The sequence below is a fragment of the Anolis sagrei genome, chromosome 3, assembly GCF_037176765.1.
Source record: "Anolis sagrei isolate rAnoSag1 chromosome 3, rAnoSag1.mat, whole genome shotgun sequence".
Classification (NCBI taxonomy): Eukaryota; Metazoa; Chordata; class Lepidosauria; order Squamata; family Dactyloidae; genus Anolis; species Anolis sagrei.
The window spans coordinates 99,368,069-99,652,859 of NC_090023.1; the positions used below are offsets into that span (position 1 = coordinate 99,368,069).

Below are 284,791 nucleotides of genomic sequence, written 5' to 3' on the forward strand. Positions count from 1 at the left end.
TAATGCATGGTTGTTCAGCGAGCTAGTTGAATAACCTCAATCTGGAATGTTAGTTTACAGCTGCAGAAAGAGTTGAAGCTTAGAAAACATTGCAGGATGTTCAGGAAAAGCCTCCTTGTCTTCTTAGTGTCTCAGCAAACCTTCCATCTAGCACCACGTACCTTGCCTCTTACTGATGTTGACATCTCACAATCCAAATGTGGTGGGCTATTAAGTCATGCTAAGCAGCTAACTTAGTTGTCTGCCTAGCAGGACAAGAGGCTGCACACTATAACAAGGAGTTTTCCACCCCCTTCATATTGCTGTTCATGATAGGCAACTGTGTTGCCTGGCTATTGCAAGAAGGCCTGGAAATGTGACCTGGCTATCACAAGAAGGCCTGGAGACTGTGAAAGCTGCACTCCCACAACAATTTCTTTAAAAATTCCTCCCAAAAACTTACAGACATATGCAAACATTTTCACCATGTTTTAGCCCCTTTAGCCCCTATCTTGGATCATTTTTTAAATAATACAGATAATAATGTCATCTGGCAAGAAAAGCCTTTAAAATTAAAGGATCATCCAAATTCACATCCAGTTTACCTCTTGGTTGTTTGTTTGTTTGTTTGTTTGTTTGTTTGTTTAAAAAGGCTTCTGCTGGAGTTAAAATGGTCCAGGATTTTTTTAAAAAGTGGTGGAAAGGCTTCCCATGTGGCTATAGGCATTTGGGGGCAAAAAAAATGGCCATCAGGTGACCTTTGCTAGGTTTAAATTTCTTGCCAGAAACATTGAATCTCTCTAAAGCTTTCTACAGTGACACAGGCACAGCTACTTCCTGTAATAGCCAGGCAACATCTCCCATTTCTCTTTAACACAATGGTTCCCAACCTGTGGTCCGTGGACCAGCAGTGTTCTGCAAGAACTACAATATGGTCACCATTACTACACTATTGCAACAAGAGTGACTGGTCTTGCAAAACCCTCTTATAGTGCCAAGGCTTATTAAATATGGTGTTCTGCCCAGAGAAAATATGGCTTTCTGTGGGCAAGCACATGGCAACTCCTGGATGGCATATGTTCTGTATCAGAAACTAAAGCTGATGTGGTCTATCCAATTCAATTTTCTGAATCAGCACCCCGAATAACCAAACTGAATCTAAAGTTGACCAAAAACCAATTCATAACCCTTTTGGTACTAATGTTGGAGAGTGGTACCTATTCCAGATGGTCCCTGGTCAAGTCGTCCCTGGTCAAAAAAAGGTTGGGAACCACTGCTTTAACAGATGACTCAGAGGTTCTAGTGTTATGAGAGAACAAGGTTTATCCACACCCACTTTCTCCATCTCATGTATAGTTTTATACCCTTCTTTCATAGCTCTCCCTGTTCTAAGCTAAACAGCTCTAGATCTTTTAACCTTCTTTCACTTCAGCTTTTTGATCAGTCTAGTTATTCTTTTCAACAACCAAATTGTTATTATAGCTTGTGTAGTGGAATCTGGAAGATTTTTATAGTTATTGCCGATCTCACTTTTCCACTTTACTGGAAGATTATCCAAAATGTTGAAGTAGGCAGAACATTGTGGATATATAGTTAGTTATACATTGACAAAGAAATGCACACCAAATATATATTCAGACACAAAATAATTGAGGATCAGATAAATAGGAATACAGTATGCTCCTGCTGCTTTTGCGTATTTCCCCCCATTCTCAAAGAGGGTGCTTTATATTACTTAATAGAATTTAGCAAACAGGTCTTTTTCCTCCCTTGGAGTTCTATTTCTGACCTGTGGCATAGTTGCAGGCACAGACCTACAGTGTAATGTTTGTCATTAAAACAAATCTTTTCTTGTATATAATACTTTCATCAGATGGGGATTGTGGGCCTGTCAACAGCAGCATCACTGTGAATGAGTGTGTGCATACATGCACTCACCTCTGAGGGCTGGAAGTTTCATTCTTGACACATCGAGAAAATGGGACATGACACACAGCACTATGGGACGTTCAATCATTTCTGACCCACTTGCACGCTTGGCTTGTCAAGGCAAGGTGGATGTGGGATCACTCAGCTTTTAACATTATTGCACACAGCATGGGAGCCAGAGATTGTATGTCTTCACTTTAAGGTATGGAATTGCAGCTGTGAAAAAAGAGAAGTAAAGATGGAAGTAGCCCAAACAGATTAAATAGTTTAATGAATTTATAAGTACATAAGAAGAGCCTTGTCAGAGTGGGTTAAATGTCCATTTAGATTGGCATCCTCTTTCCAATAGTCGCTAACCAAATGCTTCAGGGAACCAACGCACATGCATACACACAAATAAAAAGGTGTGAATAATGTTCAAATTCCACTCCATGATTTGTCCATTAGTTCATCTTCTCAGAATACAGAGGGGTGCGTTTAGTATCCATGGGCTACAATAAAAATAGCCATTAGGAAGGTTACTTTTTAAACTACAACTCCTAGAATCTCCCGCACCAATAGCCATTGGAAGATTTTGAGAGCTGTAGTTTAAGAGGAATGTTTTTCCAAGATCTGCCATCGATCAAACTTCTTCCATGAACTCGCCATCCGTGAATGAATCCCCTTTTAAAGTCTGTTAAGACTATGAATGGATGGTGGCAATTTATTGCTCGAATTAGTTATGTAATAAGTGACATTTTTTTTCTTTGTCATCATGAATAACCATGAATTAAATTATTATGAGAAGGGCAAGACAAAAATCTGTATCTTGTTCCTCCTTAGGTACAATTTTATAATCATGTTATTAATCTTTTCAAACTAAAAAGGTGGAATATGTTACCTTTTCCATGCATTGATGATGCCTCACCTATAAAATTAATTTTGTTGACATTTTCTTTGGTGATGCTATTCCTGCTTTGACAATGATATCATAAGAATTTCTTGACAATATTTATTCAGAGGAGTTTTCCCATGGCCTTCCTCTAAGGCTGACAGAATGTGTCCATACCTAAATTGAAATTTGAACCCTCGTATCCTGGAGTTCTAGATTGACACTCAAACCCCTACACCAAATGGTCTTTTTCTTTATCCAATCACATTCCAATATTACCAAAATACCCTCGCCATAGATTTCTAGAAAGATGTTACAAAATTATTCATCTTAATTACTTCTTTCCCTATAGTATGATATGTGCCCCTTTTTAAAAGAGCCATTTTAGCATCATACCTACAAGAACCCCAAGTGAAAAAATTTCCAAACAGTCATTATTTTTACAAAGATTGGTCAGAGAATTGTCCAAACAGGAGACAGATTTCCACCATAGTTTTTTTATTAGACCAGACTAGTAAAAAGAAAATATAGAAACACCACCCTTGAATTATTTCCTCCCTGTTTAACCCACCTGAAGTTAGTCCAAATAATGTTCTATCTGTAATTCTTGCATGTTTGGCCAACTGCTCCTTCCCTCTTTTTTCTCAACACAGAAGAAGGCAAAGTTGGAATTGCTACACAGTTGCCTGCTAGCATTAGGAAACATTAATTTGGAACCACTACAGTTGACGTTGACAACTATATAGATAGAAAAACACCACAAGTGGCAACTTCAGGTCTTTGATGTTTTTAAAGTTCTGGAGTGCAATCCCTGGTCTCATATTGTTTTATACCCTCCCTCCAAAACTCCCTGTGTACTTAGATAGGAAACCACCAATGATGCTATAAGGTGCTATAAGCTATATTTCAGGGCCCTTCCACATTGCCCTTTATCCCAGGATCTGATCTCAGATTATCTGCTTTAAACTGGAATATATGAGTCCCACTGCCAGATAACCTGGGATAAACAGATAATCTGGGATCAGATCCTGGGATATGGAGGCAGTGTGGAAAAGGGAACTGAAAAAGGAACTGGAAAAACCACTTATGTGTAGTCCTTTCCTAAGACAACCCTATACAATTCATAGATTCAACATAAGCTGACAGACAACTTGAAGTTCCCTACATACATACATACATACATACATACATACATACATACACATTACCTATATAATTGCAGGTGAGGAGATGAAAGTATTTTCAAAGGTAAGCACTTGGTGGCCACATAACATTTTCTATGTTTTTGTTTGTTTGTTTTTTGAACTAAGCCTGTAATTCTTGACTTCAGGAGGAGGATAACTGCAGTAGGTCCAGAATCCAGTTTTCTTCAAGGTCTTCACAGCAATCAAATATCAAAAGAGTAAGAAACCAGAGAACGCAGTCTGTTGTCATTGCCTATATTCAAGTTTTACCATCCATGTGTTGAATTACCAGGAACAAGATTGGACTAGCATTGTAAAAAGGGGGAAATCACTACCATCAATCCAAAACTAGTTTCAATTTATTTATTTATTTATTTGCAGTATTCTGTCCGAACGCATCTCCTTCTACGTCCCACCTCGGAGTTTAAGATCTTCTGGGGGGGGGCTGCTCTTGGCCCCACCTTTATCACAAGTGAGGTTGGTGGGGACAAGGAGCAGGGCCTTCTCGGTGGTGGCCCCTCACCTGTGGAATTCACTCCCCGGGGAAATTAGGTCATCGACATCCCTCCTCTCTTTTAGAAGGAAATTAAAAACATGGATTTGTGACCAGGCTTTTGGGTAATCTAGCAGATAGACAAAGGACAAGCGACGACTAGAATTGATGGATTTGACAATGTGGAATTGAATTTATGGACTCTGAGCTGGCAAACGTTGAGCACTAGATTGGTTTTATGGATTATGATGTATAATGGATTGTTTTAATTGTTTTAATTACTGTTTATATATTTATTTTTATCTTACTGTTGTGCTGGCATCTAATTGTGCCTTTTGTAAGCCGCCCTGAGTCCCCCCTCGGGGGTTGAGAAGGGTGGGGTAGAAGTGTGAGAAATAAATAAATAAATAAATAAATAAATAAATAAATAAATATATCACCTTTATCACCCCTGGGGGCTTGCTTTGTATGCCAGTTATGGTTTCTTCCACTCAAATTATGTCTAATCCTGATAAGATCAGATCAGCAACACGTCATGTTCGAATATACCAACAGAAGTCACCTACAGTCTTACTGTAAGATAATATCGTAAAACGCATTTCAGTAGGAATTTCCTCCTTGCTTTTTGAATTTTTCATGCAATAATCAGATTGTGATGGTCATCACAACAATCTTGGAAATTGTTTTTTCAGAGGAAATATGACATAGCAATACAAAATGGTACTGACTCGTATGTGACATCACTGCAAGAGGGTATATTTAATCAGAGAATTAATCAGAGATGGGAGCAAAATAGATATATTAGTCAAGAATCATGCCGTGCTTCAGGCTAGTATAATTTCCTCAAAGGGAAAAAGTTAATATGGAAGAGAAGGATATGTCTGTTTAACTTCTGCAAAAGGCTTGGGAATACCTCTTGGCTTATTAAATTCCATTTTGCAGGTTGTTGACGTTCTTCTGACCTTTCACCTGACATGCAAGTCTCTTTGTGTATGTCACACATGCAGTACAGTAGAATTGCTATCCAGGCATCTGCCTTTGCAGACTTTATTACTACAATCCTGCATGTAATATATTGTTGGTATTTCAGCCCACTTGTGAAGTTCCTATAGCAGAAATCCTAAGAGTTCAGTTGTAAAAGTAAACCAAAAATCTATGATGAATACATAAGCAGGCACTGGATTATAGAGTGCTTGGGGCAGAAAAGCAACATACTGCACTAAAGAAAATACTTACAGTAGAGTCTTGCTTATCCAACATAAACGGGCAGACTGAACATTGGATAAGCAAGAATGTTGGACAATAAGGAGCGATTAAGGGAAAGCCTATTAAACATCAAATTACATTATGATTTTAGAAATTAAGCACCAAAACATCATGGTTTACAACAAATTGACAGAAAAAATAGGCTCAATAAATGGTAACGTTATGTAGTGATTCCTATATTTACGAATTTAGCACCAAAACATTGCAATGTATTGAAACAGCTGTGGATCTGGGTGAGAGGCAGACTGTGTTGGATAATTCAGAATGTTAGATAAATGATGGTTGGATAAGCGAGACTCTACTATACTTGACAATACAGTTCAAAAGGTCAAGGCATATAAATTTAAAATATCACTGCTGAAATCCATCAATGAGATTAATAAAAATACAACATTTACTTAATAAATTATTCTTTGAAATAAACAGAAGCATATTTTTGTCATCTTTCCTTCTGTTCAGTCTTTTGATGGCTATACGTATTTCATTTAGCTTCAAGATACCAGATCAAATTCTGCATACCAGTAACTCCAAAGACTTTTGAACCATTTTGTTATGGGAATGCATGCCATCCTTTTATTTTGCTTTGTAATCTGTACAAAATATGGATATATACTTAGATCAGAAAGAAGGATTTAGCATTATGATATCACAATTATCTTTGAAGTTTTATTCAGCAGACTAACTGAATATAGAACCAATAGACAACACTTCCACTGTCACCTTTTCTTTAGCAATTACACTATGTAACACAACTTTTGTTTCTGGGTTAATAAATGTCATTTCCAAATTGGTTCTATCATAAAAACATGAAAAGAGTTTATTAAACTGCAAAAAAAAAACTTTTTGTGGGGATACCCTGCAGCACATTTTGCTATAGTTTTTCAATATTCCTGCTTCTTGGCAGGGGGTTGGACTGGATGGCCCATGAGGTCTCTTCCAACTCTTTGATTCTATGATTCTATGATTCTAATGAATGCCTCAGCCAATTCAACATAGTTTCTGGCAGCCACAAAAATGAAGTTGTTGGAGTATTATAACTACTTTCAAAGTAAGTACCACACAATTAAACAGGAAATAACATTTTCAAACCAGGAGCAAAAAAATGTTTCCAATTCTGTTACACAGTGTCATTGGTTTAGATTATTTTAAGGGCTAGCATTCAGTGCTGGAGTTACAGATTTGCAACCTAGATTTAAGAATCCATAACTAGTCTGTGTTCTGTAAGAATACATAATCTTACTGTAAGACGATACAAAACACAGCACATCTCATCTTAGGAGCCAGGAACTGGATCATGAGAAATAGAAAGAGGTCTGTTCAGCTTCAAACTGGGCTGCAAGGAGGAGGATGTTTCCAGCTTCTCCAGCAAACGAAGCTGGAACAATCAGAAGCAAGACTCCCATGGCAAGTCCTTGTCACAGCCTCACATACTGGTGGGATATAGGGGATATCTTCCTCCTTGAGCATTGACAGATCAGAAGCGAAATAGACTTCCTTTGCCCAGTGTGGTTGCTGGCTCTTAAGATGGGTCTCAGGGGAGGTCAGGCCATGAAATGCTACTTAGCTAGGCATACATAATTACGTTTCTGTTCATTTTTGCACTTATAATACAGAAATATGTTTTAAAACACTTACTACCTGGTCTAGACAAACAGAGGTAACATAAGCCATTATTATTGTCATGGGTGTTTGAGTCATTTCCAATTTATGGCAATGCTCTAAAATGCATTTAAAGTTATTGTCATCAGTTATCTGTATGCTGCTCACATTCCTGCAAGACATTCATGGTTAGCACAGTGGGTTAAACTCCCAGCTACAGAAAATCTTGCTGACCGGAAGGTTGGCAGTTCAAGCCGTGGGCGGGTTGAGCTCCCACCGTCAGCCCTCGGTTCCTGCTTACCTAGCAGTTCAAAAACAGCAATGTGTGTAAATAAATAGGTACCGCTTTGGCAGGGTGCTAAAAGGCACCCCTGAAGATATGCCAGCAATTTCATCAGGAAGGTGTCCTTGGACAGCAGGCTCCTTGGCAGGGAAAATGGAACAACAGCACCTCCCCATGGCTGAGTTGAGCACAGCCTCCAGATGTCGGACTTGAAAAAGAGGGAAGCCTTGCCTCTGTCTATGTATTGTCTGTCTTTGTTACTTGTATATTGTATTGTTACTGTCTTTGTTACCTGCATTGAATGATTGCCATATATGTATTCTGTAATTTGCTCTGAGTCCCCTCAGGGAGATAGAGCAGAATATAAATAAAATACATTATTGTTATTATTATTTTCCATTTAAAAATTACATTCATAGCCTCTTGGTTGTAAAAACATGAAATAATTGAATACAAAGAAAACTTCCAGAGTGTACCATATCTGTTAAAAATGTAATTTTTACATCATTTTAAGCAATTTCATTACTTTGAGATGATGATGTGATCATCCAGATGCTGGGTTTCCTTGTTTGCTTGTTTTGATGCAGCCATTATGCCTCATTTTCTGGGAGAATGTATTGGGCCTTAAACTGTTGCCTTTCATTTCTATTTCTCCCATATTTTCCCATAGATTCCTTCATCTTTTAAAAAAAATACCACTGAAAACATATTGAGGAAAGAAAGTATTGATCAACCTGGGGGTCGGGACCCCTGAAGGGGTCATGAGGGGAATCAGAGGCGTCACCAAAGACCACCAGAAAACAAATATTTCTGATCATCTTAGGATCCCCTTTGACAGAGAAGGTTGAAGATCTCTCTGTCTGTCTTTCTCTTCCTTTTTGGAATTGGACGGGAATCCTCCCACCAAAAGCCTACCTCCTGCTGGCCTCTCAGCAAAGGGGAGGGCTGTATCTGAGACTCTAAGCGGAGAGAAAAGAGCAAACTCTACCAGTGTTCACATTTGGTCATATTGAGTATTCGTGCAAAGTTTGGTCCAGATCTATCATTGTTCGAGTCCACTGTGCTCTCTGGATGTAGGTGAACTACACCTCCAAAACTCAAGGTCAATGGCCACCAAACCCTTGCAGTATTTTCTCTTGGCTGTGGGAGTTCTGTGTTCCAAGTTTGGTTCAATTCCATCATTGATGGAGTTCAGAATACTCTTTGATTGTAGGTGAACTATAAATTCCAGCAACTACAACTCCCAAATGACAAAATCAACCCACCCACCCACCCACCCCCCAACCCTACCAGTATTCAAAATTGGGCATATCTGGGTTTTTTGTCAAATTTGGTCTAGTGAATTACAATACATCCTGCACATCAGATATTTACATGACGATTCATAACAGTAGTAAAATTACAGTTATGAAGTAGTAACAAAAATAATGTTATGGTTGGGGGTCACCACAACATGAGGAAATGTATGAAGGGGGTCACTGCATTAGGAAGGTCAAGAAACACTAGTATTTATGAATATATGTATCCCATGTCTGCAGTTCACAAACACTAGGAAAGGTGCTAGATCATGCCTTTACCCTGCCTTCATTTTATGTTTTTCTGTTCTTACTTTGGGAAATCCATACTACAGAACAACACTGCAAAATTTGCTAATTGTGAGGAAATTTCCAACTAGACTATCCTAAGGCTCTTTTGTGCTCTTTCTCACTCTCTCTCTCTCTCACACACACACACACACACACTGACTCAAAATCTATGCACATCATGTTTTTTTCTTCCTAACGCAAGGTTATTTTCCTCCCAGTTATGCTGAAAAATTGCCCAATTGGACTTCAGTCTTGTGACAGGTTCAGTTTATTTTTAATCTTTGGTCCTACAGGCAGAACAATGTGAGATGATACAAGCTGTAACAAAGTGAAAATTGCAATCTTCAGAATATTGGTTCCACATAGATCTCTCAAACAGGTGACTAATCAAAGGAAAATTTCTACAACCTGCAGCATTTGAAAAATTGTTTTGTGGCGTGATGCCCTACATAGTGCATGTATATACATAAATCTAGGTATTTTCAGCCAACATTAGGGGCTTCGACTGGATGGTCCTTGTGGTCTCTTCCATTTCTATGTTTCTATGACTTTATTATTCCATCCCTTTACCTTAATAAGTGTGTAAACTGAAATTACAGTTTTCAAGAATTCAATCTCTCAGTACATCCGAAGGATTTCTTTACTTCACTGTCTACTATACAGATGGCATTGCAAGAGTGTAGTATGTCCACCATATTCATGCAACTTTTATGCAATTTTTGTTAATTATGAATAAAGGGATACATGCAAATGAGCTTCAACTCTCCAGCCCCTGGTAAGTTACCATGAAGCAGAATTTGGCACTAGATACAGAATCCTCCAGAAATATGTGATATTATCATTATTATTATCACTATTTAGTGATATTATTATCATTAGCATGTTACAATTTGCTCTGATTAATTAACGATCATGATATCAATTTATCAACAACATAATTAGCAATGTAAAATAAATATGACAGATTCACCATTATGAAAATATTTGCAAACTCTTATGAAATACTCTTGTGAAAATATTTGAAAATATTTATTTAGGATAATATTTTATGAAATCAAGACAGATAATTTTAAAGGTTAATCATTTGTTTTGGATGCCTTGTCTGTATTTTTCCCCATGCATATAGGTCATTTAAAGCTATACCACTAGCAGAATATATAATTTAACAAGGGAAATGTCCAATTAAAATCTAGTTTAAAGGTACTTTTCTTGAATCTGAAGGTAATAAAATAATTAAACCATGTAATCCCACTAATTCTTTAGATTCTAAAACTGGCTTCATGTGTATTGGTAGATTATACCTGCCATCTAGTGGCTACTGCTTGGTGTTGTTTGGGTTTTCTTTCCAAACTAAAATGCTTTGGGCCATATAAAACAAGGGTCGGCTAAATTGTTCTTGTGTGCCTTCAAGTCATTTCAAATTTTCTTGGCAAGATTTGTTCAGAAGTGGTTTGCTTCTGCCCAAACTACCCACACAAAAATTGTCATATAGCCAAGAGCACAAAGCATTCATCCATCTGTGATCTTCCGACTAAATTTCCATTTGCTACTTCCTCAGTTCAGATTACACCTTTTTGTTTCTTCCATGCTCACCTACATTCCTGCAAATCATGGTGAGAAAAATGCATTGCATCTTGCGTGTTTTCCCCATATAGAAAGGAAAGATTGAGCAAATGGCACTTTGGGTGAACATGTAACACCTTCTTTTCCAGCACTTCCTTAATTCTTAGGTAGTGGCTCTTAACACTGTGAATTACTAATGAATTCCTTTTAGGAATCCAATAGTGTAGCAACAAGTGAAATAAAGGAATGAAAGCAAGAAAGATGAGAAGAACGTGGTTGTTCCAGTGTGCCTTCCCAGAATAAGGAAAACTCTTAGCAATATGTCCTCAAATGCACTTTAATACTGACTTAGGATTGTCTGCGCACCCTTATCTTTCTCTGAAACCCCTATTCTAATTTGCCTTACCTTGTTCATGCCCAGCACTTTTTTGATTTTAAATTTGAATTATTACATTTGGCCCGGCCATAGGTTTTTAAATGCTTTATGTTTTGATATTGTTATTGTCTATTGCTTATTTTGTATTTTCTGTTTTTGAGTAATTTTAACTGTTTTGTATTGATTATTGTTATTGCTTTTGTTTATTGATGTACTGTGGGCTTGGCCTCATGTAAGCTGCAACAAGTCCCTTGGGGAGATGGTAGCAGGGTACAAACAAAGATTATTATTATTATTATTATTATTATTATTATTATTATATTCATAACATAAAATATCCTATTTCAGTTAGGACATCTTTTATAAATAAGATGTACTCAGTAGTAAATACTACTCAGTGGACCTTACTTATAAATAGCTCTGTCTGTGAACTTAGCTGAGACTTAGCTGAACTTATTAATGGATGCTCTCAGTGGTTAACCAGTGCTAGCTTTTTTTCATATAAATGAGAAAAAGTAGAACCAAAACTACTATGAATTATAACCCCCAAAAAATGAACTTTCCTACCCTCTAGTTATAGTGTGTGTGTGTGTGTGTGTTGGATGGCTGGTGGTTTCCATGTCTGTGGGGTGGTGAAAACTTTCTGGGTTTCTATACAAACTTTAAAGGAGCTATCCATAGTGCTGAACCAATACTGGAGAAATGTTTACAGCACCTTGGATACCTCCTTTAAATTTTGGATTGAAACTTGGAAAATAATAATCAGCCCACAAGCATGGAAGTCACCACCTGCCACTGTTCCTGTTCATCCTGAAGACATAATCATGGATTTCCTTTGTGAAGCATGGCCATAAGAACTATTATGATTAACTTCTGTGCTTCAGCATTAGCAGTGATTATTTTATTTAAGTCTGAGCAGATAAAACAGATCTACACATTCAGGAAGCACACATTTGACAGTCTCGCAGAATGGAACCAGTGTCTCATATTATAAATGTCATGTGTTCACATATGAATCAAAACTTTGGAAAAATAACATGTTAGAGGGAAGGACTTTAGCTATGTGTGTGATGTACACAAATATATTTTATGTGCAGGAATATCAAGGTTCAATGCTTCCTTCTACATTTGAACAACATAGCACACATTTCTTTTTTTCCAGTTTCTTTTTCTTCTTTTTTTTAAATATATATTTTTTTTATTTTAGGACATACACATACACAAACACAACAGTTACAATTCCTCCACCACCATGAGGATTATTTTCTTTCACATATTAATCCTTTTGGAGACAATCCTTCCAGATTTACATACTGTATAATGTTTCTTATAAACATGCACATGGACGTGGTGCTTCAAGCCTATTTTTTTCTTGTTTTTTCCTTATATTTATATCCTGCCTTTCCAAACTAGTCTACCACTCTCACTACTACATTGACTTTGTCCTATGTTGCTCTGTTTTGCCATAGGTGAATGGTCATTCTATGTGAATTCTGAGTTAGCACAATCTCAGAAAGTTTACACTGTGTGATTTTTCTGGACATACAACTTTTCTGATCTAGAAAACAGAAAATATACTTTTTGTTTTAGAGCTCCCAGAATGTCTATACAGGCTGAGGAATTATGGGAGTAATGGTCCCGAAGGTAATTCTTCCCAAGCTCTGTTCCTCGCTATCAACATCCTGACTAACAAGGGTTTAAACTTAGCTCCCAGTGTATTGACATCCAGCATTCCACACTGCACTTTTGTACTATAGAAGTCTATTCCACGGCCCCTTTGAATTATTATTATTTTGATGTAGCAAGTTATCTCATTCATTCCCCCGCTCATGAGGAGGGAAATTGACCCTAATTTATTTATATTCCTATTTTGGTAATATGAGCAATGAAATGATCTCCCAGAAGGATTTCTCAGTAGTATAGACATATCTTATTACAAAGATTGCATTTGTAGCAACATTAAAGAAACTTCAAAACTAAAAAGGATTTGCATACTCTTTGCTAAAATTAAGTTACATTACTTTAGTCTCAGAAGAAATAGGAGGAACAATGTTGGGAGTGAATGAACAATGAGAACTATGAAAGGCAGATCTGAAACCAACCAAAATGAGCAACACATTTACCAATCTGGAATCTGTTTAAAAGTTGCTGTTCGACCATGTACACCTCTAACAATGAAATTCTAAAACAGAATAATGATGACTGAAGATTAATATACCAGAGCAATATGGTGGTTCTTCCAGATGTTTTGAATTTCAGCCACCAGATGTGCCAACCATATAACAAAAGGTTGAGAACCATGGGCATTTCCATAAGAGCTCCAAAATTTAAAGCAGTAAAACCAGTAAGAGCAAAGAAACAGAGTTATCCAGGGAGAAAATATGGGTTGTTGGGTATTCTACACATTTTCTTTTTTTCCAAGAGAAGGTTGGACATGCCAGTGACATAGGTCTTTCTTATGCAATATATTCATTCAGAAACAGTAGCATACTTGTATGAATTTTTTCATGTGTCAGGAGCAACTTGAGAAACTGCAAGTTATTTCTGGTGTGAGAGAATTGGCTGTCTGCAAGGATGTTGCCCAGGGGGCACCCAGATGTTTTACCACCTTGTGGGAGGCTTCTCTCATGTCCCCACATGAGAAGCAGGAGCTGAGAGATGGGAGCTCACCCCGCTCCCCAGATTTGCACCACTGACCTTTTGGTCAGCCGTCCTGCCGTCACAAGGGTTTAACCCATTGCGGCATTGGGGGCTCCACTTTTATAAATAAAACAATATTTTTAAAGCATCTCATTACAACCAATTAAAGTAACCGGAGAACCCCTAAACCAAACTACAAATCCCAAGATTCCAAATAATTGAGCCATGGCCATTAAAGATTTGTCAATCTGCACTAATTCTACAGTGCAGATGCACCCTGTATGACATTAGGACTCTCACTCAGCCTGATCTATTTCCAAGGTTGCTGTGGGCATAAAGTGCAGGAAATATATGTCTACTATCTTGATCTTACTAGTGCTTGATATAAACAAAATTAATAAAACACACACACAAAGCAGTTGCCAACCAAACAACAACACTATGAAGAACAAATAGCAGCAAACTACTTATATAAACATACATAGCCCCCAAAAAAGTCTTCAGTTATTTGGTACACACTGGGAATTTTGCTCCTGTGCCATGCTGCCTTATTTTACTCTAATTATTCTGATACTACTATCTTTTGTGTCTATTAGAATAAAGAAATGTCAATTTCAATTACATGTGTACAATCAAGGAATAATTTGCATGTGAAAGTTAAGCTGCTTTTAAACCATGAAGTCTCTTTTCTCACTTCTAAAGTTCATGAAACTCAAATGAGAGTTTTAAATGATGGGGATCGAACCAATCTTCAGCCTGGAATCCTACAAATGTTTTGCATTTTAATTCTCATCACCTTCTGTCATCATGGTCGGTTGTCAGGGATGATGAGAGCTGTACATCAAAACATCTGAAAAAAGACACAAGATTTTTTAAAAAGATGGATTAGTAGGAAAAGGTATCTTGGTACATTGTAGAATTTTCACCACTTCAATTGCTATGAGTCAATGTACGGAAATAAAAACATAAGTTTAACATTTAATAATAAAATAAAGTCACAACACTCTACCCAAACCAAACATTCATGCATAATCCCACCTGAGGGCCCATTCAGACAGGGCCCATAACACGGGTGTTCCCATGGTTTTATCGGAGGTGTCCAAAACCAAATTAATTCGAGACAAAGCAGGAAAACCCTGCTTTGTCCTGAATTAATTTAATAGCCCATTAGACATGTGCCTTTGTGAAAGGTGCTGGTCTAATGGACTATGGGTCCTGTGTAGATTAGGCCTGGGGACTGTGCCATGCAATCCCGGTCTAAATCCACACAACCCTCTTGGGGTTTTTGGGCTCTATGAGCCTGGAAAACCCAGAGGAAACCCACTCCCTCCCCATCCCCGGTCTCATTTCTATTTTTTTGGGAGGGGGGATCTAGGTGCCCTCCCGGAAGGTATCAGGAGGGCATCTAGACACCCCTGGGGAAAGCAGGCATTTTAGAGGGTGGTGTAGGGATTTAAACACATGCCTAAGCAGGTTCCTCAAACCCACTTCCCATTATCTGTTGCTGATTTCCCATCTGTCTATAGGTCACAACGGCAGAAATTATAGCAATCCTGTCATACTCTATGGTCAGAGGGCAGAAGGAAAATATACAATTCTACTGTCCTTTTGAGACTATTCTATAAAATAACTGTTTTAAAGGAAGACATCAACTTTTGTTTAAAAAAAGGGCAATAGAATAGGACCTGGCTAAGAATTTCACCACATTTGCACAAATATGTCCATGGTATAGTAGCTTTTTACATTTTTGCTTCAATAGAGCAGAAGGTAAAGCATTAAATCAAACTAAAGTAAATGCTTCATTGGAAATTCTTAAGTTTGTTAAGAGAGGCTAAGATGGACTAATAAGATGGATGAATGGATAGATAGCATTCCAGAAGATGGAGGAGACATTCCTTGGTATTTGCTGTTTGGTTCCTTCCATGGATGTCAAAACCCATGGGTGCTCATGTCCCGTCATATAAAATGGCATAATAAAATGGTGTCACTTCTTTTTAAAAAGCAAAATCAAGATTAACTTTTTTGATTTCTAATATTTTCAAACTGCGGATAGTGGGAAGTATGGATGCAAAATACCTGGATACAGAGGGCAAACACTGTAAAGTCTAGGTAAGCTGTATTGTCAAAGGCTTTAATCTCCGGAATCACTGGGTTGTTGTAGGTTTTTCGGGCTGTATGGCCATGTCCTAGAAGCATTCTCTCCTGACATTTTGCCTGCATCTGTGGCAGGCATCCTCAGAGGTTGTGAGGTCTGTTGGAAACTAGGAAAATTGAGTTTATATATCTGTGGAAGGTTCAGGGTGGGAGAAAGAACTCTTGTCTGTTGGAGCTAGGTGGGAATGTTTCTAGGTAAGCTATTTTCTCCTGTTATGACAGAATTCATTATCACCCTTGTGCATATGGAGCCTACTCTCCTAATTATTTACTCACATAACAGTTTCACGGAGCTCAATGTGATTGATCCCAATGAAATGAACATAGGACCACTGCCTCGGTATAATGATGCCATGCTAATACTGTAGAAACTTTAGCAAAATACATTGTCTCCTCCATCTTCTGGGATGCCCTCCTTGCAAAAACCTGAATCAATACAAAACAGCACTGCAAAATGCCACCATGGTTAACTGGAGAGATCCTGGAGAACCACCAGGGACACCCTTTGTCCATTTTCTGGTGCAGGTCATCTTCTCTACAAAGCATGCAACCTTCCATTGGAAAGCCCTACCAAATATTGCCTGCTTAATCCCGCAAATGCACTAGGTGGCACTCATTGCTACAGGCAATATTGATCTCCAGTCTCCTTTTCTTTCGTTCAAGTGCATTGTTGTTAGAAATATGGTACAAAGGCATTCAGACTTATCTGTGCAGATAAGAGGAGAGCACTGCTAATGAAACATTCTTCCTATTAATCTAAACCTTGCTAAAGCTAGGGCATCTACTGTGAGCTTTACGTGGAGAAATGTTCCCTGGCTTTGGCCTTGAAAAAAGACCATTACGGCTTTTGATTGCAACTCCTCTGAATCAAATTTTGACTTTCACAGTTTAGTTTCTCCGTCAAGGCCAAAAGCTAAGAGAAGTGCACAAGGAGGGATGAAGTCTGACTAAAGGGAGGAACAATCAGACTATTCATTGGAGTTTATTAATAGACATAAAAAAATTCCCCTTATTTTTATATGGAAGGCCAGGCATGTAGCCAGGGGGGGGGGGGCTTGAGGGGCATTATTTAAACTGTTTTGTTTATTCATATCATGATCTGATCACCATGCTCAATATATCCCATATGCATGGGGGTATTGGGGTAATGATACAAAAGGTTTGCTAGGCTAGACCCTCTTTCACTCAGACTCAGCCCCCCCCCCCTGAAACTCACCCCCCCCCCCCCCGAAACGAAATCCTGGCTACGGGCCTGTGGAAGGCTTCAGACAACTAAAAAGAGAAACCATTTTGCAAACCGTCAGTATTCTACAGCACAATAAACAAAGGATACATCTGCACTGTAGAATCAATAGATTTTGACACCTTTTAACTGCCATGGCTCCATGCTATGGAATCCTGGGTTGTACTGTATTTTGGTGAAATATTGCATTCCATAGCATTGAACCATGGCAATTAAAGTGGTGCCAAACTGCATTAATTCTACAGTATAGATCATTCCCTATTATTCATAACATGGCAGGATCCCAGAACAAACCAAAACAATATATTATTTGCATCTTACACAATATCCTTCATATACATTAGACTGGATAACACCCACCACATGCTTCTGATCATTGTGAATTCTTTTACAAAGGGTTCATTTACCCTCATACACTGTAGAATTAATGTAGTTTGACATCTCTTTAACTGCCATGGCACAATGCTATGGAATCGTGGGAATTGTAGTGCTATAAGGTCTTTAGCCTTCTCTGCCAAAGATTGCTTGTACCTCGCCAAGCTACTACTCCCAGATTAAATGGCATTGAGTTATTGCAGTTAAAAGTGGTGTCAAACTGCTTCAATTCTACCATTTAAACCCTACCTATGTTTCATATACACACTGCATGTGTGTATATGAAACATCAATGGATTCATGTTTAGACTAGGGTCCCATCTCGACATCTCATGATGTACATATATGCAAATGTTAGGCTACTTTAAGGAAAATGCTTGAATTTACTTTTCAGTTGTTTTTATCATATATTGTTTTCATTGCTTTTCATTTGTTCATTGCCTCAGTAGCCTTTATGGGCAGAAAGGTGATATAAAAATAAATCAAATAAATATGTGTTATAGTATCTCCAACTTGAGTGAAATAATTTTTCAAAACCATTGAAAATATCCCATTTCCACAGTAAGGAAACCTGGGCTACTTTAAGGTCAGAGGAGTCCTGTTTTAAAGCAATACATAAATTCAAACTAAATTGCATTGTGCTTCTTAAAAGTCAGAAACAGTCTACAGGAGGCAAAGAAGGTAATAACAGCAGGATGGCTTTCCATATCCCTTCTTAGAATATACTAGGGCATATAATTGAAAGATTTTTTTTTTAGATACAGAGCAAAAATTTGGAACCAAAGAAAGGATCACATCTCATAGGCCCTTTTAATAACTTTTCTCCCAATAAGGGAAACAAACTTTATCTCAAATTATTACCAACGTACACTTTGTCTCAGCAAAAGGCAATTATATAATCTTGTCTATGAACACAAGCAAAGTAATAGAAAGTAATAAAAGGGAAACACACAATGAAGTACAATCCAGACACATTAAATTCCTTAATGAATATATAAAGGAGGGGAAAAAAGGAAAGAACTTGGTTTGTTTTATTGAGAACATCTCTTTTCACGTTTTTAATCGATAATAAAGTTCAGACTTCTTGACTTGTCACTTGATTAAAACATCCCTTCCTCCCTCAAACCACCACACTGACATTTTGAAAAGTAGCTATAATAAATGGAGAACGTTCTTGTTCTATTGTGTAGACTAATAGCATCCTGAGCGGGCTATTCTTCTGTGCGCAGACAGATGTCCCATTACTGACGGTTCAGACAGAGAAGCTTCGTAATTCGGTGGGAAAAGAATTGTCTTTTCCACTTGAGTATATAAATGTGAAACAAAGGTTTCCAGATACATGTGGGATAAAGAATTCCTGTAGGTAATTTGGAAATACGCTTCAATTTGCATTGAATTCACAATGCTATTGTTCAACGATTTTTAAAAATTGTACATGTTTAATGAAGTGTGTTCCAAATGAATATTCAAATAATGGAGCTAATAACAGCAAAATTTAATCAGTGCCTATTGAGCTTTTAAGAACTCAATTTCAATGTGTTGCTTTACCTGTCTATTCTGTACTTTTGAACAATAAGCAAAATATTTCTAGCATTAAACTGACTGTAAATGGAGGGGGGATACGTTCTTAAAAATGTATATGACCTCCCAAATCATGAGATGACGAGGCAGACATCTGTAAATTCTGATCAGTTACAGGTTAAGAACCCCTTATCCATAATTCCAAAATTCAAAATACTCTAAAATCCCAAATTGTCCATGTAGGTGGCCAAGATAGTGCAAACCTTCTGTGCACAAAATTATTTGAAATGATCGTATAAATTTAACTGCATGTGTGTATAGGAGACATCAATGAATTCATGTTTAGACTAGGGTCCTATCTTGAAGAAATCTCATTATGTACATGTATGCAAACCCAGGGAGTGGAGGTGAGCTCCTGCTGTTAGCCCCAGCTTCTCACAACCTAGCAGTTTGGAAACATGCAAACGTGAGTAGATCAATAGGTACCACTACAGCAGGAAGGTAATGACGCTCCATGCAGTCATGCTGGCCACATGACCTTGGAGGTGTCTATGGACAACGCCGGCTCTTCAGCTTAGCAGTGGAGATGAGCACCACCTCCAGAGTCGGACATGGCTAGTTTTAATGTCAAGGCGAAACCTTTATGCAAATACAGGTATTCCAAAATCTGAACAAATCTGAAACCTGAAACAATTCTGGCCCCAAGCATTTTTGAACAAGGGATATTCAACCTGTATTTGATGCTCATGTTTCCACAACTATATTGATCCCTTCTCATTCAAAGGTCTATCAGTTTGCACCATTTAAGAAGGAAAGCTACACATTTTTCTATCATATCATTAACTGTCCTCCAAATTTAACTAAAATCATATTCATTCACAAAGTAAGATAGATTTGTTAAATGTGTTCATTTAAAACTTCCAAAACATATCAAGTTTTCTAAAAAGCCATAATGTAATTGCATCATTGCTAGAATTCTCTATACTGCCCCAAGATGTGTTTAAACATTCTCTCTGTATCTGATAGTTTTGAGGCTTTTTTAGGATAGGGGGATTGTGACACATCAATTTTAGGTGCTGAATAGTTTCTAAGTTTGGATTTGGTGAGCAAAAGGGCAGTATACTCTGTCAGTAACTGCGACTGAACCATGTAGATATTCACTCAAAAGATTTGCTGTTTCTTTCATTTTTAAGGCAGTGGAAATTTAAATTGTATGTGCACACACAAAGAGATATTGTAGCACCTTGGGGTCTAATGGAGAAAAATAAGGCTGTGCTATAAACTTTTGTGGACTGAGTCTACTTCATCAAATACCTAGAGTGAAGTACTAACTACAACCTTCTTTCTCTTAGTCTATAAAGTAGATTGAGAAATCCCTTTGCATATGGATCCAGACTAACATGGCTATGTTTTTGAACATCACCACCATGCATGTATGGGTGTATGTATGTGAGGGGGGGGGGGTTAAGCAAGAAAGAAGGAGAAAAATTGTTTGTAGAACCACTCCAATGGCTACTACTCATGACAATTAAAAGTGTTAATTATGATCTATAAATCCTTGTATGTCTCAATTAACAATTGCCATATTTCCTCACATAACATTAGGGAGAGGCTTTCTCAGGCTGGATCTACACTGCCATATAATTGTGGAAACTATGCTCCTACACCATCAACTCTGCTGGACTGGCCATGTTGTCGGAATGCCCAATCACTGTCCCCCAAGCAATGACTCTATTCCTAACTCAAGAATGGAAAACGTAATGTTGGTGGGCAGGTAAAGAGATTCAAAGATGGGCTTAAAGACAACCTTAAAAACTGTGGCATAGACACTGAGAACTGGGAAGTCCTGGCCCTTGACTGCTCTAACTGGAGGTCAGCTGTGACCAGCAGTGTTGCAGAATTCAAAGAGGCACAAATGGAGGGTGAAACATGCCAAGAGGAAAGCACGTCAAGCCAGCCCTGACTAGGACCACCTTCCACCCGGAATCTAATGTCCTCACTGTGGGAGAACATGTGGATCAAGAATAGAGCACCACAGCCACCTACAGACCCACTGCCAAGGCACTATGCTTGAAGGACCATCATTCTGGGACTATAAGAAATCACCCAAGTGAAAGTAAAAGTGAAATTGTCAAATAATGCCATTTCAAAATGCAGATTAGCTACATTGAACTGGATTATATGAGTCTATATTGCCATATAATCCAGTTCAATGTAGTTAATCTGCATTTGAAACAGCAATATATGGCAGTATAGATCCAGCCTCAGTCCCGTCACCTGGAAAGTAGTCTTCCTCTTGTACTATTGCCTTCTACCAAGCATTCTTGTTTTTTGTAGAGAGTCATGTCTTCTCATGGTATGGCCAAAGTATGCCAGACTCAGTTTAGTTATCTTGGCTTCTAGGGAGAGATGTGAACTGCACCATAAGAACAGGCATCCCATTCCAGCTCTTAACATGTTATCTCACATCTGTCAATCATTCTTCTGATCCAAAGTTTGGAGATGTGATCTGACCCAAACAGTACTATTCAGTAAATTCATTTTGAAAGATTGAATTTTAGGAGCAGTGATATGCAGTTTCTCTAGCCATTTTGCCTTGTTCTTTTCTGCTAAAGCTCAGTGATAAAACCAAGAAGTTTCAAATTCTCTAACCTGCATCTGATCTGTGAAAATTTACATTCCACGCAGCTCTGCTTTTTGTCCATACATTTCACTTATAATCTATCTGTATTTTTTAATATTTTCCCCCAGGACTGCTGCCTTTTTGACAGCTAGTTTTGAAGAAAGAAAGCAGAGTTCAAGCCTCCAAAGTGATAGAGATATCAGTCCAAGTAGCCTGTGAGATTTTGCTGACTCAGATCTTTTTCCTACAAAATGTACAAATGGATCCAATCTAATTTGAATGCAAACTTAAATGTTCTTCTTTCGGGCCAGATAATAACAAGAGGCTCAGTATCTGAACCTTATAACCTTCAAGGAACCAATTACTGGCATTCATGTTTTGTTTTAACTTTTTTGTTCCGAGATTTCCAGTGGCTTCTACCCCAGAAACTCATTATCATCTTATATTTCTGACTCTGCACACTATCCATAAACAAAACTCATTGTGAAGAGAACAACACACTGTTAACAACAAACAAAATTATAATATACTTACTAAATAAAAAGTCTAAAAACAGAAGTATATCCAACTGGAGAGACAATGGACAAGTATAATTTAAGACCCCTATCTAAACCTTAGAAACATTTTCTCGCATTCTGTTGTACGTTATGATGTCTTCCATTAGACCAGTGTTTCTCAAACTTTGGTTTTCCATATGGTTTGGATTTCAGATCCCAGAATTTCTGACTTGGCCAAGATGTCGAGGGCTTTTGGGAGTTGAAACAATTGCAGGACCAAAGTTAGGGAACCACTGACTGGATCTACACTGCCATATAATTCAGATTATTCAAGCAAATAATCCAGATTATCTGTTTTGAACTGGATTATCTAAATTTACACGGCCATGTAATTCAGTTCAAAGCAATCTGGATTTTTTATGGTAACATAGATGGGGCCACTGATTAGACACAGGATGTCCTATCTGTTTTGTATTCTCAATCCAGGCACTATTACCACAGCTGCAAAGGTCACCAAAGTCCACCTTTAAATCCAGTCAGCTGTGATGCTGCTGAGTGGAGCACTGCAGGATGATGTAAACAGCTGTCTCCTCAATGAAGAACTGAGTTCCCACAGGGCTTCCTGCTTCTTGCAGCATCTCTCACTGGCGAGACAAGGCTGATCACGACATCCTGAAGCACGCCACCTGAAGGCACCATAGATTTCCATCACTTCATACAGTTGATTGTTTTCACTGAGTGTTGGGTCAGATGGAAAGTTAAAGCAAAGGTATACTAGGATTCCATGTTTGGTGCAGAATGTCAGCCCTTAGGTTTTTGGACCATAGCTCTTCAAATCCTCATGCCAACATTATTGATATTATTACTGGCACCTTGTGGGGCAGCACATCCACTCTAAGCTTTAGTCTGGACATTAAAGGAGGTATTGAGGGAACTGAAATTATTTAATTGATAATAGTCCCAGTATTTTTCAAAGCCCAGAACAAAGCCAGGCACAGATTCATCCCACTAGCATGGTTACCACCAGCCACCACTATTATATGCATATTTAATTGAGTCTGGTGTGTCATCAAATCTAATGAGCACCTCCATTTTCAAAACCCTGAAACCCAAAAAAGTATTTGCTGGTGAATGTAATGCAGAGTGGCAAAAAGTGAATTCTTTATTGGGTTGTTGTAGTTTTTTCGGGCAGTATGGCCATGTTCTAGAAACATTCTCTCCTGACGTATTGCCTGCATCCTTGGCAAGCATCCTCTGATATGTTTGCTCCTGATATGATAAATAATAAATCTATGTTGCAGAATGAATCCACTTTAATTGCCGTGGTTCAATCCTCTGGAATCCTTGGGGCTGTAATTTGACAGTCATCAGCCTTCTCTATCAAAGAATGCTGGTACTTCACTAAACTAGAAATTGCAGGATTGCATAGCATTTAGCCCTGGCTATTAAATTAGAGATGAGATCCCTCCAAGAGGAGCTTGTGAACCAGTTTCCCTTTTTGCTTTGGCTCAGCATTAAGAGTGCTGTATGATGCGAATCTAATGTGCACCCCGATTTTGGCAAGAACATTTAGCTTAAAAAGGTGAGCATTAGATTCAAGTAAATACGATGTATCATAGGGACATATGACTCTTTCTTCTACAGTGGTGGACTAGAAGACCATCCAGCCTAGTAGTATCTAGGCTACATCCAGAGTTTCAGACCCAAGGCTTTCTCAATCACATAATGCAAGCCTTTATAGTATTCGTACTGGCCATCAATATATGTCAAAACAAAACACCATCTCAAGTGAATAATAACAGCAGGCCATTATAACTAATATTGAATGCAGGGGGTGCATGTGATTTAATTTGTTATCTCATAGCGGTTATAGAATTTGCATTAATTGTAATGTAGTTCATGTTGATAGATAAGCTACCTCAAAGTCTGTAGTCTCTTTATAAAAGCTCAAAAGTGTTTTTCCGATTCACATTTCATAAAAGTTTAAACTGCTTGACAAATAGTTCATTGTACTCTTGTGGTTTACTACTTCCACTTGTTTGGAGAAATGAAAGGCAAGTTGAAAAAAATGCACCTTTTCCATTTTCATCTCTAATTGAATCCTCTCTTGACCTCTTTATTCTCCATGGCTGTATTTCAGGTTTTGATTATAAGAAAAAGAATTTTGTATTTGGATAATACAATTTTCTCACTTGCCTTTAGCGACCTTCAGCTCAATTTCCTCTCCCCAGAGACACTGTATATTACAGAACTGAACCGAATTCCTTATTCATAGAAAAAAAAGTTCCAATTTAATCTGAATATTCAGCATTTTACCCTGGTCAGGGTGATGGATGGCATATTGAAATGCTTTTGGTTTAGGTAATCAAATGGTGGAATTCAGAATCGTATTGAAAAAAAATAATGAACTCTATTCAATATTCTCATAAGGTGCAAAAATGCACATTACCCAGAGAAGCTTTCTCTTATTACCTTTCTGATAACATCTCCATTGCAGAGAGTACAAGCAGGAATTAAGAATGTATGTGGGTTAGAGCATTTGTAAAGCAGCTGCTGCTAAGAAGATCAGGAGGACAGCACTGTTCAAATGAATATGTACTAAAAGAAAATCTGAACTTCTATAGATCAGCAAATGATAAATATAGGTCTAGCCTGATGATTCACTTTTCACTTAAAATGCCCTTTTAAAAATTCTTTTTTCAAGAGAGCAGCAATATATTAGTGGTGTAAATTAATCTAATGCCCAAATCATTTTTAAAAAATTTAAAAAATGTGCATGGGCCAGCTTCGGAGAAATATTTTTTTCATGCAAAACAGTTCAGTATAATCTCAGTTTAGCCTGGGAAACCTGCTAATGGGCACAAACCCTACTGAAATGAATGGGGAATACAGAAAATAATTTTGGTAACTATGCGCATTTTAGTCCATGACACTGATCCTTGGGAATATGCAGTAAGGTAATTTTGTATTTCTTGTGGGTATTATCTTGTGTTTTGTAATTTATTGTTTTTATTGCCTTTGGTTGCTGAGTGGAGTATATAAACTAGAAGTATCGAATATTGTTTTGTACAAACAGAAAACAAATCTGCCTTATCTGCGGGGTATACATTCCATGATATTGTTGGGATACACAGAACCATGGGTAATAGGAAATGCTCTATGTTTGCGTTTGGAATGAAAGTAGGGCATTTGCTGTTCTCCATGGAGAGAAGAGTAACTGAAGGGAAGGGCTCGCATTTGGGAGCACAAGTTGCCTGTCTCAAGCTCCCAAAGGCAGCCCCGTTTCTGGGTTCCGAACCCTTTCTTCCCACCAACAGAGAAGTACCTCTGCTCCTTCAGGCAGGCAAAAGCATGGTGCTTTCCTTCTTTCTCCCTTCATTTGGGTGTATTTTAGCAAAATACAGCCAGGCCACTCACCAGATTTGGCAGGCTTGGGGCTGCTTTCGGGAGCTCAGTGCAAGCACCTTTGACCACTATGTCACACTGAGGAGAGAGCAGGGTTGTTTTCTGCCGCTCTAGAGATTGAGGACATATAGCAATGTATTTAAATTGCAAGAAAAATGGTTGATTCCATATTTAGGAAATGTTTAGGAAGACCTTCCTGATGTTAAGAGATGTTCAACAGTGGATTCCACTGCCTTGGATGGGAATCTCAGTCTCTGAAAGTATTTAAACTGTGATTGTGTATTCCTCCATGGCAGAAAGTTGGACTAGATGGCCCTTGTGGTCTCTTCCGACTCTTTAATTCTAAGAAGAACCTAGCCATAATCTTGGTCTTAATTACTACGCCACATTGACTATCTTCGGGTGCATCTACACTGTAGAATGAATGCAGTTTGACACTGCTTTAACTATCATTGCTCAATGCCATGGGGCACTGTTCCATTATCTGGGCAGAGGCCACCAGTGGGTGCTACAGAGAGAAGGATAGTCCATTTTACAGGGGGGAAGTTGAAGGAGGAAAACAATTTCCCCCATTTGTGATGGTTATTTCCCTTCCCACTTTCCCATATCATAAATTAGGGTTGTTTCCACGACAGGGACATGACTTTGGGGGGGGGGGGGACAAGGGGAAATGGCTTAACTCCTCAACCCCCATGAAATGGACTATCCTTCTCTCTCTAGCATCCCCTGGTGGCCTCCACCCGCATAATGGAAGAATCCTGGGAGTTGAATTCTGGTGAGGCATCAGCACTTTTTGGCAGGAAAGGCTAAAGACCTTGTGAAACTACGACTCTCAGGATTCCATAGCATTGAACCATGGAGTCAAACCGTATGCATTCTACAGTGTCGATGTGTAGCATCATGTCTGTCAAAGAAAATCAGGAAACAAAGCTCAATGCACTGATAAGTGGTCACTTGCTTTATTGGTTTCTGGAAACCACTGTATTTTGGCCACTAACAAAGGTGACTTTCATCAGAGGCTACAGTAAAAATACAAAATAATTTAATTAACAAGGACAGCACACAATTAGTAATATTCTTGAAAAACATATTGTGTTATTCAAGCATATATACATATCTTTACACAGAAGTTTCTGGAGTCATATAATACAATGGTATAGGGTATGAAAGTTCAGTTGTAGGTCAAGTTCCAAGTGTATCACCTTTGTTTTAAACTAACCTCAGTTCCCTTGAGTTAGTGTGGAATGGTGAATTTAAATGTATAAGTAATTTAAAAATTACCTCCTTGTGGATGGAAGATTGTGTTGCTGTGAGTTCAATGCTCCTAACATGTGGTGTTAACAATTATTTAGCATTACACTTCCAAAGGGTGAATCCTGCAATTTCTTTCTTCTAACGTACTACAGAAAATTCATATGGGCTTCATAATATGAAAAAGGAGTGCCTAACCCATAAGTTATTTCAAATCAAATGCCTTGCAGGTTAAACAACAACATAAAAGCATTTAGAAAAACAAAACATTAACAGTTGTTGGGTTGTATTGCAAAAAAATATATTACAGGATAAATGAATATCTGGCTACCCTGGTAGCTAAGGTTATGCTTTTTTTTTTTCTCATGCTTTAATTTAAAAAAACACTTAAGGAAGCAATATTGAAGCCTCCAGTAACAAAATAACTTCTGTATTTTCCTCTGAGGAGGAAAAAGGCTTATGAGAGAAACTTGGAGTGCATAAATCATGGGAAAGGTGAAGCAGCATCTCCCATTCTCCTTCCTCTGAGGCATAGAGAGTCTGGCTTGCCCGAGATCACCCAGTGGGTTTCATGGCTAAGTGGGAATTTGAACCATGGTCCCTAGAGTCATAGTCCTAATAATCATACCATTATACCATCCTGGCTCTTGGCCATTCTAATACTCTATAAATATTCTAAGGTAGGTCTTTTCTTGAATATAATTCTAGAGATGACATCTACCTCCATCCTATTTTACTTCATATTTTGCTAAGATTTTTTTTTCTTGTTTCCAATGGAATGCATAAAATTTCTGCCAATTGGGAAGTCGGCTTTTAAGACCAGCAGCACTTGAAGGTATGTTCCCAATTGATTCCTTTCCCTACACCATGGGAAAATGTTATACATACTTAATTCAGTGAACCCCTCTATGATTACTCTTTTTTTCCTATGGCTGTGATGTATGTTAAAGATCTGATCTCACATAGCTCAGTTAGTGTACATCGCTTACATTGCTTACTACACTATTTTGATAGGGCTCTCCTTTAGAAATCAAGGTGTCGTCTTAGAAGGTAAACGGGTTTATTGGGGAATCAGGTAGCCCTCCAGATGTAGATGCTGGACTGCAGCTCCCAACATTTCTTAGCGTTGGCTACGGCTGCTGGGTCTTATAGTCTGACACCATCTGCAGTACCATGTGATTCCCATCTGGGATACAAACAGGTCTGAGTCCATAAACAACTGTTTTCTTTTAAAAAGTAGCAAAAGTACAAATGAATTTAGTGTGAACTAAGGGCCCTTCCACACAGCCATATAATCCAGATTATCAAGGCAGAAAATCCCACAATATCTGCTTTGAACTGGGTTATCCGAGTCCACACTGACATATATCCCAATTCAAAACAGATAATGTGGGATGTTATTCAACTGTGTGGAAGAGGCTTGAAAAACAAATAACAATAAATTGTATTTCATGAATACCTGGGGTTGTCAGAGCTTCTAAATGTTCAAAGTAGATTGGATCTACACTGTAGAATTAATGCACATCAACATCACTTTAGCTGCCATGACAGTGCTATGGAATCATGGAAGTTGCAGTTGTACAGTTTGTCCTGTTTTCTCTGCCAAAGAGTGCTATTGCTCATCAAACTACAGCTTCCATGATTCCACAGCATTGACCCATCGCATGTAAAGTGGTGAAAACTGCATCCGTTCTAAGTGTCACCCTTCCAACTTCCTTGGAATATCCAGCAATAAAAGAAGGAATTGAATGAAAGAGGAAATGGAATAAGTTTCGCCTTGCTTTTATTTGACTAATTTTAATTGTTGTTGTCTTATCTATGATTTGGGCTTGTCCCCATATAAGCCACCCTGAGGCCCCTTGGGGAGATGTGGCAGGATATAAAAATAAAGTTGTTGTTGTTGTTGTTGTTGTTGTTGTTGTTGTTATTTTACTGACACAAAAACACAGTATGTCACAGCAAATGAGATCTATATGCTGGATTTTGTATAACAAAATCACAAGTCAAACATTTCCCAAGCGTCTAGGACTGTGTAATGTATTTTCAAATGATGCATGCAGATCCAAGTAAGGTGGCCTTTTGCAGTTGACAAATTGTGATTTTGTCAATGTTTATTGATTATTATTATTATTATTATTATTAAGCCCATTCAAGTTGATCTGAATTCCACATCCCTCCCCCAACTTCTCCCCAAGGTGGGTAGCATGTATACCAAGTCAACATTGTTCACATTTTTTGTCTGCATATGATTCTACTTCTGGATGGCATATGATCCGTATCTAACCATTCTGGTTCTATTTTTGGTAGACAGCTGCAAGAGAGACTAAAGTGGCATAGTTGGACGATATGGGCGTATTGCCAAACTATTTGATTAGCCTCCCACCCCTTATGTTATTAAATGCTGGCATAGATCTTACCACGCTTACGAGCATCCAAAACTCAACAATAGCCGAGAAAAGATTAAAGTTTCTGGAAATAAAGGTTTACTAAGTGCTAACCAATGCAGTTTTTCTAATCTGAAAGAAGGATATCTCTTGATATCGTGTGGCGCTGCAGTGCTTTAGAATAAAAAGGAAACAGGGATCACATAGGGATCAGAAATGTATGGATGGATCAGACCAAAGGATTATCTCTCCCCCATGTTTTCCTCTAACATAAGGCATCCAACCTCCTAAAAGAAGTCCACAAACAAGACACAACACAACTGAAACACCACTCTCTTGGTAATCTTCCCTAGCAACTGGTTTTAAGAAGATGCTGGAGATAGATCAAGATATAGATATAAAGCTATATATAGCTATATAGATATGTGTATACACCCACAATTTGCCAACATTTGTAGCATTTTCCAGCATGATCTTCTACAATATTTTCTAAAGCCACCCAAGCTGGGGGTTATCACTGCATCTGTTTAGCTATGTGCTGTGCAAGGAAGTACTACTTTGTTCTGAACTGCCCAATACTCAGCTTCATAGGAAACTCCAGGCTGCTGAGAAGCAGATGGATTTTTCCATTGCGAATTTATCTAGACCTTCCTAATGCCGTGACCACTTAATACAGTTCCTCATGTTGTGGTGACCCCCAACCATAAAATTATTTTAGTTGCTATTTCATAACTGTAATTTTACTACTATTATGAATCGTAATGTAAATATCTGACATGCAGGATGTATTTACATTCACTGAACCAAATACTTTACCCAATACACCCAATTTTAAATACTGGTGGGGTTGGGGGTTGATTTTGTCATTTGGGAGTTGTAGTTGCTGGGATTTATAGTTCACCTACAATCTGAAGGCATTCTGAACTCCACCAACGATGGAATTGAACCAAACCTGGCACACTGAACTCCCATGACCAACAGAAAATACTAGAAGGGTTTGGTGGGCATTGATCTTGAGTTTTAGAGTTGTAGTTCGCCTACATCCAGAGAGCACTGTGGATTCAAATAATGATGGATCTGTACCAAACTTGGGACAAATACTCAGTATGGCCAAATGTGAACACTGGTGGAGTTTGGGGAAAATAGACCTTGACATTTGAGAGTTGTAGTTGCTGGAATTTATAGTTCATCTACAATCAAAGAGCATTCTGAACCACACCAATGAAAGAATTGGGCCAAACTTTCCACAAAGAACCCCCATGACCAACAGAAAATACTCTGTTTTCTGATAATCTTTGGAGACCCCTCTGACACCCCCTTGCAACCTCCTCAGGGGTCCCGACCCCCAGGTTGAGAAGCGCTGATCTAGCTGATGCCTCTCTTGTGTACACTACTTTACACACATTTTTTTCAGACCTAGAAAATTCTCAACAATGTAAGTTTGCTCCGTGTGGGAATTGTTCATCCAGCTGATCAGATAAATTATACATACATTGCTAGCTGTCAGGGTTAAAAACAGCTTTGTAGTTCTGTGTCTTTGGTAGGAAAGTGTGTATATGTGTATGGGTGGGCAGTTTTAAGGGGGAAAGGGCAAGTACCTTTGTTTTTGGTTATTATTTGTTATAAGGCATGACATAACAAACATAGAAAAAAATCCATTTGGTGGATGAATCTAACCAAATAAGCTCCCCCTTTGGTCCACAAAGGTCTCATGCAAAAGATGGCTAGTAGTGGCCAAAGGCACATCCTTGAAGTAGGGGTTGAGGGGGTTTTGTTTGCTACTTGGTCTTTAGGATTGAGGAAGATTAAATAGGAAATACTTTACAGAATTGCAAAATGGGACCTGGACAGAGAGGGAATGCTGAGCCTTGTGCCTTGGGAGGATGAATCATGCTGCATGTCATGTAACTGGCCTCTTTCAATTCCAGTGCCACCTCTTCTCTTGTTTGCCCTCCCAAGTACCACGTACCACCCAATTTACAATCTCTCAATATCCCTATGGCAACTGTGGCAGCTGTTTACATGGCAACGCAATAGAAAAACATTTCATGTATTTTTAACTCCACTTTAATGGAATTTAGCAGCTGGATACACAACTAAGAGGCAGCAACATATGAGAGGGATGGCCAGATTCTTCCTCAACCCTCAATATACTCTTTAGAAAGTCCTGGCAACAAACTGAGAGCAACTGTTGAGTGTAGATCCCTGGAATATGGTACCATTCATATACAGTAATATTTTAGGATTTCCATATATTCTGGCATACAAATTGTGGACAGATTTCTACCTTATAAGGCCAAACTTCAACAATGTATCAGTTAGTTACTCCATACAGAAAGAAATCACTAGACAATAATATCAACAACTCTATTAGTTACAGCTGTAAATGGAGTTGGCTCAAAAACATGGATCCCAGATACATGCATTGACCAAACTGTCTGTTGATCTATGAGCCCAAATACTCTGGCCTGAAACCAGAACCCATGGGATGACAAAGGAAGTGACCATGCGATATCTTGACCCCTATTGAGCATCTCCCCCTGCCACCAGGTGGTGCTGTAAAGGCATCCTTCCAGGACTGACCAAACCTGCCTCATTCTCTTACACTACAAGTTCCAAACCGGTACTTTAATTCCAGGATCAAAGGACCCATGCCAGTCACTCACAAAGTTGTGACAAAATGATAATGTACATAGCAACTACCCAATATAGAAAAATTAGGAACAGAGGATAGTTGGGCTGGATGCCCTGAAGGCAACCAAAAGAAAGAGTTCCCAAGAAGTGCCTTTATATCTTCCAGCCTGACCAGTCTTCACTCATGTCATCCCCAATCAACCAATGAGATTAAACCACACAGCACAATCTCATTGACTGCCATTTCATGCCCCCTCCCCAGCCAAGAGGGTTAGCTGGGAAAGGAGAAAGTCTGGACCTTAAAAGACATGGCAGCCCCTAAAACTCTTCATTTCCACTTTCTCCTTAACTCTGTGTAGTAGATCAGGCTAAGTGTGATGGGCCAGCCCCAAGTCATCCAATCTGTTTCATGGCTTAATAAGAATTTGAACCTGTTTCTGCCAAATTATAGTTCAACACGGTCACCACTACAATACATGACTTCTCGTTATCATAGTTTTAGTCCATCATCAGTGTTCATTTCCCATTACACAGTTGGCTGTATCCAGGGATATGCATAACTTGAAAATATTGCTTCCCCTCCCTCTCAAAAAAAAAAACAACCTTGATATTAGCATTTAATATAAGGGATGCAATTTTACTACTGTATGTAATGAGACTATGGCATCCATGGGTTTTGATATCCACAAGAGACCCTAGAACCAACCCCGGTGGATACCAAGGGCCCACTGTACTTACAAACTGTGTCCTCATCTAACTCTCTGAAAATTGTAGAACAGTATTACATTCACATTTCTTATACAAAAGTTAATAATTAACCAATGATATTAACACTGAATAGTTCAAACATTTTGACACATATCTAAGATATAATTGGGAAGATAAAAGCACAGTACACTGCATTGAAAATTCCCTTCTCCCACATGATTAAGAACCAAAGGCTTGCCTAAATAAAAAGGTCTTTTCCTGCCATCAGGAGAACACATGGGACCAACCAAATCGCCCATAAGAGAGAGAGAGAAAGAGAGAGAGAGAGAGACGTTTATAGCCACTGAGAAAATTCTCTCCCATGTCCTCTCTAAACATGCTTGTGGTGGTGGTGGAACTGTGAGAAAGTCCTTGCTTGAAAATCTTAAAATTCAGACAAGTTCGTATAGGCAGAAATGATCTTCAGATAGTCTAGATGAGATATCAGCAATCTGAATATTTATCCAAAATGTGTAACATGAAATCCTGATCATTTATTGCAGGTTCATGCTAATTGCAAATGTGAACTGCATGGTAATCGTAGAATATGTTTTACTTTTCTAAAAAAAACAAAAAACATGTACAATAATTGATATGACTTGTATGTGGAAAATGTTTGCAGCAGAGGTAATAATAATAATAATGACAAAGTATGGATTGTTGATGTTGTAATCCCAGATGACAACAGGATTAAAGAGAAACAACTGGAAAAGCTGACACAATATGAGGATTTAAAGATCGAACTGCACAAGCCAGTCAAGGTGGTCCCAGTGGTGATTGGCACACTGGGTGCAGTGCCTAAAGACCTTGGCCTACACTTAAACACAATCGGCACTGACAAAATTACCATCTGCCAGCTGCAGAAGGTCACCTTACTGGGATCTGCACGCATTATTCGCCAATACATCATATGGTCCTAGACACTTGGGAAGTGTCCAACGTGTGATCCAATACAACAGCCAGCAGAGTGTCTGCTGTGGACTCATCTTATTGTGTTTCAAATAATAATAATAATAATAATAATAATAATAATAATAATATATTAATAATAATATATCACACAGTCCTAGATGCTTGGGAAGTGTTCGACTTGTGATTTTGTGATATGAAATCCTGCATATATATCTCGTTTGCTGTGACATACTGTGTTTTTGTGTCAGTAAAATAATAATAATAACAATATTTTTTATTTGTTATCTGCCTCTCCTCATGGCTCGAGGCATGAGGAGAGGCAGATAATTTTTTATATTTTATATTTCTCTTATCCATCTATCTATATTAAAATACATAGATGAAAGATTAAAATATGATATTAATAGAAAGGAAATTTTAAAATCATAGTTTAAAACTGACTGGGTAGGCACAACAAAAGTGATAGGTCTTCAGTTATGTCTTCATTTAGCTGTTGGAGCTCTTTCAGCAAGTCATTCCACAGTCTTGGGGAGGCCGGTTAAATGGTCCTCTAGGTGACAACGGCCAATCATGTTCTGGCTGGTTGAAGTAAGCGTCTCCCAGAAGACCTAGGTATGGAAGAAAGCAATCCTGTAGAAAACCTGGACCAAAACCATGTAGGGCTTTAAAATTTGTAGTCAACAATTTGTATTTTGATTCAAAATTAATTTGTAGCCAGTGTGGGAATTGTTCAGCCAGTTGATCAGTATAGGTGTAATATGCCTACTCCCATGACCAAACTGGCTGCCATGTTTTGAACTGGCTGGAGTTTCTGAACTTGGAACAGAGGTAACCCAATGTTCAGTGCATTGCAGAAGTCCAAACTTTAGATTACAAGCACATGCACAACCATCTTTAGGTCCTTGGATTCTAGGAAGGAATGCAGCTGACCAGGCCCGTAGCCAGGATTTTGATTGGGGGGGGGGGGGGGTGAGTCTGAGTAAGAGAGTCTACCCTAGCAAACTTTTTCTATCGTTACCCCAATACCCCCATGCATATGGGATATATTGAGTATGGTGATCAGATCATGATATGAATAAACATAACAGTTTAAATAATGCACCAGTAAGGCCTTCTCTCGGACCACCATGAGAATTTCGGGGTGGGGGGCTGAAGCCCCTCAACCCCCACCCCCACCCCCACCCCCCACCCCGGCTACATGCCTGCAGCTGACATATCAGCTCAAGCCGGTAGGAAGCACTCCTGGCTGTCGTATCTCCCCAGGCTGACATTTGGAGACAAAAATCCAGGAGTACTACCAAGCTGCAAACACAATCTTTCAAGGGGAGTGTAACCCCATCCAAACTCGCTGAGATACCTCCATTCCCAAGTTAGGACCCTTAATGTCAAGCACCTGTGTCTTCTTCAGATTCAGTTTTAATTTGCTTTTCCTCATCCAACCCATTACTTCCTCCAGGCATCCATTCAGAGGAGACACTATCTTTCACTAAAGCTGTTTTTGAAGGCATGGAGAAATACATTTGGATATTATCATCCACCCTGCCCCATGTCTCCAGATAATCTCTCCCAATTTCCAACACTGCCCTACCCCCCCCCCCCACCCCTCTTGTCCAGAAGGATACCATGTTCAATGGTATTGAACATCACTGAGAGATCCAAAAGCATGACCATGGATACACTCACCTTTGTCAGTGTTAAGATGATCATCCACGAAGGCAATCATAGCAGTCTCAATTCCACATCCTTCTCTGAAGCTTCTTTTCACTTCTCTCTCTCCTTATTAGCAATTCCATTTTTGTCCTTTGCCTCTGTTTCAGGCTTCCCCTGCTGGGTGAACTTTTTTTTCTTTTGTGTTTTCTTTACCAACCTTCTTCTTCTGGCTGTCGGTCTTGTCCCTTCCCTTGTCCAGCTCGGTAGCCATGCTTTGGCTCATGTCTTCTTCTTCACCCTTCATGTCCGCACTGCCTTACTTCTTTGGATCTTTGTCATCTGCAGTTGATGTTTTCTCAGCCTTTGGGTGTCCTGACCAAAGCCAGTAAGACTGCTGCTGAGGGAAATATCAAAGCAATGGGATCCCACACTCTCCTGGGAACATGCTGTCTATGTACCAAGCAAGCAATCCAAATATAAAAGCACCCAAAAGCATTATTGACATACAGAACAAGAAACTGTACTGATCTCCTTCCAGTGGGCTGTCTCAGATGTTATCCCACTGGAGCCCAAGTTCTTGCTCTTAATATCTTTACAAGTATTCTGTACCAAACCCAAAAGCCACAGGTGACAGAAAGCTTGCCATAATCTTTATATTAACAGTTAGACAATGTGAGGCAAACAGAGGGTGAAATACACTGCAAGTAGTTGCCATTATCGAGAAAAAATTCAGAGTAGGAAGCCCTCCATGGTACTAGTAGTGGTGAATTTGTATTGACTTTACACCAGATACTGAATGCTATTTTGCAAAATGGGGAGACACCAGATTGTTGGATTGAGGCCAATATAGCTGGAATACCAACGAAAAAAAGTTCAAGACTCGGGGGGAGGGGGGGGAGGTAATTAAAGGCCAATTTCATTATTTAATCTTAATGAAACTGTTATTTTGACTGAAAGACTGAAAACAGTACTACAAGATTTTGCACACAGAGACAAGTGCATATTTTTTCCTAAGAGATCATTATTAAAATCACTTGCTCTTGTTCCATTGCTTTATCTCTGTTGTTGCTGATGTCCTTCACCGCTTTTCTCTGAATATACAGAAGAATTTCTTGTTTTCCTTTACTTTACACACTGACTGTTAGATAATTTTCCCCCCATTGCCCTGGCAACCCGTTTCCTTCTTCCATCTCCTGTTGCATTTGCCTTGACATTTAAAGTCTGCTACATTGGAATGGACATTAGAAAGCAGACTGCTTTTAGAAGCTTCTTTGTAATACAGTTGTTTGCCTTCAAGTTAACCCAGTCACAGTTTTCTTAGCAAGATCTATGCAGAGGGGGCAACCTCAATGGCCTCCCATTGAGGTTGAGAGAATGTGACTTGCCCAAAGCCACCCAGTGTATTTCCACGGATATGTGGGGACTTGAAACCGGGATTCCTGATGAAAGCATAATGCCAAACTGACTTTGTAATATCTGCAAGTAATTACTACCTTAGGGTGCATCTACTCTGTAGTTCTAATGCACTTTGACACCGCTTTAACTACCATATGCTATGGAATTGTGAGAGTGGTAGTTTTACAAGTCTTTCGATTTCTCTGTCAAAGACTGCTGGTACCTCATCAAACTACAAATTCTAGGTTTTCATAACATTGAGCCATGACAGTTCAAAGTGATGTCAAACTGCATTCATTCTACAATGCAGATGTGCTCTTAGTTAAGGACTGTACTAAAAAGGGAGGCTTTCATAGTTTGGATGGAACCAGTACGTAGGTTAATTGTGAGTGAGACCTTTTTCCAGGTAGCACCGCAACAGGCACACTGATCTAAGCTGGAAGAAGAGGTTCCTGGTGATTGAAATTAGGCAACTGAACTGGTTTTTCAGGAAGAAGTACAATCCTGCCTAAAACCAAATATAAATCTCCATCCAGATTAGGGGTCTTCTTGATCCCAGTTTCTCCTTACTTGCCTCAAACTATTGCTTCGTTGCACACCTAAATTAAGGTCACCCATCAAAACTCAGGGATGACTAGATGAGAAACAAATGTACTATTTCAACCCCACTGACACCTAGCCTGAATGCAAATTGTCCTCTTCCAGAAGTTAGTAAAGGTGCAGAGCTCATACAATACTACAGACCAACATAGGCTGTCTTTTCCTCTTGTCAGAGACAGAAAATGTGTGGTCCTTACGATATTGGTATCAAACTCACAAGAAATGGTTGGGAAACTGCATTAAGGAATGACGGTGTGGAAGGAGGCAATAAAGGGTATGCCAAAGCACCCCTAAAAATGGTCACACAAAGCCGGTGTCTCAAAACTACAACATACATTTAGTCATTTTAGACAGAAAATACACAAGAAAATACACACTATTGGGAGAGAATCTGAAATGTAGGCAAAGAAAGTTGGGAGAAGAGCTCTCCAATAATAATGGTGGTGGTAGTGATGGTGATTGTCCACTAATGGGAAAAAATTAATACATTGATTAGAGGGGATTTGAAACACTAGCAAAGGAAATGGGAAGAAGTTCTCTATTATTATAAATCATCATCATCATCATCATGAATGTCTTACCCACTTCTCTTGTAGACCAATGCTGGGAACTGCAACATATTAAAATACAACAGACACCCATTGAAAACACATAAACCAGTGAAAACATTAGTTTAAAAGAGCATATAACATCAAAAGAGTACAGAATTTAAAATTTATGGGTGATTAAGAATTCTTAAATACAAAACACAAAACACATTTTATATTTCCAGGCTCTTATACAAAAACGAAGAAAGATTCACAATCAACAGATGCAGGGTTGGAATATGATCACGTTCACAGAAAAGAAGTCCAGCCTGAAGTCCTCTTCTTCCTCATTCCTGACCTAAGGGGCATCTACACTGTAGAATCTAATCGCTATGGCTCAATGCTATAGAATCCTGGGAGTCGCATTTTAGTGAGACGCCAGTACTCTTCGGCAAAGAAGGGGAAAGACCTTGTTAAACCACAACCCCTACCATCCCATAACATAAAGCCATGGCAAGGGCAAACATTTGTCCTTCAGGTGTTTTGGACTTCAACTCCCACAATTCCTAACAGCCTACCGGCTCTTGTCAAAGGCTTTCATGGCTGGAATCAATGGGCTGCTGTTAATTTTCGGGGCTGTATTGCCATGTTCCAGAAACATTATCTCCTGGTATTTCACCCACATCTATGGCAGGCATCCTCAGAGGTTGTGAGATCTGTCTTTTTTTTTTTTTTGTCTTGTCAGGAGTGACTTGAGAAACTGCAAGTCGCTTCTGGTGTGAGAGAACTGGTCATCTGCAAGGACATTGCCCAGGGGATGCCCGGATGATTTTGATGTTTTATCATCCTTGTGGGAGGCTTCTCTCATGTCCTCGCATGAGGAGCTGGAACTGACAGAGGGAGCTCATCTGCCTCTCCCCAGATTCGAACCTGTGACCTGTCAGTCTTCAGTCCTGCCGGCACAGGGGTTTAACCCACTGTGCCACCGGGGACTCCTGAGAGGTAGCCGGAAACTAGGCAAGTGGGGTTTATATATCTGTGGAATGTCCAGGATGGGAGAAGTACTCGTCTGTTGGAGGCAGATGAGAATATTGCAATTGGCCACCTTGATTAGCATTGAATAACCTTGCAGCTTCAAAGCCTGGCTACTTTCTGCTTGGGGGAATCCTTTGTTGGGAGGTAACTGGCCCTGATTGTTTCTTGTCTGGAATTCCTGTTTTTTAGTGTTGCGTTTTATTTACTGTCCTGATTTTAGAGTTTTTAATACTGGTAGCCAGATTTTGTTCATTTTCATGGTTTCCTCCTTTCTTTTGAAATTGTCCACATGCTTTGTGGATTTCAATGGCTTCTCTGTGTAGCCTGACATGGTGATTGTTGGAGTGGTCCAGCATTTCTGTGTTCTCAAATAATATGCTGTGTCCAGTTCCTGTTGTCTCACCTCTGTTCTTAACTATGAGTTATGTAATGTTTGTAACTCGGAGACTGCCTTTATATGAATGCTATTCATAATAAGTCATTTGGTCTCCAATATTCTAGCTAACAGATAATACCATTTAATGATATGATCTCCATTTAAGAGACTATATCATTCTTCAGGGGAGCCCCCGGTGGCGCAGTGGGTTAAAGCACTGAGCTGCTGTGCTTGTTGATCGAAAGGTCGCAGGTTCGATTCCGGGGAGTGGCGTGAGCTTCCGCTGTCAGCCCTAGCTTCTGCAACCTAGCAGTTCGAAAACATGCAAATGTGAGTAGATCAATAGGTACCGCTCCAGCGGGAAGGTAACGGCGCTCCATGCAGTCATGCCGGCCACATGACCTTGGAGGTGTCTACAGACAACGCTAGCTCTTCAGCTTAGAAATGGAGATGAGCACCACACCCCAGAGTCAGACATGACTGGACTTAATGTCAGGGGACTACCTTTACCTATCATTCTTCAGACTTTCTCTTTTGTCCACACATCCCCAGGGATTTTCCATGTTCAGAATGTAGATTATTCTTAGTTTCACAACCCTGTGTGTTTTTATGAGCTCCCTGCACATAACCTACTCCTATTTTTATCTCATTAGAGTCTTTTAATCATTTCATCCTGTACATGTGGCCCGCCCACTGTTATCGTGATTGTGTTTATTTTGTTACTATGTTTATACTTTTTCTTCTTCTATGTAATTTTGATTATGTTGCTTGTTGTTTATGTTTTGATTTTATTTTGCTGTAACATGTTGTCCTGGGCTTGGCCCCATGTAAGCCACTCTGAGTCCCCATTGGGGAAATGGTGGTGGGGTATAAATAAAGATGATGATGATGATGGGTTCATCAGGTGCCCTGCTATGGCTGACTTCTCTGACTGAATTGGTCTGCAGTACCTTTCATGTTCCTTGATTCGTGTGTGGGCAATGCTGCGTTTGGTGGTCCTTATGTAGACTTATACACAGTTGCATGGTATGCGGTAGACTCCTGCAGAGGTGAGAGGATCCCTCTTGCCTTTTGCTGAACCTACCGGCTGTTAGGAATTGTGAAAGTTGAAGTCCGAAACACCTGGAGGGCCGAGGTTTGCCCATGCTTGGTGTAGATGCATCAGAGATTCTACATCAGAGATTTTCGAACAGTTGGGCTTCTAGGTTTCGAGGACCCCAACTCCCAGAAGCCCTTGCAAGCTTGGCAAGTGCTGAGGGCCTCTGGGAATTGAAGTCCGAAAGACCCGGAGGACCAAGCGCGAGGACACGCCGCTCGGCACAATGCACGGCGCGCGCGCTTCCATCCAAACATTCTCCGCCCCCGTTCATTGTCCCCTTGCCCGTAGTGCGCAGGCGCCATCGGAGCGCGCATGCGCGGAAGGAACCAAAACAGAAAACTTTGGAACTCCACTCAGAAGAAACCAACGGCTCGCAGTCAGACTGGGAGGGAAGACGGGGCTTGGGTTCCCTCGCGTGTTTTGTTGTTGTCTAAATTGGGGCGGACAGGCCCTTTGCCCGCTGCCAGAGGGCTTGTGGGTTGCTGGCAGCTTCGAAAGGTGAGTTTATCCCTGTGCGAGAAATCAGGAGGCCACGATGGCATCAGTTGTGCGGAGGAAAGCTTCTGTGTGAGTCTGCTTCTGTATGCCTTCAAGTGGTTTTCGACCCAGTCACAGGGCTTTCCTGGCAATGGGTCTTGGCCATGGCTTTTCTCTGAGGCTGAGAGAGTGTAACTCACCTAAGGTCAGCCTCTGGGCTTCCACTGTAGAATTAGTGCGGTTCAACACTTTCATTGTAATTGCTCCATGCTATAGAGCAGGCATGGGCGAATTTGGGCCCTCCAGGTGTTTTGGACTGCAACTCCCACCATTCCTAACAGCCTCAGGCTCTTTTCTTTTCTCCCTCAGCCGCTTGGGAGTTGCAGTCCAAAACACCTGGAGGGCCCAAATTCGCCCATGCCTGCTATAGAGTCATGGGTGTTGTATTTTGAGATTCCTCTTCTTTCACAACGAAAGAAAGGCGAAAGGCCTTATAAAACTACAACTCCCAGGACCCTATAGCATTGAGTCATGGCATAGTATCAATATGCATTGAATTTGCAGTGTAGCAGCACCCCATGTCTCCTCAGTCATAGTCCAACGCGCAGACTATTTCACTCTATGTTTGGAAATGCAAGGAGTGCTAGTTGCTTGTTTCTTCAAACTGTTTTTCTTGGGGTTTCACAAATATACTCAAACTAAAAGTGTGCAAACACATACAAAGATTTAAAAAAAGAACACAGAGCAGGTGGAAACAAGAAGGAAACAGACTTCTTTCCTTCTGGTGATTATAAGACCAAACCTATACATTTTTACTACTCCAACTAAGAATTGACTCAGCACATAGAAGATGGCTTTGAATGGCAGCAGATCACAGGAGCTGTCTTCATAGACCTGTCAGCAGCCTATGATACTGTGAACCACTGCCTCCTTCTGAGAAAAATGTGTAATATCACAAAGGACTACCACCTCACCCGCCTCATAAGAAACCTGCTACAAAACAAGAGCTTTTTTGTTGAGTTCCAGGGCCAGAGAAGTAGATGGCGGAAACAGAAGAACGGCCTGCCTCAGGGGAGCGTGCTTGCTCCATCCATGTACAACATCTACACAAATGACCAGCTACTGCCAGAAGGGACAGAGAGTTTCATCTATGCTGATGATCATGCCATTACTGCTCAAGCAGGGAGCTTTGAGATGGTAGAACGGAAGCTCTCCGAAGCTCTAGGTGCTCTTACTGCCTATTACAGGGAAAAGCAGCTGATCCCTAACCCACCTAAAACACAGACATGTGCCTTTCATCTCAACAACAGAGAAGCATCCAGAGCTCTGAAGATCACCTGGGAAGGAATCCCACTGGAGCATTGCAGCGCACCCAAATACCTGGGAGTCACTCTGGACCGTGCTCTTACCTACAAGAAGCACTGCCTGAACATCAAGCAAAAAGTGGGTGCTAGAAACAATATCATACGAAAGCTGACTGGCACAACCTGGGGATCACAACCAGACACAGTGAAGACATCTGCCCTTGCGCTATGCTACTCTGCTGCTGAGTATGCATGCCCAGTGTGGAACACATCTCACCACGTTAAAACAGTGGATGTGGCTCTTAATAAGACATGCCGCAGTATCACGGGGTGTCTGCACCCTACACCACTGGAGAAATTACACTGCTTAGCCAGTATTGCACCACCTGACATCCGCCGGGAAGTAGCAGCCAATAGTGAAAGGACCAAGGCAGAGACATCTCCAGCTTATCCCCTGTTTGGGTATCAGCCAGTGCATCAACGACTCAGACCCAGAACCTCAACCAATGGCTGATACCAAATGAGAGACTCCCCCCTGGACACACAGAAGACTGGGTGACTTGGAAGGCGCTGAACAGACTGCGCTCTGGCACCACGAGATGCAGAGCCATTCGAATATATTTTGAGCATGAGTTGACCCAGTACACCATTGTGTGACAATATATAAAATAGCATAATCAAAAATAACAATTTTTGGAATGGGGGGTGGGTATTTTCAAGCAGTGAATACAGAATCTGTGGCTATGGAGGATCTATTCTATTTTCTTTAAGAAGGCAGCTAGTGTTCCCAATCTTTCAAAAATATCTTTGTTTTTCTCTAATCAAAATGGATAATTTGTCAATTTCTGCTACATTGTTCAGCCCTAACAGCCATTCTACCAATAAAACAGTCTTCCATCTTTCCACATATAAAAATCTTGCTGCAATAATATTGTAGTAATATTCCGTGCTGTGTTAGTTGTTTTTCTAAACAAAGCTGAATCCACATTATGAACTTTGGAAAGTGTCTGCGGTAAAAACCTGAATATCCTAAACTTAAGGCACAAAATCCTAGTTGATCTTAGAAGCTAAGCAGGGTCAGCCCAGGTTAGCACTTGGATGGCAAACCAAAAAAGAGTATCAGGTGATGTGAGTTGTATTTCAGAGGAAGAAACTGGCAAAACTACTCTTAAGAATTTATTTATTTATTTATTTATTTAAGGCATTTGTGGGGCCCCTTTCTCAGCCTTACAGCGACTCAATTTCTTGCCTTAAAAACCCTGTGAAATTCTTGTGGTTACCATAAATCCACTGGTCAGTGTTTTTATGGATGTATAGTATTCTTTGCGCAGTTCCTCCCTCCTGATACTGACTTATCAAACAAGAACTACAATCCTATTTGTTAGGCCTTAGAGTAGCCTCACTAATTGTTGAAAGATGAGTCAATACCCAGGATAAATCCAATTGGGACTATAATGGAATCTAGTGGAAACTAACCATTGGCTTCAGGACATCGTGTCAGGAAAGATCTAGGTCAGAGGTTCTCAACCTGGGGGTTGCTGCGCCATTTTCTGGGCTTTGCGAAGGTGCCCCAATTGGCCCTGCCCTTCTGCTTCCTCAAAATGCCTGCCGGAAGAGGCAGGGGTGGAGCGGAATCCTCCCTCGGCTGCCTCATGCTCTCGCCGGCCGGCCGGCCTGGGCACAAGGCAGGCGAGGGCTCCTTTGCGCCAGGCTTGGCTTGGCGCGAAGCCACCCTCGGCTGCTTCGCATTCTCGCCAGCCAGCCTGGGCGCGAGACAGGCAGGGGCTCCTTCGCGCCTGGCCTAGCGCAAAGCCTCCCTAACCTGGCTCTCACCATGTGCCAGCCAGCAGGGATGTGAGCCAGGCAAGAGGCTCCATGTAAGGCCAGGCCGCGTGGTGGTTCCTCCCGCGTCCGGCTCTCACCGCCTACCGGGCTTGCCAGAGGCATGATCCTCCCTGTCGGATCTTGGCCCAGACTCCTCCAGAATGCATCGAGCAACAGCAACTCAAGGTATATTTCCTCAAACTTGGGTCTTTGCCATGCAGGTACAGTGAATCGTTGAACCTGTGATTCATATTGATTCAGGCCTAACTTTTGTGTTTGTTTGTTCGTATTCAGTAATATGAGGGCTCATGCAAGTTAAAGGTATACCTCAGTTGACAAAGCCTCTGACAAAGATGTTCCTTTCCACAAACTTGCTATATGTGAAAAGTTTTTTTTTTTTTTTTTGGTTTTTGTTTTTTTGCAGTATCGGCATTGAGAAGATGGTTAAGATGGGCTGGAGAATGGGATTTAATCTAGGTCAGTGATTCTCAACCTGTGGATCCCCAGGTGTTTGTGCCTACAACTCTCAGAAATCCCAGTCAGTTTACCAGCTCTTAGGATTTCTGGGAGTTGTAGACCAAAACACCCAGGGACTCATAGGTTGATAATCACTGCTCTAGGTGATCCTACTAAGTATAGCCATGTAACTTGCTGTAACATACCCTTATTCTTTCCATTTTATATTTACCTCTGGTACCAAATTTCCTGTAAAGATTTAATTCCCAGAAGCATTACTTTGCTATTTGGTTAACTGAGGTATACCTATACAAGCTACTGTAGTTTTGTTCAGCTATTTATTAATATTGGTGTAGAGACTTACATTCGCTTAGCTGTATATTCTAGAATGGAGCTTAAATTCTTCCAGGGACTTTTGCCACCACTAGGAGAGAATGGCTTCAGTAAGGAAGCTATTAAGGTGATTTCCTTTTATTGACCATAGAATACACCATTCGTGGTCGGCTTCACTTCCTGAAACGAGTTAATTGAAAAAGGTGTAAATGGAAAAACAAATGTGTAACTTTGATATGGTCTGTTTTGGAATTTGTGCTGTTTTGCATTTTTAAATGTCAGCTCTTTAGAGCCAACGCTTAAACCCCAGGAACCATGATAAATTATACATTTTTAAAATCTATTACAGGTACTTCAAATGTGATGTGTGGAGGGGAACAGAGGCCTTGGAGGTCTGTCACTCTGTAGTAATGTGCGGATGAATGTTACCACATGGACAAATGTTTTGGGAGAACTACATGTAGCCTATTTAGAACTAAACATACAGAGCATCTTTCTCACAGAAAGCTGATCACAAGTACAAGTAGCTTGTACATGTTTTAAATCATTGACAAATAGCTTACGCTCAGTGTGTTATATGATTTCCTCATTGTGAAGATACATATCTCTTTTGCCAATTGTTTGAACAAGTTCTGCTAGGATATGACATGGGTTTTTTCACCAGATTTATTTTTAATTTATTTTGCATCTCACCTTTTTGTGCGGGAACCAAGATGGATTCCATCCCATTAAAAGAAAGGCACATCTTTAAAAACTGCAGAGGTTTTTTTTAAAAAAAAAAACAAGAAGAAGAATTCTGTTAAATACACAAGCTTACAATACTTTTAAACACAGTTAAAACATAATAGAAAAGGTAAAAGTACAGCTTCATTAAAAGCTCCTTCTGCCATTTGAATTGTAGAAGTGAGTTACATTCTGATGAAGGGGTGAATTAGGCCTTATTCTACAGATTATTATGCTAGGATATATCCTAGAGAGAAGTTATCTCTGAATTGACATGCTTTATCTTTCATTGGGGAAGCAAGAATGTTTTTTTTTATTCTATAAATGTATTCGTGGCATTGAATTGTGCCTTTGTTGTGAGCCACCCTGAGTCCCCTTCGGGGGGTGAAGAGCGGGATATAAATGCAGAAGTAAATAAATAAGGGGAGAATGATGACTTCAGGTCAGGCAGGCAGGTGGCTGGCAAGTGGAGAAGATGGGGACTGGGGCTGCTGGCTGTGGCTGGATGCAGCCAAATTATTGTTATTAATTGAAATTAAGAAGGCAGTGAGATTGCAAAGGATAGGATTGATAGATGAAGGCTGGTAGAACTTTGGTTGGTAGTGTTTTGCTGGTACATTTTTTAGGAATACAAATAATAATAACTATCTTTTATGTCCTGATGGAGGTTGGAGTTGGAGAAAGACGATGGATGGTATTGGTTTGGCAAAGCTTCCATGGAGCCCAAAAGTTTTAATATTATAGGCAACAGCCAAACTATTATTATTACTGTTATATGAAATTAAGAAGGCATAGAGCACAGAGAGAAATATAATAAAACAAATGATGGTAGGTTTAGGTAGGTAGTAGTTTTTCTGAGAATAAGGTTTTGCTGTTTGCTGCAATTATTATAATTATTAATAACAACAATGTTTTAAAAGTACTTTCTGAAAGAGAGGAGGCAGGAGAAAAATATAAAGAGAGAAGAGAAGAAGTTAAAGACTTTAGTAAAGGCTAACGGGTGACTCAAAACTCAGAGCCACCCTAAAAGGAAAGCACATCCACTCACAAGTCCCCAAATTCTGCACACCCTGTACTTGGGTACCTGTACTTTCCAACTCCCAGTCTCTAAATAAAAAATCAAAAAAATCTAGGAAAATGAAAAATAAAATAAAATTAGATTTAATAAACCAATTCAAAAGCTAAATGAGTGAGCAGCAAAGCAATCTGACTGCAGCGATCGAGACACCTCTCTCTAGGATCAGGTCACAACTGAGCAATTGAGGCGCTCGCCCCACTAAATAGACACAGCTTGCATAAGATACGTTGTGTTCTGATTGGCCCAACAGACAGAGCTCACAGAGAAACCCCGTGTGGGCATGCGTCCTCTGCGCACCACATGATCCCGAATAGAACCAAAGGTAATCATGACCAGCAGCCATGTGGTCCGTTTCTGTCAAAATAACAAACTTGCCATAACAGGTGTGCAAACAAGCCAAAGGCAAACATCCATAATGAATTCTTGCACAAGCCTAATATCTAGCTAGCTAGCTTTGGATGGCAGAGGGAAGGGTTAATTTGTGGTGGTTGTTTTGCTGTTTCTGGTCAGTTCAGAAGATTTTGTATCAATTTCTGTCCCTGTGACAATTGGATTTTGAAAAATGTGGCTTGTTGTAGAACCAAGGATTGGTGAGAGAGCTTCAGTGGAGACAATTTTTATCCACGATAACTGTTTGAGGAGTGAATTTCCCTTCCAAGGAGTAGATTTCTCTAGCTCTCTGTTGCCTCAGCCCCATTTTTGTAACTATTTGTCAGTTGTAAGTCAGATGTTTGTAACTCGGGGCTGTCAGCATAAACCCTTACTGTGATTATGCATTTCCTGGTTCATTTTTTAAAATCTCAGGCCAACTCCATTGTTAAATGAAATGTGTTTACCTTTGTTTCAGGAAACAAAGTGGAAAACCATTTAATCTGAACTGAATCTGAACTTTTGTCCAAGTGAAAAGCATATTGTGAAAAAGAGAAAAGATGCCGACTGTAAAAGCGTTGAAACCTGTACAAAAAATGAAAGTAGATGAACTCTTCTTGCGTTGGTTAAGTGAACCTGCAACTCAGGTGATGCTCAATGACTATTTAAGAAGCATAGCCAATGAGGAGAAGATTGAAGTTGGTGGTGGGGATGCTGGAACCAATGGACCTGTTTTTACTCAGATAAACTGTGCTTCCAAGCATAGCATTCCAGACAGCCTGATGTCTCCTCCAACTCCCACAAGCCTTTCTCATCTCTCTGCTGTTCTACCAGTTGGAGCACCAACAAACCCAAGGAACTTCTCTCATGCTCAAGGAGTACGCAGATTTTCAAGCAGCAGAAAGGTGAGTGCTTTTTCCTGTTTAATCCTTAATAATAGTTAAACCTTAAAGTCTATCTTGGTAGTTACTTTGGTGGTTGAGTGAAACTGCACAGCTTCCTCAATGTTTGAAAGTTTTGTGTTATGTGCTACAAACGCAGCATGGCTTCTAGTCCTTGATCAACATTGCACATGAAATAAATTTGTAAAAAAGCATTTGGGTTGCTACAGTCTGCTTTGCTATGGTCAGTGAACTATCATTAAAAATCTAGATGTGACTTAAGTAGTATTTGTATTAAAAATGGAAAAATCTTTGCTCTTGATAGCACAAGAAGTAGAACTGAAAGTCAGTAAGAAAAAGTACCTCATAACTATCACAAGAGTCCATTGCTTCTCTAATTGTTTTGTGCTGTAACTTCAAATTCCACCAGTTGTGTACAGGAAGGGGATTCTTATGTGGAGAACACAGTTATTCATATTGAAAACCAAAACAGAAATATGTGTTCTCGAACATAAATAATCTTTCTGGAATTCCCAGCCAACATAGCTAATGGGAGGGGACTGGGCAGTCGTAGTCCATAAGGGAGGTCAAAAGATAAGTTCTTTATCAGTTGACTAAATGATAGACTTGCCATATGAGAATGTACATGGCTAGGTTGTAAGATGCCAATCTAACTTTTTTTTCTCGTGTCAAGAGCAACTTGAGAAACTGCAAGTCACTTCTTTTTTTTCTTTTCTTTCTTTTTTTTTAAAGAATTGGCTGTCTGCAAGGACATTGCCCAAGGGACACCCAGATGTTTTGATGTTTTAACATCCTTGTGGAAGGCTTCTCTCATGTCCCCGCATGGGGAGCTAGAGCTGACAAAGGGAGCTCAACCCTCTCCCCGGATTCGAACCGCTGACCTGTTGGTCATTAGTCCTGTCGGCACAAGAGTTTAACCCATTGCGCCACCGGGGGCTCCCATCTAACAATAGGAAGCTATAAACACTGAGGGTGCTTTGATTAGGGTATTATTAATATTTTCCAGTTCTAAAATACTATATAGTTGGCCCTCTATATCCATAGATTTTGCATTTATGGATTCAACAATTCACAGCTCGAAAATATTTTTGAAATCCCCAGAACAAACCTTGATTTTGTCATTTTACTCCAGTATTGTGTATAATGGGTCTCAAGCATCTACGGATTCATGGGGCTTGGTATGTGTTGCAGTTTGGTTTCAGAAGCCCCATGACTACCAATATCCGTAGATGCTTGAGAAGATAAATATACAGAAGAGTTTTTTTGGCATTCATGTTGGACACCTCTGCCAATGGATTTCATTGCTGACGTACTAGCTCTGTCTGAAGCCAAGCCCTTTTTAGTTGAACAACGACTACTATACTATCACTACTTATTTTCTTATTATGGTTCATAATTTAAAGAACAATATAATTTAAAACATGCAAAAAGTGAACAATTAAAATAGAATTAAACTCTTTACAGCATTTAAACAATTTTGGGGTGTTTTATTGACCTGTTTGTGGTACGTAATTATTGCAACCAATGCAAACAGTACATTGTAGAATGATGTGAGAAGGGTCCTTTCCTGATGTGTCATTTCGGTGTGGCATGCCATTCACTTTAAAGGCCTGGTTATTACAGACCTTGGTTTTGTTTCAGACCAGATTTAGTGAGCTTCCAAGGAGAAAGTAACCATTGTAGCCAGTGGGCAGTGCCAGTCCTTGGTAGTTTATAAAGAGAAACCTGCCAATCCACTGCATCAGAAAGCTTGAGAAGTCCTGTTACAAAATATTTTAAGACGGGATATTATTTTCTACTATGTTAATATTATAAAACATTTAAATTGTTTTCATTGTATGTTGATCTTGGGCTATATAACAGAATATACATGTTTTAATAAATAATGTATCAATATAAAATAACACTCTTAAGAATGACATACACCAAGGAATGCTCTTGAAATGTCAATTGCTCTGTTTTTATGGGTTTTAATTTTTGAGGATTTGCTTGTGAAAAAGTTTCAGGCTGCCAATTTCATTTCCAGGAAATCAGTTCTTTTTATTGAAATTTGTAATGTACTGACTGGCATCTTGTTGGTGAATTGATGGCATTAGTGAGACATACTCTCCATCACAACTATTTTTTTGGATACTTATGGATGTCTGAACCCCATGCAACCCCCTAAACTCACCTTTAATGCAACTCAGATCTCCCAACATCAATTTCTGTGTTGGAGAATGAGAAGACCAGCAGGAATGTCTCCAGCTATTTTTCTATATTTGGACATACTGCAAGGATTTCATTTACAGGAATGTTCTGAGGTCTCTCAATGGTCTCTGTAGATGCCTATTACAACCTATCACCCTGGATGTATCCTTTTGTATCCCCACTCTCTGACAATATGGAAATGACCATATTTTATAAGCTTATGAAGTGAATTTTGAGTGGTGATAGCATCAGGAGACATAGCTATGAAGCCAACATACACAATTCCTGATTATCCTTTTGGATTCCTACTGAAGAATAATACCATGGAAACATAGGCAGAACTCAGCTTTTAGAAACTTACTTCAAAATGTCTTGAATCACATCTGAAAAATTGTTAGTTTAGGTGTAAGTAAAGCTCTCACAATGAGAGTGCCCTAGAGCCACTGAAAATTTATGCTGGGAGGGGGAAAAAACCTGCAATGGGTTATCTAAAATATGCACATAAATACTGCTAAGAATTAATTATTTATTTATCGTGTCATCAGCAACCATTGTATTACAATTCTAACAGAGCAAAACAAACACACAGATTAAAAAAGAAAAAGGGGGGGGGGGAAACACACAGATTTTGCAAATTTGGTATTTGGTTAAATGTCCTTTGACCAGTATCTGGCCACTTGGAGTGCCTCTGGGGTTGCCGCAAGAAGGTCCTCCATTGTGCATGTGGCAGGGCTCAGGGTGCATTGCAGCAGGTGGTCAGTAGTTTGCTCTTCTCCACACTCGCATGCCGAGGATTCCACCCTGTAGCCCCATTTCTTAAGATTGGCTCTGCATCTCGTGGTGCCAGAGCACAGTCTGTTCAGCGCCTTCCAAGTCGCCCAGTCTTCTGTGTGCCCAGGGGGGAGTCTCTCATCTGGTATCACCCATGAATTGAGGTGCTGGGTTTGGGCCTGCCACTTTTGAACTCTCTGTAGATCTAAGAAAACTATGTCTTGATTTAAGTCGTTGACGTGCTGGCTGATACCCAAACAGGGGATGAGCTGGAGATGTCTCTGCCTTGGTCCTTTCACTATTGGCTGCTACTTCCCGGCGGATGTCAGGTGGTGCAATACCGGCTAAGCAGTGTAATTTCTCCAGTGGTGTGGGGCGCAGACACCCTGTGATAATGCGGCATGTCTCATTAAGAGCCACATCTACTGTTTTAGTGTGGTGAGATGTGTTCCACACTGGGCATGCCTCATAGGAAACCTGCTACAAAACAGGAGCTTTTTTGTTGAGTTCCAGGGCCAGAGAAGCAGATGGCGGAAACAGAAGAATGGCCTGCCTCAGGGGAGCGTGCTTGCTCCATCCATGTTCAACATCTACACAAATGACCAGCCACTGCCAGAAGGGACAGAGAGTTTCATCTATGCTGATGATCATGCCATTACTGCTCAAGCAGGGAGCTTTGAGATGGTTGAACAGAAGCTCTCTGAAGCTCTAGGTGCTCTTACTGCCTATTACAGGGAAAACCAACTGATCCCTAATCCATCTAAAACACAGACATGCGCCTTTCATCTTAAGAACAGACAAGCATCCCGAGCTCTGAGGATCACCTGGGAAGGAATCCCACTGGAGCATTGCAACACACCCAAATACCTGGGAGTCACTTTGGACCGTGCTCTGACCTACAAGAAACACTGCCTGAACATCAAACAAAAAGTGGGCGCTAGAAACAACATCATATGAAAGCTGACCGGCACAACCTGGGGATCACAACCAGACACAGTGAAGACTGCTAAGAATGTCTTCATGTTAGAAGATCAAGATATAGTTGCAAAAAAGTCTTTTCTAGAGTTAAGATGAAGGAAAAAATCATAGGCAGGAAAGAACAAGGGGAACATAGTTGATTTGGCATAAGATATGTTTTAGTAGTCTATTCAAAACTGTGTTGGCTATTTATGCTTAAAATTTAAGCCTTACTGAAATATTTTTTTAAATCCCTCTTTTCTGTCTTTTACATTGGCAAATACCTTATCTAGTTCTGGTATGCAAATTTCTTCTGCGTGGTACTGTGAAATCCACACCTGTGGTATTTCCTTCGTCCACGCAGCTGACTCAGATCTTTCTTGAAAACTTTTCCTAATTAGGGACTCCAGCCCCCGCCCATCTACTCCTATTAAAGCCAGGCAGCGGGGCTTGGAGCCTTAGTTCCTTTCGTCTGCGAAAGCAGTTAGACATCGGTTTGTTTTTCTCCTCTACATTGCTACGCTGACTTGGAACTCCATAGGATTCTTTTTCTTGGGACTTTTCAGGCCAGTATGTCTGCCCCTTTGGCACTTAAGTGCCTTAAATGTGGGGGTAAGTTACCTCAAGGGGACTCCCATCCCCGTTGTGTTCTCTGCCGGTGAGCAGAGTCAGCTGTTTCTTCTTGGGCCGGCGCCGCGTCTTTTGACACGCAGGCAGCCGTGCGCCCTGAAGCGGCTGCTGTTCCAGCCGGGGACTCTCTTTCCCTTCCTGCCCCGCCTCTCTCTCAGGCAGCAGGGGGGAAAACTGCAAAAAGGCCGTCCGCTGCTCAGTGAGTGCTAGGGAAGAGGTGGAGCCGGCGCCTTCCAAATGCCGCCGGAAGTCCAAGCGGCTTCCGGCGAGCGACGTGGACGAGGGGCAGGGCTTGCCAATCCGCCAGGGCTCAGAGCCTTCTGTTGTTTTGCCCTCGCTGCCACCTCAGCCGGCAAGAGAGGCTCTCCCTGCCTGTGTTTGGCCTTCGGCAGCCACGCCACCTGGCCGAGCGATGGTTTGCCGCACCGTTGGGGCTCAGCCCCTGGAAGATGATCCCATGGAGGGACCCTCAGGTTGCCCTCCGTATGCAGTCTCCCGCCAGCTGTTGCCTCCTGCTCCATCAGGTTTTTCTTATTATTATTTTCCTCCCCCTTTGGCAACTTGGCCTGATTCTCAGCAGGGGGGGTTGGTATTTTTTGCCTCATCCCCCAATCCCTTCCAATGTGCCTCAGGGGTTTTCAGCTCCTGCATTTCAGCCTGTTAATAAGAGCTTCTTTAATGCTTCTAGAGCACCTACTGTGCCTGACAATTTGATATTGACTGATTCTTCTGAGGATCAGAGTATGCCTTTTGTTCAGGAGGGTTTATCCTTTTCAACTCCTACATCAGAGGAGCCTTCTTCATTTGCTTCATTGATTTTGCGTTTAGACCACTCTTTGCAATTGCCTGCTGTTTCTTCATCTGATGAACCAGTTGATTATTTGCTTTTCTCTGCTGACCAACAGAATGAGCAATCACCTCCTACTGTCTTACCAGCACTTAATCATTTGTTGAAGCTTGCTAAGACTCAAAAGGGGCCACCTGCTTCTGTGCCCCCAGTTTCAAAGAAAATAACTAGTCTTTATCATGTGGATACGTCCTCGGCAGAATGGTTGACTAGACCTACACGGCCTAACTCTATTGTTGTGAAGGTGGTACAGCCTAAAAAATCCAAAAGACCCCAGTCTGCTCCCCCTGACAAGGAAGGCAAAAAGATGGATGCTTGTGGCAAGAAGATCCATACTGCAGCCAGCTTGATTACTCGCATGGCTCATTATCAAGCATATATGGGGGCATATCAGTCTTTTTTAACACCTTAAAACCATTGGTGATGGTTCTTCTTTTCCTTCACTTGGTATGGTTACTACACCCTCTTCTCCTGTTTTTGGAACTCGCCTAGCACCATATCTGGAGGCTTGGCGTGCTATCACTTCTGACTCCTGGGTATTGGAGATCATTGAGCAGGAACACCAACAGCTTCCTAGGACTTTATGTCAGGAAGGCTTGACTTTGGCTCTCCATCAGAAAGATATGGGCAAACACAGTGCTGATACAGCAAGCAGGATGTTTGCAGCTGCGACAGCTATTCTAAGGCACGCATGGCTGAGGTCCTCTACATTGTTTGAAGAGGGAAGGTCTATGGCAGAGGAGCTACCTATGTCGGAGGATAGCCTCTTCCATCCTGAGATGGATCCTCAATTGAAGAGTACGCAAAAGATTCGTGTTGCAGCACAAGATTTTGGTATTTCAACAAAGCCCCCTAATCAGTTTAGATATAGGTGGCCAGCTCCTCAACCTTTTTATCACCAGCCTTTATGGCCTATTCCCTTTAGGCCTTTGCAGGGCCAAAACCCTAGATTTCCTGCTCCTGCAAGCAGGCGTAATTCCCAGCCAAACAAGGACTAAGCAGGCTAAAGGGAAGCAACAGAATCAGGGTCGGCGTCGTTTTTGACGGCCATGGCCCTTCCTCCATTGGTGATGGTTCTTCTTTTCCTTCACTTGGTATGGTTACTACACCCTCTTCTCCTGTTTTTGGAACTCGCCTAGCACCATATCTGGAGGCTTGGCGTGCTATCACTTCTGACTCCTGGGTATTGGAGATCATTGAGCATGGATATGCTATTGAGTTTTTTGAAGAACCCCCAGTGGGGTTGATTAAGGTTACCCCTTTTCCTTACTTTATTAGAGAAAGGAGCAGTAGTACCCTTATCTCCTATGTTTTCTTTTTCCTTTTTTTCCAAGTATTTTCTGGTATTCAAACAGGATGGAGGACTCCGTCCTATTCTAGACCTGAGAGGTCTTAATGCCTATATTATATATCGTAGATTTCGGATGGTGACATTGCCAACCATCCTGCCCCTCCTGCCTAAGGATGCCTGGTTTGCTAGCATCGATTTAAAAGATGCATATTTTCATGTTGCCATTAGGGCGCGCCATCATCGGTTTTTGTCATTTTCCACCAATGGCCAAGCTTTTTTGTTTCGAGTTTTGCCTTTTGGCATTTCCACAGTCCCCAGGGTGTTTACAAAGGTAATGTCGGTGGTGGCAGCGGTATAGTTGTTTATCCTTATATAGACGACTGGTTGCTGGTCGCAAAGACCGCCTTTCAGTTACAAGCAAGCATCCAGTTTATTTGATCATTGTTGCAGAATCTGGGTTTAATTATCAACGAGAAGAAATCTCACCTTCAACCAACTCAAGTCACCCAGTTTATTGGAGCTGTTCTGAACTCTCAGCATTGCAGAGCTTACCTACCAGATGACAGGTTTCGGAACCTTCGCACGTTGACCCTGCAGATCATGTGCAAGCCTTGGGTCCGGGCAAGAGACATTAAGTGTCTTCTAGGTCACATGTCATCCACAACAGCTGTGACTCCTTTTGCCTGTCTGCGCCTTCGGCCACTGCAGAGTTGGTTTCTCAGGATATTTTGTCCCTTGGTCGACAGTTCCAGCAGACGTCTGGTCATGCCTTTCTCCGTCTGCCAGTCTCTGGATTGGTGGACTCATCGGTCCAACCTTTGTGTGGAAGTGCCTTTCCATCCTCCGAAGCCTTTGATCATCTTAACTACGGATGCTTCTCTTCTGGGATGGGGAGCTCATCTCGACCATTTCACCAGCCACGGCCCTTGAACTGCAGTAGAAGAGACCAGGCATATCAACTATCTGGAACTACTGGCAGTAGAGAAGGCGCTTCATTCCTTCAGCCACCTGCATTGTTAAGTGACCACCGACAATACTACAGTGGTCTTTTATATCAACAAGCAGGGTGGAACCCGTTCTCGATCCCTTCTTTCTCTTACCCAAAGAATCTGGACTTGGTGCATAGCCAACGACATCACCATCTCAGCTGTACATGTTCCTGGTGTCGAGAACTCTCTTGCCGACTCTCTCAGCCGGACAGTTTAAACCGACCACGAATGGTCCCTACATCCTTCTCAGGTCCAGGAACTCTTTCCCAGATGGCACACTCCCCTTGTGGACTTGTTTGCTTCTCCCAACAACACGAAGTGCCAATTCTTCGGAGCATGTCTTCCTTCCAACTGCCGGACAGGATGCTTAGGAGATGCTTTCCTCCTGGATTGGACATCTGCCCTCCTGTACATTTTTCCACCACTGCCACGGCTGTCCAGAGTGGTGTCCCGTCTTCAAGCAGAACAAGTCAACTGCATCCTCATCATGCCATGGTGGCCTCGCCAGCCTTGGTTTGCCACTCTTCTTCAGGCAGCGATTACATTCAGTTGCCACTCAGACTGGACTTACTGACTGTGAACAACAGCCCAATTCCCAGATCACGCGGTTATGGCTGACGGCCTGGCGGATTCGGCCTCAACCCTCTCTCAGCCAGTGAAGGACATTTTAGATCTTGCCTTGCGACTTACCACCAAACATTCTTACATCTGTAAGTGGCATCGATTTTGTGTTTTTTCTCAGAAGCATGGGATTCTGCCTCTGTCTGCTCCCACTTCTCTTCTCCTAGTTTTTTTGGTTTCTCTGTCGGATTCAGGACTCTCCTTGTCATCATTGAAGGTCTATCTAGCAGCTATAGCTTCATTTAGACGAGAGCATTCTCTTCCCTCCCCTTTTGCTGATCCTCTTGTGAAGAGGTTTCTGCAGGGCTTTAGTAATTTTCGGCCGCAGGTGAGGCCTGTGCCCCCCTCTTGGAGGTTGGATGTCGTTCTTTCCGCCCTTGCACGGCCACCATTTTAGCCAATGACATGGCCCATCTGTCATGGAAGACAGCATTTTTAATGCCTACTACTTCTGCTCGTCGTGCTAGTGAGTCAATAGCCTTATCTCAGATTTCACAAGGATAAGGTTGTGCTTCGCACAGACATTTCCTTTCTCCCTAAGGAAGCATCATAGTTTCATATGTCTCAGGACATTGTTCTTCCAACTTTATTTCCAAATCCCTCTACTCCCCTGGAGCGGTCTTTGCACCTGCTTGATGTACGGAGAGCTGTTGCTTTTTATGTCAACTTCACAGCTCCGTTACGGAAGTCACTACGACTTTTTGTTAAGTATCGTAAGGATACTATTGGCCTTCCGGTTTCTACCCAAAGGTTGGCAGCCTGGATAGTTGCAACTATCCAGCTAGCATATGAGATGGCAGGACTGGACTTACCTGTTCAGATCCATGCTCATTCCACTAGAGCAGTAGCGGCCTCTACAGCATTTTTGCACGGTCTGCCACTGGATGATATCTGTCGGGCAGCCATCTGGTCGACACCGCATACTTTTGTCTCCCATTATAAATTGGACTTGGCTGCCAAGAAGGAGGCGGCTTTTGGGAAAGCAGTTTTTTCTGCACTAGCATGACACCCACCATCCGTGGGACTGCTCGCTAGTTTACCACAGGTGTGTATTTCACAGTACCACACAGAAGAAAGTAAGGTTGCTTACCTGTAACCATGTTTCTTGTAGTGGTTAACTGTGAAATTCACACAACCCGCCCATCCTCCCCACTTTTTGTCATGCCTTCTATCTCTGACTGTCTTTCGCGGTACGGAACTAAGGCTCCAAGCCCCGCTGCCTGGCTTTATTAGGAGTAGATGGGCGGGGGCTGGAGTCCCTAATTAGGAAAAGTTTTCAAGAAAGATCTGAGTCAGCTGCGTGGACGCAGGGAAATACCACAGGTGTGAATTTCACAGTTAACCACTAGAAGAAAAATGGTTACAGGTAAGCAACCTTACTTTCTCTTTTGACAAGGAGCTCAAGTGCTGCAAGGTGAATAAAGACTGCAGTGAATGATACAAGGGAGCATAGAACTTGTGAATATTTCAGTCGTACCCTTGGGAGTAGAGCAATGGTTCTCAACCTGGGGTCCCCAGATGTTTTTGGCCTTCAACTCCCAGAAATCCTAACAGCTGGTAAACTGGCTGGGATTTCTGGGAGTTGTAGGCCAAAAACATCTGGGGACCCAAGGTTGAGAACCACTGGAGTAGAGTGTTTTGATAAAATAATTTTTGTAAACCCTGTTTATATATTAAGATATTTACATCTTGTACTCTGTCCAAGGATCTTCGTGGTGCACAGTAAAATCAGTTTAAATATTTTAAGATAATATAGTTCAAGCAGACCAAAAGCTTATAAAATAATCATACTTAAATCAAGATAATTTAAATCTAAGTGAAACAGTTCCCAGTATAAAATCATACAGATATTCAGATTTGGACAAGATTAAATTAAGACTATAATAGAACACCACATTCTTCCTTGGTGATAGAAAGACACTGGTGTTGGCACCAAGAAAAGGTATGCATGAATCATGTTCCATAACTGTGGGACCACGGTGTAGTGATTTGGATGTTGGACTAGAACACTGGAAGATCCTCAGTCAGCCATGGAAACTCACCAGATAACCTTGGCAAAATCATACTCAGCCTCAAAGAAACGAGTTTACAAACCCTGTATAAATAGATCCTGCCAAGAAAACCCTATGAGAAGTTCATTTTAGGATCACCATAAATCAGAAATGATTTGAAGGCACACAACAACAACCATTCAGTAATCAAGATGCCAAAGCAAAAAGGGCCCTGTCCCATGTCTTCTTGCAGTGTATTGTCCCCACTGATGGAACACAGAAGGTGTCAGTAAAAGTAACCAAGAAGATTCCACCATAAATCAGAAATGATTTGAAGGTTAGTGTGAGATCCCAAGCAAGGAAGAAAAGTGATCACATGTCCACTAACAAGGGTATTTCCTTGCATGGAGAATCCATAGGCATGGACAAACAGTTGGCTCAGTTTTAAATATTGACTGTACATAAGAAGTTATAAACTTTTCTCTATCGTTGTGGTGCATTTTCTGTCATTGTGGTGCATTCAGTTTATCATACTAATTTTGAAGTATATATGGGTTTTTTAGGAAGTTGGCTTGGCATTCCAGATTCTCTGTGTTTATAGATAAATCAGAAGAGAACCCACAAGAAACTCTTCTGAACCTATAATTAAAGTAAGATTACTGACTTGAAATGTTGAAGGTCAAAACTAAACAAGCATTTTACAGTGCAATCATAGGCTTGCATATTCATAAGATGTCATTAAGTTTACTTGAACTTCTAAGGAAACTTCTAAGATGATTGTGGCAGGGAAAGGCAAACTTGCTTTTTGAAATTTGAGTCACTGTGTAGTGTAGTGGTTTGTGCAATGGAGTACAACTCTGGTGACCAGGGTTGGAATCCACACTCTGTCATTGAAGTCCACTGGGTGAACTTGAGCAAATCATATTCTCTCAGCTTCAAAAGAAGGGAAAGGCAAAACCCCTTTGAACAAATTCTGCAAAGAAAACCTGTTATAGGTTTACTTTAGCATTGCTACACCATAAGTCAGAAACAAGTTGAAGGCATACAGTGACAACTTTGAGACTAACATCTTTGCCAAATTTTTGCTATCAGGATTAAATACAGAAGGAGAAGCATTTTCTCGCCCTCCTACTCCTTTTAGGGCATACTGTTTCCATAACTTTTCTAGCAAGAGAGTGGATTTTTTACAATATGCCCAAGAGTGATGGGGATATTCCAGAAATTACTATTAGTTCACCCACATAATGCACCCAGTTTGGCCACTGTTACATCTCCTGAACTAAGAGTTCCTACATCTACAAGAACTTTCTCCAGGACCGGGAGTACAGAATCTAAGGCTTGATCTCTCCTAGTAGGCCTCATACGTCAGAGGTTTTATCTATCCTTTGACCCCTGAGTTGCCCTATGTAGCCTTTATATCTATATCGATAGACAGATAGAGGTGTGACCATTATGATTTCTCAAAATATCTTGGAATATTTTGGAAGGTTGGGTTAATTTAAGTATGTAAAATACATATTTGAAATGATTCAAGTATTGGTTTAAATACATCAGATCCCATTTCATCTTGGAAGCTAAACAGGGTAAGCCCTGGTTTGGATGGGGGACTGCAAATGAGTACCAAGTGCTATAAACTGTATTTCAGAGGGAAGAACTGCCAAAACCACTTCTGAGTATTTCTTCCTTAGAACCTAGTGAAATCCATGGAGACTCCTAAGTCAGCAGGTGATTTGAAGAAAATTAACTTATGAAACTTATGTAACTTATGAAAAGGTACATTTTCTTTGTTGTTAAATTTGAATTTTGTCTCTTTGACGTCTTATCTAATGTTACATTTTGCTACAATCATCTCAATTGGGAGTTAGGATGAAGTAGTATTTTGTTATGGGATAGGTTCTATCACTCAGAACATGGATTTGAAACTTAACAAAACTTAGCATTTATGTTGTCCATTAAATACATCTGGATGGGATGTTTAAGGATGTATCCTTTAACTGCACAATTACAGACCTTTGATATCATTTTAGCTCCATATGATTTGTAATTTGGTGATATACTTCATATTTTCTAGTGCACTTCCTGCAAGTACAGCAACAGATCTCTGTGGTATCGAATTCTAAGTACTCCATGGTACTTCATTTCCCAGGATTCTGTAGTATGAAGCTCTGTCAGTAATAAATGGTATCAAAGTCCTATAAGGATGTAGTTTTGATATGCTCCAGGTAAAATCCCTTCGATTGGGTGCTTTTTATGCAGCACGCCAAACAACTCCCAGCAATCTTTATTTATTTGCATACTTGCCAAGTGGCTGCATTCTTGGAACGTTAATGCTATTTTCCTTGCAAAACCACTCCAACTGGGCAGTTTCCTAAGTACCCGAATCTCAAAGATGTCTTCCGCATCTATTCTGTCAAGGAGGTAGGATAGTCTCACTAACTTGCAACCATATAGACACATGGCTCCTTGCCTGACAGATATTCTTTACATTCCAGAGCACATGATAGTAATCCTTCTGATCTCCCAACAGCTGCCCAGGTCATAGACACAGTTATGAAGGAGAGGAAGCAAAGAAGTGACAGATACTATTTTCTCATGTTCCTTTTTAGTATCTCTGTCAGCTCTGGATCATTTCTGCTATTTATTGAATGTTACTCTCTCAGCACATGATGGGGTGGGGTGTGTGTGTAGGGGTGGGGCAAAAAAATCATATGCTAGTTCTGTTCCAGGATTTACGTTTGCCCTCTAATATAAGGCTCTCACTTGGAAGCAGACATTTAAGAATGCAAACAAACCTCCCATTTTGGTTTTAAAGACTCTTCTGTATTTGAAGTCCTTCCTCAAAGTAAAAGAAGAGTGTAACATAAAATAGTGAAGCTAACTTATGCCAGGGTTGAAGGCTACATAGGTCAAACCATATAATTTTAGTATAGCCTTTGACAGTGCTGGTATATCTGCACTACTCACACATTCACATGTGTTTGCACACAGATTCATCATGACCTATGTGCAAAACCTGTTATCCAGATTTTTTCCCTTTTAATTATTCATTACCACTATGCTTAAAGTCATACTCAGCACAACGACATATCTTACATTTCCATTATTTTTCACACAATCCCAATTCAATTTGTGTATTGGATTGTCCAAAGAGGATTCACTCCATGCACATTATGAGAATGCCTGTGAGAAGTTATGTTAGAAATTCATCTTCCAGTGTAAAAGGTGATAATAGATTCCTTTAAGTCTATTTGTACTGTAATTCGTAATATTGTGTATGTGTGTGTAAAGTTAAGCCTAGTGGCTTGAGTGGGATACCCAAATCTTCACTCATTCATGGAAAGTCATCAATGGAAGAAAGTTCATCTTCCAGTGTCAAAGGTGATAATAGATTCTTTTAAGTCTATTTGTACTGTAATTCGTAATTGTGTGTGTGTGTGTGTGTGTGTGTAAAGTTAAGCCTAGTGGCTTGAGTGGGACATCCAAATCTTCACTAATTCATGGAAAGTCATCAGTGGAAGGCAGCCACCACTGAACTAATTGACCAGTTGGCATTCAGATCGCCATGAACCTGAGATAATTCTCATAAAAACAGTGACAGACACTTCAGTTCAGGGATAGTAGTTTTCCAGTACTGTTTTCTGAGTTCTTTGGTGATAGCCTCCAATATTATTGAGGCATATGAGATTGTGACCCATTTTATGACCTTAATGTAATTGTAAGTCTGAGATGGCTGTGTTAAAATACATTGATCCCTTCTGTCATTTTGGCTTTTGTGACAGTTTGAGAAAGTAGGTAGAGAAATTAAATGCAGACTGTATGACTGTCTCCTTACAATAGTGTCTGTTCATGCCTCATTGGTGCCTTCTCATTCATTGACTTTACAGCTTTATTCCCCCTATGTTTATTATTTATTTATTTTATTTACAATATTTATATACTGCTTTTCTCACCCCTAGAGGGACTCAAAGTGGTTTACACATAGATAATGGCAAAAATCCGATGCCTTACAACTACAGTTGTAAAACCACACTTAAATCATATTAAAAACAGTACATTACCAAATATCAAAACAGTTATTAAAACTATAAAACAATCTCATCAGTTGAGTCACCGTTCCGGTCCTTGTCTCACTAAAAGCTGCATACATCTATTGTCCGAAGGCCTGGTCCCAGAACCATGGTTTTATTTTATTTTTTCTAAAGGTCAGGAGCGAGGGAGCAGATCTTACCTCCTTTGGGAGTGCGTTCCATTGGCAGGAGGCCGCAGCCAAGAACTTGAATAATACTGTGCCCACCCCCTGCCCCACTGTACACATTTCGTTTTGATTTCATTTTCATTACTCTGTCTCTATCCAAACATGGAGCTGGAATTGCAGACACTTGCTCTTTAAAATTCTACATTATTTTGCTCTTCCTTAGATATACAGCAATAAATTCTTGATATGCTGCTTATTGCTGGATGAACAACAAAGTAATGTGGCAAACTGATCTCTGGTTGATGTCTTAGGCTAACAGTTCTAACCATAGCTTTATAACGAAACTTCCTGTAGAGCATTCTACACATCTATTTATACATATTAGATTTATGCCCTGCCATTCTGAGAGAGAGAGAAATAGACTCGAGGTAGATAACAGTCAAGTCAACCTTCCACATTTGTTGTTGTTGGGGATACAGGGCCTTCATGGAAGTAAAAAAAAAAACTGCAGATAAAGTCATTGTTATTTTTTAGTTTGAGCGAACACTTCACTTAAGAATTTCTAGGTTCTCCAGCACAACTCTGTGGTCAACTTCTGCTGGAAGCTGACCATAGAAACACACTGAAGGACCTAGAAATTCCTACAGATAACATTTTAATCAACCCATTGATAATCAATTCCCCAGAAGTCAAAACTACAAATGTGGAGGGCCAACTATATTAAAATTCAAACCAAGCAAAGACAGTTAAAATATACAACAAATAAAATGCAAAAGCAGATTAAAACACATCTATCTAAATAAAAATTAACTTAAAGTTGGTTTGTTTTTGAAGCAGGAAACTCTGAAAGGATTTGTAAGTTCAAAAGAAAATTCCTAAATAAGATGCTTTGAGCAGTAAGTGGCTTGTGACAAAAGGAAAGGAAGAGAGTAAACTACAAAACCACTATATTGTGCATTTTTATGTTCCTCCCTGCTTGGTTTTACTAAATTGAATGTTTCTTTTGCTGGTGGTTTAAATGCCCCTTTCATACCGGGCTCATGTCTTTTCCAAATTATACCATACCACTCACTAGGACACTGGAATGCATGGAGTAAGGGGCAGGCTCCCAAAGTGATTTCTCAGTCTGTTTTTGCCATTGCAGCCAAGTTCCCTTTTAATGTATGGAGCAGGCGAAGTTGAACTGGCTCTCAGAATAACACTGAAGGAAAACGCAGCTGCTGCTTTAAGTGACAGTGTGTGATAATAGGACTCGGCTGTTTACTGGGACTCAAGTGCCTAGACTGGTGCGCACACAAGCGTTATATGAAATCTGAAAGCATGAGGATAAAGGAGATTTCTTTACGGCAAGACCCTGACCTAAGAAAGGAATTGGCCTTGCTAGCTCGAGGATGTGATTTTGTACTTCCTTCCAGATTCAAAAAGAGACTGAAAGCTTTCCAGCAAGTCCAGGTTTGTTTACTGTTACATATTTGGCTGCAATGTTTGTGTGTGGAATTTTTTCATAACTGAAAATGTTCATGATGATTGAGTGAAAACTAGCCAGATGTAATGGTCTGCTATTTGAACTCTGAATTTTTTGAAAAGTCAGCATGATTTTATTAGGATAGCATGAAAGTAAAAGCACATGTGGCTGAACAAGCTTACTTGAAGGACTAGTTTGTTCTTACTCTTATTGTTAGTGTTATCTTTGGAGTACACACTTTGTTTACATTAGTTATATGAAAAGGAGATGAAAAACAATATAACTTGGCCCAAATATAGGTGTTCCTTTTTTAGCCTTTGGATTGTGCAACTGCCGTTGATAATATTGTAAGCAGTTAAGGGTTTGTATTGCATCTTTCATCTATCCTGAACATCTTGCATGATGTGTAACTATTTCTTTAACTGTTATTATGGTTCATTTCAAAGAACTAAATACCAGTTTTCAACTTCAGAAACCTATGTTCCCATATAATTATTTTCTGCTGCGTATTAAGGGGGAAAACTAGCAACCTAACGTGTTTACTTTGAGGTCTAACATATATGGACAAAACATTATGAAAAGGTAGGTGAAACACATTCAAGCAAAATTAAAGAAATGCTTTAAAGCTTCTTCTCTTGATTTTGCCTTGACTTCAACAAGACTGCAGTCTGTGACTGAATACTGAATTCATAATGTCTGTATTCATCAATAATGCTACCATTTCCCATGTTTTCATCACTTGTTTATGTGGTCTCTCTTTCTTTCTCACACACATCCCAACCCTCTCCTCCTCGTGGATATCCATGAAACCCTCTCCTCTCCTCCTCATGGATATCCATGAAAGTATTAGCCTGCTTAAAGTTATCTCGGTGTTAATGTTAGTCTGTTTAATGTGACAATTTAACTCGTAGATTAGCTTTCCTGTTACAGCGCTATGTATATCGATAAGGTACAGATGATGCAACAAGTAATCTTAACATAAGGATAGGAACTGTAAAACAACATTATACAGTTGTTTTTCAAGGTGCAGCAGTGGCGATTCTCCTATTTTATTTCCAAGAAATGCAGTTTCCTCTGCAGCTGTAATGAGTAAAATGAGCTTTGCCACAATCCTTTATCTCTTCCTCTGGCACCAGAAGACTAGTGAAGAGAAGGTATGCAGTGAATTCTAGCTGGAAGCAGAATCCATCATAGTGTTCTCTGAGTGAGAATATGATACTTCTGGCATAATCCATAACTTATCCTCACCACCGTTTCCAGCAAATTGCTTGCAGGGGTGCACTGAGACACTTTTCATTGGATATAGTAGCGGGAGGCAGAAGAGTTAAGTCATCTATAAAAGAGATTTAAGAGCAAGGATAAAATAATCTCAGGAGGCAGAACTGTCATTCATGGAGCAGCGCCCTAATTCCTCCTCCTAGTAGTACATTTGTGATGGAGTATATGAGAAGTGTCTGTGGGATGTTTAAAAAATAACATGGTGTTCCACTCTGTCCAGTTGGATTTGTGGGTTTAATTTCTGCGTAATTGAGTATTTGATTAATCTGGTGTCTCTAGGAATCTTTAGATCCCCAAGTGTCACAATTTGGTCAGTTTCAAGCTGTGGTTGACCATTAGAGTCATACTGGAGGATCTAGAAGTTCCTAAAGAGCTGTTCTCTCAGATTTTTAAAAAGTGGGTTTCTATTGGTGGGTTTTTCACTTTCATAGTGGTCCTGTGCCCCTAACATCCACAAAAGGGGGGAGGTACTGTATATTATTCCAAGCCATCATATTCTTGCATACACTTAAATTAAGAGGCAGGAGGAATGGCAGGCTGATTGACTTCTAGTTGCTCCTGGAAATCATGGTCTAAAATGTGTGAACAGGAAAGGAACCCTTCTTGCAGTTGAACATTTCTTCCCATTTGTGACATGGGTTCCTCTGTGCTGAAATACTAGTCAGTGTTTTGAGGTAATATTCATGTCTCGGGCAAATCTTACATGTAAAAGGTATCCTATTTTTCCATATTGCTAAGATAGAGAGATGGTGTTGGCTTGTTGTATACTGGTAAAGACATCTTCTGCTTTAGTAAATCTCTTTTAAAGGAGAAGTTTGCCAAGGGGTACTTATACTGGATTTCCATGTTACTTCATTGCAGATGTTTTAAAGTTTCAATTTTTGTGATCTCTTAATATGCAGTAGAATTTTTGCACATTTAGATCCTAAAAATACCCACAGACTTCATGGCAGTTAATGTTTCCCTGCCATGTACTAAAGAAAGGCTGTGTTTGGTTCAGAATATACTGGTGATTAAAATGGTCTCTGTGTCTTTCTTTGAACACTTTTTATTTAAAAAAATTGTGCTACTTTAATTTGTTCTGTAATCTGGGAGTCAGTTGAGTCCAGGGATCTAATTTAATTTTCATTCAGTAGCTTCTGGAGACTTTCCAAGAGACTCAAGTGTTAAAAATTTACTCAGCATGCAGGTAATAAGGAACAGGGGTTGTCTGTAGTACCAGGAGTGAGATTACAACTCTTATACAAATCCATCTCTATTATTCCTGCCCCAGGTTCTTGTGTTTTAGCAGTTAACAGATCAATTGGATTTAGGTTTTTCTATTAAATAGTTGTCAACCTACTCTGATTTACAAGGATACCTGATCTATCTGCCTGCCTCACTTTTTAGCCATTTTTTTAAAAAAAAAATCCTTCTATATTTACTTCAGGCTTTATTCTCCAGTAGTTGGAGCCAGCTTAGTCGATGACTTCCAAGTAAAGTGGTGTAACAGGTGTATGTAACAGGGTTTTGCTTTTGTGTGTCAGCATTAGGATTCAAACAAATGGTTGAATACTGATGTAAACTGTGCCTAGTTGAATTGTATAGGATGTTTTTAATCTGAAAGGTGTGAAATCTGTTGTCATATTGAGAAGTCTCTCACCTTACTACATCCTCAGATTGTACAAGGCTCAAACATTTTGATCATGTAGTTAAATTCCATTTAAAAACAATTTTCTGAAGGAATTTTGTCTGAAGTCAAGCACATTTTAATATGTCCATAGAAACTCGAGAAATTAGGAAAATGTTTTCAGTGTAATTATTAGTTCTAAAAGATGTTCTTTATGCACTCTGTAAGACACAAAGATTTGCTTATGAAGTTATTCAAATGTATTTTACCATGCACTCCCATTGAAATCACTATGACAAGTAGTACTTCAGTGACATAAATATGTGGAAAAGGAGAGAGTGCTTTTGCAAGCATGTTGTGAGGTTGAATGCCTATTCTGATCCCTTCAAACCATGATAGTTTTCTCCAGACATGGATTCAAAGGCCACATACTGTATAATGTTCCACATTCACACCAGGACTTTCTGATTCCCGTCTTCCCTTTGTAATCACTCGCATGCCCTTCTCCGCCTTCCCAAGAGTTGCTCCTGATGGTCAGGAGATATTTTGATAGAGTCCAAGTGGCTGTAACCATAAAGGAGAATCAGCAAGTTCACATTCCACAGCTGCCTCTCATGCTTGTGGAAGTACTCCTTTTATACTTGAGGCTCTGTAAATTCAGACTAATGCCTAGAAAGAATCAGATTTAACATTACACTTGCCCCTCAATACATTCTTACTGATACATAACCTTATACGCAGCACTTGACTGTGAGCCGGTCCCTCTCCTAAGCACAGTGTACGATGGGGCATATTCTCCTCTGTTCATTCTTCATCCATTTTTTATTTTATTTTTTGCAGCATGGGAATAAGGGTATCATTGTTTCAAAAGATGTCATGGCAAACAAACCTCTTTGTACCCTTACGAGAGCGAGAAAATTCTTTTTTTTTTCATGGCACTTTACAAGATCATGTTCAGCATTACGTATGCCAACAAACATAAACAAACTCTTTGAAATAATAAATGAAAAACAAACTTTTATCTTAGTTGCTGCACTTCTGGAGCAGCGTATATGTGATTTGAGATTGGAATACTACATTCTGCAGCTACAAAGCCCTTCACTGTTTCTTTTCTGGGATCAACATTGAAACAGAACTATTAAACAGTTAAGTTTTTTTTCCTAGTTAAAAGAATTGAGGCAAAACTTGATTGATTTGTGAAGTAGCCGCATAACAAACTCACTGCACTCCTCCAATGAAACATTAAAGGCAAACTGTGGCTCCCATTGCTCATAGCTTTTCTGAATCTTTGTTGTACGAATTTGTCAGCATATAGCTATTTTAAAAACCTGAAAGTATTTACTGAAAGGCTTATTATGTGCTGATAGCAGTGTTTGTGTTTTCCAAACAGCTGGTGGTGTCGTTTAGCTGTCACATGCGTAATGTGTAAAGAGCAAACTACTGATGTAAAGAGGGGAATGCTAAATAGAATCAACATTTTTTCCAAATCCAAACATTTAATAAATTATCTTAGTTGTTTTCAGCTTGGCCGTGGTAGAAAATAATTACTGCTTGCAAGTTTAAATTAGATGCTTTGTTGTTGCAGTCTTGATTTCATTTCATGTTGTCATTAATTTGCATATAGTTTTGCAAAATTTACTTTGCTTTTTACTGTAGAAGGTTATTTGCAAAGCTGTGTTTATTATATAAAACAATATGCAAATCAAAATTCTACAGTAGGATAAGCAAAACTCAGCAAGCTTCATAAATTATGTTCTTAGGCAGCAAACCATGAAGACTAATGATGTTCTAATATCTGACCACTAGAAACACATCCTCTCAATGTCCCCTTTTCCTCCTTAGCCTCAGGGACCTTGAGCCCATATAGCTATTTTGTATCAAGTCTTCAAATGTTTAAAAAACTAATTGTAAAATGTTTTCAAATTAATTCTGAGTCTTTTAGGATATAATTTTTTCACCAGTCACTCTTCTGCAGTACAGCCCACTTTTTTGCACATATGGTAGACTGTAGAACCTCATACTAAAGGTTAGTTTAATCCAGTGTCAGTCCTTGTCAGTGAAATATATGTTGTAACTTGCCAACATATTGATTTCTCCACAAGACAATCCTATGTGTATGTAGAAAAAAACTGTAGAAAAAACAAAATGGCAGCCAGACATGGAAAGCCTGCACACGCTGTCACTTGGGATATTTGCATTTGTTCAAAGATACCTTGTGTTGGTGCTGCGCCAAGTTTATTTGTATTTGCACCTGTGTGCCGGTATTGTTCTATACAACCAAGAACACTGAGAAAGCATCAAGTGCTGCCTATACATAAATATGACATTTCAGACTTTTGATTGCATGTAGAGACTCAGGTACGACATTGCAGAAAAGTTACAATGATGGTGCCTTTCCACAAAAATGTTGTGTTGACTGCTAAGATATGTCCCACAATTATAAAGTAAATATAAGTTCAGTTTCACAGAGCAGTACTCCTGTGGTTATCACCCTGTGGTTATCACGGAGCCTTCTCCTCTGTGGCCCCCTGACTCTGGAACTCATTGCCCGGAGAGATTAGGAAAGCCCCTACCTTAGAAATCTCAAGATCTGGCTCTGCTGTTGCGCTTTTGGAGAATAGCCACACTATCTTATGGTATTGCTCCTCTCAATGTTTTTGTCCTAGGAGTACACTTACCCCTTATATGAAGGCCTGTTCACTACCTCACTTCACTATGAGTTCTCCCTTGCAAATAATCTGCTCCTTTTATCTCACCCTGAGTTTTTAATCATTTTATTGTCATTATGATTGTTCATTGCGTTCTTATGTTTTGTGTATATTGCTTATTGTTTTGTATTTTACTATGTTGCTGTTTGCGTTTTGATTTTGATTTTATTGTATTTTATTTCATTGTAATTTTTTGTTTGGGCTTGGCCTCATGTAAGACTCCCCAAGTCCCCGTTGGGGGAGATGGTGGTGGGGTATAAATAAAGTTTATTATTATTATTATTATTATTATTATTATTATTATTATTATTTTGAGATCAACCACTGGTGCCAAGCTTTCCGTTTGAGCTGCCCCTACAGAAGCTGCCTTGCAGTGACAGCAAGTAGTGTGTCCTTGTTTGGACAAGAGCACTGGGCGTATGTAAAAAGATTTGCTTGAACAGATATTTTGATTAGCCTCAAAAACCCAAGGCATTGCTGTGTGTACAAGTAAGTGTTTGTGTTTGTCTGAAATGTTCACACACGCTAGAGGAGCAAGTCCAGCAATGTAGAACCATTGGTTCTATCAGAACTGCTTCCAAAGCTGCAGTCGAATAGATGGTCCTTTTGAGTGAGCTTCCTTGGACCTTCCAGATGAGCTAGCCCTGGACACATTGCAGTTAATGGAGAACGTCCTGTTTATATGTAAACTTACTTTAGCATGTCTAGAGAAATTAATCTTGTTCAGTCACCATAAATATCTGGAGGCATGCCAGAAAAACCAACTAAAAGATAAAAGTTGTGAATCTTAACTCTGTAGTGTAAATCACATTTTTCCAAAAGATGTGATGAGATGTTGAACTTAAGGCCCCATGGTCACTCTTAGATCACTGTCTTCTGGAAGATTATGTATGCTTGTGCTTTGTATTTATTTTTTTAAAAAATTCTTTCTCTGGCCATATTAAAACAGTAAGACTAGAAAGAACAATATAAAAAATGACCAAATTTGATGGTTCTTGGCAGATGTATTCCATGTGTACTAATAGCATGCCACTGCAATACAGCTGTGCTATCTTAAAGTAAGTCGCAAAAATGTTTTGGCAATGATGCCTGCTAAATGCAGTTATATTTATTTAAATCCACAGGGCATCAAAACGCTATTACTTATCATATATTCCACCCTGCAATGGCTTTAATCTTATAAATCAATATTAAGGCAATATTAGATAGACTAACTTCATAGCAAGAAGTAGTAATTGACACTATGAATCTTCAGTCAGTTTCCTGTACTCCACCTGCAAATGGTGGAGATTATGTAATTTCTCAAAATAGCAATCTGATAATATTTACTCAAAATAAAACATCTTTGGGTACTATTGGACTTTCTCCCTTATAAATTATTATAGCTTTGGCCTGACAATTAATAGAAAAACTTATCAAAAGTACTTTATATAAAGTGGCAAGCTGTTTATGGTTGAATCCATGGGCCCAGAATCTGTGGATACAAAGGACCAACTGTATTCCTTGCCTAAGAAAACACCATGAAATTCATAGGGATGCCATAAGCAGACAGGCAACTTGAAGGCACACACACACAAACTTTGGGTGAGGGGTAAAATATTTTCTTCAATTTTCTGTAGTTCAGTGAAACTGTTTATACACTTCCAGCAGAACATTATGAAAAACTGATTGTTCATTGTTGTGTGACTTCAAGTCACTTCCAGTCTCTGGTAACCATAAGGTGAACCTATCACAGCTTTTTCCAGTAAGATTTATTTGGAGGGGGATTGCCATTGCCTTCCCCTGAGGCTGAGGGAGTGTGACTTGTAGGTTTCCATGGTCCGATAAGGATTTGAACTCTTGCATCTCAGATTCCTAGTTCAACACTCAACAGTTTTGGACAGCAGTAGCTCTCAAAGTGACCCATTTAAAGTGGAATCGGGTGTCAAACAGGGATATGTTATTGCCCCAACTTTATTTTCCATTTTCATAGCTATCATACTGCACCTTGTGGATGGAAAGCTTCCCTTTGGTGTGGAAATCACCTTTCAGACAGATGGCAAGCTATTTAACCTCAGTAGGTTGAAAGCCAAAACCAAGGTCACAACAATATATTATACAACTCCAAAATGATGATGATAATGTAGTCTGTTCTCATTCAGAAAAAGAACTACATTTAGACACATACAAAAAGCTTGACCTCTCATTGTACTTCGAGAAAGTGCTCTATAAGCAGGCACCAACCAATCCCTCTGCAAGGCCAGAAATACAGCTTAATTGTGTAATGTTAGAAAATGTTGACCATTTCCACTATCTTGGCAACAACTCTCTACAAAAGTCCATATGTTTGAACTCTGCAAGTGTAACATTTTTTAATGATGCAGGGAGTGTTTCAGGATCAGAACATTCATAGGGATACCAAGATGCTTGATTATAAAGCTGTTGTCCCTCCAGCCCCGTTATATGCCTGCAAATAGTGAACCATCTACAGACATCACTCTCAACTTCTGGAATGGTTCCCTCAGCAATGCCTCCAAAAAAATCCTTCAAATCTCCGAGGAAGACAGGCAGACAAATGTCAGTGTTCTTGAAGAAGCAAAAACCACTAGCATTGAAGTGATGATCCTCCACCATCAGCTTTGCTGGACTGCCCACGTTGTTTGAATGCCCGATCACCATCACCAAAAGCATTAATATACTCTCAGCTTAAAAATGGAAAACAGAATGTTAGTGGACAGGAAAAGAGATTTAAAGATAGGCTTAAAGCTAACCTTAAAACTGTGGCATATAACTCCGAGGACTGGGAAGCCCTAGCCCTCCAGCATTCTAACAGGAGATCAGCTGTTACCAAAAACTGATGTGGAATTCAAAGAGGTACAAATGGAGGAAGAAATGTATCAAGAGGAAGGCGCATCAAGCCAACCCTTGTTGGGACAGCCTTCCATCTGACTCTATGCTTGGAAGGCAATCATGTTCGGCCTATGATAGGGTAAACAAATTTACTCAAAAACTGTTTTTAACCCCCCACCAAAAAATAAGTTTATAGGAATTAGTCCCAGTTCCGCTTCATACAAAATTGTATGAATTCTGGGTGTCAGGTCCTGCCGGATCTTAGAACAAAGCCACGCTCACAAAGCAGATTTCTTGAATACGGGTTTATTCAGTCCATACAGGGTTTGTAGAAAGAGAGATCTGAGGGTTTCCCGCCAAAGCCCAGTGATACACTTCCCTGGGTTCCTCCCCCCTTCTTCCCCCCTTATCTCAAGTTGTGGCTACATTCCATTCCCACATCTACAAAGCATTCTCTTCTGCCAGATGGCCCCTATCAAACCATAAACCACCACTCTGTCAGGAGGGAGGCTTCGAGGCCCTGAAGAGGCTCTGGCTGTGTTTTCATAATTCGAAGACCACATCCTGACATAACTCCCCCCCCCCCCTTGCAGACAGCTCCTGCGGTCTCCTGCAAGAAAGAAGAGAAAGAAACGTGAGAAACAACATCATGGGGCCGGCCTATCCGGGAAAGACGCATGGAATTTTTTGACCAGCCGGGGCGCCTTGACATGTTCCCCCAACACCCACTCAGGATGTATGGCCCGAGAGGACCATTGAACTAAATAATAAAGTTTGCCCCGGGTCCGTTTAGAGTCCAAAATGTCCTTAATCTCAAAATGGGCATGGGCCCCTACCATGATGGGGACAGGCTGCGAGTCGGGTTCTGACCACTTGTGGGAGGAACATGCGGGCTTCAGCAGGCTGACGTGAAACACTGGGTGCACCTTCCTCCAGGTGTGTGGCAAGTCGAGACGGACCGCCACTGGGTTTATCACTTCCCGGACCGGAAACGGACCCACGAACCGAGCCGCCAATTTCCGGGATGCCTGAGTGGACTTTAGGTATTTGGTAGACAAATAAACCATGTCCCCCGCTTTCAGGATAGGCTGCGCAGACCGTTTTTTGTCAGCAAACTTTTTGTATTCCCTTTTAGCCAAGTCAAGAGTCTCTTTTATCTGAGGCCAGGATGCCGCAATCTTCTCTCCCCACTCGTTTGGAGGACCACCACCCGGCCCGGGTGGGGTCAGTCCTGGGAAGGGAGGAAAATCTCTACCCCCCACTATTTTAAAAGGGGAGGCCCCGGTGGATGCGTGGTCACTTATTGTAGCAATATTCGGCTAGGTCTAGGCCCATTGATCTTGCTGATACGTAGAATAACATCTCAGGAATTGCTGTAGGGTCTTTTGAACCCTCTCTGTGGCCCCATCTGTCTCAGGATGGAAGGCTGTGCTCAGTGCTCGTTCTGCCCCCAATGCAGCCAGAAAAGATTTCCAAAATTTTGAGGTGAATTGAGTGCCTCTATCTGTTATTATTCTTTGAGGACACCCGTGTAGCCTGAACACATGGTGCAGGAACAGTTTTGCTAGTTCCGGAGCGGAGGGAAGCCTCTTAAGGGCCACAAAATGGGCCTGTTTGGAAAACAGGTCAATAACAGTCCAAATGGTATTGTATCCCTGGCTGTCCGGCAACTCGACCACAAAATCCATTGCTATGTCAGTCCATGGCTGTGTAGGATTTGCTACAGATTGTAACAGTCCTGTGGGCTTTCCCACTTTTTGTTTGTGTTTAGCACAGGTGGAGCACTCCTGTATATAATCTTTCACATCCTTGCGTATAGAGGGCCACCAAAATTGGCGGGCCAGCAGCTTGAGGGTTTTTGTGAAGCCAAAGTGTCCAGCCAACATAGAGTCATGCCCAACCCTCATAATCTCTTCGCACGGGAGCAGGCGCATAATACTTAGACCCATATGTCCAAAGTCCATCAGTCTGTGTTAGGTCCCCCTCATGTTCCTTTAACCATCCATCTTCCCTTGAAGCCTCCTTCAATTTTCTTAATAACTCAGGAGGCTGACTGGCGGGTCCCGGCTCTTAAGTTTGGCCCTCGTCTGTACAGCCAACCCCAATTGTTGTTGGGAGAACACGGTTCCCATCTCCGGGGGCGCCGAATAATCAGCTGCGGGCATACATGAGAGGGTGTCTGCCAACTGGTTTGTCTTTCCCGGGATGAACTTGAGGCGGAAATTAAACCTCTGGAAAAACTGAGCCCATCTGAGTTGTTTGGCATTTAACTTCTGTGGCGTTTGCAGGGCTTACAAGTTTTTGTGGTCTGTCCGCACCTCGAAGGGAATTGTAGTCCCCTCCAGGAAGTGCCGCCAGTGAGCTAGCGCCGCCCGCACTGCAAAGGATTCCTTCTCCCATACGTGCCAACGCCGCTCAGTCTCAGAAAACTTTTTGGACAAATAAGCGCAAGGCTTAAGCTGACCTTTATCGTCCGCCTGCAGCAGCACTGCCCCATAAGCGGCCTCAAAGGCATCACATTGTACTACAAACGGCTTGTCCAATTGTGCATGAATCAGGATGGGTTGGCTAGTGAATCTTATTTTTAACTCTTCGAAGGCCTTCTGGCATTCAGGTGACCACTGTAACCTAGCCTTCTAGGGGTTTTTTGCCTTCTTTGTCTCCCCTTTCCCTTTGGTTTTTAGCAGTTCAGTCAGTGGTAGGGCTATTTTGGCAAAGTCTTTTATGAACTGCCTGTAAAAGTTAGCAAACCCCAGGAAACCCTGAAACTGTTTCCTGGTACGGGGCAGCTCCCATGCCAACACATCCTGCACTTTAGCTGGATCCATAGCGAGCCCCCTAGTGGATATACGGAATCCCAGGTAATTGAGCTCAGTCCGGTGGAATTCACATTTAGTGAGTTTGACATATAGCTGATTCTCTCTCAATATCTGGAGCACCTTTTGGGTTGTTTTTATGTGTTGGTCTAGGGAGTTTGAGTATATTAATAGAGCATCTAAATAAATCAGCACCCCCTTATATAACAGCTTGTGGAAGATGTCATTGATGAATTGCATGAACATGCGGGGGGGGGGAGCCTTTTTAAACCCATAGGAACCACCCGAAATTGGTACTGGCCGAGATGACAATTGAACGCCGTTTTCCAGCAGTCTTCATCTCTAACCCGCAGTCTATAGAAGGCTTCCCTGATATCAAGTTTGGTGAAGATGCGTGCCTTGCCCAGCTGAGCCAGGATATCTGTCATGAGGGGGAGGGGTACTGGTTTGAAGTGCAAATGGTGTTCAGGCCCCTGTAATCTACACACAGCCTCAACGATCCATCAGCCTTGGGCCTAAACAGCACCGGCGCTGCCATGGGGGAGCTCGATGCCTCTATGAATCCCCTCTCCAGGTTCTTGTCAATGAATTCCCGGAGGGCTTTTTTTTCGGGCTCTGACATAGCATATAGCTTTGGGCTTGGCAACTTGGCATTCGGTTCAAACTCGATGGCACAGTCTGTTTTCCGGTGGGGCGACAGTTGGTTGCATTCAGTCTCACTAAAGACCTCAGCCCACTCCCGGTATACGCTTGGGATGCTGTCCCCCGGGTCCTCAGGGGAGACCTCTGCCAGGGCCCCTCGGGTATTGGGTTCATGGGATGTGTGCACGGGGCCTCTGTGTTTGTAATTCCCATCTGTGAAGATGAACGTCCCTTCTGCCCAGTTGATTTGGGGATTTTGCCATTTTAGCCAAGGGATTCCCAATATGACAGGCTGGTGAGCCATGGGAGATATCACAAATTGTAAAGTCTCTCTATGAGTCCCCATCTCCATGTGTAAGTAGCCCGTCTTTTCTCTCACAGGGGCCCCGTGGGCAGAGGACCCATCCAGCTGAGAGAAGACAACGGGGGTTTTTAGGGGCTGGGGCTTTACTCCTAATTGGGCTGCTAGCGTTGGGGTGATCAAGCACCTGGTGCACCCACAGTCTAACATGGCCTCAGTCTCCATTTTCAGTCCCGACTCGGGGTTGGTTAGAGTCACTGTCATTTTAACTACATCACAGTTGAGCTTTTTTAACTCACTGCCCTGGGAGTCTTCGATCTACCTGCCAGCGGCGTCTACAGCAGATCTCGACCGTTTCCCGCCGGGTAGGTTTCGTCGTCTGCTTCCTCCAGCTCGATCTCCTCCGCAGGGAGCTGGTGCGGGGCCAGCGCCGACTCCACAGCCATGGAGGCTTTTCCTTTTGTGGCTTTAGGCCCCGGTGTCGACATTTGGGGAAGGGCCTTGTCGGTCTTGGGGGCGCTGGGCCCTCGGGGACATTCCGCGGCTCGGTGCCCTTCTCGGCCACAGGTGAAGCAGGCCCCCCTCTTTCCTCTCCTCTCGCAGCTGGACGATCTCCCCCTGGGAGAGGGGCGCCTCATTCCCCCGGGTTGGCCTGCCACGGGGTGCCGGGTTCGTCCTCTCTCTCGAGCCTGATGTGGCATCTGTTCCTGGTCGCATTCGACTCTCCCGGCCAAGACGATCCAGTCTTCCAAATTGTCAGGGTTGTCTCTATGCATCGCCCATTCTAGCACGTCTGTGCATAGCCCGGCTCGGAAATATTCCAGCTTGGTTGTTTCGGACCAGTCTAAGATTCTGCCAGCTATAGCCTTAAATTCCAGGGCATATTCGGACACAGTCTTATTTCCCTGGTAAATCCTTTTTAGCTGCCCCTTTGCCTTCTCCTCGGCCAAAGGGTCCTGGAATCTCTCTGAGCGCCTGGAGGAAGTCGTTCAGCCTCCTCAGTTCAGGCGCCCGAGTGTCATACATCTGCATCAACCAGTCAGCTGCTGCGTCTTTTAGGTTGGTCCCCGCAGCATGGATCATGGCCCCCCTTAGAGGGGAAGGTATCCCCGTAATCCTCCATAAAGTGTCTCACATTGGTGATGAAGTAAGTCAGTTGTTTCGGGTCGCCATTAAACTTGACACGCAGCTCTCCTCTCCCGGAGCCACCTGCCAGCTGGCTTCTCCCCAGTAGCCCCGTGGTAAATGTTGACGTACCGGGAGGGTGGTAGGGCTGTTCCCCCTCCGCTGCAAACCCCACTCTTCCCGAGGGTCGATAGGCCGCTCCTTGCGTCTGCGAGCGCCTCTGCTCTCTCTCCGTCAGGGCTGCTCTCCACGACTCCACCACCTCCTTCCGCATCTCTCCCAGCTGGAAGGAGAAGGTCTGCAACATGCGCTCCATGGCATCGACCTTTTCCTCTAGTCGCCTCGTATCTGACGAGGACTCCCCGAAGGGTTCCTGGAGCCCCGGCATGGGCAGCTTGCGCCTCACTGTCACGTCTTTCCGGACCGGCATCTGCGTGGAGGTCATCGGTGGCCAAGCAGCAGGAGCCCCTTCTTCCAGTTCCTCCTCTCAAGGGTATGGCTCTTCCTCGAGCCCCGCCGTCGGGGTGGCGTCCGCACTGGCCTCGGCTCCCATGAATTGCTCGTCATCAAACATAGCTTGCTCCCCGGATAGATGCTTCCTCACGGATCAAGCAAGAAGTATGTGAGATCTCTCTTTATGTCAGGTCCTGCCGGATCTTAGAACAAAGCCACGCTCACAAAGCAGATTTCTTGAATACGGGTTTATTCAGTCCATACAGGGTTTGTAGAAAGAGAGATCTGAGGGTTTCCCGCCAAAGCCCAGTGATACACTTCCCTGGGTTCCTCCCCCCTTCTTCCCCCCTTATCTCAAGTTGTGGCTACATTCCATTCCCACATCTACAAAGCATTCTCTTCTGCCAGATGGCCCCTATCAAACCATAAACCACCACTCTGTCAGGAGGGAGGCTTCGAGGCCCTGAAGAGGCTCTGGCTGTGTTTTCATAACTCGAAGGCCACATTCTGACACTGGGGCTGGTAGATCAACTTATTCATCAAAGATAATTTTCTAATTTTAAATTATTTCACAATTGCCAATTAGATTGCCTGATTTTGGGGGGGGGGGGAGAAAAACCCTGAGATACATTTTGTAAGAACCTTTTAAATGGTCACTAAAAGATTCAGAATATTTTTGTTTATCTGTGCAAGGCTTACATAACCCAGTTGTTTCATTTTACATGTGCCTACTGTTAGTTTTGAATAAAAAGTTTGCTAAACTATGTCAAACTATCATTTTTGTGTATATTATAAGAACTTCTCCCTATTCTTTTCGTGTCATTTCTAACTCTGGTACCAAATCTTATGTTAAACAAGCTGCCCAGGAATTCAAATTGAGGTATACCTGTATTGGTTTGTATTATGCAATTTACATGTAGTGAAAGTATAATTTTTAAAAGATCCTAAATTATTTCCCACTGCCACTCACTCTCCTGTCCTCTTTAGCCTAGTACTCACATCCTTCTAGGATTCAGGGAAAATATGTTTATTCTTCTGATGATTTGATAAGTCAAGAAGTAAAACATGGTGCACATGGGACAGTAAATATCATTATAACTGATAATTATTTTTGGTTGCTTAATCAGATCTGAAAATCTAGGAATTTCATAGTGATCAGTATTTTACAAACCACATTGAGTATCCTGTCTCTTTTAAATAATTTGGGAAGATAAAGCCAGCTCAGCCACTCTCACGTCCCAGTTGTGTCAAAGGGAAATCTTGTTGATGATAAATAATATTTTATTGTACTTTTTCTGTAATAGACCAATGAACAAAACTGAAGTTGATGTTTCATCCAAACACTTGTACAGGCAAATATTTTGGCAATATTGATGTATTATTTTATAATGTATTTACTTGATTTAAATTCTATGTTTCCCCCACAGATGGGCTTCAGGTGGCTTTTAAAAGTAAAATATAAGTTGAATAAAAGCATTAAATAATTGGAACACAATTGTTATCAACACACACACAAAGAAATACAGCACCTCTGCTGCAGGTGAGGTCATTTGCAGACAGACTCTTCATTCAAAGAATGAACACTAACACAAAATTAATTTTAAGCAATGAGATGTTCTTCCAAGTAACCTGTCAAAATGTATGCATCTAAATGGACATGATATTTAGCACTATGAATGTAACAGTGGAATCTCTTACTCCTACCTCTACTGGGCATTCAATGACATATCAATGATACATTGTTAGTTGTGTGTCAGCTACAGTTGATAAAGTCATAGCAAAATATTTTTGTTTTTTTAGTATACCATATGTCCATTATATTTTAAAAGAATGGCAGTGGTAGTGTGTGCATTCTGAGTAGGTCTCTTGCAGATTAATAGATATCTCATTTGCAGTTAAATTCTTTGCAGGTCTACTCACTACATTTCTATGGGAGCTCTGAGATTTACTCCTAGTTGTGTATGTACACGGGTTATCCAGAAAGTAAGATTACAAGATTTTTATAAATACAAAGAATGAATATATTTTAATAAAACGTACATGGATTGTAGCATAGGTATTACATTATTTTTCCACATAATCGCCATTCAGTTCAATACATTTTGTCATCCGTGGGATGTGTTTTTGTTGCCTGTGTCATAGAAGTTTCCCTGTGACTTTTTCAGCCAGTTCATCACTTTAAGTTTCACCTCATCATCATCAAAAAAGTGTTTTCCACCGAAGTGTTCCTTCAGTTTAGTGAACAGATGATAGTCACTGGATGTGAGATCGGGGCTGCGAGAGGGGTGACTTAAAACATCCCAACCAAGTGAAGTCAACAATTCTTGTGTTGTATGAGCGGTGTGTGGATGCGCATTGTCATGAAGGAGACAGACCCTTGCCATCATCACCCCACGATGTTTGTTTTGGATAGCTTTGCAAAGTTTCTCATTTTGTCACATTCTCTCTTGACATTATGTCCTCTCCGTAAACTGAAATGATTTCGTGATGAATCGCAACGGCGATTTAGGTAGCATATTACAGTGCAAACTTCAAACTTAGAAAGAAGCAGAATGAGGGCAATCATATTTAACCTTCACCACAATGCCAGTCGATGTGCTACTGAGAACTGACACTGCTCATTCACTTCCACTGGTTTGCTACTACGTGTCTTGTAAACTTACTTTCCGGATAGCCCTTGTATAATAGGGGTAGAGCAATAGTTTTTTCTTCCAAGGGCTGCATTCCCTTGGAGAAATGGACTGGTCTGTCCAGGATGTGTATGTGGAGTGCAGAGGCAAAAATAGATGAGGCTGCCATTTGTTCTTATTTAGCAAGGCCCAGAGAAAGAGAAGCCCAAAGATGTAAGAGAGGGCTATAACCTAAGTTGTTCTTTTTTGCCATTTATCTGTCATATCTGTCTAAAGTATTTTAATTAATGTTAATTTCACTGGTCTGGAAGATTTTCTTTAAAACAGAGACTTAGGAGCTATCCCCTCACCCCTCTGTTACAAGGGTACCACCTCTTGTTTTTCCCTTTTAGATTTGGAAGACAGTTGCCACCCTTCTAGCACAGACAAGGATACACTAAGCTACTAGAAATTATAGTATGGTTCTGTCACTTTTAACAAAAGCACTCATTATTTGCTTGATAATCTTGGTTCCATTTATAGATAACCTTTACATAATTACAGATGCTACATTAAAAATAGGTAAGAAAGAAGGCAAAAGTGAGGTTTGCTTGTTTCTTTGGGGTGGGCTAATATTTTAAATTTAGGTGAAACTGAAATCATTGTTAGGTTAGTGGAGGGGGGACAACTGTCCTTGTGGTTACACCAGTTTATGTCAGTAATCAAATTCTAGTCTTAGTATGCTTTTTGAACCATAGAGAAAAGAGTTTTACCACATGGCTATAAAAAGAGAATAATAAGGTTGCTGTTTTTTTTTTAAATGTTTGTTTTCTTTACAGGTCCAATCAAAAAAAGAAGAACCTTTGACACCATCTTTAAGCCAGACCATTCCAACATTTTATTTTCCCCAAGGATGTCCGAAAGAAAAAGTGAATATAGATGCTGTCATTGCTAAGATAGAGAACACTTTCTCCCAGTTTCCAAATGAGAGAGCAACATTGGAAGATATGGGTAAGGTTGCAAAGGTGAGTTTTAGAGATATTCACCAATTGCAAAATACAGACCTGACAATTCAGAAAATAGTCTGCATTGCTCAAATTAATCTAGAAATTGTCCAGTCAACACAGGACCAACATTTGAGTTTTTATCTAGAAATCTGAAGAAATTGCTCTATCTTTTCTTCTGTTTGTCAGAATTGGGTGAAATTTGCAGACATCTGGGAGGTTGTGAAACCTGAATTTAATGTTTGGTTCATATTTTTTCCAAGTAATTCCCACTTAGATTTTTTAAAGAAATGGTAAACCTAGTTCTAAAGGAATCAAGGCTGTCAGGTATTGGGTGCAGTGGTGCAAGACTTTATTCTAAACTAAACTTTACATTTGGAGGGCATCTGTGTTCCTTGGGATCCTTGTTATGAAAGTACACAGGTAGCCTTAAGAAACCTACCACATTCTAAAAGAAATAGTGCTGCTTAGTGAAATGGATGTCTTCATGTTTAATTGAGAGGACAGGAAGAGCAATTCATCTTTCTTTCCCAAATGGTATTTTGGGGCAATGTATATGAAACAAAACAACCTATATAGGCAATAAATCTGAAAAGTTTTAGATGGAAAGTTGCAGAGGACAGAAAGTTAAAATATCAAAAATCTGTTTGAGTCACTTGAAATCATAAATATGATAGTGCTGGGAAACGCAATCTAATTCTTTCTTCAACCAGTCTTATCTGTATTGGGCATATGCTCATAGAAATGTTGCCCTTGTGACAGGATAATTTCCAAGGCCCTTGATTAATTTTTATTTCAACAAGGAGCTGTATAAATGTTTTGATGAGTTTTAAGCCACTTTGATGGTTTGCTGCTATTTCAGTTGAGAAAGAAACCAATCAAAAGCAATGTGGCATTATTTACAAAGGTTTACATTAAAAAAAAAATTTCAAACCTCCGGTTTGCTAGTCAAGCTGAATTACTGTGTTTCAAAATGATGCATGTCTAAAAAGTGTGTCATGAACATGAAATGTTTAAAAAATAAAATTTCCATCTTTAGTCAGTTGGAAGCTTGTATTTGTCTTACATTTCATCTTCAAGAAAAGGCAGCTTGTGTTTTCTCCTCCATTCCTTCTGTTCTGACCATGCTGTTTTCTAGATCATTTTCTTTGCTTTAAATGTTGAAATAAAAATGCTGTTATTTCTCTTGTATTCAGCAAACATAGTTTGCTGAATACATGTTTTCATGTGTGCGTGTGTGTGTGTATGTGTGTTAGATCAAGCTTTAACCGCACTTAAACACTCATACAGCTTCAAAATTAATGAAATTTAAATCCCATTTATTGCAGTGAGACATCTCTAAGCATGATTAAATATGGGTCCAATTGAATGTTTGTGAGAAGAAACAGTTGAATCTCTATCTTTTAAAAAATACATGTTGACAATGGACATAAATCCTGAAATCAGTATAATTAGAGCTCGGTGCCATCACTAATTCACATTACTGAATTCATTGCCTATAGGAATAATAGATCAGAAAAAAGAGCATTGTTATCTTGTTGTTTTTTTAATAGGGCATTTTTGGCTGTTAATTTGATTCTGATGTAAATTTATTCTAGGCCTGTGAATGTCCTCTTTACTGGAAAGGTCCCTTATTTTATTGTGCTGGAGGAGAGAGAACAGGATTTATATCAGTTCACAAATTTGTTGCAATGTGGCGGAAGTAAGTATAGTTCATTAGCAAACCCATTTTACCATATTTTAAATAAAACAATTAGAGAAATCTTCTGGGAAAAGCCCAACACTTGTTTAATGAATGTTGTTAGAATTGTGGGATATCCTAATGTCTTTTTCTCCTACCCCCCCCCCCCCCCCAATATTTTAAAGTGTTACAAAACTAATGCATCAAGGTGGGATTTGATGGCACTGTTTTGCAGTAACTCTGTTGCTTCCTAGAGGGGCCAATCCAGAACCTAGTACTGGGTGACTACTGTGGCCGTTGGCTTGTGGGGTCCGCCAGGGCTCTGGTTTGTCCCCCATGCTGTTTAACATACCCCTGAAACCGCTGGAAGCAGCCATCCAGAGTTTTGGAGTGCAGTGCCATCTACATGCAGATGACATCCAACTCTACTAGTCCTTTTCACTCAAAGCTTAAGGAAGTTGTCGTGGTCCTAAACTAGCGCCTGTCATCAGTAATGAACTGGATGAGGGCGGAAAAGTTGAAACATAATCCAGGCAGGAGAGAGGTGTTTCTGGTCAGTTGGAAGACAGATCAAGGAATAGGGATCCAGCCTGTGCTGCATGGGTTACACTCCCCCTGAAGACCCAGGTCCACATCTTGAGAAATACTCTTGGACTTTTTCTGGCCCAAAGAGCTGCTGTTAGGTTGCTAATTGAGGCTGACTCTGAAACTCCTTGTTTGAGAAAGCCAGAATGCCTCTCCCCCCTACTCTCAAGCTAAAACCTTTTTATTCAGATAGGCTTTTCATGAATAATGTTTTTAAGACCAAATCAAGGATTGCCGTGTTTTATTTTTATAGGTTTTTTATTGGATCTGTTGATATTAACTATGTATTTTTAAACAATTCTATGTTTAATTATATATAATGTTTATATATTCTAGGTTTTGGTTTGCCCATTGTATTGTTTTTAGTATTATTTGCAGTTTTGAGTTTCTTTTAAGATAGAAATGAAGATCATAATAATAATAATAATAATATTCGAGGCTATACGATGGTTGAAACATTAATAGTGGCAAGACTGCTGTAAAGACGCCACACAACGTAACCAAAAAATGTCGTGTATACCAACATACCAACCTTACCTCTAAGCAAAAAGACTTGCCCTTCCTACATCACGTGCATGCGGAGTGACGCGAAGAACTGAGCCTCGTATTAGCTTGCGGTCTAAAGTAAATGTTGTCGCAATGTTTTCGAATCAAGAACAATGGAGTTGGATAAAGATTGTGCCAGAGGTTGTACAGCACAACAGTGTCATCAAGGTCTTCAAGAGGCTTGCAGGGAATCTGCATTGCCTTACAGAACAGTGGCATGGTGGGTAAAAGCCTTCAACGAAGGATGCCAAAATGTGGCAGACATGCATCAGCCAGGTCATCCTAGTGTCAGTGAAGCAGAAGTGAATGCTGTTGCTGCACTCGTAGAAAGTGATCAATGCCATACGATTCGTGAGCTGGCCCAAAACACAGGATTTGAGCATACGACTGTGCTCTACATTCTGAAGGAACGCCTGGGCATGAGAAAAATTGCTTCACATTGGGTTCCACATCATTTGACGAAAATGCACAAATGGCTACGATACGATGCTGCTCGTACCCACTTGGAACGCTATGAGCACAAAGGAAAGGCTTTCTTACGCCGTATCATTATGCTGGTTGAGACTTGGGCCAGATTGTACCAACCAGAACTGAAACGCCAGTCGAATGAATGGCGTCATTACAGGTCACCACGAAGTTCGAAATTTCATCAACTCCAACAATGTGAACGTTATGGTGATTCTCATGTACAACTGTGATGGTGTCACCCTAGTGCATACCATTCCCCCACATCAAACCATCAATGCTCAGTATTACTGCTCATTTTTGGAACAGTATCTCAGACTAGCTTTGAGAAAAAAACAGCGACACTTTCTGCAGAACACCCCTATCATTTTGCATGACAATGCTCTACCACATGCAGCGCAAGCGATTTGCTTGATCGATGGGCTGGGAAGAGCTGTACCATCCACCGTACTCCCCAGAATTAAGTCCTTGTGACTTTTATTTATTTATTTCTCCCCACAAAGGGGACTTAATTCCTAAGGTGAAGGAACCACTTTGTGGCATTCACTTCAGAACTGTTCCAGAGATTCTTGCGGCAGTAGACCACTCTATTCAAACCATCAACAGAACCGACGCTACAACAGGTGTCCTACGACTTCCACATCATTGGAAATGGGTTGTACACAATGCTGGCGACTATATTGAAGGACTGTAAAACATGTATCACTTTTGTATTACATGTAAATAAATAGTTTCCACTATTAAAGTTCCAACCCTCGTACATTCCTAACCCTTTAGCAAGGCATATAGCCATTGCAAGACATTTTAAGTAAATATTTAATTTATTTTTAGAATATACTTTTATCTCATCTATTTTTTAAAAAAATAATGCTCATTTGCATATATGTACAATTTAGACAAACTGTGTTTTCCAGGATTCTGCAAAACTGTCATGATGATGCTTCCAAGTTTGTTCATCTTCTAAAGAGTCCTGGATGTAACTATTTAGTGCAAGAAGACTTCATTCCATTTTTACAAGTAAATATTATTTTCTTATTTCCATTATTTCAGGAACTGTCACACAAAATATTCTTCATGAGCCTCATTAACTTTCTGTTTCTCTTAGAAATAAAACAGGCTGGGCTTGAAGTTATGACCCATTGGCACATCCAAGTCCTAGTCACCCTGAAAATGAACCTGCAAATGATACAGTGCTTTTCTTGTAACCCCAAAGTAATAGCACCATTCCGAACTCACTTTAGTCTGTAGGTTGCATCTAGTCACCTCAACTGCCCCCCCCCCCCAAAAAAAATCCCTATTTTCCATTTTTCTGAACTTTTCATTATAGGATCCTTTCTTAAACTGAAACTTTTTGGATATTGTCTTTTTAAATGGTTTAAACATAGTGCTTTGGTTACACAACAGTTTTGTACGAACACACAGCTCAGGATATCTTTTCATATTGCATGTTATGATTTAATTAAATATTGCATGAAGAAATCGCACAGAAACATTCTTTCTTCTTAGTGCTAGCAGCATTCTTCTAACCCTGGTGCTTCTTTTCTTAGGATGTGGTCAACAGTCATCCTAGTTTAGTCTTCTTAAAAGAAGCGTCAGAATTTCACTTCCGGTACATTACAACAGTAAGTGTGTTATATATTTTTCAAAATCAGAACTTTAAAAATATTCATTGACAGATCCTTTGAAATTAATGAGGTAATGTCCAAATAAATACATGTATATTTTGTTAGATTCTATCTTGCATCTTATCTTGTCTGAAATTAGAATACTGTATATACTCATATAAGTTGAAAAAATGTGACAGAAATTGGACCCAAGAAATCTGGTTTGGCTTAGAAATAGATCCGTGCAAGTGCACTTTCCACCACAGCACCACTTCTGGCATCCTTGGATGGCTGAGCACAGTGTTATCATAAAGGTGGTGTGTGTTTGTGCATAAGAGTTTGGAGGAGGTGACTTCAAAATGACTGCCCCTGCTGCAACCCCTGTAATATTTTGCCAGAGCCACAGGATCCAGTCGCTGCTATATTCTTCTCCATACAAATCCAGAATTTCATGCATAATTTGGACAACAGCCAGTGCCAGTCAAAATTTTGCATACCTATAGAAAACATAATATTTAAGGTTTATAGAATTGGAACTTCATATACATTTTATTTTCTTACTGCAGGTAATACAAAGGATATTTTATACAGTGAATAGATCATGGTCAGGAAGGATCACTTGTAATGAACTCAGAAAAAGCAGCTTTTTACAGGTATTGCATGCATATAGTCTGTTGTTAACAGCATAAGAGTATATTTTTCCATTTAAGTGTGTTTACATACAGTTTACATTTCAGCTTTTATGTATTCATTTTAGCTAGGTTTTAAACTTTAAAAACCCACAACCAATTTTGTTTAGTTCAGAAAATGACTGAGACATTCATTTAGATTATCATGAAAATGATCGATAATCTTCAAGCTCTCATCTTCATTGTTTTCTATGCGTCTGGAGCAGGAGCGGGAAATCTATTACATCAAAATTCTGGAAACCAGTTTGTTCTAGAGCTTTGAAGTATTTTTGGGGACTGGGAATTATAATCTAACAAGTAGCTTTTCTGAGATTGGTACTATTCAAATTAATGAAAATCAAGATGTCATGCCATGGTTTGAATACAGGTCCATTATTTAAATCAGGAAGGACAGTAAAGACCTTCAGATGTTTTACTGTAATTCCCAGCCATACAAGCCAACATAGGTAATGATTAAAGATTTGTGGAGTAGTTTCCCAGATAACTGTCACTGGTTTAGACTATTGCCTAATAACATAATTTGTCCATCGCAGTGTCAGTTTGTATGTACAGATCATAGCATTTGGAAAAGGATATGTTTTATGCTTTGTTTTTGGGAGATTAAAAAATAGGAGTATATCCATGTAAGACAGTGGTCCCAACTTGTGGGTCTCCAGATGTTTTGGCCTTCAACTCCCAGAAATCCTAACTGCTGGTAAACTGGCTGGGATTCCTGGGAGTTGTAGGCCAAAATATCTGGGAACCCACAGGTTGAAAACCACTGATGTAAGACATGCAGACTACTGTTATAAAAAGATGGCTATGACATTATAAGCAGATGTTCTGATCCCAGTGTCATATTTGAACAATTGCCTGATTCAAAGCAATATGGACATATACTCAACAATACAAGCAACAACAAAATAATGAGTAGGATGTTAGCTTGTTGATAGAACCCTTTTTGGTTACAAGCAGAGTGACCACAGCAGAAAAGAAGCATTATGCTGGGATGATGGTTGCATTCTGGATTGACTCTGTCCATCTTCATCAATTTTTTACTTTGGTTATGTTTCTCAGAACATACGGAGTTTAGAAGCCCAAATTTGACACCTTCCAACACAACTTCTTTTGGCAGCTATTAAATTTCCAGAAATTATTGGTATCAATACTGTAGTCTAACTTATGTAAGCCAGCCTTCCGCAACTTGATGCTTTCCAGATATGTTGAGCTACCAGCATAATTGGGGGAAATGCAGTTTATGAACTAATACAGTTGTACATTACAATATTACTAGTACCAACATCCTCAATTGGTATTGCCAATAATCAGGGATGTTGAAAAGAGTGTCAGAAATCTAGAGGGCACAAGCCATTGGCTTTCTGCCATTGGCTTTCTGATAATTACATCAACGCAACATAGGCCAATAGTTAATCAATTATAGGTAAAATACTAAATTACCCTTACAATATATTACAATGGTTACAACAGTGATGATGTCTCTTTCTTTTTGCACAGAATGTATCATTATTGGAAGAAGAGGTAGATATTAACCAGTTGACAGAGTATTTCTCTTATGAGCACTTTTATGTGATCTATTGCAAATTTTGGGAGCTGGATACCGACCATGACCTTTATATTGATGCAAAGGATTTAGCTCGGCATAATGACCATGGTATGATAATGCTAGTTCATGTTTGATATATATGTATGCACAGTTGCCCTAAATATAGGTCTGAAACATGTTGTTGTCCTACTCTAATAATGGGAAGGGGCAAAAAATGGAACCAATTGAACCTATGGAGCAGTATGATGTTTTCATCTTATGTATGGGGCAGGAGAGCAAGGGCATACAGTATTGTCTGCTGCATGTCATGATCCACAGTGTTTGTATGGTGCCATTTATGCCTTACATAACAGCAAAGGCTTTCACCATGGGGCAAAGGATGGGGGTTCAGTGAAGCCAGAATTTGAAAATACATGTTTCTTAAATTCACATTGACTATGAATTCAGTTATACAGGGTTAGTCAAAATGCATAGGCCAATAAGCCATTCAATTGAATGGCTTATTGGCCTATGCATTTTGACTAACCCTGTATTTCAGGAATACTGAAAATATTACCCTCAATCCAATTTTAGTCCTAAATAGAGCAAGGCCATTAAATAAATGCAACTTATATAAGTATTGATTTATCAGCTTTTCATTTATTTCTGCTGGTTGAAATTAGAAGTTGAATACTAAATTATATAAGTATTTCTCATGTATTGTTAGTATACGACTTTTGCAGAAACATAATTAAGTAAATTTAACCATTCTGTTTTTCCACAGCTATATCTAGTCGGATGATTGAGAGGATTTTCTCAGGAGCTGTGACAAGGTGTCTCTTTTTTCTTGTATATTTTTATTATATTTTATGTAATGTATATCTATCAGGCATGGACAAACCTTTTTGACCAACATAAGCTTAACAGTATTTCTGTGGAAGATCCCAGGGGCCATCCAGTCCAGTCCCCTTCTTCTGTGCAGGAAAAGCACAATCAAAGCAACCCTAACAGATGACCATTTGGCCTTAATTAATAATAATAGTAATAATAATAATAATAATAATAATAATAATAATAATAATAAAAGCAACCCTAGGGGCTATCTAGTTCAATCCCCTTCTGCCATGCAGGAAAAGCACAGTCAGAGCACACCCAACAGATGGCCACGCAGCCTTTGTAGTAGTAGTAGTAATAGTTGTTGTTGTTGTTATTATTTACAACATTTCTACCCCATCTTTCTCCACTCCAGAGGGGATTCAAGGAGGCTTACAGTTAGGCAACTATTTGATACCTTTCAAAACAATGTATAGTTAAAATAAACATTTAAATAGAATTATGAAATACATTTGAATGTATAGGCGCAACTCCAGGGGGCATCCAGTCCAGTCCCCTTCTGCCATGCAGGAAAAGCACAATCAAAGCACCTCCTGAGCAGTAGGAGGGAAATAGAGTTTTGGAAGCAAGCAAGGTGAGCAAGAAAGGAAGGCAATTGAAAAAAAGGCTTTTGGTGGTGAGAGAGGTGAGGAAATAAGGTTTTTGAAGGCAAGGGATGTGAGGGAGAAGCAGGAAAGAGGAGGGGAAGCTTGGAGGGGGGAAGCACAGAACACACTTTGAGAACCACTGCTCTAAGCCAGACATTTTTTAGCTAACCTTCTTACCTGGGTGATCATAATAAGACAACTTCATGTATGCTGATCAGGAATCCTTGGGGGGCAGTGAAAAAAAAATCAAATCTCTTTTCTCTAATGTATTCTGAAATATTGGCAGCTGTGTGTACCTTTAGTCATCCTCTCCTCTTTTTGCCTCTTTTTTCAGAGGCAGAAAAGTACAAAAAGAAGGAAAAATCAGCTATGCAGATTTTGTATGGTTTTTGATATCGGAAGAAGACAAAAAGACTCCAACCAGGTAAGGGGAAAAATAATTACACAGACCTTTTGTACAAGATCATCCCTCTACTGCTCACATAGTTGTTGTGTTTCATCAAGTCATTTCTGACTTACAGTACATTGCACCTATTACAGGGGGTTTTTTTTGGTTAGGTTTGTTCAAAGGGGTGTGCCTTTGACTTCCCATATGGCTAAGAGAGCATGATTTCCCCAAGGTCACCTAGTGGGTTTCCATGGCTGAATGCGGATTCAAACACTGGACTCTGGAGTCATAAGTCCCTTCTACACTGCCATATAATCCAGTTCAAAGCAGATAATCTCGATTTTATATGGCAGTGTAGATGGGGCCAAAGTCCAACACTCAAACCATGCTGGCTCTAGAAGAATAATTATATCATTTTATAGGTATTCAGTTTATCCACTATTGATGCCATATAGATGGTTTATATATCAAAATTGTACACAGCAAGTTATAGACACATAAGCAACATTAAGCAAGAGGGGAATAGAGAATATAACAGGTGCATGTGGCCTCCCATTCCTTGGGGTTAGTGCCTTCACATACTCTGTGAGAAATGCTACACAGTCAGGCTTTGTGTATTTAAGTTCTTGGGCCTCACAGAAAACCGCAAGCCTTTCTTATGCAGTCTCTTAGTAAACTACTGTCAGAGCCCCTGGATGCAATGGGTTAAACCCTTGTGCCGGATGAACTGAAGACCTCTAAGACCTGAAGGTCAGTGGTTTGAATCTGGGGAGTGGCGTGAACTTGTCTGTCAGCTCCAGCTTCCAATGCAGGAACATGGGAGAAGCCTCCCACAGGATGGTAAAACATCCGGGCGTCCCCTGGGCAACGTCCTTACAGACGGGCAATTCTTTCACACCAGAAGCAATTTGAAGTTTCTCAAGTCGCTCCTGACATGAAAAAAAAATACTGTCAGCCTTTTGGTCTAGAAGAAGTTAAAGGCTGTACATACATATATGTAGTTAATATATACTCAAGAAAAACTTTTTTAAAACTTTTAATTTATAGATGAGTTGCAGTGTTCCTTTTGTAGCCATAGTGAGAATCCCATAGTTCTCCATAGATTTCCCTCCCTTCCAACTTAGAGAATACAGAAATAGAATTTTTAAATAGGATGTTAATTTTTATTTAACAATGTATTTCAGCACTGAATACTGGTTCCGGTGCATGGACCTTGATGGGGATGGTGTCTTGTCAATGTATGAACTGCAATACTTTTATGAAGAGCAGTGCCAAAAACTGGACAATATGGCCATTGAGCCATTGCCATTTGAAGACTGCCTTTGCCAGATGCTTGATCTTGTGAAGCCTGAGCATGAAGGTGATTGGCTCTTTACCATCTTAGCATCTCCACAGCAATTTTTTCACTGACAGGAGATAACACAGCTATTGTGTGTTTGCCATTTGTCTGCTGTATGCAGCTATCTTGGTTAAATGTTCAAATTTAGTCATCACGTTTTTAAGACAGAAATGTATCTGATATTTCTGTTTACTGGAAATTTTCAGTTATTAATCTATCTGTTCTGGACAATGGGAAAATACAATTCAAAATCAAAAGTTTGCTAAAATATGAATTTTATCTTTTCTCCTGATAATGTGTAATGACTATATTTAGATTCCACGTGAATTAATTTTTAAGAGACTATTCTGTTGTAACAGCAAATTATTCCTGAATAGAATTCACTATTCAGGCCTTCACAAAGAAGTCATTTAACATCAGTCAAAGTTGCCGCATCCTTGGTCGTCTTGCTGCATATTTCAGAAAATTGTTTTCAAAGAAGTAACTGTGTTTCTTGCAGCATAAAAAACATGAAAAGGGGATGTAGCAGCACCTTTAAGACACATTTTTATTTTAGTGTGAGCTTTCCTGGCTATAAACCTACTTCACCCTGTAATCAAGCTGAAGGAGATGTATATAGAATCATAGAGTTGGAAGAGACCTCGTGGGCCATCCAGTCCAACCCCCTGCCAAGAAGCAACCACAAAAGCTCACATGAAAATAAAAACCAGCCAGTCTTTAAAATGCTGCTATTTTGTTTTCTCGCCCCCTCCTTTTCTCTTTTTATCTAGTAAAAGGAAAATGTATATGTCAATTAATTTTTACACATTATTTGCACTGCAGTCTAAAATAGGGATGCTTTAAACCCAAATATATTATGTTTCAATCTTGTTTCCAGGGAAAATAACTCTCCGTGACTTAAAGAGATGTAAAATGGCAAATGTGTTCTTTGACACTTTTTTCAACATTGAGAAATATTTAGACCATGAGCAGAAAGATCAGTTTTCTATTCTAAGGGTAAGTACAATAAGTACTTAACAAGATGCTACTCATAAACATAATACCATAGTCAAATGATAAATTCATTCCGCCTTCTTCGGTTTTACAAGCATTGCGATCATGTTTGTAGGGCAATGAAAATGAAAACCAAGAGATGTCCGATTGGGAGAGATATGCTGCTGAGGAGTATGATGTCCTAGTAGCAGAGGAAGCAGCCAGCGACCAGTGGAATGACTGGTAAATATACCAAGGCCTGCATCTGTTTGTTGTCAGTTCTGAAGAAAAGCCCCACAATTCACTACTCTTTCTAATCAGTGACCAATTCAGTGAGTGACATTGCCTCTGTTGAATTGCATATTGCTCACCAAAATCTCTTTTAGAAATTGTAACACTATTTGTTCCCTTTTGCAATTGTTCAAGTGATTATTGCTTTTACTGTTAATGTTTCTGTAACGAACTCGATTCATTTTAGAACGTTAGGAAGTGACCTACCTTAAAGGGCTGGTGTGTGAGCAGCCATTTTGTGGTTCCCAGGGAGCCCCAGCCCCAGTGTGAAGGCTATTTGCATGCGAGTTGTCTGATTGGTCATATGAAAATGAGTGGGTGCCAAGATTTGAAAGCGGGGCAGAAGCAAGGATGACAGTTGGAGAAGCCCAACCGGACATTCTATGGCAGTTAGGGAGTCCGCTGGAGGCATTCCATGAGAGGGAGCCCCCGGTGGTGCAGTTAAACCCCTGTGCCGGCAGGACTGAAGACCGACAGGTTGCAGGTTCGAATCCGGGGAGAGGCGGATGAGCTCCCTCTATCAGCTCCAGCTCCTCATGCGGGGACATGAGAGAAGCCTCCCACAAGGATGATAAAACATCAAAAAATCATCCGGGTGTCCCCTGGGCAACGTCCTTGCAGACGGCCAATTCTCTCACACCAGAAGCAACTTGCAGTTTCTCAGGTCGCTCCTGAGACGAACAAAAAACATTCCCTGAGAGTTAGCCAGTGAGCGAGGGCCTGGAAGGAAATAGCTGAGGAGCAGCTGGAAAATTGGTTCAAGAAACAAGTTAAAGATAGTTTGAAATCTGTTCTTATATATTCGCATAATAGTCCTTTTGGAAGAAAATAATAGTTTGAGAGGAACTCATATTGAAACATTATTCTGAAAGCAGCAAGCAATTGATCCTATGTAACCACTATGCATATACCATAAGAATTATACAAATAAACTAAGTAACTGTTTCACCTTCAAACAAACTCTCTCTCCATGTATCACTTCCAGCTTGAGGAGGAAGAAGAAAATCCTTTGCTCCTTAGTGTCATATTTTTGCTCAGACTATCAGCCAGTCCCCTTCCTGGCCATTTTGCATTTCTGATTAGATAAGCAAATAAGGGGTCCTTTCAGCCAGGCCATGAGACCAAAGAGAGAGAGCATTGCATATTTATTGGGGGCAGTACTCTGGTCAGGTGACGGGACCAGAGAGCATCCCATATTTAATGGTAGCAGAGGTGGGAAGACGAAGTAAAAGGTCCACTCTGCTTGAAGTTTTGGTCCTTCCTTTCGCCTCAGTTGCCTACTTTTCATATAACAGCAAGAAGCTTCTGAAGAATCAGGAGAAAGGAGGCTGCTCTGTACAATTTGTGTATCCTATGCAAGTTGTCCCTCTGCTTGGCCCATATCCTCATTGAACAAGCTCCTTCTGCAAATCTCCATTTGAGTCATTTCTTTACAGTAATTAATGGATCAAGGAAGAACTGCAACAGAACTGGCTTTACCTCAGTATCCTGAGAGCAGAATTAGCCAGTTGTCAGTGCTAAGTTGCTGACTGCTAACAGTAACAGCCATAACTGTCCTTTCTTGATATGTGAAACACCAAGGGTGGCATGCCACAACAATACTTGTATATAATGCTTGTATTAATCAGTTGGATGGCTTAAATGCAACGGGCAATTCTTTATAACACTTGATAATTTCCAAAAGCACTAAGAGCCACATCCCTATGCAAAGCAGGCTTTATTAATATTCCACTTTAGTAAAAGAAAATTGATTTTCTATTCAGGTTAATAAATACTGTATTTGATTGCATAATAGTCACCATCACATAATAGCTGCAGCCCCATTTTGGGGGTGGCAAAATTGATATTTTTGTGTTCCTCACATAATAGTCGCAGAGCCTTTTGAGGCTGATTCCCCTTTCTTTCCTCCTGCGTCTGTTTCAGAAGTCAATATTTTTTAAAAAAAAACAAACTGGAGAATCAAAGGCAGGTTCTCTTCATCATGTAATAGTCACACACCCCTTTTGTGATTGAGAAAAATGATAAGTGTAACTATTATGCAGTGAAATACAGGTATTTAGAAGTGTCTAATTGTGGGAGGCAGGAGTCACATAGGATTATCTTGTAAGGCAGTTTTAAGAGATTGAGCTTCACTGAGATTGGCATCTGTCTAAATCTAGATAGGTAGCCCTACATGATTTTTTAAAAAAAGCACTGATGGCCCTCCAAATGTTTTGGACTCCCCATCCTTTACCATTAGCCATACTAGCTAGAGCTTTTGGGAGCTGAAATTCAAAACAGAGGACAAATGATCCCTCAGCTGTGTTCTGAAAGTTTTCCTCCAGTTTTGGTATTACCTGATACTGAAGTAATATGCAGTCATACCGTACGTTTCAGTAGTATCAACTTTCCATATTAATTTTTACTTTCTTCTTCTAGTTACGAAGCTGAGCTGAACCCTGGAGATCATCAAAAGACCAACCTTCTGAAATACCAGATGGAGAAACGGCCCTTCTTTGACATGCCTTCTCATTTGGCCGATGTTGACTTAGATGAATATGACTATGAAGACGATTTTGAATGAATTCTGACATTTGTACAAGAATAAGGACTGTCTGCAGCAGGTCTGCCAATAATCGACATAGTTCTTTGTGCTGCAAAATTAATACTGTAATCATTTAGCTATTTTGAAGAAAACAGTGAATTTGTATGGAATGACACCTTTTGTATTTATTAAGTAGACTGTTGCCTATAAAATAGGCTTTAAATTATTTGCAGATGGATTATACTTATTTTAATGAATTACAATGTAGCCACCTTGTTGATGAAAATAAATTTGCTGGCTTTCAGTTACTAGAATTTTGACTCTCACCATTAGCTGTGCTAGAGAAGGCCTTGCTGTTTCTGTCTTCAAGCAGAACTAATAACTTTGCCAGAAATGAAAGAGAAAAATGTTGCAGCTTTGAATGGAGGCTAGTTCTGGTCACTCAAGTAAAGCGTTGTTGTACTGCAAAATATATCCTGCCCTGAAACAAGCTGTATGTCGCCGCCCTTTCGACTTTTATTCTTTCAGATTTCATTTTGTTTTTCTGACTCCCTTTACCAAATAGCTTTTATAGCTCGCACTTGACTGTAGCGAATATTGTACTTCATGTCAAGGGAATCAACTTTTGAAAATTGTGTAGATTTTACTTGATATGTGAAATGCACTAATCTTGCTATGGGCATTTAGCATATTTCTTCTTTGGTTAGGTAAATGTCACATTCCACAAATATTCATACCACTGGTGTCAGCGCAGCTCCAAATTTTGATGCTTCACTAGCCTACCTAAGCTAGATGTTGCTACTCTAGTATTTACACAAGCATAAGGTTTGTAGTGCCTTGATTATCCCAATGTTCACATGAGAAATTATATATTAAATACTTAAGCAGAGTTCTCGATAATATATCTTCATGTGAGACAAAAAAAAGATGTAAGCTATTTTGTTTGCAGTGCAGATCTGTTTAAAGTGTTTAAATATGTTGGTATTTTCAAATAAAGTTTTTTCATATATGTAATTATTTAACAAATCCTTTTGCAAATTTGTTCTTGAAAATATTTTTCTGGGGGAAAAGTTAAAGGACATTTTAATGTGAGGCATCCTATCAATGAGCCTCGTATCTTAAGTTCAAAACCCACTCTCCTAACTCAGGGGACTCAGATAGTCTAGGTGCTGTTTGGGGACAAAGAAGTCATCCTAAAATCAGCCCAATATTTTTTAAAATTTAGGGACAGTGAAGTGCTTCAGGGAATGCACATGAGGAGGATCCGAAGGACCAAATGGATCCCGCAAGTCAAACTTTGCCTTCTCTTGTTTTATAGCTTCTACTAGGAGCCCCTGGTGGTGCAATGACCCTTGTGCCAGCATGACTATGGTTCGAATCTGGGGAGGGTGGATTGAGCTCCCTCTGTCAGCTCCAGCTCCCCATGTGGAGATATGAAAGAAGTTTCCCACAAGGATGGTAAAAACATCAAACATTCGGGTGTCCCCAGGACAATATCCTTGTAGACTGCTAATTCTCTCACCCCAAACAAGTCACTCCTGACACTAAAACTTTTGTTTTCTATTTCCTACTTGTTTTGGTTACATCAGTGAGATTTTTGCAGCTAAAACTAGATATGTGGAAAGTCAATGGAAATGTCACAACATAGATTATTAATACTATTTACTTTATTATCCCACCTTTACTCCTATAAAGGGATTCAATATATATGTATTTGGCATCCACTCACTGAAAACCCCAAATGTTTATATGAGAATTAGGCACTGCACCCTTTACCTTCTTTTTTGGAGCTTTTCTGCAGTCTTTTTCATTTCTTCTGGAAATAATGTCTTCAGAAAACAGCCAGACTTCACTGATCACTTATTTTATTTTACAAACATCTGAATATAAAAGTATGAAACCAACAGCTGTTTTACAAGCTCTGCAGTGATGAACAGTGGATTCAGCGGACTTCTATTCCAATGTCAACATCATGATACACAAGGAAAGAAATGAAGTAGAAATTATCTATTTTTACACACAACACAAATATTTTCTCTTACCTTGAAAACACTTCCCTGTGGGATGAGACCCATGTCTGTTTAGTTCTTTACAACCCTTCAATATAACTTTCATTTTATATAGACCTAACTGTCCACCACAGGCTGATCAGATACTATCTGGTACATTTCCCTGTCTAATAAGCTTAGTGTTTCACTTTGGAAAGAAAATCTTTAACAAAACAAACATCAAAATCATTTTTTTACATGTGTAGATAACACCAGCAAATACAAAAGCCATGTAATAGCACTGGCTGAAGAAATCACAACTGTGATCACTTTTTACCACTTGTAAGTGGTGACTTGAACCATTCATTCCACGTTATGCTCTCAGCTAACTTGTGGAAACTAGGTATAGTCCATTGCACCTGTTTGCTCTTGCACATGGCGTCAAAGTATATGTCCAGGTGGCTCCTCAGGTCTCCTATATAACAAATAAATTTAGAATAAGATACTCCACAGTCAATAATAGTACATATATAGAAAAATCCTTAAATATGCTTCTCAGTTAAATAGTAGAATATAGTTGATTCTCCACATTCTTGGGTTTAAGATTGGAGATACATGTGAATGTGGAAAATCTGCAAATATCTCAGGGGGGCAACAAGGGGCCAGTGAGGGGTGGTGGTAGAGCACATCTTCAGCACGGTGGTCAGAGGACTTACTCATCCTTCCAGAAGCCCCCCTTGTCTGCCTGTCTCCCAACCATGGCATATGGGGAAGAGCCAGGCACAGCAGAAAGAAGTTCAGCCATTGGGGGGTGGGGGAGAGAAGGGGCAGGGAGCAGTGTGTGACAGAAGAAAAGCAGCAAGGAGGAAGTGAATGGGCAGACTCGGAGGAGGAAGGGGAGAGCCTCTTTTCCTCATGTGGCTACCATGGCATGCCCATCCTGACAAGCCCCCACACTGTCCTTTCGTAGCACCCACACTGTCCTCCTTTCATAGGGAACTGAAAACCTGGATGTTCCAGCAAGTTTTCGAGAATAATTAGTCCCTAGGCCCAGTTCCTAGGTCACCAGACAGTACTCTGTTCTGCAATGTATCCACTTCCCCGGCCCTATGATATGCTGTTCACACTATCCCTCGCCCAGTCCTTTTTATAGTTGATTAGGTCCATTTTAGCAATCCTGGCCATTGCTTTTGTTGAACCTCATCTGATGGAGCCCCAATATATTTGGTTTTATTTTATTTTTAGTGTGTTATATCAGGGTTTTTTTTTATTTTATGTTTTTATTTTATCTTATTTCTTATTTTTATTTTTTGCTCTTTTGATTATTAAGTTATCGTTATGTTGTTCTATATTGTCTAATGTGTCTTGTCCTGATGTAAACTGTTTTAAGGCTTTTCTTTTGGCATTGAATGTTTGCCGTATTTGTTGGAAACCGCCCTGAGTCCCTTTGGGGAGAAAGGGAATTCTATAAATATTTTTTTTAATTAAATCCTTTCCTAAACTCCCTCCTAGAGGAGGTTGGTTATATGTGGAACTGCCGGTTACAGTGGAGTTCCTACCACTGTACCCTGCAGTTCCACATGTAACCAGCCTTCTTTTAATTATCATACCCCTATCTTCCACCCTTCATCTCTTCTCATTTGCAGAGCATATTGAACAAGGCAAGTGGAGAGTTCCTAGAGGCCCTACCAGAAATTATTAACATTCTCCGCCTAAACCTGGGAAAAGTACAGATGTTATTCAGTAGTCTGATCTGCAGGGCATTGAAAACCTTCAATGGAGCCTAGCCAGCAAGCTATGTTTGGCAGGGGGCGGGGGGGGGGGGTCAGATAACAGTTGCTAACACATGAATTCCAAAGGTTACACTGTCCATCTTATGATCTAACTACTGACAGAATGCCACCTTGAATTATCAATAATTTATTATCAGTAACTTTTCACCAGGTCTCTTTAATAACAAAACTGATCCAAAGAATGGTAAATAGTCACCAGGTAGACAAGGTTTTGGATTTTTTTTCTCCAAGAAATGCATGCAATAGTAAGCAGAAACTGCCACAGCAGATTACATGATGCCCAGATTGCCAGCTTTTTGCACAAAAAGCAAGAACAAGGGAAACAAATAACGATGTCCAATGTCATAGTTTTTATTCTATCTATATGCATTGCAGCATCTGAATTCTTCCACCACCACTGTGTATGTTGTTTTAAAAACATTCAAAGCTCCACATCAAACAATCCTTACCTGGTCAGCCCCAATAACATCAACATCCATATCTTCAGCTGGGACCTCTACAGAATTATCTTCTTTGACCACAGCCTGAGTACTATAATGAGAGGACATACAGGATGGCTTAGAAAATGAACTATAATGATGTAAGATGTTTTCACAAGTCTTTTAGAGAAATCCACTTGTGAAATTAAGACATTTTGGGTGGATAATGGGCACATCACAAGGTTGAGGCAACATTCTTTCCATCCAGAAGGTCTCAATTTCAACTCTAGCATTTCCTGTTAAACGGGCATGCAGCAAAGCGGTTCAATAATGAGGCAACACTTGGGAAATTTCCACTGATTCAATGGGTCTAGTTAAGATAAAATTTCCATAACAATCCAGGCCACTGGGACTTCCAAAACCATGCCAGATATCAAAGACTTGTAGGGAGGTTGTCTGAACTGGGAGTAATAATATTTATCTATTTACTTATTTATATCCTGCTTTTCTCCCATGGGTGGGATTCAAAATGGAGTGCATGGCTAAATCAGCAAAAATAAGCATAATATTTTAAAAAATCAACAAAAACATCATAAACCAAATGAAAAGATAACACACAATGCATACCATATTTAAAACAATAAATTAAGATGTAAATCATTAAAAAAAATCCTAAACCTCAGGCCACTGAGGTTTGTCCATAAAAACAATTGTGTTAAGCTCCTAGAAAACTCAATTTTTCTTTAGGCTGTATAAAAACATTGTCATGCCTAAAATGGCTTCAAGAAATGTGTAATTACCAGAGCTGTCTAGCCACTGCCTATTTGGGGTCATCAGGGAAGGCCTGCGCCCATAGAAGAGTTTTAATTTGCAAACAAAAGGCCATAAGAGAGGCCCAAGTCTAAAATTCTACAAAAACGAGGGATATTAAGGCATTATTTGGAAAGATCTATACTAATGAGCTCTGTTCTAACAACTACAACTTTGATTAAAGCATTCTTGGAACTAAAGCTTGATGAAAATGACAAGATTTCACAGTTAGAAGTGTTTAGTCTACTTGACCATATTATGTAATTCCCAACATGCAAATCCAGAGGACTGACATAGCATTCATTTATGTACAGAAACAACATTTAGAGAAGAAATAATGAATTGGTCCACTGTTGCTCATCTGCATTATAAGCTGAGATGGTGCTACATTTTCAATTTGGAAACGTTTTACATCCACCATTCTCATATGTCCCATAAACCACAAAGAAGGTACATTTTCAGTAGTAAAGATGATCCACGCCTTCATCTCACCTGTGTCTTCTATTCAGACTCGCAGAACCAGGTGATGGTGAATTTTCTGGGTGACCACTTTCAAGAGATTTTAACCTCTTTCTTTCCCCAGAAGGGGTCTGAGACGGACAGTGGGAATCGGAGGGTTTTTTATTTACATTCTCGGCATGGCTGGGTTTGGCAAAGGCTCCTAAAATGCAAAATTGGTACTTCAGTTTTGTTTAATGCATGTAATTTAGTGCAAAAGCCCAAACACAGAAACATGGGACTAAAATGCTCATTCATAGCACATTTCCTGAAACACAGTTGATATTAAAAATGAAAAAAGTATTTCTTCATTTGAACAGGAAAAGGACTAGAACTCTTAGTGGTGTAGTGGGTCAGACCCATGTGCTGGAAGGACTGCTGACCAAGAGGTCAGTGGTTTGAATCCAGGGAGTGGGTTGAGCTCCCTCTGTCAGCTCCAGCTCCCCATGCAGGGATATGAGAAAAGCCTCCCACTAGGATGGTAAAACATCAAAACATCTAGGCTTCCCCCTGGGCAACGTCCTTGCAGACAGCCAATTCTCTCACACCAGAAGCGACATGTACTTTCTGAAGTCCCTCCTGGCACGAAAAAAAAAATAGGGAAAGAGCTGATTTATTCATTCTAACTGCTGCTGCTTGCATCACATTGAAGATTATTTTTCAGGCCCTAAGCTTCAGGAGAATAAAACATGACAAACAATAGTTTTTTAAAAAAAAAAATGGTGTCAGAAAAGACCACAGAGTTAAGGAGAAGATTAGAGAAGGAATACAAAACTGTTTAAAAGAGAAATTAAAGGAGATATCGTAAAGAATTGTTTGGAATGCAGGGCAAGTGATAGTAAGAGGCATATTAATTCAGAAAAAGTCTGACTACATCTCGCATGGATTACTGCAAAGTTATGGAAGTCAAAGAATTGGCCCAATACCTAAGATCCGGCACTTTAGCATGGCCCTCAACTCTATAATCCTGACATTTTAATGCCCAAGAACATTACTCTCCCATCCCTGCCACTGAATTTTGCACTTTCCCTTAGCTCTATCTAGGAATTTTTTTGCACAAACTCAGAGCCCTCTGAACTCAGCACTTTCATTGCTCTCCATTGTACTGTTTTTATGATGTTATGGTTTTTTTGATATGTTTCTATTTGGTTTTCTTTTCATTTTAGTTTAATGTATTATGTTTTTAACTCTGCGCTCTCTACGCTTCTCCCTTTGTAAGCTGCTCCAAGTCCCTTTGGGGAGATGGAGACGGGGTATAAAAATAAAGTTGGTTGTTGTTGTTGTTGTTGTTATTGTTATTATTATTATTGGTGGTGGGTTCACAGGTGGGGGTAGGAGGGGAAAGATTGGATAGAATATTGCAATGTATTAATTTGGGGAAACAGCATACCTGTAGTAGATGTATTTGACTATCTCTAGATAAGGCATGAACAAATTGTTTTTGCCTTGGGGCCGCATTGCTGGCCTGGCAAGGAGGGCCAGGCTAGTAGGGAAGGGGCCATTTACACGCTGGGCGGGCCCATGAGGGGTAGGGCCTGGGAGAGGGCAGGGCCAGGAGGGGACAGTGCAGGGCCTGGATCTTCCTCATATTGTCCTCCTAGCATAAGGATGGAGCTGCTTGCCCCATCCTTATGCCGAGAGGAAGGAAGGACACATGGTGCCTCCCCCAACTTATTGGAATTAGGACATAGCGGGCCACCATGTCCTTATGCCAAAAGGACAGGGAAAAGGGGGAGGACCTGAGGTAAGCACCCAGGGAGCCACATCTGGCCCCCGGGTCTTAGTTTGCCCATGCCTGCTCTAGATGTTTCTCCTTCTTATATTTGTATCCCATTAACTTCACTCAATAAAATTATTAATTTGTTTAAAGCCCTGATTGTGTGTTTGTAGATTTGAGTTTTACTTATTTTCTCATTTCCTTTTTTTAAAAAAAAATCTGCTTTTTAATTAAATCAGACCAATATTAGGGGAAATTGTATCAACATGTGCTAAATACAAAGTAACATTTCCAAAGAACACAGTCTTAATGATGTTTAAAAAAATCCCCCAAACTGGAAAAAGAGATGGGACATTAAGGATGGGAGAGGGGAAGAAGAGAAGAAAGGAGAAGGTGGAGGAGGCATAGTTGTCGTCCTGCCAGTTGCACAACCATTTTTCCTTGGCACTAACATTTGTGCAACCAGCTGCAAAACTGACAAGACTGAAACTCATCCCATGACTGTGTGTCCATGAATGGCAGAACAGCACTACTGAATGCTAGCCATAGACATTCACGACTGAAGTACAGATGAATAGCAGAATTGGCTAAGAGCATGTGTAACATCTCTGTAGCCTTTCCTTAAAGGGAAAATAAGTAAAACTCAAACTTTACTAATTATCACTTTGTGAATAAACACAACATATGCTGTGATGGAAGAAAGTTGGAATAAATATTTATTAAATATGTTTCAGTTCTTAGATATATTTTTTTACCAAAACGTTAAATGTGTGTGGAGGTATATACCTTCAACCTGCGCTTTCCTCCATATAAAGCTGGGGGTGGAGAATCTAAGGAAAAGGTTAGAGCCATTTTTTGTAAAAAGTTGTTCTGTTTTAACAGAGAAGTCTGTCAGTGGTGATAACTAGGGGCCAAATCTATTCTCCTTGAGGGGGAAGCTATCATGAGTATCATGAGTGTCATCACTCATGTGGTGGAGGCTCCTTCTTTGGAAGCTTTTAAACAGAGGCTGGATGGTCATCTGTCAGGGGTGATTTGAATGCAATATTCCTGCTTCTTGGCAGAGGGTTGGACTGGATGGCCCATGAGGTCTCTTCCAAATCTTTGATTCTATGATTCTATCATACAACATGCAGTGATGGCACTTCCAGAAATGGCAATACTGTACCTTCAGAAAATTTTCTTTTCAAAGCAGGCACCCTTGTAATGTTAGCAGGTGGCCATTCATTTGAACTGCTGACCACAGAATTATCTTCCTCTTCATTAGCCAGCAAAGAAGTTCTGTACCAACCCAGTGAGTACCAGGAATCGCCTTTACAAAGTGCTGGCTCAGGTATATATCTCTGCAAATAACTATATCTAGATACAAACAGATATACACATAATTGAAAGATGCAGAGTTCTTTCCTGAGAGAAGGTTCTTCTATTTCATAACTAAAACAATAGATAAACCAATAAAGCCAAAACAATCATCATTGAGAGGAGGGGAAACCTGCTCAGAAAACTCAGACTGGAACTACACTGCCATATAACCCAGATTAACTGGATTATATGGCATTTCAAAGCACATAATGTGAATTATCTATAGATAATGTTAATTCAGCCTCAGGCAGACAAATTATACTGTTGCAGCAGTTTTCAAACAAAGACTGGCTACAACACTCCCTTCTTACACTCCTCAATACCACAACACACTGTGTAAAATATACATTTTGCATCTTGTGTATTCTGAATCTATTTTATAGATGCACTCTAAAGGTTATAGCTTATATTTTCATTTCACTATTCACAGTTCTCATTCCATTCTCACATTTTATACACAATCTTTAACTTTCCTACCACAAAGATTTCTATGACACTCCAGCTAGCACTCATTTCCCTCAAGCATTTCCCACAAGTAATGTTCATCCACAACAAACTTACACAAGTCTTTTGTCAGGCTTAAGAAGCTTATTGGAGAATTCACTGAGTATGACCAAGAAGTTGAGGTTGGGAGGCAGGGATTTCTCTTCTGCTGTAGCTGCCCCTTGGAAAGCAAATTCAATACCTTCTCTTTTGGCAGAAGTCAAGAATAAAAAGAGAGTACACATGTTTTACTACAAGAGTGCCACAGAAACAGAAGGCCAAAAGAAGATACAGACGTAGGCACATACTTGTGTATCATGGCTACTGACTCTCGACTTTTCACCTGATCCCAGCCAAAGGTCAAAGAAAACCGCCGCGCAAGTTCTTTAATGTTAACGAAGGAAACAGAGAAGACATCCATGCTGGTGGTGCTGCTGGCAGTGTCGTCTTGACTTTCAACAAACTTCTGAAACAGCTGTAGACCACAGACATTAACATAAAACTTTCCAGGCAATATAAAAGCCCCAGAGAGGCCATACCTGACATACAACCGATGCATTCCTTGCTTAGGATGCATCAAAGCATTATTTTACCCCATAATCTGATTATATCTTTTAAGAATCCCACCAAGGTGAACAAGCACTCCAACAATGCAGATGGCAATCAGTGGGAGGGAAGAGCAGAATGTATACAAGACAAAACAGATACACAGATGACATATTAAATTTCCAGATGCTACAAGTTTATTGAGTCAAAAGTACTGCCTAATTTCACTGCAAAACATAGTCTCTGTAACCTGCTCCAATTAATATGGGCATAGCTCTTTATACCAGTTGAAATTTCCAAACTCTCTTCAAAGGCATACAATAATCCAGCTGGGATATAACTAAGACTTGTGTCACTGGGGCCAGATCTGACTTTTCAAGAAATGGGTACAGGTGGTGCACAAGGTTTAACTGTGCACAAGCACTCCAAGCTATTGCTAAAATCTGGGCTCTGATTTTAACCGAGGTCCTTACGAAAAGTGAACAGAGTGGGTGCCAGTCTTATTATTATTATTATTATTATTATTATTATTATTATTTGTTTCCCATCATCCTCCACCTATGACAGGCATTGGTTTAGGACCAAAACAGCTTCCTTGGCTTGTGGTGGAAAGGTGGAATAACGTTGGATGTCATCTGCACACTGATGGCACCAAACCCTAAAACTCCAGACCATTCCTCCCTGCAGTTTCACATAGGGCCAGATATCACTTGTGACACAGACCCATGGTTGTCATGTCAGACACCAAGTCTATGAAGAACCACTCGAGAGGGCAATCTCAGCATGGATAACGAAGCCCCCAAATATTATTAAGGTAAAGGTTTTCTCTTGACATTAAGTCCTGTTGTGTCCGACTCTGGGGGTTGGTACTCATCTCCATTTCTAAGCTGAAGAGCTGGCATTGTCTGTAGACATCTCCAAGATCATGTGGCCAGTATGACTGAAGGAGGGCTGTTACCTTCCCACTGGAATGGTACCTATTGATCTACTCACATTTGCATGTTTTCGAACTGCTAGGTTGATAGAGGTTGGGGCTGACAGCGGAAGCTCACGCCACTCCTTGGATTCAAACCTACAACCTTTCGGTCAACAAGTTTAGCAGCTCTGCAGTTTAACCCACTGCGCCACCAGGGGCTCCTATACATAGAGTAGCTTTGTACAATATTTGTAATAATACTATTTATGAAAGAAATCTTGTGCACGCTGAATCAGAAGGCTGAGATTGTAACATCTTTGCTTTCAGATGGTTCAATGCACATGAGATTTCTGAGCATTTCAGAATTCAGATAATTGAGTTCAACCTGTACTTTCATTTGTTTAATTTACCTACATGAGTACACTGCTGCTGAGACTAGACTCCTGTTGGCACTGTGTCTTGCTAAGCTAGGCATTCAAGGATCTAGGAAAGGCAAACTCTATTTTTTTCTGCACAGAGTGATTAGATGGTTTATTCACATGCTTTCATCTGCAAACTTTCAAGGTCAAGCTGTAGCCAAACTGGGCTGTTGCCTACGTGATATGTAAACACAGGCTCCTGACTGTATGAGCAAAGCGCAGTTCAGAAAATGCAACTGAGCCCTCTTGGTATCACATTTCAGGGGATACGCCATGTTCTTCCTAAGCTCCAAACCAACATGAGTAAAATTAAAAGGGACTCACATATCTGCAATCCCAAAGGACATGTTCTAAAGCTGCAAGAGTAACCTGGAAGCTTCCAACACATAACTTGGAACAAGCTAGCCAGGGAAACTGTCCGATTGTGGAAAGTAAACACTACACTCAATGAAGCTTAACTGAGTTGTGTGGCACAACAATGCTTCAAAGGCCTAGTAAATCTGTCTCAGGGGTACATAACCTCAAGCTGCATAAAAGGTCTCACCTGACTGAACAATGACAGCTAGCCTAGAACTCTGTCCTGGAAAAGCATTTATCCTGTATGGAGAATATATCATATTTACTTGAATCTAATGCTTAACTTTTTTGGCCAAATGGCCTTACCAAAATTGGGCAAGGTCATTTAGCCAAAAAATTACCTTACCCAATGACTTGTGAAGGTGGACTAATTATAGGCAAGTCTTCAATGTATGCTTAGTGATTGACTGATGTCTGTGAAATTAGATTCACATCATACAGTAATCTTATTGCTGAGCCAATGCTGCTTCAGGAGGTATACCTGGAGATCTCTTCATTGAGGAACATCATCTATCACGGCCAGGGCTCAATGTTATGCAATCCTAGGATTTACAGTTTGTTGAGGCATCTGCAGTCTTTGGCAAAGAAGGCTCAGCCCTTGTCAAACTACAGCCCCCAGGATGCCATAGTATTGAACCAAGGCAATTAAAGTGGAGCACCTCAAGGTTTTCTTTTCCATTTCTGGAAGCTTTGGTGTTCTAACACAATTGCTTATAATGAAGGAATTCTAAACAGACAGCAACAGTAATTCACACATTTTTGGTCAAATTACAAAAAATGCAATTTTGGCTGCTGAGCATTACATTTGGCAGCAAATGCCTTTTTTGCGGGGGGGGGGGGGGGTCCTGAAAATTCAGGTGCCAGTTGAATTTAGTGGTGCATTAGACTTGAGTAAATATGGGTATTCATGGAGAGTAGGACTGCTGCATTCATTTTGTACATAAAGTCCACATTTGCAGTTTGAAGTGGTATTGCCCGGAGATACAAGAAAGCCAAAGACAGGTCAGTAAGTGCATGTTTCAAACATAATGACTACAAGCAAAATCAATAATGTTGGGCAAGGTGGCAATTGAAGTTTTTATTCATTTATTATTAGTTAATAAACATTCATTAAGGTATTTAAATTTCTCTCAATATTAAAAGATCATGGGGCAGGGCTCAGCATGGGTAAAATAACAACTGAAACACTATAAAAGTAATGCAGCTAATCCTCCATATGCGCTGGAGCTAGGGGTGCAGGACCCCCATGAAAGTGAAGAAACCATGATTAAAAAATATTATTATCAAACCCAAAATAACACCTTCCTCGGAATCTCTACGTCCTCCAACACAACCTTATAGTCAACTCCCAGTACACGATGGCCATAGAGTCACACTGGAGGACCTAGACACTCCTAAAGAGACTATATTAAGCAAATCTGTGAAAAATCAAATCTCCAAGAAGTAAAAGGCTGCAAATTAGGATAAGTGATTGTATATGAATTTTAAATAGACTGAAGTCAATTAAAATGGTTCGTTGTTCATTCATTCAGTCGTTTCTGACTTCGTGACTTCATGGACCAGCCCACGCCAGAGCTCCCTGTCAGGCGTCACCACCCCCAGCTCCTTCAAGGTCAATCCAGTCACTTCAAGGCTGCCATCCATCCATCTTGTCCTTGGTCAGCCCCTCCTCCTTTTTCCTTCCATTTTCCTCAGCATAATTGTCTTCTCTTAAGCTTTCCTTTCTACTCATGATGTGGCCAAAGTACTTCATCTTGGCTTCTACTATCCTTCCCTCCAATGAGCAGTTGGGCTTTATTTCCTGAAGTATGGACTGGTTGGATCTTCTTGCAGTCCAAGGCACTCTCAGAACTTTCCTCCAACACCACAGTTCAAAAGCATCTATCTTCCTTCGCTCAACCTTCCCTATGGTCCCCATAGTCCATAGGTGACTATGGGGAATACCATTGCTTTAACTATGTGGATCTTCATTGCCAGTGTGATGTCTGTGCTCTTCACTATTTTATCGAGATTGGACATTGATCTCCTCCCAAGAAGTAAGCGTCTCCTGATTTCCTGGCTGTAGTCTGCATCTGCAGTAATCTTTGCACCTAGAAATACAAAATCTGTCACTGCCTCCACGTTTTCTCCCTCTATTTGCCAGTTGTCAATCATTCTTGTTGCCATAATCTTGGTTTTTTATGTTTAACTGCAACCCAGCTTTTGTGCTTTCTTCTTTCACCTTGATTAGAAGGCTCCTCAGCTCCTCCTCACTTTCGGCCATCAAAGTGGTGTCATCTGCATATCTAAGGTTGTTAATGTTTCTTCCAGCAATTTTCACCCCAGCCTTGCATTCATCAAATTGAAATGGTGGTGATTAGCAATAGTAATTAGCTATGCTAATGTTTGCCTCCTAGAGATAAGGTATTAAAATAATTCAAATTTATGGTGTAATATAAAGACATAGAGTCAGAGATGCCCAAAATAGACCATGGATTGTATGCTTCCCTGTGAAGAGGAGAGAGTTTTGACCTCCTGGACTGACTTCATGCACCCAGTGAAGTGAAGGAACCTCTGGGACTATATGGTAGACAAGTAGCTAGACTGGAAAATATGATCTCTCTTCACCTGAAGGGAATGTAATTATAGCAGATGCAGCAGAAACCTCCACCAGCTTAAGCTCAGCCAGTTGATGCTCTTCCGCTTGCAGAACAATGGATCTAGATTCCCTCAATCTTTTTATATCATGTTTTCTATCAATGCCTTTAAAAGGGTTATCAAAAGACTAAAACACAGTAATATTCTCACCTGTTGCAAGCAAAGTATCACAGTTTTTGCACTCCGAATTTTGTCATTGTGTCTTGACCTGCTCAAGGTTTCTTTAATTATATCTCCAAAGTCATTATATGTCTGTTGAAAGGCAAGAGGGGAAAACTCTTTTTGTATCAATCAATAGCAGTATGAGGGGAATTCAAAAATCAAGTGTTTCTAAAATACATATAATAATATTAACTTTACAACTTACAGAGAAGGAAATTTTTATAACAGAATCCTATAAAGTAAAGGTTTCCCACAGACATTAAGTCTAGTCATGTCCAATTCTGGAAGTTGGTGCTCATCTCCTTTTCTAAGCTGAAGAGCCAGTGTTGTCCGTAGATGCCTCCAAGGTCATGTGGCCAGCATGACTACATGGAGAGCCATTACCTTCCTGCCGAAGCGGTACCTACTGATCTACTCACATTTGCATGTTTTCGAATTTCTAGGTTGGCAGAAGCTGGGGCTAACAGTGGGAGGTCATCCCACTCCCCTGATTCTAACCACCCCTTTTGGTCAGCAAGTTGAACAACTCAGTGCTTTACCCTGCTGTGCCATGGTTGGCTCTCTCTCTATATATGAAGCAAATCCAAAATAATGCCATGGGGATTGCTCTCAAGAAAATATCTGCAGGATTACAATGTTGGGTTCATTGAAATATGACATAATTTCTTTTGTTAGTACATTCATGCCTAACACATTCAATGGAAAATCAGTTTTACTCAGTTTTATCCATAAAATATACAGCTTTCCAAGCAAGAGTGCTTAGGATCATAAGTTGCAAGCAACCAAAGGAAAGAAAAAAAAAATAAAACTACCAGGCTTATCTTGCCTAGCTTCAGAAAGATTAGAAGACTGTCTTCTCAATGCTGCTACTCATGCAATTTGGGGGGGGGGGGGGACAAGAAAGAAAACAATGAATCTACTCTCTTTACACAAACATAACCCAGAACAAAATCTAGCTTGTTTTAAAGTAGTCTAAGGATGTTCTGCATGGCCTTCTGAGACAAAGGCTAGAAAATAAATCAAAACAAAGAACTATCGGAGTGATTTTGATGCCCATGGGCAGGACAAATATTCTCTTGATTTCATATACAGAAAACAGCTGGACCAGCAGCTGAATCTTATTTTGACATTGGCATGTGTAGTAAACATAGCATCCTCCATCATAATTTGTGGCAACAAGCTCAAAAACAAGTTGTGCAGCATTGCCATCCAACAGAGGAGGACAGCTGGGGACTTTACATAAGGCAGTTCTTATTGCTATAGTGTAAACAATGCTATTGTACAAAATCAACTATGTTATAAAAAGATGGCATATAGACTGTACCCATCACATCTCATGACACATAGATCCCACTGGTTTGAATAACTCCATCTTTATGAGACTGGGAAAACAAAAAGTCTACACAGTTCAACTTTATGGGTTTGGAAGACATCATTTAGAGAATTAGCCAATTACCTTCATATAATGCTTATAGATTTCAGCAGCTGAAGTCATCTCAACAACATTATAAATTATTAACTTGCAGTAAGAAGCAAGGAGGCATCGCTTCAGGTGCAAGGCATCCAGTTTCTGGCTTTCTTTTTTCCGGTCATCCTCTTCTGTCAAGTCTATGGCAAGAAAGGTGAACACCTAAATATCCGGTCAGAGCTCTAAACCACAGCTGCCATATCACCTTTATGTATTTCTTTGCCCTTGCAACATTTAAGAGCTGTTTTGTCTTCAGGCACCATGTCAGTACCAGCTGCTTATCCACTTTACATGGATTTTCACCATGAAAAACAAGATATGAGGCCAACAAAGACGCACAGATGAGTATAGGACTTTGAAAATTCTCGTAAGGCCAAGACTAAAAGTTAATCTAATGAATGTATTTTAAAAATTATGTCTTTCAACAGGCTACCTTTTTCATACTGAATACTAGTAATATAATTTGTGAGGGGAAGAATTCCTGTTACAAATATACCCCACAGCACATGATACTTTTCTTGAACAGGTTCTACATCTTCAGTATCAAACTTTTCACTAGATTTTAACCACATGCTTGGTTGTACCACAATTAAGTGCATCCTTTCCTTTTGGAAATAACAAATAGCAGAGAGGTTGATGGTTATAGTTTTAGTTTTTGTTTGTTTGTTGGGGTACTGGGCATTTATTATTATTATTATTATTATTATTATTATTATTATTGCCATTGGGCTTTATTCATTCTCGTATTTTATCTTATAAACATTTTGAGGGGGCTTCATACACTAAACAGACTGTCTAAAATCGCTTAAATACATAAAATTAAATTCAAACACACTGCATTAGAGCAATGGCCCCTACTTTCATAAATATCCAAAAAATTACATTTTTTCTATGTTGAAGTTGATGTAAATGATTAAACAGATTAGTTTAAGACTGGTGACGTAGAAAGGCTGAAGAGGCTTAAAATGTCTTAACTATTCAGATTTCACAGATGGAATGTCTTGAGAGAAAGACATTCTTCTTAAAAAACAGTTCCGTCACACTCAGTCAACTCATTGTTTTAGACCTTTACTTTAATAGTGAAGTGATATAAACAACAATATGTTTATATCACTTCACTATTATAGCTGATTACTAAATGGGAGCAACAAATATTGCTAGGTCAGTACCTTTTTTTTACTAACACGCAGAAAAAAATCACTAACCTTTGGTCTCTTCCTCCTCATCGTTGAAAACGTGATCCTGAATAAATATTATCATTCTTGTCTGAAGAGATAAACTGGGAAGGTAGTCAAGTGACTCAACAGTTTCATCATCACTTGAATCTTGATGGCTTATAACCATAAGTAAATCACAGAGTAACGCAAAAGCCTGTAAAAATAGACAGCTATAAAAATGTGGCCATTACAGAAAAATGTATGACATGAACAATATTTCCCACCTCTGCTATACATATCCAGAACCCAATCCAGTCCTTGCCTTATTAGGATCCTGCTGGAAGAAACTAAGATCATCAAATATATCTAGGTCATGTATAAATCGGGAGCAGGTTTTGGGGCCAAAATTATGCATTTTACTATGAGCCATGGATAAATCAAAGATAAAAGGTAAGGGCAAACAACCAAGAAATCTTCTTCTGTCCTATTAAAAATGCATAGAGTGAACATACTTAGGAAGAGCTAAAGAGAATGGCAGGACCTATTTATATGAAGGGTTACAATTGTGGGGAGGGAATAATAATAATAATAATAATAATAATAATAATAATAATAATTCTCCTTGTGACTCGAGGCAGGGTACAGCATGATAAAACAGAACACAACTGAAATACACATAACAAATATATACATGTAAAACACAGATTAAAATGACCGCTAAAATACAAGTAAACATTCACGAGTTAAAACTGACTGGATAGATTGCATTGCTGATCGTAAAATGTGTACATTTATACAAACGCATATTACAGAGAGAATGTCAGGTGTAAGCCATTAAGGGGGCTTTGGGAGCTGACTGAGGGTCCCGGTTGGAATGAGTTTCCCTCCTGTCTGGGTCTAACCACTGCCTCGCAATAGTTCACATGCATTATCTTGTTGTAATCCTTGCAGCATCCCTGTACAGTCCATCATATTAAGTACTATATCGAGGTGGCAGAGGGCACTGAAGCTGAGAGAAATCCCTTGCAAGGCCACCTAATGATTACATAGATCTTTATTTGCTGTAGTGCAGCAACAGTGGGATGCCATGCTGTAAGAATTCCAGGTAGAGTGGTCCCACTGAGGCCCCTTCCACACAGCTGAATAAAACCCCATTTTATCTGCTCTGAACTGGAATATATGGCAGTGTGGACTCAGATAACCCAGTTCAAAGCAGCTATTTTGAGATTTTCTGCCTTCATATTTTGGGTTATATGACTGTGTGGAAGGACCCTGAATTAGTGGAATTTGCTATTGATGTTTTTATTTCTGCCAAACTTCCCAATGTATGTGTATAGAGACATAAGAGTCTTCAAAATGGGCAGAGAGATAAATGTTCTTTTTATATAGGTACATTACAGCTGTCATTAAAATAAATACAGAATATACACCTAAATAGAAAGGTTGAACTGTAGGATGCTTACCTTTTCACGTAACTCTCTGTTGTCATGGCTGAGGTAGCATGTGCAAATGTGGCAGAGATGTCTCAAATGTGTTTTCAAATCTGAGACATTTTCCTTATGGGGGAAAAAACAATTTTAACCCTTCTTTTAAGCATTATTCCTTTTAAACTAACATCAATAAAATTACTGGTTCTCAAAAGTGAGATACAAGGTTCCATAGGGACAATTTCAACCCTATCTACAGATTTTCTAGGTGTATATTGATTACTAGTCCGTGAAGTTGAGACGATCTTTATTATCAGTAACTGGTGATGGGAGCAAGGGCTAGCCTTTTGGTTAGTGCCTAAGTGACAAATAAAACAGATGTCAGACTGCTTATCTGTTATTTATCTCAGGGAAGAACCAAGAGCTCTCAACCAATATATGCAAACATTCACAATTTGGGAAACAATTAACAGATCTGGAATATATGGAATGTCTTGGACTACAACTATAGATGGCGTGATTTTAATATGAAATGGAATGTTTTTCAATGTTTAATATATATTTTAATTTTAATCTAAGCTTAAATATTTCCCATGACTTAGTTTGCATTTCTAACATTCTAAAGAGTGGATCAGAACCAATGCAGATTTTAAATAACAAAAAAGAAAAGCACTTTGATCCTGAATTTGTTTCTGATAAGGATACCACTGCTGTCACATGGTATATCTTAATATTATAATAATTAGCTTTTACAATAGTGGCAAATATTATTCATATCAATTCACCTGGAAGATTTTCACTCTCTGCCTTGCTGACAATACATCATCTAGATGAGGATGGAAAACACAGGTCCTATTCCACTCATCTTTGTTCTGTGACAAATCTCATGAATTTCCCAGGGTTTTCTTAGTCAAGGAAAACTCATGAGTTGCTTTTGCCAATTCCTTCCTCTGAAATATAGCCTACAGGACCTGGTATTCCTTGGCAACCTTTCATCCAAATACTTACAACCACAGAAAAGCTTGTTTTGTGTGATACACATCCATTTCACAACATGTGTAGCACATGCACTTAAACTGTTCACATGTAACCGAGGAGTTCTCCTAACTTTAGATAAACCAGAATATTATGTCACATGCAAGATCGGCAAAAGTCCAAACAACATGTTTCTGATGCAACACATAAAGTAATAGATTACAGATTCTACACAAAGGTTTTCCAAGATTGCCAAATAATAATTTACATCAAAACTGGCTGGCAACAAAGACCATGCAGAAACTATAATTGCCCTTGGGCCTAACCTTGGAAGGTGTGTTCTCTACCACAAAAGCTAGCTGCCAGAGTAGTGCAAAATAAGCACACTGTAATGCGGGCAAAACAACCTGCAAAATAAAAGCAAGAAATTAATTACATTGTCATAATTTATGAAATTTGACATGGACATCTCCCCACAACAAAGGATCAAAATATCCAACCACTATGATTCATGGCAGATGGTGCTACCAACTGAGACAGTCAAGATAGATAGATATTTCCTCCAGTACTATAGTAGTAGCTGTTGCTGGTGAACATAAGCAAGACAGTGCTACTGTCTGCCACATTCCGACTGCATTTTTCTCATAGGCATTAATGGAACACCATGACAACAAAATGCAGGTCTTTTGTCTAACCTATCATGGTTTATCTTATGCTATAACATATAAAATGTAACTTCTTTTACTGAATTTATTTTAGTCTGCTGAAATTTCAATCAGCAAGATATAAAATAGAAAGGTATTGTTGGGGTGCTATCTGACCAAGCAGAACATTTAAATTAGAACCTAATATGCATCATGAATTCATCTAGAGTGCTAAATTTTCTGCATTGCAATATTACTACAGTTACCTGAAGAGGTATAGTGCCACGTTCCATTTCAAATACAAGCAGTGTAATCATCTTGTCATAAAGATTCCATTTAGAAAGATCATGGGCACTACAAGTCCAAAAGGAGATAAAGCATGATCCTGTTAGATAGATTTGAACAAATAACTTCCACAAAAATTATTGAGGCAGCTTGTTCTCATTACTTAATTCTCACATGCCCCCATATTCTCCAGAATAAATCTTTACAGTGAAATACAATATATAAATGGAAACTACATATTTTAATCACTTCTTTCAGTAAAGCAAATGCAAAATTACAAAACTGACTAGAGCTTGGAAATTTACTTTTTGGACCACAACTCCCCAAATGCCAAATAAAGTAACTTTTATAAACTCTGATTTTTAACTAGCCTCTAATGCAGTCTCCCAACCAAGTGCCCTCCAGATTTTTTGGCTGTGGATAATGGGAGTTGTAGGCTAAGAGGCAGGTGCTAGATTGCGGCAGGCCACACTACTGAACAGCAAAGACGTGTCTCACTACTAAAAAAAATAAAAAATCCTTGTCACGATTTCTACTGAAATTCTTGTACAAAAAATCTGGGCAAGATTTGTGAGTTAACTGCCTTTCTCATTTCTCACTATTTCTGCATATCATTGTTATTATCGATTGTATTGTTTTTAACCAGGGGTGAAATTATGATGTTATGTTGACCTGTTTATTGTTTATGTTTTGTTTTGCACTTGTTGTATTTTGCATGTTACACCTTAAGTGTTCTGTGAGCCACCCAAGACCCTCTGGGAAATGGTGGCAGGATACAAATAGAAGTTTGTTTATTTATTTATTTATTTATTTACTAACTGTCCCCTGCCACACGTTGCAGTGGCCCAGTCTGTGTATATCTGCTTTGTGTGTGTGCATGTGTGTATATGTGTGTGTGTATATTTGCATATATGTGTATATACTTGTGTTTGCGTATGTGTGTGTGTGTGTGGTTTTGCGAATGCAGTGGTTTTTTAGTTATGTTAATCCCACAAACAAACATTACATTTTTATTTATATAGTATTATTATTATTATTATTATTATTATTATTATTATTAATTCTTGGGCATTAAAAGAGGAAATCTTCCGGTTTGCAGCTATGGCGGCAGGACGCAGGTAGAAGGAGCTCCGTCTTCTAACTGCAACTTGAGTGAGTCACTGGGTTGAGCAGAGCCAAACCAGGCTGTGCTCCCCTCCTCCTGTGGATGGATACAGGGGGGTACGCTGACACCCGATAGGTCACCTATATTTGACGCCCCCCAATACCCCGCATTGGGGTGGGAGGGAGCTGAAGGGTGCCCGAGGGTCGCGACTGACCACCCATGAAACAGGCTGCGAAGCCTGTAGGAACTGCCAACACTGCAAGCAAGATCTATATAAAGAAGAAAAGTTGAAGGCGCTAGCCCGAAATGGAGCAGAGGCTCCGAAATCAAGAATTTATGTCCTAAGGAGAAGGGGATGACCCGAAAGGAGAGCAAGCCTACCAAAGGTTAACGCGGCACCAAGAAAGGAATCTATACTTTCCGCGGCGGTACAGCTGTATAGCTGTATAGCGGCACAGCCAGTCCGGCCGGCGAAAAGCAGATCTAGAACAAACTGACAAACCTAACGAATCTAATGAACTGACCAAACTTAATATCTAGACGTATCAGAGATATCTGAGTCATCAAGAGACATCATAACAAGGAATCCCAGCGAAAAAAGAACTGCCGGGGTGCATGAAGGGGGAAGAACCCAAAGACCCCCAGGCACAACAAGCCGGGAATCATCAAGCCAGAAAACATATAAAAGAATATCAACAAAGAAGAAGTGGGAAGCCTCCCGGCCAAAACCTCACGTAAGGAGACCCAGAGACGCAGAGCCTACCTGCGAGTAGAGGAGGAGCAGGAGTACACCCGCGAGGAGGCACAGGGCTCCAGAGGAGGAGGAACAAACAAGGATAGGGAGGAGACCGCACGGCACACGTCGCAAGCCGCAGAGACGCAGTGACGCAGGCGCCGCGACACTACGGCAGGGACGTCACGACGTCACGCCACCGCGACGCGCAACGCGTAACGTGGAGGCGGGGCGAAGCGACGAACCCGGAACTGGGAAAGAGACCGGAGGAAAGGACCCGGAGAAAGACAAGAGAGAAAATAAGAGAAAGCAGAGGGATCGGAGGATCGGAGAAGACCAGGAGGAACAGGAGGAACAGAAGAAGACCGGGAGATTGAGACTCTAAAGGACTGAAAAGGACTGAAAAGGACACAAAGCCACAGAAAGGTTGGAAAAAATAAATATAGAATTATAAGTCTGAAATGTACAATAACTTGATTATATTGAGAGTTTAACCAGTGATTCTACTGACGATTGGACAGCCTTGATTGCATTGACATTTAATAGAGTAGACTTGGCTCTATTGGCAATTTATTCTATGGACAATTGATTGAAAGGACCTGGTTCTATTGCAAGTGGACCCAGTGATTTTATTGACAAGTGAGTGAACCTGATAGTATTGACAACTGATTGAGTGGCTCTGATTCTCCTGAAGATCAATTAAGTGGACCTGATTCTGTTGATAGTTGATCCACCAATTCTGTTGTTGATTGAGTGGACCTGATTGTATTGATAATAACTAAGACGCAATAAAGACGTAAAAGGGAGAGGAAAAGAAGAATAGGATCCAGAACAGGGTCCAGAATTCAGGGTTGAGATAAGGACTTAACGAAACTTTAAAAAAAAATACTCAATCAAAAATAAATAAATAAATAAATAAAAAATAACAATATTAATAAATACAAATAAAAAATAAAAAATAAAAATTTAAAATAATTAAATAATTAATAATAATAATAATAATAATAATAAAAATTAAAAATTACATAAAGGCACCTAAAATTATAAATTAAATAAAGTACAGCAGAAGAAACATTACGGCCAACTAACGACTCAACAATAAGTGAGAAGAATAAACGGATCTTAAATGCACAAGACAATAAGACAAATCCCCTGAGCTCAAACAATCAAAGATAAAAAGTTTAAATCCACCCAGAATAGCAAAGAAATAAAAATATGTCAGCTCAAAAAACAAAGATGGAGAAGGAAATAAAAGACCCGAAAGCAATGGAAAGAAAAGGATCAGGACAGGAGGAAAACCTTATGAAAGACATATGGAAAGAACTACAGAAGATAACGGAAAAAATAACAGAAAATCAGGAAGCAAACCAAAAAGAACTGAAAACAATAACTGAAAGACAAATTAAACATCAAGCACAATTAGATCTTATAAGGAAAGAACTCAAAGAAGACATAGGACAAATAAAAAAAGAACTTACAGAAGCCTGTAGTGAGATAAAAATGGTAAAAACAGAGAATAAGACGTTAGCGAAGTCTCAGAAAAAAATACAAAACAATATAGAGGAACTACAGAACAAAAATGAGAAACTAGAGAAAGAACTGGAGAAACTACAACAGAAAGAAGCAGAACACTACCTAAGATTAAGAAATCTGCAAGAGGAAACTCAAGAAGATCTGAGACCTAAAATAATCAATATACTAGCGTCATACCTAGGCAAACAAGAAGATGCCATGGAAAAAGAAATCGACCGAACCTACCGTGTTCAAAGAAGGTTTGCCAAACAGAATAACCTAACAAAAGACGTTATAGTTTGTTTCACACGAAAATGCACTAGAGATGAAATCCTCATTCAATCTAATAAAAACCCAATAATAAGAGAGGGGAAAAAGATCATTGTCTTAAAAGAAACCCCACAAGTAGTGTTAACACGAAGAAAGAAATACTTCTTTCCAACACAGGAATTAAAAAGAATTAAGGTCAGATTTAGATGGGAGAAGTCAGAGGGGCTGATGATAACATATAACGAAAGAAAACATTGGATTAAAAATGAAGAAAAAGCTAGAGAATTCTATAATATGTTAAAGAAGGAACAACCAAATGAAGGAGGGGAAAAGCAACAAAGAATGGGCAGAATGAATAAAAGACCAAGACCACCATCCTCAGAGGATGAGGAACATAAACTAGACCAAGCAACAGCGCTACCGGAAGAGAAAGATGAAGGGGATCTAGAGGAGGAAGAGACAGAGGAAATAAAAAACAGTGATGATGTATGAACAAAAATTGAATATTTACTCGTTGAATGTAAACGGTTTAAATTCCCCAAATAATAGAAGGAGAATATTTCACCGAATAAATAAAGGAAATTTTCACATAATAGCGCTTCAAGAGACTCATATTTGTCATAAACATGTTGCTCATCTGGTACAGAATAAACTTGGCAAAGAGTACTACTCCTCGTTCGAGAAAAAAAAGAGAGGAGTGGTGATCTATGTCAACAGGAAGATCTCTGCTGAACTGATGTTCAAAGATCAAGAGGGTAGGGTGGTAGCGGTCATGATAACTATGGAGGGTAAGAAAACGCTCATCTGCAACATATACGCTCCAAACGGGCCAAAAACAAAGTTCATAGAAGCCCTAAAAGAAAACATCCAGAAGATAGAATATGACAACTTAATAATAATGGGCGATTATAACGGAATATTAGACAAAATTTTAGATAAACGCTCACCAAAACTAAGACAAACCAAACTAGATAAAGCCCTTCTACCTAAGAAATTCCTAAACCTCAAAGAAGAATTTGATCTCCAGGATGCATGGAGACACTGCCACCCTGGAGAAAAAGACTACACCTTTTTCTCATCACGCCATAGAACATGGACTAGAATAGATATGATCTGGGTAACAAATTCACTAGCACTCAATATCCAAAAAATCCAAATAATGCCTAGAGAACTGTCAGACCACTGCCCGATAACAATGGAACTCTTTAACAGGATCGAGAACAGAAGATGGCGCCTCAACGAGAATTTATTAAAATCGGAAGAGGATGTCTCAAGAAACAAAGAACTAATCAAGGATTTTTTCAACATAAACGACACAGAAGATGTTTCCCTCCAGATAGTCTGGGACACCCTAAAGGCAGTAATGAGAGGCAATCTGATCAAGCAAAATGCCATCAGAAACAAAAAAAAAAGAAACAAAGAAGTGAAAGAAATAGAGAAAGAAATAGAGGAGAAGGAACAAGCCTTGAAGAGGGATCCGGAGAAAGACTCAACAATCAAAAAGCTGAATAGACTGAAGAAGAGAAAATACCATCTAGACCTGGAAGCACTTGCAAAAAAATACAAATATGCAAAACAACAACACTTCGAAAATGCAGACAAACCCGGTAAATGGCTAGCCAGGAAGGTAAGGAAAAAGAAACAATCAACATACATAACAAAGATTAGAAAAGGGGAGAACTTATTAATTACAAACAAGGAAATTCAGGAAGAATTTCACAACTTCTTTACAAGATTATATACGAAAGAAACAATAAAGGAAGAGAAGATAACCCAATATCTAGCAAGCTTAAAACTGGAGAAAATAACGGAAGAACAAAGGGAAGGACTGAACAAAGAAATAACAACACAGGAAATAGAAGAAGCAATTAAAGACCTAGATTCCAGCAAAGCTCCCGGTCCGGATGGATATAGCGCTTTATTTTACAAATCCATGAAGGATGAAATAACACCGCATCTCAAAAAAATAATGAATCTAGCGTTGAAAACCAGCACTATCCCAGACTCATGGAAGGAAGCGGAAATAGTGCTTATAGGCAAAGAAAACGCAGATCCAGCAGAAGTGCAAAACTACAGACCTATCTCACTCCTAAATGCTGATTATAAGATCTACGCCAACATAATGGCTAAGAGGCTAAAAACACTGCTAAAAGGATGGATAGGAGAGGAGCAAGCAGGCTTCCTGCCAAATAGAGGAGTGAAAAGCAACATGAGAACTATCATCGATTCGATAGAATATTATGATATTAACATCCAAAAAGAGGTTGCGTGGCTTTCTCTGGATGCAGAGAAAGCTTTCGATAATCTCAACTGGTCATTCCTCAAACTGCTCCTGGAAGAAATAGATATAGGTTTTTTTTAAAAAAAACGCAATCAATGCAATATACACAGACCAAACAGCGAGAATCGTGATCAACAATCAAAGAACAGAAAAAATAACAATCACAAAGGGCACTAGGCAGGGCTGCCCTTTGTCCCCGCTTCTATTTATCCTTGCCTTAGAAACACTATTAAAATCAATAAGGGAGGACAAAGAGGTTATAGGTCTCAAAGTGGCCAAACAGAATTACAAAACAAAAGCATTTGCCGACGACGTAATTTGTATAGTGGAAGACCCAGTGAAGAACATCAGAAAATGGTTAGAGAAGATAGAGCAATTCGGAGAGGTGGCGGGTTTTAAAGCGAACAAAAATAAAACAGTGATTCTAACAAAAAATATGCCAAAATCAAAGCAAGAAGAACTAACCACAATAACAGGCTTCAAAGTTTGCTCCAAAATCAAATATCTGGGGATCTGGATAACGGCAAGAAATGCCCAACTTTTTAAAAATAATTATGAGACAACATGGGCCAAGGTAAAAACAGATTTGACCAAATTGAGATTCCTAAACCTCTCCTTACTTGGGCGTATTGCTCTAATAAAGATGAATGTCTTACCTAGACTCCTCTACTTGTTCCAGAACATCCCAATCATAAGAAATAATAAAGTATTTGACCAGTGGAAAAGAGATATAGGGAAGTTCGTATAGAATGGTAAAAAAGCAAGGATCAAACACAAAATCATGATAGACAAGAAGGAAAGAGGGGGCTTTGGCTTGCCTAATCTAAAAATGTATTTCGAGGCTTGTGCATTAGATTGGTTAAGGGAATGGGCGTTGCTCAAAAACAAAAAAATCTTAGAGTTAGAGGGATTCAACCTGAGAGTCGGTTGGCATGCGTACCTCTGGTACGACAAAATAAGAGCAGAAAAGAATTTTGGCAACCATTTCGTTAGGTCGGCGCTCATAAAAGTTTGGAACAGATACAGAAGGTACTTTCACACTAGGACTCCACTCTGGGTATCACCGACAGAGGCCAGCCAGAGAAGACTTCTTGGCTGGAAAAAGTGGCCTATATATAGGGATCTTCTCAAGTACAACAGCAGTGACAACACCTGGTATCTGAAAACCCAAACAGAACTGGTAGAAAGCATCGGAAACATCTCATGGCTATAATACCATCAGTTAAGCGAAACATATAAACAAGAGCTGAAGGTAGGATTTGAAGTTAAAGATACAATTTGGGACAAAATTTTGAAACTAGAAAAGAAAACTATAACAAAAATCCACAACCAGTTGCTGGAATGGGAAACCGAGACAGAGGGGGTGAAAGATTGCATGGTTATCTGGGCTAAAAATTTCGGCAGGGAAATTAAGATCCAGGAATGGCAAAATATTTGGAAGAAAAAAATGAAATATACCTATTCTATTGCACTAAAAGAAAACTGGCTAAAGTGTTTCCACAGGTGGTATTTGACACCGCAAAAACTGAGTCTAATGTATCGAGGATATAAAAACACCTGCTGGAAGTGTAAAAACAAAGTAGGAAGCTACTTCCACCTGTGGTGGACATGCCCTGTGGCTATGAAATTTTGGAAAGAAATAAAGGTAGAATCTCAAAAAATCCTTAAAAAAGACATCCCTCTTAAACCAGAGATTTTTTTACTAGGATTAACAGAAAAAGATATGAAGTTAGAACAAAATGAAGACAGAATCTCCACCTATATCACAACAGTGGCAAGACTTACATTTGCTAAATGCTGGAAAGAAGAAGGGAGGCCCACTATAGAGCAATGGCTAGAGAAATTAAGAGATATCAAAGACATGGACAAACTGACGTTCCATTTGAAAAAAGGGTCAGGAAACCCACCATCCAAAATGAACTGGGACATGGTGGAAGAATACGAGACAAAAGAGAGAAAGAATGATCTGCTCTAAGTCTGCAAAAGAACCTAAGGAGGAAAAAAAATGAAGTGAAAATAAAGGGTCAATTAGAGTAGGACCCCACCCTCAGGCGACGAGGGGAATAAGGGGAATCTGCAAGCAACAAATATTGTAAATGATTGGACATAAAATGGAAGTCATATGTTTTAATATGTGTGTTCTACTTTTGGAGTGTCTGTTTGTACTGTCCGATGGAAAGAATGTATGGTATTTTCTAATGTGTAAATATATGTCTACTTCTTTTTAATCTGAAAAATTCAATAAAGATTATTTTTTTTAAAAAAAGAGGAAATCTCATCCCAACAGAATGATAATAAAATATTAGGAGGAATTCAACTGTGGTGCTGTAACAATCCCTTAACCTCTAATAGTATGTAACTACTAGAATTCCTGTTCTTGACAAATGCTTAGCATTCCATCTGAATCGGTTAGATACCTCAAGCTTAGAAAAAAGGGAACAAATGGAATAAGTCTCATGAGTAGATGGAAGTAGTTGGCTATGCCAGCCTATAGTCCTAAACACACTTCAAAAACTAATCCCTCCAAATAAATCATACCAATAATATAATGATGCCAGCATTATGGTGCAAAGGGGGCACTTGAAAAAAACAACAATCAAAACAGACCTTTTGCCTGATCTGTTTGATCACTGGACTAGTTTGAAATCAGGGGTGACTGCATTGCATTATCCAGACACATCCTTGTTGTTAAAAAAATATGTTCCTCCTTTTTCCCAGTATGGGATTCAAGACAATTTAAACAGACTAAAAACACACATAGTTAAAATTCATTCAAAACTCAAAGCTTTTCACAACTCAAAACCACTTTCTCCCAGTTTTCCCAGCTGGGTCCCTTCCAGATTTATCAGACTTCAAGTTCCATCATTCCCTAGCCAATATGTCTAAATCTAAACCTATCAGAAAAAAGAGCCAAGACTAAAAGCCAACATGCTTGCTCCGATATCTGAATCATCTTAAGTCTCATAGAATATATTTGCATGTGCTTTTTTCATATCTGAATATATGTGTTTTGCATTTTAACCAAGTTTATTTTCCTTACTATTTTGGCTTTTCAGTTAAACACAACATTATTACAGTCATACTTGTTTGCACAGAATCAGGAAAATTAGAAATCAGCATTAGCCAGCATCTCACTTGTAAAAAGCAGCTACTCTTTGCAGAGTGGAGGAAATATGATGAATCTCTTCTTCTTCTGCACAAAGCCCTTCTTCCTAGATCATACACAGGCAAAAGAGAAGAAGATACAGAATTAAGTTTAGAATCCAATTTGTTCTCCCTGAAAATCCTGCAAAGGTTACTTCTTTTAAAAGTAAAGGTAAATGTTTCCCCTGACATTAAGTCTAGTTGTGTCTGACTCTGGAGGATGGTGTTCATCTCCATTTCTAAGCTGAAGAGCAGGCATTCTCTGTAGACACCTCCAAGGTCATGACTGCATGGAGCACTGTTTGCTTCCCTCCAAGGCGGTACCTATTGATTTACTCACACTTGCATGTCTTCAAACTGCTTGGTTGGCAGAAGCTGGGGCTAACTGTGGAAGCTCACCTCACTCCCTGGATTCAACCTTTTGGTCAGCAAGATCAGCAGCTCAGTGATTTGACCCACCGGGGCCCATGTTACTCCTTAGGGCCTATAAATCCCAGAATTCCTGACAGCATGGCCTACTTTAAAGGGCCTTTTCACTTGAGGAACCATCGCATAGAAACCACCCACCCACCATTCATGCTGCTCCCGATCCCCTGGTACTTGCTAACCCTTTTGTTAATTATTTGTGGGGGAGGTAAGGAGGGGAGTGAATCGGAGATTTCTGGAAATAGCAAAGTCCGGGTAAGAAATGAATGGAAGGGAAAAATAGAACGAATTGTATCGGTAACAAATCAGATAACCAGCAGCGAAGCATGGGGTGAAATTATGGATGTGAATTGCGTCATGGAGGAGGGAGGATGTTCCGTTGGTCGGGGAGCCCCCATAGAAGTCGTGGTGGGGAGGGGGAGATACAGGAAAAGGAGACCCCGAATTCGGCCTAGGGACCGTACAACAACTTCAGTAATTCCAAATCGGTCTCCCGATACGGTAAATTGGTGTAACCAGGATGGCGGTCCCTCCGGATTGAAGGTGGTGCTGTTGAACGCCAGATCTGTCAATGGCAAAACAGCCTTCATCCAGGATTTAATCCTGGATGAGTGCATCACAGAGACCTGGCTGGACGAAGCTGGAGGTGTGAATCTGACCCAGCTTTGCCCTCCAGGTTTCTCTGTGCAGCACCAGCCAAGATCCGGAGGGCGGGGAGGCGGGGTTGCAGTGGTCTATAGAGATTCCATTCTTCTGACCAGGGCCCCCATCCCGCAGTCAACAAATTTTGAATGCGTCCACCTGAGGGTGGGTGACGGGACAGATTAGGGATTCTGTTAGTGTACCGTCCACCTCGCTGCACCACAGACTCCCTGACTGAGCTAGCGGGGGTGGTCTCGGACCTGGCATTGGAGTCCCAGCGGCTGCTTGTGCTGGGGGACTTCAATGTCCACGCCGAGACCGCCTTATCGGGAGCGGCTCAGGACTTCATGTCTGCCATGGCAACCATGGGGCTGTCCCAACAGGTATCTGGCCCCACCCACAGTGCTGGACACACATTGGATTTGGTTTTCTGCCAGGGATGGGAGGAAGGTGGCGGTGTTGAGGAGCTATCCATCTCTCCGTTGCCATGGACCGACCACCACCTGGTCAGCTTTAGACTAACTGCACCCCCTAACCTGTGCAGAGGTGGAGGACCCATTAAGTTGGTCCGCCCCAGGAGGCTTATGGATCCGGATGGATTCCTGACGGCTCTTGGGGAATTTCCCGCTGCCTCGGTTGGTGATCCTGTCGATGCCCTGGTCGCTCTCTGGAATGGGGAGATGGCTAGAGCAATAGACACGATCGCTCCAGAATGTCCCCTCTCAAGTAGCCGAGCTAAACCAGCTCCTTGGTTCACTGAGGAGCTGGCAGCGTTGAAGCGAAAGAAGAGGGAACTAGAGAGCGTGTGGCGTTCGAATCCGAGCGAGCCAAATCGAACACGGTTTGTGTCCTTTTTAAGGGCATATGCCGCGGCAATAAAAGCCGCAAAGACGACTTTCTTTGCGGCTACTATTGCGTCTGCAAAGAACCGTCCTGCTGAACTGTTCCGAGTTGTCAGAGGCCTTTTAAAACCCACCATCCAGGATGGGTGCCCTGATGACTCGGCAGTTCGCTGTGAAGCCTTTGCTCAGTTCTTTGCAGACAAAGTCGCTTTGATCCGCTCTGGTCTGGACACCATATTAACGGCAGTCTCTGAGGATGTAACACGAGCATCTGCTTGTCCGGTTTTGATGGATTCATTTCAATTGGTTCAATCCGAGGATGTGGACAAGGTGCTTGGAGGAATGAGAGCTACCACATGCATCCTAGACCCCTGCCCATCCTGGCTTCTGAAAGAGGCCAGAGGGGGATTGGCCGAGTGGGTGAAGGTGGTGGTTAATGCCTCCCTCCGGGAAGGCAAAATTCCAGCCAGCTTAAAGCAAGCTGTAATAAAACCGCTGTTGAAAAAACCATCACTGGACCCCACTCAATTCGTCAACTTTCGGCCTGTTTCCAATCTCCCCTTTTTGGGCAAAGTCTTGGAACGTGTGGTGGCCTCACAACTCCAGGCATTCTTGGTAGACACGGATTATCTGGATCTGGCACAGTCTGGCTTTAGGCCGAGGCATGGTACCGAGACAGCCTTGGTCGCCTTAGTGGATGATCTGCGCCGGGAGCTCGACAGGGGGAGTGTGTCCCTGTTGGTGCTGCTGGACCTCTCAGCGGCCTTCGATACCGTCGACCACGGTATCCTTTTCGGACGCCTCGCGGGAATGGGTCTTGGAGGGACTGTTTTACAGTGGCTCCGCTCATTCCTCGAGGGCCGGTCTCAGAAGGTGTTACTGGGAGACTCCTGTTCAACCCCACAACCTTTGTCTTGTGGGGTTCCTCAGGGTTCAATACTGTCTCCCATGTTGTTTAACATCTACATGAAGCCGCTGGGTGAGATCATCCGGAGTTTCGGAGTGCGATGTCATCTGTACGCGGATGATGTCCAACTCTGTCACTCCTTTCCACCTGCTACTAAGGAGGCTGTCGAGGTCCTGAACCGGTGCTTGGCTGCTGTGACGGTCTGGATGGGGGCGAACAAATTGAAATTGAATCCAGACAAGACAGAGGTACTCCTGGTCAGTCGTAAGGCCGAACAGGGTATAGGGTTACAGCCTGTGTTGGATGGGGTCGCACTCCCCCTGAAGACACAGGTTCGCAGTTTGGGTGTGATCCTGGACTCATTGTTGAGCCTGGAACCCCAGGTTTCAGCGGTGACCAGGGGAGCATTCGCACAGTTAAAACTCGTGCGCCAACTGCGCCCGTACCTTGGGAAGTCTGACTTGGCCACGGTAGTCCACGCTCTGGTTACATCCCGTTTAGACTACTGCAATGCTCTCTACGTGGGGTTGCCTTTGAAGACGGCCCGGAAGCTCCAATTAGTCCAACGCTCGGCAGCCATGATACTAACTGGAGCGGAGCGCAGGGAGCATACAACTCCTCTGCTGCACCAGCTCCACTGGCTGCCGATCTGCTACCGGGCTCAATTCAAAGTGCTGGCGTTGGCCTTTAAAGCCCTAAACGGTTCTGGCCCAACTTACCTATCCGAACGTATCTCGGCCTATCAGCCCACCAGGACCCTAAGATCTTCTGGGGGGGGCCTGCTCTCTATCCCGCCTGCTTCACAGGTGCGGCTGGCGGGGACGAGAGACAGGGCCTTTTCTGTGGTGGCCCCGCGGCTATGGAACGCCCTCCCCATGGAGGTAAGATCAGCCCCCTCATTGATGGTATTCCGGAAAAGACTAAAAACCTGGATGTTCGAGCAGGCGTTCGGTTAACTCAGTGCAATAAGTGTAATGATTGAAGGACTGGCAATTTGGACGACGAAACTGGATCGCGATTTTAGTCAAGAGATGAATTGGATTGTTTATTGATATATGTATTGTGGATTGTGTTTTTATGTTTTTAAACTGTATACTGTTGTTTGTTATAAGTTGTTGTAAACCGCGTTGAGTCGCTAGGCTGAGAAACGGCGGTATACAAGTATAGCAAATAAATAAATAAATAAATAAATAATTCAAAATCTTGTGGTAAAAGAGTAAGCAAACCCTTATTTTATGACCAATGTATAGCTCTATTTAACTTTAATTTATTGTTGACACCAATTACGTTTATTTGAAATTGAGTCGTATTCTGTTAATTATTATAAGTTGCTACTTTATGTTATTTGGTGTTGCTCATTGACTGGGCAAACTTTTGTGTACTTCGTATATCCTGTATTGCATTTTTATCACCATATAAACCGCCCCAGGTCCCTTTTTGGGAGATGGTGGCGGAATATAAATAAAGTTATTAATTTTAATATGGGTTAATTATACTTATGTAAAATACTTGGGATCAGAAGTCTTTCTGATTTTGAACTCTGTAATACTTGCATATAAATAATGAGCTATCTTGAAGATTGAACCATAGTCGAAACACAAAATGCACTGGTGTCTGATATACACCTTGTATGCATAGCCTGAAGGTAAGTGCAAACTTAATATTTTTAATAAATCATGCGTGAAACAACATTTGGTCACACAGAAGAATCAGAAATTAAAAGCCTCAGTATGTCAGCCAACCAAGTAACATATTTTCGATTTGAATATTTTTGATTTCCAGACAAAAGATATTCAACCTGTAATACAGTTGTCAAGTATCCTATTCGATCAATCTGGATCATTCTGACCCCAGTCCCACTAACTTGTGCATATACCTGAAGCAGTGCATTAGAGGAAATGAATGGCAACCCACAAATGCTTGTGATAAAATTAATGTGTTTGTTTTAAGAACCATAATGTCTATTTTGCTCTCCTTTTCATACTGTAACAGAATAGGACACTATCTTTTTAAAAACTGCCAAAATAAACATTGTTTGAGATAATTTTTGTGAGATATTTACTGTATTTCAGATCTCAATTTAAGCACATACACACAGAGTGCATGAGCCTTGTATGCTGGAATGACATCTGTTAGCAATGGCACATATGATCAACTGTTCTTGAACTGAGCCTGCAAGCTATTCATATTTTGAACAGCTGCTCTCATATACTTAGAACCAATGAAACCCTTTTCAAATATTTCTACAGCCTCCTGCTCCCCAAACACACATAAAAGGAAATGCAAATGCTCTCCTTTAAATTTGAAAGCTTTGCATGTTGTTTTAAATGAATGAGAAAACACTGATCTAATTGGACCTTGTATAAAAAGCTATTTTATCTAAAAATTAGGATTCAATATTAAGTATCACCTTTCCATTTAGATGTCCAGCTCTTACACTCACCTCATTCCAAGAGTTAACCAAGAGCTGGTTTAGTTTGTTCACCAGTTCATCCACCAGTTCAGTCCTAGCAACAACCACTTTGTTACAGATAGCCAGCCCTTCGCTGCCAAGGACATCGTACACCCTGGAGCAAACCTCCAGGACATCTGTGTCGGTGTGTTTGGTGACAATGGCTTCTACCTCTTTCAGTAAGGCATCCAAGTGCTACAAGGAAAGTAAAAAGTGACATATATATCATGAATTATCAACCAGTTGAAGTCTGCAGACAAGTTCAATTTGGATTTGGCAGACTTTGGTTTAAATCCTTTTCAATGAATGCACTGCATAACTTTGACTGTAATATTTGCTCAGAAGTAGTTAAAAAAGAAAAAGCAAAAATAATTCAAAAATAGTAAAGCAGCAACAGTAGCAGTAGTTCAGATCAGAAACTCCTTTCAGAAATATTAATTAACTAGGCATTTTTAATTACAAAAATCTGAGTCAAGCACTGAAATGGTTAAATGGATGCAATGACTCAGCAAAAGATATAGTTCTATATAAGCAGGTGATCTTGCAGCTTAGTAGGCCTCTGTGTTAGTTTGCCTCAGTGCGAGAAAGGTCTCAGTCTGTGAGAAGGCCTCACAGTGTAAGGTAGGCCTTAGTCTGTGAGAGAAGGCCACACAGTGTGATAGGCCTTAGTCTGTGAGAGAGAAGCCTCTGTGTGAGGTAGGCCTTAGTCCGTGAGAAAAGCCTCTGTGTAAGAAGGCTTTGTGTGTAAAGCTGCAGTGTGAAGGTTGAACATTATTTGTGTCATGGAAACCTTGTTCTTGTAAATACCAGTATTTTTTTACTATAAAGAAAAGCCTCCTATGGGAGAGATAATATTGGTCTGTGTGTTTTTGTTCTTTTTATCACTTTATCACTTTTGGCTACTGGTGCTGCTGAAAAGGGTCCTTTATTAATGAGCCGACTCGCCCCACAACATCTAGTACCAGCAGTAGAGGGGTGGAGCTTAAGTTATTCAAGAACAGAGTCAAACTTAAAATGCTATAAAAGACTTCATTCAAAGAACTACATAACTGAAAGGAAAGTAAAAGAGAGCCTAGTTATCCAACTAAGTCACAGCAGACATCATGTCTCTCCATGTTAGTCTAACCAGCAGGAGATAGGAAAAGAGAACAGGTAGACAAAGAGGCCAATGAACGAAGGGCTTTTCCCTGCCAACTAACTCATCTACCTATCTAAACCATTGATGAGGACTAAAGTTTGTGCAGAATGGCTGACTTCCAACAATATTGAATTGTATAAGTGTTACGAAGTGCCTCATTCATGCTCAAACACAGATAGTCAATATCCAAGTCCAGAGGTCATACACAGAAAGTTACTGAATCAAAGTCTAAATTCACAATCCCAGTGCCAGTAAGTCAGTGTCCACGTTTCGATGTCAAACAAGCCAGTAAGTAAAGTATAATTAATTGTAAGACAGAACCCAAAGTACTTAAGTCCAGTTCCAGTCCAGGGTTCAGAAAGTCAGTCAGACACCGAGTTGACGATAACACCGTCCAACAAGATGTTGTCTCCAGCAACAAAACTGTGAACTCAAGAGTCTTTTATGCTAAGGCCACAGGTGCTGCTTGTGGATAGCCTGCTTCACAGCTAACCCGGCAGACCTGCGTAATTCAGCTTGCTCTCTGCAAAATTACACATGAGAAATTACAATGCATGCCCATGCAAAGATTTTTCATGTCTGCACAAGTTAAGCATCAGCCCTAAGATCACTACAAGCCAAACATATTTTAATAGTGATGGCCTTTGTTGTCAACAATGCTGCAAAGTCAATTCAGTTTCTGGAGCACAGTGCTGAAATGACAAGGCTGCCATCTGGCTCCAACATACATAGCAGAATGAATACACCCAGGGAGCAACCCATTCCTGCAACAGCACGCACCCAGGGATCAAATGGCCTATACATTTCAGTAGCTAAAATGAATGAATGGATGAATGACAAGACTAGGGGGGACTTTAGGACCACATGACTTGCAAATCTGTTTCCCATGAAGATATCTTATCTCCTCCCCAATGCAGCCTCTCTTTCTTGCTCTCACACACATATTGTTTATTCACCTTGTCCAGGGGTTCAGTACTGTACAGCTCCAAATAAAAATACTGTGGGATCTGCAGGAGATTTATCACCTTTTCTGCATCAGTTGAATACTGGAAAGGAAAAAAAGAGGGCATAAGAGGGTACTTTTGAAATTCAACTGATTTATTTAATATTCTACTACAGAAGCAGCTGCTGGATACCTTTGCCAAGAGCTGGGGAAGGGCTACAATGAAATGTTCTGTAATTTTCGTACAATCTTCCACTTGTATTTTCTTCTCTTTGGCAGAAAGAACCTGTGGAGAAAACAAATTTTGTTGTGATTGCAGCATAAATAAATAAAACACTACTGATGAAAGCTTTACGTTGCTTAAAGGCCATACCGCTTAAAATGTCTGTCCACAAATATGTTTTATACTGTAGTTGTTAATTAAAAGGGGTAAGCTTTGCAACAGAGGGTTTTTGTTGCTGTTGAGGGTTTTTTTTTTGTTCCAAGCAGTGTCCTTGTTTGAACAAAGGAATACAGAGTGCAGATAAAGAAACCTCTGAGCATTCCAGTCATATCCGTATCTTGCAAAAGAGTTCAGCACTTCTAAGCTCTGTGAACAAGCTATGCAGGACTCTTTCAGCATGAACAAGCCAGTGCATTTTTAAAATACAGATGAATAATATTAGGTAATCAGTAGAAGGAAAAATACAGCATGGGTAGATTCTGCTGTCTTTTGAATCTCTAGTTTAGAACAACATAATTCTATTAAGCACAAGAGGCAAAAAAAGGAGGGAAGAATGTGTGCAAGCACAGGACTTACTCCCAATTCTCCAGTATTACTTACTCCACAAATAGGATATCAGCAACAGACTTGGCTTTCCTCCCTCCAAACAAGGCAGACTGGTTATTTTAATTTTCATACCCTAGTTCTGAAAAATACCTTTACCCAGATAATATAAGTTCACATAGCTATATAGTAATTAGTTAAATGGCTAATAATTTACTGGAGCTTTAAGTGCTAGATGACAAATACAAGGAAAGCACTTGTTTCCCAGCCTCATCCGATAGTTCATAGGACTTTGGGGGATTCAGCATGATTCTGCACATTAATGTGTACAGGACAATTGTCTTATCCATAGATTCAACATCCACAACTGCACTTACCCATGCTACAAAAAAATCCACCCAATCTATCACTCCCAGAAGTGTTTGTGGGTCTTTCTGGGTCCTCCAGTGCTATTCAATGGCATACTTCCAGTCCCATTATAGTCAAAATATAAGCTTTGCTATCATCTGCACTATCAAGTATCCACTGAGAGATGATGGAATATATTTCCTGAAGATGTTGGGGTTGTTCCATATATGGAGAAGCAGATGAACAAGTGTTTTTAACAACTTCAACTGCAAACAGTGCTTCCATATTTATTTTATTTATTTAAAACATTTATATTCTACCCTTCTCACCCCACAGGGTGGAGCACAACATATATATAGCAAACATTCAATGTCAGCACATAAAACCATAAATATATACAAACATTGAAATCACTTATATCCACTTCAAAATCAGTTGTTTAAAAACCATCCCCCTAGTAAAATGATGTATAAGCTCCAGGTGTACGGACACCTATTCCTTTCAATATTGGAAATGCACGACAAGTTCCTTACTAGTTTTTTTCTTATTTTTTTATTGTAAGCACAGGTAGAATAACTGTCAAATTTAGTAATCATTTCATAATACAACCAGAATGTTATTCTCTTAATTTTCTTAACATTGCCGAATCCACATTTATCTCCCACCTGTGTCCATCAATATTTATCCCTTTCCTCCCTCTCTCCCCCCACCCTCCAGGAACAGTACTTTCCTTCATTTAAATATTAATGTAATTGATTATTCAGTTCTTTGTAGTTTCCTTTTCCTTTTACTCTAATAATGGTGTACAAGTTACTGAATGAGACAATGTTTCAACAAGGGTACTCTACAATTAGGGTACTCTACAACGATGCGAAGATCTGCATAGTTAAAGCAATGGTATTCCCCATAGTCACCTACGGATGTGAGAGCTGGACGATAGGGAAGGCTGAGTGAAGGAAGATAAATGCTTTTGAACTGTGGTGTTGGAGGAAAGTTCTGAGTGTGCAAGAAGATCCAACCAGTCCATACTTCAGGAAATACAGCCCGACTGCTCATTGGAGGGAAGGATAGTAGAAGCAAAGATGAAGTACTTTGGCCACATCATGAGAAGAAAGGAAAGCTTAGAGAAGACACTTATGCTGGGGAAAATGGAAGGAAAAATGAAGTGGGGCTGACCAAGGGCAAGATGGATGGATAGGATCCTTGAAGTGACTGGACTGACCTTGAAGGAGCTGGGAGTGGTGACGGCCAACAGGGAGTTCTGGCGTAGGCGGGTTCATGAGGTCACGAAGAGTCAGAAACGACTGAACAAATGAACAACAACTCTACAATTAATTGCACATTCAAATTCTAGGGAGCAGACATCTCCCCATGCCCTAGGTATATTGCAGCAGACAAATGAGTCTATTTTCAGGGATCATTTGGGGGGTGTGTGCATGAAAAAGCCAGAATACTACTACAGTATTAACAAATCCCACTAACTTTCCTGGTTCCTGCTCTGCCTGCAGGGGGATGGCCTTCAGCAGCTTCTCGAATAGTTGCTAGGATAATCTGAATGAGGGCGCTCTCTTCAGCCTTGCTCAGCGCTGTGAACAAAACAACACAGAGTCTCATTTAGTCTCCTTCATAAAGAAATGGAGATTTTAGGATTGCTAAAGCAGTGATTTAGTTCACTTCTCCCAACAAGCTTTAAAAAATGAATACTGGAAGCTTTACTGTTAACATCGCTGTCAAAATAAGCTGTCTTGAATCCAACTCTTGGGTGAATATATAAATCAAGCAAATCAAGTAAAGAGAAGCATTTTCTACACAATGCATATTTGTATGCTGTGGAGTACCACAGGATATAAAGAAGGACAAAGCTCAAAATACATTCAAGAAGATATAAATGAATTAAGACCATATATAGTGATGTATGGAGCCCCTGGTGGCGCAGTCGGTCAAACAGCTTAGCTGCTGAACTTGCTGATTGAAAGGTCGCAGGTTCAAATCTGGGGAGTGAGGCAAGCTCCTGCTATTTGCCCTAGCTTCTGCCAACCTAGCAGTTCGAAAACATGCAAATCTGAGTAGGTACCGCTCCGACGGGAAGGTAACAGCGCTCCATGCAGTCATGCCAGCCAAATGACCTTGGAGGTGTCTACGGACAATGCCGGCTCTTTGGCTTAGAAATGGAGATGAGCACCAACCACCAGACACAACTGGACTTAATATCAAGGGGAAACCTTTACCTTTACTATACTGCTGTATACATCAACCTCATGCTCAAGGACAGGTTTAGGGATGAAATTTATAGATTTTCAATATAATCATGCATACATCAAGGGATTCCAGTCGATGGCTGTCATCACCCCCAACTAGAAATTCAAAGAAGGCCAGTGGGCGCATGGTGGAGAGAGTAGAGGAATTGGGGGTTCTTTTAGATTTTCCCAGAATGAACTACACTTTCACCTTCCATCACTCTATTCAGAAAAGGGGGTGGTTCCTTTTTATATAAGGGTTAAGGTACAGTACTTACACTGAACCATGGATAAGTTTATCATTAGAAAGATTTAATCTCATTTCCTGATGATAAAACAAAAGGAAGTGAGATGAAATCAACCCCAAGGAAGATAAATTCACTTCTGGAAGAGCTATTGTGAGCAAAAGGTATTTCAAGCTTTATCACCAATCCTTGTTTCCACAATGCTTCAAATTCCAATCGCCACAGGGACAGAGGTGACATATTCTGAACAGGAGCACAGATAGCAAAACAAATGTTACTTGGATGCAAACCATTCTGCATGCTATTCAAAAGATTTTTTTCAGTTAGAGTTACACTTTCAAAATGTGCCAGTTCTGACTTACATACAAATGTGTTCATAATGCAGGGACTGTCAGTACAATAGTTAATTAAACATCAATGTTTAGTAGCAAAGCTTAGCGCATAGAAAAAAAACCCCTATCTCCTCTTATATCTGAATGGTTCTTGAAATTGTTCAAAAACAGCTTTTCTGAGCTCTGGCAAATCTAATCAGGGCTACTGGTTAGCAAACATATTTCAACACAAACATCCGCACACATAGAACAATCAATTACTGCATTATTTCTTCAAAATTAGCGATTAATCTCTAAGGAATCCAGTGACAAATTGTATTAAGCAGACAGAAGAAAAGAACTCTGAATTTCCATTTCACTGGTTTAACAATGTACAAACATTTAAACTAGCATTTGGTGATGACAAACGCAAAACCCTTATACCTAAAACTTCACTTACCTTCTCATGACAAGCCTTTGGTTCCCTTGGGAGACCACAAGGTAATCAGCCCTAGTGGAAAGCTGAATGTTTTTAAGCCCACCTACCTTCATCATGATCATTGGTGTTTTCCAGTAAGAGAGCAGTCATGCACTCCCAATCTTTCAATATACTCAGCGCCCAATCCCAGAGGCTGTCTACCAGATACGTGACATGACAATGCAGCTAAAAAGAAAAGGGAAAAAATCCAGACCTTCAGAAAGTGTTCATTTCCTGAATTCCCACTGTAAACCACAGAAGTTATATTAGAGCAGCGGTTCCCAACCTTTTCCAAGTTGCAATCCCATCTTACAGTGGCAAAGTGACCCAAAACCCTGACACATTAAAAATGGGCTTTTAAATAGGGTACATGAAAACACATCAATAATAGTTTTTTCAGTATAATATAATTCAAAATATTGTGAGCTTATGACATATTTAATGTGATGACTGAAATTATAACTCATTAACAAGCTTAAAAATTCACAGTTTGGTTTTCATTAACCAGCCTCATGTCATTATCAATACATAATATGTTCTTGTTTTGGTTTTCAATTGCAGAAGCATTGAAAATTCACTCTCACAGAAATATGTAGAAACAAAGGAGAGCAAAACTTTTTTAAATTTCCTTTTAAAATTTTCATAGTTCACCACTGTCTGGCAACGCCACACAAAACCCTTCATAACCCCATTTGGGGTCGAAACCCATGGATTGGGAACCACTGGTCTAGAGAGAGGTGGAGCCTATATATGCAGGCACTTCTGTTTTTATCCAACTGCTGAACATTACATGCCTCCAAATTGAGAAAAACTATATCCTATAGCTTTCATGGCAAGATTTGTTCAGAGGGGCCTTTTCAGCACTCTTCTGTTACATTGGGAGAGTGTAACTTGCCCAATGCTACCCAAGTGGAGAGCATATCTTGCTATCAGTAATTTTAATAAGAAATTACCATCCTTTGTTTCTATCCTTTTTCTTACCATCCCAGAAACCATCAGCCTTGACTTTATCTTAGTTAATTGATCATGAATGTCATCTGCAGGTTTTGGTGACAGTTATGTGAAACTGACCAAACTATTTTGTTTAAGCATCATAGTCTGCATTCTCTTTACCTCACTTTCCAGGAAGAAAATGATTAGTGTTCTCAGTTGGCTAGCAACAGGCTCCCATTTTCCATTTCTATTGACATTAGAGTCGATTTGGCTTTCCTGGATAATCAATCTGTCCACAGAAAAAGTAGTCAGTCAGTTTCTGCTCCATTAATACCAATTACAGCAAGCAACCATCAACCATGTTTTCCTGAATTATTATATTTTCTAACAGCTTAAGCATAATCATATGCACACCTACAAACCCACATCTATCTCTTCAAAAACAAGTAAAATGGAGTTCAATGCACTTATTCCAAGGATTGCAGCCCAAAACATTTTATTATTTTTAAAAAACATGCACTTATACAACATATTATTTTTAAAATATTAGGACTCAAAAGATGTTCAGCCCACTGAACAAAATCAAAATCAGAAAGGATTCAAGAAAATAGCTTCCTGAGTAATGCACTCATTTTAGAAATAATATATTGTAACATTGAGTTCCAGGAAATATATCATCCTAAAACAGACTTCTCCAGTCTCATTCCTTCTCAATATTTTGGGTTGCAACACCCATCATTCCCTGCCATTAGGGTTTTTTATTTTTTCAAAAATACAGACTTCTAAAGAAATCCAGGATAAACCAGGATCTTGTGCCTGAAATTTAAATTTTATGTCTAAGACATTTGAGCTGCTTATAATTGTTGATTATGTGCCTTTTGTATAATTGCCCTTTTAGGTGCAGAATGTCAATTTTTCAAAACTAGATAAAATTTCTAATGCTCACAGTGTTGTAGTACAGCGTGATAGTAACGTTACTACTACTGGTAGAAGGGAGAAGAGGGCTGCGCAGGTGTTGGAGGAGGAGCAGCAGCAGCGAAAGCGGATTAGAGACATATTCATGGCTCCAACTGATTCCGAATCCTTCTAGGGTTTCTCAGACTGTGGAATGGGGGAAGGAGAGGAAAGCAGGGGAGTGAAACGGGCTACTCGTGAACAAGAATCTGAGGAGGAGATCCAAAGGAAGCGTATCCGTGATATACTTACCGCTCCAACAGAAGATGAAGATTGTATGGGTTTTGAAAGGAGTGACATTGAGGAGGAGGAGGATTTAGACTGGACCCGTGTACAGGAAATTAGGGACATTTGTAATCAGCCTACCTCCAGTGATAACTTTGAGGGATTTGCAGGAGAGTGGCAACAAGGGAACACTTGACAGACGCTGGCAGAGGTGGAGAGATGGGAGGCAGTGCTCAGCTGCAGGGAATGGAGCAGCTGAAAGTGATAATGAAAGGGTGGGGAGCAGTTCATCCTCTGATGAGGAATTATAGTATATAAGTTGGTTTGGTTTCAATGGGTCTTTGCAGAAGGCAAAGTGTCTTTTTGGGTGTGAATCTTTGTTCCTGCTATCACTTTCATGCTTGGGTCCTTGGACTACAGATCTTCATGCTTCGGTGACTTCTGGCTGATACTCCGTAAGTACTGACTTCAACTCTCCCTTTTTGACTCCGGACTGTGTTTGACGACGACTACGCTTTTTGGACTGTTTCATCTTGTTTTGGACGTGCCCGGACTACGGAGTGCTTTTGGACTCTGATTTTGTTTGCTCCCACCTTGTTTTTGTGTGCTTTTTGGACATTCTGAATTACAAGCAGATTGCTGTATATTTTTGTTATCCCAGATTATATCCTGGGATAATCCAGATTATATTTAAGTTGGGTTTTTTGCTTAGCAGTTGCTATAGAGTTTTAGTTTGTGCTAGAGACACTGAAGCAAGTGTCTCTAAGCTTTTTGTGTGTTTAATAGACTTGTGTTTGGACTTTTTTATATTGTGTTTGGCTTATTGAGGCTTCTGGGTCTTGACACATAGTCTCAGAGAAACCATTGAAATTGTTAGAGCAACATAAGCCTTCTTAGGAGCAACATTCTAGAAATAATAGTACAACATTTAAAAAGAAATTCCAAACACTGGAAAAAAGTAATAAAATGTAACACACGCCAACATAAACAGGCTACTTCCCTTCCGTTTTTAGAATTTTCCAAATGCACATATTGCATTCAAGAGTAATTTCCAGGCATATCCTTGGGAAAATTAGATGATAACTGAAAAAAGTAAGCGTTTTTATCTATTGCCTTGCTAAATTATTCCAGTTTTTGTGCTATGCCATAGATCATTGTCCACAGCTGGATTGCAAAAAGAGAGAGATTCTTTATGATCAGTCAGAAAGGACACATTCTTCACAGCCACCACCAGCAGATGCAGCTTAGTGTGGAATCAAATTAATAGATAGGAATCAGCAAGCTAAAACTTTTAAAATAGGAAAGGAAATAACAAGATAAGATTTGGCAAAAGTGAAATCCTGGAGCAAAGAACATTCTTGGTTCAAACTTTACTGCAGCCAGAAGTGATCGCTAGAGGCCTAAAGCAAGGCCTCCTCTTAAAGTCCTTCAAATCTAGTGATATGAGTTGAGCATCCCTTATTTGGAATTCTGAAATCCCAAATATGTACTCAAAAATCCAAAACTAATGTCCATGGATGGCTAAGATAGTGGAACCTTTGCTTTCTGGTAGTTCCATGTACACACACTTTGCTGGTGATTTTCCTGCCTCAAAAGGGGTTGGACTGGATGACCCTTGGGATCTCTTTCAACTCTATGATTGTATGATTCTAACTCTGCTTCATACACAAAATGATTACAATATTGTATATAAAATTACCTTCAGGCTATGTGTGAGGTGTACGTATACGAAAAATGAATTTTCTGGGTTGTTGTAGGTTTTTTCGGGTTGTATGGCCATGGTCTAGAGGCATTCTCTCCTGACGTTTCGCCTGCACTTTGGCAAGCATCCTCAGAGGTAGTGAGGCCTGTTGGAGCTAATCAGAGCTAGTGAGGCCTGTTGACAGTCAGGCCATTTTATGCTAATCAAGGTGGTCAGCTGAAACATTCACACCTAGCTCTAACAGAGAAGAGTCCTTTGACTCACCCTGGTCATTCCACAGATATATAAACCCTTTTGCTTAGCTCCAACAGGCCTCACTACCTCTGAGGATACTTGCCAAAGTGCAGGCGAAACATCAGGAGAGAATGTCTCTAGACCATGGCCATACAGCCCGAAAAAACCTACAACAACCCAGTGATTCCGGCCATGAAAGCCTTCGACAATACAATGAATTTTCTGTTTAGACTTCTGCACAGTCTCCAAGGTTACATACACAAATGCAAATCCAAGTATTCAAGGACATCTGAAATCTCAAACAGCTTTGATCTCATGTATTTTAGAAAAGGGATACTTAACTGCTGTAATCAAAGTCTGTTTTTCTGGAGGTCTGTGAGGATCCAGGAGACTCTGAGTCACATGGTCCACCCATGAATAAATGAAAATCTCCATAGATGGAAAAACTTCAGAGCCAAATGTAATGCCTGACATTCCCCCACTACCATACTTTACAGGGCAAATGCTAATGCTTAAATAGCCAAACAGTTATGAAAATAAAGCAGAACCACCCCTACGAAAGCTATTAGCCAGTTTAACAGAACACTAATCTCTCTAAAAACCCAAAACAAATGGTTAAAATAAGCAAGAGAGGTAACTCACTTTCTCCCAACCAAGTGAAATAGCAATACATTTATAAAGAATTTAAAGACAGGTTCCACAATTGTACCATATAAAAATAGGTAAAGGTACCTGTTATAAAGTAGTTCCCCAGCTGCTGTGGCCAGTGGTCGATGTGTGGTGTAAACAAACTGGTATAAGGTTTCACAGTCTTCGGATGTTAACGCATCTTCACAATTCCTGTAAAAAAAAGCATAGTGTTCACAATGCTTCGTAATATAAGATAACATAACCCTATGCAGGCATGTAGCCGGGGAGGAGGCTTGAGGGGCTTCAGCCCTCCCCCCCCCCCCAAATTCTCAAGTTGGTCCGCAAGAAGGCCTTACTGGTACATTATTTAAACTGTTAGGTTTATTCATATCATGATCTGATCACCATGCTCAATATATCCCATATGCATGGGGGTATTGGGATAACGATACAAGAGGTTTGCTAGGATAGACCCTCTTTTACTCAGACTCAGCCCCCCCCCCAAATCAAACTCAGCCCCTCCTGAATCAAAATCCTGGCTACAGGCCTGACCCTATGTAAATAGCTTTCCATATGTTGACTGGAGCTTACCCAACAGAAAGGATTGTAGCATAAGATGACATTCAGGTAAAATACCAAGTAAGCTTTATGTAAGTATATCTCTTACTACTAGTTTCATGAGAACCATGACTCCTCTTAGCATTCCCCCAACAACAGCAAGAGTATCCCTCTGGGCAGCTAAACCAGGAAACCTCAACTGAATGCCCCTCCCCCCCCCCCAAAGGGACTGCCTCCAGGGGCAAAGCAAGAATGGGCAACTTGGAAGTCCCTGAACAGACTCAGAAGTGGAGTGGGCAAATCAAAAGATAACCTGGCAAAACAGCACTACCTAGAAGTATCCTCCACCTTATGTGATTGTGGAGCAGAACAAACAACTCAGCATCTGTATGCTTGCCCACAATGCCCTGCCTCATGCACAGAGGAAGAATCATTTAAAGCTATAGACAATGTGGTCACTGTTGCCTGTTTTTGGTCTGAAATTATTTAGTCACTTATGCTCCCTCTGTTGTATTAATTTTATATTAGTTTTATTTATGCAATGATTTCAACACGAAATAAAAATGACTAGTTGAGTGGAAAAAAACATCGAATCTGCCAAATATCAAAGGGCCAACACTAGGCAAGGGTTATCTCCACCCCTGATCCCTAAAACCTTTAAATGCACATGAACCTCTTCAGACATTGGTCCATTACAAAGAGGATTTTTAGGGCATTCTGAGTCTATAGAATCAGGGATCTTTTCAGATAATCCAAAAAAAAAAGCACATTTCACCGGAATCATACTACTGGCCATTCTATGTTTATGGAAAAGCGTTTACATTTAGAACTGGAAATTTGTGCCAAGACCTATTTTTTATTCATTTTATTTATTTGCATTTGACATCTGCTTTTGCTCCTCACATGTTAGGTGGCAGCACCTTAGCCATAAACATAGTCTCAACCCTCAACAAACTGCTGCATATCAAAGTCAGAACTAGCCACTTTGTTTGCTAGCAGCTAATTAGCCTGTGACATGAGTATCTCGCTAACAACTAGCTAACTGGGCCTGGCATTTCTTTTGAGAGAAAAGTTGTGGTAAAGAAAGTTCTTGAAAACCATATTATTATTATTATTATTATTATTATTATTATCATCTTTATTTGTACCCCGCTAACATCTCCCGAAGGACTCGATGCGGCTTACAAAGGCCAAGGCCTCAATAAAAACAACAGCATAACAATACACATAACATTATAAAGCAAATCAAAACATTTAGCAATAACAGTAAATAATAAAACAATACACCATAACACAATAAAACTAGGGCCGGGGTAAGAATGGATAAGAATTGATAACTACTAGGGCTCGGGTAAGAATTGATAACTACTAAACAATGCGAAACTGGAGAATTGGAAGCACAAAGGGATCTGATAGGAACATACACTGCCAGGTTGTTGACACTGAGAGACAAGGCAACCTCAGAAAAATAACAGGCTGATCATTATCACCCTGTCTATCATTTACAGAGAACTGTCTGTTATTTCAAACAAAACAAAACAAACGCCAAGTTTTATTCAATCCTCTTATACTGCTCTCAGCAAAGGTTTTCATACAAACACCTTTTATTACATTAGATGTAACACCATCTAAGAATTAAGTAAATCACATTTCAAAAGCCTAGAAAAATGCCAAATACAACAAAATCTATAAAAGAGTGATATAGCATAGTTTTCCAATCCATTGTGGATTTATATTACAGTGTTCCCATCTGGTCCATATTTAACCAATTTGCTAATCAAAATATTACTGGGAGGACTGTGTCAAATGCTTTTCTGTTATCCAGATAAATGACATCTTCGTTTTTGAAAACAACCAGATTAGTTCCTACTGATCACTGCTTCATCATCAAGATACTTGTAGAAAGACTCCCTGTACAGAAGTGTTTATTATAATGTGTTTAAAACTGTATTTGTGTTTTACATTGGTTGCCTATGGCTGGAGCGGCCCAGCTGTGAGAGATATGTTGCCATGGAAACAAGGCAGAAGAGGAGGTGGGAGGAGCTTAGAGAGAAAAAAGGTTTGAAAGTGACAGTTAAGTTTCAGTCAGGAGGAAGAGACCCTGAGAGAGAGTAGCAGAGTCAGATAAGGACTCTGAGAGAGTAGCAGAGTCAGATAGGGACTCTGAGAGAGTAGCAGAGTCAGGGAAGAGACTCTGAGGAGTGAAGAAGTGTAGTGTTAGTTAGTGTTCGTGAATATTTCTTCAGCTAGGGAGCTGTAGGGTAAAACTTTGTTAGATTTCTTTAGTTAAAAAGAACTAACAGAGGCTTTGTGCGATTGCCAGTCGGTGGAAGACTGGAGTTCTATTATTTGATCCAGTATAGATCAAACAGTGAGAATATTCACAGCAGGGAACACTGAATAATAGACACCTTCACCAGAGCAAGAGTTTAAAAGTTGTAACATCAAAGGCTGAATTGTATCTCTACCAAGTCATATTGTAACCATCAAGTATATGCCAAGCATAACCTCTCCATATTGTAACCATCAAGTATATGCCAAGCTGAACATCTTTATATTGCAACCACAAGCTTTGTTCAACAATAAACTTGTTCTCTTTGTTATTTTAAAAACTGCCTCATCTCCATTGATTTTACGTTCGGTGCATTCCACTCTACCAAAATTACCTCACAACGCAAACAGAGACTAACAGAGACTTTAATACCAGCGTCTCTATACATTATGGTGGCAGTTTAATTAGCATTGTCGGAGGTTCCTTACAGTTTTTGGTGGTCCCATTTCGGTGGCATTAATACTTCTTTGCAATTTTGGTGGCAGACGACGGGATTCGTTTAACAACTAATCAAGTGCCTTAATATTAATTTAAGAATAAGTTGTGAGGTAAAAGTTGTTGGAATATGGCTACCAGGCGACAGAGAAAGCTTGCTGAGGAAACAGAGGGAGACCAAGAGGGAAGTTCGGGCTCTGAGGCGGAAACAGAGCCAGTGCCTATGTCAGAAATGGCTTATAAGTACAAACTAGAGATGAAACGATTGGAAATAGAGGCAAAGGAAAGACAAAGAGAGAGAGAACTGGAGATGGAGGCAAAACAAAGAGAGAGAGAACTGGAGATGGAGGCAAAACAAAGAGAGAGAGAACTGGAGATGGAAGAAAGACGAAGAGAGAGAGAATTAGAACAGGAGTTAGAATTGAAGAGAATGGAGTTTGAGCTGCAGAAGCAAAGATTGGCTTTGTCTCAAACATCCAGTGACATCCAGGAAGGGAGATCTGGAGTGGATACCCCAGATTTGACGAAGAAATTCCCTAAATTTACCAAGGACGATGATCCAGAGAAATTTCTAATCTCTTTTGAGAGATGTTGTAGAGATTTTGGGGTGGCTAAGGAAAAATGGATGACATACCTTAGGCCTCAGATCAGTGGAAAGCTCTTACAAATTTATGGACAAATGCCTGAAGAGTCTTATGGAGATTATGATCTGTTTAAGAAGCAAATTCAACAAGAGTTTCGTTTAACTCCGGAATACTATAGATTTAAGTTCAGGACCCTAAAGAGAGACAAAACCCAAAGTTTTGCTCAGGTGGCCTCTAAATTGTCTCAACTGTTCGATAGTTGGCTGAGGACGTCTGAGGTAGAAGATTTCCAACAGCTGAGAGAACTTTTAAAGCTGGAACAATTTTTCCAATTAGTGCCTTATGATATCCGCTGGGTGATTCAGGATCGTAAACCATCCACTATTGTAGAGGCAGCGGTTATGGCAGATCAAATAACAACCCTAAAAGAAGGATTCAAAAGGGAAGATTTGCCAAATGATAAAAGAACAAACAGGCAGCCATTTTATCAACAACAAACGCGCCCACAGCCAGAAAAGGGTTCTGACATAGAAAACACCATCTGGAGGAGGCAGGGTGTAACAAGACAAACTGCTCCTGAGGTAAAAAGAAGGTGCTTTCAGTGTGGAAAATGGGACCATATAAAGTATCAATGTCCCCTGTTAAGAAAAGAGAAAACAACCCTCTTTGTGAACAAAGTAAAAGAAACACCAAAGGCAGAACCAGATACTGTGTCAAAGAAGAGTTCAGATTCAGAGCCTCAAGAGAAACAATGTTTGTTCATCTTGTCAGGCAGCCCATCTAAAGATTACTTAGAAACCATTTCTATTGACAACAAAGACATGAAAGGACTTCGAGATACAGGCTCTGTATGTATAATACATCCAGAAATAATACCTCAGGAATTTCAGCGGCCTACCTCTGAAATAAGATTAAAAGGTTTAGGACCTGCGATACCAACAGCAGTAGTGACTTTGCCAATAGAATATGGAGGATGGAAGGGTATGTGGGATTTTGCAGTCAGTCCTGACATACCATACAGATGTTTAATTGGAAATGATTTGGCTAAGAAGATTGAAAGCTGGAGGATGACGTGTGAGGAGGAAGAATATAACAACGAAAGCCATGATCAAAAAGCCATGTGTTTTGCCATACAACAGGATGGGGAGGAGAGTCCGGAAACCAGCGCTACGGTTGCTGAGCTTGTTAAGAAGACGGGAGGAGTTGAGGAAATTCGGCAGGAACAAGGAGCCGATGAATCTCTTAAACCTTTATTCGCTTTGGCTCAAAACCCCACAGTATCGGCAAAAGAACAGCCCTCCGAGTTTGTGTTAAAGAATGGTGTTTTATATAGAGAAACCAGGAATGTGGAGTCAACAGAAGAATCAGTGACAAGTAGTCAAATTGTAGTACCTCAAAGTTTTAGAGAACAGCTGATGAGGGTGGCACACGAAAACCCTCAAGGTGGACATTTGGGTGTGAGGAAAACCACAAAGAGAATCACTAAGAACTTTTATTGGCCTGGCATGTTCCAGAAGATCAAAGAGTTTTGCCAGTCTTGTGACATCTGCCAAAGATTGAGTACTGGAAGGGATAAAATTAAAGCTCCTATGATCCCTATGCCAATAATTGGAGAACCATTTTACAGAGTGGGCATTGACATAGTGGGTCCTCTTTGTAAACCAAACAGACGTGGTTACCGATACATTTTAACCATGATTGACTACGCCACAAGATATCCAGAGGCTGTAGCTCTAACTAACATCGAGACAACAACGATTGCAAATGCACTGTTATCCATTTGGGGAAGAACTGGTTATCCTAGAGAATTGGTTTCGGATTTGGGAACCCAATTCACTTCCAGACTTATGTCAAAATTGCTTGAGTTATGTGATATTAGACACCTGACTTCAACAGCTTATCATCCACAGACAAATGGACTAGTTGAAAATATGAACAAGACTTTAGTCAAAATGATAAAGTCTTACAGTCAAGAGAAGCCATACGACTGGGACGTCAAATTACAACAACTGTTATTCGCCTACAGGACCGTCCCTCATGACAGTACTGGCTACAGTCCATTTGAATTGCTATATGGAAGGAAAGCTCGTGGTCCATTAGACCTGATAAAGGAATATTGGGAGGAAAGTCCAGCTACAGATCCAGTTCCAGTGTCGGAGTATTTAAAAGATCTTCAAGCAACAATGCAGCTGGCTAGGGACATTGCTCAAGAACATTTGCTTGCGGCTCAGCAGAGACAAAAAGACTATTATGATTCTACTGCTAAACCAAAGATCTTCAACATCGGAGATGAAGTTTTATTTTTATCTCCCAACAAAACCAACAAACTTCAATTGGATTGGTCGGGACCCTGGAAGATCATCAGGAAGCACAGCCAGATAAACTATGATATTTATGATGAACATTCCAATGTAGAAAGAAGAGTCCATGTAAACATGTTAAAGCCTTATGTTGAAAGGTCTGCTAATGTATGTTTTGTTGTTTCGGAGGAAGAATCCGGTCCCTTTTCTTTTTGGGAGGGTGATCGTGAACAATACAAAAATTTGGATCGAGTAGAAATGAACATAGAATTGTCCCAACCACAGAGAAGAGAGGTTGTGGAAGTTTTGAGTAAATATAAAGACATATTTTCAGATTTGCCGGGAAAGGTCCAGGGAGTCCAGCATCAAATAAACACCGGTGATGCAACTCCCATAGTATCTCCACCCTACAGGGTCACGGGGAGAATTAATGAGTGTATTGAAAAGGAGATTAAAGAAATGTTGGACCTAGATATTATTGTTCCATCAGTTAGCTCTTGGGCTTCACCCATAGTGTTAGTACAGAAGCCAGTTAGATGTAGAGGGTGAAGACAGACCTATTTTGTTTTTGAGTAAAAAATGGCATACTAATGAATATAGTATGTCAACAATTGAAAAAGAATGCTATGCCATCATCTGGTCAGTTAAGAAACTAAAACCATATTTGTGGGGGAGAAGGTTTACCTTACAAACGGACCATGCTCCTTTAATATGGCTAGATAATGTGAAAGGTACAAATAACAAATTGTTAAGATGGAGTTTATGTTTACAGGATTTTATATTTGAAATTAAACATGTTTCAGGTAAACGGAACATAGTTGCGGACGCCTTATCTAGAATTTCGTAAGGTTAAAGGTTTGTATGTATGTGTAATTGAAATGTATTTAACCATAATATGTTTGCCTTCCAGAAATGTTGTATATATATATATTGTTGGATAATATGTGGAATTATTTTTGCCATTCTGGGACTGAGAATGGTCCAAAAATAATTTTTCTGGGGGGGAAGGTGTACAGAAGTGTTTATTATAATGTGTTTAAAACTGTATTTGTGTTTTACATTGGTTGCCTATGGCTGGAGCGGCCCAGCTGTGAGAGATATGTTGCCATGGAAACAAGGCAGAAGAGGAGGTGGGAGGAGCTTAGAGAGAAAAAAGGTTTGAAAGTGACAGTTAAGTTTCAGTCAGGAGGAAGAGACCCTGAGAGAGAGTAGCAGAGTCAGATAAGGACTCTGAGAGAGTAGCAGAGTCAGATAGGGACTCTGAGAGAGTAGCAGAGTCAGGGAAGAGACTCTGAGGAGTGAAGAAGTGTAGTGTTAGTTAGTGTTCGTGAATATTTCTTCAGCTAGGGAGCTGTAGGGTAAAACTTTGTTAGATTTCTTTAGTTAAAAAGAACTAACAGAGGCTTTGTGCGATTGCCAGTCGGTGGAAGACTGGAGTTCTATTATTTGATCCAGTATAGATCAAACAGTGAGAATATTCACAGCAGGGAACACTGAATAATAGACACCTTCACCAGAGCAAGAGTTTAAAAGTTGTAACATCAAAGGCTGAATTGTATCTCTACCAAGTCATATTGTAACCATCAAGTATATGCCAAGCATAACCTCTCCATATTGTAACCATCAAGTATATGCCAAGCTGAACATCTTTATATTGCAACCACAAGCTTTGTTCAACAATAAACTTGTTCTCTTTGTTATTTTAAAAACTGCCTCATCTCCATTGATTTTACGTTCGGTGCATTCCACTCTACCAAAATTACCTCACAACGCAAACAGAGACTAACAGAGACTTTAATACCAGCGTCTCTATACATTATGGTGGCAGTTTAATTAGCATTGTCGGAGGTTCCTTACAGTTTTTGGTGGTCCCATTTCGGTGGCATTAATACTTCTTTGCACTCCCGTATAATCGGTTCTGATATTTTTATAGCATTGAGATCTTCTTGATTGTCTTTTTTTTCTTTTTTGTAAAACAATGTTTTCAGCCATCTGGAACCTCACCTGTTCTCCAAGATTTCTCAAAAATGATGGCAAGTGGTTTAGAGCATATATTAGCAAGTTCCATCTCTTCCTTGGGATTCCTTTAGTTCCTTTAGTTGTACCGGTATCAACTCATTGAGGATAGCTTGATGATTCCTGACTAGCTCCCTATCTATCTCGATTTGCAATCCAGATTCCTTGTCAAGGTCTCACTTGCTAGTTCTCTTTTTGGGAGAAAACTCAAGCAAAATAGGTATTGAGTAGTTTTGTCTTTTCATTGTGCTCTCTTGGCACTTGTCTTCCTTATTGAACAACTACTCTACTGCCTTCTTAGTTATTCTCTTCTTTCTAATGCATCTGGAATTTTTAATTTTCTTTTCTTTTTTAATATATTTTTTGCTGTTTGCTTGTCCAGCCATGCTCGGCTCATTCTGAACATGAACATTCTCATACTATTCCTATAAGCTTGGGCTACTACACATTTCTACACTTCCTTGGTGAATCATCCTTCTTTTCATTCTTTTCTATGTATACTCTTTTTTACTTTTTTATTGTTTCCTTCTGTTTTCCATACAGCCACCATTGGCTTTTACAGTTGTTTCTTATTTTCTTCTTCCATCAGATTGTTTGTGATTGTCCTCTCTCAGCCCCTTCTTCTGGAGCTCCTAACAGCACCTTTGTTTTTCTCTTGTTGCAGTTGGTTGCTACCTTGACTTCTATATTAGCATGTGGCATTTCTTGATGCTAGCACCTGTTTGAGCAACTGCACTGTTGCAATCTCTACCAATCCCTTTTCTTTACTCTGCTCCTAACAATGACGTTCCTGCAGGATATTTTCTCACTGTTACAGGCATTTTCCTTGACGGTTTCTTCCTGTTGGTTCTAGATTACCCATTCTCCCTCCATGCAATCCAGGAATATTATCTGATGCACTGCAAGGAACTCAATATGCAACTGTGGTGCCTTGAACCTTTTTTCCAAGAGAGCTACCATTTGCATTTGATGCAAATTTAGTTGGTGATGTCTTCTGTTAAGAAGACAAATATTGTTGATATTGGCAGTAAACAACTATAGATTATTCTGCCTGTATTTCTACAGTAGAAAACATAACTCATAAAGATATTACTGAGAAGAAACGGAGAAAAAGGCTCACACTGCTAGCTCTAAAGCAGGCCTGGGCAAACTTTGGCCCTCTGGGTGTTTTGGACTTCAACTCCCACAATACCTAACAGCTGGTAGGGCCGAAGTTTGCCTGGGCTTGCTCTAAATTTTGCTGCCACTCTCTCACTGGTGGCTTTATTGCTCATATATTTCTAATGTTTATTTCCAAACAAATGTTAACAGGTCTGCTTCTGGAGGCCTTTTACACTCCACAGTTACAGCTCTAGGATTCTGCTTTATGCGCCACAGCTGTCATCATACGGAGTTTGAAGTCTACTGATGTACTAAAGCTCTCTAACAATTCCTACCCCAAACTTCAAATCCAAGAATTTGGTAGGATATTGCTATGACAGTTAAAGTGGAATCATTGCACTGTAGTTGTGTAATGTGGAAAGGTCCTTCATAAAATGTTTGCCTAACTTAACAATGGTGCCTTATAAGAAATAGTGGCTTTAAATGAGGTTTAATTTCACTTCAGTAGCGGGGGTTTGGTGTGAGATACTTTTTGAGAGCAATGTTTCTGCTGCAAATATGGGACACCCAAGTGCAAGATAAAGGTTAAGTCAGAAGTGAATGCCAGCATTTAAATGTCTAAAAATAGGTTTGGCCTTCATATACCAAATCCACCTTGTATCATTTCTCTCTGCATTTCACTATGTTAGAACCTGAATAGAAGGTGTAGCTAAGCAAAAGGGGGAGCTTTCCAGGAAGAAAACAGTAGTTTAATTGCTTCTGGAAATATAATGGTTAGTAAGAGTTTTCCAGTGACTCTTTGGCCCCTTCCACACAGCTGAATAAAATCCCCCATTTTTTGCTTTGAACTGGAATATATGGCAGCGTGGACTCAGATAACCCAGTTCAAAGCAGATGTTGTAGGATTTTCTGCCTTGATATTCTGGGTTATATGGCTGTGTAGAAGGGAGCATTCTCATTTCATGGAATGACCCTGATAAGATGGCAATAAGATTTTCAAAAGCCTAAAATGTTTTCAACTTCTATTCAGCTCTTATAAAGAATTCATATTGCTGTAACTGCAATGACAACTTCAACATTGACATGTGCATTCAAAGTGTAATCCTAAAGAACAAAAGCAAACCAATGTGAGGCAAGGAAAGCAGGAAACAAGTGAAGAGATGGTGCAAAAAAACAAATACTGGAAGAAAAATGAGCTGGAAGCTGTAGAAAGACCTCATTTTATCAGTGCCAGAAGACAGGGACAACCTTTATCAACTGACTGGATGATTGTTTTTTCTCTCTCTAAATTAAGAGAAAGGCTATTTGGCATCTTGCATAATTTCTCCTACTAGATCTAAGCATAAACAATCAGACCCATTTCAGGGCAGACATTGTTTGCAAATGGAACTGACAGTAAAGGATGCAAGTGAAAGATCTCCTCTCATTCACAAAAGAGGTCCATACTGCATAATAATGGAAATCACTACCAGAATCTCATGGTCTGAGTTATAAACGAGCTCCTAAAACCACAAACTCTGAGATGCACTTGAACACTATCACCTGAGAAAAATGATAATATAGTATTTCATTCATTCTGGATCTGTTTGGAGTATAAATAAACATATATAAAATTGAGGGCAAGGAAAGTATGCATCCAAAATGCAACACTGCATTATGATCTTATTTGGGTGGTGCAACTCTCATCCATTTTTAACAGGAATGTACATTTTCACTTATTTTGTTTTGCATAGACAACTTCGAAGATTCTATCCTCTCCCTCCTAGATATAATTGAGGTAAAATACATTTTTGCATATTTTTCATATTTCAAGACTTTTTGTTTTTAAAAAAGTAATGTTCTACAGAAGTCCAATCCATTTCTAGATACACTGACGGGGCAAATTTTCTGAAGTCTTTGCCTCTATCTTTCCTGACTGGATCTCCCTGTTTTTATGACCCAAAATTCCTCCCTCCTGCAGTGTTAAATCCCTCTGCTATTTGTAGAACTATGCTCACACACTGATATTCACGTCTAGTATTTCCCCTTGAATCATCCCTTACAAATTATCCAAGGGCTCATTTCCAAAAAAAAAAAAAATTCTCAACTCCTTGAACTTTAGCCTCCTATTTCTAGTGCTCCATATTTAACAAAGCATAATAAATGTATACTAGTTAACTTTCCAGACTAAAAAAAACCCTACAATCTGAACAAAGGATTACCACATCCCTATTTTATGCCTGTTGCCTTCTTTGAAAATCTGGCCTGAATGCCATGGAATAAAATTGATGAATGATAAACAGACATAATAGGCCACACAGATGAACACTGGGAAATATATACCAATGCTGAAAATCATTTAGTTGTCCTACTTACATGGATTATAATCAGGCTATTTAGTATCAGATATCTGGCAAATAAAGAGGGCAAGTCAGTAGCTAATTAAATATATATGAATTAGCTAAATATCCTAGAGCTTAACGACAGCCAAAAAAAACCCTCATGTGTAACTAATGTGCAATGTAAGACAGCTGAGTATTTGTACTCAAACACTTGATGCACACTGGGAATGTCATGCACACAGTGGGCTATAATCCATGTCACCTCCTACTGTCTAAAAAACCAAAAAACTTCAAACAATATTCAATAACAGAAGAGAAAAACCAGAAAAAGATATGCAAAGCTGCTAGCGTTCATTTTGAGGTAGAAGAAAACACCAAAAAGCCACCTTGTTTTTACACATGGCTTGAGGCAAGCTGATGCTAAATTAAGAAAAAATAAGGTATTTCTGAATCAATTGGTATATTTTTTAAGCACTGCCTACACTGGCCTCACCTTCCCAACCAAAAAGGGACTTGCACATATATGTTATATAAACCCAGAGGCACAGTGGGTTAAATCGCTGAGTTGCTGAACTTACTGACCAAAAGGTCAGTGGTTTGAATCTGGAGAGCAGGGTAACCTCCCATTGTTAGCCCCAGCTTCTACCAACCTAGAAGTTCAAAAACATGTAAATGTGAGTAGATCAATAGGTATCGCTCTGGGAGAAAGGTAATGGCGCTCCATGCAGTGATGCTGGCCACATGACCTTGGAGGCATCTACAGACTATGCTGGCTCTTTGGCGTAGAAATGGAGATGAGCACCAGTACCCAATGTCAGGCACGACTAGATTTAATGTCAATGGGAAATCTTTACCTTTTATATAGCGATTTTGTTTTTTGGGTGAGCTTGAATCTTTAAAAAACAATTTAATGCTCTATACAAGTATACCTCAGTTAATAGAAATGGTGATGATGATTACAGGAAAGGAGATTCCATCTGAATATTAGGAAGAACATCCTGACCATAAGAGCTGTTCAACAGTGGAACTCACTGCTTCTGAGTATGGTAGACTTCTTATTTGGAGGCTTTTAAACAGAGGATGGATGGCCACCTGTCTTTCATTGTGCTTTTCCCTGCATGTCAGGAGGTTGGACTGGATGGCCCTTGTTCCATTTCTGATTCTATGATATTTATTTATATCTTTTTTTCTCTAACAAAAATGGCATCAATGTTAGAAATATCATGGAAGATATATGGATATGTTTATACACCACAAAAATAGAAAAGTAGCTGAACATGTTTCAGCAAACCTTTCATTCAAAACTAACAATCTGCACATGGAAAATGAAACAACCAATCTAACTCGCTAGTCCTAGACGGTATATATATATTTAGTTAGGTCCATTCAAATAACATTTCCTTTTCAAAGATGTCCAAACACTTCGGCTATATCCACACTATGCAATAACAGGAAAGTCAGAGATTATGAACAGCTGCAATGCCAATGCAATACTTGTTAGTTCAGATGTAGACCAAGAATAACGCTGAATGGTTTTTAAGACAGCATTGTATCATAACAAAAGCACATAACGCCTCCTAGCACAGGATTAGCTTCAGCACAGAACACTGTACTTTGTTCTACTGTTTATGCACCAGGAAGAAGCAAACACCATGCAGAAATAACACTATTTTGCTACTGGCAGGGGTCATCTGCCTCCCACGGGAGTCACTGGAACAATCAACGCTTCTCCCTCTTATTGCTAAAAGAAGCAAACATGGCATGAAATCAAAATGAACAGTGGGCAGACAACAGATGCACTTGGTAATTATTCACTTCTGTGTTGCACACACAAATAGAATTCTGAAAGTGCCCAAGCTTAAAATTGATGCTATGCCAGTTTTTAAAAAAATGTTAAGTACAGACCCATGTTTTTAACATGTTACAATCAATCTGACCATTACACTACGTAGCAAAATTGAGAAAAAAATCTGTTCCTGGTTTGAAAGTATTATTCCCTGTTTAATTGTGCAGTACTTACTTTGAAAGTAGTTGAAAAACTTCGTTTTTGTGGCTGCCACAAACCATGTTGAATTGGCTAAGACTCTACAAGATATTCATTGAAAAACTGTAGCAAAATGTAGTGCAGGATGCCAGGGAAAAACAAAGTTTTGCAGTTTAATAAACCTTTTCTAAGTTTTTATGATAGATCCAATTAGAAAATGACACTTATAATCCAAGAACAAAAATCATGTTACGTAGTATAATCTATTGGAGGCCTGCACAACCTTTGGCCCTCCAGGTGTTTTGGACTTCAGCTCCCAGAATCCCTGACCATTAGATGAACTGGCTAGGACTTCTGGGAGTTGCAGGAAGAAACACCCGGAGGGGCACAGATTGTTCAGGCCTGATTTATTGTGACCTTCCAGAGAATTGAAATGTTACTTTAGGCTCTTAGTCCCATAATTCATTCAGCAGCCAGTGGCCATATTACCAAGATACTGACTCTATACCCTTTTAAGATAGAGCACATGTACAAGGGTGGGCCAAAAAGTTTTGCCACTTGTGTCATAAAATATTAACATATAACAGCAGAAATTGACACAGATCATAGCTTGCACTATCCTCTACGCAAAACTACAGATTGACATAGTCACCATCAATTTGTACACATTTGCGCCATCGTTTAACCCAGGCATCAGAACAATTTTGGAGTTTTGCTTCATGAGTCATGATTTTAAAGCTGTTTTAACATATTCAAGTCATTGAATCTAAAACCACATAGGTTGTCTTTCAGAGATCCAAACAGGTAAAAGTCAGACTCATTTATCCACATTGCCTTTCAGGCATAGGAATGGAATGTCTGAAATGGAATAAAAAGATGCTCAGGGCTGCCTGACTTTATATCCATGCAACTAGGATTGGAGGTGAAAAGCTTTCACTCTTTAGTCCTTATCCTGCCCCCCCCCCCAAAAAAAAATAGGGTACGGTGGTATCTTTGACTTGAAAGTCTAAAATTTAGTTGAAAGTATCACAGATTCAAGGCTGCGAACTGAAAAGTGCAAAATTACATAATGTACACATTTTTTAATATACAAGATGTTCACTATCACCACAGAAAGTGAAATCAAAAGAGCTCCCCTTTGTATTGAGAACCTTTTTTGTCAGGCTTCAATTTCATGACAAAGCATAGGCATGCAATTTGAAAAACCCCATAATAATATATGCTTGATTGCAATATGTCATGCTACTGAAGATTTCTCAACCAGGTATAAATGAATGGCTTAACACCCCCACTCCCCCACTCCGATTGGTGAATGGATCATATATAAATGGAAAAGTTATTTACTGTGACATTAGCATCAAGAGTTTCATGGCTTGAACGGCTACTTCATGCTCCTTGTCCAGAGACATGGATACAATTCGATCCTAAAAGATACAAAATGAAAATCAGATTGAATCGTTCCTGACAATCTTTCCTGCTGGCATCTGTCTGATTGCATGTCCTTAAGGACAATGTTAAGTGCTTCTTCAGTTTTGTTAAAGCAAAGTGAGTGTCAAGCTAAGATTCAGAAGAGACCAAGTGCCAATTCTAATCAGAAAAACAACAAAGCACTGTGCTTGTGACAGAAATCATGTGATCCATAAATATTTGAGTATTTTTAAAGGGCTGATGAGGACAACTCCAGCTTGCAACAGACTGTTCACAGCCCCCCCTGCAGGCTTTAATATGAATATTAGAATTCTTCTGTTTAAGGATACCACTGAGCACTTTCTGAGGCTGGATCTACACTGCCATATAATCCAGTTACTGACCTCAAATTCTCCGCTTTGAACTAGAGTATATGGCAGTGTAGACTCACATATTCAAAGGAGATAATCTGGGATCAAATATTGGGTTATATGGCAGTGTAGATCCAGCCTGATTTCCAAATGCACAGATGACTTCCACTATTGAAAACTAAAATTTCATTAACTGGGATCACTTATAAGAAAACTGAACTAGGTTCTCATGCATATGTGTGTATGCCCAACTAATTACACTTTTAAAATTAAGTTCACACGTATTTTTAAAACTAAGTGTGAACTAATCGTGTTAGTGCTAGAATCACTTCTATACATGCATGTACATGTTACAGAATCAATATATCTAGTGCATAGACATTTTTGTGAGACAGATAAAAACAAAGAACGAATTGAAACCTTGTACAATGAATGTACTTTCAAGTGCCAATATGTCACAATTAACATCCAAATTGAGACAGAGTACTCTGAAATAGTATTTTTAATAAATTGTGTGTAGTGTTAAACGTGTAATATTTATTTATTTATTTATTTATTTATTTTTTGCACTTATTGACCGCCCCTCTCAGCCCGAAGGCGACTCGGGGCGGTGAACAATAACATAGAGGACAGGATACAATAATCTAGACAATACATACCAGACGATACAACATAACATATACCTATGCTAAAAATCCGCTTCGTCGTGTCCTGGGGTCATAGCCAATTTCGTAGTCCTAGTCCATTCCAGTGTCGTTCAAGAACTCTCAGTTGAAGGCCTGCTCGAAGAGCCATGTTTTCAGGCCTCTCCGAAAAGCCAGCAAGGAGGGCGCCTGTCTAACTTCGACAGGGAGGGCGTTCCACAGCCGGGGGGCCACCACCGAGAAGGCCCGCTCCCTCGTCCCCGCCAGGCGTGCCTGTGAGGCAGGCGGGACCGAGAGAAGGGCTTCCCCGGATGATCTCAAGGCCCTCGTGGGCTCGTAGGCCGAGATGCGGTCTGCAAGGTATTTTGGGCCGGAACCGTTTAGGGCTTTGTAGGATAGTACCAGCACCTTGAATTGGGCCCGGTAGCGGATCGGCAGCCAGTGGAGCTGGGACAGCAGGGGCGTTGTATGCTCTCTGCGTCCTGCTCCCGTTAACACCATGGCTGCCGCGCGTTGGACTAGTTGTAGCTTCCGGGCCGTCTTCAAGGGCAGCCCCACGTAGAGAGCGTTGCAGTAGTCCAGGCGGGATGTGACCAAAGCGTGTACCACCGTGGCCAAGTCAGACTTCCCAAGATACGGGCGCAGCTGGCGCACAAGCCTAAGCTGTGCAAATGCTCCCCTGGTCACCACCGAAACCTGAGGCTCCAGGCTCAGTGATGAGTCCAGGGTCACACCCAAGCTGCGAACCTGCGCCTTCAAGGGGAGTGCGACCCCGTCCAGCACAGGCTGTAACCCTATACCCTGTTCGGCCTTGCGACTTACCAGGAGTACCTCTGTCTTGTCTGGATTTAATTTCAGTTTGTTCGCCCTCATCCAGACCGTTACAGCGGCCAGGCACCGGTTCAGGACTTCGACGGCCTCCTTAGTAGCAGGTGGGAAGGAGTGACAGAGTTGGACATCATCTGCGTACAGGTGACACCGCACCCCGAAACTCCGGATGATCTCACCCAGCGGCTTCATGTAGATGTTAAACAGTAAGGGGGACAAGATGGAGCCCTGAGGAACGCCACAGATCAACGGCTGTGGCGCTGAACAGGAGTCCCCCAGCAACACCTTCTGGGTACGACCCTCCAGAAATGACCGGAGCCACTGCAAAGCAGTGCCCCCAAGACCCATCTCTGCAAGGCGCCCCAGAAGGATACCGTGGTCGACGGTATCGAAGGCCGCTGAGAGGTCCAGGAGCACCAACAGGGACACACTCCCCCTGTCTAGCTCCCGGCGCAGATCATCCACTAAGGCGACCAAGACCGTCTCGGTACCATGTCCCGGTCTGAAACCAGACTGCGCCGGATCCAGAATATCCGTGTCTCTCAAGAATACCTGGAGTTGTGAGGCCACCACGCTTTCCATGACTTTGCCCAAGAAGGGAAGATTGGAAACAGGCCGAAAGTTGTCCAATTGAGTGGGGTCGAGTGATGGTTTCTTCAACAGCGGCTTTACAACAGCCTGTTTTAGGCTCGCTGGAATCTTGCCTTCCCGAAGGGAGGCATTAACCACCACCGTTACCCACTCGGCCAATCCCCCTCTGGCCTCTTTCAGAAGCCAGGATGGGCAGGGGTCTAGGATGGACGTGGTGGGTCTCATTCCTCCAAGTATCTTGTCCACATCCTCGGGTTTCACAAACTGAAAGGAATCCAACAAAATCGGACAAGCAGGTGCTTGTGTCACATTCACAGAGACTGCATCTAATGCGGCGTCCAGCCCAGCGCGGATCAAAGCGACTTTGTCTGCAAAGAACCGAGCAAATGCTTCACAGCGTGCTGCCGAGTTGTCAGGGCTCCCACCTGAAGTTGGGGGAGTTAAAAGACCTCTGACAACCCGAAACAACTCCGCCGGACGGTTTTTTGCAGACGCAATAGTGGCCGCAAAGAAAGATTTCTTTGCTGCTTTTATTGCCGCGGCATATGCCCTTAAAAAGGACACAAACCGTGTTCGGTTTGACTCGCTTGGGTCTGAGCGCCACACGCTCTCTAGAACCCTCTTCTTTCACTTCATCGCTGCCAGCTCCTCAGTAAACCAAGGGGCTGGTTTAGCTCGGTTACTCGAGAGGGGACGTTCCGGAGCGATCTTGTCAATAGCCCTGGTCATCTCCCCATTCCAGAGAGCAACCAAGGCCTCGACATGATCACCTACCGCGGCGGCGGGAAACTCCCCGAGAGCCGTCAGGAATCCACTCGGATCCATTAGCCTCCTGGGGCGGACCATCCTAATGGGTCCTCCACCCTTGCGGAGGTTAGGGGGCGCAGTAAGTCTAAATCTAATCAGGAAGTGGTCGGACCATGGCAACGGAGAGCTGGACAACTCCTCCACACCGCCACCTTGCTCCCATCCCTGACAGAATACCAAGTCCAATGTGTGTCCAGCACAGTGGGTGGGGCCAGTTATTTGTTGGGACAGCCCCATGGTTGCCATGGCGGACATGAAGTCCTGAGCCGCACCTGTGAGGGTTGCCTCGGCGTGGATGTTGAAGTCCCCCAGCACAAGGAGCCGTTGGGACTCCACCGCCAGGCTCGAGACCACCCCCGCTAGCTCAGGTAGGGAGACTGTAGTGCAGCGAGGTGGACGGTACACTAACAGAATCCCTATTCTGTCCCGGTCACCCACCCTCAGGTGGACGCATTCAAAGTTTGTGGTCTGCGGGATGGGGCTCCTGGTTAGATGGATGGAATCTCTATAGACCACTGCGACACCGCCTCCCCGTCCTCCGGCTCTTGGTTGGTGTTGCACGGAGAAACCTGGAGGACAAAGCTGGGAGAGGTTTACGCCCCCCGCTTCATCCAACCAGGTCTCCGTGATGCACGCCAGATCTGCCCGCTCCTCCAGGATTAAATCCTGGATCCAAGATGTCTTTCCGTTGACAGACCTGGCGTTCAACAACACCACCTTCAAGCCAGAGGGCCCGCTCACCTGGTTACACCAATTTACCTTCGGAGACCGATTGGGAATAGTTAATTTGGGTAAGCGGTCCGAATTAGGCCGAATTCGAGGTCTCCGTCTCCCGCATCTCCTCCTTCCCACCACGACCTCTATGGGGGCCCCACGGCTAATGGAACACCTCCCCCCCTCCATGCCGCAGTTCTGAGCCATACAGTCCTTTTGTTCTACACTTGTTGTTAGGCTTATGGGTTCTTGCCAGCATCCCTTCTCCCTCTCCTCCCCCCTCCCCACCACATCATCATAGCTATTTGTAGGGTTTTTTTTAAAAAAATGTGTGTTGTATTAACCATAACCCTAACCCTGGACCAGGCTTTAAGGCCACACTTTAGGCTGGGAGGGACAGGGAATACCTGTTTCTAGAACTATCAGTCAGATCCTGCCAAACTACAGTCCTTGATCATGGTGAATTCACAACAAAGAACAGTATCAAATGACTTCAAAAACTATAAAAGCAAAATCTACCCCAAACTGTCATATTTTATGAGGCAATATGATAAGGGTCAGAGTAGCCTCTGATAAAGAGTACAATTCTGATACACCAGAATTCTCCTTTTATTTATTGACAATATTAAATGTATACACACCTGATGACAAGTCATGTGTGACAAACTTTCCAGCCATAGGGGCAAAACCAAGAAAACCAGGGAATTCCAGGCAGGAAACAACCAAGGCCAGCTAACACCACCCAACAAAGGATTCCCCCAGGCAGGAAGCAGTCATGCTTTGGAGCTCCAAAACCATTCAATGCTAATCAAGATGGCCAATTGCAAAATTCACACTTGCCTCAAGCAGACAAGAGTTTTTTCTTCTACTCTGGACATTCCAGAGATATATAAACCTCACTTGCCTAGTTTCCAACAGACCTCACAACCTCTGAGGATGCCTGCCATAGATGTGGGCAAAACGATAGGAGAGAATGCTTCTGGAACATGGCCATTCAGCCCAGAAAACTCACAGCAACCCAATCATAGCATAGCCATTCAATGCTTCATATATCGTTTTAATATAAAACATGGGGAAGAGTTTGTGTCTTCCAACTTTTCACAAACTGATCATGCCTAAAAGGTATACTAATTCTGGTCTATCCTTCACCCAGGGTACCTGAGTATATTTCAAACTTTGCAAGGATTTTTTAAAAAAAATCTGAATTTTCATCACTTTCACTAAACTACAGTCATCCTTCTACATTAATTGGAGATAAGAGCACAGGACCCACCCCACCCCCACCAAAGGTGAGAAAAAGTGAAGTTTCTCCAGAACAACTCCATAGTGAATTACCACCGGACCTTGATAATGCATTCTCACTGGAGGACCTAGAGATTCCTAGAATCAACAATTAAACAAATCTATGATTAATTGAATCCACAAAAGTCAAATCCACAAATGTGGAGGGTTGACACCATTATATTGTTACTCCTCCCTCAATACTTCAGGCCCTAATAGATTCCAGTTTAACTTTGAAAGTTATTTGCCCAACCAGGTCAACCAATCAAAATACTAAAAATGAAAAACTTTACTAATGTTCATCTTACTTTGAACCTGCTAGTGAACAGATCCATTTTATAAACAAGGTCCTTTTGGCCATAAATTCCCTGTAGTCCCTGGAGGCACTTCAGTCGGACTTCGGGTTGCTGGGAGACAGGAAGACACAGAATAAGAATGATGTTCACATTTGAAGTTACATGAATATCAAGACTGTGCAACTGAGAATTAATTCCATGTTTAAATAACAAACTAATTTGTTCAGTGCCAATCTTTATGTAACTAAAAGCAGCCATGCACCAAAAAGAGACCTATAGACAAAAATGTCTAACAGAAGGGGAAAACTCCAAACAGTACAAAAAATATTCAACCTCTGTGGAAAAAAAGGAGAAAACTTGGATTGGAGGAAGAAAATGGAAGATCCTGGAAAGTATTCCTGGCTGCTTGCACACAAAAACATCTTGTTAATGACACCATTTTACTAATACTCTATACAATATAACCAAATGTCAACATTCATTGCAATCTTAGCAAAGGAACATATTGCCCTAACAGAATATCACTAGTTTTTACAGTTGTGCAGTTAGTGACCCTTTTGTGAACCTGAAGCTTGTACAATTGGAAACTGGATTCCCCACTCCTTAAACAGAGTTGAGAACTAAGCAACCAGAAATCAAATGCAAATGATTAACATAGACCAGTATTTCTCAAACTCTACTCCTCCAGATGTTTAGGACTTCAGCCCCCATAATTCCTAACAGCTGGTAAACTGGCTGGGATTTCTGAGAGCCAACACACCTGGAAGAGAACAGTTTGAGAAACACCGACATAGACAAGTATTCTGTCCACTACCAATCCTTAAACGGTCAATCAACATATTAGTTGCCACTCAAATGGAAAACTAGGTTTTGCAAGAACTTAAAAGTCTACGAAAGCATTTCCCAGATCAATTGGAATAGAAAACTTTAAATTGCTGTTTCTGTAGTCACTATCAATGTTTGCTGCTTTAGCACAGTAAATTAATTTAAAGTTAACAGTTTCCCAACGTGCTTCAATGTCTACCATTATTATATAATGAATTCAAACCATCCTATAATTAATTTACTTTAATCCAAAATGAATTTTAAGTTTTACAATAATATTTAATGCATTAAATTAAACTTGAAAGGTAAACGTAATGACATTTTTTATTTTTTTAATACTTAATGAAGCCATCTGTATATTGTAATTAAAGAAATATCAGATGACAGGCAAGGTATAAACGAATGAATGACAGTACTAATAAGTGTTTATGATAAAATAAACAAATAAATCCATTTTGATTTCATTTATATCAATTTTTGTAAATTTCTACTCACTTCCCCCCCTTTGAGTACATTTGTGTGTACTCGTTAACTCTTGAAAAGCTTGCATCCTGAAAAATAAATTGCATTAAAACTTTTTCCAACTATTAAGAACAGAAGGTGGGGGAAAACTTACTTTATCATATAGCATCCATCCAATGTATTTCAAGTAACTATCATTTAAGAATGTATCAGGATACATTTTCATCCAGCTGCCCATCTCTTCAATGCAGATCGCTCGAATTTCTGGAATAATATCACTTTAAAACAACAAAAATAAACAGTATTGTCGAAGGCTTTCATGGCCAGAATCACTGGGTTGTTGTAGGTTTTTTCGGGCTGTATGGCCATGGTCTAGAGGCATTCTCTCCTGACGTTTCGCCTGCACTTTGGCAAGCATCCTCAGAGGAAACGTCAGGAGAGAATGCTTCTAGACCATGGCCATACAGCCCGAAAAAACCTACAACAACCCAAAAATAAACAGTATTCATGACCCAATATCTATGTGTATGTGTGTATATGTGTGTGTTCATGTATGTGTGTGTATATATCTGCATTAATTCACATCTCTTGATTAATCAACAGGCAAGAACTGGTGACCACGTACACAAAAAGACTATGTGAATGGTATCATCTTACATAAAACTTCCACCTGAATGTAGTCACCAGCCAGACATACATGACAAGTTGAAATACAATTCCCATCACTCCAAGACTATGTTTTCTAAAGGAAATAAAAGCCGTAGACCAACACATCTGGGATGTACCAGTTTAGGGTAAGCTACACAAAGTATGCCATGATGCTGCAGGTTTCAGGTCATGCATATGTGAATGATCCTGTAGGTGAATGGCCCTTCTCATCCAAGCTTCCAAGAGAATATAAAGACTCTTACCGATAACGCTGCAAAAAAGTCCCTTTGAAAATGGCATTCATCATATTATCCATCTCCAGATGTTTCTGTTCAAACTGAAATTAGAAGAATGAAAATTTTCCCCAAATGGGTAAGATTTTATTCCAATACTAAAGGTAATTTCACTTAATAACCATACCGAATAAATACCACTTAAAAAAAATCAGAAAAGTATGAAAGATTAGACACGAAAAGGATGATAGCTATAGTTTTCTCTACCCTCAATAACTCAACCAGAAAAACTAGGTTGATTATATTTAGCTGATTTCCTTTCAATATATGAATTTTCAGTTGTTAAGTAAACCACAGAAAAATGGATCTCGTATCACCCCACAGCTCAGATGTGAGGAACTCACCACTTTCCATATGTTAGCAGACATCAGCATCTTTGAGCCTCACCCAACATTACCAAAATATCAGAATTATTGAAGATGAGACCAACAATGTATGGAGAACCACTGATGTACCACTCACAAACAGAAACTACTTTTATTCACTGGAGGCCTGTGTTTGTGCTATTTACATTTAGTAAACTGGTTGATACATAATTACAACAGGTAATTTCCCTCCCTCTTGACATTTCGGAGGCAAGTTAAAACATGGCTATTTGAGCAAGCGTTTACAAATACAGAGTAGCTAATATAGGAAACTGAATTACCTGACAATGGAATTGGACAATGCTTGAGAATAATGAGACGCTGGTGATGTTGCTTTTATTGCTTTTATAGTGTTTTATACTGTTTAATGTTTTTTATCTATTATGTTTTATGTATACTGATTTGTTGGAAACCGCCTTGAGTTGCCAATTGGCTGAGAAAGGTGGTATACAAATACAGTAAATAAATAACTTCACAAACATCCTCGACACCATTCCATGCCATCATCATGATCTTGGATCACAATTAGGAAAAATGTGTAAATACAGAGGATTCCCAACCTTGTAGAAAGTCTCTATAAACTATGTCCCACTAATCAATAAACCTCCACATTCTTCTTCTACCCACATGATCCCACAAACAACACAATGTAATGCAGAATTCACTCATCCTCCTTAGATGAGGGCCCAGGAAACTATTGTAGTCCATTGCCATATCATGCATAAAAGTCACCCACTAATCATCAGCAATGACTTTCAGTGATTGATCTGCGGCTTCCTTTGGGCCACAGCAGCTGGAAAATGGGCATTTTATGAATCATTTTCAACCTCCCAATAGAAATCTGTGCTACCTCTTTTTTCTTCTTTTCTAGCTGCTCCAGTCTTGAATTGGTCTTCTTGCCTGCAGCCCTGGTTTTTTCCACTTCATATAATCTTTCGAGGTTGTGCTTACTTATATCTAGATTGAGACTGAGATTTACAAGTGCTGTCAGAAGCTTCATAGCTGGAAACAAAAAGAAAACAAAGGAAACAAAACTGCAAAGTCAAGTCTGGAGTCTTAGTGTATCACAGTTTAGAATTTATTTTTTAAAAAGACCACCACAAATCTTCCTCAGTTTACTGTTCATAACACATCGAAGGGGTGAGGAATACAACACTCCTGGTGCTCTTTAGATGTCACCAGTGAACCACTTGGATGAAGAGTGGATGGTAAGATCAAAAACATAGCCATGCTAGTTTGCAATATCAGTATGTAGAGCCTCAGAAATTAAGTGACAGAATGAAGCTGGTAGTATAACCTTCTGTAGACTGAAGATGCAGATTCTGAGGAAGTAGACTCAAGAATCATAGAGTTGGAAAAGACCACATATAGCCCATCCAGTCCAACCCCCTGCAAAGCTACAAAGTTCTACATGGCCCCGTTCCAGGTTATCTGAAGGATCGCATCTCTTTTTATGAACCTGGGAGACATCTACGATCTACTGAGGAGGGTCTTCTCTCAGTCTCACCACCCATTCAAGCACACTTAGTGGGAACACAGGAGAGGGCTTTTTCGGTGGCTGCTCCCAGACTGTGGAACTCCCATAAGAATTAAAGATACAGCTGTCTGCTGACATGTTTTAGTGAGCCTTAACAATTCCATTTTAACAATGCCCAACATATTCCCGTGGCCTATACTGTTTGCTGAGCTCTATCATTTCTGTCTAAGAATAAGAATAAAAATAATGTAGAATAAAATAAAACAGAGCACTATTAAAATAATATAACAAATATGCACAGGTAAAATGCAGTTTAAAATGACCAATAAACCAGGTTAAAATTAGTAAGTTAAAATTGTCTGGGTAGGCCTGCTGGGAGAGATGGGCCTTGGGTTGCGTCTTGAATTCCGAAAGCTGATTTAGCTATCGAAGCGCTTCCAGCAGGTCATTCCACAGTCTTTGGACGGCCAATGAAAAGGTGCTCAAAGTGACAGTTATGAGTCAGGTTCTGGCTGGTTGGAGTAAGCATCCCCCAGAGGACCTGTGTTCTAAAGGGCGGATTGTACAGGAGAAGGCAATCCTGTAGATAACCTGGACCGAAACCATGTAGGGCTTTTAAAGGTCAAAACCAACACTTTGTACTTTGTCCAGAAACCAATTGGCAGCCAGAGAGGTGACATTAATATGGGTGTGACATACCCACTCCTAGATGTTCCTGCGACTAGTATTGCTGCTATGCTTTGAATTAATTGAAGTTTTCTAATTTGGTTGCAGAAGACCAACCTTGAGGTTACCAGAGAATGCACTATCATCTTAAGGTCCTTCAACTCTAGGAAGGGGTACATCTGGCATATCAGCCAAAAGTAACTGCAATATTATTTGCCCATAAACAACAGTTGGTGTTGTGGTTACATACAGTACCAGATCTTGGAGCATCCTCTTGAACAACAAACAAGATCTACCTACATACTCCTCTGGTCGCAAAATTCACAGATAAGGATAACCACAGTAGATATTGCTCATGCACATTTTGCCTTTCTCTGCATAACTCTGAAGTCCTATAAAATACCACTGCTTGAAATAAAATTTATTTGTATCAGTCAGTGCTGTGAGTAGGTTGGACTGAAACTAGTGCTGGGGCTTGGTAGATACTTTGGCCAAAGTTATTGTTTGCTTTCCTGTTCAATTTCAGGATATATCCTAGTTTTATGTCCAATCTGAGAGGATACAGTACGGATGCTATTTCAGTCCTATTCAATCAAATGACAAGCAAACAAGCAAAAAAAAAACACCTGACCATAATATAGCTTTATAAGTATATTTTTAATGTTATAAAACTCTGAAATAGACAATTCAGCTTCTTTACCTCAGAGTGCTTCCCCTCTTAATAACTATGCAGGTTTTTTATGGACAAGTGCAACTTACAAAAACCCTACTACAACACTGTGGGGCACCTGATTAAATCCTGGTTGACATACATCTGATGAGCAGCCATCCTCACTCTGAACCTACTAACAATTCCTACAAACTTTCTACTCCCAAATAATGGGGGGAAAGAGGCTAGCCTTACATACCTGCTAATGTGCTGGTGTGCCGGAATGCTCTGACCATTGAATCTGCCAAACCCGTAAGGAGAGAGATGATGGTATCCATCAAATAACTGTCATAGAGGATGATATACTGACACTGTTCAACCAGTACTGCAATGAACTCACAAAAATTTGCTCTGAACTTTTTCCAGTAGGCCCCTGGTTTGATGAGCGGATAGTCTTCATTGTCCTGAATGAGGTAGAGGGGGAAAAAATATCCTGAAACTTGACGAGGATATGACAAAGCCTAAAAGTCTGATGGAGAGCTTCTCAATGAACATGGCTGAAAATCAGTACTTTTTTATTACTTTGAAGATTTCTACAAGAGGAGAAAAAAATACGTGGCACACTTCAAAATTCAGAGTGCACCATGAAACAGGGGTGAAGAAAGTTTCGCCCTGCAGATGTTGATGTGCTACTACCCTCATTATTCACCACCCCTGGTCAGGCTGACTAAAGCTGATGGAAACTACAACACAACATTGTGCAGATGTTCACAGGTTCCCCAATTCTGCTGAAAAGAAGCACTGTATTGAGAACCTCTAGCCACAAAGGACAGCCACTGTTTTCAAGGCATGTTATATATGCAGTGATATCTACATGAAGAGTCATGTCAGAGAACTCTGCTTATGACCAGCAGAGTGGAGGCTTTCTCATGGGATTTGCCAAGAAAACTTCAATGCCATACTAAAAGTCAACACACACGTTTCTTGTCTGTATGTGTAGCACTAGTGGACATATATCAGCCCAAGCAATGACTACCCCATTAAGCATTGACTTAACCAAAAAAACAGGGCTCATAATTGTCCCAGAGCCTTGGAATACTAATTCCCACTTTTTCCTTTCTCTTGAAATATTAGAATGGAAGGTTGCAATTTGTTCTCATAATACAGTATCAATTGAGTATATTATTATTATTATTATTATTACAATTGCACTAACATGAATTCAATTGTCTCAGCAACAGCTGGCATATTACCTATATGAATAGCAAAAATTCTGGTTCAAAGGATAAGAGAAAACCTATGCTTTGGAACTCTTCTCAATGGAAAGCATACAACATTAAGAACTCTACAGAACAATAACATGAACAACTAGGACAGACCAAGTCAGAGTATTCCATGTTTCAAACTTAGTTCATACAGACACAAAGGTACTGAAACCACTTTTGTGACATATACAGAAATGTAATAGTTAATTAGTGTCTGGATGAGCTGGTATCTGAAAGGGATACTACTTGGAAACCCTAAGTACACCATCAAGGGTTTTTTTTCATAGAAAAAAGTGAAATATAAATAAAGAAAAATTACCATATCCACTGGCCAAGTAACTGTCAAAATCCAGGGATAAGCCATGAACTTCTTATACTGCAATCCAGTTTCCTGTTAAAAACAAAAGACAATTTGAGAAGTTACAGCAGCTAATGGTCTGCTTCAGTCTTACTGAACCTGTGTCCTCCAGATGTGATGAAGCCATGATAACTGAGGATGAAATTGTAATCAAACACAACTTGAGGACACTATATTAGGGAAAGTCATCAAAACATCGTCATACATGCGCACGCACACACAAGCAAACCTGGCACTTGTGCACATGAAAGCTTTTATACAAGCAATGACATATTTATTGCCTTCAAGATCCAGGTGGTTCTTTCATCACTAACATGCAGAGAAAATCTGAAAAGCATAGGAGGAGCACAGGAAAGCTTAGAATCTGAATGAATGTGTGACTGAACTTTATTGCATGAAGGTGTTTTTATGTTGAATGTTTTTATATTTATATTGTGAAATGCTATTTTAAATTGTAAGTCGCTCAGAGCACCTTGGTGGAGAGCGACTAATTAAGAAATAAAGTGAAGGTGGCAAACTGGCATTGAAACAGGACTATCATGATGCCATGGACAACCTGTTGACATTCTGCCACCTCCCTGAAAAAAAAAATCAATCAACCTACATCACACCACAGTCTTGTCAGAATCCTCTGTGGATGCCAAAATCCAAGGATGCTCAAGTCCCATTATATACAATGGCTCCACCATAATTGAACACGATTGGCCCAAAATACCCAAGTGTTATGTAGTACAGTAAAGATACTTTCTAATAAGCTTGTCAAGAATCAACTGATTAAATACAGCATTCCTTTGGGAGAAAGGGAACACACCTCATCAAATGTCTCTGTCATTTTCTGCATCACTTCACAGTTCTGTACACTCTGAAACATCTCTGCTGTAACCATTCCTATGGAAAAAACAATAAAAATGGAAATTAAACTGAACACAGGGTATCCTCATAAAATCCCTTAAGTATTAAGGCTGGAACTGCATATATTTAAAAGTCAGTACTAGCCACACTTTGTAGCAAACTTTGTTATACATGCTTGCCTGCTTATTTTGCTTCCAAGGTCATTCTTCCCCAATCCTCAGATGAGAATCTGGATATTTATTTATCGTGTCATCCGCAACCAGAACATTGTATTACATTTCTAACAGAACAAAACAAACAAACAGATAAAAAAAACACACAAATTTTGCAAACTTGGTAGCTGATTAAATGTCCTTTGACCAGTATCTGCCCACTTGGAGTGCCTCTGGTGTTGCTGCAAGGAGGTCCTTCATTGTGCATGTGGCAGGGCTCAGGGTGCATTGCAGCAGGTGGTCAGTGGTTTGCTCTTCTCCACACTCGCATGTCGTGGATTCCACTTTGTAGCCCCATTTCTTAAGATTGGCTCTGCATCTCATGGTGCCAGAGTGCAGTCTGTTCAGTGCCTTCCAAGTCGCCCAGTTTTCTGTGTGCCCAGGGGGGAGTCTCTCATCTGGTATCACCCACGGATTGAGGTGCTGGGTTTGAGCCTGCCACTTTTGGACTCTCGCTTGCTGGGGTGTTCCAGCAAGTGTCTCTGCAGATCTAAGAAAACTATTTCTTGATTTAAGTCGTTGACGTGCTGGCTGATACCCAAACAAGGGATGAGCTGGAGATGTCTCTGCCTTGGTCCTTTCACTATTGACTGCTACTTCCCGGCGGATGTCAGGTGGTGCAATACCGGCTAAATTGAGAATCTGGATTTCATCCATTAATGCAGACCAACAGAAAAGCAGACAAGCTCCAGATTCTAAATAAGAGGACCAGTCTGTAGTAATGCCCCCTCACCCCGTAAGGCAGAGGAAACAGATTTACCTTGACATCCTGAACACTGAATGAAGAAATTTATGAGGTCCAGAAGTGCCACATCTCGATCTCTTTTGTAAGCTTCAACCCAATCATCTACCACCGACTAAATCATTGTAGAAAAACACAAAGATGAACAAGTAGTATTTTAAATAGCTTAAACTAGAAATCAAAGTCTACTCTGAACCATTAGTCTCAATTAGAGTCATTCCACTGAATTCACAAAAACCTAATAACAGTTATGGAAGTTCCATCAACTCAATGGGTTTCCTCTAGTTAGAAGAACATTAAATTTATGCCTCATATTAGCAACCTACAAATTAAACTAAAAATATATATTTCATCTTCTCATGTTTTCACGAATACATCATAGTCAACTTATTTATGTTGCCTTAGAACCATAATCAAATATAAATTAAGTATAACATATCAGATAACACAACCTAAGATATAATGCAAGCATAAACATCCAAAGTTAATGCTCTTAGGGTTGATGTGGTGTATGTGCCTTCATATCACCTGTTGACTTATGCCAACCCCATATATGTCGTAGGGTTTTTATTATGCTGTAACCTGCCATGAGGAGAGGCAAGTAGGAAATAAAATTATTATTATTAAAGACGTAATAAAACATTTCCTGATAATTGTCATCACAAAGGCATAATCTTTCTTTCAATGAGATCCCATTCAGTAGTCCATCTATGAAGTCTGCTGACAAGGAATTCTAATGAACTGATTTTATATGTAAATCACTCTAACAAGGAAAAATACCTGCATAGCTCTTTTGCCCATGATGACCACCTCAAACAAAGTAACTGCTTCAACCACTTCTCCATTCTGCAGCTGGTTTGACCGTCTACTACTAGAAGAATTTCTCCTTCTGTTTTCGCATTGTTCTCGGTTTTTTCTTTTCCCTTTCTAAAAGAATAAAAACAAAATGCAAATTATAACATTTCAATAGTAAGAGAGGAACCTCCGGTGGTGGTTCGAATCCAGGGAGTGGGTGAGCTCCTGATGTTAGCCTCAGCTTCTGCCAACCTAGCACTTCGAAAACATGCAAATGTGAGATCAATAGGTACCACTCTGGCAGGAAAGTAACAACACTCCATGCAGTCATGCTGTCCACATGACCTTGGAGGCATCTATGGACAACACCGGCTCTTCAGCTTAGAAATGGAGATGAGCACAACTCCCCAGAGTCGGATATGACTGGACTTAATATCAGGGAAAACCTTTACCTTAATAGTAACAGAAATGTACACTTTCCCTGAAATAGTAGATACGTTCCATGAAAGGTACTGTAATAAAAGAAAGATGGAGGTAGCTACTGCATGTCCTCAATGAACCATCTACCCAATCCTTTACCCCATGATAGGATATTGCTATATCAGACAAATGAAAAGTTCACTGGTGAATATGGACTGTTAATAATGTTCGCCAGTAAGATCTGAATGCCTAGAAAGAATAAATATATGGGAATTGTGGGAGTTAACCTACACTGATTCTGCAGTTGTAAACATTTGCGCCTATTGTTACAGTTTATGCATAGTCTAGTCCAAGAAAGACACAGTAGCTTCACAAAATTCAAGCAGAAAACATAAATTTACTCTTTTTCAGCAGAGTCAAAAAACATAAACTTGCAGAGTAACAAACTTACATAATCCTTGTATGCATCACAAAACACAGAGAGCATAGCTTCTCCAACTCCCAAAGCAGAGAGCCAGCATGTATCCTACAACACACCCAGTTATACACCAGCGGTGTGGTCCTAACTTACTGACCTGAATTAGCACCTGCATATAATGATCACCAGCATAAGGTTTTTTTCTTTAGCACATATATCAACTCCAACCTTGGTGTTGATGCTTGCAAAACTCACCCCGTTTTCAGTATACCTTAACAGATATTGGCACATACTGATTCCAGTCGCTGTGAACTGACACTTTCCCAGATGTATTTCATCCAGCACAATAGTGAGATCTTATTTCCATTTTTTCTTCACTGATTAGAAAACACAACAGAAACTTACCAGAGGCCTAGCATTGCCATTTCTCAAGCAGCCACCATTTTGTGCAGTGGATTCAGGAACAATCTCATCGTGAATCCCATTTTCTCTGAGCCAATCAAAAAGAAGTAGAAAAAAGTTAGTATTAAAAAAGGGGTGTGTATCTTCAACTGTGAACAAATACTGCATGACGATGAATTCGCTAGGAAAAAGGTCTGAAACCCCTGAAAGAATATACTGAATATATGGGGAGAATTGTAATTCTTTAAAGTGCTGCTCTCAAATGAATAAGGAATCAATATAAGTTGCTGTCTCTAGAGCAAAGCTACCAACATTTGACCAAACCAGATGTCCCACCCTCATTGTATCAACAGATGACCAGCTTTTTAAAGAGAGAAAGCAACTGTAAGTAACAAGCAAGTTAGTATTGGTTCACTTAAATAATCTCACTGGCTACTTTTCTCCCTATTATGGAAAACATATATCCCCTCGGGGTGAGGAGACCTGCTTGAACAGATGAGTTTTTAGCAAAAGTTAAGCAACTGTTCCCCCAATTTTCATTAAAAAAAATTAAGCACACATAAAGCGTGAAATGGTTCACATATTCCCTGTGTAACTTTCAATCCGGCCAATATTCTGTCATTTCAATGAAGTTACTGTGAGATTTACAATACACTTACCTGCTTGTTGTAAAGTTTTTGCTTTGTAATTATCTCAGTTACAGAAACCAGCTGGCCCACAACAGAAAGCACAGGGTTTTTTTTTTTTTTTTTGGTTTTTTTTTAATATGGCAAGGATTGGCAGACCAGCTATCTTGCTAGTTCAGGCTTGTGCTTTTTAATTAGGAGGAATAACAAATCCAAACACTGTCTGTCTCACTGAACTACTCATAAATGTTCACTGATGAGGCAAGTAATTTCTACTCTATGAAGAAACTACGTTTTTAAAAGTGTGAATTTCATACGAGTAAAGTTTTGAGAATGGGTTGAAGAGAGGGGAGGAGGGAATGAAAAGAGTAAAGAAAGTGGAAAAGTTGGTGTTGCCTGGCACAGAGGAAAGGCATGTGGAAAGGTGAAGGAAGATCAGAATGACCTGGAAGAGATGGGATAAGCGTGGAAGAATGTTTTTTGGAATACAGAGGAATGGAGAAGCATCCAGTAAAGGAGGGAAGCTGAGAGAAGTGCAAAGAAGAAAAGGGGATAGAGGTTTGATTGCATGCATGTGAATGTTTTCTTTATTCTGGTCAACTATAATACCCATGGCACTCTTTCTATTGCACCCCCCCCCCCTTAGTGCTATTCTGCAGATTAAACTATTAACACTATTGCATTTTAAAATCTCTTCGTCTCTAGTTTCTGATTGGAAAATAGATACTAAAAATTTCGGTGGCCTCAACACCTATACTGTCCCACTTCTGCTTAGTACTTTACATGTCTCAAAATAGTTTAACATATGCTTCAACGGTACCCATTAAGTCAAAGGGAACTATGAAAGGATACTTGCGTCACTTATAGAAAATCTCAGATACTATTCCTAGGAATATGAATTGAAGGAGGGCAAGTAGCAAGCTAAGGAAGAACCTCTTTCTAAGGCAGTGGTTCTCAACCTGTGGGTCACCAGTTGTTTTGGCCTTCAACTCCCAGAAATCCTAACAGCTGGTAAACAGGCCAAAACACCTGGGGACCAACAGGTTAAGAACCACTGTTCTTAGGCAACAAAAAGCTGGTGTCAAGCAGAAAAAAAACTGTACTCAAAGGTTATAGTATATGGCATTATCATATCTTTACTTTCACTATTACCATGTCACATGTTTTGATGTTACTCAACATATTGCTTGCCACAACATTGAAGTGTTTAGTTTCTGGTGCCCTAATTCCCAGCTTGAATCAAGTCTAAAGGCCCTTCTACACTACACTAAAACCCGAGAGGAAGTGGGTTAAAGCAACCTGCTTCCTCTCAGGTTGTGGTCCCCACCCCCAAAACAAACCCAAGGTTTTCCTGGGAGAGATGGCTAGATGGCATCCCAGATCAACCAAAGGTTGACCCAGGATGACATCCAGGGCCCCCTCCAGCCCGTTTTGGGCCCCAAATTTACCACAGAGGCCTGCCAGCAATGCAGGCCTCTCTCTCTATGGTCATCCAGGCTTGGAAATTAAGTTTCAGGAGGAAAATCCCTCCGCCCTCCCGGGCTCCTGACATACCATTTTCTCACACCAGGAGGATTGTAGAAAGAGGTCTGCCCTGCCAACAGGCCTCTCCAGTAAGTTTGGGAGCCGAAATGGGGGGCTGAAGGGGAGGGGCGGGTGCCATTCTGCTCCTCAGGCTTTTTAGAGCCCAAAGTGGCTGTGGGGACTGACCCCCAGGACTGCAGAAACAGTCCTGGAAGTCAGTCCCCACAGGGCCCTCACCTCTAAACATTAGGACCTTATCTTAAGGTCTGGATCTTTAGAGGTGTTTCATTAATGTGGAGTAAACCAGGAAAACTCAGTTTGCTCTGCATTAATTCACATTTACCTGAGGTGTCGTTTGAGCACCTCAGGTAAAAAGCGAGACAGGTCCCACATTTTGGGCCTGTCTGGAAGGGTCCTATGAAGGTTTTTTATACTGGAGAAACCCTTGAAAGAAGTTCCACGTTTCAGGAAACCCCTTAAAATTTTATCTATTGCTTCAAGAAATTTTTCTCTTTTTCAAACACAATCTCTAGCAGAACTCCTAGTGATTTCTCATGAAACACTAGACCTTGTTTCAGAAACCCACACATTTCCCTCATTCATTCACATGCCTGAAACCAAAACATTTTAATAGTTCTTTTAATCATTGTGATTCTTTAATTTTTTTAAAAAAAATGGAAAGATGAGTGTATGTTTACATGTATGTATGTTTGCACCCATAACACTTTATTTTGGAAGGCAAGAAAACAGCCAACTGAAAACATGAGGGAAATGCACCCCCCCCCCCACCCCCACCCCCCCCACCCCCCACCCCCCCCCGCACCTCTGAAAGCATAGTCCAATACTAATTTTGTTGTTTTGGTTGTTAACTGCTTTCAAGTTGACTTTAACTTATGGTGATTTTATGAAAGTGAGAGACCTACAAGTTATCCTGTCCTCAGGCCTTGCAAACTCAGTACTGCCTATCTATTTAAAATATGTACCAGAACATCCCACCTTATACCATGGGATTTCAGGATGATACACAACCACTGAGAAAACAGTTTTAAAAAATTCAGAATTTAAAACAAGAAGCATTAAATACACACATATTTTAAACAGCTACCAAGCTAAAACACTATAAAAAGGTGTATGATATAACTAGGTTTCATCTCACATTGTTCTAGTATAGCACCCTTAGTAGTGCTTAATGATTAGGACTGGATTCTATTTTAATTTCTCTCAATGCCTCAGAGGTATGCAACACTGTAGAAAAATCCAGTGACAAGTGCACTACCAGAGCACAGGTGCTAATGGAAATTCCCATTGCTGCCAGTGAAGCCAACCAGAATTCACTGCCAGAAGAAAAGCTACTCAAAGACATTTTGTCTAAGGCTCACAGAGCCTGGAATCAACCCTTGCCAGACTATAAGCATCCTTTGCTTTTCGATGATCTGCTTTTTGATGGCCAAATATTACAACTACTGTTATTTCAATTAAATTGAGATACATGGTCCACTATTTTTGTTAAGTTTGCATGATACCTTTCTGACTGTGAACTGCTTTTTCTTCTTTAAATCAACTTGGTGCCACAGTTTTGTTAGGTCTTTGTACAGTATAGAACTCATCCGTGGTGTGTCTCTTAGAAATTGTGCACAGTCCATTAATAGAATATTCATGCTTACATGTGTACTTTTAACACAGTATTTATGCATATATTTGTGCTCATAATACAGTAAGTGCACTTATAATATATGGTTCTACAGTTCCACTTTTTGACAGTAAAATTGCAAGGTATGACCATCATAGAAAAATCTGCTGTGACTACAATTGCAACATTACATCAATCTTCATGATGGACATACCTTCATAATAATATGGAAGCATATCATATATTTTATCATGCAACCAATCAGCCTAATTAATAATAATAGCATTATCCTCATGCAAAAGCATAATACCTCCTCTTCCCACAACTCTGCAAACCACAAATGTCAACCCAGTCTTAAATACAGGAAACACACCAGTACTGTTAAGGTCTTACTTGTGGTTGGGGAGATTCGCAACGGAGTTGGGCTCAGCTATCATTTCCACTACATCCTCTCAGTAGCAAGGAAAGCAAACAACACTTCAGCATGAAAAGAATATAAACTGCAAGAATTCAAATTCACTTCCTTTTGCTTTCATCTGAGAGTGACAACAACACTGTACAAAACATAATAAACAACATATTTAAAAACTACAATAGCTTAAGACAAGCAATATAAACCGAATTACATTCCAATAAAAATACCAAATTAGATTTCAATAGCATGGTTAGAAGACAAAAATCATTCTTACGTGCTTCTACAGGACAAATATAAACTCTGATGAATAATAAAGACCATTAGTATTCAAAAATTATATACAGTCTTCTGTGTTACAAAGAGTTCTTTCATGGAACATTTTATCGTGTCAATTTCCCCATTTTCCTTCCATAAATATTTGAGGCTTTTCCATTTTATCCTCTAAATAATATTGTGAGCTATAATTGTTGAAGACAGAGCTTTCCAAACATTTCATGTTGGTTACTGCTTCTTAGACATGCATCATTTTGCCACACAGTTATTCAGTTTTACTAGCAAACCAGAGGTTAAACCAACCCCTTATAAGAGATATAGACATATACATATATTATAATAATGAAATGTATGGGGACATAACATATATGATTTGTAAGATAATATCACACATTTCCAAGATTTTGGGAAGGGGAATATAGAGCACCATATTGATTAGCAGTTTTGCTGCATAAAAACTCAACCGTTCCTTGTTACATTTGTGCAACACACCTACACACTGCAGCTGAAATACTAAGATCTTGCAATACACAATTTGGAAAGTTCTAAGTTAAGAGATTATGATTCACTAAGGACACCAAATAAATTTCACAGCTGAGCTAGAACTGTGAATCTAGATCTCTTCATTCCAAGTCAAAAAGTCTACGCAACAACACTGATTCTCCATGTTTCTAGACATAAGCATATTAAGCTGACTTTCTTCTTTACAGATATTTTACATATTGAAATAAAAATAAATTTACATACAAGTACTGGTAGGTCTGGGTAGCCTTTTCCCAAGAACACCTTATGAAATTCATTTTTTAATCATATGTATTTAAAATGCTACATAACACTTGATCATTCCAAACAAACTTCAACACACAAATAGTGTGAAAACTCTATGAAATTCATGGAAATTACAGTAAGTTGACAGGAACTTTAAAACCATGCATGTGCACACACAAACCAGTTAAGCCCTATTCAGACATTATTAATAGGGCAGAGTCTACCTATGAGTAGGGGCAGATAAAGTGGCTCTGCCTCCCACGACACACAGACTGTTGCCAGGTATCTGCATAAGCAAAACTAACAGTAGAGAGAAGGATCCTCCATGGCACAGCTGGATGTGTACAAAGGCCTCCGTGGAAGCCTAGCTTCTGTTTTTTGGATTCCAACTCACACAGAAGACTCTGTACACAGCTATACATAAAGAGACCTCTTTGCAATGGATGCTTACACTGCACAAGTGAACACTGCAGCATTATCCACACCTAACACCTAACAATTTCAATTGGTTCAACGAGCGGCGGCCAGGTTGTTAACTGGTGCTCCTTACAGCGAGCAGTCAACCCTCCTGTTTAAGGAGCTCCACTGGCTGCCATTCATTTTCCGGTCCCAATTCAAGGTGCAGGTGCTTACCTACAAAGCCCTAAACAGTTTGGGACCCACCTACCTACGTGACCGCATCACTGTGTATGAGCCCACACGATCTCTTCGATCATCTGGAGAGGCCCTGCTCACGCTCCCACCTCCATCGCAAGTGTGATTGGTGGGGACGAGGGACAGGGCCTTCTCGGTGGTGGCCCCTCGACTCTGGAACTCACTCCCCAGGGACATCAGACTTGCCCCAATGCTGACAGTCTTTAGGAGGAGCCTGAAAACGTGGTTGTTCCAGTGTGCCTTCCCAGAATAAGGAAACTCCCAGCAATATGTCCCTAAATGCACTTTTTAGTTATCTAGGATTGTCTACATGCTCTATCCCTCTCCAAAATTTTTATCCTGTTTATATGACACCTAGTCACGCCCAGCATTGTTTTTTAAAATATTTAAATTAGTACATTTGGCCCTGCCATAGGTTTTTAAACGTCGTTGTGTTATTGTTAAAATGTTCTGTTTATGAGTTTATTTATTGTTTGTATTACGGTTGCTATTGTTTTTATTGTTGTATTGTGGGCTCGGTCTCATGTAAGCCGCATCGAGTCCCTTGGGGAGATGGTAGCGGGGTGCAAATAAAGTATTATTATTATTATTATTAACAGGCATGATCCACTTGCAAGTTTAGGCAAGCCCTTCTTGGCAAGATCTGAAAAGGGCTTTCCTAAAGTTATCTAATGCAACAATGAAAGCTGCAGTCCTATATATATTGGAACTCATTAAATTTATTCTAATGGGGACATATATGAGACTACAAGAAAATAAGATGTGAATCAAGAAATATCTGGTTCAACTCACTCCTCTCCTATGAACACATTTTATGTTCTTGGACAACAATTTCTCTGTCTTTCTCAGTTCCTCCCATCTGCAACACAGGCAATATTAATGCTGACTTGACTTAGCGAGTTGTTGTAATCACAGGAAACACTGTGAACACTTAAAAGCAGAACACAAAATAGTACGACTGCTGCCACAATACTAAGGGGAAAAAAGAAATGGAAAGATTATTTTGAAAATGCATAAACCTATATTATGACACTAGTGGTAATCAGACAACACAGGTTCCATAGGAAGTTGAAAACAACAAATAATGGCACATTGATATTAATTATAGAAAGCTTACCTGACATAAAACCAATTGAAGCCAAACTGAGTAATTTCTCCTAGTGGCTAGAGGACTGGATGTATCCTTTTAATCAAAATCTGGATAACACTTTGCCTTTGTGCAGAAGCTCCTGTGATCGACAAATTTGGGAAATAATGTATCTAAAGATGCAATCTTCTTTATTTCTCTTCTAGAGTTCCTCTAAAACAGACACAGACAGATACTTAATTTCAAAACCACAGGTAATAAAGTACAACATATTCCTCTTCCCAGCGCAGGAAGACTGAACTGATATTACTTGGTCCCAACTCCCATTAAACCATCACAGCCAACAGGGAAGGACGATGGGAGAATAAGGTCCAAAATCCCCAAAACAGGCAAGCATATGAATCACCTCTTCCAAAGAGTCTACAACAGGGCACACTACAGTGAAAGATTTACAACTTTTTACTGGACAGTTCTCCGAGTGGTGCTCATCTAGAACACAGAGTGATCACAAGAAATCAAAATTAAGTAGAAGTGATGTGGATAGTGCAATGTACTCTTGTATTCCCAGGTTTCTGTGGTAGCAGGAGTCCATATGAAGAATTAAACTTAGTGTACCAAATACTCAAATTCTAGAGATGTCTGATCAAATGACCAATGTCTTAGTTATAGACTATTTGCATTACTGAAAGGTGCTGAATGTGTTGATGATTCTGAATGATGTTTGGAAATTTCATCTTGGGTCTGTTCAACCTGTTAACTGGAGCTGTTTCAAAGGAGCATATAAGTCCACCTTTACACCAGCCCTACTGTTTGCCAAGTCATTTCTGAAGACAAGACAAACTTCTACTTATAAGCTCAAAAGCAGTTTGGGTACAAAGCATCCAAAAGGCTTGTTTATCCCATATGAGATTTGCAGAACATATCCTTTCCTTGGTTTTGCCACTGTTCATGTATCTGAACACATGCACTGAAATTTGCGATATTAATATTAACTAGAAGTAACATTTCCAATATGTTAAACTAATTTTAACTTCCATGTTTTCTAATATTATAACTAGATTAATTAAAGTTATATATTGATATCTTAATGTTGGTTTTAGAAATACTTATACTTTATTTATATTGCAAGCTGTGTTTGGATACCCATTTTGGAAGAAGAAATGGGATGCAAATCAAATAAATAAATGCATACATAGTGTTGTGCTGGGTATAAAAATCAACACAAGAAGCATGGATCATGGACTAGGAAAAGACAACATATCGAAGAAGACATAGTCATGTTAACTAGAAAAATTAAGAAGCACAATATTACCTCATCATAGAATTGTTGTGACTGGTAATATTAGCAATGTAGTTCTGGGTAACACCAGGATCCAGAACAGGATTCTAAAAGTGATCTAGAAATAAATGAATAGGGATGCAAGCAGCTAAAAACAAACCCCACAGGTACCAAAACTACTTTTTTCTTTGGACATGAACATATTGCATTGCTCCCTAACACCTGCAATTGACTGTCAGGGGGAAGACAAATTACTTTTACCAAAGGTCTCAGCTGACTGCTAACAGGGGGCTTTTCAATTTGAACCAAATGCAAAGCTTGGAAACACTACTTTTTGGACTAAGGCTCCCAGATTCCCTGCCAGCATAGCCAACAGGCCATGGATTATAAATTATTAGGTAAAGGGTTTCTTAAGCTGCCCATTCTGTTTTAAAACATGGCTTCTGGTGAACTCTAGCAGAAAGTACAATGTATCACTGTGGACTTTTAATTTACCACAGCAAGAGGCATGGCATGCAATGGCAAAAGAAAACCTCTTCCAACAACCGCACGAGTGGAAATCCAATGAAAACACAAACTCAGATGGTAGTGCATATGTGGGAAAGAGCATAAGTTGCCCAGTAAGATATACAGGCTCACCATCCCTTGTCCAGAATTTTAAAGTACTCTAAAATCCGAAATTGTTGATTGAAACAGTGATACTTTTGTTTCCTGATTATTCACTATAAATAAATTTTGTTTTATGCACAAAATTATTTAAAATAGTATGAGTAAAATTACATTCATGCTAATAACGCACAGAGGAAACATACATGCAATTTATGTTTCGACTTAAGATACCATTTCGAAGAGATCGCAGTATGTTTATAAAATACTAAATTTCAAAACACCTCTGCTGCATTTAGACTGTAGAATGAATGTGGTTTCACACCAGTTTAACTGCCATAACTCAATGCTATGCATTCCTGAGAGTTTTAGTTTGGTGAAACAAACTGAGGCAGAGGCTAAAGACCTTATCAAACTACACATCCCAGGATTCCATACCACTGAGCCATGGCAGCTTAAAGTGGTGTCAAACTGCACTCATTCTACAGTCTAGAGATGCACCCTATCATTACTCAGAAGTGGGTTTCATATTTAGATATGAGTCCCATCTCCAAAATATCAGACTACATTTTAATATATTTTATATATTTATACTTTCAAATATACAACATATAGATAATATTTTGTAAAACTCTGAAATGCATATTTGTAAATTAAGATACATTAAGCTACAATTTCCCATTTTCCCTATGTTTGGCAACTTTTGGGACAAAAGTCAAAATATGTATCTAACTATGTATCCATGTACATATGCTTTTTCCAGGAGAGTTCCCACATCCAGAGAGTCCTGTTAGTCTCACAATGGATGGATCAAGATTTAAATTGGTACAAATACCCAGCATGACCAACTTAAAATACTGGCAGGTTGGAGGCTTGGGGGGGGGGGGGGGGTAGGCCCAGTTTGGTTGTAGTTGTAGTCCACCCGCATCCAGGAAGCCTTGTCAACTCCTCCAATGATGGGTCTGGATAAAACTGGGCGCACATACCCATCATGGCTATCTTAAAATGCTGGCAAGGGTTTTTTTGGGGGGAGGGGGAGGTTTGATGGTGGAAGATGTAGTCCAACCACAGCCAAAGATCCATTTTTATCCTACATTCAGAGATTTGTATGTCTTTCTAATGAGACCATTCATAAAATCCAAAACTAAACAATGATTGTGTTGTCAAAGGCTTTCGTGGCTGGAATCACTGGGTTGCTGTGAGTTTTCCGGGCTGTGTGGCAATGCTCCAGAAGCATTCTCTCCTGATGTTTCGCCTGCATCTATAGAAGGCATCCTCAGAGGTTGTGAGTTTTGTTGCTAACCTCACAACCTTTAAGGATGCCTGCTGTAGATGTGAGCGAAACGTCAGGAGGGAATCCTTCTGGAACATGGTCATACAGCTCGGAAAACTCACAACAACCCACTAAACAATTATTACTTTTCATAAGTAATGTTGCAAAATGCTTAACACAGGCATTGCCAGGTACCCAAGCTAATATATATACAGATAGACCAGTGTTTCCCAACTTTTTTTTGACCGGGGACCACTTGAGCAGGGACCACTCTCCAACATTAGTACCAAAAGGGTTATGAATCAGTTTTTGGTCAACTTCAGAGTTGGTTTGCTTATTTGGGATGCTGATTCAGAAAACTGAATGGGCTAGACCGCATCAGCTCTAGCTTCCGATACAGAACATATGCCATCCAGTAGTTGCCATCTGCTCACCCACAGAAAATCATATTTAATAATCTAGAGCCATGGACCTTATTTTAGGTCTTGCAGCCCACAAGTTGGGAGTCGCTGACATAGACATATAGAGACATATACACATATATACATACATACATACATACATAGGTATTCCAAATGTGTGGGGAAATGGAATTCTGATCCTCAAACCTCTTGGACCTGGGTGTATTTTGGATGCAACATTCTCAGACTAACCTAGTATTTGAATCCTAGCGCTTTGCACCTCAGCTGACAGGCAGCAATTCCACAGGTGGAGATCAGACACTGGAAGGAGCTAAACGGATATTATAGGAGCTTCACCCCCGCAAAAAATATCAAGCGGGTCGAAAACTCTGAAAGAGAAAAAGGAAAGGACCCAAATCAAAACACAGGAGGAGGAGGAGAGAATGCAGCAAAACCTTGGACAAAAGGGGGTGGGGAAGGCGGCTCAGCTGAACGCCCCCATTGTGAAGGCACCCCACGGAAGAAGGGAAGCCCTGGAGAAGGAAGAATGAGGAAAGAAAAGGAGAGGGAGGGGGAGGAGGGAGCTAAACCTGCCCCCTCCCCCTCCCCAAAAAAAGACCATCGCTGGCCGCGCGCGCCCCCTACCCAGCTGCGTGCAACATCTGGGCCCAGTTCCGATGACAAGTCCCGCGGCGGCGGCGGCGGCGGCGTCAATCACCAGAGCCCGCCCTAATCGAACCCGAGCACCGCCTAAGCCCCGCCTTCCTCTCTCCTCCGCCTCCTCCTTCTCACGTGACGCAGCCCGGCCAATCAGGTCTACGGGCGCCTGGGCCGCCGCTGACGTTCTGCTTCAAGCCCCGCCGCTGTGTGTAATGTTTCGAAAGAGTGGGCGGAGTTAAGCGCTTCGGAAAGGAAAAAGAACGCTCTTTGTTCCGAGTGGGGCTTTATTGGGGGACGGACCAAAACATGCGAGGGAACGCAATGAGTGTGGCGCACATAGGAAATAATGAGTTCCCGCTTGAGGCAGGTGCTGCGGTTGGTCGGGAAGTTCGGTGGTGTTTCGCCTCGAGTGCGGGCTGCTTGCCTCCCTCGTGGGCCGTGGACTTTTTTGCACGCCACTGCCATCGGCTACCGCCTCTCTAGCCATGAGAGAAGAGGCGGGAGAGACCATGGCAGGAGATGGGGGCCTGAAGAGACAGAGGAAGAGGAGGAAGGAGGAGGCGACGAGGACGAGCGCGGCTTGGAGGAGGAGGAGGAGCTGGTGGAGTCCGGGTTGCCCCCTGTCCCGCCTGGCCACCAGAAAGTGTTCATTGTCCACCCGGCGGTGAAGTGGGGACCAGGGAAGCCTCAGCTCACCACAGGTGCCCTTCAGGCAGCCACAAAAAGAAGCATATGCCCCCACTCAGGCCTGTAGCGAGGGGGGAGTTTTAGGGGTTCAGCCCGCCCACCCGAAATGTTTCAGATTTTTTTTAAAAACCCAGTTTACTCATGAATTTTAACTGGTTAACCAAATCCCCATGCTAAGTCTATGAGATGCAAAAAATTAAGAGTCCCTCCAGAACTGTAAGCACTATCTCAAGCAAATATTGACAGTTTATTTACACTGTCATTACTTGCAGCAATAGCTGGTGTAGTGAAGCAACCAAGTTGTGTGTGTGTGTTGAATGCTCTCATTAAGGAGGCCAGACTTGGTGGATGTGGTTGACAGGGGCGGAGCTGCAGGCTATTGAAGGCTGCTCTGCCCCCTGCTGTGCTCTTTGCATCAGCGTGAACTAGGAGGCAGGTTTCAACCCCCACCCCCCCCCCACCCACAAAATTTCAACCCCTCCAGAATTTTTTTTCTGGTTACGGCCCTGCCCCCACTGCCCTCATTTTGTAACTCCAACCATCTGTTTATCTATAAAAACTTTGGACAGCATAGGGCAGGGTTAACACCCCTGTGGTGCTTATTTTGCCATCTGTGCTCCTGTTCAGAAGATTTCACCTTACTTTCTTTCCCTGTGAATTATTTTTTGAAAATTGCGACTTGTGGAAACAAGGATTTGTGAGAAGGTTTCAGATGAAATATCTTTCCCCCCTGATAACTCTTTCAGGAGTCGATCCGCCTTCTGAGGAGATTTCTTTTACTTTCTGTTGTCTCACCCCCGTTCTTAACAATGAGGTGTTTGTAAGTTGGATGTTTGTAATTCAGGGACTGCCTGTATAGAGTAATTTATTTCTATCCTGCATTGCTCCTGATAGAGGTACCGTATATACTCGAGTATAAGCCGACCCGAATATAAGTCGAGGCACCTAATTTTATCACAAAAAACTGGGAAAACATATTGACTCAAGTATAATCCGAGGGTGGGAAATGCATCCACTATGGGTCAATTTCAAAATAAAAATAGATACCAACAAAAATACATTAATTGAGGTATCAATAGGCTAAATATTTCTGAATACTTACATAAAACTGCAATTTAAGATAAGACTGTCCAACTCTTATTAAACCATTATTCTAACCTCCTTCAATGTAAATGTACTTATTATTAAAATAATAAATATAATAAAAATAATAGAGTAAAATAATGAAAATGCAATAAAAACAGTAATAATAGAGTAAAATAATAAATGTAGTAATAATAGGGTAAAATACTGTAAATGTAATAATAATAAATAGATTAAAATAATAAATGTAATAATAATAATAGGGCAAAATACTGTAAATGTAATAATAATAATAATAATAATAATAATAGAGCAAAATAATGTAAATAGAATAATAATAGAGCAAAATAATGTAAATAGAATAATAATAGAGTAAAATAATAAATGTAATAAAATAATACTAATAACAGAGTAAAAGAATAAATAACCTTGACTCGAGTATAAGCCGAGGGGCACTTTTTCAGCCTAAAAAAGGGGCTGACAAACTAGGCTTATACTCGAATATATACAGTACTCAATGCGTTAAATGTAAAACAAAGTCAATTAAAATAATGTAAATTAATTAGAATATAATGTGACAATTAAAAAACAGTTTATGCCATTAAAATAATAAAATATTAAAATACTTTAAAACCAAACACCCACCTCTAAATCCCATTTCCTTCCTCTGTCTAAGGAAAGATTTCCCACTTCTCAGTTTAGATTTCTTTAGATTATATTCCCTTACACATTAAATTAGGATTTAGCGTATTTGTATGCCATCATAGCATATATACAAAGAACTAGCATAGGTGATCATAAGTATGGAATTTATTAAAGCACAATGCAAGTATTATATTTTCAATGAGATTCACTTCAATATATGGCCTTGGCCCAATTTCCATCTTTTGTAATTAAATTTTAAACATGCTTTGCATTCTGTTAAAATTTTGCATATCTGTACACTTAGATGAGAAACATGTTGATAAAATCAAACTTTACTGAGGGTAACACACAAATATAAAAAAGCAGTCCAACTTCTATTGCAAGTGAGTTTCTGTAAAGCAAATATTAGATCTATTTTATGTAACTAATACTATTATTTTCCTCAATTATAGCTGAATTGCAGTTAGCTGAAGCTGTTGCTCTTATAAACACTATTCGGAACTGGACAGTGTTGGATAAAATAATTCTTTCTACAAAAGTTCCTGACAAAAAATTTATCTTTGGCAAAGGGAATTTTCAGCTTTTAACTGGTAAGAACCCAACCCAAGACCTGTTTTACTCAGAGTTTTGAACATTTCTCCAACTTGCCACTTTTTTTAGTATATGATTACAATCCCGAGATGTTCTATGAAATATATTTACATTATGACCTCTGTATTTTTACAGGAGATCTGTTCCAAGACTCCCTGTAGATACCTGAAACTCCAGATAGTAGGGGACCCTATGTTCTTACTTTGTGGCAAGAAATGTCTCTGGAGGGTTTAAAGAGGTAGAAAGTCATTTCCAGGGGTTGAATATTTTTTTGAGTCTGAGGAAGTGAAACCATGGATATGGAGTTGTCCTGTATTGAACTATATATGCTAAATGTTATAAAACAGTGCCTCAGAATAGCTATGGTGATGCAATACAATAGAATGAATGATAGAATGAAACGTTTGGGTTTACTTTACATTATCGCTTTCACCTGCCGGATTTGTACTTAACAGTGTCAGTTTAATAAAACATAAGCCAGTAAGCTGCATCAAAGAGATAGCCTTCCAGAGCACTGGAGGTGTGTTTCTGCTGGTGAGCAGGACACTGCAGGATGATCTGACATCTCCTTCTCATCAACAAATGAGGCTGCAAAAAGCAGGAGCACGGAAAAGGTCACACATTTCATCACAGCTTTGCTTCCTGGTGGGAGAGGGTTGGTCACATCTTCTTGCACAGACACCTAATGGATGTGAATGATGGGTATTGTAGGGTGGCACTTAGTGATTTAGTTGCATGCCCTGCTGATATTATTATACAATATTATTGTAGTGGTTACTGGATCATTTTGCAACACAGACAGTCCCCAAGGTATGAACAAAAGAGGTTCTGTAGATTTGTTCTTAAGCTGAATTTGTATGTAAGTCAAAACAGGTACATTTTAAATTGTAACTCCATCTATATATACATAAGCTTTGGATAGTATAGGGGAAATTTGACGGCCCTGTGGTATTTATTTTCCTATCGGTGCCCCTGTTCAGAAGATTTCTGTGTGTGTGTTCGCTTTGGATAGCATAGGGAAGGGTTAACATCCCTGTGGTGTTTGTTTTGTTTCTGTGCCCCTGTTCGGAAGATTTCACCTCACTTTCTGTCCCTGTGATCATTGGATTTTGAAAAAAAATCGTTTATTGTTGAAACTCCTAACCGTTTGTAAGTCGCATGTTTGTCACATGGGGACTGCCTGTGATGTTATTTATTTTTTAGAAGAAAACAACAAAAATGTACTCATTGTTACAAAATAATGTGGTAATTTTCTTTTAGAAAAGATCAAAGGGTTGCCGGAGATCTCATCTGTCTTTGTAAATGTAGAAAGACTATCTCCTCCAACAAAGGTGATTGCAACATTTCATTTTCATAGTATTTCATGATTTCAAGTGTCAATACAATTTAAATGTCTTCAAAAACTCTGTAAATCAATGAAATTTGTTGATGTCTGTAGTCCTAATTTAAACTCTGCTTTTATTAACCATTGAAATTAACCTGAGGACCTGTACATACTTATTAACAAGTAAACATTGTTATACTCAGTAAATTAAGGGTCGAGTGCCATATACTAGAATAACTTAGATGACTGTGAATAGTACAGTTAATATTTTCATAACTAAAATGTATCTGCTTTTGAACCCATTGAGTTTTGATCCTTGTTCTCCTGTGTTAGTGTCTTCCCATTCTTCATGTACACCTAATGCATGTTTTTCGCCATATCCACCCAACCCCCCCCCCCAATGACTATAAAGAGGTTCCCCATCTGCAGCAAAATATGGCATATTGTGACTTTCCCCACCTCCGTGATGTACATGCCCCCATTCCACACCATCATCCATGCATTGGCCAAAAGTTATCATACATAATTGTAGCCTATATGCCAAAGAGAGAGGTGCATATGATGCATCAGAATTGCAAAGGCAAGGAGGTATAATGTTTCTTCTGCATCTCTTGGTAGCATGATTTGTCCCAATATATTTCCAGTTAAGTACTTGAATAGTCAATAGAAGAGATATTAAAGACCAGCAAGACTTACCTTTTTTCGGTATTATGTAATTTTATTGTGTATAGTGCTACTACAAACACAAAAATATACAAGTATTCGAAACATTTTCCATTGGTAACACATGTTTACATCATTTCCCCTCTTTCTCCCAAGACTTATCTGATGAGAAATTTTATGTACTGTGCAAACAAAATTCCTCTTGGATATTCATCCAGGTCAACTTCAAAATGGTATTTTATTACAATTTTGTAGAGCATTCTTTTTTAAAACTTCATTCTTGTTGCCTTTTTAAAAGAAAGAGCTTGAACAAGCCTGGGAAGTTAAGGTTTTTGACCGGTACTCAGTTGTCCTGCATATTTTCCGCTGCAACGCTCAAACTAAAGAGGCAAAGCTTCAAATAGCATTGGCTGAAATCCCATTTCTGAGGTAATTGAACTGGTGCAAGTAATACATTAGTATCACTAAATAATACCTAAAATAAAACTAAAATGATGTGGTTGGCTAGTATCGCTTGTACTATTTGTTTATATGGATATTTAAACTCTTGTGATATGCTTGAAGGGAAATATCTCTTCTGGTCTCCTCATCTTTTCTCATATGCATCCCTGTAAATCACAAGGCACAATTATCTATTTGTAGGCTGCTCTGGGACTTTCTTTGGCTAAAAGGTGAGGTACATTTTTTTTGTAAGTAAATAAATGAACACTTATTGAACCACAGCAGAGGAGATTGGAGGTCATAATCATGTAGTTTCTGAATATATGTTTATTTGAATCTGACCTGTATATAGATTATGCAGATCATGAAGACACAGGTTCGCATTCTAGGTGATGCAATTCATCGCTGATCCTGGAACCCCAGTGTCGACGGTGGCTAGGAGCGCTTTTGCACAATTAAAACTTGTATGCCAGCTGTGCCCATACATTGACAGGACAGATCTGGCCATGGTAGTCTATGCTTTAGTCACATCCTGTTTGGACTGCTACAACACTCTCTATGTGAGGCTGCCTTTGAAAATAGTTCAGAAGCTTCAACTGGTCCAAAGATCAGCAGCCAGGATACTGAAGCGCTGTTCAGGGAGAGAACCACTCCCATGTTGTGGCAGTTCTGCTGACTGCCAGTCTGCTTCTGGGCTAAATACAAAGTGCTAATCATTACCTTTAAAGCCTTAAACGGCTCATGTCCAGACTATTTGACAAACCACATCTCCCACTACAGACCAACTCGGACACTGTGGTCATCGGAGGAGGCCTTCTCTTGGTCCCACCCCCGTCCCAAGTTCGCCTGGTGGGAACGAGAGAAAGGGTTTCTCCAAGTCCACCCCCCACTTCTGGTGCTCCCTTCCTAAGGAATTAAAGATGCCCCCCTCCCTCCCCTCCTTTAAGAAATAGCTGAAAACATACTTCTGCTCACTGTCTTATGAGGAGGAATAGATGGTAATGCTGCCATTATATCTCTGATTGATAGCGGCCATCCATATCCATGCCCTGTTAGCTCCACTAGTTCAATAGACATCTTAAACAATGATCAATCTTATCTGCCCCCAAGGAATTCCATTGACTCTCGGAAACTGATGATTCTGCTCGATGTTTGTTTTGTGTCTAATATAATAGGTTGCATTTTTTCATTTAACTTTAGTTGTTAAGTTACACTTTGCTTTTATATGTTGGGTTGTTAATTTTTGTCATAATGTGTGTATTGTTATTTTCAGGCATTGAATATTTACCTTTTATGATTGGAATCTACCCTGAGTCCCTTCAGGGATATAAGGTGGAATATAAATAAAAATTTTATTGTTACCATTATTATAAATACACCTAGAAGTTTTGATTTGGCACTAACTCCCCACCTATTTAGTGTAAAATTATCACTTGAATTTAAAAGCATAGCATAGAAACTGATTTCCTCCTCCACCCGAACTGTATATTTAAATTATCATAGCAAATGAGTATTTTTCCTAATCTAACTAGTTCTAATAGTGATTATTTCTAATCTTTTACACATTTTCCTGGAAGTAAACTCCATTGAACATATTGGGTCCTGAAAAGACAAGTGTAAGCTTGAGCTTTATGTTTCACCTAAAGCACTAGGACTTACATTGTTGAATTAGTTTCAATAAGAAATTGGTGTGTGTTTAATTTTATTTGTCTATTAGGTTCATGTATTATTTTTTCTGGCAAGCATTCTATATGGCTCTTAAAAGGTGTAATTTTTCCCCCCAGGAGTAATATACGTAACGAGGTTGCTCAGCTGGATCAACAGAGAGGTGGCTCAAGATATATTATGGGTTCAGGTGAAGTATATATAGTGAAATTGTCTGTATTCAAGGACTGCTAGAATTGTAATGAAAAGCTGAACAGCAATATTACAAAGTGCATGTTGGCATGCATTTTTATTATTGTTTGCTTGTTTGTTTTGATAATGACTGCAGGATAAATTTAACATTTTCCTTGTGCAATTACACCCTGTGCCTCAGAACACACCTTCCCCCAGGGCATGTCGCCATATTTGTGTGTGCAGCTCTATGGGCATAGGCAGAAATGTATTTTATGTCTCATCATACAAGAGCTTGCCAACTGTAGTCTGAATCAATCAGGGCAATAAACAAAACACAAGCTTAAAATATTTAATTACTTCCCCCCCCCCCCTTTTTTTAAAAAATAAAAATTTAAGGCAATTTATTTCTGTTGCTTTCAGGTGAAACTTTCATGGAGCTGCAGCTTCGCCTCTTAAAAGAAAAAGAACTTAAAATTCGAAAGGCCTTAGAGAGGCTTAGAAAGAAAAGGTGCTTACTTAGGAGTCAGCGAAAGAAGCGTGAATTCCCTACTGTTTCAGTAATGGGATACACTAATTGTGGTAAGCAGCAACACTGCAATATAAACTTTGCTAAAATGCATTTCAGCACAAAAGGCTATGGTGCAGCTAAATCTTAATTCTTGAACTGTGCAATGTACACTGTACATTTAAATGTAATAGCACTTGTTCCTGTTCAGTAAATGTGAAACAAGTCATCTGGAAGGGCAATTCGTTACTCATTTTTAATTCTTTTTTCATTCTTAAAAGCCAGAGTCCCCATGGTGTTTTGTATGGATACCAGAGGTTTCCACACGTACAATTTAGAGTCCCTTTAGAAAGCTTTGTGCTTCACAAGGAGGGGCACTACAAGGAGAAAATGGGAGGGCACCCTTTTGTCACAAATGATTGCACTCTAGATATAGATATAAAATATGTATATGTATGTATGGATTCTGCTTTGAAACCAGAAAACCTGGTTATATGATATAAATCCTGCCCTTTCAATTGAGCTCTGACAAATTCCTTTGTACACTGAACATAAAGATTATATCACTTAATACTCAGTAGCTATCTATGATGAAGGGAGAGAAAGGGCTATGATTGCGGATGCTCATTGATCTCCACACTTGTAAGTGGGGCCACGGTGGTTTGGTGGGTTAAACTGTTGAGCTGCTGAACTTGCTGACCCGAAGGTTGGCGGTTTGAATCTGCAGGATAGGGTGAGCTCCCACTGTTAGCCCCAGCTGTTGCCAACCTAGCAGTTCGAAAACATGCAAATGTGAGTAGATCAATAGGTACCGCCTCGGTGGGAAGGTAAACCGTGCTCCATGCAGTTATGCCAACCACATGACCAGGAGGTGTCCACGGACAACGCAGGCTCTTCATCTTAAAATGGAGATGAGCACCACCACCCCCAGAGTCGAAGATGAAAGGGAAGCCCTTACCTTTATCTCTGTTTCCGTGTATTCATTGTTTTGAGGCATTGAATGTTTGCCTTGTGTCTCTGTATATGCTGGAATCCGCCCTGAGTCCCCTTGGGGAAATAGGGCAGAATACAAATAAAGTATTATTATTGTTGTAAATCTTATTTTTGGTAATTATATTTGCAAAAGAATCAGACAGAACTTAAAGTAAGGGCTACATTTACAATATGAGTTAGAAAATAGTTTTGTATACCAAATGGTATTTACATGTCTTTCAGTACCTAGGTAATCATTTGACTGTTGCTAAATACCAGTTGCTTAACTCTGCATAATTGCAGCACACACCTAATTTATTAACGGGCAAAGAATGAGTATCTAGCACAGATAGACACAGCCTGTGGAAAACAGCATGCCAACATTTGGCAACTGGTAAATGCTTCTCCCATATGAATTGCATTTTGCTTGGAGCAAGACATTGAACGGGCAAGCTGGCTAGATGAACACAGAGCTGCTGCTTGCAGCTAACCATTGTCATCTGAGCTTAGGGAGGCAATATAGTTAATTTTTATAGGTCTAAATTGATAGCATGAAAAACAAGAACATAATAAGCATAACTGCATGCCTACCAAGTTTCCAAGTGAATGCCGCCCTGAGTCACTTTCGGGGTGAAAGGGGCGGGGTAGAAGTATGGGAAATAAATAAATAAATGCTTTAAAAGTAAAATAGTGCTACTAATCTACCAGATATATCTCTATTCAGCCAAGGAGGGATTGTATTTGCAGCTCTTGTTTCACCTTGCTATGAGTTTCATAATAATCATAGTAATTTATTTCCTGACTATGCAAGACTCGAAACAGGTTACAACATAGTTAAAATACATAGCTATTAAACAATATTAAAACAATCCCAATTGTTTTATTTGTATACTGAAATTTCTATTTTGTTATTTTTGAGTTTTTAAAAGTGCACCTTGATGCTGTCTTACTTTAATGTTTATGATTAGATCTGTTTTGTTATGTTTTGTTGGCACTGAATGTTTGCCATTTTTTGTTGTAAGTTGCCCTGAGTCCCCTCGGGGAGATAGGGCAGGATAAAAATGAAGGTTGTTGTTGTTGTTGTTGTTACTCCAAACTACTAAAATACTAATTTAAAATTCAAAGTTTAAAATTGGCTGGGTAGGACTGCTGGAAGGGATATGTTTTTAATTCTATTTTAAATTCTGACACTTTGTTTAGCTGTCAAATCAAGTGTTGTTGGCGATGACCCTCTGAAAAGCTAATTGCAGCCTTGAGCTGGTAGATTACAAAATGGCAAAGAACAGATCTTGTAACTATCAGCCAGTTGTTGAATCTATGACCAGCCTTCTGTTAAAACAGCAGCTAGCTTTGCACTAATCAAACTGTCCATCTTACTCATTCCTATCTTGTTTTCTTTTTAGGGAAAACTACTCTAATCAAAGCCCTCACTGGGGATGCTGGATTGCAGCCCCAAGATCAACTGTTTGCCACATTGGACATAACAGCCCATGCTGGTTTCCTGCCATCACGGCTGACTGTTTTATATGTAGATACTATTGGATTTCTCTCTCAGTTGCCCCATGACCTTGTCGAATCGTTTTCAGCAACTTTGGAAGATGTCGCTTGTTCGGTAGGTACCACCCTTACAACCACGGTCTTTAGCAGGAATGGCTCTTCAGATTCATGCAGACTGCAATAGGAGACTGTGTACTTTCTTGGAAGATCTGCATAGGTTTCCATATTAATACACTACAGAAAAGGGTCAGGAATTGCATTTAATTTGTAATCAACTTAGTCACACATAAAGTTAATGTCCTAAATTAATTGATAATTGATAATTTCCGTGCAGCACCAGCCGAGATCCGGAGAGCGGGGAGGCGGGGTCGCAGTGGTCTATAGAGATTCCATCCCTCTGACCAGGGGCCCCATCCCGCAGTCAACAAATTTTGAATGTGTCCACTTGAGGTTGGGTGACCGGGACAGAATAGGGATTCTGTTAGTGTACCGCCCACCTCGCTGCACTACAGTCTCCTTACCTGAGCTAGCGGGGGTGGTCTCAGGCCTGGCATTGGAATCCCAGCGGCTCCTTGTGCTGGGGGACTTCAATGTCCATGCTGAGGCAGCCCTTTCAGGAGCGGCTCAGGACTTCATGTCTGCCATGGCAACCATGGGGCTGTCCCAGCAAGTATCTGGCCCCACTCATAGTGCAGGACATACATTGGACTTGGTTTTCTGCCAGGGATGGGAGGAAGGTGGTGGGGTCGAGGAGCTGACCATCTCTCCGTTGCCATGGACCGACCACTTCCTGGTCAGATTTAGGCTCACTGCACCCCCTAACCTCTGCAGAGGTGGAGGACCCATTAAGTTGGTCCGCCCCAGGAGGCTTATGGATCCGGATGGATTCCTGATGGCTCTTGGGGAGTTTCCCGCCACCTCGGTAGGTGATCCTGTCAAGGCCCTGGTCACTCTCTGGAATGGAGAGATGACTAGGGCAATTGACACGATCGCTCCGGAACGTCCCCTCTCAAGTAGCCGAGCTAAACCAGCTCCCTGCTTCACCGAGGAGCTGGCAGCGATGAAGCGAAGGAAGAGGGAACTAGAGAGTGTGTGGCGTTCGGATCCGAGTGAGCCAAATCGAACACGGTTTGTGTCCTTTTTAAGGGCATATGCTGCGGCAATAAAAGCCGCAAAGAAGGCCTTCTTTGCGGCCACTATTGCGTCTGCAAAGAACCGTCCGGCTGAGCTGTTCCGAATTGTCAGAGGCCTTTTAAATCCCACCACTCAAGGTGGGAACCCTGACGATTCGACTTCTCGCTGTGAAGCTTTTGCTCAGTTCTTTGCAGACAAAGTCGCTTTGATCCGTTCTGGTCTGGATACCATGTTAATGGCAGTCTCTGAGGATGTAACACGAGCACCTGCTTGTCCAGTTTTGATGGATTCATTTCAATTGGTGAAACCCGAGGATGTGGACAAGATACTTGGAGGAATGAGGCCAACCACATGCATCCTGGACCCCTGCCCATCCTGGCTTCTAAAGGAGGCCAGAGGGGGATTGGCTGAGTGGGTTAAGGTGGTGGTTAATGCTTCCCTTCGGGAAGGCAAGATTCCAGCGAGCTTAAAACAAGCTATAATAAAACCGCTGTTGAAGAAACCATCACTGGACCCCACTAAATTCGACAACTATCGGCCAGTTTCCAATCTCCCCTTCTTGGGCAAAGTCTTGGAACGTGTGGTGGCCTCACAACTCCAGGTATTCTTGGTAGACACGGATTATCTAGACCCGGCACAGTCTGGCTTTAGGCCGGGACATGGTACCGAGACAGCCTTGGTCGCCTTAGTGGATGATCTGCGCCGGGAGCTCGACAGGGGGAGTGTGTCCCTGTTGGTGCTGCTGGACCTCTCAGCGGCCTTCGATACCGTCGACCACGGTATCCTTCTGGGACGCCTCGCAGGGATGGGTCTTGGAGGTACTGTTTTGCAGTGGCTCCGGTCATTCCTGGAGGGTCGATCTCAGAAGGTGTTGTTGGGGGACACCTGTTCAACCCCACAACCATTGTCTTGTGGGGTTCCTCAGGGCTCAATATTGTCTCCCATGTTGTTTAACATCTACATGAAGCCGCTGGGGGAGATCATCCGGAGTTTTGGGGTACGGTGTCATCTGTACGCGGATGATGTCCAACTCTGTCACTCCTTTCCACCTGCTACTAAGGAGGCTGTCCAGGTCCTGAACCGGTGCTTGGCCGCTGTGACGGTCTGGATGAGGGCGAACAAATTGAAATTAAATCCAGACAAGACAGAGGTACTCCTGGTCAGTCGCAAGGCCGAACAGGGCATAGGGTTACAGCCTGTGTTGGATGGGGCCGCACTCCCCCTGAAGACGCAGGTTCGCAGCTTGGGTGTGACCCTGGACTCATCGCTGAGCCTGGAACCCCAGGTTTCGGCGGTGACCAGGGGAGCATTTGCACAGCTAAAGCTTGTGCGCCAGCTGTGCCCGTACCTTGGGAAGTCTGACTTGGCCACGGTAGTCCACGCTCTGGTTACATCCCGTTTAGACTACTGCAACGCTCTCTACGTGGGGTTGCCTTTGAAGACAGCTCGGAAGCTCCAACTAGTCCAACGCTCGGCAGCCATGATTTTAACAGGAGCGGAGCACAGAGAGCATACAAACCCCCTGTTGCGCCAACTCCACTGGCTACCGATCTGCTACCGGGCTGAATTCAAAGTGCTGGCATTGGCCTTTAAAGCCCTAAACGGTTCCGGCCCAAGCTACCTATCTGACCGCATCTCTGCCTATGAACCCACCAGGACTTTGAGATCTTCCGGGGTGACCCTGCTCTCGATCCCGCCTGCTTCTCAAGCTTGGCTGGCGGGGACGAGAGATAGGGCCTTCTCGGTGGTGGCTCCTCGGCTGTGGAACGCCCTTCCTACAGACATTAGACTAGCACCATCTCTAATGGTATTCCACAAAAAGGTGAAGACCTGGATGTTTGTGCAGGCGTTTGAGTAATTTAGTGCAATCTGGTAATGGAACATAGGAATGGAACAATGGACGACGAACCTGGAATACGCTTGGATGATGAGAAGATTGGGTACGGTTGTTTTTTGTAATAATTGTGCATTGTAATTGCTTATTGGTAATTTATGGATAATGTGTTAAGTCAATTGTTATATGTTGTATGGAACCACTGCTGTTTCTACTGTTTTTTACTGTTTGTGAACCGCTGTGAGTCGCCTTCGGGCTTGAGATACAGCAGTATATAAGCAAAGTAAATAAATAAATAAATAATAATTAGAGTAAACACGTTGACTCAATTGAACATATAGAATTTATTTATTTAAATCTTTACACGTTTAAAAATAAGTCAAGAAATGAGGAAAAACAATATCAGTAAGAAAAATAAAAAATTAGAATCAAGCAATGTTACTTTATAATAGAAATAACAACTTTTAGTGTACATATATTATATTTCCTCTCAAGTGCTACTCCCTGAATAAGCATAAACTTCTGAAGTCTATTTGCATCTTCTATGGCACTATCAAACCTCCACTTAAAAGATAGGTATTTCAGTTGAATATCTGGTCAAAAAGACGTAAGGAAGAAATACATGTAATAAATTGCCCATTGGTTTTGGTAATCTTGGTTGTTGTTTTTTTTAAAATTAACCCTGTCCTTATTATATCTTTAAAGTGCTTAGGGATTCGAAGGAATATTTAAGAAGTTTAAAGGTTGTGTTTTTTATTTTGTTTGTAAAGGAGCTGTCTTTCCATTAACATGGGTTTTTAGTGTGTTTTTCCTCTCTGTTTTCCGAATACTTCCATCTTTAATCTTGGAATGAAAATACTAAATTCCTTGAAGTTTACACCTAGCATGAATATGCTAGATTTAGCTTTCTAAGAAAATTATCTCTGGAAAAAATGTAGTAGATCACCAAGAATTGCTGACATCCATTTTTTTTAACAACAGTAACAATAATATGCCTCTCTGAAAATTGATGCTGCTGAAAATCCTTTAGAAGTATGTCTTTTGTAATAGATTCTCATTGGTGAATCTTAGCAGTCTATTTTTTTTAAAAAAAAATGAATCTTGTTAAAGTCTGATTTTAGTTTGCTACTCTATAAAACACACTAAATGTCTCTTGCTGCTGGCTTTAAAAAAGTCAAGTAACTGATTAAAAATAATATAGTAAGAATACATTTTTATTTATTATCTGCCTCTCCTTATAGCCTTACAATTACTTAATTGGGAATGCATTTTATTTGTTGCTAGGATTTAATTCTCCATGTGAGAGATGTCAGCCACCCTGAAACCAACCTTCAGAAAGAAAGTGTATTATCAGTTCTCAGAAATCTTAGTCTTCCTAGCCATCTACTGGAATCTATTATTGAAGTTCATAACAAAGTGGATTTAATAGACAGGTAAGAGGAACTGAATTTTCAACACATTCTTGTAGTGTGTATTTTGACTCCGCCAATCTATTGGTATGATAACTATGAGCAGTAGATTTTGTATCAGAATTGGCCTCTCTGTTGCGGATACCATGCTCCATTTCCGGTAGGATGAGTTGCAACAGAAGGCAGTACGTCCAATATTTGTTTCTAAACCACAGCATTATTTTTATGAAAATCAGCAAAAAAGCTTTTTTAAAAATAAGATTGAATCCAATGCACAGTAACTCATGTTTATATTCCATTGATTTCATGAGTGTATTTGAATATAATTGAGATGTCATTCAACTGGCTTAACTGATGTATGAGAATGACATTACTGTTTTACTCATGTTCTCCATTAGGCATCGTCCCACTGAACCCAACGCAATAGCCATTTCAGCTCTCCTTGGGCATGGTTTAGAAGAACTGAAAGAGGAAATTGAGAAAAAAATCCTGAAAGTAACAGGGAGAAATATTCTAACTATTAAAGTAAATTTATCTGGACCTCAGCTCAGGTAAGCAAGTATAATGGCTACAGATCAGTGACTAGAGGAAAGGAGGGTGGCAGGTAAAGAAGTATTTATTTAATATCAAACTGATTGCTTTAGAGCAGTGGTTCTCAACCTGTGGGTCCCCAGGTGTTTTGACTTTCAACTCCCAGAAATCCCAGCCAGTTTACCAGCTGTTAGGATTTCTGGGAGTTGAAGGCCAAAACATCTGGGGACCCACAGGTTGAGAACCACTGGATTAGTGGGACATAGTTTGTAGAGACTTTCTACAAGGTTGGGAATCCTCTGTATTTACACATAGAGCATAATTGTGATCAAAGAATGTGATGATGGCATGGAATGGTGACAAGGTCATTTGTGAAGTTGCCTGTTGTAATAATCTATCATCCAGTTTACTGGGGACCCACCTGTTTAGAACCACTGCTTTGGAGCATTTTGCTTTAGCGAAGACTAAACATCTTAAACATCTAATCTCCTTCTCATCGTGTTGACCTGCTATCCTAGTAGAGATGATTTAATCACAAAAATTAAATTATCCTTTGCACATGGAAAAGGAAAGGAAGGGGGGGCATGTAAAAGGTACAAGGATTGTTTCTACAAGAGACTGACTTTGCCTTGCAATTTCAGTTGGCTTTACAAAGAAGCAACAGTGCAGGACATTGATGTTGTCCCTGAAGATGGTACAGCCAATGTAAAGGTCGTCATAAGTAATTCTGCCTTGGGAAAACACAAAAGACTCTTTCCTCGATCAAGTTACTCCTCCTGAAAATTAAGAAACCATGCCGTGTTTATGGAAGACATCAGCATAACCTGCAATTATGGTTATCACAGTATTTCGATGAAGGTAAAATGGGTGTGACTTAGTGCACAGACCTTTCATCTTCTGTTTCAAACAAACCAGTATCTTCAACTTTGTATAAAATGATGACAGTAACCTTGAAAACCTAATGTGCCATGCTGTGAGAAATTTTTGGCATCGTTCCATTCATGAGGAATTGCACAAAGCAAATTATCATCCAGCACCCCAGATGTACTCTGTAGTAAAACCATCCAATAAAAGAGCTATACAAATCAAATGTGCAAGGTTAAATTTTTAATTAAATGAATCCTTTCCTAGTCATGTGATTCATGTTTAAGCACAACTTTGCAAGACTTTATTTTTCCTTAAGGAGTACCGCTCTTGAAAATGCCATTTCTGATACTGATATGTATTGTGGATTCAGGACTATCTGTGGCCAATGAAAACTGCAATTTGAATGTGAAGCCACTTTGGGTTTCCCTTTGCAGAGATTATAACAGCAACAATAAGTTTGTGAAAACTTGCTGTCAAATCTTAACATCTGCCTTAAACTGTCAATGAGGGGAAGAAGATATATGATGAAATTATAGCAGTTTTATATCCCTCTGATTTGCAGCTAAATATTTCAAGGCTTGTTTCTATTAATTTTGTTACATTAATATTTGTATAATGACCCCAGAAACAATCTCCTGGTAGCCCCTCTGGAAGAAAGGGCAGCATAGCCCAACAGTCAGCAGTTATCTCTGACCTGTTAGTGGATTATTCCAAAAATCTATCTAAATGTAGGTTACTACATTTGCAGTTGCAGCCCAAAAAATCCGAGCAAAAAATCCGAGCTAAAGTCCACAGCAGAGGCTAGAAATGGAAACAGTTTGGGATAATACAAATCAAATTTTCATGCCTATGGGGAATGTCACTGCTACTGTAATTTGAAAGAGCTAGTTTATAGAATAAGCTTTAATGTTTATATTGGAAAATGTATACTGTACTTTTAAAAGTTGTATATTATTTGATGTCATGGCCTATGGCTAGTATAATAAACAACTCATTTTTTACAATTTTATGTGCTTCCTTTAGGACAATAGGAAGTTTGTGGTGGCCAATATTTCTTTAGCAAGCTTTGTTTTCTAATCCCCCTAAGTCAAACACTCCAATCTTGTCTCATTTCAGAAAAAAAATACAGGGGTTAATAATTGGATGGGAGATGCTCAGGTAATTCTTCAGGATCTTAAGGTAAGGATAGGAAACAATCCTGACCAAAACACAAGAAAGCCACTTGGAGCCAGAATTGATAATACTAGGAGAAGTGACTGGCAGCATAAGATAACATATCTCCTCTAAACAGCTATTTAAGGTTCCAAGTGGGTTGGACTCAAGACTTAGTCATATTTGGAGTAGAAACAATTGAAAATTAATGTAAACCTGATTATGTTGGTGGTTTAAATACCTTTACTATAAACATGTACAGGTGTAATTCACTACAGGACTCCCTCAAAGTTCAGCAAAGAAAATGCTTTGTACAAATTATTTTTATAATACATTTATTTGTCATACCTCTCCTCACAGCTTGAGGTGGGATACAACACAGTTAAAACAGACAGACAGGTCACACTATTAAAATGCATATACCAGAATACACACAACGAAGACTGGCCAATAATATGCAGATTAAAATTCACAGCTTAAAATTGACTGGGTTGAACTGCCGAAAGAGATAGGTCTTCAGTTGTGTCTTGAATTATGACAGCTTATTTAGCTATCAAATCTCCTCCGGCAGTCATTCCACAGTCTTGGGGCAGTCAATGAAAAGGTCCTCTGGGTGGATGGAGTAAGCGTCTCCCAGAAGACTTCAGTGTCCTTAAAGGTGGATTGTGCAGAAGGTGATCCTGTAGGTAACCTGGGCCCAAACCATGTAGGGCATTAAAAGGTCAAAACCAACACTATGTACTTTACCAGAAGCTAATTGGCAACCACTGGAACGACTTTACTATAGGGGTAATATGCTCACTCTTAGATGTTCCCTTAACCAATCTGGTTGACAAACCTACAAGTTATCACTTCCCCTCTTCTTTTGTGTAGCTCAAAGTTTTTAGCAGCATTGTTGTTGGAGAAGAGATGTAAAGACACAGATGTCAATGTTGTATGCCAGCATGTCTGTCTACAGAAAACAATGTAATGAAGCATGGACTGGGAAGAAACAGGTTTCTATAGTAGCCTAAGGGCTGAGAAGGGTAGTATACAAACATAGCAAATAAATAAATAAATAAAGTTATAAGAGCCTGCCTTCTGGAGGGAGGACCATTTGCCTCCAAAATTGCTTCTTGGGCTTGCACGAACATGAAACAAATAGAAAAGAGGAAAGCTGATAAGCTGGCTTCACCCACTACCCAGGCATCCAGAGGTTTTACCACCAAAATTGAAATTGAAAAGTAAAGGGTGATGGAAGAACAAAAATAATCCCTGGATGTATTTTGAAAGACGTTTTCACGGCTATAAAGGGTTCCTGAAATTCTTGTTTACTCGGTCAAACGTTATCAGTTCTGTACATACTTAGTTTTGAATAAAATGTTTCCTATTTCTGTGGAATAGAGTACAGGTACTCTGGTACTAAAAAGATACATGCATAAGTTCCTGAGCATTACATCTTTAGATGAGATAGCTTTGTATTATGTTTGCTTCTCCTCAATTTGACATTTATTAACAAGTGACACTAACCTACAAATATCCAATCCTGTCTGATATTGGAAATCAAGCAGGATCAGCTCTGGTTGGTGTTTGGATGGGAGAACAGTCAATGAATACCAGGTACTGCAAACTGTATTTCAGAGGCAGGAACTGCAAATCCTTGCCTAAGAAAGTCCTATAAAATTCTTGGGATTGCTGTAAATAAATTGACAGATGACTTGTTGGCACAGACATATACCAGGTAGCAAAGCCTATTTTTGTAGACATTGCCACAATTTTCCAAATCATTAGTATAAGCATTTTTATTAAGATTACTGGCCATTTGTTACAGAAACATATGCTGCTGAGTGAAGTATTCCTCAAGCCTTTTTTCAATTGTGGTAGTGGGTAGCATTCTTTTGTGACTATACAACAAAAACACATAAATATGTCTTAAGGAGAACTAGATAACAACTCAATACAGAACAATAACATTTGAAAAGTCACAATGGAAACTATTTAACATTCTTTCATATAATGTTGCATAGTGCTTCTTGTAACATGTTAATGACAAAAGATCACAGTGCTACTACTTAAACTAAAACTTCATACTCTTAATTTCATTGACTGATATATTTCTTATTCCCCAAATATTCTTAAGAGGGAATGCAAGGAACTATTTTTGACTGCTAAGAACATAAAAAGGAAACAGAGTTCACAAGGAGCTCAAAAGGACAATACTGCCACCCCTGCCTCCACAAATAGATTTTAATTATTATGACTCACAGCTTTAAAAGAGGAGAGTAGCCCTACTCATGGCTATCTAGCACTACCACCATTACACACTCCCTATTAGTGCCTATATAAAGTTGGGTTTTAATCACTTCTGTGTCCATCACATTATGCTTCATTTGGCTTGGTGTCCCCAGTTGACCCAAACTGGGAAGGTTATTTTTGAATTCTTCATAGTCTTTGCAGAAAATAACAATTTTAAGATGAACTCAAATACAATTTGCTGACTAATTTCTTGAGAGGCTGGTTATCTTGCCTAATTTTAGTGACAAAGTGTGTATTTCTTTTTAGTCCCTTCCCCTTGGGGGGGCAGTCAATTTCTGGCATTCAACAATAGCAAAAGATAATGATGGCCAGTTAAGCCATTGTGGCACAAAGATTAAAGGCTGGAGGAGGGGTAATTAAACCCTGAGGTTATGTTCTATTTTTCTTTTCACAAATCATTTATACCTGTCTAGATAAAGATTTCCAGTTGACAGGTACAAACTTTAGCTTACATGAGAGCTGAGCTGTCTTTGCTGTAAGCACTTGGAGAATAATAAATACTTAAACCTTAACTACATAGATTTAAAAATTAGCCCACTTCTGGATTTGTCTCTCTGAAACACTGCTTTGCCCCTAGCTTCTGTCACTGGGTGGCACATCAAACACATCAGTTAACAGGTGGTTCTAAACTCCAGTCATCTGCTTATGTGAAGAAAGATAGGCTTAGCCTTCCCTTTCCTCCTAAAGAGATGATCAGTGTCAACTAATATTTGATAGAGACAAATGAGCAATCATCACACCTTAGTGCACACCAGATTTGTAACAGACTTAGGAGATGAAAATGTAATGCACATACATAAAGGCTCTGGGTTTTTGAATAGTTCCCACTTTCACTGTGAAATGTTTTTATTCACACTGACATCTTAGAACATCACTGACTCTTTCACAGTTGATCCTTAACGAGAGTTTTTAAATATATTCTTAGGTGCATGTGAGATAGTTACAGAATTCCTATGAGGTAGTTGATTATTGATTTCTTCTGTCTCTCATTGGAGCCAGGGCTTAGTCCCAACCTGTGTTTTGTCTCCCAAAAAAGTGAACAGAAAAAGTGCTATTTCAAAAGTTTGCTATTCAGCTCTATCACATTCTTCACAAAGTCATTTTTTTCTATAAAGTCTCCAGCAATGATGTTGATGCAGTCTTTCTTTGGTCCAGGATGTTGGTTTTTTATCCATAGATTTAAAAACGGAAGAGCAGTAAGGGTCATTTCTTTAAGAGAGCCACGCAGATGTGCCAGGATATACCCTAGATCTCCAGTGAGGTTGATTCCTGCAACAAATAATCCCGCTGAAAAGAAAAACATAGAAATAAGAATTGCTTCTTGATATTATTTTTGTAATTTACTAACCTTTAGGCATGAACAATAGGGTGGAGAATTTTTTTTCTAGGAGATGTTTTAGTTTTCCATTTGAAGTGGAGATAAATCTCATGGATAATTACGTACATCTTGCTTCTTGAAACAACAAATAAATATCCTTATTAGACTTGTGCAATTCAGTCAGAGGGCGATCTGTTTTTGGTATCCGGATTTCATATGGTAACTAGATCCGTTTTCGGGAGCCTCTTGAAAAATCTGTTTTTGGTTAGACAGCCGCAAGATCTGGGAAAATCCGCCCCTTTGGCGGCAATGGGGAACTTGCAAGGCTCCCCTTTCCGTTCCTGGGACCCTTTCCTATCTTCCATTCAAGGGAGTCTGGGTTTGAAGAACCGGGTTAAGGAAACCCATCCTGGGAACCTTTTCTTTCTTCCTTTCAAGGAAATCTGGGTTTGAACAACGGGGTTAAGGAAGCAGTGTGTGAGACATGTCATGTCATTCCTCTATTCTGATTGGCTTAACAGGCAGGACTCACAGGGAAATCCCTTGCAAGCAGCACGCAGCAGCCTCTCTGCATGCTGCATGGTGCTGAATAGGGGAGGAGGAGCCATGATCGGCTGCCACGTGGTCCCATTATAGATGAAAAACTTGACAGCTGAGCCCTTACCGTTATGGCCATCTAACCAAGCCGAACAAGCCAAATTGGCTGAAGGGAATCGACCACTCTGAATCTGTGCACAAGTCTAATCCTTATGCATAAGTAGGTCTATATTGTTATTTCCAAAGAAGGCTTTTATTCTACATTTCCACTACCTCCTTTAATCATGAATTTTAAACCCACGCCTTGTGTTTTACTCTTTGTTCTGTGTATTTTAATATGTATTTTATAGAAATAGGTTTAATTATGTGTATGTTATAGAATGTTTACAATGATTATGTGTTTTCAACGATGTTGTAATCTGCCTTAAACCACAAGGCGAGGAAGAAATAAAATTATGGTTATGATTCTTACTATTTTTAAAATGTTAATAGAAGGGGATCACAGCACTGTCATCTTACATTTCTAACCATTACATAAAATGTTTCCCCTTACCATTATAGAGATAAGCCAGAATAGTCACACGTAGCTTTTCAACTGATAGAGCGATCCATCTAGAAACACTCTCAATTAGAGATAATTTTCAATGAAGACAGTCATTTTATTTTTCTTGAGAGCCAACTCCAACATGGTATCCACTAGGCAATGCTGTTCAGCAGCTACCTATTGTTGTTGTTGTTATTTATGTGCCTTCAAGCTGAATCTGTTGTACAGGGACCCTACTGTACAGTTTTCCTGGCAAGATTTATCCAGAGGTTTACCACTGCCTTCATCTAAGCCTGAGAGAGTGTGACCTGCCCAAGATCACTCAGAGGATTCAAGTCGTGGCCATCCAGATTCCTAGCCTAACTCTCAAACCTCCACAATATACTGGCTATCTGCATCATGCTAGAAAGTATTAATATAATTAAACTGCTACCTGCATATGTATATTTAACCTATTCTCCTGCCTGTTAGAATCAGTACTTCTATCTTTTATTAAGATTCCTTTTATTTAGACCAGGGATTCTTACACTTTTCCATTGTTGGTCCTTTTTGGACTGAGAAATAGATGATCCCAGATATATAAAATAGGTATAAAATCAAACATTTACTGATAACAAATCAGGACTTGCAAGGCTGGCTTTCATTTTTTATGAAGGACAGCTGAAGCATCTTCTGCAGAGTCTACTGTGGACACTGAACAACAGATTTGTGCAAATGTCTAAAACAGCCCGTAGGTGATGCCAAATTTTGGGACCCCAACATTGAGATAAGGGGAACCAATTTGGGGTCAGGACTCACAGTTTAAGAAGCAGTGATTTAGACAACAACGTTAGAACAATGTCTCTTTTGTATAGTTTTTTAATCTTTCTAAAGTTAGAAGTGCCCATGACCAAACATTTCAACTGTATGCAGCCAATCAAATCGGATTCAAAGAAAAACTTCCACTAATGAAAGCCTCCAACTGGAATATTGGAAGCTTTTTAAAGATATCTTGGGAGTTCAATGCTGGAAGAGATGCCTCCTGGTACATATATAAGTACTTAGTCCACTCATTGAGGGGATTACCATAATTGAAGTCAAGTCGATAGCAGTTGACAACACTGAGGTCTGTTGGGGGTCTCTATGTCACTTGTGGGGACAATGTTGGAGAAGACCTTCTCCATTGTGGCCCCTAGGTTGTGGAACAACCTCCCTCCTATCTAGAAGCCAAATTAATGCTAAAACTTATGTCATTCTGGTGCCAAATAAAAGCATGCTTTTTAAAGAAAGCCTTTCATATAAATCTGCACATATGAATGGTTTTGCATAGCCTTAACTGGTTTTGCACTCTTGTTTTGACTTGTCAAATGGTTTTAACACACATTTGATGTGTTTCAGTTAGTCTTGCTATTTTACACTACTCAAACTGTTTTTATTATATAGTGACATGAGATTCTTGAATATAGAGCAGGATATTTTTAAATCATCATCTTCTTTCTCATCTCGGAAACTGAAGCCCCTTGAAAGTTGGTTTCTAATATGAAAGCAAAATGAAGGCAGTACCTGGACGTCCACCCTGTTTCCTCCTCTCCAAATACTGGATAAGCTTTGCTGCTGTTGTCTTATTTCCCCACCAGTATGGAATTGCAGGCCACAATTCATAATGCCGCGTCACTTGTGAAATATCATCATAGGACACAATAACCTGATAGTTACCAGACCACAGGTTCCGTAGAGTTGGTACAACCTGAAAGACAGGGCAGGATGTACATCAAATTAACAGCCTCACTTTGGCACCTCAAATATTGAAACATACAGCCTATGCTCTGTCATCCTATTTCTGCTTTTAAATTGCTCTTGTGTTGCAAGCTAAAAATGTTTTAATACAGAAATCCAACAATGTAGGATTAAAGGAAACAAGAGTCAGTGAAGACACACAAAAAGCTAATACAAGACGGTGGCCAATGACACAACTGGACTCCAGCTAAAAGGAAGCCAAGTTCTTGATATGCTCAGAAGTGAAAGGGAAGTTGGAAGCTGTACAATAAATACTATAGAAACATAGACTGTGATAACATGAACGAAGAGAAGTTAGACATAGGAAAAAGGAGGGGGAAGAATAATAGTAGTAGTAATAATAATAATAACAATAATAATAATAAGTGGTGAGAAAGATAAAATGGATGCGAATGGGTCATTCTGAATATAAAAATTACATAGAATTTTATATAGGAAATTAAAATATATGAAGAGTGGCATTAATAAAAAGACAGGTTTAGTAAAAGCAGTCAAAGAATATAACATGAAGTCTGATCAAATCATCTCAATAAGACTTCAGGAAAAACTCATTAGTAGAGCCATAAATCAAGTCTATGCACCAACCGCAGAGGCATAAGACAGGGTTCCTCAAACTAAGGCCCGGGGACCCTCCAAGTTCATTTATCCGGCCCTTGCTCAAGGTCAACCTAAGTCTGAAATGACTTGAAAGCACACAACAACAACAATCCTATCTCATCAGCCAAAAGAAGGCCCACACTTCCCATTGAAATACTAATAAGTTTATTTTGTTAAAAAAAGTCTTCATTTTAATTATTGTATTGTTTTAAAGTGTTTTTTGCACTACAAATAAGATATGTGCAGTGTGCATAGGAATTCATGTGCTGTTTTTTTTTTTCAAATTATAATGCGGCCCTCCAACAGTTTGAGGGACTCTGACCTGGCCCTCTGTTTAAAAAGTTTGAGGATCCCTGGCATAAGAGATAGAAGTTGAAAAATTGTATGCTAGAGAGCGGAAAGAAGCAGGACTTTTTATTAATCACGGGCAACTGGAATAAAAAAGTAGGAAGCAGAAAAGAATCAAGGCTTGTAGGATAATGTATCCTACAAGCAAGAAATAAACAGAAGAGCAACTGACAGTCCGTTCATCCCAAACACAATCTTTACGCAATCAAGACAGTGATTATACATTACTAGATGGCCATTATAAGAAAGACTACATATTTAGAAGCAAAAAATGGAGGACCTCTATTCTCGCAGTAAAAAATGGAGCATGATCGTGGCAGAAATCATGAGCTGTTCATATCAAAAATTGGAATAAAGTTAAGGAAAAAAAACACTAAATGCACCATCATGCTAAAAAAGAACATTACCATAGAATGTAAAGAAAATGTGCAAAATAGATTTGCACCATAGAACATAATTGACTGGGAAGCACATGAACTATGGATTGAAGCCAGGGACATTGTCAAGGAAACTATTATCTATGAAGTGGGGGGAGGAGAAGTCTTTGTGGATGACAAACAAGAAACGAAAGTAAAAGCATACAGAAATAGAACCAGAAGCTTTGGTGTAACTGTTCAACAGCTAGACTGGAGAGATAAAGAAAACTATAAAGAAAACAATGCAAAGAAACAGAAGCTAAAAACAAAAAAAATAAGAACCAAACAGCCTTTCAAAAATCTTAGAAATCAAATTGAAACATTAAACATAACAAAGATGAAAGAAAAATACAATAGAATCAACTGTATAAAAAAGAGAACACGAAAACTTTAGTGAAAGAAGAACCGTACAAAGATGAATTTACACTCAGCTACACTCAAAGCACTTGGAAAGAATAAATCACCATGAACAAATGGCACTGCTTCAATCTACAGAGACAGAATTGACTCAATTTCTAACTAAACTTCATAAACAAATATGGAAAACAAAAATGGAATGACCCACAGATTGGAAAAAGATCAAAATGCATTTTAACTCTCAAAAGGGGGGCACAAAAGATTGTGGCAGCCACAGGATAGTTGCATAAATTTCCTATGCAAGCAAAAGCTTGCTCAAAATCAACATTCATTTGATTGCCCTGATGCTGTACTTGCATTCAGGAAAAGACAGGATATGAACAAAATATGAAGGAATGGAAAAGTTCCCAATTGGCAAGGGGGTCAGCCAAGGTTGCATTCTATCACCCTATGAGGCCAACCCTTATGCAAAAATATCCTATACAAGGCAAGATTAAATGCAGATGAAAGAGGGGTGAGAATTGGAGGAAACAACATCAACAATTTGAGATATGCAGGGGACACAATTCTTGTAGCAAAATATAACAAAGCCCTGGAACAACTGGTAAAGAAAGTCAAGGAAGAAGTGCTAAGGCCTGCTTAACATTAAGAAAACAAAAATAATGACTACACATGATTTATATGAATGTAATGGAGAAACTGAAATAGTTAAAAGATTTTCCATACTTTGGCTCAATCATAGATCAAAATGGAGATTGCAGTCAAGCAATCGGAATAAGATGGGGACTTGAAAAGGCAAAAATGAAAGAACTGGACAACATCTGGAAGTGTAAAGATAACATCTGAATACAGAGTGAGGACTGTCCATGACGTCTTATCTCCCATCACCATGTGAGACCTGAGCAGTGAAAAAGGCTGATAAGAAAATAATCTCATTTGACATTTAATGCTGGAAGAGTGTTCTGCAGATATTGTAGACTTCTAAAACAAATCAAGCATGATCTTTCTCAGAAGACAAAATGACTACATTTGGTCACATCATGAGAAGTTGTGATAATAATCCTTGGGAAGGTAACAAACACTAGGTAAAAGGGAGGCTGCATTTTGAATGAAAAGACTTGATTTTTTAAAAAAGCAGTGAGTCTGCAACATCTGAGCAGGGATGTTGAGGAAAGGGTGTTTTGGAAATGGCCCATTCTTGAGGTCCTCATAAATCAGGGTCAATTTGAAGGCAGCTAACAACAAAGACATGCATAGTGATCACTGTACCCATCTGTCTCAATAGACAGTGTAAATATCAAATCTGGTTTCCAAAATGCTCTACTTAATGAAAGAACTGAAATACAGCTGGCCCTCCATATTTGCAGGTTTAATTTTCTTTGCAAATTTGATTATTCACCAGTTTGATTAAAATGTTCTCTCTAGAAATCTCTAAGTCCTGCAATGTGACAACTTCCACTGGATATTAAGCACATGCACATATTTGTAAGTCCTCCAGTGCAATATTATGGTCAGATTCAGGGAGAAGTTTACTGGAGGTCACACTGGAGGACAGAGAGATTCCTAGAGAGGTGTTCTTTCAAGTAAAACATACAGTATTTATATTTGCAGTTTTTCACTTTTGATGAGGTCTTGTTCTCCTGGCCCCATCTAATGTAGAGGGCTGACTGTATAGTACATAGCAGATCATTAAATGCTTCCATAAATAGGTCAATACACCAAAGTATTTAATAATTTCAGTGGCAGCACAATATAATTTGTGGAGATGTTCACTTCTGGACTCTATTTTCAGTAGCACACCTGAGTCCTGGAACAGATTGAACATCTATTTTTTAAAGAAATATCTGTTTCTGAGCTCCTGAAAAAAGTTCCGTTTTGATTAATCACAACGAGGATTAAGGACCAGGGCATAGAAAAACAAACACAAAAATGCCTTGATTCCCAACACTTCTCTTGTTAGAAATGAAGTCTGTATCCCTATGAATGAATCACTGTACATTCTACTCATAAAACAATACTTGTGTTTGGATTAATATGTCCAGAATCTCATTTAAGCAGCTCAGGTTATGCAACTGAACATTCCCATTTGTTTCAGTGCAGTGTCCTGACAAGAATAGTGTGTACAAGGCTTTTACAATCTCAAAGCTGAGCACTCCAAGCAACTTACATTTCTAGGGCAGATTCTGCCAGCAAATATCTTCTTTATACAGGAGATCAAGTGACAGTGATGCTCCTCATCCAATCCATCAAAATTTCTGAAAGCAAGAACAACCACCTCCCAGGGATGGTTCTTCAACCAACGTAAAATATCCCACAGGACAGCCTAAAAAAAGTCAACATGATATGTGTATAAATAAGCATTCCAACCTAAAAGGAAACTCAAAGAAACTGCATCCCATAATTTTCCACTTTCTCAAATGATGCTGAGTTGGATGTACCAACATAGGGATGTTCATTATACCGGATGTTTCATAAAGACTGGAAACTTCAAGCTTTGCATATTCTTTCCTGCCTGTCATACATCTGAGTTTGGATGTTGAGACATCCAGAAAATCAAATTAGCATGATTGCGAGTGTGAAATATTGTCTGTTGAATTCTTGACACCTCATTTTAATTATTGTCAGTTGAATTCTTGACACCTCAGCTTTAATTATTGTGTCAAAATAGTGAGCAACCAGTGTTCAAAACATTAGGTTCCAGATATCTTGCTCCAGATCACAGCACTATGTTAATAGACACACTACTTCTGGGGCTCTTGTAAAATCTGCTACGTTACAAAGTTTTACCTACTCCCTACAAATGGGTAAGGGAAAACTAAGAATGCTACTTTGAAAAACATGCTTTTCTCAATTGTTACTGTCTAAAATGTTACTCTGGATTCCAGAACCATCACTACTATCCTTTTAATTTCTGGCTTTTCTAGGGTAGCAATTGGCAAATTCTGAGTCTGCAGCAATTGCCCAGAACCATATTCACCAAGTCAAAAAAAAGCTTTAAAGACAAAAGGTGCACATTTCAGTAGCTGGGAATATTTAAATCATAACCACATTAAATCAGTTCCAGACATGCAGAATGGCGAGGTAATTATACTGCAAGATTGTCAGATAACAATGTCGGACAGATTAGAAGTGAGTCATTTTATGTAATTGAGTAATCTTTCAATGTATACTACAGTGTCATAATTACAGACCTAGACTTACTATAAGTCTAGAACTAGAATTTTTAAACTAGGCAGTTACATAGGAATAATCCACACCGAATAGGGCCCATTTATGATTAGTATGTAACTGGTATATAACCCTTTGTTTCAACAATGTGATTGCTACAGGACAACAGTGATAGTAATTAAGAATAGATATAGCCTAATTCAATGTTCCTTAAACACAAGAGATTAGTATGCACACATACAAACACAATATCTTACCATTCACTTCTTCAATAAGAAAGGCTGTGTGTTTGCTTTAAAATTCCTTTTGTGTGTGTGCGTGTGCGTGTCAGGAGCAACTTGAGAAACTGCAAGTTGCTTCTGGTGTGAGAGAATTGGCAGTCTGCAAGGACGTTGCCCAGGGGATGCCCGGATGTTTAGATGTTTTACCATCCTTGTGAGAGGCTTCCCTCATGTCCACACATGGGGAGTTGGAGCTGACAGAGGGACCTCAACCTGCTCTTCTCAAATTGAAACCGCTGACCTATCGGTCAGCAGTCCTGCTGGCACAAGGGTTTAATTCATTGAGACACCAGGGGTCCTTTTAAAATTCCTGCTCTGTCCACATGATGCTTTGCTCTGCTTATTAAGAATGAACAGCGAAGCTCCACCATACGAAGAACCCTATATGAAAGTCAGAGCACCTTCCTCCTTGGCAAGCACAGTATTTAAGTATCAATGAATTTCAAAGCTTTTCAAAACAATGGGATCTAACTAAAGTGGACTTATCTGTTTTAAAGGCCCAGAAGTGAAGTTAACAAGCTATAACTGTGTGCAGGAAGATCCATGGCTTCATCCATGAAAATCCCAACATATCCTCTCTCAGCCTAACCAGTTAGTTATTCCTTGGGAAAGTGGAAATTTGAATGTGTACTCACACAGTCCCAATCCACTTCAATGGGTTAATGAAATATGTCTACTGAATGTGATTTCTAAAGGATCTTCAGATATAGATATTATACTTAGATTATACTTCTTGTGTAGCTATGAGAGCTATAAAATGAAAGCTATATCCAAAAATACACTAGATCTCATGATGGGAAACCAGGATATGAGAAGTTCCCTTGATTACAGAGGCTCAGAGGAATGACTGGGGTGTGACCATATCCTACTTGGAGCTACATGAGAAACCTCAGGAAGGCATACTCAGCTCATGGGGTGGATGATTCTCATTCCTGCCAAAGACCATAAGGCATTTCACAACAGGTATTCACTTTACAGCCCTCCAAACACTCATTTTGGATAATCACATATTCCTACAGGTCTCAGTTTTATTTTAATTTCATTTTATAAACCTAGAAATGATAACAGGAAGCTATAGTGTCTCACAGTGGAATTACGTTAACTAATGGTAGTAGTAGTGTTCCTTGGACCATTGTACAGTTGTCCCCAAGTAGTAAGAATAATACTGGCCTAGAAGGGCAATTTGTTTTGAAATGTTAGCCACTGAAGGCTATGTGATGTGATTGTTTGAATGATGTAGGAGCCTCTGGGAGACAGGGGCTCAAATCCTTGCTCAGCCAAGAAAGTCACGTCTTCTCTCCGCCTCTAAAGGAGATCATGGCAAATTGCCAAGCAAACCCCATGAGCCACTAAAACCCAAGGAGAGCATCATCTTAAATCACTGTCAGTTTGAAGATACATAATAACAAGTAGCTGCCAAATTAAAAATATACATTTAAGAGATAAATGAACAAAGGCAGAATCCCATTTCTCTATTATACATTTCATACATAGTAAGAAGATAACTGGTTCCTTTAAAGACTGGCTGTACAATCCTATGGGCATACGTAGTACCCAGAGCTAAAACCACACTGAATTCAATGGGCAATTTACCCATTCTAATCCCTGCCACGTGATTCTGAGAAGCTGATTCATATTTAGAACATGTGGTGTTAGTAGCATCTCTGTGCTGTAATTCTTGCTTAGCCAGCTGTGGAATTCTAACAATGTCCAAATGCACTAAAAGGCATAAACTGGATGTCACATGGAATTACTGTGGTGCCTATGAGTCAAAATGGGGATTGTGGAACATTTAGTGACTGCAAGATTTGGATTTCATTCCAATAACCACTGCCAGACGAATTCACAACATGACTGTTGCCATTTCTAGCCTTAACATTTTTTTTCCATCTCAGTAGCGACTTGAGAAATGGCAAGTCACTTCTGGTGTGAGAGAATTGGTTGTCTGCAAGGACATTGCCCAGGGGATGCCCAGATGTTTTGATATTTTATCATCCTTGTGTTTTATCATCACTCATGTCCCCAAATGGGGAGCTGGAGCTGACAGAGGGAGCTCATCCTCTCTCTCCCCAGGTTTGAACCTTCGACCTATCGGTCTTCAGTCCTGCCATCACAAGGGTTTAACCCACTGCACCACCGGTGGCTCCTTAGCCTTAACATAACATGGGGTGAATGCAGAGTAAGTCTATGTTGTTTAAAGCCTACTGAGTTAAATGAGAACTACTTAATATAGGCTCAACCTTATCACATTTTCAAAGAGCATCCAAGAAGGTGATATCAAAAACAACCTTCAACATAATGCAACTGAAAATGACAATATTCAGGCATATTATATTAGTTGTAGTACTCCTGTTCCAGAAGACCTTTATCAAGTGCCAACGAAGTTGGAAGGGCATCAGTTTGAGGAAAAACTGTACGCATGTGGTTTATGCAGGATTATGAGGCCCCCAAAATGATGCTCCAACCCTCCATACATGTCCCCCTCTGCTCTAGAAACTGGGCCAGGTTTAAGAATCAAGCATAGTGTGTCGTTCCATACCTAGACTTCTTCATCTGCACACAAAAGAGACGGATTCTGCCCCAATAACCTAGATTACTTTAAAAGTCATTAAAGAATTACTCTCTCAAATTATTTTACTTAAACAATTTTCCATGGTGTTTAATAAGGAACTGTACCTCTACAACAACTGTTGTATATAGCATATGAACAAAGTATAAGTTCATAGAAGAATCATCAGGTTTGTGAGCAATCCTTAAATCAAAATACCTAATTCCAGCATCCAGTTGTTCTAATACGGTCAGCACCTGTATAGTTAAAAACAAAAACAAACAAAGGGTTCCTGAGTGTTTAATTGGAAGACAAGTTTAGTTTTTCTCATTCTTAGTTTATTTTAATTAATGTTTACCCCATAAAATAAATACAGATATATATGATGTTAGAAAGACAATGGCTTGTATGGTTAAATTCTTTAGTATCCTCTGTAACATTTTCTACTGAAAAAAAAAAGTTTAGACACCTTGTTCCAAATTTGTTCTTTTCTTTATGTGTGGTGTTACATTACAAAAATAAAGTAAGCAAAACGTTATAGTTTGTAAAAGCATACTTCAAGCATAAGATATAAACATTAGTAAACTTGAGATTTCATTACCTGCGTTATAGACCATTTCAAAATAATAGGGTGCACAATGCGATGCATATGTTTGTCCATAAATTGCAACAACTTGGATTCATTTACGCTTACTTCTGACTCTTTATCCAAGCAGTACGTCATAGCATCATGACTACCTGCATGGGAACAAAATAAAGAGTCAGATTACATTTGTCAGCCTCTTTCAGATCTTACCCTCTGGGCAAACATTTATCTCTCATGTTTCCTTACATAAGAGAATCCTCATCTAAACATGTGACTGCATGAATAGCTATCTGAGATTATTCACATATCAAATTCCACCTCAATACCTTTCTGAGATTATTCACATATCAAATTCCACTTCAACAAATAGAAACAACATATCACGCATAAATTACCACCGGAAGACTTCTCATGTTGTATATGACACTGAGAAGATGGTTAGCTGAGGTAACATAAGTCCCATTTCACTAAAGATGAACTTCAGAATACAAATCTCTGCTTCTTATTCCATACCCTTGTTACATCCCGAATAGACTACTGCAATGTGCTCTACATGAGGTTGCCTTTGAAGACTGTTTGGAAGTTTCAAGTAGTCCAACAGGCAGCAACCAGGTTCCTTACTGAAGTGGGGTACAGGAAGCATACAACCCCCCTGTTGCACCAGCTCCACTGGTTGCCTGTCTGCTACCAAGCACAATTCAAAGTGCTGGCTTTAGCCTGTAAAGCCCTAAACGGTTCCGGTCCAGCTTACCTGTCTGAATGTATCTCCCTCTATGAACCATCTCAGAGGTTAAGATCATCCAGGGAGGCCCTGGTCTCAATCCCACCCCCATCGCAAGCACGACTGGTGGGGACAAGAGACAGGGCCTCCTCAGTGGTGGCTCCTTGCCTGTGGAATTCCTTCCCCAGTGAAATTAGGTCAGCTCCTTTCCTCCTGACTTTCAGGAAGAAAGTGAAGACATGGACATGGGACCAAGCCTTTGGGCAATAACTCTCAGTGCAATAAGTGTCTATGGAATAGTGCAAATTACAACCTGAATGGCTCCTGGAATATGCCTTTGGATTGCGTGGTTTTAATGAATTGATTTTTAAGACTGACATGTTTTAATTATTTGGTTTTAATGTATATGTTTGGTTTTATCCTTTGTATGTATATGTGGCATTGAACTGTGCCTTTTTTGTGAGCCACCTTAAGTCTTTTTCGGGGTGAGAAGGGTGGGATATAAAAGCAAAAAGAAATACATTATAAATTATATCTCCTACATAGAGGATATAGAACAGTACAAAAAGTTCTCCGTACATAGATTTTATATCTTATCTTCTTCCTTGAACAATGCCTATGCTAATGCCCAGGTGGGTCTTTTTCTTGACACCAAATTCAATCTCCCTGTACTGACCACACCAAACAGAAATGGTCTGCATAACTATCAGTGCTACCTCTATCTTGGGGAGGAGAGCATATTTACATCCTTGGATCTAAAACTTGCCTATTTGGAGTCCTCTGAATATGTTGAGCTACATGTTCCAACCAACCAGCAAAACCAAAACCTGTGCTGGCCAAAACAATTGGAGCTGTAAATCAACATATGGAAAGTAATGCAGAGGAATATTTGATCCATGCTGGTGAAGAAGTAAGTGCCTTCAGTGAGATGTCTTTTAAGGCTGGGATAATGGTTTGAAATGGAACTATTTGGTGCCTGGACTCAACCCATCACAGTCTCCCAAGACAATGCAATATGTCCTTGGAGGGCTGGCAGAAAAGAGAGCATTCATTAATGGACTCTAGTACATTTTCTCTAATGGACAGTGTTATTCGGATCATTGACCATGTGAATAAAGATTGATTTCCCTAATGGCAGGCTTCAGGTCATGGTTCACTAACTTCTACTGTGAAATCACCCAGCCTTGAGCTTGAAATATCAATATGGGTTCTAATTTTTTTCCAGCTGCAGATGCCCAGGTTAGGCTTTTTTCTACCAAAATAAAGACCTGTTAAGGATGAAATATCTACACTGGAAATGGGGAAAAAATCAACAATTTAATTGCAGATCCTGGCTCTCTTCAAATTTGACCATTGGCTATGTCTTCAAGGAATTGCAGTCTAAGAGCATTTGTACTTAGCCCATTCCACAATATCTTTGGAACAGAAAGAAATAGGAGTAGGTCATTTGGCACTATCTTGACTCATACACTTTAAAGTATCATTGTACCACTGGATCAAATTCAATGGTGACACCACAATGATCATTACTCCTTAAGAGAGAGAAAGACAGTGAGATGGAGAGAACAGTGGGGGAAAGCAAGAAACTTTTAGGGAAATTATAGAAAGGTCATTCTTTTGAAGTAAGAAACCACACAATTCTTCTTTCTGCAGAATAAGGAAGAAAAGGGAAGTGAGCCAATGGGCTGATCCCCATCACCACCACCACCACCCTAGTGACTGGTTATTTTTGGCACAAAATACATTTGCCAATGTGGGGGAAGGGGAGGGAAATTTCAAGTTGTAAAAGTTTCTAGGGTATTTACCCATGTAAGTATTAAATTTGTGGGACTGCCCAGATATCAAGATGGAGAGAAGTTGATCTCAAACATAGTAAAACATAGTATTTGTGAATTCCTTCATGGCAAGGGTTGGACCAGATTGAATGAATGAAACTTTATTCATAGCCTGCTCTGTCTCCCTGAGGGGACTCAGGGCAGCTAACAACAAATACCCAGTGACAAACATTCAATGTCAAACAATAATATGCAAACAAATAAAAAAACGATGCAATAAATAACAAAACAACTCAAGTAAACCAAATAGGAAACAATACACATAATTACAAACATATTAAATCCCTTATTGCCCTTGTGGTCTCTTCCAACTCTATAATACTATGATTCTATTAATATTTATCAATGGAATAATTTTTCTTTTGAAGGAAATACTCCTTACCTGGTAATGACAGGTTAGAGAGAGGAATGCTCCAAAGAGATTCTGGTAAATTAGACATCCACTGAGGACCATCACTGTACAAATCAACTGATTTCTTTTTTTGAGTTTCCTTCATGTTTTTTTTCTCCTGATGCAGGATATTCTAGAAAAAAATGCTAGACAAAAACAGAAGTTAACAGTATTTTGCTAGTACATGTGTGCTTTACCGGTTGCATAAGAAAGCTCTTCCATTAAACATTATCTTTCACGTTCATTCAAATAAGTGGGTGTATTGGCACAACAGCTTAATAGGGTTGCCTGCAAACTGTCTTATTAAACAATAAAAAATGACACATTGGAAGAAACTGTAGATCATAACTGACCCAAGAGGCTGATAAGGAATTGTGGTTATCTGCCCATCAAGTCAACTTTGAATTACAGTGGCCCTATGAATGAGAGGTCCATAAAACACTGGTCAAACCATTGAAATATGGTTGCTACATCTAAATATTAGATGCATTTTCACTTACTTATTTCTCTAATTAGTCTTGGCTTTTAAAGTTGCATTAAGAATCTAGCAGAATGGGAAAGAACAGGATCATATATTGGGTACTTTTTTTAAAAAAAGTCCCACTATTTGATAAACCTGGGCAACCTACTTCTATCTTATTCTCACTACCTAACTACTGAATCGGTATTATATAGTGATTGGAGTTTAGGACTGAGGCCCCTTCCACACAGCTGAATAAAATCCCCCATTTTCTGCTTCGAACCGGGATATATGGCAGTGTGGATGCAGATATTATGGGATTTTCTGCTTTGATTTTCTGTGATATAACACTGTGGCAAGCATCCACAGAGGTTGTGAGGTCTGTTGGAAACTAGGCAAGTGGGGTTTATATATCTGTGGAATGTCCAAGGTGGAAGAAGCTGCAAGGCTATTAAATGCTAATCAAGGTAGCCAATTGCAACACTCACGCTTGCTTCAAACAGACAAGAGCTCTTTCTCCTTCCTGTACATTCCACAGATATATAAATCCCACTTGCCTAGTTTCCAACAGACCTCACAACCTCTGAAGATGCCTGCAATAGTTGCGGGTAAAACATCAGGAGAGGATGCTTCTGGAACATGGCCATGCAGCCTGGAAAACTCACAGCAACCCAGTGATTCCAGCCATAAAAGCCTTCGACAATACAGAGAGAAAAATGTTGGTTCAAAACCAACTATATTTTCTAAAAAAAATAGCTTGACTTCTCTAGAAATGATATGGACAATACAGAGAACCCATCCCTAAATACATCTTACTATCTGAACAACAAAAATCAAAATCCTGATGTTTTTAAATCCTTGTTCAAGATTAATCAATAGGCATAATCTTTGTTGGCAATTAGGAACACTAAAAGTAGGAAGCATAAAATAGATTAGAGACTAGACACTTCCCAATCTGACCCAGTTCTCTAATACAGGGGCCCACATTGCTTCAAAGCAGGAAATTTCAACAGATGCAACCTGATTAATGGCTCTATTGACCCACTTCAGTGAAATCCTCTCTCTTTGCCTTGCCTATTGTTCTCTAAATAGGTCATTTTCTTCGCACACAGAACCTACCAATCTGGAGTAGAGTTACAACAGTTTAGGTGTAAACTTCAGGTGAATTTTATGAGCAAGGTAAACATGCAGAAAATGACTTCTAGGGAGGGGCATGCCTTCTCTCACATAGAAAGCAAGACTGGGTGAGTCTTCTGCTTAAGGGTCTGAATCTGCAAAGATATCGGTCACTTTTCTGCACAAGTATTCCCTTCTAGGCCTGATGCTGCTTAACATCGAGGGCAGTGGTTCTCAACCTGTGAGTCCCCAGATGTTTTGGCCTTCAATTCTCAGAAATCCCTTACAGCTGGTAAACTGGCTGGGATCTCTGGGAGTTGTAGGCCAACTGTTCTAGGGCTACCTGAGGAGACAAACTTACTACAGTCCCAAACCCAGTGCAGCCTGAACAGCACACCTCTACCTTCTCTGCAGAGAAGAACAGGCAATTCTATTCTTCAGCTAACAGCTCTGAAAACATATCTTCAGAGGGTTGACACAAGCAAGCTATGTACTAGTCATTTTCAATCTTGTTTTTTTTCTTCAGGTATTTGGAATGCTAGGATCCCCCGATGGTGCAGTGGGTTAAAGCGCTGAGATGCTGAACTTGCAGACCGAAAGGTTGCAGGTTCAAATCTGAGGAGCAGTATAAGTTCCCGCTGTTAGCCCCAGCTTCTGCCAACTTAGCAGTTCAAAAACATGCAAATGTGAGTAGATCAATAGGCACCGGTCCAGCGGGAAGGTAACAGCACTCCATGCAGCCATGCCAGCCACATGACCTTGGAAGTGTTTACGGACAACGCTGAATCTTCGGCTTAGAAATGGAGATGAGTACCAACCCCCAGAGTCGGACACAACTGAACTTAATATCAGGGAAAACCTTTACCTTTAACTATTTGGAACTCTAGATCCCATCATCCTCAGTGAGCAAAGCTATTTGTAAGATGCAAAGGGAGTTGTAAGCCAAAATACTACAAAGACACCCATTTGGGGAGGACTACTGCATTCTAATCTCCAAATGGTCAGCCGCCTGCCAGCACTTCCCAACATTCCCAACATTAGTCCAATAGGCACCTCTGGCCAGTGAGGGAGATTATCAAGATCAGTAGCAGCAAGATCCTGCTGTGTTCATGAATCCCTAGATCAGGGGGATTAAATGAAACTCCCACTAAAAACAAGTGAATTCAGAGTTCCAATTGTCGGAGCTGTAGTCCAACCAAGTTATTGTTTCAAGCTTAACAAATGGTGACATTAACTTACAAGCTGAGAACCACCACTCCTCTTTATGTTCCCCCAGCAACAGCAAGAGTATCCTTCTGTGCAGGTAAACTAGGAAATCCCAATTGGACCCCCAACGAGGGTTTGCCTCCAGAGGCAAACCAAGAAGTCCCTGAACAGATTCAGAAGTAGACTGGGAAGATCAAAAGACAACCTGGCAAAATGGTGCTACCTAAGAATCCTCCACCTTGTGTGACCGTGAAACAGAACAAACAACTTTGCACCTGTATGCTTGTCCACAATGCCCTGCCTCAAGCACAGAAGAAGAATTGTTTGAAGCTACAGACAACGCTGTCGGTGTTGCCTGTTTTTGGCCTAAAATTATTTAGCCATTTGTGCTCCCTCTATTTTATCAGTTTTATTTATGCAATGTTTTCGACACAAAATCAATAAACAGGCTGAGTATCCCTTATCTTGAATGCCAAAATTTAAAATACAAAATTCAATCTTGTCCACATGAGTGACTGAGACAGTGACACCTTTGCTTTCTGATGATTCAAGGTACTCAAACTCTTATTTATGCACAAAAGCATTCAAAATATTGTGTATAAAAGCAGCCTAAGGCTATATGTTCAAACGGTATTTCAGACACGCCCTAATTTTCTGCTTAGCCTTGGGTCCCATCCCCAAAATGTGTTATGATCTATATGCAAGCATTCCAAAATCAAAAATGGGAAATTCAGAACATTTTTGGCCTCAAGCATTTTGGATAAAGGATACTCAACCTGTACTTAGGATCCACTATCTGTAATAGAAATCTCTCTGTGTGTGTCCTCACAAATTATCTGTGTAAATAATGTCTAGGGTGGGGAGAAAGAACTCTTGTCTGTTTGAGACAAGTTGAATGTTGCAACAAGCTTCCAAACTTAGCTGGTTGCTGCCTGGGAAGATCCTTTGTTGGGAGGTGTTAGCTGACCCTCATTGATTCTTGTTTGGAATCAATCCCCTATCAGGACAGTAAATAAAGAACAACACTAAAAAAAAAAGCAGGGGAATTCCAGAGAGGAAACAATCAGGGCCATCTAATACCTCCCAACAAAGGATTCCCCCAGGCAGGAAACAGCCAGGCTTTGAAGTTGCAAGGCCATTCAATGCTAATCAAGTTGGCCAACTGCAACATTCACACTTGCCTCAATCAGATAAGAGTTCTTTCTCCCATCAAGGACATTATTCCACACTTGCCTAGTTTCCAAGAGACCGCACAACCTCTGAGGATGCCTGCCATAGATGCAGACCAAACATCAGGAAAGAATGCTTCTGGAGCATGGCCATACAGCCCAAAAAACTCATAGCAACCCAGTGATTCTGGCCATGGAAGCCTTCGACAAGACATTAAAGATACTTATATTCCATGCTTTGATCCATAACAAACTCACATTATAAGCAATGCAACAAAGGTGTCCTAACTGAGCATTGATCAACTCCGTGTTTTAAAAAAACTTTGGATGGAGGATATCCTAAACAAAAAAAAGTATATGAAAACTAATTCTTAAGTAAAGTACTAGGCAAAACGGTATTGTTTATATCCTATTATAGTTTTAAAAAAGAGTTCAGTATCAAGACTGAATTGACTTCTCCCACCAGCTGTAATCTGGCTGCATTTCCCTCCAAGAATTATCACTGAAGGATAATATCACAAAGACTTCACACCTGAGTAAATATGCAAACTCTTGTGTGACAGGGTATCCCAGAAGTCGCCATTCATAGAGAAAATGTAGTTAAATGCATATTTATTTACAAAATAGCCTCTACATGTTGCATATCAGGAAAAAAATATTCCACCAAGTACATATCTTCCATCAAGGGAAAACCTGTCCCATTCCAGGGAACATTATCTTCCCAAATCAGCATGTTTCCAACAATCCAGATGTTAGATGTGTTGTTGAAGGCTTTCATGACTGGAATCACTGGGTTGCTGTGAGTTTTTCGGGCTGTATAGCCATATGTTCCAGTAGCATTATCTCCTGACATTTCGCCCACATCTATGGCAGACATCCTCAGAGGTTGTGCGGTCTGCTGGAAACTAGGAAACGGATCTCACAACATCTGAGGATGCCTGCCATAGATGCAGGCGAAACGTCAGGAGAGAATGCTTCTGGAAAATATGGCCATACAGCCTGGAAAACTTACAGCAACCCAATCCAGATGTTCCGCTTCCAACTAGTTATCTCAGCCTGATGCCGCCTAAACAGCCGAGTTCAGGGATTCTTTGCACGCTATGAAAACAAAGCTCACGTGGCACATGTATACATATAAATAGACACATATACATACAACTGCACCCAAGCTTCTGCTGGGTCTTTCAGGTACCCGCAGGACTCCGCGGGATTCCGGGGCTGCCAGTCAATCAATCCGAATGATGGTCGGGAAGGGAAGCGGGCTCCTGCTCCACCGCTCCACTCTCTCTCTCACTCTCTGCTCTAGCCAGGAGGGGCGCCCACCTTTGGCCTGGCAGCCCTTTGCCAAGGTTTCCGCATTCCGCGCCAGGCAAACAAACACGACCTCGCGCAGCGTCTCCACTGAAGGGCACTGCTTCGGGACCCAGCTGCAGCGGGAAGGGAAAGCGAATCCGCACCACAGGCTATTTGCATACACGCGCCTAATTGGCTACTGCGGCCTGCCCTGAATTAGGCCCCGCCTCCTCAGATTGGGGTGGAAGAGGAAGGGTGCTCCCCACTACTAGAGCCTCTGGTGCGCCCTGTGTTTGGAACTTCAGGTCCCACTATTCCTAACAGGGATTTCTGGGAGTTGAAGTCCAAAACAACAGGAGGACCAAAGGTTGGGAACCACTGGTGTAGAACAAAATGAAGGCTGGCACCCTTCCACAGAGCTATATAAAATCCATATTGAACTGGATTGCATGGCAGTGTAGACAGAGGGTCCTTCCATACAGCCCTATATCCCAGAATATCAAGGCAGAAAATGCCGCAATATCTGCTTTGAACTTGGGTTATCTGAGTCCACACTCAGATAATGTGGGGTTCTCAAACTAAGGCCCGGGGGCCAGATACGGCCCTCCGAGGTCATTTACCCAGGCCTCGCTCAGGGTCAACCTAAGTCTGAAACAACTTGAAAGCAAACAACAACAACCATCCTATTTCATCAGCCAAAAGCAGGCACACACTTCCCATTGAAATACTAACAAGTTTATATTTGTTAAAATTGTTCTTCATTTAATAATTAGTGTATTGATTTGAAGTGTTTTTTGCACTACAAATAAGATATGTGCAGTGTGCATAGGAATTAATTTGTGCTTTTTTCAAATTATAATCTGGCCCTCCAACATTTTGAGGGACTGTGACCTGGCCCTCTGTTCAAAAAGTTTGAGGACCCCTGTTCTAGGATATAGGATTGTGTGGAAGGGCTTTGGGGGGACTAAAGGAACAAAGATGCCCCTAGAAAACTGAAAACATCTCAATATGAAGATAGATAGATACACACACACACAATGATTTTTATGGGTGGGGAATATGTGAGTAGGAGCTAGTGCAGTATTTGATCATGAGATTCCAGGATTAGGGTTTGAATCCCCCCTTGGATTCAGAAACTCACTGAGGGCCCTTCCACACAGCTCTATATCCCAGAATATCAAGGCAGGAAATCCTACATTATCTAAGTGTGGACTCAGATAACCCAGTTCAAAGCAGATATCATGGGATTTTCTGCCTTGATGTTCTGGAATATAGGGTTGTGTGGAAGGGCCCTGGGTTATCTGAGACCACACTCAGATAATGTGGGATTTCCTTCCTTGATATTCTGGGATATAGGGCTGTGTGGAAGGGCCTCAGATAACCCAGGGCCCTTCCACACAGCCCTATATCCCAGAATATCAAGGAAGGAAATCCCACATTATCTGAGTATTTATTTATTTACCCCACCCTTCTCAACCCCCAAGAGGGGGGACTCAGAACGGCTAACACTGGCAATGCCCCAATATCACAGTAAAAATCAATATAAATCTATAAATACACAATAAATTAAAACAATAGCATTGGTTATACAATCATATAGCTGTTTCCATTATTATAACAATCATATGATATAGTTCAATGTCCAAAGTGCCGTTATGCCTGCTAGCCAAAGGCCTGGTTCCACAACCATGATTTCAGTTCTTTCCTAAAGGAAAGTGGGGAGGACACTGATCTAATCTTGCAGGGGAGCAAGTTCCACAAGCGGGGGGTCACCACCAAGAAGGCCCTCTCCTTCGTCCCCACCAGATGCATTTGCGAGGCTGGCAGGACTGAGAGCAGGGCCTCCCCGGTGGATCTTAAACTATGAGGTGGGGCATAGAGTATGGATTTAGGGTCCTTCTACACAGCCCGATAACCCAGAATATCAAGGCAGAAAATCCCACAATATCTTCTTTGAACAGGGTTATCTGAGTCCACACTGCCATATATTCCTGTTCAAATCATAAAATGTAAGTTTATTCAGCTGTGTGGAAGCGACCTTAGATAACGCAGTTCAAAGCAGATATTGTGGGATTTTTCTGCCTTGATATTCTGAGATATAGAGCTATGTGGAAGGGGCCCCAGTTCAAAGCAGATATTGTGGATTATCTGCCTTGATATTCTGGATTATATAGCTGCGTGCAAGGGCCATAGCTGACTGGGTTATGGGACCATGGGAGTTGTGGTTTAATAAAATCTTTGGCCTTTTCTGCCAAAGAGTGCTGGTGTTTCAACAAATTACAACTTCCCTGATCCCATAGCGTTCAGCCATGGCAGTTAAAAGGGATGACAATCTGCATTCATTCTATAGTATAGCTTCACCGTAGGACCCCTTCTACACTATCATAGAATCATAGAATCATAGAATCATAGAATCAAAGAGTTGGAAGAGACCTCATGGGCCATCCAGTCCAACACCCTGCCAAGAAGCAGGAATATTGCATTCAAATCACCCCTGACAAATGGCCATCCAGCCTCTGCTTAAAAGCTTCCAAAGAAGGAGCCTCCACCACACTCCGGGGCAGAGAGTTCCACTGCTGAACGGCTCTCACAGTCAGGAAGTTCTTCCTAATGTTCAGATGGAATCTCCTCTCTTGTAGTTTGAAGCCATTGTTCCACGTCCTAGTCTCCAAGGAAGCAGAAAACAAGCTTGCTCCCTCCTCCCTGTGGCTTCCTCTCACATATTTATACATGGCTCTCATATCTCCTCTCAGCCTTCTCTTCTTCAGGCTAAACATGCCCAGTTCCCCAAGCCGCTCCTCATAGGGCTTGTTCTCCAGACCCTTGATCATTTTAGTCGCCCTCCTCTGGACACATTCCAGCTTGTCAATATCTCTCTTGAATTGTGGTGCCCAGAATTGGACACAATATTCCAGATGTGGTCTAACTAAAGCAGAATAGAGGGGTAGCATTACTTCCTTAGATCTAGACACTATGCTCCTATTGATGCAGGCCAAAATCCCATTGGCTTTTTTTGCCGCCACATCACATTGTTGGCTCATGTTTAACTTGTTGTCCACGAGGACTCCAAGATCTTTTTCACACGTACTGCTCTCGAGCCAGGCGTCCCCCATTCTGTATCTTTGCATTTCATTTTTTCTGCCAAAGTGGAGTATCTTGCATTTGTCACTGTTGAAGTTCATTTTGTTAGTTTTGGCCCATCTCTCTAATCTGTCAAGATCGTTTTGAATCCTGCTCCTGTCCTCTGGACTATTGGCTATCCCTCCCAATTTGGTGTCGTCTGCAAACTTGATGATCATGCCTTCTAGCCCTTCATCTAAGTCATTAATAAAGATGTTGAACAGGACCGGGCCCAGGACGGAACCCTGCGGCACTCCGCTCGTCACTTCTTTCCAAGATGAAGAGGAAGCATTAATGAGCACTCTCTGTGTTCGTCCACTTAACCAATTACAGATCCACCTCACCGTAGTTTTGCCTAGCCCACATTGGACTAGTTTCCTTGCCAGAAGGTCATGGAGGACCTTGTCGAAGGCCTTACTGAAATCCAGGTACGCCACATCCACGGCATTCCCCGCATCTACCCAGCTTGTAACTCTATCGAAGAAAGAGATCAGATTAGTCTGGCATGACTTGTTTTTGATAAATCCATGTTGACTATTAGCGATGACTGCATTTGTTTCTAAGTGTTTGCAGACCGCTTCCTTAACAATCTTTTCCAAAATCTTGCCCGGTATCGACGTGAGGCTGACCAGACGGTAGTTGTTTGGGTCATCCTTTTTTCCCTTTTTGAAGATTGGGACCACATTGGCCCTCCTCCAATCTGCTGGAACTTCTCCCGTTCTCCAAGAACTCTCAAAGATGGTTGCCAATGGTTCCGAAATGACTTCCGCTAGTTCCTTCAATACTCTGGGGTGTAGTTGATCTGGCCCTGGGGACTTGAACTCATTAAGAGCGGCCAGGTATTCCTGGACGACTTCTTTCCCAATTTGGGGTTGGATGTCCTCCAATCCCTCATCCACTCCATCTTGCTGAGGTTGAAGACTCTCTTTTTGTGAGAAGACCGAGGCAAAGAAGGCATTAAGTAGTTCTGCCTTTTCCCTATCCCCTGTCAGCATTGCCCCATCTTCTCCACGAAGAGGTCCTATCGCCTCCTTGTTTTTCCTTTTTCTACTGACATAAGAATAGAAGCCCTTTTTATTGTTTTTAATGTCCCTGGCAAGTCTGAGCTCATTTTGTGCTTTAGCCTTGCGGACCTTTTCCCTACAGGTGTTGGCTATTTGTTTGAATTCTTCTTTGGTGATTTCTCCCTTTTTCCCTTTGGTGATTTCTCCCTATCATATAATCCAGATTGTCGGATAATCAGTTTTGAACCAGATTATATTACTCTACACCAGGAACGGGCAAACTTCGGCCCTCCAGATGTTTTGGACTTTAACTCCCATAATTCCTAACACCCAGCTGTTAGAATTTTGGGAGTTGAAGTCCAAAACACCTGGAGGGCTGAAGTTTGCCCGTGCCTGATCTACACTGCTATATAATCCAGTTCAAAGCCAATAATCTGGATTTTATATGGCAGAGTAGAAAGGTTCTAGGACTTGAGAAAGTGGCTAAGAAGGAATTGGATCGCCTATGTGATCTCTTCCAATTCTGTGATCCCAGAGGAGAAGCTTTCTTCACTCTCTAGTGTTTATAATCAGACATAGACATTGGAAATACAATGGCATGGATGGACAATCCTGACATTAATATACAATTATATATACTGGAGGGTCTTGTCTAGTTGATCTACACTGGATCTACACTGCCCTATATCCCAGTTTCTGATCCCAGGTTATCTGCTTTGAACTAGATTATATGAGACTACACTGCCAGATAATCCGGACTAAACAGATAATCTGGGATCAGATCCTGGGATATAGGGCAATGTCAATGGAGCCTACGTATTTCAATGCTATGATGCTATGACTCCAAAGTATCAGGATATAGCATTGAACAGTTAGGAGTTTCCATGTCATTTTCCCATTTCTATATGCCTGTGAAAGCTAGACAGTAGAGGAAGAAAACTCCTTGGGAATGTTGTGCTGGAGGCAAGTTCTACATAGAGTGCAATAAAGACCAATGAATGGGGCCTAGTAAATCAAGCCTAAAGTATCCCTAGAAGCCAAGATGACTAAACAGAGACTGTCATACTTTGGATACATCATGAGAAGTCATGACTCACTAGAAAAGATCATAATGCTGGCAAGTCATGGTCTCTCAGCTTCAGAGTGAGGCAAATCTTGCCAAATTTTTCCAAGATGGGAGTTGCCATGACTCAGGAATGAATGGAAGGCACACAACAACCATAACAACAATATTGAAGAAGGAAGGAAGAAAAGAGGAAGACCACATTCCAGATGGATAGACTCAATCAAGGAAACCATGGCCCTGAGTCTGCAAAGCCTGAGTAGGACTGTGACTTGAAGGGCTCTCATTCATGGGTTCACCATAAGTAAAAGTTGATTTAAAGGCAATTAAGAACAACAATGGGAGGAAGAATAAACCAACAAATTGCTTGAATTAGCACATCAGAACTGTATGTTGGTAAATCTTTCCTTTAATGGAATGCCTGGACATTGGTCTTTCTGATTGAGCTTCTAGGCATTGAAAGTTCAAAACATCTGTCAAAATATTTGGGAATACACATAGCATAGTATCGGATTACAGTACATTTAACTTGGAGTAATAATGATGCAATGAAATTCCTTTTTTCTTCCTTCCTTATGCAATGTTGTTGTTATGGTTGTTGTGTGCCTCCCATTCATTCATGAGTCATGGCAACTCCCATCTTGGCAAGATTTGTTCAGAAGAGGTTGCCTTTGTCTTACTCTGAAGCTGAGAGACTGTGACTTGCCCTAAGTCACCTGGGGGGTTTGGCATTATGGTCTTTTCTAGGGAGTCATGACTTTTCATGATATATCCAAAGTATTGTCATCGAGCAATTTAGAATGGCTGTGGATAGTGAGATCCAAGCCACTATGGGAAAAAGAAGCCAATATTCCAGAATAAATCTCACCAAATTGAAGCAGAAGCCACGGAGGTATTTTTCTCTGTTCCAGCTGGAAAAGGATGACGGCTGCAGTAATCTACTGAAGAAGCAGATATACATGGATACAGCAAAACATACATGCTATACTTTTTCCAGTTTGAAATCCAGTTCAAAGCAGAAAATCTGGATTTTGTACGGCAGTGTTGAAGAGCCCCTACTCTGAAGTAATGTCCACAAGGCTGTTCCAAAAAAGGCACTGAAATCAAAATGAGGACCCATATAAAATCCAGATTATCTGCTTTGAATTGGATTATACGGCAGTGTAGACTCAGATAATCCAGTTCAAATAAAATGATGAAGATTATCTGCTTTGGTAATCTGGATTATATGGCAGTGTAGAAGGGGCCTGAGATAGTGAAATGCTAATCCAGAAGTAATTGATGCAGAAGCTTCACTTCAGTTCAGTGAAGTAAGCAATTCCCAAAGTCTTCTGCCTAGAAATGAAACGCTATCATATCCAAAATATTCACATTGTTTCCTTTTTAGTTTCCTTTTTAAATCAGAAGGAAGATTTGTACTTCCTTAAAGGAAAACATGGTATACTGGGGTCCAAGGGTGCATCTACACTGTAAAAGGAATGTAGTTTGAAACCACACTGTCACGCCTCAAGGCTATGAAATTTGGGATTTGCAGTTTTGTGAGGCACCAGCACTCTTTGGCGCAGAAGGCTAAAGACCTTGTAAAGCCACAGTTCCCATGATCCCATGGTATTTAACCATGGCAGTTAAAGTATGTGAAACTGCATTAATTATATGGTGTAGCACCCCAAAGCCTTTAGGCCTTTTCTGGGAAATCCTTGTCTTTGATCTTCGAAAAGCAAATTTGCTGTGACTTAGCAATCATGTCAGAAAGACACTTCATTCATGATCCTGTGCATTTCTTCTTCAGTATATGCAGCATATTGTCATGTGGCACCCACAAAGCCTGCACATGGCCAGTTGACATTTCTTTGGTGTGCATCCCTAGGCTCTGAGGCCTCAATCTTCTTGGTAAAAACAGGTTCCAAAGTCAAGTCATGATGAATCCAGAAGCTCCTGAAAATTACACATTTTTGCAAGGATTATGTTTCCCTTTATCCTGTGTTTCAACAACCTTTCAGCAAGAGCTGAAAAGAAAACAAGTGCCCTGGAGAAATTTATTCATCTTATTCATTCAAATCACAGTTCACTTGGTTGACTGGATTGATAGTTGGATTATGACTCTGCAGACCAGGGATCAAATTTCCACTTAGCCATGGAAACCTAATAGGTGACCATGGGCAAGTCACACTTTCTCAGCCTCAGAGGAAAGCAATGGTAAGCCATCTCTGAATAAATTTTGCCGAGAAAACCCCATGACAGGTTTACCTTTGGGCCACCATAAGTCAGAAATGACTTGAAGGCACGCAACAATAAAAATTCTGTGAAAAGCCAAATGAGCCAACTCTTGTAAAGCAAGAGGGGAAAATATTTGGCAATCCAGTTATTTTAAACAATAATTCCCAGAAACCTGTACAATTTACCATATTGGGTGATTTTTTTGCCATGGTACAGTACTATGAAAGATCCCATCCTGATGTAAAAAGAGGCTGCTTTCCATGTATATAGGGCAGAAAAAGCAAGTGCTTGACAAATGTTGAAATCCTGTAATGGTAAAGATGTGTTTGTATTTTTTGGCACACGATGAAAAGTCTATCGGATCACATACATTGTTATTCAACAAGTTTTATTAGTCTTGGTGAATGTAAATCAAATTCTGAATTCCAGATACCCTTTATCTCTATACCTTAGTTTATGAAATCTATTAATCAAATGTGATTTCTGCACAAAGCCAGGCACAGGGGTCATCGCCCCTTGTTAATCCGCTAAGGAATTTCCTGGGACATCTGGAAGGGCACGTCCTGAGACAAAGGTAACAATCGAGATCTGTTATGCACACTGGCTGGGTAACAGGCAATTTCCTCTGCAAAATCTGATAACCACTGGCTGGTCGACCATGGAAAACAGGAACTTCAAGGATACACATGCATGGGTCCCTTTGCCTGACATCCAAGGCTTGATCATCATCCTTTGTCTCAGGGCACCTCATCCTCACCTTTTCCAGGAAACTTCCTCCACACCCAGCACTAGGACAATTAAAAAACAATCAAAGACTTATTTGCATGGGGGGCACAGACTTTCCCAGAGCCCGCCTCCTCCCAGGAAAGCTGCCCTGCAACAGCGGATTGGTCCTCTCCAGGTCAATTCCTCTCCATCTCTTCCCCTCTACCAGGGAATCCATGCCTCGAAGCGGCAACATCATCAAGGCAGCAGCCAATAGGAGTGCGGATTCTAGCCTGTCCTTCTGGCCAATCAGGGAAAGGAGTAGGTGGAGCGGGAAGTTTTGAATAGCTTTCAAAAGCATAAAGCCTTGCCCACTCTGTATCTGTGTATTTTTGGCACTAGCCTTGCATGTATCCCTTCTGACTGGATTGCAAGTAAAGCTCTGTTGCTGCTTTCAACCCTGGCGAGTGCGCTTTTGATTCAGAAAGAATCTTGTATAGCATATCTCTCACCAGGTGGAGCCCTCTATCCATGGTCTTTACTCTAAATTTGACCTCAACAGGGTATATGATATATTTCATATTACATATAAAATTAGCTCACAACATGGCCACTAAATTTAGCAACCTTCACTGGCAAGCTGAACTTCTCTGAGTAGAGCTGAGGTAGATGATTTTGAAGTGGGAGCTTTAAGTGGATGATGCAGGAGTAGTAAAGATCCCTCAAGGCAGCAGATCCCATCTGATCTTGGAACCTAAGTAGGATCAGTCCTGATTAGTCAATGAATAGAAGACAGCTGATGAATACCGGATGCTAAAGGCTATATTCCAAAGGAATACCAGCTTGGAGTATTCCTTGCCTAAGGAAACAACATGAAATCCATGGGACCACCATAAGTCAAAGGCACATGCACATGGAATGTTTGGCCTTCCTGCTGCTTTGGATTACAGTACCCACAATCCTTTATAATTGTATGGGGCTTATGTGAATTATAAGATGAGACATATGTTTCCTAACCCTGGGGCAGAATAAATGGAAGGTAGTGCATGATGGGCTTAGCAGGCATGAATCCCCAAATCTTGCAGTTGACTCCATTCCCCTTTCCATCTCTCAGCAAAGACTGGCACCCTTTTCAAAATCTGCCATGCCTTCAGTGAATCCTCATTTGAGTCATGCTAACATAAATTGCCACCAGTCATGCAAAAACTGTCCTCTTGAATTACTAAGCTATTGTTGTTATATTCACATGGAAAATTACTACCACTCGTTTATGTGGTGTAAAATTATAAAATCCATAGAGCAATGTGATGTGTTCCTAAAGAGACATGTGCAATTTCCTCCACTACCCAAAAAACATCCATGCTCTTACTTGACTAGCTAAGTATCTGAATTATTTTATTCCTAAACAGAATGTGGCAATATCCAAATAGGTAGTTGATGACTTGGATCAATAACCAAATTACAGCCAGCTGCTTCACAACTAGATCCTGGTCTATCTATAGAGAAAGAAAGAGAAGTGGAGACTAGAAGGAAGGCAGAATAGAGTCCCATGTTCTGCGTCATGGTGTTTTTTCCACAGTTCCTAATCCTTGTAAAAGAATTGTTTTAAAAATATACAGCCAGATAATATACAGCCAGATTAGTCATGAGCACTTTAGAGTAGCCTACCTCATGTTTCATATAATTCCATAAGAGAGCAGAGGCATCTGAAGACAACACAGGACAATTATGGTGTGACCTATCCCTTGTTGCTCATGCCTGACTTCCTCAGTCGATTTCATGATTAACATTATTGTATGTTGAATCCCAGGGCTATAGGAAACCATTAAAAACTGGAATGTTGGGAAACAGATGGAGAACTAATTCATTGGGCTCATAGTCAATTCACGGTGAAATCCCTTCTTCACTCAGGTGAAGTGAAGGGTGTAGTCACTGCCAAATTATCTTGAATTTAAGAAATTCCAAGACCCTGGCTGATTATGGAAACTAAGCAGGCGTTGGCCCTGGGGAGTACTTGGATGGGAGATGCCAATGAATACTAGGTGCTGTTTGTCAGTTCCATTCTTCAAACGATGGTTTGTCAGTTCCATTCTTCAAAATTCAGTGGTGGTCTCCCATTGAAGTACTAACTATGGCCAACCCTACTTAGCTTCTAAAATCAAACAGGATCTGCTATTTTAGGGTATCTAGCATAACATAAATTCTATGCTATTATAATTATTGTTTTTAGTAATACATCCCCAGGCAAGCCACTATAGCTGAATGTAAGATAACCTTGTTTCCATGCTATAAGTATTTGTAGATTAGACTGCAACTGTAAAAAGAACTTGGATGACCCTGAACATTGCACTGGCAATCATAAGCATTTTGTCAGCAGAAAACTTGGGATTGTGAAAGAAAAATAGTTTGAGGACAGTTTCACTCGAGCACTAAGTAGCAAAATAAGGATCTGAAAAAAGTAGATAAAGAAGCATCCAGCTTTAACTTTGGAAGCATGTGGTAATAGCAGTTACGGAAATTCCTGATGGCTAAAAAAGGACCATGGGAGGTTAGCAAAAGAGGAAGTGTACAATTATTATTATTATTATTATTATTATTTTTATTATTTATTATTATTATTAACTTTATTTGTACCCCGCTAGCATCTCCCAAAGGACTCGATGCGGCTTACACGGGCCGAAGCCACAAAACACAATACAATAGAAAACATAACACAGCGATAAACAAAGCAAATCAATAATTAAGCAAAATAACCACAATGACAATACATCAAGACACTATTAAAACTGGTTCGGCCAGCGCAATGGGGTACAGGGTTAAAAGTGCTGAGATGGCAGGAGGAACGTAGGATTAAAGTGTGGTGTGCAGCAATGTTAGTTGTGCTAAAGTGCATCTAGGACTTGGGATGGGGATTCCTAATCTGCGAAGGCACATCGGAACAGCCAAGTTTTTAGGTTCCTTCTGAAAACTGCCAGAGTAGGGGCCTGACGAAGCTCTTTTGGAAGGGCATTCCAGAGTTGGGGGTTTGTCTACATATGTTCTGGTTTGTCTACATATGTTCCATCCAATGGGACTCATACATAGTATAGAACAGCTGCAATGCAACAACATAAAGCTGGCTGGAGAGCAGTACTAGGGAATGTCCTGGATGCCATTGTTGCTTCAATAGAAATTAGTTACATGATAATTGGCCATTCAAGAACTGATTCCATGGGCCTGTTCTTGTTAGTAATAACCAGGCGGATTGTGCCAATACCTGCTGGAACCCTAGAACTCAGTCCTGGGAATCAAAGAATTTTAGGAAATCATGCTTACTCATTAATTTTGGATCACATGAATACATAGTCCTTTGTGACGAAACAATATGTTACAGTAATCACACATTGCAAAGACAATCATTCAATGCTGCCCTTTTGGTCGATGGAGGAAAAAAACATCTTCAAGGCCCTCAGACTGGAGTAGTCTGGATACAAAATAAATGGGAAAACATGTTACTTTACTTCCCCGATTCCCACTTTTCCATGGTTTATTTGCTAGCCTTTAAAGCAGTGGTTCCCAACTTTATTTTTAACCAGGGACCACTTGAACAGAGACCATTTTGACCATGGACCACTCTCTTACATTAGTACCAAAAGGGTTACAAACCAGTTTTTGGTCAACTTTAGATTTGATTTGGTTATTTGGGGTGCTGATTCAGAAAATTTCATTGGATAGACCACATCATCTCTAGTTTCTGATACAAAACATGTGCCATCCAGTATTTGCCATATGCTCGCCCACAGAAAAACATATTTAATAATCTAGAGCTGATGTGGTCGTAGTAGTCTTTCGTGGGTAGTCAGCCTCTCCTCTCCTGACATCCCTGTTGCCTCGGCACTATAAGAGGGTTTGGCTAGACCAGTCGCTCTCATTGCCATGTGGTTTTGAGGCAATGGTGTAGTAATGGTGAGGCTCCAGACCATATTTTCATTCCTGGGGACCACTAGTGGTCTACGGACCACAGATTAGGAGCCACTGCTTTAAAGAATATTGTACATGAAGCCTCAAGCAAGATAGTTGAGTAAAATCTTATATTATTTTACCCTTTGAGATTTCACAGATCAAAACCAGGGCCCATGTGATGATGCAACATCAAAGTATGGTCAGGATGGCAAACATTATTATTGATAACTCTTCTAGAAATGAATTTCCCTTCCGAGGGGTAGATTTTTCTCACTTCCTGTTTCTCATCCCCATTCTTATGAGTAATTTCTAAGTTGGATGTACTGTGGTTACTGTCTGTACTGTGTATAACAGACAATCTAGATCTTCCTTTCATTTTATCCCATCCATAGTCTAATCTCTAATTCCAAAAGCCTTCTTTCAACAACAGTCAGAAGCCATCTGTTCCATCTGCGACATCCCAATGGATGGGAAGGAGAAGAGAAAGAGCAACAAATTGGGCGTAGAAGAGAGGTCAGCCCCATGGATATTTGGTGGGAGCCAGAATCACCATTCTATATTCAGTCCTTGCTTCTAACCAGCTTCAAATCAATCAATTCACCCTTTGAAATTATCTATGAAATACAAAATCCACCCTTTGAGATTAGCTGAAACTTGGGGGGGGGGGGGAGGACATATCCCCCTAGACCCCCCCCCCCCAACATCTGGCCAGGCACTTCTAGGAACTACAGTCCATTTTCCTCAAAAGCTTCACCACTCACAGAGCATAATCCTATTTCTGTGAATAAAGGTTTAATTCTGCCGAAGACGGTTGATTCCAGAGAATAATGCGAGATAAAACCTTTAAATTGCTAGTTTGAATTAAATCAATAACTATTACTGAAGGCTTTCAAACTACTTATACAGAAGTAGTTTGTGCCCCAAGGCACAATGGAACAGATAACTGCAGATAATGTATTATGTAACAGCCTTTTAAGAAACCCAGCTCAGGGGAAAGTTAACACATTTAACATAGGGTGCATCTATACTTCAGACTTAATGCAGTTTGACACCACTTTCACTGTCATGGCTCAATGCTATGGTATCATAGAAGTGGTAGTTTTACAAGGTCTTTAGCCTTCTTTGCCAATGAGTGCTGATGCCTCACTAAACTACAACTTGCATGATTCCATAGTATTGCCCATAGCAGTGAACGTGGTGCCAAACTGCATTAATTCTACAGTGTAGATGCATCCATAATTAGTGGTATTCTTATTAAGATCTTAAGCTGAGTTATAGATAATGTTATGCCTAATGTACCCTTTCTTGTGGTACTAGACAGGTCAAGTGCAAAGTCCAGACAAATTTATTTTTGCAGTCAACTGTAATCCGTCACATTAACTGACAACAATGCCATACTTATAATACCATACTTATAAGGCAAGACAATTTCGACTTCTTTATGGATAGTGAGTATATAGGCAACTTATTCTTTGGTAACTGACATGCCTTCAATGTTGATTGAGATTATTGTCATTGTTGGTCTTGAAAAGGTCTGTTGGTTGGTTTGTTTGGTTGCATGCTGCAACTCCATGACATGTGAGTGTAGAGAAAAGCAAACCATGGAACAGCTGTTACAATGCCGTCTGAGCCCTGCCACATGCACAATGGAGGAACTCCCTATAGCAACACCAGGGGCATTCCAAGTGGCCAGCTGCTGGGCAAATGACATTTAGTATAATGTCAAGTTTTTAAAAAAAAATTGTTTGTGTTTTTAAATACACTACAAATGTACCCTTGGTTCGCTTCTGACATCTATATAAATAAAAATGTAATGTAATTGACACCAAATTTGGACACAAGACACCTAACAACCCAATGTATGTCCTTCACTCAAAAATTGATTTTGCCATTTGGGAGTTGTAGTTGCTGGGATTTATAGTTCACCTACAATCAAAGAACATTCTGAACCCCACTAAAGATGGAATTGAACCGAACTTGGCACACAGTTCTCCCATGACCAACAGAAAATACTGGAAGGGTTTGGTGAGCACTGTCCTTTGGTTTTGGAGTTGTAGTTCACCTACATCCAAAGATGACTGTGGACTCAAACAATGATGGATCTGGACCAAACTCTACAAGAATACTCAATATGTCCAAATGTGAACACTGGTGGAGTTTGGGGCAAATAGAATCTTGATATTTGGGAGTTGTAGTTGCCAGGATTTATAGTTCACCTACAGTCAAAGAGCATTCTGAACCCCACCAACGATAGAACTGGGCCAAACCTCCCACACAGAACCCCCATGTGGGCCACAGCAACCTGTGGCAGGGGACGGCTAGCAATAAATAAATAAATAAATAGAAAACTTATTTGTAACTACTGGTTAAATCTTTTCACGAGAAAAACATCTCATTCTGTACAAAAATGCTTACAGTGTAAATCAGTTTAACCACATTAAGGTAAATACTGCATCACATATTTCACACCATACATCATGTATTAATGTCAGTCATTCTTTTTCTTTTATGTAAATAATAAATGGAAACAGTTTCCTTTTCACTACAATGAATGTGTTTTTTAAAGGTGGAAGAGGAGGAAGAAATCTCCCAACTACCTGCCCTTTTAAAAGATATGTTGAATTGTCATGCTTGACAGCAGAATTCTAGTTTGAATGCAATTTATACTGAATTTTGCCTCCTGTTCAATCAGTTGAAGCAGAACACATATACGAATGTGTCACTAGGCTAGGAAGCCACGAGAGGGCGCCAAAGTGTTGAAACTGCCTTGTTTTTATAACCAGACAAATAAGGCCTAAAGCGGATGGATTATTTAACGAAATCTCTTTATTTTATCTTAAAAGTAGTCCCTGGCCAAAGTACTTCACCTTTGCCTCTAATATCCTTCCCTCCAATGAGCAGTCTGGCTTTATTTCCTGAAGTATGGACTGGTTGGATTTTCCCACGGTCCAAGGCACTCTCAGAACTTTCCTCCAGCACCACAGTTCAAAGGCATCTCTCTTCCTTTGCTGAGCCTTCCTTATGGTCCAGCTCTCACATCCGTAGGTGACTACAGGGAATACCATGGCTTTAACTATGCGGACCTTCCTTGCCATTGTGATGTTTCTACTCTTCACTGTTTTATCAAGATTGGTCATTGCTCTCCTCCCAAGCAGTAAACATCTTCTGATTTCCTGGCTGTAGTCTGCATCTGCAGTAAAGGATTAAGCCATGGTGGTTAAACTGGAGTCAAATTAGTATAACGCTACAGTGTGGATGGTCTGTAAGAACGCTGAAATATAGTTAACATCTTACTATAGTCTGCAGCATAGACGTGAAGGTATTGTCGATTCTAGCTGTTAGTTAGAGCTCTCCAAAGTTTCAGACAGATTTTTTTTCCAGTCCTACCTAACACTTATCATGAGGTTTTCTGGGCAACTACCAAGTATTCCTACTGAAATATCTGCCTGTCTTCTTGATTTGAAGGATGGAATTGAAAGGGTGTCAGAAAGATCATACAGACATTTTTGCCTGCATGATGTTGTTTGAGCCAGTGGGGGGTGCCATGTGATTAGGGAATGAACACAGCGTGTTCCATCCTGCTTGCTTAAGCAATTTTAATCAATACAGTTCCTCTCTGTACACACCACCTCGTCTGATCTTTCTGTACCAATAAGATATGTAGTGCCTTAAGAAGATAAAATATTATTTGAGAGCATTCCAAATATAAATATTTGTTTGAGACTATCTTAGGTCTTCGGGATTTTGTTGGAGTTATCCATCCGAAGCCCCAGCTGTATTTTTTCCACTTCAGCAAGGCTTGCCATGTTTCTTAAGAATATACCACTGCTTCAACTTGTTGGTTAAAATATATGTCTGGGGTTTGTAGTTTGGTAACATGCTAAAACTTTATGGCAGACATCAAAATACATCTCCTTAAACTCTACAAATCCCAGGATTTCATAGTCATGGAAGTTAAAGCGGAATCACACTGCTATCATTATGTAGTGTGAAAGGTCCTCTTGTTGGACTGGTTGAAATAAAGAACTCTTAAATTAGATTTACTCCAACACAAAAAGTGTAGTAGAGAGCATTTATAACAGTGTGCCTCAACCTTCCAAATGCCGCAACCCCTTAATATAGTTCCTCATATTGTGGTGACCCACAACCATAAAATTATTTTCGTTGCTACTTCATAACTGTCATTTTGCTACTGTTAGGAATCTTAATGTATGCAAAATGTATTTTCATTCACTGGACCAAATTTGGCACAAATACCCAATATGCCCAAATTTGAATACTGGCAGGATTCGGGGGGGGGGGGTGTTTTTGTCATTTGGGAATTGTCATTGCTGGGATTTATAGTTAACCTACAATCAAAGAGCATTCTGAACTCCACCAATTATGGAACTGAACCAAACTTAGCACACAGAACTCCCATGACCAACAGAAAATACTGAAAGGGTTTGGTGGGCATTGATCTTGAGTTTTGGAGTTGTAGTTCACCAACATCCAGAGAGCACTGTGGACTCAAACAATGATAGATCTGGACCAAACTTGGCATGAATACTCAGTATGCCCAAATGTGAATACTGGTGAAGTTTGGGGAAAATAGAGCTTGACATGTGGGAGTTGTAGTTGCTGGGATTTATAGTTCACCTACAATCAAAGAGCATTCTGAACCCCACCAGTGATAGAATTGGGTCAAACCTCCCACACAACCCACCCCACACAACCCCGTCTTGAAGGGACTCGCTAGTGTGCACTTCCCTCCAGTCTCACATGCTCTCCCTCATCTGCATATGCGCACCATGCTGCCATGCGCCGAGCACACCTGCCCTCCCCTGCTTGGAGTCTCAGAAACAGCCCTCCGCTTGGCTGAGAGGCTAGTCAGTCACAGTGGAGAAGGGCTTTTGGTGAGAGGATTTGCTGTCTTTCTCCAAAAAGGAGAAGGACAAGCAGAGAGATCTTCAGCCTTCTCTTCCAAAGGGATTACTAATACCATTAGAAATATATTGTTTTTCTGGTAGTCTTTCTCAACCTCTCTGAAATTCCCTCGTGCCCCCCCCCCCAGCAGTCCCAGCCCCCAGGTTGAGAAACACTGATTTATAAGTAAGGAAAGCTCCATTTTATGACTATTTTCATTCCAAGCACTCTTCTTTGTTACCACATTATATTCCATTTTTGAAATGGCCCTGATTCTCAGTAGTGTTTTTGATATCAAGGGTCTGTAATTTATTTATTTCATTTATTTACTTCATTTATATGTTATGGGAAGAGGGTAGGAAAACTCTTTTATGTACGTAGGATTTTGCTCACATCTCTTTGGAATCCAGTCATTCTGGATGAATCTAATTCTGCATAACAAGAAAGGATAACAGAGCAGGCAAAAATAATCATTTTCTTTATTTTGAAGACTTGCAAGTGTTGAGACTGCAGGCGGGAAATCAGAAGGCTATTACTTCTTGGGAGGAGAGCACTGACCACTCTTGATAAAATAGTGAAGAGTAGAGACATCATACTGGCAATGAAGATTCACATAGTTAAAGCAATGGTATCCCCCATAGTAACCTAGGGGTGTGAGAGCTGGACCATATGGAAGGCTGAGCAAGGGAAGATAGATGCTTTTGAACTGTGGTGCTGCAGGAAAATTCTGAGAGTGCCTTGGACCGCGAGAATGTCCAATCAGTCCATACTCCAGGAAATAATGCCCGACTGCTTATTAGAGGGAAGTATATTAGAGGCAAAGATGAAGTACTTTGGTCACATCATGAGAAGACAGGAAAGCTTCGAGAAGACAATGATGCTAGGGAATATGGAAGGAAAAAGGAAGAGGGGCCGACCAAGGACAAGATGGATGGATGGTATCCTTGAAATAACTGGCTTGACTTTGAAGGAGCTGGGGGCGGTGATGGCTGGCAGGGAGCTCTGGCGTGGACTGGTCAATGAGGTCACGAAGAGTTGGAAGCGACTGAATGAATAAACAACAAGTGTTGTAGATGCAGTTGTCATTATCGCAAAGTGGAAGAAGTATCAACCCAGCATGCTGCATACTGAAATTTGTGGTTCTGTTTAAGCGTTTGCTGAGTTTTAGAGTTAATTTTCAGAACTGAGTGTGGAGTTAAAAGCAATGATGGGAGTGACTTAGTTCTATAAAGCTTTGCACCCTTCTCTCTTTTTTTTTTTTTTACTAGTATTCTTATGTGGGGAAAAACCGCTCTCTCTAAACCTCACTGGAGGCATTATTATACACTTGGCTTTTGTTGCACAAAAACAGGGAGCATCCACTGCTGAGGACAGTTTTCTTTTTATAAGGAAAATAGAATAATAATCCCACATCACCTGAAGCCTCAAATGAGTTTGCATTCATCTGCTGGTGAGACCAATTTCTCCAATAGCCTTGATCCTAATTTTTAGCAAGCCTGCATAATTTCTAGCCAATTAATATTAGCTTATTCTTGACTTTTACATGAGAACACCAGAAAACACCCGAACTGTCAAATCCCATTTAAAATGCTAATGTTTTCAATTTGCAAACAGAAATTCAGGTCTTGCTCCTTATTACAAAACCCTTGTGAAAAGGAGTTCTCCCATCAAGTATTTCCATTAAGTAAGGAGTTGTATCAACAGTTCCTTATGAACAACTGCATTTACATCCCGTGTTTAAATCCACTCAAATATATCCACAATACCTTCCTCTCTATCTTCTTTTCATTACAACAGGCACAAGATTGCTTCCCATTATTTCCAAATCTAATTTTGTTCTTATAGACGTCAGCCAGCTGCACAAGCCATTTTATTCTCAAGAAATCTAATCAAATTAATCGAGGGAATTAAAATGGAAATAATTACTAGATGGCCTTTTGCCGGGTAAATGTTACAAACAGCTTCACTCATACAAATAACCAAAAGATGGCATTGATCTTGGCTCTTATTTTCTCTTCAGATCTGGTCCCTCTGTTTGTGCCTTGTCACCACAGGATGGAGATAGATGTACCTTTTAGACTAAAACTCCCCCAAATCCCTCAGCTAGCATGTAGAAAAAAGTAAAATTGAAACAGTGAGGGGCTGAGATATTGTCCAAATACACAGGCTATGCTACCAAATTACCAACTGCGCGCTCACACTTCCCCCCATCAGATCAACTTCAGCTGGAGCCGGGCGATGCAGGCGTGGGGTACTCCCCACGCCCCACTATAAAATGAAGTGACGCCAGCAGCTGGGTGACAAGATCACTAGTGGCATTTAGGATTCTTAATTCATCAGACAACTAGAGAAGCAGCCATAGGAGTCCAGACATTGGAAGCAATCATGAAAGCCTTCAACAATACAATCATGAGATTATTATCTTCCTCCCTGAAATATTTATATATATTTATTTAGCTCCTCCTTGCCTGTTCATCAGCCTATCAGGAGCAAATTTTATTTCTCTTTTGTAAAGGGCTACTTCTCATTTACTGAAAAATGAGATCAGTGGTGCTTTTTATCTTTGTTTATTTTGTGGCTGAGGGTTTTTTTTTATCTCTTACCAATCATTACTTGGGGCTTCTGTGCTAGCTATCTGCTTCATGCATGACATGGTTGAATTACACCTGGCCAGTTATCAGGGTGTGTGTGTGTGTGTGTGTCTGTATTCAACTTTCCCTGGCCTATCTTTTCTTTATATAATATTTGTTTTGATAAGTAATTGGCTACATTCCCAGAATCAATCCAAAGACACAACAGCTTGCAAATTCTTTTGAGGATGAAAATCCAACACATTAATTAATCTAGAGCATGTTATTATTAACCTCTTTTTCATGTTCTACATAAAGAAATGTGTAGAATATGTATATAAAATATTGTGTTTAGCATGTGACTATTTCCAAGATCTAGCTGTTCCCTTCTCACAAGGCCATGAAAGGCCATGCAGTAGTTTGAGAGATTAGGATTCAAATCCTCTCTTGGCCATGATAACCTATTGGGAGACCCTGGGCATGTCACACACTCTCAGCCTATAATACATTTTCCTTAGTAGTTGGAATCTACTTGATTATAACAACAATCTGCAAAACATTGCAGATTCTAGGGAATGCTGTAGGTCAGCAACTCAGTTCATGTAGTTGAAAGCGTGATCCTGAATATGTCCCCATGCATGTCTAGGTGGACACATGTCTGCTACAGACCTTGGAATTTACAAACCTTGCTTTGACCTACAAATCCCAGTATCCCTCACTCAATATGGCTAGTTTCATACTGACTGAGGGGTTCTGGGTGCTACAGCTCAAAAGAGCAAATCGTTCAAGGTCTGTTATACATATACTTCCAAGAGATGTAATGAAATTAACAAGACTTCAGCTGGATCTACACTGCAGTGAACTGCACTGAATGGAATTATATGGATCTACACTGTATCATATGGCAGTGTAAATGGGACCTAAATTATAACAAATAATTGTGCTAATATAATTACTAACCCTAATTCTCTATCCAGTTCTGTGTTTCTGTACATTGAGAGCAAAACATCCACAAGCACATCACTTTGAACTGTGCAAAAATCAGCCACATTACTGGGATTTGGATTCAAAACCAGGACAATAATGCCATGAAATCAAAGTTGAATCAGTTTCCTGGATGAAAATTTCCTTTCTCGTCAAAGTTGTTATTTACTCTATTAAAGAAAACCCAAATCAGCCACAAAGAAAAGGAAACAATCAAAATATTAAAGCAATATAAGAATTCAGTAGAAAAATACTCTATACACATATAAACTTCACTCTTCCATTCTTGTTCATTTTTGTTTCTGGATATGGGCATCTTCTTCAAGCATTATGAACAAACACTTAACCAGCAAAGTAGTGCTGTGGGATTCCTTTCACCCCGAGTCCTGTTATCTGTTAAAGGAAAAGAAACAGATCATTTTACTATGAAGAAGAAACGTCTGGCAATCCACCTAACTCTGTTTATAGGGTGAGGGACAGGTGCCCCTTAGTCTTTTGCTTCAGGCAGCAAAATATCTTTGGTCTAGGATAGTCCTGTGTCCTTTATGATAAGGGATGTCTCCTATTTGAAGGTTGGAGTTTTTTTCCTTTTATATAGATTTTCAAAAATCTAAAAACCCCGTATTTTAGGGGTCTTCCATCAAGAAAAAAAGTGTAATCATGTATATATGTAGACAATACACAAATGTACACAATAAGCAACTTTTATACATAAATATTTGACTAAATTAACTGAAATAAGTTATTTCATTTGGTATTTTGGTAATACACAAAGTTGCTAATACAGACTTCCTGGTTGTTAGCTCTGCATGACATGAATATAAACTGCTCCATATTACTATTTTGAAAGCTTATAGTAACACTACTGGCCTATCTCATTCATTTACCTAAAGCAGTGTTTCTCAATCTTCCTAATGCCGCAACTCCTTAATACAGTCCCTCATGTTGTGGTGACCCCCAACTGTAAAATTATTTTTGTTGCTACTTCAGAACTGTCATTTTGCTATTATTGTGAATTGTAATGTAAATATCTGATATGCAGGATGTATTTCCATTCACTGGACCAAATTTGGCACAAATACTTGATACGCCCAAATTTGAATACTGGTGGGGAATGGGGAGGGGGGATTGAGTTTGGCATTTTGGTGTTGTTGTTGCTGGGATTTATAGTTCACCTACAATCAAAGAGCATTCTGAACTCCACCAACGATGGAATTGAACCAAACTTGGCACACAGAACTCCCTTGACCAACAGAAAATACTGGAATGGTTTGATGGGCATTGACCTTGAGTTTTGAAGTTGTAATTCACCCACATCCAGAGAGCACTGTGGACTCAAACAATGATGGATCTGGACCAAACTTGGCACGAATACTCAATATGCCCAAATGTGAACACTGGTGGAGTTTGGGGAAAATAGACCTTGACATTTGGAAGTTGTAGTTCCTGGGATTTAAAGTTCACCTACAATCAAAGTGCATTCTGAACTCCACCAATGATGAAATTTGTCCAAAATTCCCATACAGAACTCCCATGACCAACAAAAAATAACTGTGTTTACTGATGGTCTTTGGCAACCCCTCTGACACCCCCTTGCAACTCCCCAGGGGTTGCGAAACACTGACCCAGAGGATCTGCAAATGTTACCGTGGACCTAAGGAATCCACAGAGGGGAAGACAGACACGTCTCCAAGCACTGATTGAATGACTGCTTTTACTTTGGAAAAAGTCCAACACATTTCAGCCTATGTACATTCCAGTGGCCTTCTTAAGAGGCAATATCTCATCTAACTGCAGAAATTTCTGTAGCCAAACATTACATTTCATTTGCTAGATAGAAAGAAATTTAAAAGCCTCATTGGTGTGTACATTTAATTTTGTTTAATCAAAAATTACTTTATTGATATATTTTTGGTCACAACAGTAAAAGATGGCCTTCAGATAGTTGGTCTTTGACAGAATTTATTAAATTGATTTTCACACATTTGTGCAAAACTAGGAGCCTTGTTATTGCAGGGACATTTAGAACATAAAACTGAACACTTGTAAGTTTGCATCTTTGTTGTTGATCAAGTTCATCTTTGTGTGTGTCTGTGTGTGTTTGTAGTTAAAGGTACAAACTCTTTGCAGTGAAAGTTTTGCTAGAAACTCTCTCTCTCTCTCTCTTCCACCCTTCACCCTCATTCCTTTTCTCTCTCATAAGCTAGAGGCAAGAGCTCTTACAAGGGCTGCCAAATTCCCAACAAGTCCGCTCATTGTGTCAAGGCATTCTGATTTTGCCAGAAAAGTGAGACACTGGCAAGAATATTTTCCATCCCTATTGTACTGTAATGATGTGAAGAGAGTGGGAAGGGAGTTTACCTCCAGGACACGATTTCCTAATTGGACTCTTACACTGGTGGTGGATCTGAACTAACTCATTGCTCAAAATGCTCCAATTCGCTGCTTGGCACACCTGTATCTGTAACGCCTGTTTTACTGAGAGGCATGAATTGCCAGGCACTGTCAGGGAATGCCTAAGAACAGAAGGCTCCTAAGGGATCAAGACCAGATCCAGACCCCATTAGGCTGCTTTCTGAGGTTCACCCAAGCCCCAGGCACATGATCTGCCACATGATCAGATAGTCACACCTCCACTTCATAACAGAAGCAAAGAGTGAAGAAGGTGGATCTCAAACACAGACCTGGGGCTGCTATTACGGACATGAAAGCAGTGTCCATTACAGCACAAAATAGTGTGGGAAGACAACCACATCCTGCACAAGTTTATAGTCCTACACAAGGAACTAGATAGGCAGAGGAGTTAGCTGGCAGGGAAAGTTCTTCCCCATTGCCCTCTTGATCTGGCTTTCTCTCTTTCTCGCCTTCTGTCTCATAGATCATAGAAGAATAGAGTTGGAAGAGACCACATGGGCCATCTAGTCCAACCCCCTGCCATGCAGGAAAAGCACAACCAAAACACCTCCAACAGATGGCCATCCAGCCTCTGTTTTAAAACTTCTAACATACTCCAAGGCAGAGAGTTCCACAACTGAACAGCTCATACAGTCAGGAAGTTCTTCCTAATGTTCTGGTGGAATCCTCTTTCCTATAATTTAAACCCATTGTTCTGAATCCTAGTTTCCAGGGTAGCAGAAAAAAACAAGCCTGCTCCCTCTTCCTTATGACTTCCTTTCACAAATTTATACATGGTCTCCTGTTCGTTAGACTGATAATTCTCAGGACATGCCTCTTTTTATTCAGTTTAGTGGCCATATGGCAAGCCTCTGAGTCCTCCATTTCTTCTCCTGTGAACATGGCGAGAAACAAGATGCTTCCAGATAGATAGATAGATAGGCCCTAACTTTCCTATGTATAAAAATATAGTTCTTTCCTATGTATAAAAATATAGTTCTTTCATTTTCTACTTTTAGAGATCGGCTCCTGTAATAACTTAAGCTTATTTGCTCTACTGCTAACTCAAGAAGCTTCTGATCTGCCAACATGGCTGTTGTTACTGCTTTACTTTTTAAATGCATTTTTCTTTTTGAAATTGCTCAACAAGAAAAGGTGCAAAGAAATTGTCACCTTTTGAGTACATGGATGGAGAGGGGTGACTATGAAAGAATAACCATTTATCTTTCAAAAACTACGTATCATGCTGTATTATCTGTCATTTCCATAAATGACAACTAGGAATCCAAAACTCAAAGCAAGTGGGATTTCTTTCTTTTGGTCACTTTACATCCATCCCTTGGTTTCCCCCTTCCTGTTTCATCTCAGCATGACAGGGAAAGGTCTTCTTGCCTTAAGTCCCACATTGGTGAAAAGGCAGAATATAACATAAATTAGATAATTAAATGAAATTAAAATCAATAGGAATAGATTGGGCTTTCCATATGTATGTATTGGTCACTCACAGAGGGCTTCTGAAATTAACTCATTCAAGACTTTTCTGAAATTACGATGAAGGCTGCATGTTGTCCATCCCTGGGGTAAGCTAGAGAACTTTGGAAAGTTACTTTCTTTGGGCCAGAGCTATCATTATGCATATGTTGCCTATCAACGTATGGATACCTTATGAATTTCACAGAGTTTTCTTAAGCAAGGAATACTCAAAGGTGGTTTTGCCCAGTTCCTTCACCTAAAATATAGCCTATAGCACCTGATCTTCATTGCTGTTTCCCATCTAAGTACTAACCAGAACTGACCCTGCTGAGCCTTCACCTATATATAGATGAGCTTATAGGAACCTAAACATCATTTAGTAAACTATCATATCTTAGAAATTGAGCAAATTGCAGAAAAGTTACAGTCCTCCAGGAGGAGATAATTTGAACATTCACCTTTATGAAATATTGCACTCATTTCCAAAACTGAACAAGACCTATTTACCTTGAAAATTTCTCCAGCATGAGGTTCCTTGGCTAATTTGACCTTGTCCAGTCCATCATAAGCAGAAGTGACATACATTTCTGAATAATCTTTCCCTCCAAAGCAGCAAGATGTGATTCTGGAAGCTGGCATCCGCACAGTTTGAATTCTTTTCCCTACATGAAACCAAGTAACAGGACAAATACAGCTGTTGAGTCAGCTGCCATGCCACACAAAGGAATTAGGTTAAACAAAATAACCTATTTGCATACATTGAAGATTTCTTTCTCATTTTCTGTAACCACAATATAGGCAGAAACAGGGAGACCAATTGCTACTCAATTCTAAAAGCATCAATTGGTGTCCAGGCTGAAAATTTCTCATATAAGTCTAAGTGCATTTAATCAAATTAGGAAAATTGAGTGCATGGGTGTAACAAAGACTCAGTTGTCTGAACATGCTACAGCATAAATTAGTACAGTTATCCCTTTGTATCTACAGATTCGGCATCCACGAATTCAACAATCCACAGCTTGAAAATATGAATAATTTTCAGTCGGATGTTTGTAACTCGAGGACTGCCTGTATTTGGGACATTAAAGCCACTTGGTTTTAGTACACATTTTAAAGGCTCTCTCCAAGGTTGCATCTTTGTGTATTTTCAGATGCCATTTGGTGGCCTTTGATAGCAGTTAGTATGATAGACCATGATATTGGTATTACTTATCCTATTATCTCTTCTCAGCCTGACCTGCTCATAGGACTGTTGAGGGAATGGCAATTATGTGGAGAAGGATCTTAAACTCCTTGCAAAAGACATCAGGAATAAATTACTAATATGTCAATATGCAGAGTTTAGTCCCATGTTATGGAATCTGATCTTGGCTCCATCGACTTCTGGCAAATGGGAACTTAGGTGCACAGAGGCCAGGTCTTCTCAGATGGGATGACAATGACTCACATAACATGCTCACTTGGATATGGCAGAGTTCTCATTAATATTTTACCTGTTTCAGGGTCAATACGGATCACTCGTCCACCATCAAAACAGGCCACCCAAAGTTTCCCATCTATGTCGATACACATCCCATCAGGAAGTGCTTCTTCTTTTTCAAGTTTATACACAGGTTTGCAACTACTACGATCTGCATCCAGAATAAATTGGACAGGAGTACATAAGGCAATGCAGAAGATACACACAAACACACCCACACACCCTTGTACTTTTTCAGTTTTTTAAAAAGCTCTTGGATTCTGTGTTTTATTAGAGATATCCAGAAATTACAACTTCTGGATATCTGAATAAATGAATTTTATTTTTACAGTCACCGACCACGAGTGTAACACGTCAAGACATTAAAAACAGAGGGTTTTTTTAGTGTTAACATCCAGACCAAAAATTAACAACATTAAAAGCAGAAAGTCCATAAAATATGGAATCGATCTAAACCAGTGGTTCTCAAACTATGGGTCCCCTGGTGTTTTGGCCTACAACTTCCAGAAATCCTAGCCAGTTTATCAGCTGTTAGGATTTCTGGGAGTTGGAGGCCAAAACATCTGGGGAACTACAGGTTTTGAACCACTGATTTACATGGCTTCATATGTGACACTTACAAAAACTTTATTCTCAACCCTGTCATAATGCCTTGTCTCTTATGTGCAGGGGAACAGGCAATTATGGCAAATGAAAAGTCTGCTATAACAGAGCCTGGAATATCTATTTTTTGGATTGCAACTTCCAGAAATTCTTGGGAAACAATAGGTATTGTAATTCAAAAAGCCACTGCTACTTCTCTGAACCTTTGACATATATCTTTCCCTTGTACAAGCAATGGACAAGGCTCTTCCAGTTGACAAGATGTTTCTTTTCTCCATCTTGGTTAGTTTAGTTCCCAAAATGGAAAAAATGCCAACATGATCTGACTGAGTCCCTGCATGATAGGCAAAAATTCAGAGGTGCACCATTTCTAAATAATGTATCTCTATAGTGTAAGAAACCTGTACTGGCATAAAACTCTTAAAATAACCATTTTATATAATACCAATAGACAAGAAGCACAATTTAAATTAACATTTTATTTGTAGTTCTTCACTCTCATAGGAGTCCTGCGCACCTAGCCCTAGCAAAGAAGCCTCCAGTGGCACAGAGAGTTAAATGCTTGCGCCAGCAGGACTGCTAACCAAAATGTCGGCGGTTCAAATCTGGGGAGTGGGGTGAGCTCCCATCTGTCAGCTCCAGCTTCTCATGCAGGGACATGAGAGAAGCCTCCCACAGGATGGTAAAACGTTTGGGCAAAATCCTTGCAGATTGCCACTTCTCTTACACCAGAAGCGACTTGCAGTTTCTCAAGTCTCTCCTGACACGAAAAAAGAGCCCCAGCAAACCTGATGACTGAAATGCATTGTAAGGCTATTGACTTTCATCTATAGTATAATTCTGATAAAATATCAGGAAACATCTGATAAAAGCAAACATACCAATTTCTCCAGTGCACACATCATAGTTGAAGGCATGTACAGCATATGTCAGGCTGTCAATGTAGAAGAAGGTCCTGTGGTCCAGGGACCAATCCAGCCCATTGGAGATGTCTACCTTCTCTATCTGTTTCATGACACAACAGTCAGGAGGGAGAGTATAGAGAGCCCCTTGGTGTCTTGCCCTGACCCCGGGCGCTGTCTCTTCAGCCATGGTACCTAAATTGTGGGTGCAGGAGTATGAGTCAGGTTATTTCAGTGTTGTGCGACCTCTTCAAAGTGTTAGGAGAGTTGTGTTGGATTGCACAATAAAGTCTATTTTACCCAGCTTTTCCCAATCTAGTGTCCTCCAGATATAGTGGACTACATCTCCAATGCATCTTCCAAAAGGCTTCTAGTTCAATAACTCTAGTTCCCCCTACATAAATTATGAGGGGGGGGGGAATTATTGTTTTCTTACAAGCTGTTACAGAGGAACTTTATTTAAAGCTGTTGATATTGTATTTCATGCATACCAGATCTATCTCTGTACTTTCTGACCTTCTCAGAGGAATCCCTAAGGCGGGGTCAAAGTATAACCTTCCAGGCACCACTGAATTGCACTTCTCAGCATTCCTTATCATTGATTATGTTAGCTACACCTGAAAGTTGTTGCCGCCCAAGACTGTCTGGTGAACAAGTACATTTTCCTCACATCCCTCTGCAAGATTTCCCATTGCAGATTCTTGGTTAGCAAAATATAGTATTCTATTTATGTGTTAAATTTCTAACTTTTATTATAAACCAGCCAGACTTCCACGATCTGTTGCCCTTCGGACTATAACCTCTATCACTCCCTGGCCATTAGCCTTGTTGGCTAATGCTGATCAGACTCGTCTGAAATCTCTAGAATACTGCAAGTTGCCTAAGACTGCTCCAAATACAATACTTTACAGTTATCAAATAGGGTTAAAACACTTTCTACAGATTAGGGCAAAAGATAAACTTTTCAATCTGATCTTTGCCCTAATGGTTTCTTTTTAACTAAATTTATCTTGGATGATTTCCAACTCTTTTGTGAAGCAGCTCATAGCACTGATATCTTACATAATATAGTTAGACCAACAACTTCACATTTTAGATCTTTTTTCCAAAGCCATTCTCTGGAAAATGCTTTCTAGTCTTAGCAGTTGTTACTTTTTAACTTGGCATGTTACTTTTAAACAGAAAACCTTTCTGTTGTCGAAGACTTTCATGGCCAGAATCAATGGGTTGCTGTGAGTTTTCTGGGCTGTATGGCCAAGTTCCAGAAGCATGGCCCTACAGCCATGAACACGTCAGGAGAGAATGCTTCTGGAACATGGAAAACTCACAGCAACCCAGAAAACCTTTCAGTTCTCATTAACAATTACAATAGTTCTTTTTCAATTATGAAATAAATATTGTTATGCAGCCTTGCACTTTATCCCGTGCTCTCTTCCCACGATTACAGCACAGCACTTCTCCCATTCCCAGTTCAAGCGCAAGGCTGCTTAGGTCAGCTAGGGACTAGGTGTTTTCAAAAGCTTGTTTAAACAGCCAAGTCTTCAGGTCCCCATGGACCTGAAGACCGTAGTACTCTGTTACTCATCTTCCTCCCTCCCTCCCTCCCTCCCTCCCTTTCTTCCATTATACTTTCTACAAACCATCAAAAAAGTGGGATCTGTATAGAGTAAATAGATACACTTTCAATGTTATTCAATTTTGTACATAATAGTGTCAGTACTCAACCAATTAGGAATGTCAGAAGTGAGAAGTAAGCATATAGTATTATTTAATGTTTCTCAGATATATACATACCTGCAAAATACCTCCCCATTGGGTCTACTTTTCCATCATTAAATCTGTTGTTGGGCTTATCTGCTTCTAGATCAATGATATTAACAAGGTTCTGATCTTCCCAGTCCAAGAAGGCAAACCTGGTTCCTACTGTGATCACATACCCGCCACACTTGCGAAGGGCTATGGAGCCAACACGAGCATCTGCAGGCAGGACAGATATGGACACAGTTCAAAAGCAAGACCACAGTAATCACACAATGCACAGGAGCTAGCATGGTGTAGTAGTTTGCATTTTGGTCTATGACAAAAACAAACATTTTATATCTTAGACTCCTTTCCTCTTAATTCAATACTGGATTTCTTTATTCTTTATTGATTCTTCTCGTGTTCCCATTTTTTGGTTCAATTTGGAAACGTTTTTTGGACAGTTCCAAGGTACTAAGGCCAGCATGATTCAATCTACGTATTACTACAAGAAGATCTGAATCGCTCTGTCGATTGCTTCCCGTTGTCAGACTGGTAAGCTGCAAAAATTCATCCATTTGCAATAAAGTTCTCTAAAGGGAGTAAAAAATGGACTTTGAGACAGTGATGGATGGGCCAACAGCCTTTGTGCCATGTCAATTCAAGTGACAGTCATATTGCACCAGTATAGTATGCATATTAGATTTGATCCTCATATACATTATTATCAATTTGATCACTGCTGTAATGTTCAACCATTTGAAATGGTTGAACAGAAACTCTATGAAGCTTTAGGCGCTTTTGCTGCCTATAACAGGGAAAACCAGCTGATTCCTAATCCATCTAAAATGCAGACATGTATTTTTAATCTTAAGAACAGACAAGCATCTCAAGCTCTGAGGATTAGCTGGGAAGGAATCCCACTGGAGCATTGCAACACACCAAAATACTTGGGAGTTACTCTGAACCATGCTCTGACTTACAAGAAGCATTGCTTGAATATCAGGCAAAAAGTGGGTGCTAGAAATAATATCATACGTAAACTGACTGGGGATCACAACCAGATATAGTGAAGACATCTACCCTTTCAACTTTGCTATTCTGCTGCTGAATACACATGCACAGTGTAGAATACATCTCACCACACTAAAACAGTGGATGTGGCTCTTAATGAGACATGCCGCATTAACACAGAATGTCTACAACCAACACCACTGGAGAAATTATACTGTTTAGCTGGTATCACACCACCTGACATCCATCAGGAAGTAGCAGCCTAGAATGAAAAAACCAAAGCATTGACATCTTTGGCCCATCCTCTGTTCAAATATCAGCCAGCATGTCAATGTCCTAAATCAGGAAAGAGCTTCCTAAGATCTACAGAGATACTCGCAGGAACACATCAGCAAGCAAGTCCAAAAGTGACAGGTAAAACCCAGAACCTGAATCGGTGGCTGATGCCAGATGAGAAATTCCCTCCTGGGTACACAGAAGACTGGATGACTTGGAAGGTGCTGAACAGACTGTGCAGATGCAGAGCCAATCTTAAGAAATGGGGCCACAAAGTGGAGTCCACAACATGCGAGTGAGAAGAAAAGCAAACCACAGACCACTTACTACAATGCAGTCTGAGCCCTGCCACATGCACAATGGAGGACCTTCTTATAGTGACACCAGAGCCACTCCAAGTGGCCAGCTACTGGTCAGGGGAAATTAAGTACAGTGCCAAGTTTTTTACTTTCTTTGTGGTTTTTTTTATACATTATAGCTCTATTCTCAATTCGCTTCTGACAGGATAAATCACTCAATCAATCTGATTAAAGAAAATTAAATTTCACTCTGTTTGTTTTCTGCCACATCACTGAAACTAGTTAGATGAATTTTCACCCAGTATTGGAGGGCATGTTCAACATCATTTCTTATGTGAGATAGATAAAATTAACTTGGAGAGCTACGTGGTACCTCAGTTTTTTCAGTGTTTATACCAAATTTTGAAGGTATTTTAGCAGGCATGTAGCCAGGGTGGGGGGGGCTTGAGGGGCTTCAGCCCCCCCCCCCCGAAATTTTCATGGTGCGAAAAGGCCTTACTGGTGCATTATTTAAACTGTTATGTTTATTCATATCATGATCTGATCACCATACTCTGGTTGCTCTGGTTGCTTCTGGGTTGAGAGAATCGGCCGTCTACGAATACGTTGCCCAGGGGACGCCCGGATGTCTTGCAATCCTGCGAGGAGACCACCTGCTGCAATGCACCCTGAGCCCTGCCACATGCACGATGGAGGACCTTCTTGCGGCAACCCCAGAGGCACTCCAAGTGGCCAGATACTGGTCAAAGGACATTTAACCAAATACCAAATTTGCAAAATCTGTGTGGGTTTTTTTTTCTTTCTTTTTTTCTTTTTCTTTTTAATCTCTGTGTTTGTTTTGCTCTGTTAGAATTGTAATACAATGGTTGCTGATGACACGATAAATAAAAATAAATAAAATCACCATACTCAATATATCCCATATTCATGGGGGTATTGGGGTAATGATACAAAAGGTTTGCTAGGGTAGACCCTCTTTCACTCAGACTCAGCCCCCCCTGAAACTCACCCCCCCCGAAACCCCCCTGAAAAATTCCCCCCCCCCCCCGAAACGAAATCCTGGCTACGGGGCTGTATTTTAGGGATGACATACCCTCAAATATAGATTGTTGAGGTATATACAAATTATACAAAAATTAATTTAAGAAGTCTGAGACACCCAGTTTTGTTGTTGTTGTTCATGCAGAATCATTATTGGGCTGCAAATTGGAGAGGCCCCCCTCTCTCAGGGGCAAATGAAACTGATGTGCAACATGATGATTGTAGGCAGCCCCCCTCCAGAGCAACTAAACTGTACAATTACTAATTATGATTATCCAGAATACTGCTGAGCTTAGTTACAGATACCATAAAATAGATCAGTTGTTAGAAAATGAGTCAGCTGAGATTGAGCAGCCAAATACATCCATATCTAAGGAAACCTAAATAATTTGGGTACGCTGAATTAATGTTGACAATTGCATGTTGCATGAACAGTGACATTGAGAGATAACGTGCTTGGGTAAAGCAGAGCCCACTCAACCCAAAAGCATTGCTTTACAACTTTCCTGTGCTGTACTTCAACATAAATATCTCCAGGGCTCCTTATGGATAGTTAATGTATTCTTACTGTCAGAGAAGTGGAAAGCTGGAGCTTTTTGGCTTAGGGGCTAAAAGAACTTTGGGGAATGTGTTGCCACTCCTCATAGGGTTTGGTTTCCAGACCTTTTGTTATTTAAATTCCCATAAAACCCACTGGGGAGTTTAGACCAGTAACACTCCCTCAACCTAAGGCAATGGAAAATCTCCTCTGAATAAAAATTGTCAAGAAAATTGTAATGGGGTGCCATAAAGCAGAAAAACAGAAGGGACATAACAACGACAATAAAAAAATACATGCATAGCTGGATTCTTAAAGACAGACTGTAATCTGTCTCGGTAATCAATTGAATTTTGTTCTGCCTTCATCCCTTATAGTCTGAAACAATTTTCCAAAATACTCTAAACAGACTACCAGAGGTTGCAGGTTTAGAAAAAGTATTGCTCTTACCCACAGGCACACACTGAACTTCATTGGTGATTGAATTCCAGCGGCACACTTTCTGTGAATTGATATCCACAAAAACAAGGGAATTCTGCCTTTCTTCCCAGACAGGGCACTCTCCCATCCTGTTCTTCTCTTTCACAATAGTCTCAATTTTAATGGAAGACATGGTCTAAATGGGAGAGAACAACCAAAGAGCACTAGTAAACATGAAGAGGAATGCAATTAACCTGTTTTCCCTCCCACGGTGAGACCTGCTTCAGCAGTCAAGGTTGCAAATTAAGCCTATGTTTGCTTTCTGGTACTGAACATAAAATACATTACATGGAAAACACGGAGATGGGGAAAAGACTGTGTTATGAGAGGGAGCATTTTCTTCTAAAAAAGAAAAGAAAAGTTAGAGCTAGAAACTACTGTATTTTGGGTCAAAAATGATGGGGATCTAGCTATGCCTGACCACAAGGTGGTAATCTGAAAGTCTGACTGTGTTCACCTCTGTTTTACCACTAGGAATTGTTCACATGAAAAATTTATTTTCTCAATCCTGCAAATAACTTTTTGCAAAAAGAGTATCTGGTGTCACTATTTATATTGCCATTACAGGCAAGATAAAATTCTGGAAAAATTCAGCAAAACAGAGACAAAATATGAAGAATAATGTTCAGTGTTATATGACACTTCTTTCTAAACTAGCTTTTAAATCAAACCAGAGCATTAAATGTGCACTGATAGGCATCTATATTGAAATAATAATATTATAATAATGTACGCTATAGTGAATATCATCAAACAGATTACAGTTTAAGAGGTTATTATAAAGACCTGCAATGGTTGATCTTATCTGCAATTGAAAGTTGGTTTATTGTAGGTTAGAACTAGTCAGCAGTCACATGAATCAAAAGGCATGTCCTAACTCTCCACTTTTCACAATAGCCTGTTCTGCAACATCAATCATGCGGGACGTAATTGACCTTTTACTAAGGAAAGCAGGAACTGGTGGATGTCAGAAGGATAGTAAAAGTATAAAGGAGAATTGCAGAGATTCACAGATGAAAATAGTTCATTCCAATTTGTCTTCAAGGCATCAAAACATACATGTACATTCACATAAACAGGTCAAAGTAGCCCCTTTTAAAAAGGAAACTTTGCAATTGTGGAAGTCTGAAATTTATGACCAAAAAAAGGGGGGGGGAATATAGCCTCAGTGAAGTGGTGATGTATTTGAAATTGCACAATTCTGGATGAATAAATTATTATTTTTATTACCATAAAAGTTTCATGAAAGAGATGTACTGGACACAAAAGGAGCGCTGAGGCTCATTTTAAGACCATTCACAGGAATGCCTATTCTAACTGTCACTATAAAAAAAAACTAACACAGATGAATCTGAGAGTTCCCATCTCACGTGTAGATAAGTGCCTATAGCTGTTTCCATGTGTATCAGTAGCTCTGAAGACAATTGCTCCCCAACTCCAAAATCCTCAGTTTCCAAACACTTATGAAACAATTTACAGACAGAGTCCGATGGAGCAACCAGTGGAATTAATTTTGCATCATATGATAGGCTCCATGGGATTCGTTCTGTAAACTGTTTTTAAAGTATGTAGAAATGAGGTAGGGAGAGGGAACCCTGCATCTGATGATATAGTTTTCTATGTACTACTTGCAGCACAAACTCAATATCCTACTTATTTGAGCAAATGTCAGAACTAAAGGCCAGAGCATTTATATAGCTGGATAGCTGTAGTTCTCAAAAACCCTTAAGACACCAGATAGTCTCTAATCTTGGAAGCTAAAGCAGGGGCAGCCCTCCTTGGAGACTACCAATGAGTGCCAAGTGCTACAAGCTATATTTCAGAGGGGAAAATCACTTCTGAGTTTTCCTTGTCTAAGAAAACCCTATGAAATTCACAGGGTTGCCACAAGCAATTTATGGCAACCACATGTTGTTGCTGTTGTTGTTGTTGTGTACCTTCAAGACATTTCCAACTTATGGTGATCCTATGTTGACCCTGCCATGACTTTTCTTGGCAATATTAGTTCAGTTCAAAGGTGGTTTGTCCTTGCCTTTCTCTGAGGCCCTTCTACACTGCCATATAAACCAGATTATCAAATCAGATAATCCACATTATCTGCTTTGAACTGGAGTATATGAGTCCACACTGTGAGATAATCCAGGTCAAATCAGAAAGGGCCAGAGTGGGACTTGCCCAAGTTCACTCAATGGGTTTTCATGGCTGAGCAGTTATTCAAACCCTTGTCTCCAGAACTGTATTCTAACATTCAAGCCACTACCCTGTTCTGATCCATTGAAAGCACATGCAAATACACATTACCTACAGCTACACCACTCCTTATCTTTTTTTTCACCTCAAACATGAAACTCATAACTACACTTATTCTTTCTCAGTTATGAAAACCTCAACTAGAAATTGTTAATGTAATTGTATTTGCACAATTATATATTTTGTTTTGCCTGGTTTAAACCATTTAAAGCAAGCATATTACCAAAGGGATGTTTCAGCTACTTGGAATTTTCTTGCACTATCAGCAAGAAACCCAGCTCTCAGTTCACAGAGTTTTGAATAAAAGACGTTGCCTTCTTCTACTCCATGCAAACAATCTTGTAATACCCTGTATATATAGCCTATAGTAAAACATTTGTGGATAATTGAAATACACATTTTGAGGAAGAGTTATTTCACATGATGTTTTCTTCTTGACAGATTTCAGACTAATATAAATGGAAACAGATGGTGGGGCTGACAGGTCAATGAACACATATGGAAGATATTAATGCACAAAATATGCCGAAATATCAAATATCAGTGTACTACAAAGAATAAAATATGAACCAATTAAGAAAATATCAATGATGCAACCATTTTTATGGGAAACAAGAATTGTGCAATGAACAACAAAATCCAGTGTCCAGTCATACACTGACATTTAGGCATTTTTGTATTTTAGTATTTTTCTATATGTGTTAGAAAATGTGTTAGCCCCACCATCTTTCCTGTTCATTTTGATATTCAAAGGTTGGTGTTTTATACCTAACCTAACCTTGCAAACTAATTTTCAGATTAATATTATTATTAACATGCTCTCCGTTCCGTGGTCAAAATCTCCCACTATTAGTATATATTATTATATATATGATCTCAATATTAGTTTATAATATTGAGATCATAAATATTATAGACTAATATAACCTGGTGTAATACAATATGATAGACTAATGTAATCTGAAAAATTGCCTCTGACACCTTCATAAACAGCCAAAATAAAAGTGATCATGATGCAACATGGTGCTCCTGAGATAGCCCTTCCAAACTGTGATGGACTTCCAAACCCATCATTTCCTACCACCAAGGCCAATGATCTGTGGTTTTAACATCTGGAAGGCATCAGCTTGGGTAGGGCTATTTTAGGACATCTGAATTAATATTTTAAGTCCTAAGCAATATTTACCTTACCTTATTGTGTTCAGCCAAGTAACTTTTCCAACTGGGGACAACTTGAATAATACATTTCTTTAGGTTGGCTATTTCCTGATATACTTTTCCTGTAAGTCTAAGTGCCCAGCCCAAAGGGAAAAAAACTACCTATCGGGCGTAGCAGTGACTCTTCTTGATCCTGTTATTGAGTTCTTGCTCAATCATACGGAAACCACAAGAATGTCATCATAATAAATGTAGCACAGTAATCTTCTCTTAGAGAGCCCAAGGATTGTCGGTAGCTCTTCTAGTCAGAATGAAGTGTCAAATGAAGAGGAGAACATCTCTTTTAATAATGTGAGCATTTTTAGTGAATAAATAAGACAAAGGTATTCAGGCCATTATAAATGTCATTCTGAACCTGATCTGATAGCAAAGATAAACATTAAGAGTCAGAATGCATGATCAGATGACTAAGCAACTACCTTTCAACACTACAAAGGACACCTGTATGTAATTTTTAAAGGCTGTAGTACCTAGGTAAACCTCCATCTCTACCAACACTTAGATTAGTCTAGATTTCCCACCACTGAAAATATATATGAAGATGACAGGCATTAGTGAATGATTAGTTGATTGAAGCAGCTTCTGATGATGAGTAGTATTGGTGAAAACTATATCCTACAAAAATAATACCCACTTTCCTGAAGTCAATTTATGTTGTAAACCAGAGAGTACCATTTTTTTTTCATATGTAGTTATAACATAGCAACATTTGCCATATCTCTGGGTGAAGAATAAATTACTTTTCATATAAAAGAGAATGGGAATAATGTTTATCACCAGATATTGCTGGAGAACAGCTCATTTTCCCCACCATTGGCTTGGCTGGCTAGAGCTGCTAAGACTTGCAGTCCAACATCTAAGGATGCGTATTCCTTCCTTTAAGATACTGGGCAGAGTGTTTTGGGAGTTGCAATCCAAAAACCTAATCATAACATCATAGAATCATAGAGTTGGAAGAGCCCACATGGGCTTATTAGTCCAATCCCCTGCCATGCAGGAAAACCACAATCAAAGTACCCCCAACAGGTGGTCATTCAGCCTCTTTTTAAAAGCCTCCAAGGAAGGAGCTTCCACCACACTCAAAGGCAGAGAGTTCCACTGCTGAACAGCTCTTACAGCCAGGAAGTTCTTCCTAATGTTCAGATGGAATCTCCTCTCCTGTAGTTTGATTCCATTGCTCCTAGTCCTAGTTTCCAGGGCAGAAAACAAACCTGCTCCCTCTTCCTTATGATCTCCTTTCACATATTTAGACATGACCATCATGTCTCCTCACAACCTTCTCTTCCACAGCTTTTGAAACCACTCCAAATAGGACATGGTCTCCAGACCTTTGATCACTTTAGTCACCCTCCTCTGGACACATTCCAGCTTGTCAAAGCAAAATAGAGGGATCATGACTTCCCTCGATTTAGACACTATACTCCTTTTGATGCAACCCAAAATCCCATTGGCTTTTTAAGCTGCTGCATGACGTTGTCAGTTCATGTTCAACTTGTTATCCATGAAGACTCCAAGATCTTTTTCAGATGTACTATTGTTGAGCCAGGCATCAATCATCCTGTATCTGTACATTTCACTTTTTCTGTCTAAGTGATGTATCCTACATTTCTCCTTGTTGAAATTCATTTTGTTAATTTTGTCCCAGCTCTCCAATCTGTTAAGGTCATTTTGAATTCAGATTCTGTCCTCTGGTGTTTCAGCTATCCCTACCAATGTGGTGTCCTCTGCAAACTTAATAAGCACGCCCTCTAAACCTTCATCCAAACCATTAATAAAGACGTTGAACAGTACTGGGCCCAGAACAGAACCCTGAAGGACCCCACTAGTCACTTATTTCCAGGATGAAGTGGATCTATGTTTCCACGCTTTAGTCTTAATGTAATCCATTGCCTGCCAGCATTCCAACTGTTTTGTGTAGGTGGCAATGATGATTGGGAGCATCTTGAAAAACATGAAAATCAAGGTATAAATTTCTTAAGTTCTGAAATGTGCCTATGGGTTTTTTAAAGAATCCCAAACATACAAGATCACCAGATTAGCACTATCCTAGGTCAAAAAATGTGTTCAGTGGGGACAATATTTTGTGATGTAACATGAGGTGGACCTTAGTCATATTACAAGGGTGATTTTAAAAGAAGCAGGCCCTGGTGACAAAACTGTGTGATCATTTAAGCATAAGCCCCAGTTGTGGAGAGTATGTTCTTGAAGTAAAATAAAAGATGAAAGTGAATGATTGTGGGGAATATATACAGTATGACCCCTGTACCTCCATGTCTCATCTTGCTGTTTCATTAACTTGCATCTGACAAAATATGTGCTCTCTAGTAATTTTCTAGGTCCTCCAGATGATTCTGTGGTACGCTTTCACCAGAAGTTACCACAGAATCAAGGTGGAGCACCTAGCAAATTCCTAGAGAGGAAGCTTTACCAGGAATTGTCAAGGCCCTCTGTGTTAACTTCTGGTGAAAGCTATTTGTTTCAACAGTGTTCATTATTACCCATTGTTTTGATATGTTCAGGAACATACACTCTATAAATACAGGGATTGTACTATATACATACACTTTATAGGGCTTGCACTGTATACACACACTTTATAGTGTACTGTATCATGATGATTGAAGAAAAGTGTACAAGCCCTGAAACTCAAGACCATGGCCTGATATCTAACAATCCTAGATATGAATACTTTTTTGGATGGATAGGGACTAAATGGAGAAGATACTGAATTTTTCAGGTACAATTGAATCTATATAAATAAAAATGTAATGTTAGTTTGTGGGATTGACATAACTCTAAAACCACTGGATGAAGTGGCACGAAATTTGGACACAATACACCTATCAGATCAATGAGTGACCATCACTCATAAAAACACCGAAAAACACAGCAAAAGGGACATAAAAAGCCAAAAAAGCAAAAAGATGCTACCGTGCATGGGCAAAAACGACTCTCCTGACAAACAAAACACACAATAGCATATCCACACTATAGCTCCCAGCATCCCCTAGACCAGGCCCTTTAGGAGAGGAGGATGATCCAAATGCACTCCTTCCAAGATGCAAACTTTCTTCTCCTTGGACTTCTTTGAGAGCATCCCAATCCCTGCATATTTCCAATTTCCTATTCCTGGACTGCAACTCCCAGCAATCCTCCAGATAGATAGATTAGACAGACATAGACAGGTAGGTAGATAGATTGATCAGGAGGACTGCTGGGAGTTGCAGTCCAAGAATATGTAGAAAATGAAGAAAAGGGAGGAAGTGGAAGGGAAAGAAAAGAGTGGGGAAGGAAGAGAAGAGGAAGAGAAGGAAGGCGAGAAGGAAAGAAAAAAGGGAAGGAAGGAGAGAAAGAAATTAAGAAAGGGGAGAAAGAAGGAGGGACGGCTGGCCACAGCAACACGTGGCGGGTATAGCTAGTACAACAACAAAATTCTGGAAAACCATATTGGAAGTAGGTGAGAGCAAGAAATATCTTACTGCCAGGTTAAGATATGTTAAATAGATTAATTTTATATCACTGAAATTAACAGTAGAGCCAGAGTAGTGTTATATGGTGCATTGTGTGAACCTTGGGCTACAATTCTGGAGAAAAGGCTTCAAACCTCGCTCAGCAATGGAAACCCACTGAACTAGTCACACTCAATTTGCCAGAACATATAGTAGAATTTACCAGAAACCTAGCTAAACTGGAATTAACAAAGCCCTTCATTTTAATGCAATTTATCTGGAAAGAACAAATAATCAGGGTCAATTAATATTGTTTATCCCTTTGTATAACATCAGTCAGATGGAGTTTGCAAACTGCCCCACGCAGCAGATACTGTGGAGTGGGTGTAATTATAGATCTTCTAGTGCCTTATGACATTCCCTTAGTGTTAAAGAGTTAGTAATTTCAGGACTCAGTCTAAGGATAATTAGTTCATGGCTACTAGAGTCACGTGTTTTTCTCTTCACTGGGATATTTTATTGTACAGCAGGGTTTTGAGGATTTTTAAAAAAGTGTAGGGGACCCCCTGCTTGGGGTCCTTGCTGAGTCCGTTGCAGAGGGCAGCAAAATGAAGAGCATCTAGCCTCCAGAGGTAAAGCAAATCTCGTTTATTTTCTTCACGGCCGTGGAGAGACGGAACAAGCCAGAAACAACACAGTGTTTCACTCAAAGTGGCTGCCCGTGCTCTACATCTCAAAAGTGGGCCTTCTTATACTCTTTAACAAACATCCTAAATAATGAGATTAGGCAAAAGGTCAAACATCCTATACCTGGTTATACATTAAAGTTCCCTACTTTTGCTGGTTCTGCATTCCCTAAATTAAGCAATAAAGATGTGAATGAAAGGTCATATAGTCAGAAAAGCTACGTGTCACTCCTCCCAGTATGGGAGGGGGACTTCTGTTTCCTCTCAATCTTTGGTTCATAGTGACCTATTAAGTTTGACCTCTTCGTTATTCTGCTGACCACTTCCAGTTTCTCTTTCCTTATTCTGCCGGTTTTCTGTGATACGTGTCTCTAGCTCCGCTGTCACTCTGTAACTTGTAAATGACCCTTTGCTTTGCCAAACAGCAGGAAATGCCTATTTTCTATTCTTATCTTAGTTTGCCAAAGTAATTATTTCATTCACCTGCTTTGAATCTGCCTGCTTTGAAAAGGGGAAAGGTTACTGTCTTATGTAAAAAGCTTCTATAGTATAGGTTTTTAGATTGATTCAACTTTAGGATTATTAATTATTAGGATTTTCAGACTTAGCCTCCTTCAAAAGAACATCTGAAAAAAATAACTGTAGTCAGTGAGACAGAGAGCTATTGTCCATTGACCTTTTAGGGAATGGATCCTAGTTATATTATTCAAAATGCTCTTCAAAATAGAAGGTGTTTTTCTATGCCTAGCAGTGAGATCAGATTCAAAGGTAATCTGGCCTTTGTACGTCAAAGATGGGGGGCATCTTTGCTTCAAACAGGGAAACATCTTGGAGTGTCCCAATATGTAACCTTCCTATGTACCTCCCAGGGATGAAGGGCTTCTTGAGGGCTGTGAAATTCCTTCCCTAGGAAGTCTTGGATGGACCATTCTGGGCTCATTGGGAAAATACTGTTTTATTTTAAAAGGCACCAAGGACTTTATCACACAAGACTTGAAAGCAGAATTTCAGCAATATAATAACATCTTTGGATGGTACTATTCATACAACACTGTGACTGTGTCATTTCTGCTTTGCGTTGATGCAAGGCTCCTTTTCATTGGTGGTTAAAATAAAAAATAATGATAGGATAGCCCATAAGGTAGAAATAATTTGATGGTGTGCAACAACAATAAATCTGTATGCCTCTTTCAATCTACCACTTCCCCAGGCTTGGTTGGTAGGGAGAGAGCCTTCTTGGTGGTTGTTCCTACGCTCTGGAACTCTCTCCCGAGATAGGTTCGATCTGCTCCTTCTCTGTTTTCTTTTTGCTGGCAGGCAAGATCTTCTTGTTCCAACAGGCCTTCAGCCTTAGCTGACCAGGCTTGAAATATGTGCAACTGGGCATGCAGTTTTTAATATGTAATTTGCATTGTAGATGTTGCAATTGTTTTCAATTATTTAAAATAATTATATTTTACTATGGCTAAGAAAAGATGGGACTAAAATGCAATCAGTTACTACACATGAGCCACTCTGTTATTATTTATTAGAATAAAATCAAATTAATATTCAACCAATTTAACAGGAAAACACAATGTCGGGTTCCCCATTTCAGTCGTTTCTGGGTTTTGACAGTGTTCTGTCAAATAAGCAGCTAATACCCACACATTCCATTTCTTGTTTTACCATGTTTAATTCCTCCTGATTCATATTTTCCACCTTCCATGTTCCTATACTGCTTTATTTTTTGTTATTTTCTATTTCATATTAAGTTTATAGTAATAGCAGTTCTTGGAGCCCCCAATGGCTCAGTGGGTTAAATCACTGAGCTGTTGAATTTGCTGACAGTTTCGAATCCAGAGAGCGGAGTGAGCTCTTGCTGTTAGCCCCAGCTTCTGCCAACCTAGCAGTTCAAAAACATGCAAATGTGAGTAGATCAATAGGTACCACTCTGGTAGGAAGGTAACGGTGCTCCATGTAGTCATGCTGGCCACATGTAGTCATGCTGGCCAGCTCTTTGGCTTAGAAATAGAAATGAGCACCAACCTCCAGAGTCAGACACGACTGGATTTAATGCCAGGGGAAAACCTTTACCTACACTTTAATGGCTGTTCTATTTTCTGTGATATGTCATGTTTTGATGTAATCTGTTATACGTCTCTTCGTTGACATTGAATGTTTGCCATATGTGTTGGAAACCACCCTGAGTCACTCCGGGGAGATAGGGTGGTCTATAAATAAAGATTATTATTTTCATTTCTAGTATTTTGAAAGTAGTGTTTGAACAGAACATACAATTTAGTACTTTTCTAACTTCTGTACTCCGTACTATTTTAGATGTTGATTTAATTCTACCGCTTTGAGTCCCATTTGAACTTCTGGAACAGAAGAGTCAGTCTGCCGTAAATATTGGAATGGCTGTATTGATGTGGGAGCTGCCACAAACAACAACAACAAAACTGGCAAGTGTGATCAACCTGGTGGAAACCATGAAATTTCAGAGACTTGGGTGATTTGTGTCCAACCTCCTGTAGGTTATGGCTTAGCCTGATCTAAGGAAGAATCTGATCATCATTGAACCTCTGTGTCCAATGTCCATCTTTACAAAGTTGTGTTGGATTTCTGCAACATGTCTACATATTTGTAATGTTATGGAATAGAGATTGTAATGTAGAACATCACCTAAGTATTTTGTGTGCTATTAATATCATAATCAGTTATGAGCTTTAAAGGGCATTCTTCAGAAATCCACTATTTGCTAGTACTTGCATAATATTCATTGGATGGTGTGGTATATCACTAGGAGCATTGTATTAACCTTGCAACAAGCACCTTAGGAATTCATGCTTGTACGACACAGCTAGACAATCTCTTAACAGAAACTATGTCACAGAAGTGGCATTTTGATTGAACCTGATGAAAGTCTATCTATGGACTATCAGTTTTATTTTTGCCATGGCATAGGTCAATATAGTATAATTACTTTTTATAATAGTTTTTGGGGTTTTGTCTAGAAGACTACTTTGATGGCAAGGTACACATTAGGGCAATGGGAATAACAACACCAATGTAACTGACCCATAACTAAATAGTTTATATGTTGAATGAATGAATGGTTTATTGTACCAGCCATAGGTCATGACATGACTTAATATACAACCTTTGAAAGTACAATAAGCACTTTCCAATATTATTATTATTATTATTATTTGCTTTATTTCTATACCGCATTTTTCAGCCCTTAACAGGCGACTCTTAACAATATAACAGGCGGCCCTTAACAATATAAACATTATAACTTATTCCATATACTGGCTCTTTTATATTATATTATAGTAGCATTGACATTATAGTTTATATATTAATAGACTTAAATGATTGATATTCTTTAATTTGTACTGTGTGCTTGCTCCTTTATAACACATATTTACCTACTGAGAAATAAGTCTCATAGAGTTCAGTGGGAATTACAGGACAACCTCTGTAACTGTGGAACCCATATCCATAGTTTCACTTACTCACAACAGGAGAAAATTATATCTCCATGAATTTCCTAGGTCGTCCAGACAATTCTCTGGTATGCTTCCCTCAGAAGATTTTCACAGAGTTGTAATGGTGGAATTTGCTATTTGTAGAGATACTTTTCTGGGAATCTCTAGATCCTCCAATATAACTCTGTAGTATGGTTGAACTAGAGGACACATTATTTTATGGTGTTCTGTCATATTTACAGTTTTAGGTAACTCCAGTCTGGCCAAGAATCTTTCTTCTGCAGATATGGAGGTCTTACCATATTACCAGGTGAGTGCATGTGACAAAGGTCCATGATATAAAAAGAATATTTGAAAAAAAGCAGCTTAACATTTCTGGGTTTTTTTAAAGAAATATTTTGAAGAAAAGACAACAAACCGGTGAGGACAGATGGGAAAACAGTAAGTGTGAGTTACACTATCGTCCCACCTTCCATTGCACAAAAAATAAAAATCACAGATCACTGGACTCAGACCTAGTTTCTTGGTAGTAATACAGGTTCAATCTTTGGGAAGTTAATGAGCCAACACATGTATTGAGTATGCTGAACCAGTGGGTGGAGGGAGTGAAGATGGACAGATAAATTGCCAGATGGACCCAGGCTCCTTTCTTTCATCTTGCTTCTTTCCACACAGCTACTGTACTGGAAGATATGTAGATTGCTTTAAGGCAGTATTCCTTTTCTCCTCCCCCCCCCCCCCCCCCCCACTTGAAAAGTCAGTATCTTTCTTGCTCTAGAGCAGTGGTTCTTAACCTGTGGGCTGCAGACCACCAATGGGCCACGAGGACAAAAATCTGGTCCACAAGCCTTTTCCTTCTTTATTTATTTTATTTTAGCTCCTTTTGAGCCACCTGCCACTCCTTCCCTATTGCTGACCATGGCATATGTTCTGTATCAGAAACTAGAGCTGATATGGACTATTCAATGCAATTTTCTAAATCAGCACCCCAAACCGAATCTAAAGTTGACCAAAAACCGGTTCATAACCCTTTAGGTACTAATGTTGGAGAGTGGGCCCTGGTCAAAGTGGTCCCTGATCAAAAAAAAGGTTGGGAACCACTGCTCTAGAGAAATATATTTGGGTCTTCACCAAAATGACTATCATGTGGATGGAAGGCAGTGTTAGGAGCTTCTATAACTAAAAACAAGGTTACTTCCTCCTGCACTATCCCTCCTAATGACTCTCCAAATGACCAGTGTTCAAAATAGTTGTTTCCAGTCTAAGAGGTCACCAGAAATAGTTTGAACAATCAGAAATAGATGTGTCTTGATTCCTATGCTAAGGTTGAAGAATTTCCATATGTAGCTGTTCAGAGTTGAGAACAAAATCTTGGATTCCATGAGATCCAAGAACAAACCCAAGGAACTAAGATCCTTAGAAAATGGTATGCAACTATAAGTCAAAAATGCTAATAATTGGCTGAAACATGAAAGAGTTTAGCTGGAATTATGAATCAACGCCTTAAAATTCATATGGAAAAGCAATATTCTATATCAAATCCAGCTTTACAGAGAAGAGCTGTCCTGTAAAACATGTATAAATTGTTAAACTGATGACATCTTTAGTAATACAGGTGGGATTCTTGATAATGAGCAAAATTTTCCAACACTCTATTTCTGACATTCACAAAAAGCAAAATACCAATTTAAACATGTAGTGGGTAATTTAAGAAGGAGGCACACTAGCAGATACTGCTACCAAACTCTGTTGAATAAAATTACATAGCTAGCCTAAAAAAAGCAAAGGAAATTTGGAAGTGAACCACCAGAAACTTGGCTGAAAAGCTGGAACTGAATGTTGTAACAGCAGCCAAAAAATCAATTCTAAAACAATTGTCCAGGCAATGATGGTTCTCTCCATAAATCAGAGCAGCTTACAAGCAGAGAGAAAAAAAGCGTTTTCAGGCTTAAGTAAAAGCCTTAAACCTTCATAATATATCATAATAACCCTGAAGGCTAGCTAAAAGCAGAGCAAGTGACAACACAGTTTCTAGATAAAGGTTTTCAAAGGTTGAGTGCATGTGAAAGTATAAATGTGCATATAGCAAAGGGAAGTGCCATAGCTATTGAAAACTTTGGAAAAAGGTGTTTTACACTATATAACATACCCGATTAAAATATGTATATGTGTTCCAGATGGCCATAGAGTTAACTGTTTTTATGTTAACCAAAAAGAGGTTTTGGAGTGCATTTTACTATAAAATTCTGCACAACCCCAGAATGACAATCCTATCCCATTACTTTCAGAAATGCAACAGAAACTGAGATCAGGAACTATACAGAAAGTTACCTTATTTGTGCAAATGAGATATCTTTTATTAAATAACTTTATGATTATTTTTATTATTATTGTTTGATACATAGCAAGATTAGTACACAGCAAACAAGATCACTGTGCTGGCTTTTGTATTTGATCACACGTCAGACACTTCCCAAGTGTCTAGGACTGTGTGATGTATCGGCAAATAATACGTGCAGATCAGAGTAGGGTGGCCTTTTGCAGCTGACAGATGGTAATTTTGTCAGCACCGATTGTGTTTAAGTGTAGGCCAAGGCCTTTAGGCACTGCACTCAGTGTGCTGATCACCACTGGGACCACCTTTACTGGCTTGTGCCAGAGTCTTTGCAGTTCTAACTTTAAATCCTCATATTGTGTAAGCTTTTCCAGCTGCTTCTCGTTAATCCTGCTGTTGCCTGGGATTGCAACAGTGACAGCGATCCATACTTGGTTTTTTTCGATGATCGTGAGGTCAGGAGTATTGTGCTCCAAAACTCTGTTGTTGTTGTTGTTGTTGTTTAACATAAACTATTTGTCAAAAGTTTTGATGATTCTTGTTTTAAAGCAAAGTATTTTAGATGGGTTTCAAACAAACCAAGACATTTTAGCAATCATCTATTTCAAATTTTATTAGGAAAGACATTATTTTGGTAAAGGAGAGGGGTGGAATCCATTTTTGTGTTAACAGAAGTAAAAAGCCAACGGTGACATACAAACCAGGCTGAAATATTAGGGGGGTAGCTCTTTTTGTTGTCCATCCCACTGTATCTTCCTGTGCAAAAGAGACAGGTTTCAAACCATGCAAATCTTTGAGCTCATCTCTTTCCTGATCTTGATATGTCTTCAAGAGAAGTCATTAGCCTGCGTATGCATATGGGGGGATTCCTTTTACACCAAGTCCAGTTATCTGTTTAAATGGGAAGGATATAAACATGGTAATAACTAAGAGTATATGTGAATACATTCAAAAGTCAAATATATGTCTACATCCAGTTTAGGACACTTTTGTTTCTTCTAATCTATAATAAGATACATATAAAATGGAGAGAAAAAACTCTGCTTAAAACATGGGCACTAAAATGATTTTAAAAAGAAATATTGATTACTATATAATCAGTTAATTAGATCTCATGTACATATCTCTTTTTTGGATCTATATACTGACTAGATCTTGTGGAAGGTCAGGAAGGAGCCACAAGGAGAGACGGATAATGCATGTATTATTATTATTATTATTATTATTATTATTATTATTATTACTACTACTACTACCACCACCACCATCCAGAATCCCCAAAATATCATGATCATAGAAGTTTCCTCAAGAGGTGACTCTTCTTTCAGTTGCCTATAAACAATCCCGTTACCTTGAATACACTGCCATTCTGTGGGTACTGTGATAAATAAGCTTCATCCAATCCTTGGCAAGCAGTGGTGACATATAATTCAGAATAATCATTTCCTCCAAAACAGCAAGAGGTTGTTTTACCAACAGGCAGCTTCACAGTCTGGATTCGTTTTCCTGTCAAAATAATATAGCACCAATCACCTTCATGGTATCTGCCATGGCCACAATTTAGGTTAGCATTTGCAAAGAAGTTCTTGCCTAGGAGCAGTAACTCTTGATTCAGTTTCCATGGAAAGGAGCAGAGAGAAGCCCGTTGCAATGAAGACATGCTGAATTTATGGACATATCCAATCATTGCTCTCTTAACAGGCTGGAATTGAGTTGGCTTTATCACATAGGGAGGGCTCTTCTACACAGTCATATAACCCAGAAAATCAAGGCAGAAAAACATAGAATCATAGAATAAAAGAGTTGGAAGAGACCTCATGGGCCATCCAGTACAACCCCCTGCCAAGAAGCAGGAATATTGCATTTGAATCACCCCTTAAAAGCTTCCAAAGAAGGAGCCTCCACTATACTCCGGGGCAGAGTTCCACTGCTGAACGGCTCTCCTTGTCAAAGGAAACTCTGGGCACTTCCACACCACCATATAACCCAGAATATCAAGGCAGAAAATCCCACAATATCTGCTTTGAACTGTGTTATCTGAGTCCACACTGCCATACAATCCAATTCAAAGTGTATATTGTGGGATCTTCTGCCTTGATATTCTGGGTTATATGGTGGTGTGGAAGTGCCCAGAGTTTCCTTTGACAAGGAAAATATGGCTGATCCTTTTAAAGCTGTAATTAGTAAGAGGCATGAAGGAAACATGGGCATCTCATATTCTTTAGAAGTACAGCTGCTATGTGATTTGTACATCATTTTTGAGGGTAACTAAGGCCCCTTCTACACAGCTGAATAAAATCCCACATTATCTGCTTTGAATATATGGCAGTGGGGACTCAGATAACCCAGTTCACAGCAGAGATTGTGGGTTTTTCTGCCTTGATATTCTGGGTTATATGGCTGTGTGGAAGGGCCCTGGGAAAGAGAAGGATGTAATAGCACCAGCAGGAAATTGCATGTGTTTAACAAAAGCGGGAAACAGATCAAATAAGAAGAGGATGACTTGTCTCCTCTCACACAGCTGCATCCAGTTCCACAGGTGAAAGCAGAACAAAGCAGATCATATACACCCAAGAAAGCAGAAATTAGTTTTTTTTAAAAAAAAGAGTTATACTTTTTCAAGTTTTGTAGTCTCAATGAATTGCAAATCCCATGATTCCACAGCATTGAGCCAGAGCAGTTTAAATGATGTCAAACTACATTGATTCTACAATGTAGATGCACCGTCTGTGGAGGGAAAGGAAAAGAGAAGACAGCATTTTGCCTTCCCAATAAACTCGGTCAAAAGCAAACTGCTACATCTTATAGTAGTTTGATCACCTTCTGGTCTAGTTTGGCCACATGTATCCCAGTTTTCATCCTCCACCACAAACCCTACCTTAAGTTAGAGTATGAATTCAGCTTCAGTTCATTGGCCAATGTTTTCAAAATTCAGATTTGTCCATCCCTATCTCTAACTCCCGTTGTGCTAAGCCCTGCAGAGTCAGGTAGAAAGTGGTTAAAAATGCCTTCCAGGGATTCCACCAAGAGGAAGGTTCTCCATGGAACTTCGGGCCCTTCTGAGATATATTCTATATCTCAGAATATCAAGGCAGAAAATCCCACAATATCTGCTTTGAACTGGGTTATCTGAGATAATGTGGGATTTTCCGCCTTGATATTCTGGGATATAGGGTTGTGTGGAAGGGCCCGTCATCCAGGGAATGTTTATAGTGTTAGAGTGGACAGTTTTTATCAGGGAAATGTTGGAAGGTATACAAAAGTAAGAGCAAAACATGTAGCTTACCTGTCTCTGGATCAATACGAATCACTCTTCCTCCATCATAACAGGCCACCCAGAGCTTCCCTTCTGTATCAATGCACATCCCATCAGGGATGCTCTCTTCCTTTTCCATCTTGTACATGTGCCTGCGATTGGCTGCAAAAAGAAATTAAAACAAACCATGAACTAAATTTCATGTCACATATTGTGAGAAGCAACAATTTTCTGAGACATGCTTATTGCAAGAAGCTACAAAGAAATGCAAAAAGTGGATTGCTGTGAGTTTTCCAGGCTGTACGACCATGTTCCAGAAGCATTATCTCCTGATGTTTGGCCCACATCTAAGGCAGGCATCCTCAGAGGTTGTGAGGTCTGTTGGAAACTAGGCGAGCAGGGTTTATATATCTATGGGATGTCTAGAGTGGATGAAAGAACTCTTGTCTGTTTGGGGCAAATGTGAAAGAATGCCTGTCATAGATGTGGGCAAAACATCACAAGATAATACTTCTGGAATATGGCCATACAACCCAGAAAACTCACAGCAACCCAGTGATTCTGGCCATGAAAGCTTTCGACCACACATTAAAATGTAAAAAGATTAATTTAAGGCAGTGGTTCCCAACCTTTTTTTGACCAGAGACCACTTGACCAGGGACCCCTTTGACCAGGGACCAATCTCCAACATTAGTACAAAAAGGGTTACGAACCAGGTTTTGATCAACTTTAGATTCAGTTTGGTTATTTGGGGTGCTGATTCAGAAAATTATATTGGCTACACAACATATGCCATCCAGTATTTGCCATCTGTTTGCCTACAGAATACCATATTTCATATTCTAGAGCTGATGTGGTAGTTGTAATCTTTTTGGGTAGTCAGCCTCTCCCCTCCCGGCATCCCTGTTGTCTCGGCACTGTAAGAGGGTTTTGCAAGACCAGTCATTGACCATTGCTATGTAGTTTCGAAGCAATGGTGTAGTAATGGTGAGGCTGTGGACCATATTTTTGTCCTTGCGGACCACTGGTGGTCCATGGACCACAGGTTGGGAACCACTGATTTCAGGGGTTTTTTTAATACTACATGCAGATGAAGTATAGGGTCACACTATCAACCTAAAGCAGCATTACTCTGACAAAAGCATAGCAAAGTAATGTCCAACCAGCATTACTGATACCATGGACAAACTGGACACAACTCCTATTGTTTATGCCATTCAAAATATAAACACTGTTATCCTTAAACTGTAGTAATGGTAATGAATTCTTTGTCCTGTTATTTTTTGAGAGAGACAAGAAAAAAATCTAGCCCATTTTCAGCACAGCATAAGAAAACAGCATTCTGTAATGGCTATTTATTAAAGTGACGCAATGCCTTTCACTTACATTAAACTTATGTATATGCAATCACTCAGTGAAACTGTTAAAAGACAGATGACTGATGGGCTAGAAGTGAATCAATTGAAGGTTTATTTCTTTAGAACAGCCCAAGGCTTGAAAAATTTCCTTTTGGATTAGAGCTCATACCAGATGGCCATACCAATTAAGAGCTGTAATTCAAAAAAGTAACTTTTTCATGCTCAAGATTTGACTTACAGCTGTAGTTACACAGCAGATACTGGATTTTTGTTCAGTGGTGTGAAAGCCATTGTGTGCAAAAAATAACTCTCAGAGATCTAAGATTATGAAAAGAGCAGCCATACACAGCTTTCCGGTTTGCAGGTCATAGTCAAATGCATCCACATAGTAGGAAAGGCTATCGATGTAAAAGAAGGTTCTGTGATCCAGCGACCAATCCAACCCATTGGAGATGTCCACCTTATCGAAGTGCTTCACTGTGGAGTGATCGGGGAAGAGAGTGTAGAAGGACCCTTCGTGCCTCTCCACCACTGCGGGCCGAATCTCCTGAGCCATCGTACCTGTAAGAACCACAGGGTACAAGTTATTAGTAAGGAAAGACAAGACAACTGTAATACTCAGGAATTTGGAGAGATCTAGCTTTGAGAATGGGAAAGTTCTAACATTGCTTTTCACTCCTCTATGCAAAACTGTTGCAAAAACTTTTAGCGCTCATACTAACTATGTAGCGTCCTAATGGCAGCAACCTACAGTAGAACTGCACTCTTCGAATTAAATTAGGACCTTTTGTGGAGTTGATTATCTTCTGATACGGAAAATATTTATTTATTTATTTATTTATTTTGAGCATTTGTATCCCGTCCTTCTCAACCCCCAAGGGACTCAGGGCAGCTTACAACTGGCAATCATTAGATGCCAACAAACAAACAATCACAATGCAAACAATTAACATTAAGTAAGACAACAAAATTATAAAATACATTAAAATATTGGCCATTAAAATATTAAAACACAACCAAGCCTAAGTCCGCAAATCCAAATCATAATCCTGAGTTCCAATCCAAGATCTATTCATTGACAATTCTCATGAGTCATTGAAGTTGCTGCTCGGTCAGCTGCCTGAATGCTTGGACCCAAAGCCAAATTTAAGTTTTTTTCTCAAGGAGAGGAGAGAGGGAATCTCCCTGAATTCACTGGGGAGTGTGTGCCATAGATGGGGGGCCATCACCGAGAAGGCCCTGTCTCTTTTCCCCACCAATTTCATCCCCCGCCAATTCAAACCGGTGAATTAAAGAAAATTTAACCTAAGAGAACACATTTCTAGGCATCTCTAGGTCCTCCAGTGCAACTATATAATCAATTGATGGTAGAAGTTGACCACGAAGGCGCATTGGAAGACCTATGAATTCCTAGGTTATTTTTCTTGGAAGACCTAGGAATTCTTAGGTTATTTTTCTTTAATTCATAGGTTTTCTAGTTCGGGGGTAGGGTGGGGTAATGCTCTTAAACCCCAGTGAATGTGGAGGACTAACTTCTACCCATCAACAAGATATACTTCCTCAATGCATCAAGGCAACATGGACCTTGTTTCATCACAAACCCAAATTCAGTAACAGAGAAGATGTGTACAACTCCTGGCTGCAAATTGTTCCAGGGCAACAGAAGCCAAAAGAGAGTTCCAGCAAGGTTGGTGGAGTGGCCTTTGACAACTTGCTAATCTCCCAGCTTCTGATATTCTTAAGAGCAGACTCTGTCATGCAAGTCATGACCAACCTACCTGCCAACATTCTTCCGGCAGGATCCACTTTGCCATCATTGAATCGGTTGTTGGGTTTATCCTTATCAATATGAGCAATGGAGGTTACAGATTTGTTTTTCCAGTTCAAAGCAGCAAACTGAGTTCCCAGAGTAATCATGTAATCACCGGATTTGCGGAGAGCTATTGAGCTTACTGGAGCATCTGGAAAATGTTGAAGTATTAGTCAAAATATAGGATTCACTATTATTCACAGCTTCAGGTATCCACAGGTGTGTCTTGGAACATTCCCAAATATATGGTCATGATGTATTTGGTTGAAAGGCATATAAATATATCATATGAATCCATGTGTGTAATATACTTCATATTGTTTGGGGTTGAAGATTAAAATCTGGGCATAAGAGCCCATGTTCACATATCTTCATTGATGTGCATAAACTGACCCTGTCAGGCTCAACCTAAGAAGCTGCATATGATCATTGAAAATTTGGGCCTTTTGAGAACGCCATCCCGATACATATAAACCTCTTGATATCACCAAAGTCACCACCGAAAGCTTTCTGCCCAAGGCGGGTCCATTTTATGAGAACCTGGAGCTCAGCCTTCCTCATAGTGGAACCAAAGCAGTAAGACTCAACATGCATGATATTCTTTATTATTTGGATTTTAAAAATTATAAATTCCTCTGTAAAGTACTGCCTTCTGTGGGAATCATATAGTCGTCACCCCCTTTTTTTACTCCAAACTTTTATTTATTTATTTATTTATTTACTATATTTATATCCCGCCTTATTTATTTATTTACTATATTTATATCCCGCCTTTCTCGTTTGTCTGGATGGATCCCAGACAAACGATTTCACTCTTTTTCTGAAGGTCAGGAGGGAGGGGCTGATATAACATCACTGGGGAGGGAGTTCCACAGCCGAGGGGCCACCACCGAGAAAGCCCTGTCTCTCGTTCCCACCAGTTGCGCCTGCGAAGGAAGTGGAACAGAGCAAGGCCTCCCTGGATGATCTTAATCTCCAAGATAGTTCATGGGGGAGATCTGTTCTGACAGGTAAGCTGATGCCATATTTATATGTGTCGCTTTGACACTTCTGGATAAGTATTACTAAACCGCACCTAGATCATTCTATGAAATGACTGCAGATTTTCCATACCAGATGCATTAGGATTTATATGTACTCCCTATACATGAGGATTTTTAGTATAGAAAATGGACCTAAGAGATACATGGAAGGGGAAAAAAATCCCAGGTTTCTTCTGCCATAATCTTCAAAAATAGGAAAAATAATATTTCTGATTCTTCTTCTTCCTACACCAGTCCTAAAAACCTGTGATATTGCTTAGCAATCACCAAACATCTACCTTTGGGCAGCCAGAAATACATATTCTATTTTAAATGCAATGACAAAACTCAAGTAGAACAACTCCCTATGAAATTGGAAAAAAGCATGACTAAAATACTTTCTTTTACCTGAGATAATACCTCCCTAAATAATCCTCTTTTATGACTTCTGCTGGTGAGACCAAGAGATTTCTAGAGATAATGTTTTAATCAAATCTACAACAAGTCAAATTCCTGCAAATGTGAAGGGGCAACTGTGCAATATGTGAAATATATGGATAAGTTAAACTAAACATCGAATTTGTGGATAAAGAGATCAAATTTGATAATCAGTTTCACTTACCCACACTGAGGAAAAAAATCCCTTCCCCCCAAAAGTTCCTCCAGTACAATTCTATGGTATGCTTCTTCCAGTAGTCAAAATATAGGTTCACTATTATCAGTGGGTTCATGTACCTACAGGGTCTTGGGACATATTCTCCATGGATGTGGTCATTTGTGCTGAACCAGGATTTTGGAATCTGTCTCTTACCTACAGAAACACTTTGCAGGTCCTTTGTAAGTGAATTCCATCGGAAGATGTTTTGTCCAGTTATATCCACAAAGAGAAGTGACTTCTCCTTTTCCTCCCATAGAGGTGACTCTCCAATCTTGCAGTTCTCTTGGACAACACACTCAATTTTTACAGATGACATTGTCTGTGGTGAAAAGGAATAGCAGTCAAGAATGCAGACAGAGAAACTGAAGAGGTACTTGTATGGGTGCTGTGGGAAACCAAGTTCAAATCCTTGCTTGGCCTTTTTTTATCATGTCAGAAGCGACTTGGGAACATACTACAAGTTGCTTCTGGTGTGAGAGAATTGGCCATCTACAGAGACGCTGCCTAGGGGATGCCCGGATGTGTTACTATCCTGCTGGGATGCTTCTCTCATGTCCCCGCAAGAAAGAGCTGACAGACGGAAGCTCACCCCATTTCACAGATTCAAACCAGCAACTTTCACATCAGCAACCCAACCTTCAAGTCAGCATTTCAGCCGGCACAAGGTTTTAGCCCATTGCATCACCTCAGCTCTATGCTTGGCCATGGAAACCTACCAGATGGTCCTGGGGATGTCACACTCTCTCTAGGTCTCAGAAGGCAATGATAGACACCTTCTGAATAAATCTTGCCAAAAACAAACTCTAGGATGGGGTTGCCAAATTGGAGTCACCTTAAAGTCACACAACAGAAATTATACTGAAACAAAACAGAATTTTAAAAGACCTAATAATTTCAAAGCCACCTATCCATGTTGATCTCTTAATAGCAGTTAGGTATCAATAACTGGTTGTTAGCAATTAGTTTGCTTCCTAATAACAGAAAGTTGCTTGCCAGGTAAGAAAAATGGAATATTGTGGTTTGCAAGTGCCTTGAAGTCATCAATCTGAATTTAAAAGGCAAGAAATACTCAGATGTAGGTTTGCCATTTCCTTCCTTTGAAAGATAGCCTACAGCACCTGATATGTGTTGGTGGTCTCCCATCCAAGTTCTAACCCCGGCTGCTTCTTCTTAGCTTAACAAGGTGAGACAAGAGCCAGTGCATTTGGGATATTTCGGTAGGATATACTAAGGCATGGAAATGGAGTGACTTGTTAACAGTATGGTCAGCAGACATACTATACTCTCATGTGTGTGCAGGGATATCTGTGCAATATTGTTACTACAGGTTCAATTTATAGAAGTTAACAACTAACCTAAAGGAACGCTCGGTGGCGCAATGGGTTAAGCCCTTGTGCCAGCAGGACTGCTGACCGAAAGGGAATCTAGGAAGTGGGGTGAGCTCCCATCTATCAGCTCCAGCTTCTCATGCAGGGACATGAGAGAAGGCTCCCATGGGATGGTAAAACATCTGGACATCCCCTGGGCAACGTCCTTGCAGACGGACAATTCTCTCACACCAGAAGCAACTTGCAGTTTCTCAAGTTGCTCCTGAGACACAAAAAAAACCCAACTAAACTAAACACAAACTGCAATTAGTGAATTTCAAAACCTAGCAATAGATATTACATCCCATTTATAGCCTGCAATTAATGAGTTGCACAATTAATCAATTGAAAACTCCTAGCTTTTAAATCCCATTTAGTTCAATGAAAGAATTACACTGAGATCAATGGGACTGTGCTTCAGTCAGCATTTCAGAGGGGGAAAGAGGAACACAATTAACGCATTCTAGTATGTACTGAATAAACAGAATTAGAAATACTGGATACCAAACCTTTTCCTTAATCCACTCAGAAGATTTCCAGTCCGATGTGTCCAATACACGATGAATCTCTAAATGACTCTCCTAGCTTTTTCTTCCCTTGGTATTGCAGACCAGTGCTGACACACGTCTGAAATGCTCTCACATTTATAGCAGCTGGGATTGCTAATCTTTAATGCCGGCAGTTATCTTCATAGTCAAACATTTCCAAGGTCTTGCTGAATAAAGTGTTTTTTTGTGTGTGTGCAGTCGGGCTAACAATAGGGCAAATTTCACAATTACTTTCTGCTTATTCCAAAAATGGAGGAGGGAAGCAGGGGAACATGTGATGCTATGTGCTGTGTGCCACATTTTTGCACAAGATTCCCAAAATAGATTTGTTAAAAAGTCAATAAGAAATGCACAATTACAAGCCAGAAATTGCAACATGTATTATGTGCACATGTACTGTAATGAGAGTCTCATTGGCAGAGAAAGCTTAAAGGCCATGGAAACTGCAACTCCCAAAATTCCAGAGCACTAAGCCCTGGCAGTTAAAGTGGTGTCAAGCTGTGTTAATTCAATAGTGTAGAGCAGGGTTGGTATCTCTGTAGAGCCATGTAATCTACCCCCCCCCCCCAACCTCTTGGGTAGGTCACACACTCTCAGCCTCAAAGGAACTTCCACCATCCCAGGTTCGCCTTGAGGTGGCCATAAGTCGGAGATGACTCGAAGGCACACAGCAAGGCTTCCTCTTATGCTTCAGGTTGGGCGATTCATGTCATTCGGCCTAATCTGTGCCGAGAGAGTGGCTCTGTAGGAAAGAGGGAAAGAGCGCCGCGGGTTCGCTCTCTTTTCCCGACTAAACACGGAAACCTTGGCTTTCCTCGGCAGCGGGGAACGGGAGGCAGGAAGCGACCTACCAGCTGGGCCTCTTGGCTTGGAGAAGTTCCAGCTCGGAGGAGCGCCTGCTTCGGGCTTTTGGAGGCAGAAGACTCTCCGCCGGCGGGAGGCGGGTTGTGGGTCCCGATCGATCAATCGATCACCCTCTACACTGGCTTCCTTTAGCTTTGCTGATTGGCGGCGCCTGCCTCTCTGCTGACTTTTGGGACTCCCAAGAGAGGCCGGACTGCCTCCTCCTCGGAAGGGCTGGGCTGGGCTTTCTTGCAGCAACAAGCCCCTGCCAACGAGCCTGGCCTAGGAGCTTGCAGGCTCGTGTAAAAAAGGAAAGGGGGGGGGAGAGGGGGCGGAGGGGGTGCAGCTGCCCCGGAGGAGCAATGCAAGGTGGCTCCCCTTGTGCCGCCAGGACTCATTTCTGTCTGTTTTTGTTCAAAATGTAATACAACTGTCTGGTTGCTCCTGACACGATAAATAAACAAATAAACCATGACTCATTAGGTGTCGTTTTACAAGATTTTTTGCCTTCTCTGCCCAAGAGTCGGGGGTGGTTCACTAAACCACAAATCCCAGGCTCCTACAGCATTGGGCCATGGCTGTTCACTACCTTCATTCCAGCGCACATCCGTTTTCTCCGCCTCATCACACTTGGGAATGAATCCACTTTAAATCCGGTTTCTGCCTCTAGTGTGATGAAGTCTTCGTAACCCTTTTGGTACTAAAGACTTCATCACACTAGAGAGTGAATCCACTTTAGAGGTCAGGAGGTTTAGCACAGCTAGTAAATCATCAGAAATTATAAGATCTAGCAACCAAAAGGTTGCCAGTTCGAAGCCCCGGGTTGGCGTGAGCTGCCAACTGACAGCCTAGCTGATTGTTTACCTAAGCAATTCGAAAACAGCTTTAGCTGTGATTAGAGAGATTAGGTAGCGCTAAAAGTGGGGGAGGTGTTTTACAATGCCATAAAGAAAAAAAAGAGGAAGTCCTGACAGCTCTTCATCATAGAGGATAGAGCAACAGCACCCTCTGGACTCCATCCCAGCCTTCCATGGCACCAAAAACAGCTGGACACTGAGTGAAACAAACCACCTCCTTCTGTTCTGTCTGTGAATTGTCTATATAAAGCGGCATTGAATATTTGCTGTGTATGTGTACTGTGATCTGCCCTGAGTCCCCTTTGGGATGAGAAGGGTGGAATATAAATAAAGTGGTATTATTATTATTATTATTATTGTTATTGTTATTATTATTAAGATCCAGTTTCTGCCTCCTGCAGAATTCTGGGGCATCATTTCAGGACACAGTGGCTCTTCCGCCAACCCCATATAAGGGATGCAGACACACATATCAATTGTAATAACGACATGTAAGGGGACACAACATATGAGAACTCTCTCGTGTCTATTTTAGAAATAGTATATGACTTATTGATTTCACATAAACTCAAAAGGTTTCTTGTTGTATACTCATGACATACCTACATACTGCAGCCGACACACTAGTGCTTAATGTATTGTCGAAAGCTTTCATGGCCAAAATCACTGGGTTGCTGTGAGTTTTCCGGGCTGTATGGCCATATGTTCCAGAATCATTCTCTCCTGACATTTCACCCACATCTATAGCAGGTATCCTCAGAGGTTGTGAGGTCTGCTGGAAACTACGCAAGTGGGGTTTATATATGTTACTATTCAGACCCTCAGCTTGTGCACGATAATCCTGAAGTCAAAGAATAATTTCCCAAAGTAATTCTGATACAATTACACTATGTAACAAAACTCAGGGTTGCAAATTACTTTGGCATGGGACAAAAAGGTTTCCAGGAGCTTCTTCACTTCCCTTACATTAATGAACTGAATAACTAGCTACCTGCCCTCCTTTCATAATACTCCTTCCAATTTTGCAGACTGAGGCAGCTGCCTCACTCAGCCTAGTAGTTGAGTTGGTCCTGTTGCAATGTGTATTATCCCATGCCTCCTCTCTTTAGACAAGTTTAGAAATTTAAGTGTAATCTGGCACTGATTTTTTTTCACCTGCCACTAACCTATTGCACCACAATGCTATGTCTCAGCATCTCACTACCCTTTGAACACCCTGGTTAATTTATTGTAGTACTACACAACTCCCACCCCCATTACAAGGATCCTGGGTGAGAGATCAAGGCGAAAGAGTTCGGCAAAGGCTAATCATTTATCTTTATGTCTGAACAAGGAATATAAGAAGCTTCAAGTACCAAGTAATGTTTATATACTATGTAACTATGAATAATCCTTCACAGCTAATATTACATACTAGCTAAGAAATAAAAAGTGTCTATTCTTGAGAAAGGCAATAGAGAATTGGGAATTTTAAAATGCTGCTTCCTATTGACTGACTAGCTGTCCCCTGCCACGCGTTGCTGTGGCCCAGTCTGTTGATCTGAAAAATGAAGTAATGAGAAAGTGTTGGTTTCTAATATATGTAATTTCTTTCTGCTTGTAAGTAAACAGTATTTCTTGCTCTTTCTTTGTCAGTGTTGATGTGGAGAGTGTCTGGTTTGCCCACCCTGGAACATGCAACATATCATTGTCCTTCTTTAAGGGTCCCTTACAAATCTATGATACTATATGTGTGTGTGTGAATCCTATCTATCTCTCTCTATGGCTGGATGGCTCTTTGCAAGAGGACTTTGATTATGTTTTCTTGCCCTCGTGAAGGGAGTTGGATTGGATGGCTCAAGTATTTTCTGTTGCTCATGGGGGTTCTGTGTGGGAAGTTTGCCCCGATTCTGTTGTTCTATTGATTGTATTGTATTGTATGCTCTTTGTATTGTATTGTATTGATTGTATTGTATTGATGCTCTTTGATTGTAAGTGAACGTTGAATGCCAGTAACTACAACTCCCAAATGTCAAGGTCTATTTCCCCCAAACTCCATTTGTTCATATTTGGGCGTACTGAGTGCTTGTGCCAAGTTTGGTCCAGATCCATCATTGTTTGAATCCACAGTGCTCTCTGGTAGGTGAACTTCAACTCCAAAACCCAAGGCCAATGTCCACCAAACCCTTCCAGTATTTGCTGTTGGTCATGGGAGTTCTGTGTGCCAAGTTTGGTTCAATTCCATTGTCGATGGGAGTTCAGAATGCTCTTTGATTGTAGGTGAACTATAAATTCCAGCAACTACAACTCCCAAAACTCTTGTGCTGGCAGGACTGCTGACCAAAGGTTGGCGGTTCAAATCTGCGGAGCAGGGTGAGCTCCTGTCTGTCAGCTCCAGCTTCTCATGTGGGGGCACAAGAGAAGCCTCCCACAGGATGGTAAAACATCCGGGCATCCCCGGGCAACGTCCTTGCAGATGGTCAATTCTCTCACACCAGAAGCGACTTGGCAGTTTCTAAAGTTGCTTGTGACACACACACACACAAAAGAATCCTATTGCAGTTTGACTCAACTTCCATGATTTTACCTCTAACACCGAGATCATAGGATGGTAGATTGCTATAATCTGAAATGTTGGAAGGGACTACAGGGCCATCTAGTTTGACCCTGTCATGCAGGAATACATACAACTAAAACACTCATGAAAGATGACCACACAACCTCTTTCTAAAGACTGCTAAAGGAGGGTTTATATGGCTCTAGAGAAGGCATGGGCAAACTTCACCCTCTAGGTGCTTTGGATTTTAACTCCCACAATTCCTAACAGTCAGTAGGGGGTTATACGGGTTAAAAATTTGGGATGGGTTAGAGCCTGTCCATAATGCGTGTATTCCAAGCGTATTTGTTGTTATGTACCTTCAAAACATTTCTGACTTATGAAAACCATAAGGCAAACCTATTATGGGTATTATTTCTTGGCATGATTTATTCATAAGAGGTTTTCTGTTGGTTCAAGACTGAGAAAATTACTTCTTGGGCTGGGCAACCATGGAAAAATTTGTTTCTAAACTCGATTCGTTTTTAGGGGGGGGGGGTTGCGTTTCGTTTTTTAAAAGAATTCAGAAATTTTTCTTTAAAAAAGTTCGATATTTACGAAATTTCGGAAATTATGAAACAATAACGAATCGATTCATTAATGGCGGACACGATTGCGCAATACGCTAAAAAACCCTCCAAATGGGACAGGGGCAACTTCTGAAGCTTCCCTCTCCCTCTGTTGTTGACTGTTGGTGTGATAATTTATTTTTTATCACTGATAAAACAAACAACAACCATAACACTTGCACCAGACATACGGAAATAATAACGAAATAATAACGAAATAATAACGAAACAATTACGAAACAATTACGAAATAAATTTTAAAAATTCGTTTCGATTTTTAGTTACTCCTGAATGGTTCAATATCGCTTCGTTATAAAAAAAATAACGAATTAATAACAAATTACGAAATTAACGAACTAAACCGCCCAGCCCTAGTTTCTTCCCTTTGTGGGGAACTGAACTCGAGTCATAGTCCAGTGCTGAA

At 40.1% G+C, this 284,791-nt stretch overlaps 6 protein-coding genes across 11 annotated transcripts; 2 read left to right on the forward strand and 4 right to left on the reverse strand.

Annotated features, from left to right (window-relative positions):
• Positions 1-40,497: 40,497 nt before the first annotated feature.
• PPP2R3B (protein phosphatase 2 regulatory subunit B''beta) lies at positions 40,498-96,097 on the forward strand. Of its 2 annotated transcripts, XM_060769852.2 has the most exons (14): positions 40,498-40,695; positions 47,240-47,666; positions 80,820-81,005; positions 82,583-82,686; positions 85,176-85,278; positions 85,809-85,883; positions 86,432-86,518; positions 88,049-88,205; positions 88,861-88,909; positions 89,892-89,981; positions 91,130-91,305; positions 92,162-92,280; positions 92,393-92,499; positions 94,966-96,097. In XM_060769852.2, the coding sequence occupies exons 2-14, from the start codon at positions 47,322-47,324 to the stop codon at positions 95,108-95,110; spliced, it is 1,743 nt and encodes a 580-aa protein (XP_060625835.2). In that variant the 5' UTR covers positions 40,498-40,695; positions 47,240-47,321; the 3' UTR covers positions 95,111-96,097. The 2 variants fall into 2 exon arrangements, with proteins under 2 accessions (XP_060625835.2, XP_060625836.2); XM_060769853.2 differs by lacking the exons at positions 40,498-40,695; positions 47,240-47,666 and adding an exon at positions 63,270-63,597.
• Positions 96,098-96,919: 822 nt separating this feature from the next.
• LOC132771625 (cohesin subunit SA-2-like) lies at positions 96,920-183,324 on the reverse strand. 4 transcript variants are annotated; one of them, XM_060769849.2, is made up of 36 exons: positions 183,193-183,324; positions 182,800-182,936; positions 180,301-180,385; positions 179,019-179,130; positions 176,185-176,345; positions 172,015-172,099; positions 170,757-170,903; positions 169,995-170,091; positions 168,982-169,058; positions 168,132-168,203; positions 166,807-167,011; positions 164,606-164,757; positions 163,361-163,434; positions 162,604-162,727; positions 161,175-161,273; positions 155,568-155,647; positions 140,695-140,802; positions 137,028-137,136; positions 135,983-136,100; positions 134,126-134,229; positions 131,723-131,815; positions 131,543-131,632; positions 129,440-129,643; positions 124,171-124,247; positions 115,116-115,203; positions 114,532-114,612; positions 113,267-113,359; positions 111,852-112,017; positions 110,635-110,786; positions 109,167-109,268; positions 104,450-104,616; positions 104,220-104,348; positions 103,465-103,655; positions 100,574-100,742; positions 99,302-99,383; positions 96,920-97,534 (listed from the first exon to the last, which is right to left on the reverse strand). In XM_060769849.2, exons 5-36 carry the CDS (start codon positions 176,226-176,228, stop codon positions 97,526-97,528), a joined length of 3,588 nt encoding a protein of 1,195 aa, XP_060625832.2. In that variant the 5' UTR covers positions 176,229-176,345; positions 179,019-179,130; positions 180,301-180,385; positions 182,800-182,936; positions 183,193-183,324; the 3' UTR covers positions 96,920-97,525. The 4 variants fall into 4 exon arrangements, with proteins under 4 accessions (XP_060625832.2, XP_060625830.2, XP_060625833.2 ...); XM_060769847.2 differs by having other exon boundaries at positions 179,019-179,201; XM_060769850.2 differs by lacking the exon at positions 180,301-180,385.
• Positions 183,325-183,427: 103 nt separating this feature from the next.
• On the forward strand, positions 183,428-199,452 carry GTPBP6 (GTP binding protein 6 (putative)). Its single transcript, XM_060769845.2, has 10 exons — positions 183,428-183,908; positions 186,075-186,212; positions 187,474-187,544; positions 188,499-188,629; positions 190,426-190,496; positions 190,901-191,059; positions 193,361-193,569; positions 197,707-197,855; positions 198,230-198,382; positions 199,004-199,452. Exons 1-10 carry the CDS (start codon positions 183,554-183,556, stop codon positions 199,140-199,142), a joined length of 1,575 nt encoding a protein of 524 aa, XP_060625828.2. The 5' UTR covers positions 183,428-183,553; the 3' UTR covers positions 199,143-199,452.
• Positions 199,453-202,146: 2,694 nt separating this feature from the next.
• PLCXD1 (phosphatidylinositol specific phospholipase C X domain containing 1) lies at positions 202,147-223,495 on the reverse strand. The gene is made up of 7 exons (XM_060769846.2): positions 223,207-223,495; positions 218,091-218,245; positions 215,168-215,304; positions 214,695-214,823; positions 210,737-210,892; positions 206,618-206,801; positions 202,147-203,963 (listed from the first exon to the last, which is right to left on the reverse strand). The coding sequence occupies exons 2-7, from the start codon at positions 218,203-218,205 to the stop codon at positions 203,728-203,730; spliced, it is 957 nt and encodes a 318-aa protein (XP_060625829.1). The 5' UTR covers positions 218,206-218,245; positions 223,207-223,495; the 3' UTR covers positions 202,147-203,727.
• A 20,629-nt stretch (positions 223,496-244,124) lies between these two features.
• Positions 244,125-259,630, reverse strand: LOC132771622 (regucalcin-like). The gene is made up of 7 exons (XM_060769844.2): positions 259,535-259,630; positions 256,064-256,229; positions 252,500-252,682; positions 250,685-250,900; positions 249,214-249,351; positions 248,228-248,382; positions 244,125-244,246 (listed from the first exon to the last, which is right to left on the reverse strand). Exons 2-7 carry the CDS (start codon positions 256,224-256,226, stop codon positions 244,196-244,198), a joined length of 906 nt encoding a protein of 301 aa, XP_060625827.1. The 5' UTR covers positions 256,227-256,229; positions 259,535-259,630; the 3' UTR covers positions 244,125-244,195.
• Positions 259,631-270,102: 10,472 nt separating this feature from the next.
• On the reverse strand, positions 270,103-280,660 carry LOC132771621 (regucalcin). Of its 2 annotated transcripts, none has more exons than XM_060769842.2 (7): positions 280,375-280,660; positions 277,762-277,927; positions 275,897-276,079; positions 274,464-274,679; positions 272,791-272,922; positions 270,856-271,010; positions 270,103-270,395 (listed from the first exon to the last, which is right to left on the reverse strand). In XM_060769842.2, exons 2-7 carry the CDS (start codon positions 277,922-277,924, stop codon positions 270,345-270,347), a joined length of 900 nt encoding a protein of 299 aa, XP_060625825.1. In that variant the 5' UTR covers positions 277,925-277,927; positions 280,375-280,660; the 3' UTR covers positions 270,103-270,344. The 2 variants fall into 2 exon arrangements, with proteins under 2 accessions (XP_060625825.1, XP_060625824.1); XM_060769841.2 differs by lacking the exon at positions 280,375-280,660 and adding an exon at positions 279,485-279,629.
• Positions 280,661-284,791: the final 4,131 nt, after the last annotated feature.

Coding starts and splice junctions, on each gene's coding strand:
- PPP2R3B (XM_060769852.2), top strand. CDS start 47,322: ATGCCGACTGTAAAAGCGTTGAAACCTGTACAAAAAATGAAAGTAGAT. Junction 88,206..88,860: donor AGCTCGGCATAATGACCATG/GTATGATAATGC, acceptor GTTTTTCCACAG/CTATATCTAGTCGGATGATT. Junction 92,281..92,392: donor ATCAGTTTTCTATTCTAAGG/GTAAGTACAATA, acceptor TCATGTTTGTAG/GGCAATGAAAATGAAAACCA.
- LOC132771625 (XM_060769850.2), bottom strand. CDS start 176,228: ATGATAGCTGAGCCCAACTCCGTTGCGAATCTCCCCAACCACAA. Junction 164,758..166,806: donor GCACACCAGCACATTAGCAG/GTATGTAAGGCT, acceptor TTTTGTTTCCAG/CTATGAAGCTTCTGACAGCA. Junction 99,384..100,573: donor AGTCTGAATAGAAGACACAG/GTGAGATGAAGG, acceptor CTCTCATTATAG/TACTCAGGCTGTGGTCAAAG.
- GTPBP6 (XM_060769845.2), top strand. CDS start 183,554: ATGAGTTCCCGCTTGAGGCAGGTGCTGCGGTTGGTCGGGAAGTTCGGT. Junction 183,909..186,074: donor GAAGCCTCAGCTCACCACAG/GTGCCCTTCAGG, acceptor CCTCAATTATAG/CTGAATTGCAGTTAGCTGAA. Junction 197,856..198,229: donor AAAGTGGATTTAATAGACAG/GTAAGAGGAACT, acceptor GTTCTCCATTAG/GCATCGTCCCACTGAACCCA.
- PLCXD1 (XM_060769846.2), bottom strand. CDS start 218,205: ATGAAGGAAACTCAAAAAAAGAAATCAGTTGATTTGTACAGTGATGGT. Junction 214,824..215,167: donor TGAAATGGTCTATAACGCAG/GTAATGAAATCT, acceptor TTAACTATACAG/GTGCTGACCGTATTAGAACA. Junction 210,893..214,694: donor ATACAACAGTTGTTGTAGAG/GTACAGTTCCTT, acceptor GACTTTTTTTAG/GCTGTCCTGTGGGATATTTT.
- LOC132771622 (XM_060769844.2), bottom strand. CDS start 256,226: ATGTCTTCCATTAAAATTGAGACTATTGTGAAAGAGAAGAACAGGATG. Junction 252,683..256,063: donor AGTTCAGTGTGTGCCTGTGG/GTAAGAGCAATA, acceptor TCCTGCCTGCAG/ATGCTCGTGTTGGCTCCATA. Junction 249,352..250,684: donor TGTGTGCACTGGAGAAATTG/GTATGTTTGCTT, acceptor TTCTGGATGCAG/ATCGTAGTAGTTGCAAACCT.
- LOC132771621 (XM_060769842.2), bottom strand. CDS start 277,924: ATGTCATCTGTAAAAATTGAGTGTGTTGTCCAAGAGAACTGCAAGATT. Junction 272,923..274,463: donor CCTGCAAACCGGAAAGCTGT/GTATGGCTGCTC, acceptor TTCTTTTTGCAG/CCAATCGCAGGCACATGTAC. Junction 270,396..270,855: donor AGAATGGCAGTGTATTCAAG/GTAACGGGATTG, acceptor CCATTTAAACAG/ATAACTGGACTTGGTGTAAA.